The following is a 276,494-nucleotide window of genomic DNA, read 5'->3' on the forward strand; positions in this document are numbered from 1 at the left end:
GCAGCCGTGCAGATGCTGTACCACTGAGCCACGGCCCCTCCCCTCCCCAAACTGGGGGTTCAGACGGACCTCTTTGTCCTTGCCCCTTTGGAAAGTCATGCCCTGCTCCGTACACTCCGCCTCCCCCGTGCCCCCGAGTCCTCACCTTTGCCTTCTTCTGATACACTAGTTGGTTGCTCTGGATGGAAAACCAGCGCCTGCAAGGGAGAGGGAGAGGCGGCTTGGCACGGAGAAGTAGAAACGGGCAGCCGGGGCAAGAGAACAAGACGGGCATCAAGGAACAAGATGGGGACCAGAAGTGTACCAGGGGCAAATGGCACCCGGAGACAAATTGTCTCCACCCAGGCTCTGCCCCCTACCACCCTAGCTCTGCCCCGATGCCCCCAGGCTCCACCCCCACTGCCCTCAACCCTGCCCATGTCACCATGGACATGGGCAAGGTCTAGGGTGCCCACCTCCCCCCCAGACTCCCCCTGCTGGCTGGGTTCCCAGCCGGCAGCCGGCAGTCTCTTCTGAAGAGGGAGGGCGGAGTCCAGGGTGGGGTTGAGGGCGCTTGGAGGCAGCAGGAAGTCCTGCTGGGGTCGAGGCACGCGAAAACAACAAGACAGCAGAACTTCCTGGTCATGTGGGGGCCCGATTTTGCGCCCCCCACGTGACCAGAAGAGTGGCGCCCGGGGACAAGGGGTACGCCTTGTCCCTAGGCAGATACGCCATTGGTGGGGACACCCTGTTGTTCTGTATGTATTTAGGAGATTTCCAGGCTCAGCCTAAAACATCAGAGCCCCGGGCACAGTGGCTGGCAACCTCTATCCCCAAAGGGGCGTAAGGCCACAACATGGCTGTTCCAGAAAATTTGCAAACGGTAACCCCTCCCAAATTTGGGGTTCGATGAAAGGGATCCCAAACCAGGCAGAGAAAAATCCAGGCATGGGGGGGCAAAACGTAAAACTAGACTCGGCCGAAGGGAAAAGGGCTCGCGAGGGCGGTCAGCCGGAATAGCTACGTGGGGCTTCCATATCTCAAGACAGTGTGCTTTCAAGTAGCAGATACTGGGAGCAAACAGGGCTCATGCTGGTAAGGAGGCTGGATTGAGCTGGTCTTTCCAGCCAGGCAGTTCTTGGGTGCCGGACAGAACGGCAGCGCTGCCCTCCTCGTACACCTGGCTGGAGGTGGGGGCAGCATCGCTCACCTGCTCCACGTCTTGAAAGCGTTGCTGGCTCTTTTGTACAGGTATCCTTCCATCACCACCACCCCCGGCTCTGCACGGAGCTCGGGAACCGCGTCCTCTTGCGACAGGTCCTGGAGGGCGGCAGAAGCGTGGCCCCGAGTCATCGCAAGACAGAGAACTTCCCCGCACCAAGAATCAGACCCGCCTCTTCTCAATTCTCCAATCCTGCCTAAACTCCGCCCCCTTGTGAGCCGTCTCCTCCCATTCTACTCAAGCCCCTCCCCATTTTGCTTCTTCAACTTTTGGGGGCTTTCTATACTCTGTCTCAGGTAAAGAGGTCAGTACAGTCAGTTAAAGTGCAGCAGCTGAGGAAATTGTATGCTTCCGCATTCGATTATGGCCCCGAATGTATAAGAGAATTATCATTCATTTTGAAGCGCTGTCTCTGTCAAACACATTATTTTGTGCATTGTTGAACATGATACTTTGATACAATAGTGCAGTGATGGCGAACCTTGGGCGAACCGAGTGCCCAAATTGCAACCCAAAAATTGCAACCCAAAACCCACTTATTTATCGCAAAGTGCCAACACGGCAATTTAACCTGACTACTGAGGTTTTAGTTTAGAAAAAACGGTTGGCTCCAAGGCATGCGTTACTCAGGAGTAAGCTTGGTGAAGCAAGCCTTTATTGGCATAGACATCAGTACAACAATAATAAAAAACGGATTAAAAAGCATATACAATACAGGAAATACATGTTAGGACGAAGGAAATCTACTGGCGTTTAATAATTTCCAGGAGTAAGCTTGGTGGTAGTTGGTGGCTTTGCTTTGAAGCAAACATGCAACTCTTCCAACGGGTGAATCACGACCCTAGGAGGGTTTACTCAGAAGCAAGCCCCATTGCCAGCAACCAAGCTTACTCCCAGGTAAAGGATGGCGCTTTAGTTTTTCGCGTGAAAATCAGTGGGGTTTAACAGTGCTTAACAGGGTTACCTACACTGCTTCCCCAAAACTAGATCTTAGGTTTAATGCTAATAATCGAGCCCAGCGGCCCAGGCCAGCCTAGATGTGTGTGTGTGGGGGGGCAACTCTGCACGTGCCCACAGAGAGGGCTCTGAGTGCCACCTCTGGCACCCGTGCCATAGGTTCACCACCACTGCAATAGGTCATCGAACAACTATCATCAAACTTTCAAACAGATAGGGGAAAGCAGGACTAGGTGGGCACTAGGACCCAGGCGGAGCATTCTACAACAAAGACAGTCCACCATGTTTAGTTCTGTGGCAAAGGAATATACCACCTACTAACATCTTTTTGTGAGACGGAGCATAAGCCATACCTCTGCGTTCACAAACGCCTCCCATTAAGCTCTAGGCCCCACCTCTGCCAGCACTCACATGCTAACTAAACTGTTATCCAACCGGCTTCTGGCTCCAAGACTCCGCCCACTCGCCTCAAGCTCCTCCCTTTCCTGGCTCCCCCATCTAAAAGGCACCACCTCTGACCCCTCTCGCCCCACCCGTGCCAGCTTGAAGCCTGCTCACCTTCTGCTTGATGACCGTGTGGCGTTGCTCCATGTCTCGCTTTTCTCGGGCCGACTCCAAAACCAACTGATGGAGCTGGAAAAGAGGAATGCTCAGGGGATGAGGCTGCATTTCGAAACGCGGCAGAATCCAGCAGCCTGTGAGCCCAAACTCTGGCTCAGTTCCCTCCTACCGAAAACATCTGTTTCGGTTTCTTCCAGCATCTGGGCTGCAGAGGCCAATCCCCTCCTCCTTCCCTGAGCCCAAACTCAAGGTCAGGGACCATTCTGCAGGGAAGGACGTGGCTGGAAGCAGGAAGCAGGATTTGAAGCTGGCCGCTTGTGCGGAGACGGCTCGCAGAGCAGGCGTCAGCGTAAAACCCTTGGAGGTTTCCGATTTAAAAGAGTTCGAACACCTGTCTGGCTTCAACCATATTTGTCCAAAGACCTTTCAGCTTTTGCAAGAGACAAGTCAAGAAAGATCCTGTTGAAACGATCAACGATTGGAGTAGGAGAATAAGCAGTCTTCTCTGACACAAAGCTAAAGTGACTTTTAAAAATGAACAAGTACAAGTAGTTGTGGTGGGTTTTCCGGGCTGTGTGGCTGTGGTCTGGTGGATCTTGTTCCTAACATTTCGCCTGCATCTGTGAGATCTGTGAGATGCAGGCGGAACGTTAGGAACAAGATCTACCAGACCACGGCCACGCAGCCCGGAAAACCCACAACAACCAGTTGGAGCAGCAGTGGCATAGGAGGTTAAGAGCTCATGTATCTAATCTGGAGGAACCGGGTTTGATTCCCAGCTCTGCCGCCTGAGCTGTGGAGGCTTATCTGGGGAATTCAGATTAGCCTGTGCACTCCCCAACACACGCCAGCTGGGTGACCTTGGGCTAGTCACAGCTTCTTGGAGCTTTCTCAGCCCCACCTACCTCACAGGGTGTTTGTTGTGGGGGGGAAGGGCAAGGAGATTGTAAACCCCTTTGAGTCTCCTGCAGGAGAGAAGGGGGGGGTGGGTATAAATCCAAACTCTTCTTCTTGAATCCAGCCACGAAAGCCTTCAACAACAAGTACAAGACTCGCTGTTTTAGTTTTTTCCAGGCTGCGTGGCCGTGGTCTGGTAGTTTTTGCTCCTAACATTTTGCCCACATCTATGACTGGCCGTAGACCTGTCTGCAGCCACACGGCCCTGAAAGCCCACAGCGGCCAACTGATTCCGGCCGTGAAAGCCTTTGACAATGCAAAGTACGAGACCCATCAGTACTGCATAAGATTCAGGTTTCGAATATTTTCTGGTATGGATTTCAATTGCACACCAGAAGCATTTGTTGCTTGCAGGAATTCATGGTTGCTTCACCTTGCAAATCATTGCTTTATTTATTTATCTGAAGTATATTCTACAGTCAATCAGGAGTAGAAGTCAGAGCATCGGAGGAGGTTCTGGGAAATCCAGATTTGGAGGAGGTGAAATCAACGTATGTTGCTCTGGGAAAGAAAGGGGCTTGTGATCACAATAAAAGGGACAAAATCATGATTATGGGATATTGAAAGGGCCTAGATAAGAAAAGAAATTTATTTAAATTAAAATATGAAGGACATATAGCAATATGAAATACAAGGTATATTTGTAGGTTAAATATTAAAAATATGGAATGAAAAATAAGGTAGTATAGTATAGATATTTAAGTTTATTAAAGCTAAAGAATAAATTACCAAAGAATAGTGAAGTAACTGATTTGATTTAGATGTATTGAATTATATGTTATTGTTATGGGTAGTTGGGGTAGGATAGATTTATGTTTGGGTGACTGTAAATGTGGGTCATTTGTTACATGTTAATATTTGTTGATGTCTCATGTGTTTCAATGGTTTCGTGTATGATTTATGTTCAATGTGTTTTTTAAAGAAGGAAATTAATAAAAAAAGTATTTTTTTAAAAAAGGGGGGGTTGTGGAAATAAATGGGGGGAGGAGCCACTTTTGACTCCTCCTCCTCCAGTCTGGGGCAGGCAAAGGTGAAGCAACAACACAGTTCACTGACCAACAGGGTTTTTAACAGTAGGACAGGGAGGGTTTTTAATTGGCCACTCCGGCTCCAACTGAACGCACAACATCAGCCGAGCCCTTAAAGAGGGGCCAGTCTCCACAACACCTTTTGGGAAATCGCTTGCAGTCTGCCGTCAGCACCTTTGTGCAACAAAAAAACCACAGGGGAAAAAATCCTTCTGGGTGCAGAACCTCTTTAAGCCTGACAGAGAGCAACTCCCCGGCTGGGGCCCGTGAAGCGTGCAGCCTCTGTTGCCACGAGTGATGACAGAAAGTGTGATCAACTTACAGCTGACTCAGGAGCAGCAGTGGCGTAGTGGCTAAGAGCAGTGGCTAAGAGCAGGTGCACTCTGATCTGGAGGAACCACGTTTGATTCCCAGCTCTGCCGCTTGAGCTGTGGAGGCTTCTCTGGGGAATTCAGATTAGCCTGTGCACTCCCACACACGCCAGCTGGGTGACCTTGGGCTAGTCACAGCTTCTCGGAGCTCTCTCAGCCCCACCTACCTCACAGGGTGTTTGTTGTGAGGGGGGAAGGGCAAGGAGATTGTCAGCCCCTTTGAGTCTCCTATAGGAGAGAAAGGGGGGATATAAATCCAAACTCTTCTTCTTCTTCTTCTGGTGACCCTGCGGGGCTTTCCAGGCAAGAGACGAAGAGAGTTGGGTTGCCACTGGCGGCCTCTCTGTAGCCACCCTGGACTTCCTGGCTAAGCACGCCAGGTAAGTACGCACCAGGATCAACTCTGCTCAGCTTCTAAAATCTGATGGGATCGGGCTAGCCTGCACCGTCCAGGTCAGGACGACACGGACATTAGGGGCCCGTAACGGGTCTTGAAAACTCTCCCCTCTTTGAAACGGACAGCGATATCCAGGGACTGAAAGCGCAGCCCGATTCTCACAGCTCCTCTGCCCCCGTTCATGAGTTCCCCAGACCCGCTCCCTACCTGGAGACACCAGATGTGGAGCCCAGGAGTTCCAGCTGCCCGGCGTGGCTGCCGGCCTGCAGTCTCTGCAGTGGAGAAGCTGCAATCCTGCATCCTGTTTGTCAAGCCCGACTCTTTCCTGGCAGGCCCCGCTCTTCCTCTGTCCCTTCGCTCGCTTCCTCCCTCTTTCTGGATTTTAAGAGGCCCACCCCTCTCCTCCCCTACACCCCCACACCTTGGGGGTCCTCTCACCTGCGCTGCCAGGTCCTTGCGATACTGAGCCAGCTCTTTTGCCGCATAGAACCCCTGCTCCAGGTAGGAGGACTGCGCGTCCATGGAGGTCAACATCTGGAAAGACAAAAGGGCCCCATCAACCCGGAAGTGCTGATGGACACTTTTGTTTCCAATTTCTTTTAATCTGGAATGGTTTGTTGTTCAAAGGGCAGAGCCTTTTAATGTCTCTGCGTGGAGTTGAGTATCCTCTCCGTGGTTGTTTTTATTTTCTTCCAATTACCTATTTTAGAATAACTGGTGATATTAAGGCTTGAGTGGTAAACAAGAGCCTGAGGATCTCTTTCATTATATACTCTCCTGTCCTTTATATTCAAAAATAAGGAAAAGGTTTTTGGAGCCAATACTACCTAGGACATATGGAATATGCTGCCACAGGAGGTGGTGATGGCCACTAACCTGGATAGCTTTAAAAGGGGCTTGGACACATTTATGGAGGAGAAGTCGATCTATGGCTACCAATCTTGATCCCCCTTGATCTCAGATTGCAAATGCCTTAGCAGACCAGGTGCTTGGGAGCAACAGCCGCAGAAGGCCATTGCTTTCACCTCCTGCATGTCAGCTCCCAAAGGCACCTGGTGGGCCACTGCGAGTAGCAGAGAGCTGGACTAGATGGACTCTGGTCTGATCCAGCTGGCTTGTTCTTATGTTCTTAGGACAGTTTTTTAATCCAATTATGAGAAACTGATTTTCTTACTATCTGATATTGATTCCTATGTTTCTTACAAGATGGCTCTCTTTGCCCTGGCAGCTAGGAAATTACGAGCAAAGTACTTAAACCGCTGTTTGAACTGATGTTCCAAAGTACTGGAGGTTAACTTAGTCTAGCTGAAGCGGCTGCAAAAACATCTGACGTGGAAAGCAATTGATGGGGCATTTTAATTTAGAGATTGCGAATACAAATAATGTATATTTTAATGTAAAACTAAGTTATTGTTTTAATTTAAATGTTTTAACTGCATGTATCTATGTATTGTTATAGCCAATGGCTCAAACAATAAATACTTGACTGACTGACTGGTAGAAAAGACCAGATCCTTAGAGGTTGACTTTCACGCAACTGAGACGTCATAACTTCTGAGCCTTTTGTTTTAATTGTTTCAAACTTTGTTTTAGACATATTTTGTAGCAATTACATTGAGCTACCGTGTTTCCCCGAATATAAGACAGTGTCTTATATTAATTTTTGCTCCCAAAGATGCGCTATGTCTTGTTTTCAGGGGATGTCTTATATTTCTGTATTCTGTTCGTCAGGCATGCTTCCAAACAAAAACTTTGCTATGTCTTACTTTTGGGGGATGCCTTATATTTCGCACTTCAGCAAAACCTCTACTATGTCTTATTTTCCAGGGATGTCTTATATTCAGGGAAACAGGGTAGGAACGCATCTCAGTCCCCTAGATACAACCCCCCTGACAGCTACCCTCTGAAACTACCCAGAATATTACCGAGCAAACCGTTATGGAAGCGAACAAGCCGAAGTTACTCACAAACTTCAGGATCTCCGATTTCTTCCTCGACTGGATCATGTTGATCTGGGGGAAAAGGATTGCTTGTTAGACCTTGGGCGTGGGGGGGATTCTGTTCCCTTCCACCATGAATCTCAACCATCAGCCGAGGGGTCTGCCTCAGCTTCCCCCCAGATCAGAAAAAGGGGGCCACTCTGGCTCCCCTGCACAGAGCCAGAAGAGGGCCCAGGAGAAGTCCTGGTGGCCAGACAGGGTTTCCCCTACCTGGAGGACGTAGTCGAGGGCTCGGGCACGGAAGGCGGTGCGGGCAGCCTTCAGTGCAAGCCCAGCCTCTTCGGCTTCATGCTGGCGCCGCCGGGGCACCTCGGCATTATGGTGGAGGGCGCTGGAGAGGGTTTCGCTGCCACGTTCGAAGTCCTTACGGGTTTCCTTGAATTGCTTAATGTCTCTAAAGCAGGGAAGTTCCAGGTAAGAAGAGCAGGGGTGGGGTATGCACCATCCCATAACCCCAGCTGTTCCCACTGCTGTCAGCTCACTCCCTCTTGGTCAACCGTCCTCCCTCCCAGTGTTCCCTGATGCCAACCTACAGTTGGGGGCTGGAGACAGTGGTGGGATCCAAAAATTTTAGTAACAGGGTCCCATGGTGGTGGGATTCAAACTGTGGCATAGTGCCAATGGGGCTGGGCGGGGCACAACGGGGGCGTTGCCTGGCATTCCGGGGGCGGGGCATTCCTGGGCGGGGCTGTGGCAAGGACGCAGCCACTGTGCCGGTCCTTGGGCGGGAAACAAATGCACGCAGGTGCAGGCTGCCACGCACGCTGGTGCACCTCCTGCTAGACTGCTTCAAGTTCTGCGTGCTACTGCTGAGAGGAGGGGCGTAACTAAGGCAAAAATCACATGGCAAAATCACCAATTAGTAACGCCCTCTCGGCACACACAAATAATTAGTAACCTACTCTCGGGAACCTGTGAGAACCTGCTGGATCCCACCTCTGGCTGGAGATCTCCCAAAATTACAACTGATCTCCAAAGTTAGTTCCCCTGGATAAAGGGGTTGTTTTGTAGGGCGGGTCCTCCAGCATTATAACCCCTCCTCCCACCATAATGACAACCAGACCCTTCAGCCGCCTGTTGGGATCTACATCACCGGTCCCTCATCCCAAATTCTCCTCCTCCTCTGCCAGACTCTCTCTCGCCGGCTTACTCTTTCACCAGGCTCTGCAGCTGTTGCTTGAACGACTGTTGCGTGGTGTCCAGAAGTTCCTGCCACAGAGAGAGGAAGCAAAGAGGGTTGGGGGGGGGGGGCAGGGTTAAGATTGATTTTCTCCACCAGACTCTGAACCTACACAAGAGTCCAGCAGGTCTGAGGATCATGGAGGAGGCGGGACCCCTTTCCTCTGGAAAAACCCTAAAGCACTTGCGGGATTTGGGGTTCGGGAAGAGAGAAGACGCACTTGGGGGGAGGAGAGGGGGAGAGGTTTGGCCTGCCATGAACCTAGTCCCCCAGGAGAAACTCTGGCAGGAGTCTGGTTCTTAGCACAGCTCTTGCGAAACACTCCTTCCATTCAAGAAGGCTCCAGCTGGAGAAAGTCCTGGTAGGCTTTCACAGCCAGAACCACTAGGGCTGTGGTGGCGAACCTTTGGCACTCCAGATGGTTATGGACTACAATTCCCATCAGCCCCTGCCAGCATGGTCAATTGGCCATGCTGGCAGGGGCTGATGGGAATTGTAGTCATAACATCTGGAGTGCCAAAGGTTCGCCACCACTGCACTAGGGTGTTGTGGGTTTTCTGGGTTGTATGGCCATGTTCCAGTAGCCTTTTCTCCTGACGTTTCGCCTGCATCTGTGGCTGGCATGATGCAGGCGAAACGGCAGGAGAAAATGCTACTGGAACACGGCCATACGACCCGGAAAAATCACAACACCCTTCTTGAATTCGTTGGGTGCTTGTGAACTCTAGTACTGGGAAATGGGGGAACTTTTCTCTCCCCCACCCCCCACACTTGCAAGCCTCTCTCTCACCCCTGCCTAGTTCTCCATTCTTTCTAAACTAAAAGCGTTTCATTCATTCCTCCTGTGGACGGTGCTCTGCCCTTCCCTCCAGCTTTGGCTGACCGGCAACCTCCGATTTTATCTTTCAAGGCCTTCCCTGAACACCTCCGGAGAGAGAGGAAGAGGCGGTGCGACAGGTTGTAAGGGAGGTGACCCAAGGGAAGGCGTTTCCTCACCTCGTGTCTGGTGATCATTTGGTTGAGGCTGTCCGAAAATTTTTCGAGGCACTCCTGGAAGAGGGAGGGGGCATAAGGAGAAGAAGAAAGAAAACACCATGAGTGACCAAAGGCATGAATGCTCCTCACCCAAGTGATTCACAAGTCTGGTAGGATTCAGCGCTTAAGGCTGAAACAGAGAGAACGTCCCAAAGGACACAGCACAACGACCCCGTCATATGCTTCAATCTGGAGAGCCTTTTTCTTCAAGTTTCTAGACCTCATGGTCTTGTTTTATTGTAGTTTCAAGGGTTCGCAGAATCATAGAGTTGGAAGAGACCCCCAAGGGCCATCCAGTCCAACCCCCTGCCATGCAGGAACACACAATCAAAGCACTCCCGACAGGTGGCCATCCAACCTCTCTTAAAAAACCTTCAAAGGAGACTCCACCACACTCTGAGGTAGTGCATTCCACTGTCGAACAGCCCTGACGGTCAGGAAGTTTTTCCTGATGTTTAGGTGGAATCTCTTTTCTTCCCCTTGAACCCATGACTCCTGGTCCTCGTCTCTGGAGCAGCAGAAAACAAGCTTGGTCCCTCACCAACACGACATCCCTTCAAATATCTAAACATCATGGCTATCATGTCACCTCTTCACCTTCTCTTCTTCAAACTAAACACACCCAGCTCCCTAAGTCTCTCCTCGTAGGGCAGAAATTCCAGAACATCCCAAAGGACACAGTGCAACAGCCCCATCATATGCTGAATCCGGAGAGCCTTTTCTTCAAGTTTCTAGACCTCATGAAAACAGTGGCGTAGGAGGTTAAGAGCTCGTGTATCTAATCTGGAGGAACCGGGTTTGATTCCCAGCTCTGCCGCCTGAGCTGTGGAGGCTTCTCTGGGGAATTCAGAGTAGCCTGTGCCCTCCCACACACGCCAGCTGGGTGACCTTGGGCTAGTCACAGCTTCTCGGAGCTCTCTCAGCCCCACCCACCTCACAGGGTGTTTGTTGTGAGGGGGGAAGGGCAAGGAGATTGTCAGCCCCTTTGAGTCTCCTGCAGGAGAGAAAGGGGGGATATACATCCAAACTCTTCTTCCTCTTCTTCTTCTTCTTTTGCAAAGGGAGTTTCTGGAGTTGACGGTGGTTGCACAAAAGGCCTTGGCGGTGTACCAGAAGCCTCTGCCGAAGACTTTGGACGTTGAAGACGGCTGGGTGGGGGTCTTGGCGTCCTGCCCTCCGGCCCTGATGTCCAGGCTAGAACCAAACCCGTCTTTCCCGCGCAGCCACCAGGCCGGCCAGACCAGCTGACACACAACAGGGGGGCTGCCCCCAATACCTGCCCCCTGCCCTCACGTCTCTCCCCATAACTCCCCGTGTGTGTAGCTCTTCCCAAGCACACTTACGTTCATCATGGGGTCCGCCTGGGAATTATGCGACAGCTCCCGAACGCCGGACACAAAATTCTTGCTGTGGGCGCAATACTGCCGTCCGGACTCTAGCATGATGGTGCAGAGCTTCAGCAACTGGAAGGGGGGGGGGGAGGGAGATAGGGAAGACGACTCAGCAAACTCATGGACCACAGTCAGAGGGCCCCCCCCCCTTCCCCAAAACCTCATCTCCCAATGCACCAGGAGCCTCTTCAAGCAAACCAGGGGTGAGCTGGCTGGATCAAAGGTACCCGGCTGCTTGCAAAGTGGCTCTGTGTGAGCCAGGTAGCCCTGGGCACCAGGTGGGTCACTAGGAGACTGGTCCCCTCACCTTCTCCAGCTGGGTCTCCAACACGCCCACTTCCGTTTCCACCGTCTCAATAGCAGCCCTGAGGTTGGTGGAAGAGAGGGGGGTAAGGAACCGCATCAGCAGATGGATAGGCTCAGAAGAACTCCTGGCTGTGGAGAGGACTCTCACTCTGTCCCCTAGTACCCAAAGGGTGGTGGCTAACCTCACAAGGCTGTTGTGCCTGCTGGCACTTTTTTTTCAATCCGAATACTTTTTATTAGGTTAAAAATAATTGAACAACATTACAGGAGGGTGTATCAAAAGAATAACAATATCAACATGTTTCGTATTTCACCTTATACATTCTTTCTTATCTCCTAAATTAGTTAAAAATTAAAATAACTTTATAAGTGTCTTTAACTGAGACTCTGCATAGTCCTTTCTTTTTTCTGATCCGGAGGAACCGGGTTTGATTCCCCGCTCTGCCGCTTGAGTTGTGGAGGCTTCTCTGGGGAATTCACATTAGCCTGGGCACTCCCACACATGCCAGCTGGGTGACCTTGGGCTAGTCACAGCTTCTCGGAGCTCTCTCAGCCCCACCCACCTCACAGGGTGTTTGTTGTGAGGGGAGAAGGGCAAGGAGATTGTCAGCCCCTTTGAGTCTCTTGCAGGAGAGAAAGGGGGGATCTAAATCCAAACTCTTCTTCTTTTATTTAAAAGCCGAGTTCAGCTTCCATGTGCATGCCAGCACTTTTGAAAGGTGTTTGAAAACAGTGCGTACAATAGAAGTCAGCTAATCTTAATTTAAAGCAACCACAGGATTTTTTTCCCACCAATGGGACCAGGAACGGAGGGGAACATGGACCACTTTTCTCCCCCCCCCCCAAAATACATTTTCCTGTGTATCCAGCAACACTCTGCCGCAAACCATGGAAGGAGCAGGGAAGGAAGAAAGGGGGGGGGGGTTCAACCACGTGGGGAATGGAGTAGAGGAGAGAGAGATGCGACCAGTTTGGGGTCTTTGGGGTCCCACCACCTCTGCTTAGGGGCTGAATAACCCTTGGTGTGTTCTCTTGCGCTCTTGCGGTCACCTCGCAAGTTTCCTGCCTCCGCCGGGGCTGTAACCACTTCCTATCTGTTGCCTGGAAACCAACCCATGGTTCAGTTTGCTCTGCTCTAGACAGCAGCTAGTTTTTGTGATGCACACAGACCCCGGGAGGGACGCTGGTAAAAAAAAAACCACCCACCCCTGCTCCACGGGGCAGGCCGAAACAGTCAGGAAGAGCCCCTGAGCGGGGTAAGAGTTTCCTCCCCAGTTGGACCACCCTTAGGTCAGCAACTGAAACTGAAGATCAGGGTGTTGTGGGTATTCCGGGTTGTATGGCCGTGTTCCAGTAGCCACAGATGCAGGCGAAACATCAGGAGAAAATGCTACCAGAACATGGCCATACAACCTGGAAAACCCACAACACCCTACTGCCATGGTGGCGAACCTTTGGCACTCCAGATGTTATGGACTACAATTCCCATCAGCCCCTGCCAGCGTCATAACATCTGGAGTGCCAAAGGTTCGCCACCACTGCAGTGATTCCAGCCATGAAAGCCTTCGACAACACATAGAAACTGAAGACAGGTATAGGGGTAACTACCCCTGATTTTGGGGGGAGGCGGGGGGATATGAGGATGGAAGAAGATCTATCTCCTGACAAGTGATAGACTTCCCTCTCCTCTTGAGTTGTCCAAGATGGCCGCCACGCACACTTTCCCTGCAAGGCGTCAGGGCCCCGTGGCTCACACTCCTGAGAGTGAAGTTATTCAAGCAACATGCTAATTGTGGCCAAGCCAGAGGGTGTTGGAAAGAAAAAGTATCAAGGGAAGGAAAGTTGGCCAAATACTGGATTTAATAATTCCAGGGCAGGCAAAAAAATTGTGAGCCGTCCCACCAGAAGGGGAGTAGACGGTGCTGGAGTCCCGTTCTGAAACGAAGATTCCAGCCCTCCCCCCAAAAGGAAACACACACAGCTGGGCCTTGGCAAGTGGAAACCAATGACTATTGGAAACAATTTGTCACCCACAGGGTGGAAAACACGTGTGGCTTCTTTCTAGACCTCCAACCCAGAGGCTGTTTACAACAAAAAAGCACATAAGCCCGGCTGCGTTGCAGCTCGGAGACAATCATCTCTCTGTCTCTCAAAAAATAAAGAGAGGTTTGGGGTTCGAGCCCTGCTACAAGCCACCTGACCAAGGCAGCCTGGCACAGGTGGGGGGGGGGGTCAAGGTGTGAGTCGCCCGTAAGACTCAGCATTGGCATGGGTGGAGGGAAATGGCTTGGGATGCCCTGAACTTGGGGGAATTCGTGTTCGAAGACTAGACTTGCCTTTCGATCCTCCACCCCCTGAGACTCAGGCCCAGTGGCACAGAAGGCAGCATTCGAATCCGGCACCCTCTTCCATTTAGGGCGCCGCACCCCTAATTTGCACTCCCCAGCTGATTTATGGGTAGCCTTAAAATGCTCGAGGGCCAGTCCTGACCACAACACCCCCGTGATTCATCTCCCGGAAGGCCGCCCCAGACTTGCAAGCGAGCCGCAGGTGCCAATCCACCCAGAGGCCTGAGAGTGCCGCCCGCCTGCCTGCCCGGCACATGCCAGGCCGCCCGGCTCGTTTTCTGAGCGCCTCCCGGCCGCCCCACCACCACTTCCTGCCCTCCAGCAACAGCCCCAGACTGAAAAGCCCATTCCGGAAACAACTACTGCAGCAAGACTACTGCGCAGGTAGGGAGCGCCTGCTGGTGGAAACAGGGTGCCTGGGGAGAAGCTGAAAGGAGGCGCTCCCCACAGCCCCCTTACCGCGCAGGTGTCCCAGGAACCAGAGCCCTGCTGCTGAGGCGGTGCAGACACCACCCAGTGCTTCTACTTGCAGAGGGCCCTCCCTTGGAGACTGGCCAAGCAAGTGGCAACCCACAAGACCCTCTCCCCCGACTGCAGGGGGCGGCAGAGCGGACAGAGGCAGGCAGCTGCTGCTGTTCCTTCCAGGCACAAGAGCCGGGGCTGGGGCCGCTCTTGGCAACCTGCTCCATTTTCCCCACCCCCACCCCCATCACCTGTGGAGTGATGCGCTGAGCTCAAACGCGGGAGGAACCCAAGGCGCCCACCCCCAGGCCGGTCCCCCCTATCCGGGGCTTTCCCCAAGGCTGGCATGACGGACCCCCTCCCGACAGCGGCCTGGCCGCCCCTCTCCCCCCACTGCTCACAGCTGGCCCACCTCCAGCCGGGATAACGCGGAGGACAGGGAGTTGCGCGCCCGCACGTCTGAATGGAGCTGGGGGGTGGGGGGTGCGCGCGTCCCCAGCCCCAGCCAGCAGCCACCTGGTCCCCGGCCGGGAAGGGGGGGTCTCCCTCCGCGGGGCGCCCACCTGAAGCGGGGCGAGTCCTTGAGGCTCTCCTCGAAGTCCAGCTTGACGGTCATGGCGGCGGGGGGCGGGCCGGGGGCGCCCCCGGGGCGGCGGCGGCGGCGGCGAAGGGAGAGGAGCCGCCAGAAGTGGCCGCGGCCCGGACGCGCAGCAGCAGCAGCAGCAGGAGGCGAAGGAGGCGCGCCCGGCCCGGCCGCCGCTCCTGCTCCGCCCCGGGGAGGCGTGCTGGCCGGGCGGCGCCGCCCGTCGGAGGAGCCATCCTGGGGGCTGCGGGAGGGGGCGGCGGCGGGAGGCCTTCCGACGGCTTCTCCCTCGGGGAAATCCCGGCTGCTGGGGCCTCCCAGGGGGCGTCGGATCATGGCCCGTCCGGCCCCGAGGGGAGGAAGGACCGACGGCTCCTCCGAACAGGGGCGCGGGACCACCGGACGCCGGCAGGCAGGAGTCCAGGACGGGCAGGCACGGCTTTAGCAGAGAGGCCGCGTTCACACGTGTATAGGTGCCTCCCGCCGCGGCGCGTGACAGCTGACCTGCGGGGATGGTGTGCCGTCGAAGATCGCCCTAGTTTGGCCGCATCGCATCCCGCGCCCCCCCGTTGTCACTTTGCGCGTTAATCTGAGGAGCCGCAGCGACCCCAAGACGGGTCTCGGTGAGAAATCTCAGACACGCAAATGAAGTTGGGCCCCGCCTTTGTGGGGTCGTAGGAGTGTGCGCAACAGGGCAGCCCGTTTTAATCCTTCGTTTAGGTGCGGCCCGCCGGAATTAGTGCCTCCGCTCCGGGTCCTGCCACAAGAAGCGCCGCGCACTCGATTGCTCGTTTGCAGGCACGTCAGAACGCCGTACACGTGCAAACACCGCGCGCTTCCTCGACCGGACACCAGGTGGCAACGCTGCTCCAGCTGGGCGAAGAGGAGCCGCCTGCGCTGCCCAAGCCGGCCATTGGAGGGCGCTGCGAGTCGCCAGATTCTCTGGTCTGCATTTTAAAGAAGAAGAAGAAGAAGAAGAAGTAGTAGTCGTCTTCCTGTCTGCGCTTTGAATGTACTCTTGATTTGTATTTCAAAAATGTCTGGCAATGCTCTAGAACCTATTTTTAAATGCCAAATAAAGGTGGTGGTTGTTGTTGTAAAGAAGAAGAAGAGGAGGAGGAGGAGGAGGAGTTTGGATTTATATTCCCCCCCTTTCTTGCCTGTAAGGAGACTCAAAAGGGCTTACAATTTCCTTTCCCTTCCCGCCCCCCCCCCCCCACAACAAACACCCTGTGAGGTAGGTGGGGCTGAGAGAGCTCGGAAGAACTGTGATTAGCCCAAGGTCACCCAGCTGGCATGTGTTGGAGTGCACAAGCTAATCTGGTTCACCAGATGAGCCTCCACAACTCAAGTGGCAGAGCGGGGAATCAAACCCGGTTCTCCAGATTGGAGTGCACCTGCTCTTAACCAACTACGCCACTGCTGCTCCTAATGAGAATGGAAAATATCCCCCACCCCACCCCACCCCCACTTTGCTCCCTCCTAAAAACGGAACAGGCCAATGGGAGAAATGAAGCTGCCAGTGAGGAAGCACGGGGAAATCTTACTGGGGGAGGGGGGGCGGATTTAAAAGCCCAGCCAAGAGCAGATCTCTTTGCAATCTTCATTTTTAATTTTTTAATTAAACTTAAACATCCTGGTCATCCGGTCCCAACGGCCGGGCCCAGAGCAGCGGACAAAATCAAAAACAGCAAGCAATACATTAACAAGTGATTCCGGCCGTGAAAGCCTCCGACAGCACATTGAACAATATATTAAGTTAATAATGTTTAATAACAGTGTTTTCCAAAGCCAGGCGGTGCCCGAATGCACTGGGAAAGGTATCGCCCAGAAGCCCAGCCAGGGGCTGCCCCCAGCCTCCAAGGGGGCCCTGGAAATCGCCTAGGGGTCTGCAACCTGCGGCTCTCCAGATGTTCATGGACTACAATTCCCATCGGCCTCCACTCCCGTCAGGCCTGTTTCTAGTTGCAGAGTAGCATTAGGGACCCATTTTGGAACTTGGAGGGCTGATCTTAAAAATGTAGATTGTATCATTGCAGTGGCGCAAAACTGGTTAAGGGGTCCTAACCGGGTGCCGTACCAGAACTGACTTGGCTTCAAACAACTGAAGTGCTGCAGGAATACAGTGGCCACCTTTTGACAAGGAATTCAAGGGTAGCAGTTGAGCTCCTCTGTGCATGTCCAGCAACATGGTCCTCACGAGCTTTTCTGCCCTGCAGAAGACTCAGACTGATCCAAGATTTAAATGTTAAGGGCTGGATCAGAATAGATGAAGCAGAAACCTAAATCTCCTCAGTTCCGGTTTTGTTTTCCTTGCATGTACCACTTCTAGACATGCTGGCAGGGGCTGATGGGATTTGTAGTCCATGAACATCTGGAGAGCCACAGGTTGCAGACCCCTAGGCGATTTCCAGGCTGCTGCAGGCATCAGTTCCCCAGGGAGAAAAGGGGGTGGGGGTTCCTGGCATTATGCCCCACCGAGTTCCCTCCCCATCTGTAGTCCCCCCCCCGTTTCCCAACCCAGAGGTGGCACCTCTGCCAGCAGCTGGTTCACACCTGAAGGCGAATGAGGAAGCGGTGGGGTATAAATCCAATCTCTTCTTCTCCAATGCCAGGAAGCCCACTCCTCACAAAGCACCATTTTTCCCCCCAGGGGAGCCCACCTCAGTAGTCTGGAAACGAGCTCCAGTTCCCCCCTGGAGGCTGGCATCGCTATTTTTTTGGTATTTGCAGGGAGTCTTTTACGCCAAGGATCATCCTAAGCCCCGTCTAGAGCAGATTTCCAAAGAGGAGGCAGGACTCTTGGAGTCCAAAGTGGCCCAAGTTTGCTTCCTGCCTTTGCATGTGTGAACCAGGCCTGTGGAGCCCAGAGGTGGGATCCAGCAGGTTCTCACAGGTTCCCGAGAGTAGGTTACTAATTATTTGTGTGTGCCGAGAGGGGGTTACTCATTGGTGATTTTGCCACGTGATTTTTGCCTTAGTTACGCCCCTCCTCTCAGCAGTAGCGCGCAGAACTTGAAGCAGTCTAGCAGGAGGTGCACCGGCGTGCGTGGCAGCCTGCGCCTGCATCTGCTTTCGTTTTCCGGCCTAAGGACCGGCACAATATCCCTTGCCAGCAACCTCTGCCCAGGGAATGCCCTCGGCTCTCTGGAATGCTGGGCCCCGCCCCGTTGTGCCCTCGGGCCTCAGTCTCCATTTGGCATGCCACACGCCAGTTTGAATCCTACCACCATGGGACCCTGTTACTAAAATTTTTGGATCCCACCACTGGTGGAGCCACTATCAAGAAGGCCTTGTAGGGTTGCTAACTCCTTGTAGGGTGGCTGACTCTCTGCCACTATTTGTTGCTGAAGTCCCGCCCCAAGTCTTCGCCTCTCAGTGTCTCTCCCTTTTCTTCCAGCCAGCCCCGCCCAGCTAGGAAATATTTACCCCACTCTGTAGTGACCCATAAAGCAGAAGAGAAGCAGCCAAGGACAACTTTCTAAAAAAAAGGTTTATTCATTCTGTAAAAAAGAAAAATCTGTTCTCAGCATCACAGAGACAACAGAACACACATCCACAGCCCGAACGAGTCACAGCGCTTTAAAATAAGGCAACGTTTTGGCTCTAGGAGCGTATTCCTCTCTTGGCCCTACCCCTAAACAATGAAAAGTATTTAATTCCAGGAAGGCAGATACTTTTGCAACACAGAGAAAGGCCTCAGAGGCATAGACTTGAGTGTTTGCAGTCAACATTCAGAAATAAAGCAGAGATTGTCTGTTCCTAAAGATCTCTTTTTTTAATTAACAGTCAACTGGAGGAAGATTTTCGCTGGAACCTCCTCAAACGCGTCTCCACCACAGTGCATTTTGACCATGCAAGTCCTCTACAGCTCAAGCAAGGCATCTAATGCCACAGAAATATAACTGCTTATAAGCTCTTCCCCATCTCTGCTAAAATTGTATTGATCTGCTCTTAAACTGAATGTTAGACTCCCTTCATTAGATTCCTCTCCGCCCCCTCCGTTCCCAGATTAATGCCCTTACGGGGAGACATCTTTTACGAATTCTGCTCGAGTTGTATGCATTTGCCCCAAATAAAAGCCCCGGGATGGATCATTTTGTAAACATTCAAGGCCTCCCAAATTCGACACGTTGGGGATCGGCTTGCTGGTACCAAATGTCGCTCTTATCACTTGCAAATGGTGCATATTCCCTAATATACCTGCCCCTTCAGATCCGCATCCGTTAAAACCCTCGCCAAAAGAAACTGATCCGTTGTCAGATCTATCCTGGCTCCACGTACTCCTGAGCAAATGATTTGAATCTCATTTCAAGTCTACCGTTTTTGAACAGGGACACCTCAACTGAAAACAGCACACTACAACACAGAATATCTCCCCCCCCTTAACAAAATTAACCCCCCTCCCCATATCAATCCAGACCCCACACGCTGTAGAGACACAACGCCTTTGGTAAAAATTACATAGGTATCTTCTAAAAAATTACAGAACGTTTTTTTTAAAAAAAATCACTGGGTAAAAACTGGGCGTCAAATTAAGGCTGTTAAAAATGTCCGCGGCGGGCCCAAAGTCACGGCAGAGTCCAGAACTCCCCAGATAAGGAGGAGGGTAAGGAGGTCTGTGGCATCCCATGGTGGGCGGGGGGGTGATTGGTGGGACTGAGGTGCACAGCTGCTTCAGAGCAGGATTAGACATATTCTCTGTTGGTGGGGGCCTTGGAGATCGGCTTGCCTTGAGGATACTGGCGGCCGTAGCTGGAGCCCCCCGACTTTCCGGGACAGGAGCAGCAGAGCAGGGCCCCTCCAAATATGACCAAGGCGGCACCAGCCCAGCCAATGAAAATTGCAGCTCCAAACTCGTACCTGGAAGAGAAAGAAGAGAGGAAGTGAAATGCCGGGGCAGCTGCTACAGCGTGAACATCTGCACGAAGCACGTATGTACGTCTGTTTTGTGGCCTGCTGTCGGAGACCAAATGCCCCCAGAGAGGATTTGGTATGGATTGTGGTCTCTGGCATAATAATAATAATAATAATAATAATAATAATAATAATAATAATAATAATAATAATAATAATAATAATAATAATAATAATAATAATAATAATAATAATAATAACAACAACAACAACAATAATAATAATAACAATAATAACAACAATAATAACAATAATAACAACAACAACAATAACAATAATAATAACAATAATAATAATAATAATAACAATAATAATAACAACAACAACAGTAGTTATGATTTATTTATTTTATTTATTATATTTGTATAATATTTATTTATTTGTAGACCGCCTCACCCCTGAAGGGCTCGAGGCAGTTCACAGGTACGGCAATGACCAGTGCCGCAGCATATAAACATAGAGTAACCCCATTATATCCCCCCTTTCTCTCCTGTAGGAGACTCAAAGGGGCTGACAATCTCCTTGCCCCTCCCCCCTCACAACAAACACCCTGTGAGGTGGGTGGGGCTGAGAGAGCTCTGAGAAGCTGTGACTAGCCCAAGGTCACCCAGCTGGCGTGTGTGGGAGTGCCCAGGCTAATCTGAATTCCCCAGATAAGCCTCCACAGCTCAGGCGGCAGAGCTGCTGGGAATCAAACCCGGTTCCTCCAGATCAGAGTGCACCTGCTCTTAGCCACTGCTGCTCCCTTATAAGTAGATTCAAGTCTCTTAGAGGAAAAATGGCGCCCCACCCCTAGACAGGAAGAATTTGGGATCCAATGGAAAGGTGATAACCCTAAACACTGTCAGATAACCCGCTCTTTATCTGTATCTCCAAAGAGATTTAAAAAAAAATAAGGCTCAGGTCAATTGTGAAAGTAAAATAAAACCAAACGTTGTACAGGATGTGAATTAAATAACCATGACGCTGTAAGTGTGGGAACTCAGTATTGTTTCTGCCTGTCTTGTTACAGGTCCCCCTGAAGAAGCATTTTGGGGAAACCTAGAGGGGATATTTTAGCTCAGTATGTATTTTTTTACATTACTTCCATCCTCAGCCTTGAACTTGTTTGATTTCCTTAATCTCTTAGCGACTGGCCTGCCTCTTTTGTCTTCTCCGCACAAAACACCCACGATGTAGGAGGCTACGGAGCATAGACAGAATCTTTGCCAAGGGCACACCTATGTCATGACCTGGATTGGTATTCTAAACGTAAACCACTTGCTAAAGAGTTAGCAAGATCGTGTTAATCCGGCGCCTCGAAACCAGATTCTCAGTACTCAGCCGTCCATTACCGCTGTGCTATAGAGAGCGTCCTAACCTACTGCATCTGTGTATGGTTCTCCAGTTGCACAGTGGCGAATAGGAAGGCGCTCCAAAGGGTGATCAATACTGCACAAAGGATTATCGGCTGCCCTCTCCCCTCCTTGGAAGAAATCTATAATGCCCGAAGTCTAAATAAAGCCCAAAATATTCTAAGGGACCCGTCTCATCCAGCACACTCTCTTTTTAAACTGCTACCATCTGGCAGACGATACAGGGCCCTCAGAACTAGGACAAAGAGGCTTAGAGACAGCTTCTACTCTAGAGCTGTGGCTATGCTAAACTCCGCTGCTTCATATTGATGTATTTGGGGCTATGTAGGGATGGGTGGAGGATGATGATGTATGAGTCTGAAATTGCATGAGTCTGAAATTGTATGAGTCTGAAATTGTGTGCATCGAGGAATGCTGCTGTAAATTTCGTTGTGCGTGCACAATGACAATAAAATGCTTATGCTTATGCTTATTACAAGCAATCTTGAAGAAGAAAAAACCCGCACACAAAATAGTGTGGATGCTTAAAATTGAAGCCACAAAAATAACAGCGGAGTTTTTAAAACACACACACACACCAGCAGATAACGATGAAAGGAACAGCAACGATCTAAGACAGAACAGAATCACACCGCAGGCATAAAACCTGGGAGAAGAGCGTTCACGTCAAACGAAACACTCAAGGCCTGGCAGCTGGAATTCATTTTTAACTGCTACACCAAAGAACCCCGGAAAATCCAGTTCTCAATAAAAGCGAGAAGATCCCAAACAGATCAAGAACGCAGCATCAGAACCATCGTAGCCACATTACAGGTGCTTTGCTAGACTGAAATTGTTTTAGTTTCGCAGCATCCGTGGGCCCCAGAACTAAAGCAAAGCAAAGCATTTTTATTGTCGTTGTGCACGCACAACGAAATTTACAGCAGCGTTCCTCGAGGCACACCATTTCAGACTCATACCCCACCCTCACTTTCCCCTTCCTCCACCCATCCCTACACAGCCCCAAACACATCAACACGAAGCCACAGAGTTCAGCACAGCCACAGCTCTAGAGTACCGTGTTTCCCCGAATATAAGACAGTGTCTTATATTAATTTTAGCTCCCAATGATGTGCTATGTCTTATTTTCAGGGGATGTCTTATTTTTCCTGTGTTCTGTTCGTCGGGCATGCTTCCAAACAAAAACTTTGCTACGTCTTACTTTTGGGGGATGCCTTATATTTCGCACTTCAGCAAAACCTCTACTATGTCTTATTTTTCGGGGATGTCTTGTATTAGGGGAAACAGGGTAGAAGCTGTCTCTAAGCCTCTTTGTTGATTACTCAACCTGTGCCATCAGCACCTACCTGCCTTAAAACTGTGCCATCAGCACCTACACTGCCTTAAAAAGCTACAAAGGTCTCTGCCTCCAAGGAAGATACAGTCTAGAGCAGAGAATACAGGGAAGGGAAGGGCCGGTTCTCCCATCGATCCACTGAAGCAGGGACTTGCGGCAGCATAATTTGTGTTTATCTACTTTTACACTCCCCTTTCTGCTCAGCGGGGATCCACAGCAACTACTCTGGCCATCTCTCTCCCCCTTCCCCTTCCGAAACTCACTTGGTATTGACAGGTGTTAGAGGGTTGTAGAAGTCCGTCACTATTTGGTTTCCGTACCACGAGCACGCGATGAGAGACGCCAGACCTGCAAAGAGAGAAAGAGAGACTTATGTCTGCTCCACACCCCATATTCCCACACCTCCTTCGCTGCAGTGAAGTTCCGGGTTCTCGCCTCTCTAGGACCAAAGGCAGAACTGGCTCACTGGTGCCATAAACGTAACTGTCAAGTCAGTTTGGACTGTCTGACTGACACAAACGTAACTGTCAGTTTGGAGCCCAGATCTGCAAAACAGAGTGGAGAGGTGGAGGCGGCACCTGCAGAAGGCGCAGTTTGGAGAGGAAGCTCCGCAGGGTTGTGGAGTCACTCTAGGACAGTGGTGGCGAACCTATGGCACGGGTGCCAGAGGTGGCACTCAGAGCCCTCTCTGTGGGCACGCACAAACAGAGTGCCCCCCTCACATCTAGGCTGGCCTGGGCCTCTGGGCTCGATTATTAGCATTAAACCTAGTTTTGGGGAAGCAGTGTAGGTAACCTTTTGAGTGCTGTTAAACCCCACTGATTTTCATGTGAAGAACTAAAGCGCGATCCTTTACCTGGGAGTAAGCTCGGTTGCTGGCAATGGGACTTGCTTCTGAGTAATTCCAACGTGATTCACCCGTTGGAAGAGTTGCACGGTTGCTTCCAAGCAAAGCCACCGGCTAACACCAAGTTTACTCCCGAGTAACGCGCGCCTCGGAGCCAACCGTTTTCTCTAAACTAAAACCTCAGCATTCAGGTTAAATTGCCGTGTTGGCACTTTGCGATAAATAAGTGGGTTTTGGGTTGCAGTTTGGGCACTCGGCCTCGAAAAGGTTCGCCAACACTGCTCTAGGACTTCCATTTCTCCAAGACTTTGTGATATACCATAGACTCTGAAGCTGCATTTCCTGCAGAGGAACTGACCTGCGTTGTCTGGAGTTCAGTAGCAATTCTAGGGGGAATTCAGGCCCTGTCTGGGGTCAGCAACCCCACGCTTCCCCATCTGCCCCCCAGAAGCAGAGGCAAAGGCCAGGAAGAGTTCTCCCAGCCAGATCTGGCCGCTCACCTGCAACAAGGAAGACGATGCCCCCTGTCATGGCAATCCGGGCCTTCACGACCTTGTTGTCGCCCCCACAGCGGGTGCACTTCATGCCCATGACGGCCACCCCCATGGCAACTGCCCCCAGGACGATGGAGACCACCATGAGAGCCCGGGTGGCTTGCAGGGAAGCTGCAAGAGAGGAGGGGGAGGAGGAGGAAGGTCAGACGAAATAGAGGCAGTGAAACATCACAGATCCTGGCTCCCAGCATGCCCGGCGTCACCCACCACAGCCCGTCCGCCTTTCAGAGAACCCAGGAATCCTGGCTCCCAGGGTGGTGTAATGGTTAAGAGCAGGTGCACTCTAATCTGGAGAGCCAGGTTTGAATCCCCGCTCTGCCACTTGAGCTGTGGAGGCTTCTCTGGTGAACCAGGTTTGTTTGTTTGTTTATTATATTTTTAGACCGCCCTCCCCAGTATGCTCAGGGCGATGTACATCATAATTAAAACATACAATAAAATATAAAACAGTAGTTCCATCTGTAATTTGAAACAATCAAATGGCGACAGTTCCCTCCCCCCAACCCCATCCACAGGGGGCCTGGATGACATGGCTATCCCGGCTGGCCAAAAGCCTGATGGAACAGGTCTGTTCTACAGGCCCTGCACTCCAACACATGCCAGCTGGGTGACCTTGGGGTAGTCACAGTTCTTCGGAGCTCTCTCAGTCCCTCCAGGTGCTTTGCTAGACCGGCATTTCCCTGTTTAAATATCCTGGCATTTCCCTGTTTAAATATGAGAAGCTGCCCCTCGCGATCCCCTGCTCCCCTCTGTTGCTCAAAGGGAAAGATCATGAAAGTCAAAATGAAAGAGCACTATTACCCAACTGCCAGCTTTCCCCTTGATGCAAAAGCCACAAAAGCAGGCATGATATGGACAATATCGATATTATTACCTTCAAAGAAGAAGAAGAAGAAGAGTTTGGATTTATATCCCCCTTTCTCTCCTGCAGGAGACTCAAAGGGGCTGACAATCTCCTTGCCCTTCCCCCCTCACAACAAACACCCTGTGAGGTAGGTGGGGCTGAGAGAGCTCCGAGAAGCTGTGACTAGCCCAAGGTCACCCAGCTGGTGTGTGTGGGAGTGCACAGGCTAATCTGAATTCCCCAGATAAGCCTCCACAGCTCAGGCGGCAGAGCTGGGAATCAAACCCGGTTCCTCCAGATTAGATACACGAGCTCTTAACCTCCTACGCCACTGCTGTGGGAAACCCCACAGCTAGAGGGAAACCTCACAGTTTCCCCGCTATCGCAAACTGTGGGGCTTCAGAGATCTCTGGCAATGCCACTTCAGTGGCATAAATACAAGCATCTCTAGGGTGTTGTGGGTTTTCCAGGTTTAATGGCCATCAAATCCCCCAAACGATCCTCTGAAGATGCCAGCCACGGATGTGTTTCCGGGGCAAAGCTGCAGTATTCCGTGGGCTGGTGTCGTTGGCGATCATCCTTCAATTTCCTCCTCTGGCTCTTTGCCAAGGACAACCTGGCCAGGTAGTGGAGGATACAAAGTCTAAAGGGAGCCCTTCAACAAGGTGAGCCATAAAGCCACACCCAGGTAACTCATCGCGCGGGAGGGAGGGGGAGAGCCTCCAGAGCCAGAGGTCACTTCTGGAAGGAGGAGGGGGGGGGATCCGGCCTGTAACACCCTGGGAGAGGGTGCTGGAAGCCAGGACTTCCAGGATCTGGGGGGGACACGGCCAGGTAGCCATTCACGGCTCTGTCCTGCTCTCCATTTGCACCTCTCGCTGTTATTATTTATTTATTTATTTATTAGATTTTTACCCCACCCATCCCCAGAAGGGGCTCAAAGCGGCAGCACAACAGCATACAATAACATTCGATAAAAACAACAATAAATGTCCTACAACATGATTAAACAACAATACAATACAATACAGCTTCAAAACAACCAAGATGGCGACTTAGAAACCCTTACGGTCTGTCCCCATTTTGTGATTCTGGGTCTTGTGCCTTAGTTGGGGGGGGGGACATCAAAAGCAGAAGCAACATTGGGCTTCAATTGCCCCCACCCCCCAAAAAAAACAGAGGTGGGGGCTTCCGTTAGCAGCTCTTAATCTTACACCAGCATCTTGCAGACAGGGGGGGAGGATACTGAACTTTGTGACAGATGAAACCTTTCACAGAATTTCCTGGGTGGGAAAAGGGAACACGGGGGAAATTTCAGGGTTTGGAAACGGAGGCGCTCGGCCTGGGTGGATCCGGTGACGGATCAGCACTGAATCCTGCTTGGCCCCTCCCTTCCCCTTTCCGTAGAAACAGGTGACATCACCCCTCCCCACGGACAGGTGTCAGCCCCAAGTGTGTGTGTGTGTGTTGAAGCAGGGCAGACACCATCAAAGAAAGGCAACAGCAGAACAAAGAGCCACTGAGCCAGTTTCGCTGAAACCAACACTGGGTGGACAGAGTTCAGGCAGGCAGGGAGGGAGGGGAGGACGAATCTGGTGGCTCAAACAGGAAGAAAAGGTTGGGAGCTGAATTCTGGGCAGGGGAAAGGCAGCCGGCTACAATCAACAGCTCCTGGGGGCTCTTGGACAGGAAAACACCCACTGACTGCCCACGGATCGGGTCTGCCAGCCCCCCAATCGAACGCCTCAGAGTCCCATTCCTTCGGAGGGCATCCTGGCCTACTACAACATAACTGTGGGAAAGGGGTGCCAAAAATCTCTGCCACCTCGGAAACCCCGCGACCAACGCTATGAACCCCACACACGTCGCCTTCCCAGGGGCCTCCGCCATCTCCGCTCCCGTGACCCCTGTGGTTGATCTCCTGCTCTGGCAAACCGAGTTTGTTTTCTCAAATAATGAAAACGCGATAGGCTATCAGGGACTGCACCTTGCTTTTATAAACAGAGCCGGGCACCGTTCCGGAGAGCGGCACCAACTCACGGCACAGCTAGCGCTTCTCCGCCACTCCACTGGCCCCAGCTATCCCGCCCCTCCGATTAACCAGCTCAGCTCCCCTCTCCAAAGACCCTGGAGCTGTGCCCCCCAACCTCTAGCTTTAGCCTCCTTCCATTGTGTGAAGCACTGGATCCCACTGCTGAAGAATCCGTGGGAGTCCTTATTTGCAGACTTTCTTCCCCAACCCTCTAGACTTCCCTCCCCAACCCTCAACCCTCTCCCCCACCCCCTCCATTTCTTAGGGAGGCCTAGTGGTCCCGCCATGGGCAGCCCCTTCTGCCATTTGGGAAGACTCAATTCTTCCCTGGTCACATTACGGTCTGTGTGCTTTCCTGGTCTTTTTAACCATGCAAAACCCAAAGTTGGCGCGGGCATTTTTTTCCCTTTCTTCTCTGGCCACAACCCTCCTGAGCGCTGCCTCAGCCTCTTCCAAAGCAAAGAGCGGCCCCACCCAGCTATTTTTCAAGTGACAAATCTTAAGCCTTCGAAAAATCAAACAAGTCAACCAACATCCTGGTCTCAAGCGGCTGCCCTGGGCCCCAGCAACCAGTGCCCGGGGAAGGCATTTAGCTCAGCGGTTCTCAACCTGGGGGTTGGGACCCCTTTGGGGGTCGAACGACCCTTTCCCAAGGGTCGCCTAAGACTCTCTGCATTATTCTCCATCTGTAAAATGGATAAATGTTAGGGTTGGGGGTCACCACAACATGAGGAACTGTGTTAAAGGAAGGTTGAGAACCACTGGTTTAGAGCGTTCGGTGCCCCATTAAAGCAAAAATCGGTGTGGGGTCTGCGTGGAGGGTCCTGCCTTGTGGCCTAGGAGGTTAAGAGCTCGTGTATCTAATCTGGAGGAACCGGGTTTGATTCCCCGCTCTGCCGCCTGAGCTGTGGAGGCTTATCTGGGGAATTCAGATTAGCCTGGGCACTCCCACACACGCCAGCTGGGTGACCTTGGGCTAGTCACAGCTTCTCGGAGCTCTCTCAGCCCCACCCACCTCCCAGGGTGTTTGTTGGGAGGGGGGGAAGGGCAAGGAGATTGTCAGCCCCTTTGAGTCTCCTGCAGGAGAGAAAGGGGGGATATAAATCCAAACTCTTCTTCTTCTTCTTCTTGTTCTCTGGCCAGAACACAGATGGGCAGTGGAAGCAAGATCTCGAAGAGGGCCTGGCGGGTGGGGGGGGCTCACAGTGCTCCTGTACTTCTTTGGGGACAAAATTCCGCTCCAGGAAGTCGACAAGGCCGGCTCGACAAGGCCGGCCCCTGTTCCTGACTCAGAGGGCAGAGAAGAGCCAGACAGCTTTGCTCACTCAGTGAGGTCACAGCCGAGCTTTCTGCGCCTCTGGCACAATTTCCCATCACAAGGTGCGAGCTGTAGCAGGCGTGAACCCCAGAACTACTCCGTTGGGGCGTTAAGGAAGCATTCTGCTCCCTAGTCCAAGGAGCTGTGGTAGCCGGCAGTTGTTACGCCCCTGGGACACTGAAAGACTGAGCAACGCATAGCACGGACCCCGGTGGCTCTCAAAATGAATGGGGACCCCAAAGTGGGTCTGGATTCGGATGCGTGGGCTAAGAGGGAGGAGGGGGAAGAGGGTGAGCCGGGAGAAGAAGCCGGAATGGCGCCCGTGGGTGTGGCTCTGGGAAACGGCCGGGAAGTCCCATCAGCAGCGCGAGAGATGTATGCATGCGGAACCAGAAACACAAATTAGACGCTTGTTCAGCATTAACTGATGAAAGAAGAAGCAGTGTTTGGATTTGTACCCCACTTTGCTCCGCCTCAAGGAGTCTCAGAGCAGCTCACAATCTCCTTTCCCTTCCTCTCCCCACAACGGACACCTTCTGGCGCGGTAGGTGGGGCGGAGGGAGTTCTGAGAGAACTGTGACGACCTCGAGGCCACCCGGCGGGCTTGTTGTGTAGGAGCAGGGGAACAAATCCAGTTCACAAGATCAGTGGCTGCCGCTCTGGGCCACCGTGCTAGGGGTCTTCAAATTATGGTCGTTCAGAGACTACAATTCCCATGAGCCCTACCACTTGGCCCTGCTGGCAGGGGCTGATGGGAACTGTAGTCCACGAACATCTGGAGGGCCATAGTATGCAGAATTATTTATGCCTAATAAAGGTTTACTGTACTGTACATGGGCTCTCAAGGGGTTTGTGTTTTTGACTGGGAGGAGGTCAGAGCCTGGGGAGGGTTTTGCCGAGAGAGAGAGAGAGAGAGAGAGAGAGAGAGAGAGAGAGAGAGAGAGAGAGAGAGAGAGAGAGAATATAATGCCATAGAGGTCAAACCCCCCCCCCGGGCTATTTCCTTCAGGGGACCTGATATGGCAACAGTAGAGGATCTCCAGGCGCCGTCTGGAAGTTGACAACCCAAAAGGCCAAGTCTCATATTTCTTATTTCCTCCTCCCCCCCCCCCCCAAACAGGAACCCAAGGTGGCTTCCATCCCTTTCCGCCATTTTATGCTCACCACAGACTGGCGAGGTAGGCTCGGCTGAGCGTGTGTGACTGGTAGAGGGGGGGTTGCAGCTTGGTCCCCCCCCCCCCAGATCCTAGGCCTGCCCCCAAACCACGCTGCCTCTTATGTATGCAGCAGAGGCAGCGGGCATCTCCTCGGGGCCCTCTCCCGGGCAATTGTAGGTTTCCTGGGAGCAGAGAGACTCCCGACACACCCATGACCCCACTAGGGGTGGGGGCGCCCAGGACCCTCTGCGCCCCTGGAAGAGAAGGTGAGGCAGCCGGTCCCCCCCCCTCCCGATCTCTGGATGAGCCACGCGGGCCCCGCCTTCCCCCCCCCCTGTCCGGCCATCGTCAGGTTCGCCGGCAGGTGTGGCTCACCTGGAGGGGGGGGGGGAGAGAAGCGCCGGCGGCAAGTGACCCAACCGGCCCAGGCAGTTACGGCGCAGGGGCCAAAGGCAGCCCGGGGGAAGAGGCGGGGGAGGGTTTGTTGGCTTTGCGGGGGCGGGGGGGGGGGCTCTTTGCAAGCCCGGGCGGGTTTTTTTTTACAAAGAATGGGACGGGGGTTGGGGGGGAGAAGAGCAGGTTTCCGGCTCATGGCCCGAGCGCCGCTCCCCGACCTGTTTGCAAAGGGAGGCGGCAGCCGGGACGGCGCCCAAGCCCCGCGGGCCCGAGCGAGCGACGGGGGGTCCGCGCCGGCCTGGGAGGCGCCCTTGGCCTGAGAAGCGCGGCTTTCCCCGACGTGCGCGGAAAGTTGCGCGCCCGCGGATTAGAGGCTTTCGCAACCCCCGTTCAAAGGCAGCCGCCCCGACGACGACGCCTCTTTGGGAGCGGGGGAACGCGCGCGGGAAGCCGACGGAAGGCATTGAAGGGAGACCCCCCCTCCCCACTTTCCTCGCCGGACATTGCAACCCCCCCCCCCCGCACCGCGCCTGAATTCCTGGGTGGGGCCGCGGGCCAGGCTCTGGATCAGAACCAGAAAGCCGGTCCAGCCCGGGGGGGGGGGCGGCCCAGAGCCCAGGAAGGCCCCCACGCGGGCTCCCCCCTTCTCAGGGGTGGGGGCCCTCCCGGACTCTTCCTGCGCCTGCCCAAGAGGATTGCTGGGGGGGGGGGAGATGAAAAGGGGCTTTCCCCCCCCCTCAGCAACGCCCTGCCCCAGGTGGCCTCTTCTCCCGGCGAGGTCCCCTCCTCACCCACCCTGACAGACCCCTCCCCCCGTCCAGCCCCTCCAGGGTCGCCACTCCCCCCCCCCCCTTGGCGCGCCGCCCCGACTCACCCTTGAGGCTGAGCACCGAGTCGTAGACTTTGCACTGGATCTGGCCGGTGCTCTGCCAGGCGCACGACATCCACAGGCCCTGGTAGATGGCCACGGCCGTGATGATGTTGTCGCCGGCGTACGAGGAGATCTGCCACTGGGGCATGACCGTGGCCGCCAGCGTGGCCACCCACCCTAGCAGGGCCAGCGCGAAGCCCAGCAGCTGCAAGCCCGAGTTGGCCATGGCGGGAGGGGGGGGGGCGGGCCGGGCGGAGCGGAGCGTCCCCACGAAGCGGCGAGCCGGAGGTTACCTGCGCGCCAGGTGAGCGCACCTGTATTTATGGCCTAGCCCGCAGCGAGGGCGGGCCGAAGGGAGCGTGACATCAGGGCCACTGGGGAGGGGCCGCACCCTAGGTCCTGCTCCTTCCTCCACCGGCCGGGCTGCCTGGGGGCTTCCGTCGGGGGGGGGGGCAAGATGTGCCCCCCTGCCCAAAAGCTCCGCTGTCCGAAGCCCTGAAAAGCTCGGGGGTGGCCGAAAAGAAGGTGGGCTGGAGCCAAAGGTGCGCGCCACCGGAACAGACCCAAAGGCCACTGGTTTGCTTATCTGTCTATCTGCTCACTTCCTTTCTAAGCCTCCCCCCCCCCCTCAAGGGGAATCACGCAATTTCAGGCAAAGCAAGGCCAGCCCTATAAAGATCCCAGTAGCAGGCAGTGCACATCAACCGGTAGTCATGCAGATAATGCAACAGGAGTCGGTTGTTTACTTAGGTGTTTGTGAAAACATCAGTCTCAGCTGTTCCCCTACAAAGCCCTCCCAGCCGCAGGACGGCCTCCTCTCCCCCCACGCACGGCCTCTCCCACCCTCCGGGCTTTCTGCAAACGGCAAAATTGAACTATTTAAGTGTTGTGGGGTTGCTGGGCCGTATGGCCGTCTTCTCCTGATGTTTCGCCTGCATCTGTGACTGGCATCTTCAGGGGGTCCTTCAGACTGTGAGAGATTTGCATGCTTAATACCCACTTGCCCTGGCTTGGAGTTGTTTCTCAGGCTAACAACCTACCTCATAGGGTTGTTGTGATTAGGAAATTAGGAAAAGAGTTGGTGGGGAGAGAGCCATGTATGTTTTGCTGGGAGTGGGAGGTGTTTTTGTGAGCTGGTGCAAAAAATCATTGTTTGTTCATGGTGGGGGAGGGTGGCCGCCCAGCGCCAAACTCAGGTTTTGTCCCCGGGCTCCAGTTTGCCTAGGTTCGCCCCTGCTTCAGAGAGCCACAGATGCGGGCAAAACGTCAGGAGAAAATGCCACTGGAAGGCAGCCATACAGCCCGGGAACCCCACAACACTCCAGTGATTCTGGCCTTGAACAATATAGTCAAGGCTCATTCCGCACACGCAGAATAACGCATTTTCAAACTGCTTTCAGTGCTCTTTGAAGCTGTGCGGAATGGCAACATCCACTTGCAAACAGTTGTGAAAGTGGTTTGAAAACGCATTATTTTGCGTGTGCAGAAAGGGCCAAAGAGGGCTTTCCCACCCAGGCAATAGAGGTGCCTTGGACAAGAGAAGCCGCAAAGTTTTGAGGATAAGTTATTAGGGACTGTGTGGTCTGTACTGTGTTTAGCTTGCTGGAATTAGGATCCTGTTATGGAATTCTGCATCACTGAAAGTCCTGGCAAGACTTATGCTTTGCTTCAGTTCTGATTTGTAGACTTCTGGTTGGGTCTACAGCCTTCCTTCTGTGGAGCAGCTTATGGAATATCCCATCCTGCCAATCGTATGTGTACAATCTTCCTTGGGTCCAAGTAAGAAAGATGGACTATAAGTAACATATCTTAAAGAGTAAAGAAATAAATACAACCATTCTGTTTTATTCGTCATCTTCTTGGCATTCCAAAATGCGTTGCTGACTTTGTTCTCTGTTACGAATTTGGTCTAACACTCATCGAGACAAAAGCAAGGTTGCTTACCTTTCGATCCTGGCTCTGTCTCCATCACAGGGCTAAACCCATGAGCCAGCGTGGTTTAGTGGTTAAGAGCAGGTGCACTCTAATCTGGAGAACCGGGTTTGATTCCCTGCTCTGCCCCTTGAGCTGTGGAAATTAATCTGGTGAACTAGATTAGCTTGTGCACTCCAACACATGCCAGCTGGGTGACCTTGGGCGAGTCACAGTTCTTCAGAGCTCTCTCAGCCCCACCCACCTCACAGGTTGTGTTTGTTGTGGGCGGGGGAGGGAAAGGAGATCGTGAGCCCCTTTGAGTCTCCTTACAGGAGAGAAAGGGGGGATGTCAATCCAAACTCTTTTCTTCTTCTTATACACATATGCTGTCAGACTCTTTTCAATAATCGTGGCATAAGCAAATAACCAACAAGATAAGAACACTTGGAGTTCAAATGAACAACACATATTTGCGATAATAAAGTAAAGTCTTGTCGATATGGAGAAACGATTAACACTTGCTCATGGTCTGAGACCTTTTTTCCCCATTGATATTCGACCTCTGCACAGGTCCTGGCCTCCTTCCATGCTCTTGGTGTTTCTTTATGCAAGCCAGACTTAAAATTCTTCCACTGGCTACCCGCAAGGGGAGATTCCCAAACAACCCCTTTAAGAGACACATTTTTAAACTCCATCTGAAGGAAGCTTTACTGACTTCTGACAGAGGAAAAAGTTAAACACTTACTCCGCGATAAAGACTTCCGGATAACCACAGATGTCACCGCATTTTTAAGAAGGGCGACGAAGATTCAAAACCTCAAAGTCACTCCTGACTAATTATATGAACAACTAATCACAAATAGTCATTATAATCTCTCTTCCCTACCTACACTGATTAACTGGGTAGTTTTATGCCTGATTTAATTTATTTATATGCCAAGAAAAGGTGGTGCTGCTGCTGCTGTTGTAAATACAACCAAAATAAAATAGCAAGCCCCAAATCTCCCCCCTCCTCTCGAAGGATGCCTGCCATTCACAGCCCCTCAAAAGTCCTGGCAAAAAGGCATACCTGAAGATCTCCAAGGTGGGGTGCCTCCTCACCTCTTCAGGGAGCCCACCCCAAAAAGCCAGACCCCTGGTGGCAAAGGATATGGTTCTGGCGGAAGCCAAATGGTCACCCTATGTGGTGCGTTAGCCAACAGACGGCTACCTTACTACTGGAGTCGGTATGCAGGGACATATGGAAGGAGGGGGGTCCTTCAAACTGAACTGCAGTACTGGAAATCACACACAATATATACAAGGAGTGTGTGAAGCTCAGCTTCTGCTTACGGGTGACTTCGTGGAACATTGAAGCGAAAGGGAGAAAGAGGTATCTGAACATGAGCAGAGAGCACATCCTTGAAGTCTGGCTGGCTCCTCACTTTTTAGATCTTAACCTTTACTCAGAATTGTCCTTCGGCGCCAGGTTATCATGCTGGAATACGTAAAGCAGTAGAAAGGTGTCTGTTGTGGAGAGAGGAAGGGGAAGGAGTTCGTAAGCCCCTTTGAGTCTCCTTACTGGAGAGTAAAGTGGCATAAAAATCCGAACTCCTCCTCCTCCTCTTCTTCTTCACTTTCTTCAGCTTCTTCTTCCATACGGTTACTTTGGAGTTTTCCTTTGGAACGTTTAGAGCGGGGGTCTTCAAACTATGGCCCTCCAGATGTTCATGGACTACAATTCCCATCAGCCCCTGCCAGCATGGCCAAGTGGTAGGGCTCATGGGAATTGTAGTCTATGAACATCTGGAGGGCCATCGTTTGAAGACCCCTGATTTAGAGTCAAGAATTTTGGACATCCCCCTCCCCTGAGAAGTCTGTGAGCCACATAGCCTAAGGCGCCGGCGTGTCCCCATGAAAGGCAAGATCTGAACTCTCCACAAGCCAGGCCCGTTTTTCAGTTTGTTGTTACTCGTCCCAGGATTGAGTGCAGACAGGTCCTAGAACTGAGGAATGAGTGTGTCCTACCTGAAAGGACCTTTGCCTCTCCTTGACAACTCAGGCATGTTGGGGCCGAATAGAGGTGAGTGAACAAAGCGCTCAGCCCATGCTCAGAGTTACTCTCTTTGATTGGTTGCAGAAACACACAACACTGCCTTCTACTGATGCTCTGCCCCTGAGCCGCCTAGGCCCTTTCTTTCCAGTAAGATTTGAAAGGAGGTTGAATGAGACATCTGAACCTCAGATTACCTCCGGCACGCCAAACACCACAGTGCCTTCTGCCAAAAGAAAATGCTGGCGCATCCGCCCGCCTGCTCACAAACCCTCTGTAATAATCATGCCCCGATATCTGCATAGCCTCAACAGGGTTGCTGGAGTTCCAGGAAATCTCTGCCTCTGTGCCAGGTGCAACGAGGAAGGCGCTGCAGGCGCGATGCCCGTATTTGGCCAAGTGTTCCTGCCCCACCCTGCGGGCCTGCACGCAGCCGGGAGAGATGCTGGGAGCGTCACTTTCTGTCTCAGCCACCCACATGACAAGGACTCCTCCTCCTGGTCATCAAAACTCACGGCCCGGAGTTTTATGGGGCTTACTCCTCAGGTGAAACTGACTCCTCAGGTGAAACACAGGAAGTGGGCCACCTTGGCTGGTTTCAACAGGGGAAAGTGCGAGGAAAAGGCCTTCAATGAAAAAGAAACCAAGTCTGCCCTGCCCTGGGGGGATGGATTTCAGCAGCCTCCCTCCTCCAGAATGTCCCCTGGTGTTCTTTGAAAGATGCTTCCATCTGTACTTTACTCTCATTCTTGTTCCAAGAATTTCAAGCAGTGTTTGTGGTTTATTATTACAACAACCCTGCGGGGTGCTAGGCAGACGGAGGTTGATTGACCCGGAGGCACTTTGTGAATCTGGGCCCTGCCCATGTTCCTCCAATAGCTCTCACAGTGTCAGTCGATCAAGTTTATTTACGGTCTTAGAGGGGTCTGCAACCAGTTGGCCATGCTGGCAGGGGCTGATGCGATTTGTAGTCCATGAAGATCTGGAGAGCTGCTGCTTGCAGACCCCTGGAGCAAACATTTAAAATACAATTTAAATTAAAAACGACTCTCAAATCATCTTAAATAACTAATATAAAATACAGTTAAAACGTTAATTTTCTATATTTCAGCAGCACAGTACAACTGAGAGAGCAAGAACTTGGGATGGCAGTTGTCAGAGTCTATTTAAATAGAATCACTAGACCCTTTAATTCTTTTTTTATCAGATTTCTTCCGTTTACAAAGATATAAGCAAAATCTGGCAACTGACAAGGTAAAATGTAGATCTGCTCCCATCAGCAACCATCTTAGTTTATACTTGTTGTTGCTACCAGCAAATCTCTCCAATATCGGGCCCAAAATGTCTTCGGGAGGCTTATCAAGCAAAGGACTCCTAAAGAGAATATTTTCCTCGATATCAATCTCTTTTAATGAACAATTGCACAGCCTTTCTTCAAAAGGGATTTCCTTGCATCTTCACTCAAGAACCCTAGAAGGAAGCAAGTCACTTCTAGCTAAGGAAAATGCTCTCTTCTTATTGCTGTCTTCTAGAAAATAGATATATAGGATGCTGGAAAATTTTTATATTTTAGAATATGATCTCTCAAGATGTCTAATATTTTTCGCATTTAGAAAAATGCAGTTCCTCTAGCCCAGTGATGGCGAACCTTTTCGAGACCGAGTGCCCAAATTGCAACCCAAAACCCACTTATTTATCGTAAAGTGCCAACATGGCAATTTAACCTGAGTACTGAGGTTTTAGTTTAGAAAAAGCGGTTGGCTTCGAGGCATGTGTTACTCGGGAGTAAGCTTGGTGGTAGTCGGTGGCTTTGCTTTGAAGCAACCATGCAACTCTTTGAACGGGTGAATCACAACCCTAGGAGGGTTTACTCAGAAGCAAGCCCTGTTGGGATAGGGTGGTATATTAAATCTAATACGATCTGAAGATAAACCAGAGTATATTAAATCTAATAAACAATAATAATAATAATAATAATAATTGCCAGCAACCGAGCTTACTCCCAGGTAAAGGATCACGCTTTAGCTCTTCACATGAAAATCAGGGTTACCTACACTGCTTCTCCAAAACTAGGCCTTAGGTTTAATGCTAATAATCGATCCCAGTGGCCCAGGCCAGCCTAGGTGTGTGTGTGTAGCGATTCCCGCCCCCCACATGATGAACTCTGTGTGCGTGTGCCCATAGAGCGGGCTCTGAATTCCACCTCTGGCACCTGTGCCATAGGTTCGCCTCCACAGCTCTAACCAGTAATCTGTCTGGCTGCTGTGGGTTTCCTGGACTGTATGCCTGTGATCTAGAAATCTTTGCTCCTAATGTTTCACCCGCTTTTATGGCTGGAGTGGGCAAAACATTAGGAGCAAAAACTACCAAGCCAGGGCCACACAGCCAAAACCCCCACAACAGCTGGTTGATTCCAGCTGTGAAAGCCTTCGACAACAATCTGAAGATGCCAGCCACAGATGCAGGCGAAACGTCAGGAGAGAATGCTGCTAGAACACGGCCATACAGCCCGGAAACGGCACACAGCACCCCAATCTGCCTGTTGTTTCTCAGTACGATGGACTGGTTAGAGCAGTGTTTCCCAACCTTTTCGAGGTCAGGGTACCCTTGACCTCACACTTCACATCTCACGGTACCCCTGCCACCACCCTCCACCTTCCCCTCCCATTGCCCCTGCTTGCCACACACCCCACCTTCCCCTCCCAGAGTGAAGGGAAGCACTGGGGGGGGGGGGGGGCTGCTGACCTTGTGGCAGGCCCTGCCCCATGGGCCAGCTCCATATCCTTGCTGGTGCCGGTGGGAGACACCACAAAAATGAGGGGGGGCGGGCGGTAGTGTTGCCGTGGTACCCCTGGGACATGCTCACGGCACCCCAGGGTACCACGGAACCCTGGTTGAGAATGGCTGGGTTAGAGTGTCGGGCTACAGCAGTGGTTCTCAACCTTCCTAATGCCGCGACCCTTTAATACAGTTCCTCATGTTGGGGTGACCCCCAACCCTAACATTTATCCATTTTACAGATGGAGAACACTGATGCAGAGAGTCTTAGGTGACCCCTGTGAAAGGGCCGTTTGACCCCCAAAGGGGTCCCGACCCCCAGGTTGAGAACCACTGGGCTACAGTCAGACTTGGCTGGATTTGCTGCGTTCACAGCCTTACCCTGCCTTGATTTCCCTGGTTTATTTCACCTGTCACTCTTCAACTTGCCACCAGACCTAGAGAAAAACATCCTGCACCTTTTACAGGTGCTTTTTACCTGGCCTGGAGATAATTAGCATCACCCGGTAAATCAAATCGTGCTGTGAGCCTCTATTAAAGGGAAAGTATTTTTCCCCTCTGCAGGCCACCCTCCCACATACAGCTGCAATAAAGTCGTGGGAGGGACATATGTACGTTTTTTTTTCTGAGCTCCTTGCAGAAAGGGTGTGATAAAATAAAACAAACCTATGAATAAACATCTTCTCCTCCACCTTACTAAACTTAAATTACTTGTGGTCCGTTCCAAATACAAGAGGAGGCAGTGAATACACTTTAGGATCTTTTTCTGATCCATTCACCTGCGCTCGAGGCTTTCTTGAAGCACAGGTGTAGCAGCATCTGGGAAAACCCGGCCTGGATTCCTAGCCGGCTCTGTCGCAAGGGGGCCATCGGGGTGCAATTCCCCCATCGGCCTCTGGATGCCGCTCTTGTCACAGTCAACTCAAGGGGCGGCGACGCCAGCGAGGTTTATAGGGTCTTTTAGCTATCCTATTCAATGTTTAGGGTTTGTTTGTTTTTTGCATTAGATGTTATTGTCACGTTATTGTGCTGAAATGGTTTTCACCAGCCTAAGGGGCTGAACAAGGAATAATAATAATAATATATATATATATATATATATATATATATATATATATACATATATATATATATATATATATATATATATATATATATATATATATATCTATATATATATATATATATATATATATATATATATGTCAAGCTTTCTATCTATCTATCTATCTATCTATCTATCTATCTATCTATCTATCTATCTATCTATCTATCTATCTATCTATCTGTCAGCGGGTACAGGGCAGCAGCCCTGTGTTCAGAGCTGAGCCAAAACTCTGTCCTAAAGTTACTCACAAATAACCATCCATAAGCTTCTTTCAGTGTTCAGAGTTTATTGTTTCCAATTCTGGCCTATGAAGAGAGGAACTCTCCTCTCTGTTAGCAAATAGGGAGGAGGTTCAAAGGGGCTGTTGCTTGTGTAACATAATTTATACCTTCTTACAAACATCCCCTCCTTGTCTTCTCTGACTATTGGTTTGAGTCAAGAAGACGTTACAGACCCTGGTCATTTCATCCCACCTTTCACCACACCTTTTCATCCCATATATATTTGGTTGCAACTTGGGTTTCACAAAACATCTTACGCGAAAAGGTTTTTATAACAACTAAGTTTCTATTTTACTGTTATTATCTGTATTTGTAAGCTTCTGCCCTTTAATTCCTTTATCTCCTTTGGTGTGGGACCCTGTTCTCTTTCAACTCAAGGCCAGTGTCAGGGCTGCTCTGAGTTTTGTTTTTTCTTAACAAAAAAATAAGTTTCCTGAAGTGCTCAGTGCTCCAGTGAATTACACTCATATAACTTATATGATTAAATACAATGGCTTAAAACATTTAAGCAAACTATTTGTTCATATCAATCCATCCTTTTTCTTTTCATAATTGCCTTTTTAAGCCCACTAAAACTCTGCATTTACATAATTGTATTTATGTTTTTCTCAATGCGTTAACTTGGTGCTCTTTAAAGAATAAGTGTGCTTTTTTCTTAGTAACTAAAGCTATTGAACCTTGTGGACGTGTAGCATGTGCACAACTGCCTAAAGGTAAATAAACATTGCATAGGCTAAATACATATAATAACCCCATTACTATCACTATTAAAATAAACATAAGGACATTTTTTCAACCACAAATAAGAAATTCAATTAGGTAAGCCACACCCAACCCATCTCTCAAGTGCAAAAATGGTTCTCGTAGAGGCATACTTCCAACATTTTAGAACATTTGCCACATAATAACATTAACCTTACTACTTTATAAAACTTATTATTATATAACATCTCTGTCTACACCTAAAAAAAAAAAGAGTAACTCCCCCACACCACTAATATAATGCATTGTACTATAGTGACACTCACTTTATATCAAAAAAAATTGATTACACATTAAGCAAATTCCATTTTACCACTAGGAGTACTGTAGGCCTCAGTCTTGATACTCCTCTACCACCGCACTCCAGGGAATCTATTAGTTCTTAGAAGCTAGAAGTTGTGCTTTTCTCTCCTTTCTTCCATAATAATGATAACACCAGTGCACTCCTCCCACTATCTAAAAATCTCCTATCTCTCTCCCATTTCTACACAAAAGTCCTTCTCATTTTTTCAAATCAAGTCCATATAAGGAGAGTCAAAGGGGGTTTTAAATTAAAAAGCAAAGTTCTATAATTTCTTCTCTAGTATCCAACAGGATTGTCTTCTTATAGTTTTCTAACTGTCAATGTCCCAGTTAAATATTAGAAAATTTAAGTTCAGTTTTGTTGTCTCGGCTTTCTTCTCAAAGTCAGTTTAAAACAGCTGGTCTGGACGATAAATAGCAGTTCAGGCTCAAGAGAGGCAATGAAGCTTTTTCTCAGATATAATGCTACTATCCACGTTCTGTCCTTACTGATACCTCTGTCGTCAACAGTAACTTAATAAGGCCCTGCATTCCACTTTGGCTCCATTTAGTGCTTTAACAGGACTCAGTCTCCAGGCAAAGAACTTATGATCCTGGACTCCAGGATCTCTGGTGTGACCTAGCCGCCCTGCTGTGAAACAAAACAGAAACAAAGGCCAGACCAGCAGCATTACTTCCTAATAACAATCATTATTAATTTCTAAAATTACCTCTCATGTGGTGGTAAAATGACATCCCATACAAAAATCTTTAATATTACTTAAAGCAAAGGCAGTATAATCCTATATTGGTTATGTTTAAAACTCTTGAATAAACTAAAAAAAGGATTTTCATTTAAGACAGACTTTTTTCCTTAACTTGGCCAGAATTTGCTTGACTATATTTATCTATGTTTCCAATTTCTACTTTTTCCCAACTCTTTCTTTTACATATATTTCATAATTACATATCCTCGACCTTTCCCTCTATATTACTTCTCTAAAAACTATATATATTTAATACATTTTAATAAAAACACAAACCCTTTTTTCCCTTACAAATTTTATAATTTTTTATACAATTATTCCTCATTATAAAACTTTATAAAACATTTATAGTTGTTTTCCAACACACACCTAATACTACCCTGTGGTTTATCCCATGCAGCACCAAACAGGCTACTGCTCTCACCAACCCACCTTTTGATCATCTTCTATAAAACTACACCCTGATTCTCTCTAGAGACAACTTTTTCTTCTCCCCTTCTATCTTAAAAAACCTCTTTTTTTCCCCAAAAGTATACACACCCAGAAGCATTCCATCTTAGTAGAATAAATAATTGTAATGCCTGATCTCAATGTATAAAGCTAAATTTCGGCAATCATTGACTAGGTATTAGGCAGTCTCCCCTGCCTCCAAAATTTTAATACTTGTTTCTCCATCCACTATTGTAAACCCATTGTGCTCTTTTCCCTTTATTACCCTAAAACCCATTTAAAAACAGTCACCCTCCTTTGTGCTATTAAGTGCCCCAAATATTTTTTCTTCCCTTTCCACTTGGTCAGCCAAAATTTCAGGAGTCACTTGTTTTAATGCCCTTTTGACATGTAAGCACTAATATACTTGGCCTGCTGCGAGAGTTCTAGGAGAGTTTCTAGAACTTTTTTTCCACTAACTTGTTCAGTATGCCAAGGAGAATTTGCCCTTGTTATTCAAAAGACCCCTTTCCTTCTATAATTTCCCAAAGGTTTGAATAACCCCATGTGAATATTTTGAATCTGTATAAATATTTACATTCTCATTTCTTCTTAACAACAATAAGTCTGTGTTTAACACTAAATCTGTTTGTTACAGTAACACAGCTTCATATTTAAGCAAAATGAGTATGTCATAAATTTCCTGGCAGTTTGCCATCCCAAATCAAGGGAGGATCAAAATTGAAGGTAGCCATAGTTCAAGCTTCTCCTCCATAAATCTGTCCAAACCCCCCTTTAAAAAACTATCCAGGCTAGTGGCCATCCCCACCTCCTGTAGCAGCATATTTTAAAACACTAATCACACATTAAGTGAAGAAATGTTTCTTTATTAATCCTAATCTCTCCCATTGTATCCCCAACATTTTCAATGTATGCCCCCCCCCTGCTTTTAATACCATAAGAAAGAGAGAAAAATTTCTCTCTGTCAACATTTTTTTTACGCATAATTTTATAAACTTCAATCATATCCCCCCCCCCCAACGTCTCTTCTCTAAACTAAAAAAAATCCTAAACACTGCAGCCTTTCCTTATAAGGAAAGTGCTCTAATCTCTCAATTATCTTCATTGACTTTCATACCCTTTGCTAAGTGAAGCTGGCATCTCACAGTTAGAAAAGGGTTAATTCTTTATCTCTCCTTTTTCTTCAGGCATGCAGCCTGCCATCTCATCTTACGTAATTCAATACAGCTTTTTCTCCCTGAACAATTTGGAAGCAGACAGCCTGTCAGGAATACTGCGTTTGTTCTTGGAGGCTCTACTCTTCACTTCAATCTAAAATTTTAAATTTTAAAAAGTGCAAACATGTGCCCCAGTTTCCCCTGGTTTCTCCTGCAGCTATTAAAAACTGATTCTTAATACTAAAATTTCTGCCTGGAATTTTTGGGGTCTTAGGAACTTGTAAGGTACAAGGCTACACTATTCTTTAAAAAAACTTACTAGGTTCAAATTTTTTTGAATTTTTTTTTAAAACTACTATGCCATTCATATTTTTGTTGCATTACTTAAAACATGTCATTTCATTAAGGAAACTGACTAACTCTCCAGCCCCCCTTTTCTCTATCTTGTTACTTTAACTTACTCAAAACATACTTTGATTACTTTAAAAACGCATCTGCTTTCTCCTAATTAATGTTGCAACATTTTAGCTCTCCTCTCCCCATTTTCCCTGTGAATTAAAGAACTTGAGGACTAGCCTCTTATTTTTATCCTTTTTACAATTTATGTTTTTAATAAATGTCCATCCCTATTTTCAATTTGCTTTCTTATTTAACTGCCATCATAGATTCATCTTTAAACATCATTCTGCTTCCCTCCCTTTCTTCTGCATTTTTATACTCTGGATTCCTTTCTTGAGGCAGAGGGTTGTTTCAAGGAGTGGCAACCCCTTCTCTCCCCTCTCATTTTCTACATTCCTTAACTTAAAAAACTCTTTGCTTCTCCCATTGCCTCTAGTCTCTGTAACTAAACAGAAACTTTAACTTTATTATTCTCTCTTTGTATGGGGGCAGCTGCAGGTCCCCCCTTCTTTCCAGTGTCCCCAAGGCACGTCTGACTAAAAAAGCCTCTCTCTCTCACACACACAGAAACATGATCGAACCACTGAGCAGGAGTTTTCCTCCCTCTCCCTGTTATAAAAAATACTGCTTCTAAAAGCATTTTTTTTCTTTTTTACTTTAAACAGCCTTGTTTTAATTCTTTTTTTATCAAAAAATATTTTCTTTAAAAATAAAGAGAGCTCTAAAAAATTAGCTAAACTCACAAAAAAAAAACTTTTAAATACAATAATCTTTTTTATACTCTTGGCTAGCCAATACATGCCTGCTTTTAAAACAATAGGGTGCATCTTGGTCCCAATTCTGGACCTCAACCTTATTGCCAGGGGGGTCTCCGGGGGTATCCTTACCACTATACACTCCCATCCTACAAAACCTCTGAAAGAGCGTGCCACTTTCCTCCCTTTATCTCTACCATTGCACTTGTGCCTTAAGGAAGGGGTCTGAGGGGCCGTGCCTCTGTCTTTGACCTCTGAGAAAACGTCTTTCCTCCTCCCTTCTTCTCCTGTGTAGTGTATTTCAATAACCACTACTCACACCATCTTGTCACCAACTTGTCCCCTGTTTCTCAGGACCTACTCCAAGGATATCCTCACTGTTCCTAGGAATCACCTTTGCTCTAACTGTTACTCCCTTTAAGATACAAATTGCAGGGACCCCCTATTTCAGGAATCCTCTGCTAAAGAAGTCTGAGCACTGAAGAATTGGCTCTCCTAAAAGTTGTCGAGTGCTTCAATCCCAGTAATGTGCTGAGCTGCAGAATGAATAGTGCCCTGACCACCCTACCGCAAGGAGGTGGGGGCGCCCACAGAGAGACTGTCCAAACCAGAGCTAGATCAAGATTAATTCCCCGTACGAGAATAGCCACCAATGGTGTGTTAGGCACAGGAACGCAGAGCCCTGTGATTTTCAGAGCTAAAACTCTGTCGGTTACTTTCACAAATAATAACCATCCATAAGCTTCTTCAGTGTTCAGGAGTTTATTGTTTCAATTCTGCATGCCCAGAAGAGGGAACTCTCCTCTGTGTTAACAGGGCAACGGGAGGAGGAGGAGGGTTCCAAAGGGGCTGCTGTTTAGCTTGTGTAACATAATTTGCCTATCACAACTTCTTACAAACATCCCCTCGCCTTGTCTTCCTGACTATTGGTTTTGAGTCAAGAGAGGCGTGACAGACCCTGTCATTTCATCCCACCTTTCACCACACCTTTTCATCCCATATTTGGTGCAACTTAAGTTAAAAACATCTTACGCAAAGGTTTTTATAACAACTAAGTTTCTATTTTACTGTTATCTGTATTTGTAAGCTTCCTGCCTAATTCCTTATCTCCTTGGTGGGGCCCTGTTCTCTTTCAACTCAAGGCCAGTGTCAGGCTGCTCTGAGTTTTGTTTTTCTTAACAAAAATAAGTTTCTGAAGTGCTCAGTGCCCAGTGAATTACACTCATATAACTTATATGATTAAATACAATGGCTTAAAACATTACAAACTATTTGTTCATATCATATCTATCTATCTATCTATCTATCTATCTATCTATCTATCTATCTATCTATCTATCTATCTATCTATCATCTACCTACCTACCTACCTACCTGCCTGCCTGCCTGCCTGCCTGCCTGCCTGCCTGCCTGCCTGTCTGTCTGTCTGTCTATCTATCTATCTATCTATCTATCTATCTATCTATCTATCTATTTATCTATTTATTTATTTATTTATTTATTTATTTATTTATTTATTTATTTATTTATTTATGGGTTTTATATACCGCTCTACCCCCGAAGGGCTCTGAGCAGTGTACAACATAACTTCCTCTACACGATGTACAACAACCCATACAAACAATCCCATTAAAATCAATTTAAAACACAGCGCTAAGATTAACAAAGATGGCGTCACACAATAACCCCAATTAAAACCCTCCCAAAGAGGAGGGAAGCAGAACAGAAAAGTGGGTCCTGTAGATGACAATGGGAACTCCGGACCGGAGGAATAAAAGGGGGGCACTCTCAGCGACTGGACACTCCAAAAGCCCAGCGGAACAACTCAGTCTTACAGGCCCTGCGGAATTCACCAAGGTCCCGCAGGGCCCGGACAGCTGGAGGGAGAGTGTTCCCCCAGGCAGGGGCCAGGGCTGAGAAGGTCCTGGCCCGAGTGGAGGCCAGCCGCATCATTGAGGGGCCAGGAACCACCAGCAAATAGGCCTCTGCGCTCAGCAGTAGGGACATATGGGGTAATGAAAGCCACGGGTGGAAATTTAGGGGGGGGGAATGAAGCTTATTTTCTTGACTGAGCACCGAACCAAGATTCGCCTGTGCAAGTCCCTTTGGAATGACTGAGGATTACTCTCATGCGCACCTCACTTGTTTCAGCAAGGTTAAGGGAGAGACCTTCTCTCTGGATTGGATCCCAAAGGGGTCCGATTGGTTTGCCTCAGTCACTCCTCGCTCATCTCTTTGCATCTAAGAGTCAGTGGACCTTGGGGTCTCCTCTGGCATCAAGAGTTAATACCCTGTTTCCCCGAATATAAGACATCCCCTGAAAATAAGACGTAGTAGAGGTTTTGCTGAAGTGCGAAATATAAGGCATCCCCCGAAAGTAAGACGTAGCAAAGTTTTTGTTTGGAAGCATGCCCGACGAAACAGAACACTGAAAATAAGAATCTTTGGGAGCAAAAATTAATATAAGACACTGTCTTCTTTTCGGGGAAACACGGTAGGTAAGCAGGTGGCCACCGTGCCTTGAAGAATGGCTCCTGTCCCTTTAACTTCCTACATGCAAATATACAGCTGAAGCTTTTCCAAGCATGGAGGAAAGCCAGGTCACCTGGCAGGTAGCAACCCATTAAAAGTCTCTCTTAAAGGGAGAGGGCATTTATTCTCCACGCTAGCTGGCAACTTTGGGTAAATGGTTAGGAGGAAGAGGAAGAGGAAGAGGAAGAGGAAGAGGAAGAAGAAGAAGAAGAAGAAGAAGAAGAAGAAGAAGAAGAAGAAGAAGAAGAAGAAGAAGAGGAGGAGGAGGAGGAGGAGGAGGAGGAGGAGTTTGGATTTATATCCCCCCTTTCTCTCCTGCAGGAGACTCAAAGGGGCTGACAATCTCCTTGCCCTTCCCCCCTCACAACAAACACCCTGTGAGGTGGGTGGGACTGAGAGAGCTCCGAAAAGCTGTGACTAGCCCAAGGTCACCCAGCTGGCGTGTGTGGGAGTGCACAGGCTAATCTGAATTCCCCAGATAAGCCTCCACAGCTCAGGCGGCAGAGTGGGGAATCAAACCCGGTTCCTCCAGATTAGATACACGAGCTCTTAACCTCCTGCGCCACTGCTGCACAGGAAAAAAATTGTCTATGCTCAGAGGCACAGGTACAGGTGATTTACCTTACATTGTTTTTGTGATGTTTCCAGGTATTTCTGAGCGAAAACGGGAGATAAAGAAGATCCTCTTTAGGGACCCCCTTGAGGTAAGGAGGCTGCCTGACGTTTGACAGGTGGCAATCTACCGCAGGGTCTTCCTGGTAGTAGCTCCACTGGGACTGCGGAATTGCCTCCCCATAAGGTCCAGCAGGCTCTACCTCTCACACAGTTAAGAAGGATGATAGTAGGAAAATAAAACAGATATTCTCCAGAGGAATTTTGATGTAGACAAAGTGCAAACTAAGTCAGGTTGGTTGCAGAGAGAAGCACATCTTATTCTGAGACATCTCTGAAAATGCTGGCCATAAACGCAGACAAAAGGTTTTGTGATTTCATTATGAATTATGTATTTGTAATATTTTAAAAGTACTTAAATACTGTAAGAAGAACATAAGAACATAAGAACAAGCCAGCTGGATCAGACCAGAGTCCATCTAGTCCAGCTCTCTGCTACTCGCAGTGGCCCACCAGGTGCCTTTGGGAGCTCACGTGCAGGAGGTGAAAGCAATGGCCTTAAGAACATAAGAACAAGCCAGCTGGATCAGACCAGAGTCCATCTAGTCCAGCACTCTGCTACTCGCAGTGGCCCACCAGGTGCCTTTGGGAGCTCACGTGCAGGAGGTGAAAGCAATGGCCTTAAGAACATAAGAACAAGCCAGCTGGATCAGACCAGAGTCCATCTAGTCCAGCACTCTGCTACTCGCAGTGGCCCACCAGGTGCCTTTGGGAGCTCACATGCAGGAGGTGAAAGCAATGGCCTTAAGAACATAAGAACAAGCCAGCTGGATCAGACCAGAGTCCATCTAGTCCAGCTCTCTGCTACTCACAGTGGCCCACCAGGTGCCTTTGGGAGCTCCCATGCAGGAGGTGAAAGCAATGGCCCAAGAACATAAGAACTAGCCTGCTGGGATCAGACCAGAATCCATCTAGTCCAGCTCTCTGCTACACCACAGTGGCCCACCAGGTGCCTTTGGGAGCCTCACATGCAGGAGGTGAAAGCAATGGCCTTAAGAACATAAGAACAAGCCAGCTGGATCAGACCAGAGTCCATCTAGTCCAGCTCTCTGCTACTCGCAGTGGCCCACCAGGTGCCTTTGGGAGCTCACGTGCAGGAGGTGAAAGCAATGGCCTTAAGAACATAAGAACAAGCCAGCTGGATCAGACCAGAGTCCATCTAGTCCAGCTCTCTGCTACTCACAGTGGCCCACCAGGTGCCTTTGGGAGCTCACATGCAGGAGGTGAAAGCAATGGCCTTAAGAACATAAGAACTAGCCTGCTGGATCAGACCAGAGTCCATCTAGTCCAGCTCTCTGCTACTCACAGTGGCCCACCAGGTGCCTTTGGGAGCTCACATGCAGGAGGTGAAAGCAATGGCCTTAAGAACATAAGAACAAGCCAGCTGGATCAGACCAGAATCCATCTAGTCCAGCTCTCTGCTACTCACAGTGGCCCACCAGGTGCCTTTGGGAGCTCACGTGCAGGATGTGAAAGCAATGGCCTTTTGCTGCTGCTGCTCCCGAGCACCTGGTCTGCTCAGGCATTTGCAACCTCAGATCAAGGAGGATCAAGATTGGTAGCCATAAATCGACTTCTCCGCCATAAATCTGGATTTGCCTCTGCAAAAGCCATGCTGACTCTTTCTCAACAGGTCTTGCTTTTCTACATGTATGTTAGATCTATGTTGATTTGCCAATAAAATTAATTGAAAAAAATAAACATCTAAATAAAATGTTACGAGCGAAAACTACCAGACCACGGCCACACAGCCCAGAAAACTCCCAACAACCAATTGATTCTGGCTGCGGAAGCCTTCGACAAGACATCGATTGCTGTGTTCTAAGTTATGTCTGGGGGAGGTGGGGGGTTTGGCTTATGGATCATCTTTACCTTAGCGAAACCCGGTTCTCCAGATTAGAATAGAATAGAATAGAATAGAATAGAATAGAATAGAATAGAATAGAATAGAATAGAATAGAATAGAATAGAATAGAATCTTTATTGGCCAAGTGTGATTGGACACACAAGGAATTTGTCTCCGGTGCCTATGCTCTCAGTGTACATAAAAGAAAATACATTTGTCAAGAATCATAAGGTACAGCACTTAATGATTGTCATATAGGTCTAGTAAGCAATCAGGAAACAATCAATAGTAATAAAAACATAAAATGTAAAATCATAAAATAAAATGAAATGTCAGCACAGGCTATAGTCATACAGTCATAATTGGGAGGAGATGGGTAATAGGAATGATGAAAAAAGTAGTGCAGTAATTATATAATAAATATATAATAAATAGTTTGACATTATCGAGGGAATTATTTGTTTAACAGAGTGATGGCATTCGGGAAAAAACTGTTCTTATGTCTAGTTGAGTGCTCCTGCTCTTAACCACTACACCACGCCGGCTCCTCTTCGTGTCCCTGAAGGACCCTACCAGTGTGTTTAGCCATGCTTTCACAAGGAGTTGTTTGCCAGGTCTCGTCACTAGATGCTGAAAGATTTGAAACAGGTGTTTCTCTCATCCCCCCCCCCCCCCGGCGTCAGAAGGATGTGGGCACGGTGCCCTCCCAAGGGGATGGGGTAGCACAACACACGCGTGGCCTCTGTGGCACGCTCTTGACTCACGTGCCTTTCCCAAAGCTCAGTCATGTGGCAGCGGTTTCAAAATCCGCCTCTGTGGTTTGATTTCTGTACCATTCAAAGAGACATTACAAGTGCGTAGAGGCATGGCTGCTGAGGCTCAGATCAGCCCATCCCCTGGCAAGTAGGTATGCCAACAGGCCTGGAGAAAAAAAAATGCTGTCGAGAGGTGGGATCCAGCAGGTTCTCACCAGTTCCCGAGAGTGGGTTACCAATTATTTGTGGGTGCCGAGAGGGGGTTACTAATTGGGTCTGCTTTTCCGTTCAAAATCCCATTAGGTCCAAAAATCATAAAGTCCTGTTGTTTCCTATGTGGCTGGTTAGCGAAGGTAGAAAACGGGATAATTCTCCCTGTTGGGCTGTTTTAAAAACCTGTTTTAGCAATATGGTCAAGTTCCTTGTTTAAGGAAAGTCTCCTTCTTTTGATTTCTAGAAACAAAATTAAGTATTTGAAAGTATTAAGTATTTGACAGGCAGTCAATCAGAGGAGCAGTAGTTGTTCCTGTTGGCAGTAGACGATAGGACTTGCTGTAATGAGTTTAAATGATGGACAGAAAGATACCAGCTGGAAATTAAGAACTTTTTTTTACAGTAAGAGTTTTACAGTAACAGAGAAATTATTAATGCCCCGCCCCTGGAATTCCCGGCCACGCCCCCGTCATGCCCCGCCCGGCCCTATTGGCGCTACGCCACTGTTTGAATCCCACCACCATGGGAACCTGTTGCTAAAATTTTTGGATCCCACCACTGGTCCTGTCCCTTTAAGAGGGGTTGAGGGTCAGATGAAGTTTTAAAAAACATGGAGGTAAACCACATTGACTGGTTAACCGTGTCCTGTTAAGCGTTTATGAAAGGAACCAGACATTTTACCCCTTCCAGGCAGCCGTCAGCCACCCTGCCAAGTGAGAAGGGCCCTCTAGGGGCACAAGAGTGACTCAGGTGCCAGGTGGTTTTGGCCCTCCTGATGTGCAAGGAGGACAGAAAGGTGGGAAGCAACCTGAATTGGGGGGGGGGGGGCCTTGAGCCTTTGTCCCAAGATTACTCCTTTTGCAGAAATTCTGGACAGCTTTAGAAACCCCCTCCCCCGCCCCCCCAATTTTGCTCAAATGAGCTGCCCTCTTTCCAGGGCCGTCACTGAAACCGGAGCCTCTGACTTTCCAGCCGCCCCTTCTGGCTCCCCTTGTAGACAAGGGCGGGAGTCATATGAGTAGAGGGCCTCCGTCCTCTCCCCACCCCCCACCCCCCACCCCCCACCCCGTCAGGCCTGCCCAGCTCAGCTCCATCCTCAGTTGGGTCCCAGGCAGAGACAGACAGCGTGGTGCAGTGGGTTAAGCAGCAGAAACCTCCTGGATGGAAAAGCAAGGAAAAGCAGGCGTTCTGGGCCAATAACACCCCTTAAAACACAGGAAACCAGCTTCTACGGATCAGGACCCTTGGCCTCTGCAGCTGAGAACTGTCTGCTTTGCATTGACTGGCGGGGCGGGGGGGGGGGGTCTCCCAGGGAGAAGGGCTTTCCCCCAAAACCTGCTAACAGCGTTGGCGCTAAAGGCTAAATTTAGAACCACTGCCCTGTACCCCCGCCCCTCTTTTTCCTGCTCCAGGATTTTTTCCTTTGCCCTCCTCCACTGGAGTTAATTGTGATGTGCCTTCCCAGCAGGGAGGGCGTTAAAGCTTACCCCTGCCTTGGAATCATTGCTTCTGTGCAGAACTCTCTCTTGTCACATGTCCGTTTTTCTAGTGCCGACACTGGGAAATGCCGATATTCTGCGGCTCTGGTGAAGTCTCTGCCTCTTCCCAGCCATCAAGGAGAGGACCCCGGGCATTTCAGCTGCCAAGCCCAGACCAGCTAGCTCTGCAGCAGGCCTCTTGCAGGGGCTGGTGCCAAAGGAAGGATCGGCGTGTTCCCGCAGGAAAAGGATGGCAGGTGTACCCTTTAGAGACACTCCGAGATCAGGAGAGCCCAAATGTCTCACTCTAAGTCCCTGACATTTGACGTCTTGGGTGAAGAATCATGTTCTAAAAATATGGTGCTAGGCAGCTGGGCAGCCCTCCGCCACTGGGACCCCTCCAGGGGTGGGATCCAAAAATTTTAGTAACAGGTTCCCTCGCCAGCCCCCGCTCAGCAAAGGGGGCAGCCACCCCACCACGACCCCCAAAACATTTTTTTTGCACCAGGTCATTTCTAAATCATCATCGCATTATAGAAAATGCCCCAACTCACAAATCTGAGCACAGCACTGGTGAAACACACAGGTTCTTTGATACAGATTGGTGAGATAAAAGGTACGAGAGGCTGAGAATCCATGAATTGCAGTACCTGGAAGGGATTAATCCAGTTCAGGGAGTTACATTATTAGTCGCCATTGCTATATGGAACCTTCACGTTCAAAGGCAGGATGCCTCTTGGGGAGGCGAGGGCGTGGAGACGGAAAAGCGGACCCATTAGTAACCCCCTCTCGGCACACACAAATAATTAGTAACCCACTCTCGGGAACTGGTGAGAACCTGCTGGATCCCACCTCTGGACCCCTCCCCCCCTCTCCAGAGACCCCATCTGTGCTCCAGAGAAGCTGCAGGGGCTCTCGGGGGGCTTAGACCTGGCCCCACGGTCGCCCCTTCCCACACCAGTCCCAACCAGCCATCAGGCAGCAGTGGGGAGCCAGGACCCTTTCCAGACCCCCTGGTTTGGGATCTGAGCTGAGTGGCCCTGGTGGCAATTCCGGGGCTCAGCTCACCTCCTGCCTGACCCCCGGTGGTCATGTTGGGCTACCAGGAACTTTCTTTGTGTCTCCCGTGGTCAGTCCACCTCTGCCCCTTTGAGCATCTGCTTCTTCCAGAGCCTATATTGCAGGCGAGTGGGTTCTCCAGGGCTGGACTATAATTCCCATCAGCCCCTGCCAGCATGGCCAATTGGCAGGGGCTGATGGGAATTGTAGTCCATTACATCTGGAGTGCCAAAGGTTCGCCACCACGGGCCTAGGAGGTCTGGGGGAGAAGATTTCCACCCACAGTGGTACACTTACAAATACCCCATTTACACATCATTCTCCTTTCCTTCCTTGACTCCTCACAACAGCCCTGCAAGGTAGGCTTGGCTGAGTGGCCAAAGATGACTCAGCCAGCTCCCATGACAGAGCAGAGACTTGAACCCGTGTCTCCCAGCTCCTCCTAGTCCAACACTGTAACCATTACACCACGCTGCCTTATACTGGAGCCTAGGGAAGGCCCCCAGTGCGGTATAAATAATGCCACTGAATCCACCCCCTTGTAAGGAGGGATTCCCTCCCTTACCCAGTTGAGGACCTGCCCTAAACCATTTGAAAGGCTTTGTCTGCACAGAACTGTACAGCGGCGGAGTTCTCCGGGATACTATCTCAAGGGAGAGAACGACCTCTCATTCTGATGGCACAAAAGAGTTGAGTTTGGTTCCCTGAACGATTAACTAGCAAACCAGACAGGACACTTGCAGAAACTTTTATCTTTGGCTGAGATAAGGAAATAGGGAAATCTTATTTTTATTACCGTCAGCAAGATAGAAACATTCCAAACATGGCAAGTTAGCCTTGCTGTTACTGTGAAGATAAAGGCTGAAATTATCAATGTTCCTAGATTGCTGAAGGATATTATAGGGCAGTGATGGCAAACCTTTTCGAGACCGAGTGCCCAAATTGCAGCCCCAAACCCACTTATTTATTGCAAAGTGCCAACATGGCAATTTAATCTGAATACTGAGGTTTTAGTTTAGAAAATACGTTTGGCTTTGAGGTGCCCGTTACTCAGGAGTAAGCTTGGTGAAGCAACCGTGCCACACTTTGAATGGGTGAATCACGAACCTAGGAGGGTTTACTCAAAAGCAAGCCCCATTGCCAGCAACCAAGCCTACTCCCAGGTAAAGGATCGTGCCCAGGACAGCCTAGAATAGATGTATGTGTGTGTGTGTAGGGGTGATTTTCCACCCCCCCACATGATGAACTCTGGGTGCGCGTGCCCACAGAGAGGGCTCTGAGTGCCACCTTTGGCACCCGTGCCATAGGTTCGCCATCACTGTTATAGGGGGTAATAGTTTTGAAAAGCAAATCAGGTTTCAGGTCTCCGTCTGAGATCTCCACCCAGAGAAATCTGTCTGGCTCATCACAGAGTGCGTATTTATGGAAAAATGTCTATTTCTTCTTTCCGTACATCGCATCCGTTAAAATCGTGTGGTTACATCTAGATAATTACTTGGTTCATAACTAAAAACGAGATAATCACCCTAGGGCAGCCAATCAGCACGGGCGTATGAGTAACATCTGACAGACCGAGATAAAAAGGCCAATCTTCACTCTTCACCTGTATTTACAAAATAACGAGTCTAACTTTTCTGTCACTGTTTCGGCTACCTGTCCAAAATGAAGGTAGTTCTAAGCAAAAGGATTCATTGACACTTAAAAGGTGTGTAAAACTCTCGGTTCATTTGCAGAGTCGGCAAGAAAAGATTAGTATTGTTGCTCGAGAGCCCGAGGGGTGTAGTGGGGTTTGGAGGACTGGGTTTGATTCCCCACTCCTGCACATGAAGCCTGCTGGGTGACCTTGGTCTAGTCACGGTTCTCTCTGAACTCTCTCAGCCCCACCTGCCTCACAAGGTGTGTGTTGTGGGGAGAGGAAGGGGAAAGGAGTTTCTAAGCCACTTTGAGACTTCTTATGGTTGCAAAAAAACAGGATATAAATCCAAACTCTTCTTCTATCACTACATCCTAAATTACATAGAAGTTTAGTCCTGGGTCGTATTTTGTAATGTTGACTATATAATAGAAAGTCGCCATCTGAGCTTATTTATTTATGTTGTTAATTATGATGATTTTTGGGGTTATTTCTTGCAGTTGATGTTATCTTATTATGTTTATGATGTTACAATCTGTTACTATGTCGCTATGTTGCTATGTTGTTACTAGGCTGCTGTATTATGGTGTTATTATACTCATGTTATCAAATGTTATTATGTTGATCATGTCTTGAACATTGATGTCTTGATATCTGAAATATTGTTTATCGATGCTGTTGCTTGATATTATGATGATTGCTGTTGTGATGTTATCGATGTTGTATCATCATGTTGTTGGGGCGCTATATAAATTAAATTACCAATACCAATGCCAGTTTTCTCCAGGCCCGGCAGGGGTCTGCAAGCAGCGGCTCTCCAGATGTTCATGGACTACAATTCCCATCAGCCCCTGCCAGCATGGCCAATTGGCAGGGGCTGGTGGGAATTGTAGTCCATGAACATCTGGAGACCCGCTGCTTGCAGACCCCTCTAAGACCGTAAATAAACTTGATTGATTGACACTGTGAGAGCTATTGCAAGAACATGGGCAGGGCCCAGATTCACAAGGTGCCTCTGGGTCAATCAACCTCCCTCTGCCTAGCACCCAGCAGGGTTGTTGTAATAATAAACCACAAACCCTGCTTGAAATTCTTGGAACAAGAATGAGAGTAGAGTACAGATGGGAGCATCTTTCAATTGGCCATGCTGGCAGGGGCTGATGGGAATTGTAGTCCATGAACATCTGGAGAGCCACAGATTGCAGACCCCTGGGATTGAGCCAAGCCTGGGATCTCCTTTCTGTGATCACTGGTTGGATGTGATCCCCTGGCAAGGGGGATCCAGGGTGAGAGAGGCAGCATCACAGACATTGGTGACTTTAGGTATCCTTCTGTAGACTGGCACATTCAGACCCTGAGAAAGAGATTCTATTGCTGTACCTTTCTTGTAGAGAAACCGAGCTCAGAGAGGATAGAGCATTCCTTGGCCCCCGGAAGGTCCTAGGTTCAAGCCCACTGCCAGGCAGAGGAGATAAAATAGTCTGAGGATGCAAGAGGAGGTCTGACTCAGGAGAAGGCGGGTTTGCGAATGTTGTGCGCAGCCACCCAGAGGGAGGTGGTCTTTGACTGAGCTAGAAGTGAAGAGGGATTCCTCAAATTCCCTGGAAGGAAACTAAAGGGAAAGGAGAATGCCTTGAGTTCCTTTGAGGAAAGGGACAGGGGTTCAGATAAAAGGGCATACTCAAAGTAGACACAAAAAAGCCAGAGGATGCCAGCATGGCTGAACCGCAGCGTCAAGGAAGCAATCACAGACAAAAAGGCCTCCCCTGAAACGACGAAGTCTGGCCTAATCGAGGGGAAGTTGAGGGGAAGGTTTTTTTTGTTGGTATCATGTTTAGCCTGATGTTCTGGCTGAGATTCAAAGGGGATGACAAGATGTGGAAAACAAGTCAGCCAGGCGGCACCAAACAGAGAAGGCCGCTGGATCCGGATCGCTGGAGGAGAAAACACTGCAAACGAAAAACTGCACAAGCGTAGCAGCGAGCAGAAAGGGGGTTATAAAGAGGCAACGCGCCAAAAGCGACAAAAACGCGACAAAAACGCGCTAAGAGACAGCTAACAGCGCCAAGAGAGTCCTATTTTCTTCTTCTGTTCTGTTGCGGTTCTGATCTGTGGGCGAATGACTGTCCCAGTGTGAACATTTTCCGTTCGGCACGTGAGCGGAAGACGGGAGCAGTTGGAAAGCCCGGAGGAGGCAGAACCCTGCGGAACTCCCTGCCACTAGACCCCCGGCCGGTCAGCGGCTTCCATGGCTTTCAAAGGGGACGGGACCCATTCCGGGAGCTGAAGTCCAGCGACGGCTGTTAGCCAAGCCGGTGAAGTTAGAGCCTCTGCGTCCAGAGGCAGTCTATCTCTGAAGAGCTGTTGCTGGGGAGTTGCCTGCGCAGGGGGCCGGAGGAGTCCCCATTTGGGGCGGAGGGTCCGAGCCCCCTCCCGCTCTCGAGGCGCCAAGCGGCCGGCGAAGAACGGGGCGAGGGGCGAGGGGGAAGCAGCCACGGCTGGAGGGGGCTGCCTCGCCCACCCTGGCCCGCCCAGGAGGACCCACGAGCCCGGGGGGTGGGGGGGGAAACAGGCAGAGAGCCGGCAGGTGAAGAGCAGCCAATGGGAGGCGGCGGGGCGGGGCTGGGCCCCTGTCCAGCCCGCCCGGTCCCGCCGCGGGAGAACCGGCTGACCTCGGCCCCGACCGGCCAGAGGCGCCCTCGCTGGCTCCGGTTGCTGGACAGCGGCGCCCCCGAAGAAGAAGCCCTTGGAGCGACCCCTGGGCTCGATCGCTCTTCTCTTCCCTTCCTCTGTTCTTTTCTGAGCCGCTTTCTTTCCTTCTCCCCCCTCCTTCCCTCCTTCTGCCTCCTTCCTCCCTTCCTGGGTCCAGCCGCCTTTCTTCCCTTCCCCCTTCCAAGCCAGAGGAGTCTGTCCTTCTAAGGAGCTCATTTGCCCTCCATTTGGGATTTCTGGGTCCAGAAGAAAGCCAAGAGATCTGCCCCTCCAGCACAGCCTTTGCCACCAGGATTCGAATCCGCCACCCGCCCGCCAGAGATGCCGACTGGGTTCCAGCAGATCAGCGGAGAGGAGGTAACCTGGGGCTGAGGGTGGGAAGGGCCAAGGGCATGGGGGTGCCTGTTGCGTAGGGCCAAAGGTCAACGGGGTCAGCCGCTCTGCGGGGTGCTGGGGGCAACCCTGCAGGGCGCCCAGGGCTCTTTAAACCCCCTGCAGGACTCGAACTGGGCAGGCAGGCTTGACTTTTGCCTCGGGTCACGCAAGCACCTATTAATACCCGGTGGTGCAGCCTGTCCCTTCGGTTGTGTCATGTGGCCGAGGGACTGTGTGACCCAGCAGACACACCTATGCAGGGAAGACACCCCTTCAGCCTGGCCGTGTGTGTGTGCCCACTGGTTGCGCCAGCCACTGCTGCCCACATCTCGTGCAGGAAACATGGAGAACGAATGCACGTGGAACCGAGGGGTGTCGCATGGCCAGGGGAGGGATTCACAGCCCCCCCCCCCTGTTTCCTTTCAGTGCTGCCCTGTTTAAGTCAGCAAAATACGAATCTCCAGGCCCTGCCTGGAAGCTGGCATCCCTACACTGAACACAGAAATGGAGGCCATGACTCCTTCAATGACAGCCTGAACTGAGTCACAGAAGTGATTCAGAGGCGAAGGACTTTGCATTTCAGTTGTCCACCCTTTCAAGTATTATTATTATTATTATTATTATTATTATTATTATTATTATTATTATTATACACATAACAACACAGCACAAGTGTCTGGAATTCATCTCTGAATATCGAGTCCTTCCCAAGGACCTAGGATATTAGAGGTATTTGCGTAGAATGTGTGCAGTTCCTAGAAGTGCTGCTTTCTGCAGCAGGTGGACTGATGTTCTGTCCAAGTTTAGGCTTTCCAGATGTTTTCCAAGATTTCTTGGGATTCCTCCTAGAGCACCGACTACTAGTGGGATTATTGTTGTTCTTTTTTGCCACAATCGTTCAACTTCAATTTGTAGGTCCTTGTATTTTGTGATCTTTTCCAGCTTTTTGTCCTCTACCCTGCTGTCAACTGGCACAGCAACATCTATGATCCAAACATGTTTTCTCTATCATTATCTATTATCTATTATCTATTATCTATTATCTATTATCATCATCATCATCTATTATTTCTCTATTATTATTATTATTAATAATTCGATTTGATAAACCGCCCTACACACGAAGGGCTCAGAGCGGTGTATAGCAGCAATATAACAAGACAATAAAACAAATCGAATAGCCCCAATTAAAACAATACAAAACTTTAAAACTTTTAGTGCCATCTGACCGGTAGGGAACGAACTCTGCTCTAAATGACACAAATTGCCACCCAGTAGAAGGCCCGTTTCTGCTTGGGAAAATGGTAGGGAACGCCCCCTGCTCCCATACCACTCTTCTTCTAGCGCAGGGGGCTGCAACCTGTGGCTCTCCAGATGTTCATGAACTACAATTCCCACCAGCCCCTGCCAGCATGGCCAATTGGACAGCCACAGGTTGCAGATCCCTGTTCTAGCAGCATTGTTCCAATCTCAATCCACCCACGGCTGGTTCTTGAGGTTACAAAAACACATAATGTGTCATTTGAACCCTGGCCACTGCACCACAGGTCCTTTTCGACGGTGGCCCCTGAGAGTCTGTAAGATTCCCTCGTTTTGCTTTGCTTTTTTGAGGCACTCCTTTGCCCAGGTGGTTTGGGTGCAATTTGACGGTGTTTTGAGTGCTGCCGCTCTTTCTGCCAGTCAGAAAAAGCTTCTTGCCTGGAAATCGTAACATCCGATCTGAAAAGTCAGAGCCTGGAGGTGCGGGGGAGGACTTTGGTGAGGGAAATGCACACTGTGTGTGCTCAGAGAGACATTTGTTTTTTGCTTAATCACAGCCTGAATGACATTACTGTGACAGGAAGGTGACCTTGTGTGTGGCTGGGTGACTTGGCCTCATTTTCCTTTGAGGATTAAAAAAAGAAAAGAAAATAGAGCTGTGAAGAACTCTGAAACCCCTGAGAGGCCTGCCTAGAATAGACGAGTCCATCTACAGCGATGGTAAACACAGCATGTGGTGGTTAAGAGCCGGTGGATTCTAATCTGGAGAACCAGGTTTGATTCCCTGCTCCTCCACCTGAGGGGCAGAGGCTTATCTGGTGAACCAGATGTGTTTCCGCACTCCTGAATTCCTGCTGGGTGACGTTGGGCCAGTCACAGTTCTCTCAGAACTCTCTCAGCCCCACCTGCCTCACGAGGTGTCTGTTGTGGGGAGAGGAAGGGAAAGGAGCTTGTCAGCCACCTTGAGTCTCCTTACAGGAGAGAAAGGTGGGGTATAAATCCAAACTCCTCCTCCTCCTCCTCCTCCTCCTCCTCCTCCTCCTCCTCCTCCTCCTCCTCTTCTTCTTCTTCTTCTTCTTCTTCTTCTTCTTCTTCTTCTTCTTCTTCTTCTTCTTCTTCTTCTTCTTCTTCTTCTTCTTCTTCTTCTTCTTCTTCTTCTTCTTCTTCTTCCTCTTCATTTAGACCCCTTAATCTTCTGTAAGGCGACCCATAATAATAAGCAGCAGTGGCATAGGAGGTTAAGACCTCGTGTATCTAATCTGGAGGAACCGGGTTTGATTCCCAGCTCTGCCGCCTGAGCTGTGGAGGCTTATCTGGGGAATTCGGATTAGCCTGTGCACTCCCACACACTCCAGCTGGGTGACCTTGGGCTAGTCACAGCTTCTCGGAGTTCTCTCAGCCCCACCTACCTCACAGGGTGTTTGTTGTGAGGGGGGAAGGGCAAGGAGATTGTAAGCCCCTTTGAGTCTCCTGCAGGAGAGAAAGGGGGGGATATAAATCCAAACTCTTCCTCCTCCTCCTCCTCCTCCTCCTCCTCCTCTTCTTCTTCTTCTTCTTCTTCTTCTTCTTCTTCTTCTTCTTCTTCTTCTTCTTCTTCATTTAGACCCCTTAATCTTCTGTAAGGGCGGCCAATAATAATAATTCAGGATGGGAGGCAGTTGGAGGTCTGAGATCCAGATCTGCAGTGGATTCCCTCTGGATCTCCCCTGCTGCAGAAGCAGATCCCTCGGCAGTGCCTGGTCCACCGGCCCTTACTGAGTCGATTTTGTCCATGTCCTTTCTCAAGATCCCCCCCTCCCATATTTGCAACTGGCCCTTTAAGAAAAGATTTTGAAAACTGTGCTCTGCGCTCCCCCCTGCCCAGCCCGCCTGCCACTGTGCTGGAAGAACAGGTGTTGTGCGCCGGACCTCTTGCTGACTGACAGATGTTGGAGGAGGGGGTCACGTTGCTATGGCAGCTTTGGGAGCCCCCTCCACATTTAGCCCTGATAGTTTCAGGATCTGGTTACACAACTTCTGACTGTTGGCATCTTGCGGGGGACGGGCAGGGGATGCTACGGGACAGGCAGCCGGGGCATCGGGGAGGGCACTCTGCACGTGATTCTGCCCCTCTTGCCCCCTGCCCACGACAGGGCCCTCAGTAGACATTTCCTGGCAAATCAGTGCCCCCCCCCCCACTTCTCCACTGCCCCCCGCTCAGCCAAGAATGAAATGAACTCTGCCTGACTTGTCAGGAACTCTCCAACCAATTCCTTTGCCTCTCCAGAGACAGGGAAATAGAGATCACTATCAAATTTCCCTCTGCCGTAGCCTCAGCCCCCTCTTCAGTGCAGAGATAATAACCCCTACCTTGCATGGTTGTTGTAAAGAAATATAACAAGGTAATTTCCCCCCCATTCCCACACTGTCAGGCAAACTATTTCCTTTTGGGGGTAGGAAGAAGAAGAAGAAGAGTTTGGATTTATATCCCCCCTTTCTCCCCTGCAGGAGACTCAAAGGGGCTGACAATCTCCTTGCCCTTCCCCCCCCTCACAACAAACACCCTGTGAGGTGGGTGGGGCTGAGAGAGCTCCGAGAAGCTGTGACTAGCCCAAGGTCACCCAGCTGGCGTGTGTGGGAGTGCACAGGCCAATCTGAATTCCCCAGAGAAGCCTCCACGGCTCAGGCGGCAGAGCTGGGAATCAAACCCGGTTCCTCCAGATTAGATACACGAGCTCTTAACCTCCTACGCCACTGCTGCTGGGTCGGTCAGTTCTGACCTGGGAAAAAGTAGGGGACGGAGGGAGACCGTCCTATTCCTCCGTGTCCGGACCACACCCGTGTCCGGACCACGAAAAAGTGTGGCCTAGTGGTTAGAACGTCATCTCAGGACCTGGGTTCAAGTCCCAGCTCTATCATGCAAGTTGGCTGGGTGACCTCGGGCCAGTCACACAGACTCTGGGCCATGCCTACCTCGCAGGGTTTTAGAGAAGGTAAAATGGAGGAGCGCAGAATGATGCGAGCAACTTTGGGTCCCCACTGGGGAGAAAAACTGGGTGTAAATAAAGCAGGGAAATAAATGAAGCTATATTTACTCCCCACCCCTTCCCCCGCTGCTATATTTAAAGTATATTCTTCTGTGCTGGGAGGGTTGTGATCTCAGCTCCTCCCTTCGAGGCGTCCCTGGGCTCTAAGGAAATCCTCCTTCGCCGTTTCCTTTCCTTTTCGAGGCTACACACACAGGGGATTTGATGGTATTTATAGAGGAGCTGCAACTCAGTTCTGTAGTGCTAGCTGACTGGAGAGGCAGGTATGGGGGGCACATTGATGTGCGTGGGGGGGATGCCCCCACACACTTAGATTTCTAGCACGTTGAAGCCAGAGGTGGGATTCAGCAGGTTCTCACCAGTTCCCGAGAGTGGGTTACTAATTATTTGTGTGTGCCGAGAGGGGGTGACTAATTGGGTCTGTTTTTCCGTTAGAAATACCATTAGGTCCAAAAATCATAAAGTCCTGTTGTTTCCTATGTGGCTGATTACCGAAGGTAGAAAACGGGATAATTCTCCCTGTTGGCCTGTTTTAAAAACATGTTTTAGAAATATGGTAAAGTTCCTTGTTTAAGGAAAGTCTCCTTCTTTTGATTTCTAGAAACAAAATTAAGTATTTGAAAGTATGAAGTATTTGACAGGCAGTCAATTAGAGGAGAAGTAGTTGGTTCTGTTGGCAGTAGACGATAGGACTTGCTATAATGAGTTTAAATTATGGACAGAAAGATACTAGCTGGAAATTAGGAACTTTTTTTTTATAGTAAGAGTTTTTTACAGTAACAGAGAAATTATTAATGCCCCGCCCCGGAATGCCCGGCCACGCCCCTGTCGTGCCCCGCCCAGCCCCATTGGCGCTACCCCACTGTTTGAATCCCACCACCATGGGAACCTGTTACTAAAATTTTTGGATCCCACCACTGGTTGAAGCCCAAGAACTCTGCCGTGTGTGTGAACGTGATGGAGGCGCACCTTGAAAGAGTCACTCTCCCGAAGGCAAAATAGGGGCAGGGCTAGGCATGACTCAGCGAAGGAGAGGCGCTGCAGCAACGTTGCGCGCACCCCCCCACCCCCGGTTAATTTCTGAATTTCTTAAAAGCGCAACGCCAGAGCTCTGACTCTGATTTGTCAACATACCCTCTGACCCCCAGTCTCACAGGCCTTTCGACAAAAACACTTTGCACGTTCTCAGAAACCCACTCCGGTTGCGCCGCAATGTTCTGTCCCTGAGGCCGTTTCACAAAGCAATTCTGGATCAGGGCTGTGTCACCAAATTATCCTACTTGACACTTCCCCCCCCCCGGCGCCCCCCCATCTGGCAAAGTGCCCCCCGGGCTGCTTTCACAGGCCTTCCTGTCCCACAGTGTGGGGCTGCGGAGGGCAGCCGGGGAGATCAAACCCTTCCCCTATTTACATTCCTGAGGCTTCTCTGCTCAAGAATCATCCCCTAATATGGTCCTTTTCTGCTCCCATCGTCACGCCAATTAGCCGTCCCCCTGGCCTGGGGGGTGGTGGAATCCAGCCATGCTGCTAGAAACAAAGAGCCCCCCCCCCCCCCCCCCCCCCCCCCCCCCCCCGCCCCCCCCCCGGCCTGGGGGGGGGTGGAACCCCGCCATGCTGCTAGAAACAAAGGGCCCCCCCCCCCCCCCGGTTTCCCTAGCCGTGGTCATTCCACAGGGTCCCAGTTGCAAGGAAAGGAACAGGTCCCTCAGCATTCCCCTGCTGGAGCCATCTCCTGGTCCCGATCCATACTGCCACCTTCTGAGAAGCCAGGTATGGTGGCTACGGCAGCCACAGGTGTCCTCCAAAGAATTCAGGCATCCGAGCCCCCTGGTCTGCAGCCCCCTGGCGGCAGAGCCCCCCGGGCCCCGATCCTGGCCGAGCCCGTCGGTACGACTCCAGCAGGGTTCTCCTGTGGTCAGTTGCTTCACGTTCAATAGGTGAAGGTTTCCCTCATGCTGGCAGAGAGCTCCACCTGGTGAATTTCTGCCTGGCAAGCCGCTGCAGTCCACTAGGCAGCACAGCCTCGGCTCCTGTGGCTCTCCCTTCCCGCGGCAGGCAGCGTTCCCTTCTGGCTGCCCCTCCCTACGAGGCCTTCCTAGGAAATGGGGCCTCGCCCAACATACCAGCTAAAGGCAGAAGGCGGGACAGCCCTGGGTTGCTCTCTCAGCGCTGCCCTTTGTCGCTAGCCAGCTCAGGATGGTACCTGGCCGAAAGGTAGGTGACATTTCCCCACCCCTCTCCCGCCTGTCTGTGAGTTCTAATCCTGGGCAGACAAAAGAGTCCCCTGTGAGCAGTTTGGGCAGAGAAAAGATGTTTGTGATAAGCCCGGGGATGCAGCTGAGTTTGGGGTGGGGAGGGCCAAAATGCAGGGATGCTGTGCCGCCCTCTGAGGGCATACATGTGGGGGGGGGGGCGCACATGTTGGCTGCTGGGACAGAGATCCCCTTCCCTTTACTAGAGAAGGCAAAGAAGCGATGGCACGTTTCTATCGATCTGTTGCAAGGACGGTGCCCGTCTGGGCATGCCAGGCAGCGCACCGGAAGCCTGGGCAGAGTAACAATGAAACTGCAAAACGGGTGCTCTCTCTGTGCAGAAATGCAGAAGCTGGTAGTCAAAGAGAAGCGAGGAGCGGTTCAGGGACAGGAAGAGGGGGCAACGCAGAGGCGTCCAAACTGCTTGCACGTTGCGCCGGGTGCCAACGGAAGCATGGGGGAAACCCCACAAGCCGCCATGTCTGTGCCAGGCCAGCCAGCATAATTCAGGCAGATTTTCCTCACGTTTTGCACAACCGCTTTGGGGCCTTCTTTGACCTCCAAACGTCCTCTGAACAACAGTCCTGCGAAGGCGGGCGACCCCAAGCTCCCCTCCCGCGTCGTGCCGGGTCTGGAAGCGTTTCATTCCAACGCCTCCTGCCAGGCCTGCAGGCATGGCGTTACCTGCACGCAGGGAGTTTCACAAGGGGCCCTGTGGTGCAGGAAACGTGCGTCAGGGCGAGGCCGTTGTGGCTGCCTCTTGCAGCATTTCTTCTCCTCCGGCCCGAGATGACGTTCGACCTTCAGGGTTCCTTTCGGGTGAGACTTCCAAGGTTTTGCACAAGAAGTGCGTTGGACACGAGGCCCGTGCACGGTGGTGTAAAGCTGGACATCTGCCTCTGGGTTGTAGCATTTCTCGCTGTCCTGGGAACTTGGATGGTGGCCGACCTTCACCCGAGACCTTCATCCCGGCGCTGTTGATTTGGCTGAAATGCTTCACTCCTTTGCGGATGGAGAGAAATCGGGGGTCTCTTCCCCCCACCCTTAAATGAGATCTTTCCTGATAAAAGTGGACTGGAACTGAAGTCAGATTTTAAGAAGGATTTTGATGAGCTGGAACAGGCCCAGAGGAGGGCGACCAAAATAGTAAAAGGTCTGGAATCCCTGCCCTACGAGGAGAGGCGTTTAGTCTGGAGAAGTTTTGTCCGGGGGGACAAGGCAGCTATGTTTAAATATTTGTAGGGATGTCACGTTGGTGAGGGAGCAAGCTGGTTTTCTGCTGCCTCAGAGACTAGGACACGGAGTCATGGATTCAAGGTGCAGGAAAAGAGATTCCACCTAAACATTAGGAAGAACTTCCTGACTGTTTGACAGTGGAATTCACTGCCTCAGAGAGTGGTGGAGTCTCCTTCTTTGGAGGTTTGTAAACAGAGGCTGGATGAACATAAGTCAGGAGTGTTTTGATTGTGCGTTCCTGCACGACAGGGGGTTGGACTGGATGGCCCTTGGGGGTCTCTTCCAACTCTAGGATCCTGTGATTCTATGAAAATACCAGGCTGCCTTTTGGGGCACCCTTCCCGGCTTGCATCTGTCTGGCTTCTTCTGTGCATTGTGGGGACGGAGGTGGGGCCTGGGAGGAGGGAAGGGTTGCCATGCCTTTGATAATGCCATCCTTAAATATTGACACTTCTCTTGCCAGCCTGGGCATTGGCAGGGCTTGTCAACGTGCCTCGCCCACATGCGGCTCAGGGACGGGCAGGAGGCTGCCGATTTGCATGCCGCCACGCTCGCTCACTGTTGCTACCCAACCTAGTTTCCAAAGCTCTCCTCCCCTTTTCCCTTCCTCGGGTTTCCCTGCCATGTTTAAAAAAAAGGAAACTGCAAAGAAAATGGGCAGAAGGCTTCTACCAAGGTGGGTCGCCAACTCCAGGTCAGGAAGTTCCTGGAGATTGGGTTGTGGTGGTGGTGGGCTACCTCATTAACGTCCGGCACATTTATTGACTTATATTATTGGGCGGTTTGTTTATCGGCTCATTTTTATTGGCCTGTTCAGAGGGTTTTGTTTTATTGGTTCATCTTGCAGCTGCCTTTAGGTCTGGAGAGGTGGCAGACACATCTCTGGAATAAATCAATCTGTTGGGCCTCCTCTTCCTCTTCCTCTTCTTCTTCTTCTTCAAAGCTTTGCGGTGCTTTCCTATATCTCCATGTTTCCCTTGCCTTCCTCCTCCTCCTCCTCCTCCTCCGCTTTGCGGTGCTTTCCTGTATCTCCATGTTTCCCTTGCCTTTTCTGTAATCCCTCCCCTTCTTTGCATGGCTGTGATTTTGAGAAAGAGCATAGCTAAAACCAGGCTGCCCTGCCCCACATCTGCGCCATTTGCCCTGCCCCCCGTTCCCTGCAGCAGCCATTTCCCCCAAGGCACTGGATGGCTTTTTAATCCCCCCCCCCACCCCCGAGAACCAGCAATTGAGATATTCTTATAATGTGACAACAATCTATCAGGTTCTGTAAATTTCCAGTTTTCATTTTTTTAAAGGGAAGCCTCTAACTCCTCTAGTTACGTCTTCACAGTGAAAAGGGGCAAAAGATTGGCTTATGAACAAATGAAAGCTGAGAATTCACAAAAGTGGAGAGACCAATGCAGAGGTGGGATCCAGCAGGTTCTCACAGGTTCCCGAGAGTGGGTTACTAATTATTTGTGTGTGCCGAGAGGGGGTTGCTAATTGGTCATTTTTGCCTTAGTTACGCCCCTCCTCTCAGCAGTAGCGCGCAGAACTGGAAGCAGTCTAGCAGGAGGTGCACCGGCGTGCGTGGCAGCCTGCGCCTGCGTGCACTCGTTTCCCGCCCAAGGACCGGCGCAGTGGCTGCGTCCTTGCCACAGCCCCGCCCAGCAATGCCCCACCCCCGGAATGCCTGGCCATGCCCCCGTCGTGCCACGCCCAGCCCCACTGGCGCCACGCCACAGTTTGAATCCCACCACCATGGGAACACTAAAATTTTTGGATCCCACCACTGGACCGATGGTTATAACTTTATAACAGCATGTTAATTGCTCATTTTTAAAGACCCCTCTCTCCAAGCCCTACCCCATGGGGGAATGACCACCACAGACAAATGGGCCACGAAAATTGTGATTTAATATGCCCCATGAAGAGACCACATAAGACTGTTGCTGTATGCCCAACACCCACACTGGAGCTTTGCAGCATCGTTGTGGCATTGTGGTTTAGCAAGGTATGTGCTATTCCCAGCCTGTTGCTGCTTTCATCTAAAGGATGCAGGAGGAACTAGGCTAAAAATGCACATGGGAACAAGATAAGTTGTTGTGTTGTTTCCTTGCCTACATTTCATAGAGTCATAGAGTCATTTCATAGAGTCATAGAGTCATAGAGTTGGAAGAGACCACAAGGGCCGCCCAGTCCAACCCCCTGCTGTGCAGGAAGACACAACCAAAGCATTCCCGACAGATGGCCGTCCAACCTCTGTTTGAAAACCTCTATTCCACTTTCAAACAGCTCTTACCGTCAGGAAGTTCTTCCTAATGTTTAGGAAGAACCTGTTTCTCATAGTTTGAATACAAGCTTTCTCCCTCTTCAACCGGACATCCCTTCAAATATTTACACATGGCTATCATGTCCCTCCTTAACCTTCTCGTCACCAAACTAAACATCCCCAGCTCCCTAAGTCTCTCCTCGTAGGGCGTCAATTGCAGACCTTTGACTATTGTGGTCACCCTCCTCTGGATCCATTCCAGCTTGTTAATATCCTTTTTGAATTGTTGTATCCATCCAGGTGAGGTCTGACCAATGCAGAATACAGTGGTACTACCACGTCCCTTAATCTAGACATTAGACTCCTATTGATGCAGCTCAGAATCACATTGGCTTTCTTAGCTGCTGCATCACACCGTGGGCTCCTTTTCAGCTTGTCTTCTACTAAGATTCCCAGATTCCTTTCATGTGTTCTATTGCCAAGCTGGATCTCTCGAAAGGTGCTGGATCTCTCTGTTAATATTGTTCCCAGTCAGCTCTGAAACTTATAGTGTTCTTCATGCTGTTCTAATAACAAAAGAGACACACATATATATTGCGTTCATTTGCTGGCAATAAGAGACAGAGCAGCCCCTTTCATGCCTGTTTCTGGACTTTTGCAGGAGGACTTGGAGGATCGTGGGAGCAAGCTGACCTCCACCTTGATCTTGTCGGTGTTCACAGCCGTCTTGGGATCCTTGCAGTTTGGATATAATATTGGTGTCATTAATGCCCCTCAGAAGGTAGGTGGATGCCCCAAAAGGAGAGAGGGCAAAGTCTCCAGGCTGGGTGGTCCACTTGTAAGGAGAGATCCCCTGATTGCTAAAAAGAACCTCCACATCCAGTGCAAGTTTACCTCTTCCTGGAGGTGAGGTGGTAACAAAGAAAATGGGTTTTGGCCTCCATACCCTGCTCGTTCTGGGGGTGTCTGGAGGCAGTGCACAACGGATAATAATCTCTTAGCTGCAGGATGTCTTGACGGCTCCCACTTAAATGTCTTTCCAAAGGGATTACACAATTCCTGGTGAAGAGGTCCCTCAGTGGCTAGCTAAGTGGCCAGAGAGCCAGAGAGGCGTAGTGGTTAAGAGCAGGTGCACTCTAATCTGGATGACCTGGTTTGATTCCCCCCTCTGCCACTTGAGCTGCGGAGGCTTATCTGGGGAACCAGATTAGCTAGTGGACTCCAGCACATGCCAGTTGGGTGACCTGGGGCGAGTCACAGTTCTTCGGAGCTCTCTCAGCCCCGCGCACCTCCCAGTGGGAAGGGAGAAGAGATGGTCAGCCCCTTTGAGTCTCCTTACAGGAGAGAAAGGGGGGATATAAATCCAAACTCTTCTTCTTCTCTTCGGCTAAATGGAGTCTCCATGTTCAGAAATGATGCATCTCTGAATATTAGTCTGTAGGGATCTGGTGGACCAAAGGAGGTGCTGAACGGAGTGGATTTTTGGTCTGATCCAGAGCCAAGTTTCTGCAGGCATCTTGTTGGCCACAGTGAGAAAGAAAGAAAGAAAGAAAGGAAGAAGAAGATGAAGAAGAAGAAGAAGAAGAAGAAGGAGGAGGAGGAGGAGGAAGAGGAGGAAGAGGAGGAAGAGGAGGAGTAGTAGTTTGGATTTATATCTCCCCTTTCTCTCCTGTAGGAGACTGAAAGGGGCTGACAATCTCCTTGCCCTTCCCCCTCACAACAAACACCCTGTGAGGTAGGTGGGGCTGAGAGAGCTCCCAGAAGCTGTGACTAGCCCAAGGTCACCCAGCTGGCATGTGTGGGAGTGTACAGGCTAATCTGAATTCCCCAGGTAAGCCTCCACAGCTCAAGCGGCAGAGCTGGGAATCAAACCCGGTTCCTCCAGATCAGAGTGCACCTGCTCTTAGGCACTGCACTGCTCTTAGCCACTACACCACTGCTAGTTTAGATGAACTATTGGACTGATCCAGCAGGACTCTTCTGTCCTTAACTCTGGGGCCTCTTTGCAGATGTGGGGTGTCTCTGAACATGGGCAGATATTTTTTTTCTCTGACTTTGCTGGGAGGAGCCAAGGTTCTTGCTCGAGGCTGCCCAAGTTGATTTCCTGCTAAGTTGGTTCTCTTGCTGTCCTTTCCCCCCAGATCATTGAACAGAGCTACAATGCCACATGGATGGAGCGCCAGGGCGAGGAGGCGCCCACGCCCATCGACCCTGGCACCCTCACCACACTCTGGTCCTTGTCCGTCGCCATCTTCTCCATCGGGGGCATGATCTCCTCCTTCATGGTGGGCATCGTCTCAGAATGGCTGGGCAGGTAAGTCCCCTGTTGTGCCACGTAAACAGAAGACGGGTGCCAGTCCTTGGCCATGCTGACCTAAAAACATGGCATGAAGGCCTTCCGACCGAGCTTAACACACACCCACACACCGCACGTGGTTTCTCTCCCCTTCTAGGAAGAAGGCAATGATTGTCAACAACGGCCTGGCCTTCATGGGCGGGGCACTGATGGGTTTGGCGCAGGTCGGGAAGTCCTACGAGATGATGATCGTGGGACGTTTCCTCATTGGGATGTTCTCAGGTAACCGAAGGATGGCAGGTGTTGTTGGGGGGGGGGGGGGGGGGGGGGGGGGGGCGGGGGAGGGGGGGGGGGGGGGGAAGGTGGTGATTTGAAGCCAAAAGGCAGCGCTCACTCTGTCCTCCCCTGGTATCTCTGGAATCCTTCGATTCTTTCATAGCAGAGGGCACTCATTTTGTTCCGGCTGCATTGAGGATCTTCAATGCAAAGGTTTATTTATTTATTTATTTATTTTATTAGATTTTTATACCGCCCCATCCCCGAAGGGCTCTGGGCGGTGCACAGCATATAAAATACAATGTAAAATAGATAAACATTTAAAAGCAGCGATAAAAATGTTCAGTTCTTATTCCAAGTATAAAAGCTCAAAAATTGAAATTGAAATTTAAGGTGGCGTCCAGCATTCCAATAATATAAAGTCCCTCCCTCCCCACGGAAAAGGGAGGCATGGCGAGTCTCATTAGGTGATTAGTGGCCCAGATGTTAGGGGCCAAGGAAGGGGCACCATTAGCGGCTGGTTCCTCCAAAGGCCCGGCGGAACAGCTCCGTCTTACAGGCCCTGCGGAACTCCCCAAGGTCCCGCAGGGCCCGGACAGCTGGAGGAAGAGCGTTCCACCAGGCCGGGGCCAAGGCCGTGAAGGTCCTGGCCCGTGTGGAGGCCAGCCGCATCACCGAGGGGCCAGGGACCACCAGTAGATTGGCCTCCGCCGATCGGAGAGGCCGCGCGGGGACATATGGGGTAATGCGGTCTCGAAGATACGATGGTCCCAGGCCGCGAATGGCCTTAAAGGTCAACACCAGCACCTTGAAGGTTGAATCCCAACTACTCTATGGGGTCCCCATCTGGATCCAAGCAGTGAACCGAGCTCTGAATGTCCCCCAATCCAAGTTTTCCCACCAAGTAATGGGAGTTCCAAACCGCGTCCCTTACGCAGCCCTGTGTCTAGAACTGGGGCAAAACACTCTGGAACATAATGCTTGGCTTAGAGCCTTTAGATTTTGGCTCCGCCTTCACTACCTGCCATCCGAACGCTCCCTTGTCTCACTGACGCTACAGGACACGCAGGCTAACCCCTGGTTTTCTCTAGTCGAGAGAAAGATTATTTCCAGTGGCGTAGGAGGTTAAGAGCTCGTGTACCTAATCTGGAGGAACCGGGTTTGATTCCCAGCTCTGCCGCCTGAGCTGTGGAGGCTTATCTGGGGAATTCAGATTAGCCTGTGTACTCCCACACACGCCAGCTGGGTGACCTTGGGCTAGTCACAGCTTCTCGGAGCTCTCTCAGCCCCACCCACCTCACAGGGTGTTTGTTGTGAGGGGGAAAGGGCAAGGAGATTGTCAGCCCCTTTGAGTCTCCTGCAGGAGAGAAAGGGGGGATATAAATCCAAACTACCCCTCCTCCTCCTCCTCCTCTCTTCCTCCTCTCTTCCTCTTCCTCCTCCTCCTCCTCCATCGGCCTGCCTATTGAATCACTCTACCTAATGTCCTGTTCAGAAGCGTACAATAGGTGATTTGAAGAGCACCGCTGGCGACTCCAGGACCAGAGACTTCGGGGGGGTGGGGAATGGCGCCTGGGGCAACACCTGCTCTGGGCGCCCCCCTGTGCCCCTCCTGCGCTCCACTTACCTTAGCTGGCGGGAGCAGCCTGGCGGGGCCAGGCCAAGTGGTGGGGTGTGGGGGGTGATTCTTCACCCCCCTCACATGACCAGCTGCCGTGGAGTGATCTGACAGACATCCCGGTGACCCCTTTTCCTTCCCTTCCAGGTTTCGCTTCCGGCCTCGTCCCCATGTACGTGGGCGAAATCTCCCCCACCAACCTGCGGGGGGCGCTGGGCACGCTGCACCAGCTGGCCATCGTCACCGGGATCCTGATTGCCCAGGTAAAGAGGAATGCTGCCCCCCAGTCCCCACACCTGCTGCTTCCCAAAACCACGCTAGAATTCTGTGGAGGGCTTCGGGTTCCCAACCTCCAGGTGGAGCCCAGAGATCTGTTGGAATTACAGCTGATCTTCAGACGATCGAAATCACTTCTCTTGCAGGAAAGGGCTCCTGTGGGGTGGGGGGGGGCTCTCTGACATCACACCCTGCTGCCCCCCCCAAACTCCTCCCTCCCCATTCCAAAATTTCCAGGAATTTTCCAAGCTGGAGTTGGCAACCCTAGTGGGTGCTGCTGCCATAGGAAGTTAAGAGCTCGTGTATCTAATCTGGAGGAACCGGGTTTGATTCCCAGCTTTGCCGCCTGAGCTGTGGAGGCTTATCTGGGGAATTCAGATTAGCCTGGGCACTCCCACACACGCCAGCTGGGTGACCTTGGGCTAGTCACAGCTTCTCGGAGCTCTCTCAGCGGCAGGCAGCCATGTGTGTGGCAGGGGACGACGACTCTGTTTGCGCGTGCCCACAGAGAGGGCTCTGAGTGCCATCTCTGGCATCCGTGCCATAGGTTCGCCACCACTGGCCTAGGGCTCAATTCCCACCCACCCACCTCTCTCTCTCTCTGCAGGTGTTTGGCCTGAGTTCCCTCCTGGGCACCGACGTCTTGTGGCCCCTCCTGATGGGCCTGACCGTGGTACCTTCGGCCCTCCAGCTGCTGCTCTTCCCCTTCTGCCCAGAGAGCCCTCGCTACCTCTACATCATCCGCAACAAGGAGTCCAAGGCCAAAGAAAGTAAGCGCCTGCCCCACCAATGGCTGCCTGCCGCTGATCCGCCTCCTTTTCTTGACTTCCGTTGTCCACCTCCAATCCTTTGTCCTCCTTTGCTGGCCGAAGGTCAGGGAAGATTCTGGCCATCTCATTCCCCATGCAGACAGGGATGGCTCTATTCCTCCCCTCCCGTAGGAGGTTAAGAGCTCGTGTATCTAATCTGGAGGAACCGGGTTTGATTCCCAGCTCTGCCGCCTGAGCTGTGGAGGCTTCTCTGGGGAATTCAGATTAGCCTGGGCACTCCCACACACGCCAGCTGGGTGACCTTGGGCTAGTCACAGCTTCTCGGAGCTCTCTCAGCCCCACCCACCTCACAGGGTGTTTGTTGTGAGGGGGGGGAAGGGCAAGGAGATTGTCAGCCCCTTTGAGTCTCCTGCAGGAGAGAAAGGGGGGATATAAATCCAAACTCTTCTTCTTCTTCTTCTTGCTGGGAGCCAGCGGGGTGTGGTGGTTAAGAGCAGGTGGATTCTAATCTGGAGAACTGGGTTTGATTCCCCACTCCTCCACTTGCGTGGCAAAGGCTTATCTGGTGAACCAGATGTGTTTGCGCACTCCTACATTCCTGCCGGGTGACCTTGGGCTAGTCACAGTTCTCTCAGATCTCTCTCAGCCCCACCTACCTCTTAAGGGGAGAGGAAGGGAAAAGAGCTTGTCAGCCACCTTGAGTCTCCTTGCAGGAGACAAAGGTGGGGTGTAAATCCAAACTCTTCGTCGTCGTCTTCTACTTCTCTACCTTTTTTTGCTCAGTTTAGCTCCTGTTTGTGGCCCTCGGCAGCCATTTAGTGTCTGTTTGGGGGTTTAATTAATTTTGTAAAATAAATTTGTTCTTCTGACTGGGTTTTTTTTGTGATTTTGGCTCAGCCCCCCTGCTCCTCAGACTTCCCCTTTCCTGAGCCGCCCCCTCCCCAACACACTCAGCAGCGCCTCTGTGTCCTGCCCCCCACCCCAGGTGGCTGCGAATTCATTTTCTCTCGGACTGTAATTCCCTGGTCCACCGTCTGCTCTCTGACACCCATTCCAACCCCGGGTTTTCCATAATTGAAGAAAAAATGGCCTCTATTGGACTGTCAGTGGATTCACTTTGCCCTTTGTCCTATTCAGAAGCTTATAGGAAATTAAAAGGTCAACTATTGGATAGAGAGTTCTCTACCCTAATGACCGCAGCCAAGAAAACGTGCTCCCCCCTGTATTTTTCTCTCCCATTTGAACGGGGCCACTTGGCACACTACCTGTATTGCTTAATAAACCCTGTTCAAAGGACAGCCATAATGCTTGCCAGGTTTAATGTTATGCCTTCTGCCTTGTTACATGGCAGATTTAATAAGCAAGAAAAGACTAAAAGATTGTGCCCGTGTAACAATGGCTCAGTTGAATCTCTGGCCCACCAATTACTTCACTGTCTCAGATTCAAGGAAATCAGATCCAAGTATGTGAATCTCACTCCTTTACATCTCCCCGATCTCCCCGATTTAATTAGATTACACTACTTGTTGGACAATCCTGATCCTTCTCTCTGTATGATAGAGGCAGACTTCCTCCTGGAAATTACTAAATGCCAGTAGATTTCCTTCGTCCTAACACGTATATCCTGTATTGTATATGCTTTTTAATCTGTTTTTATTATTGTTGTACTGTTTATGCCAATAAAGGCTTGCTTCACCCCACCCCAGGTCTCAAGAGGCTGACGGGCTGTGCGGACGTGAGCGCCGCCCTGAACGAGATGAAGGAGGAGAAGCGGCGCATGGACCTGGAGCGCAAGGTCTCCATCCTGGAGCTCTTCCGCTCCCGCATGTACCGCCAGCCCCTGCTGATAGCCGTGGTGTTGCAGCTCTCCCAGCAGCTGTCCGGCATCAATGCTGTGAGTCAGGCTGTGGGCAACCAGGAGGCAGCGGGGTGTGTGTGTGTGTGTGTGACGGAGGAGCCCCTCCCTGATGACCACCGTCTCGCCCTCAGATATTCTATTACTCGACCGACATCTTCACGAAGGCCGGGGTGGAGAGCCCTATCTACGCCACCATTGGAGCCGGAGCGATCAACACGGTTTTCACCATCATTTCGGTAAGCATTGCTGGACCCAACGTATGCTCACCGCCCCCCCTCCCCACGTGGACAGGGGCTGCTCCTTCAGTTCCACCAACCACTGCACGTGCCCTCTGGTGCCCTTCTGTGGTTATCTATCTATCTATCCATCCATCCATCCCTATCTCTCTCCATCTCTCTCCCATCTCTCTATCCACCTCTCCACCCATCCACCTCTCCACCCATCCACCTCTCCACCCATCCATCATCCATCCATCCATCTCTCTCTCCATCTCTCTCTCCATCCATCCATCCATCCATCCATCCCTATCTCTCTCTCTCCATTTCTCTCTCCATCTCTCTCCATTCATCCATCCATCTCTCTCTCTCTCTCTCCATCTCACTCTCCATCCATCCATCCATCCATCCATCCATCCATCCATCCATCCATCCATCCATCCATCCATCCATCCATCCATCCATCCATCCATCCATCCATCGGATTTGATACACCACCCATTCCCAAAGGACTCTGGGCGGTGCACAATACACTTTAAAACTATATAAATAAACAATTTACAAAGACAAACCACAAATTAAAACCAGTATCCCAAAATACATATCAATACAAGAAATCAGGTGGCAGAAATGGTGTCTCGCTACACATTGCGAGGGTTGGTCAAAGTGGTCACTCTGTGGAAACGTAGAAACACAGGGAACGGTATCTTCTCTGCCACTGGTTTCTTCCCCCTCCCTCTTTCTTCCTCTCCAGCTGTTCTTGGTGGAGCGGGCGGGGAGACGCACGCTGCATATGCTGGGCCTGGCGGGAATGTTTGTCTGCGCCATCCTGATGACTTTGGCCCTCGCCTTGCAGGTGCGTACCTGGGCAAAGGACAAGGGGTTTTGAACCAGAGCCACACAGCACCCTCCACCCTCCCTTGGGCAACCTGCAGATTGGGAGGGGCGTTCAGAACTTTTGGGGCTAAATGGAAGACAACTGGGACTCCAGGTCGTCCTTCTCTTCCTCCCCACGATTGCAATGGCTGTTGACAGCCAAGGGGCGAAAGGTGTCATATATATATCCCACTCCTTCCAAATGATAAAACTCCCAGACCCCAGATGTCTCTCCCAGTCACTGAATGGCCTAGACCAGTGGTGGTGAACCTATGGCACTTCAAATGTTCATGGACTACAATTCCCACCAGCCCATGCTGGCAGGGGCTGATGGGAATTGTAGTCCATGAACATCTGGAGTGCCATAGGTTCACCACCACTGGCCTAGACTACCCCCAATCGTGTCTGTCTGTCTGTCGATTTGATTTGATTTATTTATCGCCACTCCCAGGTCTGGCTCGGGGGCAACGTACAAGCAGAATTACACAACATAAAAACTGTTTCGGCACAAAACACCCCTAGTTTAAAAGTTGAAAACAGTGCCCGGGCTAATTAGATCAAACCACAAAATCAGCAATACACAAAATCACCATCTGATCATGGGTCTGAGCTTTCAGTCGATTGCTGAATGTATCCTCAGATCTAGGAAGCTAAGACCGGCCGGCCCTGGTTAGTATTTGGTTGCTACGCAGAGGCACACCATAGGAAACCACCTTTGAATGCCTCTGTCCTTGAAACCCAAGGGGTTCCCATAAATATAAGGTGACCAGATTTTCACCTTTTTTAAGCGGGCAGCCGCAGGAGCATGCTGACTTCTGGGGCACTCCCCCGTGACAGGGCGTGAAACGGGTTTGGCAGTGTGGCAGCCTCCCGCGCTGCTGCACTGCCTTCTGGGGCGCTCCCGTTTCCCGCCCTGTCACAGGGGAGCGCCCCGGAAGTCCCGATTTTTGGAAGGCTGCCGCACTGCCTTCTGGGGCACTCCCGTTTCCCACCCTGTCACAGGGCGGGAAACAGGGGAGCGCCCCAGAAGGCAGTGCGGCAGCCTTCCAAAAATCGGGACATTTAAAAAACCCCGCGGGACGTGGGACAAATTAATCAAAAGCGGGACTGTCCCGCCAAAAGCGGGACGTCTGGTCACACTACATAAATAGGTTGCAACTTGACTGCACTTTTTACCAACTATTCTTAAAACCGCAGCATGGAGTAAACAAGAATTAAGAAAGAAATGTTCCTTCCCTGCTAGGGGCAAAAAAAAAGAAGCACAAAATTCAAGATCCCTCCGCCCATGAGTTTTATGGATTAGAGGCTCCTGATCTAGCCCACTCTGAAATTTTGGCCAGGCCCTCTCCCCTCCCCCCCCCATGTTCTCTGGAGTTCCATGGTGGGAGTGGCGGTTTTTCCTGTTTACCCTGAAATCAGCCTAATTTGATGGTCTAAAGTGTCACCCTGGGGGACAATGTTTTCCCGGCTTCCTTTGTTACATGTCTCCTATGCGGTGTAGTGGTTTAGAGCAGGTGTGCTCTAATCTGGAGAATCGGGTTTGACTCCCCGCTCTGCCACTTGAGCTGTGGAGGCTTTTCTGGGGAACCAAATTAGCTTGCACACTCCCAACACACGCCAGCTGGGTCACCTTTAATCTGGAGGACCGGGTTTGATTCCCCCCTCTGCCACTTGAGCTGCGGAGGCTTATCTGGGGAACCAGATTAACTAGTGGACTCCAGCACACGCCAGCTAGGTGACTTGGGGCGAGTCACAGTTCTTCGGAGCTCTCTCAGCCCCGCGCACCTCACAGTGGGGAGGGAGAGGAGATTGTAAGCCCATTTGAGTCTCCTTACAGGAGAGAAAGGGGGGATATAAATCCAAACTCTTCTTCAGCAGTGGCGTAGGAGGTTAAGAGCTTGTGTATCTAATCTGGAGGAACCCGGTTTGATTCCCAGCTCTGCCCACCTGAGCTGTGGAGGCTTATCTGGGGAATTCAGATTAGCCTGTGCACTCCCACACATGCCAGCTGGGTGACCTTGGGCTAGTCACAGCTCTTCAGAGCTCTCTCAGGCCCACCCACCTCACAGGGTGTTTGTTGTTGTGGGGGGGGGGAAGGGAAAGGAGGTTGTAAGCCCCTTTGAGTCTCCTGCAGGAGAGAAAGGGGGGATATAAATCCAACTCTTCTTCTACTGTCATGCCTCAAACATAGCCCATTATGTGCTCACCTTGCCCATGTGCGCAGTGGTGGGATCCAAAAATTTTAGTAACAGGTTCCCATGGTGGTGGGATTCAAACTGTGGCATAGCGCCAATGGGGCTGGGCGGGGCACGACGTGGGCGTGGCCGGGCATTCCGGGGGCGCGGCATTCCTGGGCAGGGCTGTGGCAAGGACGCAGCCGCTGCGCCGGTCCTTGGGCGGGAAACGAATGCACGCAGGCGCAGGCTGCCACACACGCCGGTGCACCTCCTGCTAGACTGCTCCAAGTTCTGCGCGCTGCTGCTGAGAGGAGGGGCCTAACTCAGGCAAAAATCACGTGGCAAAATCACCCATTAGTAACCCCCTCTCGGCACACACAAATAAGTAGTAACCTACTCTCGGGAACCTGTGAGAACCTGCTGGATCCCACCTCTGCATGTACATCTGGTGGTGAAGGCTGCCGCCTGGGCACATTGGCATTGAACAAGCGGGAAAGCCGTCCACTTGCCCCAGAATCTTTTGTACGTCCTTCGATAAGGATCCATCTTCTGTGTCAGCTGCCCTGGACCCCCAGTAGCAAAAAGGCAGGAATAAAATTTCCCCACGTCCGGTCTCTGCGGGGCCTCCAAGTCAGCATTTTCTCTGCCGCGCAATTAACCACCTCGTTCCGCCACACAGGAGAAAGTGCCCGCCATGAGCTATCTCAGCATGGTGGCCATCTTCGGCTTTGTGGCGTTCTTCGAGATCGGGCCGGGGCCCATCCCGTGGTTCATCGTGGCCGAGCTCTTCAGCCAGGGGCCCCGCCCAGCCGCCATGGCCGTGGCCGGATTCGCCAACTGGACCTGCAACTTCATCATCGGCATGAGCTTCCAGTCGATCGCTGTACGTATCCCTCGCTGGCACGGGACGGGAGGGAGGGAGGGAGGGAGGCAGGCGGCCGGGTGTGTGTGTGCAGGAATGTGTATGGATGCCCTGGAGCATGGCGGCCTGCGTGACTCCTGGAACGGAATGCCAGACCAAACACGGCCGTGGGAGAAACGCTCGCTAAGTTAAAAAAGCAAACAGACCAATTGCTGGTTTTTGTCCTTTAAAGCCCTACATGGCTAGGGAGCAGGGGATCTCACGGACCATTTCCCCTTGACTGGGAAGTAAGTTTGGAACTCCTGTCTGTGCCGCCGAATAAAACATTTGTTTCGTGGGTGCGTGAAAGAGGGCCTTCTCTGTGGCGGCCCCATGATTATGGGACCAACCTCCCAAGGAATGTGCAGCTGCCCCCCCTCCCTCTTCAGGAGGTAGTTGAAGAAGGTTGGGTTTAGGGCTTGCAATTTTAATTCATTTGGCTTTTGTTTGTTCCTGTCCTAACTGGGCTTTTTAATCTGTTACTTTTATCAGTCCCATAATTTAATTTTTTTTAAGGTATTGTTGTTTTATTTGTACTGGAAACCACTTTGGGTTGAGCAAGAGAGAAAGGCGACTGACAAATGTTTTAAATAAAATAAGTTAAAATAAGAGGGTTGGTGTAGTGGTTAAGAGCAGGTGCACTCTAATCTGGAGAACCGGGTTTGAGTCCTCACTCTCCCACTTGAGCTGCGGAGGCTTATCTGGTGAGCCAGATTAGCTTGTGTACTCCAACACATGCCAGCTGGGTGACCTTGGGCTAGTCCCAGTTCTTTGGAGCTCTCTCAGCCCCACCCACCTCACAGGGTGTTTGTCGTGGAGGGGGGACGAGGAAAGGAGATTGTAAGCCCCTTTGAGTCTCCTTACAGGAGAGAAAGGGGGGAAATAAATCCAAATTCTTCCTCTTCTGTTCCTCTTTAAAACATCCCTGAATGAATGGTGGGGAAAGCCTGCTTGTGTGGGCCGAACTTCTACCCCCGTGGTGGCGAACCTTTGGCACTCCAGATGTTATGGACTACAATTCCCATCAGCCCCTGCCAGCACAGCCAATTGGCCATGCTGGCAGGGGCTGATGGGAACTGTAGACCATAACATCTAGAGTGCCAAAGGTTCGCCACCACTGAAGCTAGTGAGAAACAAAAGGCTAGCACAGGGGTTGGAATGTTGCCATTGTTCTGGGACAGGAGTCTGCAACCTGCGGCTCTCCAGATGTTCATGGACTACAATTCCCATCAGCCCCTGTCAGCATGGCCAATTGGATATGTAGTCCATGAATATCTGGAGAACCACAGGTTGCAGACCCCTGCTGGGATATCCAACCTCCAGGTGGGGGCTGGAGGTTGGCAGCCTTACATGGGGGTCAGCAGACTGAAAGTGACTCTCTTCTGCCAACAAACCAACGAAATTTGGAAATGAGTTTTCAAAGCCGGGGGGGCGGGGGGGAAGTATCGTGCCTCCTGCACCCCACTCTAAATTTTTGGCAATATGACCAGAGGTGGGATCCAGCAGGTTCTCACCAGTTCCCGAGAGTGGGTTACTAATTATTTGTGTGTGCCGAGAGGGGGTTACTATTTGGGTCCGCTTTTCCGTTAGAAATCCCATTCGGTCCACAAATCATAAGTCCTGTTGTTTCCTATGTGGCTGGTGAGCGAAGGTAGAAAACGGGATAATTCTCCCTGTTGGGCTGTTTTAAAAACATGTTTTAGAAATAAGGTAAAGTTCCTTGTTTAAGGAAAGTATCCTTCTTTTGATTTCTAGAAACAAAATTAAGTATTTGAAAGTATGAAGTATTTGACAGGCAGTCAATTAGAGGAGAAGTAGTTGTCTCTGTTGGCAGTAGACGATAGGACTTGCTAGGAATGGAGTTTTAAATCTTTATGGATAGAAAGATACCTTAGCTGGAAGCCAAGGGGAACTTTAGTTTTTACAGGCAGAGCTTTTTACAGTAATAGAAATCTACACAATGCCCTGCCTCTCTTGAAATGCCCGGCCACACCCCTTGCCGTGTCTTCCACCCAGCCCCATTGGCTCAACCCCACTGTTGGAATCCCACCACCATGGGAACCTGTTACTAAAATTTTTGGATCCCACCACTGAATAAGCTCTCTCCCTCTGGCATTAACAAACACAGGACAGAAAGGGAGATTTCCTGCATAAGCCCCATTGACACCAAGAGACCATTCACAAAAAGTGTAGCTTTTGCATCTCTGCTCTTCTCTGCAGCCGGGCTTGCACAAGAGAACTCTACCAAGTGTGGTTCCCCAGGGAACAGATCTATCTCTTCTTGGCTAGTTTTACTCCTAGCCTGTGTGTATGCAGCTACAAAGTCCCTGTAGCAGTGGCGTTCCTAGGCAAACTGGAGCCCTGGGCAAAACCTGAGTTTGATGCCCCCCCCCCCACCACAACAACAATAACCTTTATTAGGCATTGAAAGAATACAAGAAAGAAAGAAAACGCTAGCTTTGGTGCAGGAAGCAAGTGGATCGGTATGAGAATCTGGAGAAATTTAGGGTGTGCCTAGTTGGGTCAGGGGTGCACTAGATTAAGATAGCAGTTAAATTGTGCACCTGCATCTTCATGAGTCTCTCATTGATGATATATACTACCTAGAGCCTATGAAGTTTAACGGGGGCCAAATGCTATGGACCCTCAAAGGTGTAGCCCCCATTGGAAATAAATGGGGACGGGGATAATTTCCTATGGGAATCTGGCAACTTTGGACTCTCTAAAACCAACTTTTACTAAAACTCTGGGGTGATACTATTAGGATAGTCTCCTGAAAAAATCCCTAAAATTTCTGGGTGCCAAGCTAGCCTAAAAACTGCGCCCCCTGCAGGCCAAAAAAATGGAAAGACTTGAAAAATTCAAAAAATCCTAATTCTGCATTTTTGGTGCCCCTGTTAAGGTGGCCTCCTGGGCAACTGCCTAATTTTGGCCTAACAAATGGGAGGAAATGCCTCTGGTCCTTTGGACTGGGATCTGCTAGGATGCAGGTCTATAAACTCCCTCCCTCTGCTTTGGGATGTTAACTGCTTTGGGTCCCAACCAGGGAGAAAGACCTGACGGAAGTAAATCTGCTGTGGGGGAAAACCATTGCTGAGGCTCAGGGGCTTGCGCGGCGGCTCACCCTTCCTCTTCTCCCTGCAGGACGCCTGCGGCCCCTACGTCTTCCTCCTCTTTGCCGTCCTCCTCCTGATCTTCTTGGGCTTCACCTTCCTCAAGGTGCCTGAGACGCGAGGGCGCACCTTCGATCAGATCGCTGCCACATTCCGACGCACCCAGTCCTTGCTGGACCACGAGGTCAAGCAATACACAGAGTTGGACGAACTGGGCCTGGAGAACCTCGAATGAGCCGCAGGAGCGTGGCAGAAGTGGCCCACCCAGGGACGTGGGAGGGAAAGCCCGGCGCCGGTTAGCACTTTATGGCATCACAAGACGGAGAGTCCAACACACAGGCAGAGCGGACCCTCTATCGCTTTAGGTCAGTGGTGGCGAACCTTTGGCACTCCAGATGTTATGGACTACAATTCCCATCAGCCCCTGCCAGCATGGCCAATTGTAGTCCATAACATCTGGAGTGCCAAAGGTTCGCCACCATGGCTTTAGGTTATTTTTAAAGACTTGTTACGTTTTAAGGCCTTGCATTTTTTTAAAGGAATTAATTTAATAAAACAGGACTGTTTATTATTTTTGGGGGCGTGGATAGGAACACTGTGGCCTTTCTTTTACTTTTGGGCAGCCTTAGAAGTTTCAATTTGAGGAGTCTCAAGAAGATACTGGCTCTTTATTGTCGCAAAAGAAAGTATCCCCTGGGGACTCTAAGTAGGAGCCGCTCTTACGGCTTCTAGCAAGGCGTCTTCCCATCTGGGAGCTGGACTACATTAGCATGGGAACAAAGATCGAAGACACAGAGGAATTTGGGACATGGAGACCTTCCATTATTTATATGTGGATTTTAGTTTTGTGGAACCTGGGCTGATCCTTTCCTCTTTGTAAGCAGAGGTGTGGCTCAGCCCTAGAACCAAAGAAGTCATCAAGCAAAGAGTACTCTGGAGCATGTGCTGAGTGCCACCTCTTCACTGCTGAGAAAGCACAACCCCACCCATGCCTGGGCTTTGTTTGGTGCCAGAGCTCGCAGGTTTGGGGCTTCGCCTCTCTCTTTTTTAAAAAATGAAGCACTGAAGGAATAATCCAAATGAGTGACGGAAACTTCTTCCAACGCTGAGCTCTGGAGCCTGAGGAATGACAAGACATTCTGGACAAAAGTGGCACGCAGCCACGGAGTCTGTGCTACAGTTGGTGCGGCTTCCACCAAGCAATAAATAGTCACCTTCCAGAACACTGTGGTTTTGCTACCAGTTGTGGGTCACTCGTGGCCTAGTGTTTAGTAATCTTTTATCAGCCACTTTACACTGTGGCTACGAAATACACCTAGCCTGACCAACCTCCCAGGGTTCTCATAAGCATTAAAAGGGAGAAGTGGAGACTTATGCATGAATGCTAGAATCGTGGAGTAGGAAGAGACCCCAAGGGCCATCCAGTCCAACCCCCTGCAATGGCATATGGTGAAACACACAGTCAAAGCACTTCTGATAGATGGCCCCCCAGCCTCTGTTTAAAAATCTCCAAAGAAGGAGACTCAGAGGTGGGATCCAGCAGGTTCCCTACCCAGTCTCTTAGAGTGGCTTACTAACCATTTGTGTGTGCCAAGAGGGGTTGGGTTACTAATTGGGTCTGCTTCTTCCGCTAGAAATCCCACTAGGTCCACAAAATACAAATTCCCTGCTGGCTGGTTAGCTACGGTAGAAAATGGGATACCCTCCCTACAATAAGCTGTTTTAGAAATAATGTGAAGTTCCTTGTTTAAGGTGCATCCTTCTCTTTGATTTCTAGAAACAAAACAAGCATTTGAAAGTATTAAGCATTTGACAGGCAGTCAATTAGGAGGGAGAAGTAGCTGTTTCTGTATAAGGTAGGAGACGTATAGGGACTTGCTATGGCAATGAGCTCAGAATCTACGGATAGAAAGATACCATCCAAAATTTAGGAACTTTTGCTAAAAGTAAGCTCTTTAAGGCAATAGAGAAATTATTAATGCCCCGCCCCCAGAATGCCTGGCCACGCCCCTGTCACGCCCCTGGCCACGCCCCATTGGCGCTACCCCACTGTTTGAATCCCACCACCATGGGAACCTGTTACTAAAATTTTTGGATCCCACCACTGAGGAGACTCCCTAGGCCAGGGGTCTGCAACCTGCGGCTCTCCAGGGATGTTCAAGTGGAGTACACAATTCTAAATTGTTTAATTGAACTTTAATTTGGAGCAACGGAGGGAAGAAGTGGCGTAGTGGTTCAGAGCAGGTGTATTCTAATCTGGAGGAACCAGGTTTGATTTCCCGCACTGCCACCTGAGCTGTGGAGACTTATCTGGTGAACAGCTGGGTGACCTTGGGCTAGTCACAGCTTTTCGGAGCTCTCTCAGCCCCACCCACCTCACAGGGTGTTTGTTGTGAGGGGGGAAGGGCAAGGAGATTATAAGCCCCTTTGAGTCTCCTAAAGGAGAGAAAGTGGGAATATAAATCCAAACTCCTCTTCTTCTTCTTCTTCTTAAGGCTAGGAGTTTTTGTTGCTTTCAATTCCCAATTTGCCATGCTGGCAGGGACTGATGGGATTTGTAGTCCATGAACATCTGGAGAGCTGCAGGTTGCAGACTCCTGCCCTAGGCAGTCAGGGTGGAACAGCACCATGATCGGTCAGAGTTTAAACCCAGAAAATTCAAGAATGGCTTAGAGACTACAGTGAAACAGGGACTCACTTCTTCAAACGCAGTGGCAGGAATAAACTACACAACCTCAGTCTTACAGAAAATTCCAGAAACAGAGGTGTTGAGAAGAGATAGGGCTAATAAGAACATAAGAACAAGCCAGCTGGATCAGACCAGAGTCCATCTAGTCCAGCTCTCTGCTACTCGCAGTGGCCCACCAGGTGCCTTTGGGAGTTCACATGTAGGATGTGAAAGCAATGGCCTTCTGCGGCTGTTGCTCCCGAGCACCTGGACTGTTAAGGCATTTGCAATCTCAGATCAAAGAGGATCAAGATTGGTAGCCATAAATTGACTTCTCCTCCATAAATCTGTCCAAGCCCCTTTTAAAGCTATCCAGGTTAGTGGCCATCACCACCTCCTGTGGCAGCATATTCCAAACACCAATCACACGTTAGCCATTGAAGAAGTGTTTCCTTTTATTAGTCTCTAATTCCCTTCCCCCCCCCTAAGCATTTCTGCAATGTGAAATGCCCCTTGGTTCTGAGGTGAGATTGTGAGAAAGAGAGAAAAATTTCTCTCTGTCACCATTTTCTACCCCATGCATAATTTTATAGACTTCAATCATTGTCTCCCCCCTCAGCCGCTCTACTCTCCAAGAGCTAAAGAGTCCTAAAGTCGGCTGCAGCCTTTCCTCATAAGGAAGGTGCTCCAGTCCCTCAATCATCCCTGCGTTCTGCCCCTTTCTCTGCACTTTTCTATCTCTTCAATATCACTTTTGAGATGTGGGTGGGACCAGAACTGAACACAGTTACTCCAAAGTGTGAAATTCGCACCTAACGATACCTTTAAGTGTAAGGGGCATGACAGTCTTTGCAGTTTTATTATCACATTCCTTTCCTGATTATCCCTGGTAAGCATAGAGTTCTGTCTTTTTCACAGCTGCCATAAGTACACATTGAGTTGACATTCCTATGGAACTACTTCAATTAAGATGCCTAAATCCCTTTCCTGGTCTGTGACTGAGGTAGCACTGACCCCTGTAGCGATGTTAATGTGTAGAAGTTCTGGATTTTTTTTGCCCCTAACATTGCACTTTCACTCTTGCATCTTTGCTACATTGGAACTGCATTTGCCATTCCTTCTCTAGCCTCCCACTCACCTAATTTTATCAAGGTCTCGCTTGGAGCTCCTCGCATGATCCTTTGTGGCTTCCTGCCACCACCCTACATAATTTGGTATCATCTGCAAACTTGCAGCCACCACGCTACCTACCCTACTTCCATGGTCATTTTAAGTGAATAGGTTAAAGAGCACTGGTCCCAGCCACGGATCCTTAGGGGACACCTTACTCCCCACATCTCTCCATTGTGAGAATTTCCCACTTTACACCCACTCTTTGCTTCCTGCATTTCCTTCAACCAGTTTTTTAATCCATAGGAGGACTTCCCTCTTATTCCTCTTGGCATTGCTGAGTGCCTTTTTCTCAATAATAGTCCCTCTGGTGAGGGAACTTTGTCAAAAGCCTTTTGGAAATCCAAGTAGACAATGTCCACTGGTTCCCCCTTATCCACATGCCTATTTACATCCTCAAAGAACTCTTCTGTGTAAGTTCCAGGGTAAGATATGGATTCTATGCCTCTCTGCCAAAAGTTTTCATGCCTGACTCTTTCTCAGCAGGTCTCTGCTTCTTCTACATGTTTTGCATAATTTTATCTCTTTGAATGACAGATTCTACTTTAATTTTACCAGGAACAGATGTCAAACTGACTGGTCTGTAATTTCTTGGGTCCCTCCTAGATCCTTCTCTTAAAGATTGGTGTGACATTGGCACATCTTCCAGTCTCTTCAGGGATGGAGCCTTGATCTCAAGGATAAGATTGCATATTAAAGTGAGGAACATCTCAACAATTTCCATGCCTTGAGCTCTTTAAGAACTCTTGGGTGAATGCAATCTGGGCCAGGGGATTTGGTAGCATTTAGTTTATCAATGGCTGCCAGAACTTCTTCCTTGTCTACCACTATCTTCGTTAGTTCCTCGGATTCCTCAGGTTAGATTTTCTTTGTGGGGCCTTTTACTGCGTAAATAGTTTCCTGAATTACCTCTGGTCTCTCCCATCAGCTATTAAGCTATCCAAGGAGTTAAAGTTAGAGAAACCTGATCTGATTATCCCATGCCTGTATCTGTTGTTCCTCCCTCCCCATTCTGTCATGTTCCTTAAAACTGAGGTTAAAGGGTTTGCTTTTGCCATTCTGTCTGAATCAGCAAGCTCCTACTGGCAGAAGTCTTTGTTTACAAAATGGCATCCCGCCTTCCTGCCCTTACAAGGGCCACGGGGTTTTTGGTTTTGCTACGGTAGGAGTTGCAATGATTCAGTGACATGGAAGCCCACCTGACACCTTAACATCGTCAAGAAGGCCCTTGGGTACCCTCCCTCACAGATGCCAGCAAGGCTGAACTGTATGATAGGAGAGTCCGCTGTCTGCATTTTGCACCTTTCAAAAACTTCAGAGGTGTAGCCTAATCCTTCAGCCTTTGCTGATTCTCAGAAGTCTTGCAGGCTTGTGGTTGGCTTTAAGCCACTTCATTCCAAGTCTTCTAGGCACTAAGGAACCTTAACCAGACAAGACACACCCCTTGCTCCCACCGTAGGAAGGTCACTGAGTTGGTGGTCTCACCCTAGGAGAGCACCCCTGGGAGCCCCCAGTGCTCGGCTTGAGCGGGGAACCCGTGTGGCCCTTTGCAGCACAGACCAAGAAGCAGAGCATCTCTTGAACTCCAATGCAGTTACAAGGTTCAAAGATTACAGGCAAGGAAAGGTTGCATGCCAGAAAAAAATTCTGTGCAGCTGGAATGAACAGAGGCAAGTTTTCCAAGCATTTTCATGTGCTTCATCTATTCCTGGGAAGACACATCCTTACATAGGAGCGCCCAATATATTCTAATGCAACCCACTCATGATTATCTCATGATTACCTCTCTTCACCTGCATGTTAGCACTTTTGCCAGAGTTGCCTCGGGCACTGCTTTGCTGCCAATAAAATTTTCTTAAAAGGGCAGGATTAAACAGCCAAAGAATGAGGGTGTAGTTATGCCCCTCCCCAACAAACACTGAAAGAACGGCAACAGGGGACTCACACAAAAGCTACTTTTCAAGTGGTCCCTCCCACCAAGCCTCCTTACAACCCAGTGGGGGATTACTAGGGTGCCAACTCCAAGTTGGGCTATTGAGATTTGGGGAAAGATCTCCATGAGGTATAGGCCATGAGGTATAGTCCACACTCCAAAGCAGGGAGATTAATTAGTGAGTTCTGGTTCTGGAGATTAATTAGTCAGATACCAGGAAACACCGGGAGCTGAAACTTAGCCTCATTTGTAATTGGAAGAAGATTCTTGTTTAAGATTAAGGGCATGTTTATGTTTGCATCTGCAGCAGAAAGAACTTATTTGTACTTGAGGAACAGGGTATTTATGACTGTTTTCAAAACACACTTGAATGGAGACAGGGAATAAGCTCAAGAGGTCAGATTGCCGAATTCTTCAGCGGAGGAAACCGCCATGATGATCTGCAGTAGAAAAGCTAGACTGGAGTCCAGTAGCCCCCTAGCTTAGAACTGACAGCAACGTGCTTCGTACTGCTGCCGCCTGAATTCCTTTTTGACAGCTCCCCCTCCCACCTTCTGACCCAGGCCTCCTGTTTTTACTTGCATCTGATGGAGGAAGCTTTTACCTCAAAAATTCTGTTGGCCTCTAAGGTACGACTACTAGACTCAAGACTTCCAAAACAGCCACCACCAGATGTGCTCTAGAGTGCCCCTCGCCGACAGATTTGCTCACCCGTGTTCTGCCACTGCACTGCCACTTTCAAGACATGGTCTCTTGACTGCCCTACGGCTCAAGGGGCAACTCTTTGTGAGTGGGACCCCTGAGTTGCCTTTGTGTTCTGGATGAGGTTCAGATACATTTCAATAGCATGGGCTTGCTCTTGTAATTCATACCTCTACCTGTATTTCATTGCTGGACCTGCTTCACCCTGCAATAGGAGGCTTTTTCCCCAGCTCCGAGATGAATGCAGGCCCAAATGAATAGAATCTGAATTCTGGGACGAAAGGCATTTCATCACATCCTTCAGAGTCAAGGTGCTCTCCCCATCAAGGGAGAACTAACCTTCCTTTCTGCTCAAGCCCCTGGGAAGGTAGGCAAAAGAAACACCTGTTCTACTGGCTTACAGCAGAAGGCTGCTGCTCTTGCCCCCAATTTTTTCCCCCAGTACAGCAAAGGAACAGGAGGCTACAGATGCCCAAGAGGCAAGGGACCTCACCTTCAATACCTCCCCAATCACCAGTGGCTTCTTTCAAGTACAGGTATACGAGCTATACGTACCTTGCCCAGCCCATCTAAAGTCAATGTTGACCCACCTACTCACCCTGGTCTGCATCACTATTGCGTGAAACCACAAGATGTTTCATGGTTTCAGCAGGTACCCTGAACCACACACCACTTAACCCTTACAAAATACTCAGACTCCATCAGGTCTGTGCAAATTTTTTTTTACTGACGCCCAAACTGCACACAATGGTTCACACAGGGTGGTCTTCAAAAAATGGGGGGGAAGAAAAAATTAACTGGAGATTCAACAGCCAGTTTCTTCTCAAACAGGCAAAGCTGTGGGAGGGGGGGAAGACAAACCCCTCAGAAGATTTGTAAACGAAAGCAAGTTTTCTTTTTGGTCAGAGCTCCCCCTCATGTTCCTTAGGTTTAACTCTTTTTTTTACACATTCAGGGCTTCAACAGCAGCAAAGGGGGACTGGTGGAGTTTGGGGTCTCTTCAAGTGCAGGATGAGGTAACTTGGGTTGCAGGCACATTGTGGATACCTGTAAAGGGGGAGACAGTCAGTGAGGCTTGAAACTGTACACCTGTGAAGTACAGAGCATGACCAAAGGGGAAAGGCTGCCTCAGGGGAGCAGAACAGCACACAGTGACACCACAGGGAAAAAGCATTCTAAAGCTCAGAGGTCCCCACCAGAGCTCCTGGCATGGCCCTTTAGGGCGACAGAAGTCAAACCTCAAAGTAAAACTAAGATTGCATTTGTGGCCTTTACAAATTGAACCTGCATCACGCCAAGATTCAGAGGTTCCTCCTTGGCTTCAGCTGTGCCCTAGGGGCCTGGCTCCTCATGCCTCTGGGCAGCATTTCATAGGTGCCTTGTGACCCACCCCCACCCCAGGTTGATCTCCTGAGGCAAGACCAGAAGATCCTCTCTAAGGCCCCTTCCGCACACGCAAAATAATGCGTTCTCAAACCACTTTCACAACTGTTTGCAAGTGGATTTTGCCATTCCGCACAGCTTCAAAGAGCACTGAAAGCAGTTTGAAAGTGCATTATTCTGCATGTGCGGAATGAGCCTAAGTGATCTTTGCTTGTGTCAGCCTGTCAATGAAGCATCTGTAAAGGAGGAGGAAATGTGTGTGTGTGGGGGGGGAACGGGACATCTCTGAACAGAAAAGTGGAGAATTCTTGGAAAGCATTAAGAAAGCCTCAAATTCTGACCAAATAGAAGGGTTCCAATAAGGTGCACCCTCTTTCCCTTTTAGGAACCCCCCCCCCCCCGGGACATGCTACACAACTTCTCCTTTCCTTCCCAGATGGAACATTCCTGGCACGGGTCTCCCTTACCAGATCACAGCTCTTGGTATCTCCTCACTGCGTGCAGATTCATCATGCCAGTAGGGCTGGGGCCAGCTCTCCCCCAGGCTCAGGGGCTGAAGTCTGCAAAAAGTAAACAAAAACTCTTGCCAGAGCCAGAAAAGCCACTTCCCCCCTTATCCATCTTTGCCAGGCTTGTAAGTGTGGTCATCCTCCTCACTGCCTCTCAGAGCTTTACTCAAGAGGCCCCCTTGCGGCCAACGCAGCCACAACAGGGTCCTAAGAAGGCCAGGCAAAGTCCGTCCCAGAAACATAAGAACATAAGAACTAGCCTGCTGGATCAGACCAGAGTCCATCTAATCCAGCACTCTGCTACTCGCAGTGGCCCACCAGGTGCCTTTGGGAGCTCCCGTGCAGGAGGTGAAAGCAAGGGCCTTCTGCTGCTGCTGCTGCTCCCGAGCACCTGGTAACCTCAGGGGTGGTGCTCATGGCTCAAGAACAGTCATGCACGACCCTTGCAATAAATGCTGTCCGAACACTTGGGCAAGGGTGCTCCCCGGGCCTAGAAGCTCCTGCTGCTGCCTCAAAATAAGAACTGGACAGGCAGCCCCACTGCACAGCCCAGCCCAGCTGGAGAGGCTTTGATTTACTGTTCGGCCCTCGCTTACATCCACAAGCTGTTGCTGAATCTCCGGCAGAGACTGCGGGGGACTCTCCTGGGCTGGGGAAGCAAGCTTGCTGTCTTCCACCGCTGCTTCTTGAGCCATAGCAGGAGTGCCGGCGGCTGGGGTGTCTCCGCCAGCGGCAGCTGAGCTGGGAGCAGGCTGCTCTTTCAGAGTGGAGGTAGCCTAGGACACAACGAAAGAGGGTTATGTTTCTGGAAAGGCATTTTCATCGAGTGGGTCTTTTAATGTTCGGTGTGAGAGCCTGCCTGAGGACAGGTAGCATGGGTGGAGATAACCCAGTCCCGCTGGAAGTCTTTCTTCTCCGCCGCAATAACTGAAAGAACTGTTCACTTTCCAGGCCATCCATGAGATGCCCAGGACACCGTGCTGACCTCGAACACATGGTTGAAAGTCCACACAAGTAGACACAGTGACCCTCTCCCAGCGACCCCCCTAAGTGAAACAGCCACACAACGCACTCCTTTTTCACAATTCACTCCAAGCCACTTTAGATCATTGTTCTCTTACTAGCTCCAGAGCCTTAATTAAACAAGGTTGTTGATTGCTATCCCGACTGTTATTCAGTGGAAACTTGTAGCAAGGCATAGCTGCCGTTGGGGATATCTTACACAGTCTGAGCACAGGAAGAAGTGATGTACCAAATTCGGCAGATGAAAAGGGCATCCTAGTATAGGCTGTCTGATGTTGCCCTCTTTCAATCTCACCTCAGTTGCTGGCTGGCGAGCAGCAACAGTTTGCTGGCGTCTGCGCTGGAAGTAAGGCCGATTGCGCTGGCGCTGGGGCTCTGGACGGATGCCGTCTGCCGGGGTTTGTGCTGCTTTGGTCTCGCCATCTCCCCCCTCAGTGGTGGGCTGCTGTGGTGGGCGTGGGCGGAAAGGCCTAGACAACCAAGGAGCCAGGGACAAAGGGTAAGGGTTAGCTCCGAAGCCAACTTCAAACCCCCGGGGCATGCGGCAGAAGAGTTCGGCTTCACTGGTGTCCTGGGTGGCGGCAAGATTTGAGTCCAAGAGCATCTTAAAGACCAACCAGATTCCCAGAGTGAGTCAAAGTCCCTTGGCTTTGGAAATCTTCTCTCCTGGAAACCTTATTGGCCATTAAGGGGCTACAGGACTCTGAATAATGCTCTCTCCATGTCTTTCTAGGAGACTGCCATTAAGAGAAAGACAGCTTCGACAGCAGAAAGCAGAGTTGCCATTCTGACGCAAACCCTTTCCGCATCCTTCTTTGCCCTTACAGAAAGCATCCTTCTGAACATCAGCAGGGCCAGCATTCAGAGTGTCAGGCTGGGACTGGGAGATGAACATTTAACTATTTCGATTTCTATCGCGCCCCGACCCCGCAGGACTCAGGGCGTGTCACAACATAAATTACAACAGTCATAAAGCGTTATAAAGTCCAAAAATTCCAATACAAACATTAAAACAATATAAATGTCACAACTGGTAAAATATTCGATGGTCATAAATAATCCTCTCTTACCATCTCTTCCCCTTGCCCTGGAGGCCAAAAAAAAGAAAAGATCTTACTTTATTCAATCCGGCTGGCTACGTGGAGAAGGCCTGGTGGAACAGCCACGCCTTACAGGCCCTGCAAAATTGCGATAGCTCTCGCAGGGCCCTGACATCGCTTGGTAGCTTGTTCCACCAGGCTGGAGCCAGGGCCACGAAAGCACCGGCGCTTGTTGAAGCCAGCCAGATGTCTCTCGGGCCATTCAACTCTCACTCGGCCATGAACTCACTGGGTGCCCTGAAGCCAATCATTTTCTCAGCCTCTCTTTCCTCCCAGGGCTGTTATGAGCATTACATGGGAGAAGGTAGTACTATGTGGACCTTCTTTCAGGAAGGACAGGACACAAGGGTCAAGAAAGAAACGTGCAGGCCACCCAGTCGCCTGCAACTTTACCTGCGGTATCTAGGACGGAAGCGAGGGGCCGGGGCTCTCTCACCACCCTGGATCTGTTGCTGGGCATCTCCCTCAGGCTGGGTGGCATCTCCGGGCTCTGTGCTTTCAGTACCCTGAAGGGGGGGGGGGGGAAGCACAGAGCTTAAGACATTCCAAGCTTAAGTCAGAAGAAAAATATCCAAAGTTATGATGAATCCAGAATACAGGACACAAGTCACCTCGTTCTTTTGTCCTCCTGTTGCAAGTGACTGATGGAGTTTTCAAGCGGAGAGATGTGAACAGTGGTGGTTTGCCACTGCCCGGCACTGCACAATGACCCTGAACTTCCTGGGGGGGTGGGGTCTCCCATCCCAGCACTAAGCAGGGCTGACCCGGCTTAGCTTCTCAGAGCTGACGAGACAAGGTTAGCCTCAGGGCTCTCTCACACCCAAGGCCACGTTGTACACAGAATGGACCTCCAGCCTGGAACTTGTGCATGCCCTGCGCCCCAGCCCCCACCTGCAAACTCTCCCCCCACCCCATTCCTCACGGAGAACTCACTTCTGCTGGCTGAGCCTGCTGCTGGGGCTGAGCCCGAGGGCCCCGCACAAACCTCCGGCGGAAGAAGAAAGGTGGGGGACGCCTCCTTCTGGGACGCTGCTGAACCACGTCGTCCATTCTCTCCCCCTCGCTGACCGTCTCAGCGGCCCCTTCTATCCGGGCACTGTCCTGGGGCTGCTGGGCTTGCCGGGGCCTGGGGATGAACCGGCGAAAGCGACGGCGGTTGGGAGCGTAGCGGCTGCCCTTCACAGGAACCCCGCCGGGGCCGGTCACGTTGGCTGCCTCAGCACCCTGCAGAAGACCAGGAGGAGCACATCAGCTGCGAGGCTCTGGTTGCAGCCCATCAAGGGCGCGGCCCACGGCACCTCCACTCGCCTCTACCTTTTCTCCTTCTACAACATCAAACTCCACTGTTTCTCCATCGCCAACACTGCGGAGGAATTTCCGGGGGTTGTTTCGCTTGATAGCCGTCTAGCAGAGGGCAAAGAGAAGGCACAATCAGCTCTGCAGTTAAACTATTACTTATTCATTATTGGATTTATTCAGGGCGGTTTGCATCGTCCCATAAAAGCAATACAGATGCCATTATAAATGCTTAAAATTACAGTCACAAATATCATCCAAAAATTAAAATATGCCAGCAAGGAAGGTGCCACAGGTCCATAGTCCAGTTCAATTCTGTCTATGGAATCTTGCATTTTTCTAATGCCTATTAAAGGTTTCCGAAATCTGATACACCTCTGAAGATGCCAGCCACAGATGCAGGCAAAACGTTAGGAACAAGATCTACCAGACCACGGCTGCACAGCCTGGAAAGCCCACAACCACCCCACAACCACCAGTTGAATCCAGCCGTGAAAGCCTTCGACAACACATTTCTCACAAGCCTTTCTAGGGATGGCCAATAATGCTGGGCCTCGAAAAGCTTTCTCTGGGGCATCTAATCCGAAAGAGTTTGCACAACTCTTCATGGATTTACGCAGTACTGTTTCACTTCTTTTGTGGATGCCTGTTCTCCACACCAATCCCAAACCCTTTAGGTACTACACAGTTCGCATGGTACAACCAATACTGTCCAATAACAGGACACAAATCAGATTCCAGCGTTAACGAATCCAGGAAGTCTAACATGCAAGAGAACCACAAGCCAAGTTCATGCTTCCTAGGTGGCTGAGGCCAGGAGAAATGAGCTAGCCGGTGTCATGGGCCTTACCTGGTGTACAAACACATCCTCCTTGGTATCATTCCTGTAGGGAGAAAGAGAGAGAGCTTAGAGTGATTCCAGGGTGAGGATGCAGAATACCAGGCATGCAGATTCATCACACTGAAGTCTGGTTGCACAGTCCTACACCCATATCAGTTGGCACAGGGAATGCCATCACTTGACCTGCTTTGCATTTAACTGGGACAACCACCCAAGGAGTCTACGCTACAGAACTATTTCTTCACCCCAATCCTCTAACGCAACATAGGGTTGTTTTTTTTAGGAACCTCCAGTGAAGCAAGCAACCTCTTACAACTGCTTTCTTACCCCTGATTGGCACTGGAGGTCACACAGCTCAAGTTTTATGGAAGAGTTTACTTTAGCCCTGTTAGAAATTCTAGTCCAGGTAGTCATCTGACTGAAAAAAAAAATAGACACCTCTCTCGACAGGGACGGGTGACGGGATGAAGAGGTGCCAGAGCAGGACCACATTTCAATGGAGAGCCGCTACCCCACAGCCCTCCCTGTGACATCACCTTCCACCAGAAACATACGTCCACACCCACAGATGACCCATGGCTTTCTACTAGCCTATCAGGTTCTTCCTAAGGATAAACACTACGCTGGCATCACAACACAAATAAAAAGGATGGATAAGGAGTCCCAAGTCCACTGTGCCTGCTTGCTGGGAGAGTGCCAGCCAGGTTCTTTTAGCTGTTTGTGTTTTCAACAGCGCCAGTCTGCCCAGAAGTCAAGAGGTAGATACCACCGAGTTGTATTTGTGGGGGGGGCCCTGGTCACGGCATCTAGAGAGAGATTTTCGTGACTGCTTGGGCACGAGTTCACTTGAGGCTCATGCTAGCATTATCTCGGGCAGGGTCACAGAATAAGTCTGCCCATAAGAGCTCAGTCAAGTGACCAGCAGCTACAGCCCATTTGTTCTTCTGACTCTATCACTTCTCTTTCAGAGAAGCTGGGCATTGAGACAGCGGTAGGCTAAGGGTCACAAGACCTTCTAATGTCTTAGCCTGGGTCCTGCCATATGTCTGAGTACTGAAAAAAATCCAGCACCACTTGAGCCTTGGCAGAATCTATCGCACCTGAGCATGTACAGACTGACTTCATCCCTCAACTGAGTAGCCTCAGCCATTGCTCGCACTCAGGACACCTGAAGTCCCTTAGCGCCTCCTGCTTCATAGGTTTGCTACTTACCTCCGAGTGCGGATTTGCCGAAGAGCGTCTTTCCAAGAGCTGGTCCCCTCATATCATTTTAACTAAGACTTTTCAACAGATTTACTGGGCAAGAGGTTGCCAGCCGGAAATCACTCAAGAAGGGTCAGCACCCAGCTGGCTCTCAGACAACTCTCAGCTGAGTCAGGTGCCACTGAGCAAGGTTAGCAAAAACTTAAAGGGCTTCTCACACCCCAAGGCTTCAAGGAGGACAATCAGGGAGGCTCACCTGTTTATAAATCCATAGCCGTTACGGACATTGAACCATTTCACTGTGCCCTGCACCTGGGTGGCTGTAACACAGTACCAAGGAAGAAAGAAGGTGGATGACATGTTAATAGACACATATGAGCCCCCCACCCTCACCCCCAGGGTGCTACGCAATCTCAGCACGCCTCCAGGAGTCCCACCATCTCCCTCCCATAGCATTCTCCCCAGCACCTAGCTGGGCATTCTTTTCTAGCCACCTCTCACTACACCAGTACAGAGCTGTTTTCACATCAGTACCTCACACCCAAAGACTTGAGAGGAGAACAGGTAACGGGTTCTTTCATCAGAACTCTGCTGGCCCGCCTTGGGCCAGGGCCAGTCCAAAGTATGTGGTTACCCCAAACATGGCACGGTCCTGTGCTGCGAATAGGTTGACCTCGGCCCGGTCCAAGCCAAACCGCCTGCACCATTTGCCACAGGAGTTTGGTTCACCCCAGACAGTGACAGGGAGGCAGAACCTACCTGCAGAAGAAAGGCCCGGCCCGGCAGAAGCCAGACACCATTCCCCAGATTTAGGGTTGCTGCCCTCCAGGTGGGGCTGGGGAAAATGGCTGCTTTGGGAGGCTGGCTCTTTGTCATTACACTGGGCTATCCACCTCAGGAGTCGGCAACCCTACCAAGAGCCAGTGGTGTTGGGGGGCATGACGTAGGAGGTTAGGAGCTCGTGTATCTAATCTGGAGGAACCGGGTTGGATTCCCAGCTCTGCCGCCTGAGCTGTGGAGGCTTCTCTGGGGAATTCAGATTAGCCTGGGCACTCCCATGCAAACCAGCTGGGTGACCTTGGGCTAGTCACAGCTTCTCGGAGCTCTCTCAGCCCCACCTACCTCACAGGGTGTTTGTTGTGAGGGGGGAAGGGCAAGGAGACTGTCAGCCCCTTTGAGTCTCCTGCAGGAGAGAAAGGGGGGATATAAATCCAAACTCTTCTTCTTCTTCCATGCCCCCTCTCCCTTATGGGAGCCAGCACGGAGGCTGGGGGAAGGCGTGGCTCGAATGGGCGCCACAGCAGCAGGCCAGCTCATGGGCCAGCCTACCGCGGAGTAACGCCCCCCTGGGCCCCCTGCAGGTCGGCTCCTAGTCTTGTGCCTTTTCCTCCTGCGGGGCCGCATTGAGGGACGCCCAGCAGGCCCACGGAAGGCTTCAGTCTGTGGGGGATGATTTTGTGCCCCCCACGTGACCAGATAGGTGGCGCCCAGTGTTACCCCATGGCCCTCTGGCAGGTACGCCCCTGCCAAGAATTCTTCCTCTGTGTTAACTGACCACACCCTCTTGAGGCATCTAAAAGTTGTCCGCCCATTCCCCAACCCCATTATTCCACGTGCATTATTCTTCCCCCCCCCCCAAATACTCCGCATCCCATTCCAACAAAACGCCTCCCTGTGACGATAATAGGCATTTAAAGCATTTTTACAAGGGTGTGAAAGGCTTAGCAGCCAGTTGGCACCCTCCGGAATTACAGCTGACCAATCCCACTGAGGTCCCTCCCCCTTGCTCAGGCTCCTCCCCCCAAAATCTCCAACCCAGAGTTGGCAACTCAGCCAGAGCCCCCCTTTTCCCCCTAGTTGGCTCCACCCACAAGGCTTGAAGCCACTCCCCCCACAGGTATGCAGATTCCACCAAAGCACAATCCAGCAAGCCCCGCCTCCTGAAATCCAAACCACGCCCACCCCGAGGGGGGTCTCAAAGCCCCGCCCTGTCAGACCACGCCCCCTCTCGCCGACAGCCCCCCCCCCCCGCCTCACCTAGGACTCGCTTGGCTGCCTGGTTCCGAGCCACGGCGCCGGGCGTAGGGACCACCGGCGGGGCTGGCTTGACTCCCCCGGCCGCCGGCTCCCCCGCGGGGCTCTCCACGGGGCCGCTGACAGCCCCTCCGCCGCCGCCGTTCTCCGCCTCGCTCAGCATCCCTCTCGCCGCCGCCGCCGCCTCCCGCCCGCCCGGCGCTCCGCTCAGACCGTCCGTCCGTCGGTTGGTGCCTCGCGCCCCGGGACACACCCTCGCTCCTCGCGGCGCCAACGCCCAATCAGCAACGGCCTCGGCCGCTCGCGCACCCGCCGGCCAATCAACGCTCGCCCTGCCCTACCGGCCGCTACCTTCGCTTATATGGGCGGCGCCGCCCGCCCGGCCACGCCCCCGCAGCCCCCGCCCCGCGCGCCCATTGGCCGCCCGCCGCTCAGGTGCGCGTGGAGGCCGGCGGGGCCCCACGTGGGGCCCGAAGGTGGGCGAAGGAGCCGCTTTTGCACCGCGGGCGAGGAGGGGAGGGTTGCGATTCCGTGATTGTTCCCGTTGATCCTCTGGTGACTTTTGCAGCGGGGGCGGGAAGCTCATCGCGGGGGGCTTCCTCGGCCGAAGGTGCAGCTCCTGGCAGGTAAGTATTGTGCGGGGTTCCGACAAGCCCCCCTGCGGAGCGCTGCCTCCTGCCCGCCCAAGATGGGGACGAGCGGGGCTTACTCCCGAGGAAACCCGGGAAAGGATCGCTCTGCTGGCCAGAACTTCGGTTTCTCCGCTCGGCCCTTGGCAAACCCCGTTGGTTAGCCCCCGGAACAACCGGCGAGGTGTGCGCAGGAGCTCTCGGCTGCGCTGTACCTGCACCCGGGAGAAACGAAGCAACCCAAAGCCTGGAGGCATCCCGAAGACGCCCGGCTGCGCATCCCAGCGGGACCTTTCCAGGACTCGAGGCTGCTCTTTCAGATAAAAGTCGTATTAAACTGTTTTAATGCTGTTCTATTCCACTATTAGTACTTTTGTGTGTTTTAACTCTGTACGGAAGCCGCGGGGAATAAATTTTAATGAACTAAATTAAAAAAAACACAAAACTGCAGGAAGCAAAACCTGGTGTAGTTGTTAAGAGCAGGTGAACTCTAATCTGGAGAGCTGGGTTTGGCTCCCTGCTCTTCCTCTTGAGCTGTCGAGGCTTATCTGGTGAACCAGATTAGTTTGTGCAACACAATGCACTCTCAGCCCCGCCCACCTCTCAGCGTGTTTGATGAGTGGAGAAGAGAAAGGAGATAGTAAGCCCCTTTGAGTCTCCTGAGGAAAGGCCTCTGCGATGGGGACTGACTTGTGACCAGGAATGCTCAGGGTTGCGTTGCATATTACAGATCGATGCCACTCCTTGGCATGTGCAGAGTGGACATTATGCTAATACTGGGAGGGTGGTTGTCAGGAACAACACCAGAAGAAAATGTATGGACAGCAGTCTGAAAGTGCCACATCAATGCTTGCTATGCATTAATATATTCTTTATTTAGACCGTGACGGCATGCACCCATTTTTGACAAGTACCAAGCATTTGCATTTTGTTGTGCGGTGTGTGCATGTTTATCTAATTTGCTTTGCGTTGAGACTCTTAGAATGTCATTGATACTGTTGCTTTGATAGCAATACTTTTGCTTGCTTTTCAACTGGATTGGATTACAATCCCATCTGGAGGATGTACAACACTGCTATTCACACTCGGTATTTCTGTGGCAGGTTTTTCTCCATTTCAAACACTGTGCAGCTCCTGTAAGGGAGCATTCTGGTCCCCTGGTTGCAGATCTGGAGGGGAGCACTGGCTATGGGGAGCTTGCATCCATCTCCTCTTTTCCTTTTTATCCTCACAGCAACCCTGTGAGGTAGATTGGGCTGAGAGTTTGCAGCTAGGTCACGGTCACCCAGGAGACTCCCAGGACGGAGTAAGGATCCAGTCTTGCGCTTCCCCGTTCCTAGTCCCAAACTCATAACCACAACAGATTTACAGATTTATGGAGGAGAAGTCGATCTATGGCTACCAATCTTGATCCTCCTTGATCTCAGATTGCAAATGCTTTAGCAGACCAGGTGCTCAGGAGCAGCAGCAGCAGAAGGCCATTGCTTTCACCTCCTGCACGTGAGCTCCCAAAGGCACCTGGTGGGTCACTGCGAGTAGCAGAGTGCTGGACTAGATGGACCTGGATCTGATCCAGCAGGCTAGTTCTTATGTTATTATGTTCTAACACTACATGGGCTCTCAGAAAAGTGAAGAAGAGGAGGAGTTTGGATTTATATCTTCCCTTTCTCTCCTGCAAGGAGACTCAAATTACAATCTCCTTTCCATTCCCCCACCACCACCACAACAAACACCCTGTGAGGTGGGTGGGGCTCAGAGAGCTCCGAAGAACTGTAACTAGCCCAAGGTCACCCTGCTGGCGTGTGTTGGACTGCACAAGCCAATCTAGTTCCCCAGATAAGCAGCCACCACTCAAATGGCAGAGCTGGGAATCAAACCTGGTTCTCCAGATTAGAGTGCACCTGCTCTTAACCACTACACCACGCTGGAAGATCTCATGGATTTGCTGAACAGGCAATCGATTCCAGGGTAAGTGGCTATACTTGGGATTTTACGGCAAGATACAAGACCTGGGGTACTTAGTGGAACTCTGCTGCACTCAGAAAAACTGTCTCCCCAAAACTGGAGCCACTGCAGGATACTGGTTTTCCTGAGATTCTCACTGGCCCCATGCTCCAAATAGAGGGCTCTGGAATTTTGTCCCTCCCCTGCCCCCCAATAGAGCTGCTTCAATAACAGTACAAGCATTTGATTTTTCTTCTCAATCAATGCATTCTAATCTCCTTTTGGGTTATCTGGGCAAGGTAAAAGTCCAGTGTTCTTGCTTCCTGTCTAATCGTTAACCTGAGAGAGAGAATGCTATTGGTTCTTGGATTGCTTGGAGCCTTGAAAACTTTTTTTTTTTGGCCCTCAAGCCACAAAGAATTTGCTGCAACTTTGGACAGACTTATGGTGACCCTGTTGGGCTTTGAAGGCAAGGGATGTTCCGAGACAGCTTGCCGTTGCCTGCCTCTGCGTAGTGACCCTGGGCTTCCTCGGTGGTCTCCCATTCAAGTACTGACCAGGGCCCACCCTGGTCAGTACTTGAGAAGGTCAGGCTATCCAGGACAGGGTCTTGGAAATGTAGTTTAGACTTTAGTGTGGACTAGATCAGACATTTGTAGATTGGAGGTGGGGAGACAATGTAATTAAATGGTGAGTTCCGCAGGGCCTGTAAGACGGAGCTATTCCACCGGGCTTTTGGAGGGGCCGGCCGTGGCCCAACTGGCCCCCACCGAATCTGAGGCTGCCTGTCTCCATCTTTTTTATTCTGGTTGGGCCTGATCCATTGATAACATTGCGGGCCCTACCTATTTCCTCCTTTCGTTGGCCTTGGTTCAGGCGCCTGTTTTAAACAATTTTGTTTTAAAAATACTTCTGCTGTTTTAATGTATTGCTGCATAGGTTTTAAGGGATTTAAGTTTCTCTGTTGTTGATTTGCTGTTCGTTAGAACAGCCATGTTGTGAGCCGCCTCAAGCCCTTCGGGGATGAGGCGGCCTAGAAGTTTAATAAATAAATAAATGCAGCTTCCTGCTTTCACTGCTTGCCTCCTATCTTATTTTTCCCCATGGAAGAAGTCAGTGTAACTTGGAACTCTGCATCTTGCAGCTGCAAGTTAGAACTGCAAGCCCTAGGTCAGTGATGGCGAACCTTTTCAAGACCGAGTGCCCAAATTGCAACCCCAAACCCACTTATTTATCGCAAAGTGCCAACACAGCAATTTAACCTGAATACTGAGGGTTTAGTTTAGGAAAAAACAGTTGACTCCAAGGAGTGCGTTACTCGGGAGTAAGCTTGGTGATAGTCGGTGGCTTTGTTTTGAAGCAACCATGCAATTCTTCCAATGGGTGAATCACGACCCTAGGAGAGTTTACTCAGAAGCAAGCCCCATTGCCAGCAACTGAGCTTACTCGCAGTTAAGGGATTGAGCTTTAGTTCTTTGCATGAAAATCAGTGGGGTTTAACAGTGCTTAACAGGGTTACCTGCATTGCTTCCCCAAAACTAGGTCTTAGGTTTAATGCGAATAATTGAGCCCAGCGGCCCAGGCCAGTCTAGATGGTTGCGGGGGGGGGGGGACTCTGTTTGCGCGTGCCCACAGAGAGGGCTCTGAGTGCCACCTCTGGCACCCGTGCCATAGGTTCGCCACCACTGCCCTAGGTGGAGTGTGCTTGGGGGTAAACACCACTTTACATGTAGGGGAACGAGCACAGGATTGGGATGCGTCTGTGCGGCCTCAGCTATGATTTCTTGAGCTATTTCTCTTCCCCACAATTTCTCCTTGGATTTGGGAGTTTGCTTTCACAGCCTTCAGTGGGAGGGACATGGCTAACTCGACACACCTGAGGCTTCATGAATCCGGGGCTCTTTCTTATTTTCATCTCAGTGGGTTCTTCATGTGGTTTGGAGCATCTGGAACAGGGGTAGGGAACCTGCGGCTCTCCAGATGTTCAGGAACTACAATTCCCATCAGCCCCTACCAGCATGGCCAATTGGCCATGCTGGTAGGGGCTGATGGGAATTGTAGTTCCTGAACATCTGGAGAGCCACAGGTTCCCTACCCCTGATCTAGAACTATGGGTGGAGGGAAGGAGATCCAGTGTGATGTGGCCGTTAGAGCAAAGATTCCCAGCGTGGAGCACCATGGTACCTGCCAGTAGTTTTTTTAGAAAGTGGGCAGGTCTAGCTGCAGCTTATGTTCAGCAAGTATTTTGGTTGGCCACTGAAGATTTGATTGGCTGTGCAGATTTTTTAAAATAATGTTGCTTTGGCAGCAGCTGCCACCTCAGCACAAAGATCTTCACTTCATCCATTTCCACTGCTTTGTACCTTGATAAGTGGGGCATCTGATGCTTCTGGGGAGGGGATAGTATTACTGATGTTATTGGAGCCAGGGTTAGGTGCAGATTGTGCCATGATTTGGTCCAGGGGAAATGCTGGAGATTGCTCTGAGTGACGCTGTTCCTGATATTCTTCCAGCATTAGTGTGGACAAGGTCAGTGGTTCTATATGTCCCTCGTGGGCCTCAGCAGACATGTTGTTTTCAAGGATGCCATTCTCTTTGAGTTCCTGGGCCCATGTAGATCTTCACTTTGTAACCAAAGGTAAACTTGGCATCCATTTTGTAGCTGGTTCCGCCTCTTGAAGCAGCCATTTTGTAGCTGTGCCCAGCATGCTGTGTCTGAATTCCAAAGGTGCACGCAGGCTCGAAAAGGTTGGGGACCCCCTAGGTTAGAGTATTGGTCGGCCTAGGACAGTGATGGCGAACCTTTTCGAGGCCGAGTGCCCAAATTGCAACCCAATAACCACTTATTTATCGCAAAGTGCCAACACGGCAATTTAACCTGAATACTGAGGTTTCAGTTTAGAAAAAACGGTTGGCTCCAAGGCGTGTGTTACTTGGAAGTAAGCTTGGTGGTAGTTGTTGGCTTTGCTTTGAAGCAACCGTGCAACTCTTCCAACGGGTGAACCACGACCCTAGGAGGGTTTACTCAGAAGCAAGCCCTATTGATGAGCTTACTCCCAGGTAAAGGCTCGCGCTTTAGTTCTTCACATGAAAATCAGTGGGGTTTAACAGCGCTTACCAGGGTTACCTACACTGCTTCCCCAAAACTAGGTCTTAGGTTTAATGCCAATAATCGAGCCCAGCGGCCCAGGCCAGCCTAGATGTGTGTGTGTGTGAGGGGGGGGGGCTCTGTTTGTGTGTGCCCACAGAGAGGGCTCTGAGTGCCAACTCTAGCACTCGTGCCATAGGTTCGCCACCACTGGCCTAGGATCAGGGAAGACGCAAGTTGCAATCACAGTTCTCCCATACCAGTCTTATACTCACCCTAGCCTACCTCAATGGGTTCTGGTAAGGATAAAATGGAAAGCGAATGGTATTGGCCATTTGGAGTCCCTGATGGAGATAAAAATGTGTGGTATGAATGCTGTAAATAAAAATAAAGCCATCAGTCTTCTTGATAGTTATTTCAGGTCCCTGAAGTCTAAGTTGCCATAAGGGACCTAGCGGCAGCGGTGGGATTCAGCAGGTTCGCACCACTTCGGCAGAACCGGTTGTTAAAATGGTGCTTGTAAACAACCAGTTGTTAAATTATTTGAATCCCACCACTGGCTAGAGGTGATGGCACTTAGATCCCAAGGCAGCAACAAATACCAATGACAGTAGATAGAGCTGCAAACTTCAAGAGAACAAGGCACAGGTAGCTGCAGTGGAAATTGGGGGAGGGCGGGCAGAGTGCCTGGGCAATGTCTTCATCCACCCATGTTCTGTTTGCCCCGGACACTTACACTATTCACCCTCAGCTTGCTGAGACTGCCCCCTGGTGTCAGTAGGGGTGCTTTGCAGATTTGGCTGTAATATATTTCATACTTTGCAGGAGTTAATAAAACATTATTTCATGTATTCTCATTTTTCTGCCCAGTGGAGACCCAAAGTCGTTTACAACATCCCCCTTCTCCATATTATCATCACAACAACCCTACAAGGTAGGTTAGTCTGACTGGCCCAAGGTCACCCAGCAAGCTTCTACCGTGTTTCCCCGAAAATAAGACAGTGTCTTATATTAATTTTTGCTCCCAAACATTCTTATTTTCAGTGTCTTATTTTCAGGGGACGTCTTATGTTTCTGTGTTCTGTTCGTCGGGCATGCTTCCAAACAAAAACTTTGCTACGTCTTACTTTTGGGGGATGCCTTATATTTTGCACTTCAGCAAAACCTCTACTACATCTTATTTTCAGGGGATGTCTTATATTCGGGGAAACAGGGTATGGCTGAGTGGAGATTTGTACGTGCTGGACTAAGGCTACAGTTATCAACCAAAATAGGTGTTATTAATTGTAACACTAAGAGTTAAAAACAACACCTCACGGCACAGTGTTGACGGGAGTGCCAAGCTCTGCTTTCTGGCCAACAGGGCTTCATGTTTTGCTGAGCAAGGAGCCAGCCTAAGAGCCATTTGTTCAGGGATCCCATCTCAGAGCTTCTGGCCATAGTTAGGTTGGGATGGAGAATGCTCTCCTGGCCGCCGTGGACAGGTTATGCATTGGCCTCCCGGTCTAGGGCAGCATGGGAAATGCCCGAGGCCTTCTTGCATGTGCCAAAATAACTGCCAATTCTCGGGCATCGCCTGGAGTTCTGAGATCGCCTCCAGAGAATCCACAGCTTCGGAGGACAGACTCTGCGGCGTGGCTTCTGCCGTTAACTTTCTGTCCTTCCCCCAAGCACTGCCCTGCAGTCCGGCGACAATTTCCCAAGCTGGAGTTGGCAACCCCATGAAAACTTCTGCTAGAATGGAGTTCAGACTGGTTCACATTTCAGGTGCCACCTGGCTCTGGCTTCTTCCCGCTGGCTGCTTTTTCCAGGTGTGTTAATTCCTCAGGGCAGGGTCCCAGGAACAGCCAGGCATTTGGGTGTGGGTGTGTGTTATGAGTGCCCCAGCAACCCCAGGCAACGAAGGTACATATGGACAGCCTGATGTGATATGCATGGCCAGGGGTCTGTAGCTTTATTGCATAGGTGTCAAACTTGCAGCCCTCCAGATGCTATGGACTACATCAAACTTGCAGCCCTCCAGATGTTATGGACTACATCATGCTGGCAGGGGATGATGGGAACTGTAGTCCATAACATCTGGAGGGCCGGGAGTTTGACACCTGTGCTTTATTGCCTCGCCCAACTGTGAGGAAAATGGCTTAAAAATTCAATGCATGTTTTAAATACATAAATAAATAGATGTGGGAGGCAGTGCTTGTGGACGGAGGGGGCTTGAGGAGGGATTTCATCTGGAAGGCGGTGCCCACTCTTCCAGGGGTGGTCTGGGCATCAGTCATTCTGCCGGGACGCCCAGCCCCAGCTGGCAGTTGGCACCCCCAGGAAAAGACTCGCGAGCGCACACAAGAACGCCAGTCAACTGCAAGGGGTGCATCCATCACGTTGCGCGCCTGCTGGAAAAGCAGAGGATTTATGGGTTGCACGGGTTGCATTTCAACCGGCCGCACCACTCCACGGTTGCCATGGTAAACATGGCGGCCGTCCCTCGCCCAAAATGGCCGGAGAAGACCGCGTGGGTCCAGCGAGGCGAAAAAAAAAAGAAGCGACCTGCGCCAGCCGCTCTGGGCCGCCCGCTCTATGGCAAGCGTCGGGAGTGCAGCAGGAGGACTTGAAAGGCTAGGATGGAGTTTCGCAGTGCGCATGCGCGCCGCGGGAGCGAGGCTGGGAACCTCAGCGCGCAAATGGCCGCAATCCTGGGCGCCTGCGTGCTGCGATAGGTGTGGCCCTCCAGTGACGAGGCGAGACCTTCTGCCAGCGCACGCGCACTAAGGCGGCCACCCAACCTGTCCGGCGGAGAGCATGCGCGCCGCAGCGGGGTGTTCCGCTCTGGTTGCTGCCTCTCCTCCCCTCTGCGGGTAACGCGCAGGCTCAGATCCGGCTCGAGGCGGGGCGCGACGCTGAGCGGCGCCGCCGCCGCCGTGTGCGCAGGCGCGGGGGGCGGCGCCTCCCTGGCAGCGGCCGCCTTGCTTTGGGCTGGGCGCGCGTAGTGCGCGTGCGGGGGAAAAGGTGGCGGGGGGAGGCGATAAGTGCGCGTGCGCACTGCGGGCTGGGTTGCAGCAGGCAGCGGCGGCGGCGGTTGAGCTCGAGGCGGGCGGGTGAGTGAGTGAGTGAGGGGGGAGAAGGAGGAGGAGGAGGAGGGGAAGACCGCGGCGGGGGGAGGGGGAGGGTCGTGCGGCGGGAGGGGAGGAGGGAGCGGCAGCCCCCCCCTCACGAGGCGCGGCCGGTGGGCAGCTGGCCGGCCGGCCTCCCTCTTCCCCCCCGCCTGGCTCTCGCGTGGTCGGGAGGAGGCGGCGGGCGGGCCCAGGCCGCGGTGTCCGCCCCGGGCGGGGCGGGGGGACTGGAGAGGGATGTGGCTGGGGCAAGCGTTGGTGGAGGGGGGGTGGGCAGAGTGTGGCTCCGACTGGTGGCCTCCCTTTCGCCTGGGGGGCTTTTCGGGGGGAGGGGGCCCCTGTGCTCCTCTCCCCCTGGTCCTCCAGCGGGGGGAGCGGCCGCCGTGGGGCTGGGGGGCGCCCTTCATGATGCAACCTGGGGAAGGTGGCCCTTATCACCTGTAAGGGGGGGGGCGCTCTGGAGGTTCCTCTCCATGGTCTTGGACGACTGCCCTAAGAAAAGCCCCACAGATTCCAAGGGGGGGGGCTTTTGGCTTCAAACCTGGAGGCCACGCTTATTGGGGGGGGGGTCTTTCAGTTTTGCGAGGAAGACCCCCACAGGCTGTTGGGATTGTGGGTGAGGGTTGCAAATCCAGGCATCCCTGGTTTGTTTTGGAGGGGTTTTTTTTTAAGCCCCCTTTTCAAAGGATCTCTCTGCTCATGGAGGGTTTGCAAAATGGTAAGCTCTGTTTGGGTGGGGGTGGCGGGATAGAGAGAGAAAGTGTTGCCGTCTTTCTGGGCCCAGAGGTGAACTTATCCTACCCTGAGCTTGAGGGCAGAGTGGTGAGAACTCCAGTGTGGGGTGGGAAGGCTGTGGATTTCCCCGAGGATAGATTATTAAGGGTTGGACAGCCATTCCCCTTGAAAACTGGGCATCAGCCTAGCACTGGTGCATGTCTGAAGAATACTCTGGAGAAGTTTTCTCTCCCCCCCCCTGCTCCAAAATCTCCATATGGGGGGGGGGTGAAGGCACTCTGAGAAGGTGGGTTCCTGTAAGGCAGAGGTGAGACCAAGGAGTAGGAGCGGGGAGGCGATTGGGGGTCAGAAGAAAAGGTCTGCCTGGCTGGATAAAGACAATATTCCTTTGCTTCCTTTATACCCTGCCTTTCTCCCCAGTGGGGATCCCGAGTGGCTCATATATTCTTTTCTCCTTCATTATGCCTTCACAACAACCCTGTGAGGGAGATCGGGCCAAGCAGGGGATTGAGCCTGGCTGCCATGAGTGTGTGTTTGGAAGGAGCGGGTGCCCCAATAGTGGGACCCCCCTGCCTCTTCTTAGGACATGGGGTTCAGGGGGTCTGCAGAGGTGAACTGATCCCCTTTGGAGGGGCTGATGTTGATTGAATGGAAAGAGGACTGGGGCCATCTGGTTGGTTGCAAGATTAGGTGGGGTGAATCTACAATTGTGGAGCTGTAGGGGTGTGTGTGAGGGTTCAGAAACACCAGTGGCAGATTGAATGGTGCAGTGTGGAAAAGGTACCACTTGCCCCTGGGGCTGAGGTGAGGAGAGAGATGGGATGAAAGGGGCCAGCCTGAGGCTTGGCTGCTGGAGGGTGCCTGGGCAGGTGAGCAGGTGACTTAATTCCCAATGGGACAACCACTGAACATATTCAACAATAACGGTGGATTGTTTCAGTTGGTAGCCATGTTGGGGGAACCGTTAGATTAGAGTCCAGGAGCACCGGAGTGCCTTTTGCTCCTTGAGATCTGAGGGGACACTGAGAAAAGTTGAGGCTGGAAATTCCTTCCTTGTGTGGTGGCTTCTTACCTGGGCTCAGAGGAAGGCCCCTCCGAGTGACAGCGCTTGGCGGGGCATTGACAGTGAACGGTGACTGGCTGACATTTCATCTGGCGCTTCTCCTGGGCCTGGCGGGAGCTGGGTCTGGTGCATGACAGAGGGCTGGGGCTTAGGATCGTGGGACGTTTTCAGCATGTGGGGAAGAGTTAAGACCCAGCAACTGAGAGTCTGACAAGTCAAAGCTCTCTTTGCCAGATACCTTTGACCTTTTGTCCGTCTCTGAAGGGGGTATTGGACTCAAATCCAGCTCCTCTGTTGCAGCCCAACACAGCCAGGCTCCAAAACAGTTTGTGGGGGAGTTTCTCCCGCCCCCTCACATAGTTCTGGATGTGGAATGGCTCTGTGGGGGGTATTGCCCTCCCTGTTGTGTAAGAGGGCTCCAAGCGACGCAGTCCGCTCTGTCCCGGCTTCCCGGGGCCATGTGGTTGGTGCTGGCTCTCTGCAGTCGCCCTGGCTTAGCTGAATCATGCTTGGTGTTGGCAGGAAGCGAGGGAGGCTCTCTCCAAACATGTGGCACAGGGAGATCTGGTGCTTCTCTCTCTCTCTCTCGCAAAGTGGGTTAGAACTTTCTGCCGGGCTGCGCGGCTCCCTCCCCCTTTCCCTGGGCCAAATCGGAAGCACGTGGTCATGCTCCAGGGTTATGGGCGGTGATACGGGGGACTGCTGCCGCGCCGCCTCAGAAGGAGCTGTCATTCCTTTCTGCGTGAGCTATTATGGTTGACAGTTGTCCTAATCAATTATCGACGCCTCGGGCAGGTTAGGAGTGGCATGCCGAGGAGGACCGGCTGCCACAGCGCTAAAAGGAGCTCTGGAGCTCCCTGGAGAGGGGAAAATGAGTCTCCCCGTCTCTCCAGAGCCAAAGCAGCCTGGCCAGTGCCTGCATAGGTAGCAAGCAGCTGCAGCCTCCTGCTTGTGTCTCTGCTTGGTCTTCATTCTGCGGCCAGGCTTCCTCTGCGGTGCCTGCTGGAAGTTGGGGAGGGTTCTGGCCATACCTGGGACCGTGCAGGACACATCAAGGCCTGACCTTGGTACCAGCTGCATCTCCGTTTCCTAAGAAGCCTTGGACAAAAGGGTTGCGTGGTGGGAGCGGGACTTCACCCTATTCCTGATTTTTGGTACGAAGGCAGAGAACTACTTAAGAACATAGAACATAAGAACAAGCCAGCTGGATCAGACCAGAGTCCATCTAGTCCAGCTCTCTGCTACTCGCAGAGGCCCACCAGGTGCCTTTGGGAGCTCACAGGCAGGATGTGAAAGCAATGGCCTTAAGAACATAGGAACAAGCCAGCTGGATCAGACCAGAGACCATCTAGTCCAGCTCTCTGCTACTCGCAGAGGCCCACCAGGTGCCTTTGGGAGCTCACATGCAGGATATGAAAGCAATGATCTGCTAAGGTCTTTGCAATCTGAGATCAAGATGGGTAGCCATAGATTGACTTCTCCTCCATCAATCTGTCCAAGCCCTTTTTAAAGCTATCCAGGTGAGTGGCCATCACCACCTCCGGTGGCAGCATATTCCAAACACCAGTCACATTTAAGTGAAAGAAGTGTTTCCCTTTGTTAGTCCTAAATTCTCTCTCCACATTTTTCAAGTGGGATGCCCCTGGTTCCTAGTGCCCAGGCAGAGATTGAGCTGCTAAGGATGTGGGGATTCCGGGGCACCCCCTGGGCTTTATTGCTCTTCACCTGGGATTCATACTCTGGCCCAGTGCAGGGAGGAGGGTCTGGCTTTCGTGGCTGACTTGAAAGTGGAGCAGGAGCTTAAGTTGAGACCCAGCACTGAAGGGAGAGAGCTGTACTTGATGGTGCAAACTCTTGTGTGTCGAGCTCAGGAGGGTGGGTGGGCTTCTTGATTTCGATCGCTCCCCCTCCAGGCCCCTGTTTGGAGCGACTTCACAGGTCTGCTACTGTGGGACTTCCACTGCAAATCACAGCTCCGGGGGCATAAAACTTCATTCTTCTCTCTTCCCAGCATTTGGAGATTTCCTTTAAACAGAACGAAAGCGGGAATTCTCCTCGTTTGTTTGTATGGCTAGCTGCTGCTTTTGGGATGGAAGTTAAGGAAAAAAGCGAGATTCTGGATGAAAAATGTTTTGGAGGGTGGCCATGCTGATCTGCAGTAATAAAAGCTAGAGTTGAGTCCAGGAGCACTTTAGGGGACCCATAAAATTTTGAAGGTCTGAGCCTCTTAGGAGTCCAAAGGCTCTCTCTTTTTTTTTGAGTTCAAAGCTTCCCACCAAACTTCTAGACTAAGAGTTACTTTTTTAGAGAGATTTGCACAGGAAATCCCTGGTTTCTCTTTATAAACGTCTGAAAAGCTTTATAGCAGTGGTGGCGAACCTTTGGCACTCCAGATGTTATGGACTACGATTCCCATCAGCCCCTACAATTGGCCATGCTGCTTGCTTGGGGCTGATAGGAGAATTATGAATCCATAACCCTCAGACCTCCTTCGCTACTATATAGGTACTTGTTCATAAAACGGCCCGATGCGTTTCAGTTAGACTGAGTTTGGTAAGGGGTATAGGTAAATACGTCTGCACCTTCTTCCTTAGGTCCCATCTTTGGTGATCTTTTTCCTGGCTTCAACGCTGCAATAGTGCGGAGGGAGTGCAGCGGACCTGCGTCTCAGAGTGATACCAGCCCACAAATTCTTAGGCTCCCAGATCTGCTGTGTGAAAGGCAGTGTCTAGTCTGGGGAAGTGAAGCTCTCGGGCTTCTTCAGGCATCTCGGTTCTTTGCTTCAGGTGTCCTGTGGCAGTCTTTAGCCGTTCTGTGAAAATGGGGCATTGCTGATCAAAAAGGCTTTTTTGGGGGGGTGGAGGGGAAAGGTTAGCTAGCATCTGACAAAGCATAAGCATTTTATTGTCATTGTGCACGCACAACAAAATTTACAGCAGCATTCCTCGATGTACACAATTTCAGACTCATCCCCCATCCTCACTTTCCCCTTCCTCCACCCATCCCTCCACAGCCCCAAACACATCCACACGAAGCCGCGGAGTTTAGCATAGTCACAGCTCTAGAGTAGAAGCTGTCTCTAAGCCTCTTTGTTCTAGTTCTGATAGACCTGTGTCGTCTGCCGGATGGTCACAGTTCAAAAAAAGAGAGTGTGCCCGGATGGGGCCGGGTCTCTCTCCGGAATGTTGGGGCTTTCTTTAGGCTTCGGGAATTATAGAGTTCTTCCAAGGAGGGGAGAGGGCAGCCGATAATCCTCTGTGCAGTAGTGATCACCCTTTGGAGCGCCTTCCTATCCGCCACTGTTCAACTGGAGAACCATACACAGATGCAGTAGGTTATGACTCTTGGGCACCTTGTCGGCCTGGAACAGGAGGCGAAGTGGAAGTGTTGCCTGCTTGTCCAAATGCTCAAGAACCTGTTGGGAAGCCCATTCCAAGGCCTGGCAGAGGGATCACGCATGGTCCCACTTAACTACAGAAGCCTCTGCGATGAGGAGCTGAGTAATGGCCGTCACTTGAATTCAGTCCCACAGGTGGGCCAGGGCTTATCCAGTCCCACAGTCACAGGCGTGAGCCCTTTCAGAGGCCAGGCTTGCCTACCATTTTAGTGCCTGCTTCCTGTCCAGGGAGAAACTGCCCAGCTGGCAGGCGGAGTGGAGGCTTCTGCGAATGCAGCCTTCTCTCGGTCTGAAGCCAGGAAGGTGATGCCTTGATTCTCTTGACTGATTGCACGGCCCTGGACTCCTGCAGCAGCATCGTGGGTCGCCTGCCGGCGCTTTCCCACCTTGTGGCAGGTTGCTGCCCCTTGGAGTGCCCACAAGCTTCTCCCCGGCAGTGATTCTGCCAGAAGGGGATTGCGTGACCTTGGGTGATACCTGAGTGGGAGGCCGGGACCTAAGTGGGAACTTCTTCCGCCGTGGGAGCTGAGCGTGGTCTCCAGGTGGCCACTGGGTGCCCTTCCCACGTTTGCCCCAGAGTGTGTCTGCAGTCATGGCCTCTGGGAACTTGTGAATCTTTTTTTCCAAGAGGTTAAAGTTGAGGCTTTGGAAATGCTGGGTGAGTGGCTGGCTGCAGAAAAAAATTCTGCACATGTATCGATGTTGTTCAGAACGTACTGAGTTGTACCATGCCTACTTCTTGGTACTTTTCATTTTTCTGGTGCCACTTGATTTTGGGCTAGTGCAGGGGTCTGCAACCTGCAGCCCTCCAGATGTTCATGGACTACAATTCCCATCAGCCCCAGCCAGCATGGCCAATTGGGGCTGATGGGAATTGTAGTCCATGAACATCTGGAGTGCCATAGGTTCGCCACCACTGCACTAGTGGAACTCGTTTCCTCAGAGGCTGGTACCTGGAGGCTCCATTCCTTTGATTCATCTGGGTTCTCTCTCCCCCACCCCACCCCTTTTCCCCAGCAGTTTCCATAACATCTGATCCACCATGGCTGATGACCTCGACTTTGAGACCGGCGATGCCGGGGCATCGGCCACCTTCCCCATGCAGTGCTCCGCTCTCCGCAAAAACGGCTTTGTGGTGCTCAAAGGGCGTCCCTGCAAGATTGTGGAGATGTCCACCTCCAAGACCGGCAAGCACGGGCATGCCAAAGTAAGTGCGCTTCGTCCACATTTGTCTCAGTTTGCCATGGCCTCTGGTGGCTCCTCGTGGCTGTTCCTTTGGCTGTTGGCAGAGCAACCTGGCAGGTATTGATTGTACACAAGTGTGTATGAAGGGTTTTTTGGTTGTTGTTGCCTTGCCTTGTTTTTTTAAATTCATTTATTTGCTTCATTTATACCCTGACTTGCTCCCCAGTGAGGGCCCAAAGCAGCTTACAGCGTGGGGGTACTTTAGGCTGCAAGTGTGTGGGTAGCCCACGGTCACCCAGCGAGTTCCCATCGCAGACTGGACGTTCGAACCTGGGCCTCCCAGATCCTCGTCCAACACTGGCCATTACGCCGCACTGGTTACCCCCTTCATCAGCCCAATTTATGCCCCGATGCTGGGAACTTTATATCACCTCCGCCCAAGGAAGCCAATATGCCGTGTGCAAGCGTCAGGGTTTGTCTGTGCTTCTTCAGCAGCAGTGGCGCAGGAGGTTAAGAGCTCGTGTATCTAATCTGGAGGAACCGGGTTTGATTCCCAGCTCTACCCGCCCTGAGCCTAATGGAGGCTTATCTGGGGAATTCAGGTTAGCCTTGGCACTCCCCACACACTCCAGCTGGGTGACCTTGGGCTAGTCACAGCTTCTCGGAGCTCTCTCAGCCCCACCCACCTCACAGGGTGTTTGTTGTGGGGGGGGGGAACAAGGAGATTGTCAGCCCTTTGGAGTCTCTGGGAGAGAAGGGGGGACTCAAATCCGAGAACTCTTCTCCCTCTATGAGTGGCGTGGGGGTTAAAGAGCTTCGTGTATCTAATCTGGAGGAACTTGGGTTTTATTCTTCCCGGCTCTGCCGCCCTGAGCTGTGGAGGCTTATCTAGGAATTCAGATTAGCCCTGTGCACTCCACACCTGCATAGCTGGGTGACCTTGGGCTAGTCACAGCTTCTCGGAGCTCTCTCAGCCCCACCTACCTCACAGGGTGTTTGTTGTGAGGGGGGGAAGGGCAAGGAGATTGTCAGCCCCTTTGAGTCTCCTGCAGGAGAGAAAGGGGGGATAGAAATCCAAACTCTTCTTCTTCTTCTTCATTCAGGCCATCCAACACGTTTGATTTACAGCCCCGGCAACTATAAATAAGCAGACTATATTTACATGTGTCGGGCAGAATATTTACCATGGAAAAATACAGCATCGGGGAAAAAATTCTGGTTGGGAAATTTTTCCACCCCACATCAGAGATGACCTGTAAGACAGGCCTGTTGCAAAGGAGAGGGATTTTTGCTTGGAGACTCTTGATAGCTGATTCCCGCGTGGTCCCTGAAGGGTGTCCGTTAAAGGGGACGCTTCATACAGGCTAGAATGCTGCAGCCAATAACATTGGCCTGTCAGTCAGACCAAACGGGACTTTCATCTCCTTCCCTTCCCGTTTTGGGTTGCCAGGTGACAATAGCAGAAGCCGGCAGCTGGCAGAATCGCCCCTCCCCCACCATTTCAGGTGCTGCCCTTCTCTTGCCTCGTTTCCTGGGCTCTTTTCCCAAGCCTCAGCTCCTCCCAGGAAGCTGTTCCTATCGTCGGGGGTCCGTGGGACAATTTTTCCTCCCCACCCTGAATCTGAACGGTGCCAGCTTTGGCTGCTGGATTCTCCTGGCCGTTGGTGCCTTCGCTGATTCTGCTTTGGCCTGACCAGGTGGGGCTGGAGGCTGCCACACAGCCCAGCACAGGCATCGATCAGTTTCCTCAAATAATCACACTGGCTGGAGACGGAAGGTTAATGGCTGAAAAGGAATGCGTCGCGGTAGCATAGCCGGATGGAAGGCAGAGGAGGTGGCGTCTAACCAGGCACAAAAAGAAAGACGGGCCTGCGCGAGCCACGCTTTAATTTGGGGGCTGGTTCGCTGGGCGACTTAAAAGGGCAGTCAAGATTTTGGTGTATTAGGAAACATGGGCATCTAAGGCTGGTAAAGGGGCCGTAGCCAGTGCAAAGCATCTGGCAGGAGGTGATGTGGAAGACCTCTTGCATAATTCTCTGGAGACTGAGTGGAGGGGCTGGTCCAACATAAGGCTGGGTTGTGTGTTCATGATTTGGTGGGGGGGGGATGGGGGGGGTGCTTGACCAAGAGGCCAGAGGGTGAGTCCACAAAGCGAAGGCAGACGAAGTGGAGACAGTGCACAGTGTGTGTGTGTGTGTGGGGGGGGTGTGAGTCACCCAGAGAGGGATTGGACTCCAGTTCCAGACTGGTTTGTGGGGCGGGGGGGGGGGGGGGTTGTAGGAAGAATACTTCAGTCCATTAGTTCCACCTCTTCAGTGAGGAAGTCAGGGTAGCTTCCTTCTCTGTTTTGCCCCCCCCCCCTCCCCGAGCCAGCCCAGTCTGAAGGCACTGTGACCGGCCCCAGGATGCCCCAATGCAGTTGGCGGCTGACCGGGGTCTTGAACCCGGGTCTCCCCGGTTCTCTGCTTGTGCGCTGTGCAGCTGGTGGGCGCCTTTGCAAAGACCACCCGGGTGATGCTGCTGCTTTCCTTCCTCCCACCAGGTGCACCTTGTTGGCATCGACATCTTCACCGGGAAGAAATACGAAGATATCTGCCCTTCAACCCACAACATGGATGTGCCCAATATTAAGAGAAATGACTTCCAGGTAGGTGAGCAGAGGCCAGACTTGCAGCTGACCTGGGCTTCTGGCTGCGAGGCTGATGAGGCCAGGCCGACCGGGGGTGTGTGGCTTTGGACAAGGAGTCGTGAATGGGCAGCACTGCGGAGGCATCTTGGGGGCCAACCGGACAGGGGTGGGCCCAGTGGAATCTGCCAGGGGGAGGGGCTTCGAAGTGTGTCAAAAGTCAGGGTCATAAGGACTGCCCTGTTTGTCCCTGTGCCTGCGGGAGGAGATCCCAGTAGGTATAAACTGTCCCAAAGTATTCCCGGAGGCTTCCCTTCATGGTGAGATGAGGAAAGCCAGCACAGTCCTGGTGGAGTGCTTTTTTGGGACACACGCACACGCTCTCTCTGACGGCCAGTCAAGGGTTCCAAGAATGATACACGCAGCTCATTTCTCACAACTCCCCATTAGAAGGTGGCAGGAAGCAGCCGGCTTACGATGTTTCTCCTCCTCCTCCTCCTCCTCCTCTCTGTTCCCCTCTCCCCTCCTGACAGCTCATTGGGATCCAGGATGGGTACCTCTCCCTGCTCCAGGACAGCGGAGAAGTGCGGGAGGACCTGCGCCTTCCCGAGGGAGACCTGGGCAAGGAGATTGAACAGAAGTATGACTGTGGCGAAGAAATTCTGGTAAGGGATGGCACGTGGGGGCGGGGGCGGGCCCTGCATGGGCCAGTGGGGGAAGATTAGGGTTGTCGAGCTCCCACCATTCCAGTCAATTCCGGGATGACTGATTAGCTCCCTCAAGAGAAGGGCTGCTTTGGAGGACATCCCCTTCCAACAGGGGTCCCTCCCGAAACCCCAGACTCCCCCCCCCCCCGAAATCTGCAAGTATTTCCCACCCTCAGGAAGGCAGCTTTTAAGAACATAAGAACAAGCCAGCTGGATCAGACCAAAGTCCATCTAGTCCAGCTCTCTGCTACTCCCATGGTGGCCCACCAGGTGCCTTGGGGAGCTCACATGTAGGATGTGAGCGCAATAGTAGCCTCCGATCACCTGGTCCTGTTAAGGCATTTGCAATCTCCAGATCAAGGAGGGATCAAAGTTGGTAGCCGTGAATCGACTTCTCCTCCATAAAATCTGTCCAAGCCCCTTTTTAAAGCTATCCAAGGTTAATGGCCATCACCACCTCCTGTGGCAGCATATTCCAAACCCACCAATCACACCGTTGCGTTGAAGAAGTGTTTCCTTTTATTAGTTGTAATTCTTCCCCCAAGTATTTTCAATGGATTGCCCTGGTTCTAGTATTGTGGAGAAAGAGAGAAAAATCTCTCTCTGTCAACATTTTCTACCCCATGCATAATTTTGTAGACTTCAATCATATCCCCCCTCAGCCGCCTCCTCTCCAAACTAAAGAGTCCCAAACGCTGCAGCCTCTCCTCATAGTTTTCTTCATTGCCAAGACCTTTCTCCCTTCTCAGATCACCCCGTGCTTTCCTCACATATGACCAGCCAAGGGAAGCTGCACTGTGTTGCTAATCAAGGCCAGGCTGTGGCTAAATGTCCGAGCAGGCACCTTGCAGGTGAGCCCGGGAGAGGGCCCAGAGGGAGGCCGCGGGGCAGGCGCTTGGCTGCAGCCCTCCCGAGTCGGGGGCCTCACGGCTGCCTCTGCTTCTTCCCCTCCTGTCGCAGGGCAGCAGCAGCAGCAGCTCCACCTTGTGATGAACCAGAGAGGATCGCAACCCGCAGACTGGCTCCATTTGGCTCCAGACCACCCAAATCTTTTTTTTTCTCTCTCTCCCTTCCTTTAAAAAAGCAAAATCTCCCCCCCGTCCCTTTTGAATTAAACAAGAGAAAACAAACTTTTTATTTTGTGGTCTTTTAAAAGAGAAAAAGCTGGATGCTGATGTATTCCTTTTAAATTTTTGTTTTGGTCCCCTCCTTTCCTCCCCCCCCTCCCCACTCCCAGCTCCTTCCCTCTCTCCGGTGCTAGTAACACTACAGCTGTTTTCTGGCAAAGAGATGTTGAGAATTTGCACTTAAAGGAAACATTTAAACTGCTAGGAGGAAACAACCTTGCAAGAGACTCGTTTGAATTGTTCTTTTTCTTTTCTTTTTTTTAAAGCTTAACGCTTCTGTGCTGAGGTGGTGGGGGTGGGAGAGAAGCTGCCCCCCCCCCCCTTTTGCAGGAACAACTGAAACGGAGCTAAAGATCAGCGAGAGCTGCAGACAGAGCTCTTACCCCACCATCCAATGCTGTTTGTTCTTGTGAGGCCTTCTGCTGTGTGCAGGGGGGGAGGGATGCCCATTTGCCCCCCCCCCCTCACGCTTTTGAAGCTTTTTTCTCATCGGTGGTTGCAGCAATTTGGTCAATCCTCTTGGATCCTTGCCTTTGGGTTGTGCCTTCCCCACAGTAGCGGAGGACCACCCATTATTCAAGTGTAGTGTGTCTTTTTTTTTGTTTTACAGATTACTGCTCCTGTTTAGGTTGGGAGTTTGCTTTAACCCCTTATACTTAAGTCCTTCTACAGAGCACTGATCCCCTTCCCCCTCCCCATGCCAGTGCAGGAACTTTGGGAGGTAGGAGTCCCTATTATAAGGCTGGGGAGCACAGCTTACTACTTCCCCAGCACTGCAGGGAGCAGATTTGCTCTCTCAGCTTGCCTGGTAAAGATGCACATTTGGCCTGAATCCCACCTAAGCTCTGGCCCTGTCAATCATGTTCTGTTCTCTGGCAGTTCTCTAGCACGATTCCCCCCCCCCCCCCCCCGCCCTTTGTATTGGGTAACCAAGAGCTGTCTAAGGTAGGGATCTTCCGGGGGAGCCGAGTGGCCCCTCGACTTGTTTCCCTGGTTCAGACCCGCCTCCCCCCCCTCCCATGTCAGCCAGGTCACGCACAAACCTCTTCACCTTTCACCTCCTGTTAAATCCAGCCACATTTGTTAATCAACCTCAATAAAAAAAACAGTTTAAGCCACTTGCCAAGCTGGCTCCGGGTTGTGTAAAATTCTGCAGGGTCTGGCAAGGATGGGGGCTGCAAGGGTGCCTGTGGAGGCCACTTAGAAGTGAAAGGCTTCAGAGTGCGTGAGAAAGGCAGAAATGGAGTACTTGAGGAGTTTATCTGGGCTACCACTGTGTTTTTTTTTTCAAAGCGAGGCGAGGTTCTATGCCAACACTCCAAGAAGGAACAAAGAAGCAAAGAAGAGAGAGAGAGAAGCAGCATGAAGACTCAGAAGCTAGTGAGAAAGAACGGGTGCCCCAGAGGCTGCAAAGGAGCTGACCGGCCTGCCCGATCTGTTTCGACTTTGGCAGAGATGCAGGAAAAGAGGCACTTCTGGCCCCAGCCCTGGGGACAGGGCTTGAAAACCTGTGACTCAGCAACGGAGCACCCACTTGGGTTCTTGTCTATTGCTGCTATAAAGTCTCAACTTCTTCGGGCTAAAGGAATTTGAAATCAAGTTGGCTGCCTGGAGGCTACAGGAGGCCAGAGGCCGGCTTGTCCAAGACTAGGAGTCCAATTACAAGGCCAGACTCAAAAGCCCACAGTAGATGAATCTGCCACTGGGCGGTCCAGAGGCCCAGTCTCTTGAGTGTACACACACCTTCTCACAGGTGAGTGAAGCCAGGGCTCTGCCCCTTCCCAAAAGACCCATCCTGTCCCAGAGCAGACTAAAGGAGAGCTTATGCAACCTGAAAGGCCGGGGAGGGGGGGGGGATACTGGCTGGGAACCTGAAGGTAACTTGGGACCAACACTGCCTGGTGACTTCTACAACACTGGTGGCGAACCTTTGGCACTCCAGATGTTATGGACTACAATTCCCATCAGCCCCTGCCAGCATGGTCAGTTGGCAGGGGCAGATGGGAATTGTAGTCCATAACATCTGGAGTGCCAAAGGTTCGCCACTACTGTTCTACAAGGACCACTGGCTTTCCTCATTCTAAACTCCAGCAGATTTTAGCCAAGGGAAATACAAGCTTTGCAAACGAACAATGGCTGTCGGGTCGCACAAGCTCAATTTCCCAACTGCTGGGAAGGGTGGGAATGCAGTCTGGAAGCTCGAACCATGCCTCCCACCCCCAAATACAACCTACAAACCCCTCTGAAAAGGCTGTGCGTATTTGGAGTATGGTTTCTGGTTTCAAAAATTAACAATTCAGACTGGGAGGCGATCGAGGCTGCTCCTTTTGTGCAGTAACTCACCCAGCAACACACACACTGTCGAGCAAAAGTATTTGTATTATGCCCTGGAGCTCTTTGCTTTAAGGAGCCAAGGACTCCCAGTATCATAGAATCACAGAGTTGGAAGAGACCCCAAGGGCCATCCAGTCCAACGCCCAGCAATGCAGGAACACACCGTCAAAGCACTCCCGACAGACAGTCCCATACAAGAGTCACAACTGAGCTGGGTGAGCCAATTAAAGAGGGGCCACACTGAGAATCAGAGACAGAGCACAGAAAAAGCTTGGAACTAACCCGGGAGTACGCCGAAACATACTCTTAGACAGAGAGAGCAAAGAGCAATCAAAAAGGAACACTGCATTTCAGTCTTGCACAGAGAAATAAAGGCTTTCTTCATGTTTTTTTTTTTTGGGAAGCGCTGGGAGCATCCGAAGCAAAGCAGCTGGTTAGGCTCCACTTGTGGTAGAAACGCTGGCCTTGAGGGTGCTGGATAAAGGGGTGGCGGGGGGCCGGCTGGGGAGAAGCTTGGAATCCAGACTGCAAGGCAAAACAGACGGGACGAAGGTTAGGAAGAGGAGCATTTTTAACCCTCCAACGGGGCTTGGCTGCTGGGAGTTGTGGGGCTGTGAGCCCTGAAGCGCAAGGTCGAACTGCAATGGGGTGGGGGTGTCCGAGCAACAGGCTGCAGGCAGGCAGGGAGACCCCAAGCAGAGGGTGGGCACTCTCCAGTGGCGTTCCTGCCTAGGGACAGGGGGTACCCTATGTCCCAGAAATATTGGTCATGTGGGCTCCCTGCCATTCAGGTGTTTGTGTGATTTTTTGGAATTTTTTAAATGTTTTGGTTTTGCATGGCCTGCAGGGGAGCACATTTTTTAAAGGCTAGCAACACCAGAATTTTCAGAATTCATTCAGAACTGTCTAGTGATACCATCCAAGTTTGGTGATGTTTAGTCCAGAGGAAACAAAGTTATGGACCCCTAGGAGGTGCCCCATCTATTGTTTTCAATAACAGGGCTAACGGGAGATTGGGGCTGCAGGGACCATAACTTTGGTCTGAACCTAACTTCACCAAACTTAGGTGGCGTCATATGAATAGTTACCAGATGATACCCTGAAATTTTGGTGTCACTAACAAAAATACACCAAGGCACTAAGAAAAGGATTGCCAAGATTCTTTGTTTAGTGATTTTCTTCATTGTAGCCAATGGGAATTTTTTGAGTGTGTAGGCAGGCTACACATTTTTTTGAGAGATAGAGGCACCAGACTTTCAAGATTGGCTCAGGGAGGCCCTCCTAGTAATAGCATTCAGGCATGAGACAGCACAGCTACCCAGGGGTTCAATTTTGGACCCCAAAGGCTTATTTTGTTTCCAGCTCCCTGCACACTTGAAAGCCTGTGGGCTGGGTTCTCTCAGAACTCTCAACTCATTCCCCTCCCACTCCCGAAGCAAAGAAACTCACCAAGCTTGGATGCTATTGCAAGACCTCTTGGAGCCACCTTGAGAGAAAGTCTGGTGCCTCTATCTTCAAAGTAACTGCAGCCAGTGCTTACACACTCAGGAAATTCCCCAGAATCTGCCAGGCTCTTCAGCAGAGTTCTGTGGTGGGAAAATTCAGCACACCACCATAGACTTCAATGGGGCTTTCTGTTGTCATGAATGGCTCTGGTGGGGACAATGGGGGGAGCACTGTAGTAGGAGTCTTGCTCTGGGTGGGGGCATTTCCTGCCGGAAGGGCTGCTGGTGTGGGTCTCCTGTAAGTAACCAGCCAAATTTGCTAAAATAACGTGGGCACCAAGTTGAAGGTGAACCCTGATTACAGCGTACGGCCATCAGGCAAACTTTGGTGCCCCACAGGAACTAGAGACCACTGCCACATTTGCCTCCTGTTTGGAGCCTCTGTACCTTTTCAACTAAAACAAAGCAAATGTCACAAATTTGCCCAGATTCGGCTGAATCTGGTATTTGTTTCATCTAAATCTCCAACCCTCAAAAGTGATGTTGTTTCAGCATCACTTTCCAGTGTTTAACCGGAGACCCCAGATTCTTCCTTTAAGGTGGATTTAAAGAAGAATCTGAGCTCCTAGTTTTAAACACCATTGAAGTGATGCTGTTTGAAGTGTATTCCACTGGAGGTGTTTTGTGAGAGATGATGCTGACATTTGTTTGGTAAATGTTTTGCTGGGTGTGGTTTGAGATTTACATGCTTAATACCCACTTGCACTGGCTTGGAGTTGTTTCTCAGGCTAACCTGCCTCATAGGGTTGTTGAGATTAGGAAATTAGGAAAAGAAGTTGGTGGGGAGAGAGAGAGCCATGTTTACTGGGAGTGGGAGTTGTTTTGTGAGCTGGTGCAAAAATAATTGTTTGTTCATGGTGGGGGGGAGGTGGCTGCCCATTAAGCCAGGGGAGCAAACTCAGGGTTTGTCCCAGGCTCCAGTTGCCCTGGGATTGCCCTGGCTCTCCAGTGGGAGCAAGTTCCTGCCTAGGGACAGGGTACCTTATGTCCCCGGCGCCCCCATTTGGTCATGTGGGGCCACCCACTTCAGGTCGCTTGTGTGATTTTTTTAAATTTTTAAATGTTTTTACGCTTTTGTTCGTAGGGCGCATTTTTATATTAGCAACACCCAAATTTTCAGGGTACCATTCAGAGACTGTCCTGATGATACCATCCGTTTGGTGATGTTTGGTCCAGGGGAGCAAAGTTATGGATCTCCAAAGGTGCCCCCATCCCCATTGTTTTCAATGGGGAGCTACCAGGAGATTGGGCTACCCTTTGAGGGACCATAACTTCTTGGTCCCCCCCCTGAACCTAACTTCACCAGGGGGAAATTTGGGTGGTAATCACATGAATAGTTACCAGATGATACCCCTGAAATTTTATGTCACTTAGCTTTAAAAAATACACCCCTTTACAGGCACCCCAAGAAAGTTGCCCAAGATTCTTTTTTGTTTCTTTGGTAGGATTTTGCTTCTACTTTGTAGCCAATGGGGAATTTTTTTTTGAGTGTGTAGGTAGGCTGCACATTTTTTTGAAGATAGAGGCACCAGACTTCTCTCAAGGTGGCTCTCAGGGAGGCCCTCCTGGTAATAGCATTCAGGCATTAGAGACCTCTTTGCTCTTGAGGGTCTGCTAATTTATGGACCCCCCAAAAGGCTTATTTTGTTCTTAATGCCTCCCAAGTAATTACTGAAAAGCCTGTGGGCTGAGTTCTCTCAGAACTCTCTCAACCTACTCTCCCTCCCCACTCCAGGTGCTGCAAATGCTTGGATGCTATTACTCATGACCTCTTTGAGCCACCTTGAAAGTCTGGTGCCTCCTATCTTCAAAATGTGCAGCCAGTGCTACACACCCAGAAATTCCCCAGAATCTCAGGCTCTTTCAGCAGAAGTTCTGTGGTGGGAAAAATTCCCTTTACCACCATAGATCTTTATCGGCTTTTGTTGCCCAGATGGTTTCTGTGGTAGAGGTTTAATGGAGGCACTAGGGCTCTGGCTCTGTGGTGGCATTTCCTGCAGGGCTGCTGGTGCAGTCTCCCTGAAAGGAACCAACCAATTTTGCTAAAATGCGGTGGGCACCAAGTTGAAGGTGAACCTGGATGCCCACAGCATTCGGCCATCCCAGGCAAACTTTAGTGCCCCTCACCCAGCAAGACCACTACCACATTGCCTCCTGTTGAAACCCCTATCACAGCACCAGCTGGGCATAACAGAAAGCCAAATGTGCCTGAATTTGCCCAGATTCCAAATCAACTGTTTGTTCTATCTAAATCTCCAACCTCAAAAGTGATGTTGTTTCAGCATCACTTAATTTTACTTTAATCAAGACCCCAGATTCTTCCTTTAAGGTGGATTTAAAAAGAAGAATCTTGAGCTCCTAGTTTAAGCACCATTGAAAGTGATGCTGTTTTAAAGTATTCCACTGGAGGTGTTTCTAGAGATGAGGTTGACATTTGTTTGGTAAATGTTTGCTGGGTGGCTCTTCCAGAGAGATTTACATGCTTAATAAATTCCAATTTGCACTGGCTTCTGAGTTGTTTCTCAGGCTAACCTACCCCATAGGGTTGTTGTGGATTAGGAAATTAGGGAAAAGAGTTGGTGGGGAGAGAACCATGTATGTTTGGCTGGGAGTGGGAGGTGTTTTTGTGAGCTGGTGCAAAAAATAATTGTTTGTTCATGGTGGGGGAGGGTGGCTGCCCATCTCGGCTAGGGGGCAAACTCAGGTTTTGTCCCCAGGCTCCAGTTTGCCTAGGTTCGCCCCTGGCACTCTCCTGCTCAGCCATTTCACAACCTCGTTGGGATCCAATGGGGGAAGAGAATCCTGTTAACCCAGAGAATAAACATATACTAGGTAGGACAGTGATGGCGAACCTATGGCATGGGTGCCAGAGGTGGCACTCGGAGCCTTCTCTGTGGGCACCCACTCATAGAGTTCATCATGTGGGGGACGGAAAATCACCCCCCCCCCCCCCACACACACACACATCTAGGCTGGCCTGGGCCACTGAGCATGACGTGCACGCACCACGGTGAGCAGGGAAGACTCGGCTGGCAGGCCTGGTGCCTGTGCTCCGGGTGGCTGCTGCCCGAGGGGCCCAGAGGAGGCAGAGATGCTAGAGAGGCACAGAGCAGTGTGCTCGGGACTTGCTGGAGGCTAGAGCAGGCTGGCCCCTGCTCGAGCGGGTGGGGCAGAGGAAGAGGGAGCCAACCATTTTTTTCTAAACTAAAACCTCACCATTCAGGTTAAATTGCCGGGTTGGCACTTGGCAATAAATAAGTGGGGTTTGGGTTGCAATTTGGGCACTCGGTCCCAAAAAGGTTCGCCATCACCGAGGTAGGAAATAGTCCAGACTGGATTCTGAGCAGTTTATCCTTGGTGTGCGCTTACGCACCCAGCCATGTGCTATGGAGGAGGATTCTTGGGCTCTACCCCGGTCCTCTGCCAGAGGCCCAGCACAGCGCAAAACCTTTCCTCCCAGATTCTGAGGCAGGAAGCGCATGTTATGCTTCAGCTCCAAGAGTTAGATTTCTGTCTTTTTGAAACAGGGAAACTGAGGGGTGTTCAGGTGGCGCAAAGCACATTTTTTTATTCCATCCTCTCAAGAGTCCTGTGAAGTAGGCTAAGGCTGACTGTGTGTGGCTGGCCCAAGACTAGTCACTGAAATTCGAGGCTGAGTGGGCATTCGAAGCTAGGTCTCAAGATTCAACACTAAACATCGCCTGGAGCGAAAAAAGCAATTTCGGCACCGTCAAAGGCATATATGTACACACACCGACTAAGGCTCTGCCCTGCTCTCCTCTTCTCCCCAGGGATGCTTACCGTGTGCGGCTGCTGGGGGGCAGTCCCGTGGGAGAAGCTGCCCGGGGAAGCTGGGCGAGCTGGGTGGGTGTAGGCCAGGGTGGGCTGCAGCGGAGATGCAAAAGAGAAACAACAAACACTAGTCAGTCCACCAGGCCAGAGGTCTTCAACTGGCACCCACCGAGGGTTTTCCAAAAGCATTTGGAGCCCTCGCCCAGAACAGTGTCCGATAGGCCAGGGGAGATCTGATGAGCTACAGCCACAGGTGTCAAACTCGCGCCCCTCCAGATGTTATGGACTACAGTTCCCATCATCCCCTGCCAGCATGATGCTGGCAGTGTAAGGTTGTTTCGGTTTGCTAACAGTCTGAAGTCAACCTTGAGTCTACATTCCTTCATCTGGGCGTTGTGCCCAGACCAGTTCGTATCTCCTTCTTAACCTTGCTGCGTGCTTGCCATCTCTGGCTTCTATATTGTGTGAATTCCTGTATTGGTGGGAAAGCAGGGTTGTTTTGGACTGGAGTTTCCGCGGGAAAACATTGCCTGTAAAAGCGGCAGCTGGGGAGAGTCTGATCAGATTCCGCATTGTCTGTAGAAGATCATGATTGCCAGTCAATAAAGAGCTTATGAAGTTACTGTTGGCCTGGACTTTTCTGATTCCTTACAGGCAGGGGATGATGGGAACTGTAGTCCATAACATCTGGAGGGCCACGAGTTTGACACCTATGAGCTACACGAATGAAAATATCATGGCTTCAGCAGTAGCTGCCACCAGTGTTGGTTTCACTCTCCTATTTCTCTTTCCTAGTGTAGTTTTTAAATTGCTCCTCTTCTCCCTGGCACTTCTCACCCACTCCTCTGGGCGAGTGCTTAATTCCACCTCCGAGGCAGCCGTCTCGTTTTTGTTCGGGGTTTTTTTTTGCAATAATATGGTTTATTACAATTCATAAATTTTACAAATATGATAATTCATGAATTTTACAAATACTAGATACAAATTTTACAAATACTAGATGCTTATTTCTTTTTTTTATAACCACCACCTAAAAGTTCACCCTTATGTAATGACTTCCGCATGTACAAACTAAACATTGTTCAACAAGAAAGAACATTCTCCATAATTGATCTTAAACATGTACATCTTATTACAAATGACAATTTAATATTGTTACTCTGGCAGACGTTTGGTGATTGCGCCCACGAGCCTGTGTCAGAATTCCAAAGGTACCCACAGGCTGAAAAGGGTTGGGGACCTCTAAAGTACATAAGAACAAGCCAGCTGGATCAGACCAGAGTCCATCTAGTCCAGCTCTCTGCTACTCGCAGTGGCCCACCAGGTGCCTTTGGGAGCTCACAGGCAGGAGGTGAGAGCAATGGCCTTCTGCTGCTGCTGCTGCTCCCAAGCACCTGGACTGCTCAGGCATTTGCAATCTCAGATCAAGGAGGATCAAGATTGGGAGCCATAGATCGACTTCATAAATCTGTCCAAGCCCTTTTTAAAGCTATCCAGGTGAGTGGCCATCACCACCTCCTGTGGCAGCATCTTCCAAACACCGATCACACGTTTGTGTGAAGAAGTGTTTCCTTTTATTAGTCCTAATTCTTCCCCCCAGCATTTTCAATGTATGCCCCCTGGTTCTAGTATTGCGAGAAAGAGAGAAACATTTCTCTCTGTCAACATTTTCTACCCCATGCATAATTTTATAGACTTCAATCATATCCCCCCTCAGCCATCTCCTCTCCAAACTAAAGAGTCCCAAACGCTGCAGCCTCTCCTCATAAGGAAGGTGCTCCAATCCTTCAATCATCCTTGTTGCCCTTCTCTGCACTTTTTCTATCTCTTCAATATCCTTTTTGAGATGTGGCGACCAGAACTGAACACAGGACTCCAAGTGCGGTCGCACCACAGCTTTATATAAGGGCATGACAATCTTTGCAGTTTTATTATCAATTCCTTTCCTAATTATCCCCAGCATAGAGTTTGCCTTTTTCACAGCTGCCATGCATTGAGTTGACAAAGTAGCAGGGACTTCAACAAACTGTTTGAGAGGCTTCTGGTTAGCAAAACCCAGGCTGACTCTCAATAAACTCATCACCGGTGAGCCACAGAGCTTGGAACGTCATTGGCCCACGTCTCAACCACAGGGAGGAAACACAGCAGCCAGAAGGCAGTGCGAAGCTTACCTTTGCAGCTGTTTGCATCTGGACAGGGATTTGAGGGGCTGGCAGGAGCCCCTGATTGCGGTGTAGCGCCTGCGGGTGCATCGGGCGGAGGGTTGACTGCAGAGGCAAGAGAAGAAAAGACATTTACATGCCACCTTCCTGCTGTTAAAAACGAGTAAATACCAAAACTCAGCAAGTAATGATCAAAATACATAGAAAGCTTCAGTAAAAAATTGTGCAATGCTAACTTTTTTTTAAAAAAAGAGATATTTCTAGCCAGTCATTAACCTCAGAAGAAAAAAAGAAAACACAGGCAAGGAGAAGAAACATCAAAAGGCACTCCAGACTGAGGTCATTTCAGGGGATCTCTGGGCAGTCGGGGGCCAGAGTTCCACAGCCTGGGGCCAGGCTGATAAAAGCCCCCCTTCCATGAACGCTGACCCACCCAAGAGGGCTGGCCTTTCGGGCAGGGACATTCCAACCCCAAGCTCTAAAGGCGAGATCCAGCAAAGACGCAAAACTAACCACAAAGTGGCTGGGGAGGAGAGACATACAATACACAGGACCACTGGGAACCCAGAAGTCATAAGAACATAAGAAAGAGCCTGCTGGATCAGACCAGAGTCCATCTAGTCCAGCTCTCTGCTACTCGCAGTGGCCCTCCAGGTGCCTTTGGGAGCTCACGTGCAGGGTGTGAAAGCAAGGGCCTTAAGAACATAAGAAAGAGCCTGCTGGATCAGACCAGAGTCCATCTAGTCCAGCACTCTGCTACTCACAGTGGCCCACCAGGTGCCTTTGGGAGCTCACGTGCAGGGTGTGAAAGCAAGGGCCTTAAGAACATAAGAAAGAGCCTGCTGGGATCAGAACCAGAGTCCATCTAGTCCAGCACTCTACTACTCTGAGTGGCCTGGACAGGTGCCTTTGGGAACTCTACCTGCAGGAGGTGAAAGCAAGGCCTTAGAACATAAGAGCAGAGCCTGCTGGATCAGATGAGGAATCCATCTATGGTCCAGCTCTCTGCTACTCACAGTGGCCTCACCAGGAGTGCCTTTTGGGAGCTCACATGCAGGGTGTGAGAGCAAGCAAGGGCCCTAAGAACCTAAGAAAGAGCCTGCTGGATCAGACCAGAGTCCATCTAGTCCAGCACTCTGCTACTCACAGTGGCCCACCAGGTGCCTTTGGGAGCCTCACGCGGCAGGGTGTGTGAAAGCAAGGGCCTTAAGAACATAAGAAAGAGCCTGCTGGATCAGACCAGAGTCCATCTAGTCCAGCACTCTGCTACTCGCAGTGGCCCTCCAGGTGCCTTTGGGAGCTCACAGGCAGGAGGTGAAAGCAAGGGCCTTAAGAACATAAGAAAGAGCCTGCTGGATCAGACCAGAGTCCATCTAGTCCAGCACTCTGCTACTCGCAGTGGCCCACCCAGGTGCCTTCTTGGGAGGCTCAAGCAAGCAGGAGAGGTGAAAGCAAAGGGCCTTAAGAACATTAAGAAAAAAAAGAGCCAGCTGGATCAGACCAGAGTCCATCTAGTCCAGCACTCTGCTACTCGCAGTGGCCCACCAGGTGCCTTTGGGAGCTCACAGGCAGGATGTGAAAGCAACGGCCTGCTGCTGCTGCTGCTCCCGAGCACCTGGTCTGCTAAGGCCTTTGCAATCTGAGATCAAGGAGGATCAAGATTGGGAGCCATAGATCGACTTCTCCTCCATAAATCTATCCAAGCCCCTTTTAAAGCTATCCAGGTGAGTGGCCATCACCACCTCCTGTGGCAGCATATTCCAAACACCAATCACACGTTGCGTGAAGAAGTGTTTCCTTTTATTAGTCCTAATTCTTCCCCCCAGCATTTTCAATGGATGCCCCCTGGTTCTAGTATCATGAGAAAGAGAGAAAAATTTCTCTCTGTCAACATTTTCTACCCCCTGCATAATTTTATAGACTTCAATCAAGTCTGTCTCTACCAGCAGATTGGTTTGCGCAGCTGTTCAGCAGCAAGGAAGGGGGTGGAATGTTGAAGCACCCCCCAGGCCTACAGCCAAGCAGCTGACTAGCGGTTCCCTAAAACCAAGGAGGGTGGTGGTGGTGGTGGTGGTGGGAACACAACAGCAGCAGAGGCAAGCCCTGAAGAACTGACGGGAAAGTGCTCACTGCCCGACAGCCAGCAGGACAGCCAAGTGATCCCGGCCGGATTAAAAAGGATCCAAATAAGTGCCCCGTCTGCGTCCCCAGCCTCCTTGAGAAGGAAATGATCTTGGCACTGTGCCCCAGTACTCAAACACTGCTCCCAGTTCAAGGTGGTCAAAAAAATATCTTCAATATCCTTTCTGGTCGCCACATCTCAAAAAGGATATTGAAAAGATAGAAAAAGTGCAGAGAAGGGCAATGAGGATGATTGAAGGATTGGAGCACCTTCCTTATGAGGAGAGGCTGCAGTGTTTGGGACTCTTTAGTTTGGAGAGGAGACGGCTGAGGGGGGATATGATTGAAGTCTATACAATTATGCACAGGGTAGAAAATGTTGACAGAGAGAAATGTTTCTCTCTTTCTCACAATACTAGAACCAGGGGGCACCCATTGAAAATGCTGGGGGGAAGAATTAGGACGATTGGTGTTTGGAATATGCTGCCACAGGAGGTGGTGATGGCCACTCACCTGGATAGCTTTAAAAGGGGCTTGGATAGATTTATGGAGGAGAAGTCGACCTATGGCTACCAATCTTGATCCTCCTTGATCTGAGGTTGCAAATGCCTTAACAGTCCAGGTGCTCGGGAGCAACAGCTGCAGAAGGCCCTTGCTTTCACCTCCTGCCTGTGAGCTCCCAAAGAAACACCCACAATGGTAGGCCACTTCTGCAGAGTAGCAGAGAGCTGAGACTAATAGATGAACTCTGATCCTGGATCCAACAGGCTGAATTCCCCTTATGTTCTTAAGGCCATTGCTTTCACCTCCTGCTTGTGAGCTCCCAAAGGCACCTGGTAGGCCACTGTGAGTAGCAGAGTGCTGGACTAGATGGACTCTGGTCTGATCCAGCAGGCTAGTTCTTATGTTCTCAAGGCCATTGCTTTCACTCCCTCCTTGCTTTGTGGGAGCTCCCTAAAGGGCACCTTGGGTGAGCCAGCCATGAAGTAGCAGAGAGCTGGACTAGATGGACTCTTGGTCTGATCCAGCTGGCATTATGTTCTTAGGAGCCATTGCCTGCCTCCTGTGAGAACTCCCAAAGGAGGCCTGGTGAGCCAATGAAACTGAACTTAGATGAACTCTAGTAATCCAACAATATTCTTATGTTCTTAAAATGGTCCCAGGAGCCTCCGTGTCAGTCCCTGGATGGAATCTGGCCCCGGCCCCACCTGTCCAGACACCCAAAGGGAACTCACCGAATCTGTGAAACCTGACTGCTGGTTGGCATGTTCCAGCTGCTTCTGGAGCGGGATGGTGGTGCTCGGTGGGATGAAACCTACACTCGTGCAAGGAAGAAAGAACTCCGGATGGAGAGAGGCAGCAAACACTTGCTCCTCCCCGAGTTGTCAGCACTGCCTCTTGCTCTCCCTCCAGCTTCCTGATTTTAGCAAAATGCCTACTTAGCACGAGGGGTTCACACTGTAATCTTATTGAATGCGAAAGGCATTTAACTGCAACTTAATCTAGATAGTTAAGTTTCACCCCAGAGGAAACTGATATTGTCAAAGAGGCTTTCCAATGGCGGAATCACTGGGGTTGCTCTGCGGGACTTTCAGCGGGCTGTCTGGCCGTGTTCTAGCAGCATTCTCTCCTGACGTTTCGTCTGCATCTGTGTGGCTGGCACCTTCAGAGGATCTGATAGTAGGAATGGAAAGCAAGTGGAGTATATATACTGTGAGGTCAAAAGATGAGGCCCTCTGAATAGAGTAGCCTGAATAGAGTAGCTACAGACTTCTTTGTGACTCACGTACCAGGCTACTCTATTCAGAGGGCCTCACCTTTTGACCTCACAGTATATATCTGTGGTGGCCATGCTGGCAGGGGCTGATGGGAATTGTAGTCCATAACATCTGGAGTGCCAAAGGTTCGCCACCACTGGTACATATACTTCACTTGCTTTCCATTCCTACTATCAGATCCTCTGAAGATGCCAGCCACAGATGCAGGTGAAACGTCAGGAGAGAATGCTGCTAGAACACAGCCGTACAGCCCGGAAACCACATAGCACCCCACCCAGAGAATCATTAGACTGGGACTGTGGGATAAAAAGGAGGGTCAGAGAAGCCGCTACAATAAAAAACTTCAAAGAGAACGCTAGGTTCTCCAAACTGGCCAATTCAGCAACCCAAGGATGAGTGTCAGCGCGTGGGAAATGAGGCCAAAAAACCCACTGACCCGGGGGCTCCTTGCTTTTCCTACCCAACGCCTGGGTTCTGCTCGGGCAGGAACGAAGCAGGAGGAGGTCTGGCTGACACGGGGCAGAGTTTTTCAAAAGGGCAACTCAGCGCATGGCAGAAAAGTCAAATCCCAGGCACGGGTCTATTAGGAACGAGATTCGTAACAATTCTGGCGAGGATCGCGATGCCCACGTAGAGTGTTCCTTTGGGGCTGCATCTTAAGCGCTGGGCCCAGAATTATACTCGGCCTCCAAAGGGGCCCCCCAGAGCTGGAACAGATGCAAGCAATTGGGGAAGGGGTGTTGCCCCAGCAGGACCTACCTGGTTGGGCAGTAGGAAAGTGGCTGTGGATGGCGTAGCCCGGCTGCTGCTGAGATAAGTACTGCATGGTCGGGAACGCAGAAGGACCTGGGAGGAGATCAAGAGACAGCTGAGGCTGGGGACACACGGGGCACTGGCCAAGCGGTGCTTTGCATGGCTGGCAGCCCACTTTCATGGGCAACGTGCAATTGCCAGTCACTGCTTGAAGTGCCCTCCACCTTATTATAGCCATATGTGGATAGAATGTGCAGAGGAAGAAGAGTTTGGATTTATATCCCCCCTTTCTCTCCTGCAGGAGACTCAAAGGGGCTGACAATCTCCTTGCCCTTCCCCCCATCACAACAAACACCCTGTGAGGTGGGTGGGGTGAGAGAGCTCCGAGAAGCTGTGACTAGCCCAAAGGTCACCCAGCTGGCGTGTGAGGGAGTGCACAGGCTAATCTGAATTCCCCAGATAAGCCTCCACAGCTCAGGCGGCAGAGCTGGGAATCAAACCCGGTTCCTCCAGATTAGATACACGAGCTCTTAACCTCCTACGCCAATTTTGGACAATTGTATTGTTATATATCGAGAAACTGGGGTGAAGATAAATATATGATTTTAAATAATGACTCTAATGTTCATTGGGTGTAATGGGAGACAGAAGGGTGGACAAACAATATGAAGTTATATGTATAAAATAATCGATCCAATAGCAGCCCATATGCAACAATAGCCTTGGGCTGGAAAGAAAAGAAAAAAATGGACGCTTCAGGAGATGGATTCAAGAGATATATCTGGGAACAAAGGGACTACTTGATATTTTCGATATACTGTAATAAAAAAATAAGAGCGATGGGCAAGAGATAAACCACAGAGATAGAAATTTTGAAGATATGGATGATATACATGGACTGGATGAAAGAAGCTCGAGTCGACGAAGAAATATGGGAGAAGAGGCTACAGAGAATGAACTTACTGCTGTTTGTGTGACAAAACTATGAAGAAGAAGTAATGGGGGGAGGGAGAAAAGGGGGAGGGAAGTATTGTTTGAAAATGTATGAAGAAGGAAATTACTATAAACTGTAAAATTCAAATGATACAATTAAAAAATTAAATTAAAAAAAAGAAGAAGTGCCCTCCACCTTGACAGGCACCGTGGGCAAGCCAAATGCTCTCTCCAGGAAAAAAATGTTTACTGCGACCCCCTGCTCTTACCTCTGATGGACTGGCTGCTGGCATAGCTTACTGGCACGGTGTGTTGGCTCTGACCCACGGCATAGGGGCTGTGGCCGGATTGGCTGCTCTGGTACTGCCCGTGCTCAGGAGCGCCGGCGGGGAACGCCGGCTGAGGAGCGAAGTGCTGCGTCTGACGTGGAGAAAAGGGAACCACTGTCTGGCAGGTGGGGGTGGAGCGCACTCTTGCCTCCATTTCTCTCCGCATTTCACTCCCCAAGCAGGAAGCCCGCCACAGTAAACAACAAAGCGCATTGCACGCTACACTGCTCAGCGTTGCAAGCTGTTCACACACATGAGCTCCTTGTGAAAAGTCTGCCTCCCTGGGGTCCTCCTCAACTCAAATCCAACTGCAAACCCCCCACCCCCTCCCAGGATAGGGCCTAGTCAGAACCAGGCCAAATTCTGCAAGAGAAGAAAGCCAGAAGCCATGAACGGTCTCTTCCCCACAGCACTGCTTTTTAAAATTATTATTATTATTATTATTATTAGTATTAGTATTATTAGTATTATTATTATTAGTATTATTATTAGTATTATTGTTGTTGTTGTTGTTGTTGATGATGATGATTATACACATAACAACACAGCACAAGTGTCTGGAATTCATCTCTGAATATCGAGTCCTTCCCAAGGACCTAGGATATCAGAGGTCTTTGCGTAGAATGTGTGCAGTTCCTAGAAGTGCTGCTTTCTGCAGCAGGTGGACTGATGTTCTCTCCAAGTTCAGGCTTTCCAGATGTTTTTCAAGATTTCTTGGGATTCCTCCTAGAGCACCGACTACTAGTGGGATTACTGTTGTTCTTTTCTGCCACAATCGTTCAACTTCAATTTGCAGGTCCTTGTATTTTGTGATCTTTTCCAGCACTTTGTCCTCTACCCTGCTGTCAACTGGCACAGCAACATCTATGATCCAAACATGTTTTTTCTCTACCACTGTTATGTCTGGGGTGTTGTGTGCCAGGTGTCTGTCTGTCTGTATTCTAAAGTCCCAGAGTATTTTTGCTTCTTCATTTTCTGTGGTCTTCTCTGGCTTGTGCTCGTACCAGGTCTTGCTACAGGGCAGGCCGTACTTTTTGCAAAGGTTCCAGTGCGCCATTGCTGCTAGCCTATTGTGATGTTCGAGATAGTCAGTTTGGGCTACTTTCTTACAACAGCAGATGATAATTAATTAAATTTGATAAACTGCCCACCCCCGAAGGGCTCTGGGCGGTGTACAGCAAAACCACAACTAAAACAATGTGCATAATAAATAAGTGATAAATAGTTAAAATACATAACTCAGAATAAGCAGCATTCTAAAACCCAGTAAAGACAATATTAATAATACTAATGCTAATGATGGCTCCCAGTCCCAAGGCCAGGAGGGGACAGACAATACCGAAAGATGTCACACCAGTAGTGCCAATGATGGTACAGCACGCAACACAGGGACATCCCATCTACGGCTGGCCTCCCCAAAAGCCCGGTGGAACAATTCGGTCTTACAGGCCCTGTGGAAATCACTAAGATCCCGCAGGGCCCACACGGCTGGTGGAAGTGTGTTATGAAAAAGACTGCATGCTCTTCACCGTAGGAAAAGCACTGAACAGACAATTTCTAGACCTCCGTCTCCCATGGCATGAAATTCTCAAATCCTTTCTGCTATTTTCTCAGCTGGGGTCTAGCAGGGCTGGAAAGGAAACCCAAACCAAACAACCAACACGAGAATCTTCTCCGTCTTTGGCACAGCGATTGGCAGCACTCACTGTGATAACAGGGGGTCCAAACATCTGCTTGGCTCTGTCGGCTGATATCAGGGTACCGGCCCGGTTGTGCCCCCCTGGGCTCCCTGTGGCAAAAGGGAAGTTGCATCAGGCAGTGACAAGGAAAACGCAGGCTGGCCGCGGAAGCCCCCTCTGCTCGCCCCCTGCCTTGAAAACCTGACAGGGTCACCATAAGATGGTTGTGAGTTCACGGCAGTTTCCTCCACCCCCACTAGACTACAAGGTGGTCTTCGGGGGGCCAAAGAAAATGGAACATGCCAGGTTGCCCCTCTTCTCCCTCCACTCCTCCCTCCTGCAAACTCCTTCCGCCCTGTTTTTTTTTTTTGCAATTGTGATTCTGGGGGTTGGTAAAGGAGAAGAGTTCGATTTTATATCCCCCATTTCTCTCCTGTAAGAAGACTAAAAGGGGCTGACAATCTCCTTTCCCTTCCCCTCCCCCACAACAAACACCCAGTGAGGTGGGTGGGGCTGAGAGAGCTCCGAAGCATTGTGACTAGCCCAAGGTCATCCAACTGGCATGTGTTGGAGTGCACAAGCTAACCTGGTTCCCCAGATAAGCCTCCACAGCTCAAGAGGCAGAGTGGGGAATCCAACCTGGTTCTCCAGATTAGAGTGCACCTGCTCTTAACCGCTACGCCACGCTGGCTCTCAAAGACAGTGACTGCGAAGGACTCTGTAAATTCTGAGCCCAGCGTTGCCCCCCCCCCTTCCGCCGGGATGTTCCCTCCACTGAAGCTTCTGCCTTGTTTACCTTTCCCACATCTGCCCCCACCCGCAGCAGACTCCCTCCAACTCCCACGCACCTTGCATGTTAAGGATGTGGGTCCCCGCGTGGACGGCCATGCCCTGCTGGTAGGCTGCTGCAGTCAACGTCGTCATGTCGCTGTGACAAGGAGCAAGACAGGGAGATGAGGAAGCCACCAACAGCCCCAGTGGTCAACATGACACCCATCTGGCCCTGGGCCTCCTTTCCCAGCTCTTGAGCCCACGGCATTCGTATTGGGCCATTCGACACTTTCCGGCACTTGTAGCAGAAACACCACATGTGCAATTCCCAGCTTGTTGGCCTTCCTCTTCGGAGAAGAGGCGAGTCCAGCCAAGTGGCCGCTCTCAAAAGTCCACCTGTAGAAGAAACCTCCACAGCAGGAAAAGTGGCCGTGGCTCAGTGGCAGAAGATCACAGATTCAGAACTCCAAGGCATCTCCAGTTGAAAGCTGATATGAAAGATCGCAGCCAGAGGTCCTGCAAGAGCAGCTGGGACAGTCTGGCTAGACAATGCTGACATCAGTGGACTGATTCAGTCAAAGCAGCTGCATGTACAGCGGCTTCAAGGGGGGAAGGAGCAACATCCGGGGACTCATTTTGGCCCCCACCCTTTCCCCAATTCCTGCTCTTTCAAAGCTTGGTGAGAACTCAGCACATTTCCAGTTACGACCCCAAGATCTCATGGCCCAAGGCAACGACCCCCAGTCTGACCTCCTGCCCACCCTCCCACTGACCACGGCGAGGAAGAAGAAGAGTTTGAAGTTATACCCCCCCTTTCTCTCCTGTAGGAGACTCAAAAGGGGCTGACAATCTCCTCTCCCTCCTCCTCCCCCCCAACAAACACCCTGTGAGGTAGGTGGGGGTGAGAGAGCTCCGAAGAACTGTGACTTGCCCAAAGTCACCCAGCTGGCGTGTGTTGCAGTGCCCAGACTAATCTGGTTCACCAGAGAAGCCTCCACGGCTCAAGTGACAGAGCGGGGAATCAAACCCGGTTCTCCAGATTAGAGTGAACCTGCTCTTAACCACTGCTGCTCCCAGTTCCATCCCATCCCGGGGGTCTCCTTCCTCCGCCTCACCCACCTTTGCTCTTTGCGGCGGCGCTTCTCTTCCTCGTGGAGAACCTTCTTCAGCTGCAGGAAGAGCTGGTGCTTCTCCTCCTGAAGAGCCAGGAGCTTCTCCTGCAGCTTCAGGATCTGGTGGGGCAGGAGGAGGAGGAGGGGTCAGTGGGCGAGCATCAGGAGAGGCCACCTGGGACGAGAGGCTCTCGCCCGGACGCCGCTCACCTGCTCTTTGGTTTCCTCCAGGGACATGCGCTCCTCCATCTCCTTCTTCCGCCGCCTCTCTTGCTCCTCCTTCATCTTCTGCTCCATCATTTTGTCCACCTCTTCTTCCTCTGGGGGACAGAAACAGGCAGGTGGAAGACGGGACCTTCCAGAAAAGGGGAACAGGGAAACTGTGGCCTAGTAGAAGATCACCTGCTTGGCGTGCAGAAAGCCTCAACAACACAGGTGTCACACTCGTGGCCCTCCAGATGTTATGGACTACAGTTCCCATCATCCCTTGCCAGCATGATGCTGGCAGGGGATGATGGGAATTGTAGTCCGTAACATCTGGAGGGCCACGAGTTTGACACCTATGCTCAACAGTAACTCCCAGCAGCCTTTCCGGTGAAAAGGACCAGGTAGTGGGTGACGGGGGAGACCCGTCTCTGCCCGAGACCTTGGACAGCGGCTGCCAGTCCAAGTAAGCAACACTGACCTGTGACAGTATAATAATAATAATAATAATAATAATAATAATAATAATAATAATAATAATTTATTCAATTTCTATACTGCCCGATCCCCAAAGGGCTCCGGGCGGTGAACAACATAATATATAAACAATAAGCAGGAGCAAATCCGGTACAATACAAACATAGGCTCCGTCAATAAAACATCTTAAAATACATAAAAACAGCAGCTAACAATTAGCAAATTAAACAAGAGGCGTCCAGGCTCAATTTAAAAACCCACCCCAAGAAGGGGTGGACGGCAGGCCCCTCAATATGAGGAGCTCTGTTGTACCAGTGCCAAAGCAGGAGCAGTGGGGGGGCACCATATCAGCGGCTGGACACTCCAAAGGCCCGGTGGAACAACACAGTTTTACAGGCCCTGCGGAACTCACCAAGGTCCCGCAGGTCCCGGACAGTTGGTGGGAGGGTGTTCCACCAGGCCGGGGCCAGCGCTGTGAAAGTCCTGGCCCGCGTGGAGGCCAGCCGCATCATTGAGGGGCTGGGGACCACCAGCAAATTGGCCTCTGCTGAACGCAGAGGCCGAGTAGGGACATATGGGGTGATGCGGTCCCGAAGGTACGAGGGTCCCAGACCGCGTAATGCCTTAAAGGTCAGAATCCACACCTTGAAGATGATTCAATTTGATAAACCGCCCTACCCCCGAAGGGCTCAGGCAGCATCATGTGGGCAGGGGCCCTTCCAAATTTCAAGTCAGGACAAATCTCAGGTAACAGAGATCATAGAGTTGGGAGAGACCCAGATTAGAGCGCACCTGCTCTGGTGGAAATGGGCACCTCACGGGTCTGGGTGCCAGAGATATTTGGAGTCTTGTACCTGGCACAGATGTTATGGACTACAGTTCCCATAAGCCCCTGCCAGCTGTAGTCCGTAACATCCGGAGGGCTGCGAGTTTGACATCTATGTGAGAGCAGGGTCAATTCGCTGTTCCTCCGGATATGGACTGATCACAGCATCATCCCCTGCCAGCATCATGCTGGCAGGGGATGATGGGAACTGTAGTCCATAACATCTGGAGGGCCGTGAGTTTGACACCTATGTACTAGATCATTTATGTCCTGTGAAGAGGAACATCTGACTTAATTGATAGGGCAGATCTATGGGGAAAAGATTGATCGTGGGGGGTTTGGGGATTATCTCCAATCGAATCCCACCCACGCTGTTGAGGCCGGTCGTGTAGGGGGCGGGCTCTGTTTACATTCCTTGGGGGGATAAAGAGGACCCCCAACGCACAAACCGCTCTCTGCTGGCACCCCTCGTGTGGGTCTGGAGAGGGGGGCAGCAGAGATATGGGGAGACAGATGACGTCTCCTTGGAAGACCTGGAAGGGGCGGCGGGGGGGGGGGGCTTGCATGTTTGCCACGTCTGCTCCCTGGCAAGTGCGGCTGCCAACTCTGGCCGGGAAGATTCCTGGAGATTCCAGGGAAGAGACGGGGCTCATCCCTCGTGCGCGCTCCCCCCAGCCCCGAGAGGTCTCCAGGCCCCGCCAGGAGGTTGGCGACCCTCCGCGCCGAGACCCCGCTCCCCGCGTGGCCTCCCTGGCAGGGCCGTCGTGCCGCTCACCCTGCCGCTTCCGCTCCCGCTCGACCATGACGTGCCGGTGCAAGGCGCGGGCCATGGCCGAGCTCAGCTTCGGCCGCTCCAGCAGCGCCGGCATCGCCCCCCGAGCCGAGCCCCCAGACCCAGAAAGCAGGCAGCCAGCACAGGCCCAGCGCCGACGCCTCTATGCCCGCCCGCCGCCCGCCGGGACCGCGCTTCCGCTTCCGGGTCACGCGGCCAACCCTCCCCCCCCAGTAGCTGGGAAGCGCTGTCAAACTCGCGCGCCCTCCAGATGTTATGGACTACAGTTCCCATCATCCCCTGCCAGCATCATGCTGGCAGGGGGGTGATGGGAACTGTAGTCCATAACATCTGGAGGGCGCGCGAGTTTGACACCTATGGGCTGATGGGTATCATAGTCCATGAACATCTGGAGTTGGGCACCCCTGGCTTTAAACATGGGTGGGGGGAGAGGAAAGGGGGATTTGGGGCTATACTGGCAAGGGCCGATGGGAATCGTAGTCCATGAACATCTGGAGGGCAGGCACCCCTGGCTTTAAACATGGGTGGGGGGAGAGGAAAGGGGGATTTGGGGTTATACTGGCAAGGACTGATAGGATTCGTAGTCAATGAACATCTGGAGAGCAGGGGTTAGGCACCCCTGGCTTTAAATATGGGGGGAGGAAAGGGGGATTTTGGGCTATACTGGCAAGGGCTGATGGGAATCGTAGTCCATGAACATCTGGAGGAGCAGGATTAGACACCCCTGGCTTTAAACATGGGTGGGGAGAGGAAAGGGGGATTTTTTGCCTAATTGGCAGGGGCTGATAGGAATCGTAGTCATAGTCCATGAACATCTGGAGGGGCAGAGTTGGGTACCCCTAGTTTTAAACATGGGGTGTGGGGAGAAAGAGTTGGATCTTTTTAACAGAGTTGCCAACTCATGGCTAGGAAATTGCTGGTGATGGGGGGGGAACCTCAGTGGGTTCTAATGCCATAGAGTCCACGCTCCAAAGCTGCCATTTTCTCCAGAGAGACTGATCTCTGGAGATGTTATAATATAAATAGTGGCGGTTTTTTGTTTTGCCAATAAAGGCTAGGGCTATTCATTCATAATTTCCAGAGATCTCCAGGCCACTCATAGGCACAGGCACCTTTAGAAAAGGCACCTAAAAGTCCAAAGGGGCAACCTAGCAGAAGGCCTAGAACAGTGGTGGTGAACCTTTGGCACTCTAGATGTTATGGACTACAATTCCCATCAGCCCCTGGCAGAGGCTGATGGGAATTGTAGTCCATAACATCTAGAGTGCCAAAGGTTCGCCACCACGGCCCTAGAAGGACCAGAGAAAGCGAAGGCCCCTGGTTTAATAAGTCCCATACATTCTTATACGGGCATCTCCCACCCAGGTCCAGAAAAGCCTTCTCCAAGGTTACACCACTAGAACTCCGTTCAGGTTGCCCAGGCTCCTTTGCTGGCCCCACCGTGGCAGAGGTTTCTGCCTACACAGGAAAAAAAATGTCTGCCATTTCTTGCTCAGCTGTCAGTCACACAGGTGAGGATTGGTACACTCAGCATCTCTCCTCCGGCAGCTGTGTTCAAGGGTCCGAAGGACCTATCAAATCTCCTTCCCAACATCCAATTCACGTGCGACTCACCTTCAGTTCCAAGTCCCAATAACAAACATGCACACCCCCCCCCCCTTCTCTACCACCCAACCCCTACTCTATCACGGAAAGGGCACTCTTGGGAGAAAGTCTGAGGCAGCAACTCCTTGTCACACTAGAGCAGGGGTAGGGAACCTGCGGCTCAAGAGCCAAATGAGGCTCTTCTGCCCTTGCACTGCGGCTCCACGAGCCGAGCTGCTGGCCCCATCCTTGCCCGCCCTGCAGGCAGCAGGGCGGGCGCACCAACTGCCCGCAGCTGGCTGGGCTGCGCCGCAGGCTTCCCCTCTCGCCTGCCCCGTTGGAGCGGGGCGGGCGCTTTCCCGGCGGCCGGCGAGGCCAAGCCGCTGGCCCCATCCTTGCCCACCCTGCAGGCAGCAGGGCGGACGCATCCATGCGCTTCTCAGAATGAGTGGAGTAAAAGGTAAAAAAAAACCCCAATATATACAGTGTTATCTTTATTTTAAATGTCAAAAATTATTTGCGGCTCCAAGGGTTTTCTTTTCCCGTGGAAAACGGGTCCAAATGGCTCTTTCGGTGTTAAAGGTTCCCTACCCCTGCACTAGAGTAAGCTGCTTATTGAACGAGGGAAAGGAGACAGACCAACACGCAGATCAGTCGGATTCTCGTTTATAAACCCTCGCTTGGGCAAAACACGCTGTACAACCTTTTAACTTCAAAAGGAACAAAACTTCAGGCTTAGGTAAAAAAAATGCATGTCGTTTTTTCAACAAACAAAAGTGAAAAAAGCAGCATAAATACAATTTAAAATATATATAAATCAAAGAGGAGAAAAAGGGGGCAGCTCAAACCTGACACCCTCTTTGCCTCTTAAAAGAAGTTCACATTTTTTGTTGACAACTGTTGCAGGCATAAATAAATAAGGGGTGGGGTGGGGGGAAACAAAATTATCTAGGGAAGAGGAAATCGTCAGTGTGTCCAAGTAGGGGGGAAAGGTCCAAGGTCCAGTGAAGAGGAGGAGGAGCTTTCCCATTAAGTGGAGGTTTGAATGAATGGAGGGAGGGAGAGGGGTGTGCTTTGTTGGATGGGGACAGGTGTGTGGGGAGGGGACAGATTGATTATCAGAGCCTGGCCCAAGAAGCAGAGCTCCAACTCTGGTCCTGCTCACTTGCAGAGTCAGCTGAGTTTCCTGGAAGGGACTCCCTTCCAACCCCCCCTTTCAGCATGGAGTGCATTATGCACACACAAACCAGCTTTGGATTGTCCGAGACGTTCTTGGGGATGTGCACAAATGCTGCTAAAAGCCAACAGGCAGGAGGAGAGCACGCTCACCCCTGCCGAGAATCCCAAACACAAACGGGTTTTGGAAAAACAAAACCAATGGACAGATGGACAAGAAAGGCAGAGTCACCCAGACATCCCTAGCCCCCAAACTTGCCCTGTGCTCTCTTCCAGGAGGGGTGGCGGGAACAACCCCCCGCCCCTCCCCCCCGGCCTTCCAAATGTCGACAGATTCAGCCCAAAGGCCTCAAATTCTGAAATGTCTCACCCCTTAGTGCAGCCCCACTGTTCCCTCCCCACCCTCCACACACCTTCATCCAAATTCACTCCCAACAGATGCAGGCAACGAGGCACATGGAAAAGGAGGTCAAGTACATGGGCGGGGGGAGGTGGGGGTGTCATCATTATAGAAACCCTCAGCTGTCCCAGAAAGAGTTCCCATAGTTCAAAGTTCTGTCAAGTTGTTCTGTGGCACCAAAAATCCCCTCCCATCCCCAAATCCCCCCTCCCAGCCTTCATGCTCTCAAACACGGGGCTCATCTCAACACCCCCCACCCCCCCAAAAAAACCTTTAGCTTTTCTTGTTTCTGTGCAAAAGAAAAAAAGGGGCAAAGCCACGGCTGGCCCCCCCGGAAGGTGCGGCCCCCTTCCCGGCGAGGTCTCTTGTGCCCGTTGGTCTTAGCAGTAAAACCTTTGCAGCTCGCAAGCTCCGCCCCAGGCTGTGCGTAGGAAGGCAGGTGGGGGAGGGTCGTCTGGCCAAAGCCACCCCTCCCTGCGTGTTGTGGCATCATTATCAACCACCGCCACCGTGGACGGGGGCAGGCGAGGCAGTCTCACTCCACGCGGACCAGAAGCCCGTTCAAGACCGTCGCCCCCTTCTCCTTGGTGACCCATTCGATCTCTGCACTGTTGAAGCGGGGGTCCAACGGCTCCGAGACGGCCAGGGACTGGGGGCACACTTTGTAGGAGCCGGGGCGCACGCAGACCTGGAAGGCGATCTGAGCCGCGTGCTGTCGGTGGGACTTTGGGTCTTTAAATCTGGAGAGAAGGGAAGAAGAAGAAGAAGAAGAGTTTGGATTTATATCCCCCCTCTCTCTCCTGCAGGAGACTCAAAGGAGCTTCCAATCTCCTTGCCTTTCCCCCCTCACAACAAACACCCTGTGAGGTGGGTGGGGCTGAGAGAGCTCCGAAAAGCTGTGACTAGCCCAAGGTCACCCAGCTGGCATGTGTGGGAGTGCACAGGCTAATCTGAGTTCCCCAGATAAGCCTCCACAGCTCAGGTGGCAGAGCTGGGAATCAAACCCGGTTCCTCCAGATTAGATACACGAGCTCTTAACCTCCTACGCCACTGGTGGCGAACCTATGGCACGGGTGCCAGAGGTGGCACTCAGAGCCCTCTCTGTGGGCACACGCAGAGTGCCCCCCCCTCACATCTAGGCTGGCCTGGGCCACTGGGCTTGATTATTAGCATTAATAATAATGGGAGTAAGCTCGGTTGCTGACAATGGGGCTTGCTTCTGATTAAACCCTCCTAGTGTCATGATTCACCCATTGGAAGAGTTGCATGGTTGCTTCAAAGCAAAGCCACCGACTACCACCAAGCTTAGTAACGCATGCCTCAGAGCCAACCGTTTTTTCTAAACTAAAACCTCAGTATTCAGGTTAAATGGCCGTGTTGGCCCTTTGCAATAAATAAGTGGGTTTTGGGTTGCAATTTGGGCACTCGGTCTCGAAAAGGTTCGCCATCACTGTCCTACGCCACTGAAGGGGGGGGGGGTGTCAGGGGATGGCAGAGGCACGAAGGGACAGCCCAGAATTCCCTGTCCTGGGGAAGAAAATGCAGAACCTCCAAAGATGGAAGACTGTCTCCACGTCCCCCGCTGCAAGCTGGTGACCCCTGGCAGTAGCCCTGTGGCTCAGGGGCGCTGTCCTCACTGTGCCAACCTAAACAGTCACCAGTGCGGCCCGACAAGAGAAGCCACGCCAGTCTGCCTCTAGAGCATAGGTGTCAAACTCGCGGCCCTCCAGATGTTATGGACTACAGTTCCCATCACCCCCTGCCAGCGGATGATGGGAACTGTAGTCCATAACATCTGGAGTGCCAAGGTTTGCCACCACAGCTCTAGAGGCTTGGCGGGCGCCAGATGCAGCCTAGGCCTTTCTGTGCTGCCCCTTGGCTGTGGAAGACCCTCCCAAGAAATGCCCAGTATCAACTTCAGTGACTTTGCTGTGCCAGGTAAGGTCCGTTTTGTTCTGCAGGGGACATTATTTTGCCACGATCTTAACTCCAAACCATGAAAAGCTTCCCCTTGCTGCTTCCATGTCTTTTTTCCTCTACCCTGTTTCCCTGAATATAAGACATCCCCTAAAAATAAGACATAGCAGAGGTTTTGCTGAAGTGCGAAATATAAGGCATCCCCTAAATATAAGACGTAGCAAAGTTTTTGTTTGGAAGCATGCCCGACGAAACAGAACACAGAGAAATAAGACATCCCCTGAAAATAAGACATAGCGCATCTTTGGGAGCACAAATTAATATAAGACACTGTCTTATATTCGGGGAAACACGGTAGGCCTGTTGTCAAACCCCCCCCCCCCCCATCAAGTGCAAGAGCACCACCCCACTTCCGGCCCTCCCTTCTCCACCAGTTTTGGAAGCAAGGCCCCGCTCCGCGACACCTACTGCACTTTGGTGGCAAACGGCTCCAGCCCAGCGTAGCGCAGGGTGGGAGACAGCAGCACCCGCAAGAGATCCTCACGGCTCTGGGAGCTGTTCTCCTCGGCCTCGCGGTACCCGCCACTGCTGCCCCCGCCGCCGCCGCCGCCTCCACCACCACCCTGCGGGTCTGCCTTGACCGGGCGGCAGCTCAAGATGGACACGCTCCCTGCAGAGCCAGGAAAGAGAGACAAGGCTGGGCTAGAAGTCAACAGGGTGTGGAACTTGCCACGCATCCCCCCCACTCAGCAGGCCATGGATGCAAGCCTCAATCTGCCCTGCAATGAGCTGCCAAGTCCCAGCAGATTGGCGAGCGATGGGCGTGTGCGTGCGCGCGCAGTGCCTGTCCGTCTTCCTCTTGGAATTCCGATTGTCTTCCTGACAGTTCGACAGTGGAATGCACCACCTCGGAGGGGGGTGGAGTCTCCTTCTTTGAAGGTTTTTAAAGAGTGACTGGATGGCCGTCTGACAGGAGTGCTTTGATTGGGTGTTCCTGCATGGCAGGGGGTTGGACTGGATGGCCCTTGGGGGTCTCTTCCAACTCTAGGATTCTAGGGCAGGGGTCCCCAGCACGGTGCCTGCTGACATCTTTCCTGGTGCCTGTCAAGTGTTTTTTAAAAGTGGGCGGGACCCAGTGGGGCTTTTCCCAGCAAGACTTTTGATTGGCCACTGGAGATTTGATTGGCTCGGCAGATTTCTTTTTTAAATGATGGTTTGACAGCAGCTGCCACCACAGCCCAAGGATCTTCACTGTGCGACTGAAGGTAAGCAGCCGTTTTTGTAGCTGGCTCTGCGTTCTGCGGCAGCCATTTTTTGGCTGCATCCACCACACTGTCATAATTCTAAAGGCTCCGGTGGTCTCTTTCAACTCTATGATTCTCTGTCTTAGCATAAAATGGTGTAACTTTGTATGCTCCACTCCACGCTCCTCTACTCCATTCCACTCCTCTCCCCTTTTCTCCTTACGCTGTATTGTTGATGCTGTTTTCCTGTCTGATTATTGTGTAAGTTTGTTTGCTTGCTGTACATTTTGCACAGACTAACACAGAACGAAATAAAGAATAGCCGGGGAAAGCAATGGCAAACTACCTCACAAAAGCGGCCTGCCTATAAAATCACTGCTCACACTGGTACCCCTGGGTCGGACCCGACTGAAGGGGAAACTTTACCTTTTTACTTTACAATTTGCACGGGACTATTTTTTGTCTTCCTCTTTGGTGATATATATTTTTGTAGCCTAACTTTTTTTATAACCAGAATCTTATGAAAGGATCATTCCTTTTTTCATAGCTCTGTTGCGTTTTACTCTGCTAAAGAACTGGGAAGTTTCCGTTCTTCTCTTGCTTACCTGGCACTAACTCGCCTTGATCCAAGGTGCGGCGAACTGCACCAATGCTCGTCCCGTGATAGGCCATGTGCCATTTCTTAGAGGTACTGGCTACCTCCAGCCGGGGGTTGATTCTGTAGCGGTCAGGGGAAGAAGGGAGGCAGGGTCATGTGGAGTGTTCATAAGGTCTGGGTGGTCCTGTGACCAAACTTGTTCAACCCCTAAAGACAAACATTCTTCCTCTCAGGACAGAAAGCGCTGGAGTTCATTTCAGCCTCTGGCGACAAGAGGCCCCCAAACTCTGTGGTTTCTAATTTCAAGTGACACTCCAACACTGTCCCCCACAACACACACAAACACACAAACACACAAACACACACACACACACACACGTGTAAATATATAGATACCTGAGGCTAAAGCGGCACCACCCAAAAGGCAGGGCGTAATCCCGAGGAGGATCCCCTCGCTTGTAGTAAGCTTCATCTCCCCGGAGCTTGTGGCAGGACTCACAATAGCAGAGGCTGAACTTGGGATCTTCCACAAAATAATCATCTGGGGGGAGGGAGAAAGAAGGGCCCCCACATCAAGACAAGGCAAGAGAGGGGCCGGATGTCTGGGGTCAAGTGTAAAATTCAAATTTACCATTTTAAACATCGGGTTGGATCAGGGCCGTAGCATTATAAGACTGTACAAACACACACACGAACCCTACAGCTGCACCCTGACCCCAAACTCCCCGGGGAGTTCGAGGTAAGGGTGCAGTTGAGCACCGGTAAGTGGGCAGTAGTTTGGATTTATATCCCCGCTTCCTCTCCTGTAAGGAGACTCAAAGGGGCTGACAATCTCCTTTCCCTCCCCTCCCCCACAACCAACACCCTGTGAGGTAGGTGGAGCTGAGAGAGCTCCAAAGAACTGTGACTGGCCCAAGGTCACCCAGCTGGCATGTGTGGGAGTTTGCAAATGCCTTAACAGTCCAGGTACTCGAGAGCAGCAGCCGCAGAAGGCCCTTGCTTTCACCTCCTGCATGTGAGCTCCCAAAGGCACCTGGTGGGCCACTGCGAGTAGCAGAGAGCTGGACTAGATGGACTCTGGTCTGATCCAGCTGGCTTGCTCTTATGTTCTTATGAGTGCACAAGCTAACCTGGTTCCCCACAGCTCAAGAGGCAGAGTGGGGAATCAAAACCCGGTTCTCCAGATTAGAGTGCACCTGCTCTTAGGTAGGTTCATAGGAGAGCAGGTGATCCTTTGGGTGTGCTGCTCACCTGGAAGAAGAAGGAGGTCCTTGAAGCGAGCACAAAGGGCGTGGTATTCACAGGTCTTCAAGGTATTCATGTCCACTGGGGGTGTCCAGCAGACACTTTCCTTGATACCTACAGAACAGGAGGGAAGGTTTTAGGGTAGGGGTGGAGATGTCCACACCAAGAGCTAGGATTTACTTGAGGCAGACAGCTGTTGCCCACAGGGGCAGAAAGGTTGGGGGGGGCGCTCAGGAGCAAAAGAGGAGAACGGGAATCTCAACGGGAAGCTCCTGGCTTGGAGGGTGGAGAAGAATCCGGACGATACCGAAAACAACCGAAATGAAAAAACAAGCTACAAATGAATGTATCCAGTGGTTCACGTTGCTTTCATGACGTGATGCCAGTAATGGGGCGGCACCAGCCGTTCAGAACTACTGGATTATGGCAAGAGGCGCCACCAGCCGCTGACGGACCTACTATTATTTTTTTAGAAGTCAACCACGCTATTAGAATTGGCACAGGACTAATTAGAGAACTTGTGGGTGGCCAGGTGGCGTGGGGGGGGGGGGAGTGGAAAGGCAGGATGAAGGCGGCCGGAGTGCCCACTCACCGTCCACCACGTCTGCTTTCTCCATGTCCCCCTGGCTGTGGGGGTCAGCGCCTTCTGCTCCCACGGCAGGAGTGTCTTTTGTGACAATGGTGACCTGGGAAGGGAAACAGTGGTTAACGTTTAGCAGTCCTGGGACCGAGTGGCCTTGATCGGAAACCAGCCTTACAAATCTCCATGGCTGCCAGGAATTTAGCCACAGTCAAATACCAGCATGGAAATAAGAAGAGACCGCATTACCCCATATGTCCCTAATCGGCCTCTGCGTTCAGCAGAGGCCAATTTACTGGTGGTTCCTGGCCCCTCAATGATGCGGCTGGCCTCCACTCGGGCAAGGGCCTTTTCAGCCTTGGCCCCTGCCTGGTGGAACACTCTTCCTCCAGCTTGTCCGGGCCCTGCGGGACCTTGGTGAGTTCCGCAGGGCCTGAAGACTGAGTTGTTCCACTGGGCTTTTGGAGTGTCCAGCCGCTGATCGAGGTGCCCCTTCTATTCTATTCCTCCGGTTTCGGAGTCCCCCTGTCATCTAGGGGACCCACTTCCTGTTCTGTTTCCCCCTCTTGGGAGGGTTTAATTGGGGTTATTGCTGACGCCATTTTTACTGAATTCACCGCGGTGTTTTAAAATTCTTAAATTTAAATTTTAATCAAATGGGATTTGTTTGTATATATTGTATTGAACCTGTGTTGTGCACCGCCCAGAGCCCTCTGGGGGTTGGGCGGTATAAAAATCCCATAAATAAATAAAAATAAATAAAGAGTTTGGATTTATATCCCCCCTTTCTCTCCTGCAGGAGACTCAAAGGGGCTTACAATTTCCTTGCCCTTCCCCCCTCACAACAAACACCCTGTGAGGTAGGTGGGGCTGAGAGAGCTCCAAGAAGCTGTGACTAGCCCAAGGTCACCCAGCTGGCGTGTGTGGGAGTGCACAGGCTAATCTTGAGATTCTCAGGATGAAAGCCCCCTCACAGCTCCAAAGCGGCAGAAGCTGGAGACCGTCCCCAGTACCTCCAGATTAGAATGCACCTGCTCTTAACCACTACGCCACTGTTTATTTATATTATTTATTGGATTTAATATACTGCCCTATCCCCGAAGGGCTCAGAAATCTTTTACCTAGAAATCTTATGCTCGGTTGTTCAGAGCATGGCTGAATGGTGAAAGCACTCTAGATATGGTTGTGGTGGGCTTTCCGGGCTGTGTGGCCGTGGTCTGGTGGGTCTTGTTCCTAACATTTCGCCTGCATCTGTGGCTGGCATCTTCAGAGGTGTATCACAAAGGGAAGTCTGTTACACATCGTGTCCTGCAGTCCGGTAACAGACTTCCCTCTGTGATCCGATGCCAGCCACAGATGCAGGCAAAACGTTAGGAACAAGGTCTACCAGACCATGGCCACACAGCCCGGAAAACCCACCACAACCAGTTGAATCGGCCGTGAAAGCTGTGACTAGCCCAAGGTCACCCAGCTGGCGTGTGTGGGAGTGCGCAGGCTAATCTGAATTCCCCAGAGAAGCCTCCACAGCTCAGGAGGCAGAGCTGGGAATCAAACCCGGTTCCTCCAGATTAGATACACGAGCCCTTAACCTCCTACGCCACTGCTGCTCACATAAGGGAAACCTTGGAAATTACCACTGGCTGCACCCGCTGATCTCTCAAAGGGACAGCCAACACACGGTCAAAGAGACTACGGGGTAACGGCCCCAGAGCCACATGGCGGTTAATAATCAAGTTTTGGGGGAAGGGAGAGAAAGATCTTTAGCTCAGCAATGGAATAAGCGATTTGCAGAGTCTCCCCAGCCCCCCCACCCCCTTTGAAGATTCCCTCAGGAAAAGTCTCAACCTCTGTCCAGGATGCTTCCGACCACCCCAGATTGTGGCCGAACTGGGGCCTTGCTTCCTGGGCAGGTAAGTCTCACCTGTTCACACTGCCCGTAGAGGTCGATGAAGACGTAGCAGGGGCTGGGGATGTCTTGCGCAGCCACCCCCCGGTCCATCCCGTTGACGTAGAGGTGGAGGCAGCTGCTGGAATCCACCAGAAGGCCCAGGACCGTCCCTTCGGGGCAAGTGTCCAAGTTGGGGCCGTAGTTCTCCGCAATCTGCAGCGGGGTGTGGGCGGGGAGGGGGGGAGAGATGGCTTTCCTCAGTGCTAAGGCAGAGGAGGTGCGGTCTGCTGAGGGGGCCCTGGGAACTTGCCCTGCAATGCCCACCCTCTGAGGACAAAGCCTGCTGCAGAGGTTCTTTCTGGGTCATAAACCCACACAGTGCTTTCATGACAATTTTGGACTTGTTGAGAAGTTTGGACGAGGAGGAGACAGCGACGCCTGGGATTCTGCTGCAAACGGGAGGAGAGCGCCGGGAACTCTGAGGCACGGCCATGTTCTCCTCCACACCAGAGGGTGGGTTTGCCTCAGGTGTCTCGCAGCCGGATAAGCCCCCTCAAAGCAGCCACCGTACCCCCCTGAGGACTCTCCTCCCCCAGTGCCATTCGACAGCCAGCTGAGGTAGCAGCCCCCGGCCCCAGCCCGACCGAGTCACATTTAGGCCATATCTGGCTCTTCTAACAAATGGGTTTGACGCCCCTGTCCTCGACTATCCGCCCGTTCTCTGCCCCTTTGTGATGAAGAAGAGGGCACCCCGGGAAAAAGTGGAGAAACCAATAAGCAAGCAAAGAGAACAGGAAATCTGCCACAGGGAGAGGCAGCTGGAGACAGGGAGAGCGCAATCCCAGCTTCACCTTGAGGGAGTTGTGGAAGACGGAGTCACGCTGCAGCAGCCACGTGGAGCGCTTCAGGGAGCAGGCGGCGGCGGGGAAGTTGAGTCGCTCCGGACAGCTGCCGATGACCCCCAGGGAGAGCGAGGAGGTCCACTGAGGATTCAGGGAATCGATCTGAAACTAACACACAACCGGAGACGGCACCAGGCGTCAGTTCTTCCAGCACCCCAGGGGAAAAACACAGCACGAACTCCCCCCCCTCGCACACCAGCCTGGGACAGAGTTGACGGCTCCCTTAAATGTGAAACCAGCCGTTGCAGGCCCTGCACAAAACCAGGTCTGACCATTCCGCTCTGCAGTGACCTCATTTCCCTTCTAGGTAGGTGGCACGCAGGTCTCAACCTGAAATATGGGCCCTTTGAAGAGGGGAGGTCGGATTCCTAACCTGCGTGAGAGACCACCAGAGCCCCGTGCAAGACCACCATAAAACGTGAGACACAGAGACCAACACAGAGAAGAAGAAGGAGAATTGGATTTATATCCCCCCTTCCTCTCCTGCAAGGAGACTCAAGGGGGCTTACAATTCCCTTCCCCCCTCAAAACAAACACCCTGTGAGGTGGGTGGGGCTGAGAGAGCTCTGAAGAACTGTGACTAGCCCAAGGACACTCGGCTGGCATGTGTTGGAGTGCACAAGCTGATCTGGTTCACCAGATAAGCCTCCACAGCTCAAGTGGCAGAGCGGGGAATCAAGCCCTGTTCTCCAGATTAGAGCGCACCTGCTCTTAACCACTATGGCACGCTGGCTCTGAATGACCAAACTGCATTAAACCGCCCTCTTGAAGAGGAGGGCAGCAGGCCATCCCTGCAGGGTAGGAAGAGCGGGTAAAGATGCTGGCAGAGGCTCGCCCCCACAGGGAAGATGCCCTACCTGGAAGAGCTGTTGGGGAGGGAGGGGCTGAGCGACCACCACGATGCCCTGGTTGTAGCTGGAGACACGGGTGGCCGTCAGGTGGCCGTTGGAGAGCAGGATGTTCTTGCCGTGGTTCTCCAGGAACTGCATCGAGGACGTCACTGGCGGCACTTCGTTCTCGCACTGCCGGAGAGAGGGACGGCAAGGGGGGTGGCTCAGCCCGGGCATCAGGCCAGCCTGCCCCATTCAGGTCAGAGCTGTTCACAAGCGCTCCCCCTGCGCTGCCTCCCCAGACGGGATTCATCGGAAATGCTTACCGGCACGTGCTCCTCCTCCTCCTCCTCTTCACTAAACGGCTCCGAAGTGACCGAGGGAGGTTTGGTGCCGTCCGCCTCTTCCAACGTGCTGGAGCTGACGATGGAGACCGACGTGACCCGGCCGTACAGATCCAGAACCACGTAGACGTTCTGGAGGGAGAGAGAGAGAGAGACAGGAGGGAGATCTCTTGCAGCTGGGCGCGCCGCCCCGCCCACCCCCAACCTTTCCCTCGCTGAACACAACGCCTGGAACTCCGGCGACAGCTCATTCGTGGGACCCGTTTTGTGGCTGTGCTCGTCCCACGGTGTCGAAATCCCCAAGGTGCCCGCAGGCTCAAAAAGACTTGGGACCCTTGAATTATAGGTCCAAAGTCTCTGCAAGTCAAGAAAAGGCCCCGCCTTGTGGGGTACAGTGCCAGATCGATGGCCAGGGTGGGGAATCGGCCCCTCACCTTCGCTACTCCCGTCGCTGCAGGCCCCATGTCCTCTCCGTCGATCAGAATGTGCATGGTGTCGTCCGTGCAGTGCTTCACGCCTATGCGGCTCCCCACCTGCCGGAGGAACGAGGGTCACTGCGCAGCGCCTCACCCGGATTGTCCCCAGCCCTTGCTCTCAGGTCAGAGCAGATCTCCAGTGCGGTTTGGGTCTGCCCCAGAGGGACCCAGAGGGTGCAGGGACCTGGCAAGCAACCTTTCAGTGACCTCCATAGGAGCAGCAGTGGCGTAGGAGGTTAAGAGCTCGTGTATCTAATCTGGAGGAACCGGGTTTGATTCCCTGCTCTGCCGCTTGAGCTGTGGAGGCTTCTCTGGGGAACTAGATCAGCTTGTGCACTCCAACATTCAGGGGAATTCAGATTAGCCTGTGCACTCCCACACACGCCAGCTGGGTGACCTTGGGCTAGTCACAGTTTTTCAGAGCTCTCTCAGCTCCACCCACATCACAGGGTGCTTGTTGTGAGGGGGAAGGGCAAGGAGATTGTCAGCCCCTTTGAGACTCCTGCAGGAGAGAAAGGGGGGATATAAATCCAAACTCCTCCTCCTCCTCCTCCTTCCCTTGTGAGTCAGGTGTGGCCAAGAGAGTTCTGAGAGAACTGTGACGGGCCCCAGGCCACCCAGCAGGCTTCGAGTGTAGGGGGAGAGAAACAAATCCAGTTCACCCGATACGAGTCCGTCGTTCATGAGGCAGAGCAGGGAATCAAACCAAGTTCTCCAGATTAGAGTGCACCTGCTCTTAACCACTACGCCACTGCTACTCCTGTGCGGTGTGACTGGACTAGGCAGGATTCAGGGGCTCCACAGCCTCTCCCCCCACCCTTTCCCTTTTGCACGCCAACAAAGGTGATTCTCTCCCAACAAGCACGCGCGGCGGTCTTCACCCGCACACTCACCCCGAGGCGCTCCAGGGAGCAGCCGTAGTTCTGCTTCTGCAGGATGCCGTTGCGCCGCACCTCGGAGCCCATCACCAGCCAGGTCACCTTGGAGCGCAGCTCCAGGACCGTGGAGGGCAGCCCCGTGGCCACGTAAGGCGCGTCCAAGGGCAGGAAGGTGGTCAGCCCCACGTGGACCGAGCCGGACCATTTCTCGTCCAGTTCGTCGATTTTCACCTAGAGGAAGGCAGTAAGGAGGGTGAGTGCTTACAGGGAAGGGTTAGTATGATCATGGAGTGGAGGAGCTTTTTTCAGCGGTGGTACCCCATATATAGGATATGCCCAGAGGTGGGATCCAGCAGGTTCTCACCAGTTCCCGGGAGTGGGTTACTAATTATTTGTGTGTGCCGAGACGGGGTTACTAATGGGGTCTGCTTTTCCGTCTCCACGCCCTCGCCTCCCCGAGAGGCATCCTGCCTTTGAACGTGAAGGTTCCATATAGCAATTGCGACTAATAATGCAACTCCCTGAACTGGGTTAATCCCTTTCAGGTCCTGCAATTCATTGATTCTCAGCCTTTCGTGCCTTTTATCTCACCAGTCTCTATCAAAGAACCTGTGTCTTTCACCACTGCTGTGTTCAGATTTGTGAGTTGGGGCATTTTCTATAATGTGATGATGATTTAGAAATGACCTGGTGCAAAAAAAATTTGGGGTCATGGTGGGGTGGCTGCCCATGGGGGGGGGGCATCCAACTCAGGTTTTGCCCAGGGCTCAGGTTTGCCTAGGTACGCCTCTGCCCCCTTTGCTGAGGGGGGGGGCTGGCGAGGGAACCTGTTACTAACATTTTTGGATCCCACCACTGGATATGCCCCCCACCCACCCCGAAGATCACAAGGCACCTACTTCACTATCAGGCTGGACATTTCTATTCATCCAAGCTTTTAACCAGAACTGATAAACTATGTTTAAGTCCAAGCCTAATTTCTCAGTCGCTGGTACTTCTAGGGTTTTTTTTTTAATGTCTAGGATGGTCTCGCGTTGCTGATTTTCTTGCCTTGAAAAACTCTATGGGATTGCTCGATGGCAGTCCCCTCACCCTTCCGGTCTTGCTCTAAGCCTCCCCCTCCCCCGCCCCCTTTTAGCAGCTTCATGGAGCTTCTGGGTAGGTGGGGGACAAACACCCTTGGCAGATTTAACAAGCAAGAAAAGGCAAAAAGATTGTGCCCGTGTAACAATGGCTCAGTTGAATCTCTGGCCCACCAATTACTACACTGTATTGTCGAAGGCTTTCACGGCTGGAATCACTTGGGTGCTGTGTGGTTTCCGGGCTGTATGGCCGTGTTCTAGCAGCATTCTCTCCTGACATTTCGCCTGCATCTGTGGCTGGCATCTTCAGAGGATCCTCTGAAGATCCTCTGAAGATGCCAGCCACAGATGCAGGCGAAACGTCAGGAGAGAATGCTGCTAGAACACGGCCATACAGCCCGGAAACCACACAGCACCCAAATTACTACACTGTCTCAGATTCAAGGAAATCAGATCCAAGTATGTGAATCTTACTCCTTTACGTTTACCCCATCTCCCCGATTTATTTAGATTACGCTACTTGTTGGACAATCCTGATCCTTCTCTCTGTATGACAGTGGCAGACTTTCTCCTGGAAATTACTAAATGCCAGTAGATTTCCTTCGACTCAACATTTATTCTCTGTATTGCATATGTTTTTTTTAATCCATTACAAAGGGTCGCTACCTATCTGTTCCTCTCCAGGATCGGGTCTGTCCACACTGTAAAAACCAAGTGGAGACTCTTGCTCACATTATACTTGACTGTCCAAGATATGTGGGTATTAGGAATTTCTCTCCTGGGCGGGTCTTAGACAAACCTGAAGGAGACTCAGACAACTCTCTTGTGGAGCTTTTGTTAAATACCGTGTTTCCCTGAAAATAAGACAATGTCTTATATTAATTTTTGCTCCCAAAGATGAGCTATGTCTTATTTTCAGGGGATGTCTTATTTTTCTGTGTTCTGTTCGTCGGGCATGCTTCCAAACAAAAACTTTGCTACGTCTTACTTTCAGGGGATGCCTTATATTTCGCACTTAAGCAAAACCTCTACTACGTCCTATTTTCAGGGGATGTCTTATATTTGGGGAAACAGGGTAATACAGAGGCGTGGCCCACCGTTGGAAAAAGTAGCAAAATTTCTTTTTGGAAAAAGTAGCAAAATTTCTTCTCTTGGAAAAAGTAGCAAAATTTCTTTTACAAGTGACAGAACTTTCTAAGTAATGTCCGGTGCTAGATACAGTTTATCTGTCTGTGTTTCGAATGTACTTTTAATTTGTACTTCAGAAATGCCTATAACGCTCTGGAGCCTATTTTAATATGCCTAATAAAGGTTGTTGTATTGTATTGTAATCCATTTTTTATTATTGTTGTGCTGTTGTCTATGCCAATACAGGCTAGCTGCTGCTGATATCCATCCGCCAATTCCACGATGCCTACGCAGGTGCCCCCCCAACCCACAGCCCCCCTCCCTCATCCACACGACCTCACCTCAAAGACTTCGTCCGTCTTCAACTCTTTCATGCTGAAGACAATGCCGTGACAGTACCCAGCCACGCGCACGGCCCGACACCCATCGTTCTGGAAAGCCACGTTCTTGCCGCAGCTGCCGTGGAAGCGGTGGGCCACGCCAGGCACTAGAACAGATCAGATTGCAAGTTTAGCATTCAGTTCGGCACTCGGGAGCCAGGATGGCTGACCCATCGCTTCTCCTAGGAGAGCAGGGGACTCAGCCACTGGGGGTGGGGGGGAGGTAAGATGCCCTTGGGAACGCACTGCCTCTTGGCTCAGGGTTTCCCACCTGGCGAATGGATGGGGAAGGATTTCTCGGTGATGTTGCTGGTGGACAGGCTGTTGTCCATGGGTCCTGTGGCGCTGGTGATGGACACCTGGACACACTGGCCGTACAAATCTACCACAGCATAGACCTCTGCATCACACCATGGGGAAGGGGGGAGGGAAGGGGGATGGAGTCAACGTTAGGACAAAATACAGGAGATTGGCAGCCAAGTTCCAGGGGAGGAGAGTTCCTTCCTTTCTTCCTTACCCTTCCCTGGAGGCAGCCCCGAGCAGGCCACGCCCTGGTCGACACCGTTGATGAAGTAATGCAAGTCCCCCTTGGCTGTGCGCATCATGCCGATGCGTGACCCCGTGGTCAGCGAATCCAAGTCGCAGCCGTAATTGTTGCGCATGGTGTTGCCGTCCTGCATGATGGCGGTGCCGCTGGGAGGGGAGGAGGAGATGCAGGATTCAGCGCCTCGCCAGGGTGGCGTAGTGGTTAAGAGCAGGTGCGCTCTAATCTAGAGAACCAGGTTAAATTCCCAGCTCTGCCACTTGACCTGTGGAGGCTTATCTGGTGAACCAGATTAGCTTGTGCAACACCTGCTGCTGGGTGACCTCGGGCTAGTCACAGTTCTTTGGAGCTCTCTCAACCGCACCCACCTCACAGGGTGTTTTTGGAGGGGAAAGGAGATTGTAATCCCCTTTGAGTCTCCTTACAGGAGAGGAAGGGGGGGATATAAATCCAAACTCCTCTTCTTCTTCTTCTTCTTTGAGCACAGAGGGACACCTCGACATGCTGCAGCCAATTCGGCCAAAGTTGACCAATGGCAACACACTTGTGCCCAAAGGATCTCCAGCTGTATTCTGAACCCTTGACTCCATCTTGCAGGGCATGAGTAGCCACAGCGGAGACTTGCCACCCTCTGCCTCGAGCACACCCTCCTCCCAGCAATCCCCTTTCAAAGCAAGGAACAGATTCCTCCCAGGCTCCGGGGGGGGGGGGGGGGGCCTGCAATCTAAGCTCCCCTCAGAGTTCCTTTTCCCCAGCGAAAGAGCTTCGCTTGCTGCCCACCCTGCCTCCTGCCCTCACCTCAGCATCCACGTGTCGTAGTCAATGTCTGTCATGGTGTTGGGGAACTCCAGGTCGTCTGGACGGATGGCGGTGACGCCTAAGAGGGACAAGAAAGAAGGTGAGGAAGAAGAAACGAAGACTCTTCCATCAGGGTCCGACCCACTGAGGTCTCATAGCAACAGATGTTGGCAACCGCTGGCTACCATGAACCTTGCAGGTAACAGCCAGGAGGGCTTTCCCCAAAAACTATTAAAAAAACAAACCAAGGTCTTACATTTCCCGACTGAAGCCTCCTCAAATGGCCTATAGCAGTGGTGGCGAACCTTTGGCACTCCAGATGTTATGGACTACAATTCCCATCAGCCCAATTGGCCGTGCTGGCAGGGGCTGATGGGAATTGTAGTCCATGAACATCTGGAGTGCCAAAGGTTCGCCACCACGGGCCTATACAGAGAATCTGGGTTAAAAGTACTGGGTTAAAAGTTAAATAAATCATCAAACAAAAGTATTTTACACAAATTACCACCCGGCTCTCTTTGGTCTCCGCCGCGACTCACCTGCCTCGATGGAGCCTGACCAGCGATCCACCATCTTCTGAATTGCGATTTCGAACAGTTCTCCATCTCGGAGAGGCCTGCAGGGAAGTCAGAAAAGGGGGGGAGGAAGTGAGCACAGAACTGCTTTGCTGGTGTAGCCTGTCTGGCCATTCCACTCTTTTGCAGGGAAGAGATACAAGTCCTAGGGCAGTGGTGGCGAACCTTTGGCACTCCAATTGGCCATGCTGGCAGAGGCTGATGGGAATTGTAGTCCATAACATCTGGAGTGCCAAAGGTTCGCCACCACAGTCCTAGGGTTAGCGACACAGAGGGTGGGGGAGCTGGGCGCGCGGCTTGGCCTGACGCTGCCCACTGACCGGTTTGAGATGACAATGGCGTCATTAAATTCGCTACGGCAGTTCTGGCGCAGCGCCGTGCGTCCCCCGTTGGTAATGACCGCGTTGTTGCCGTGGAGGTGGTGGAATCGCAGGTCGCTCCCGGAAGCCACGGAAGACGGACTGCTGGGAGAGAGCTGGTTGTTTCCCTCCGACAGGTCATCCGGAAGAGGCAGAAGATCTGCAGAGGAAGGGGCACACGTCACCCACGCACAGCTCAGTCCCGAAACCTTGCCTGCCCACCCACCAACCCTGCAAAGACCCACGCAATCTTGGCTTTTAGTGCCAGAGCTCATATTAAAAGGGTTTTTTTTCAATAAGCCTTTATTGGCATACAAAACATACAATATAAATACAGTTAAAATTACTAGATAAAACTTCACACTGGATCATAAGTTCAGTTCGCAAACCTCAGCCAGAAACTTTGCCACTGCGAGACAGCAGTCAAGGTCATTACAGTTTAAGAGCATATTTACTCTGTCAGGGTTTTCATAGAGTCAATGATTTGTAATAATAAGCTGGATCTTGGATTCTGGTAAAGTGGGCAGTGGAGGAGGATGTGCGCAATGGAATCCAACTGCCCTGGGCTGCAGGGGCAAAGCCTCTTATCGTTTGGTAGACCCTCAAGTCTTCCTCTATGGAGCGGGGATGGCATAATATTAAACCTAGCCAGCATGTAGGCTCCCCTATATATAGGGTTGGTAAGCGCTGCAATATAGTAGGCTGGGTTTCCCTGCACAAATGGAATTGCCACGTTCATTGGCGAGCAGGATTTGTTGGCCAAGCTCTGCAGTTGTTGATAATCCATTGCTAGTAGCCGCTCTTTGATGAGGGCAAATGTCTCAGTGAGGGTTAGCATGTTCAGAGAGTCACTATCATAGCCCAATTCCCCAATCTTTGTTATAACTGTTGTGCACCATTTAGAGTGATGGAGTTCTCTCAAGGTGAGTTGCGTCAGTGAGTTGTCGGAGTTTGATAATGAATATGCAGCCAAAATTTTATGATGTTTAACCAGATAGTGGCCTCTGTAGAGTATTGGCCAGATTCTAGGCATAGAACTGCAGGTTTGCTGCCATTTACAGAGGACATCAGCGGAACCCAGCCCAATACTTTGGCTGGCTGAGCAGGAACTATAAAAAAAAACTGACAGGAGCAATACCAGAAGTTTTTCACACTGCCTGCTAACTGATCCTTTTAACTGGAGACGCTGGGGATTGAACCCACCACCTTCTGAACTCCTAGCAGGTGTTCTGCCACAAAGCCACCGCCCCTTGTCACCTGTGTCGTCAGCTATGGTGGCTTGGGCCGCTTGCCCATACAGGTCCACGACCGCATAGATGTTTGGCGGGACGTTCCACGCCGCAGGGCCCTGCGCCACCCCATTGACGAAGAAGTGCAGCGTCCCGTCCTCCTTGCGCACCACGCCCACTGTGTCACCTGCCTGAGGGAGGGAAGAGGCCTCCGTCAGGGGAGGCGGGGAGAAGCAGCGTCCCGCAACAGGAGACCTTCTCTAAGAACATCTCCTGAAACTCCTGCCTTGACTGAGCGAGCCACTGTGCCGCCGTTTCCGCCTGTGTGCCCCACCCCCACCCCCGCCAACAGGGTCCTAACTGTTTTACGAATTCACGGCTGCTGCTACTTGCCTTCAGGCGGTCCAGGTTGTGGCCGTATTCGTCCAAGATGGTCGTTCCATTGTGCATCACCCCGTTTCCTGTCATCATCCAGGTGCCTGCAGAAGACCGGCCAAAAAACAGGCCAAGAATCAGGAATGAATGGCCACAGAGTCTGCCTGTTCTACACAGGATCGCCCAGGAGAGGGGAAGGCGGGTATGGCAGACACAAGCAGGGATCTTGAAGGCCACAGGGAAGTGGGGGGCCAGGTAGATCTAGAGGGGCAGCAGTGGGGGAAGAGGTTTCAGAACAGAAACCTCTCTCTTCTACACACCCATCCTTCAAAGGTGAGCCATGATGCTCGCCAGGTTTAATGTTATGCCTTCTGCCTTGGTACATGGCAGATTCAATAAGCAAGAAAAGGCTAAAAGATTGTGACCATGTAACGATGGCTCAGTTGAATCTCTGGCCCACCAATTACTACACTGTCTCAGATTCAAAGAAATCAGATCCAAGTATGTGAATCTTACTCCTTTACATTTACCCGATCTCCCCGATTTAATCAGATTACACTACTTGTTGGACAACCCTGATCCTTCTCTCTGTATGATAGTGGCAGACTTTCTCCTGGAAATTACTAAGCGTCAGTAGATTTCCTTCGACCTAACATTTATTTCCTGTATTGTATATGCTTTTTAATCCGTTTTTTATTATTGTTGTACTATTGTCTATGCCAATAAAGGCTTGCTTCTTTTTACACACCCATCCCTTGCCAAGAGAGACAGTGCAGGCAAAAGTCTGCCCATTCTGCACAAGACTGTTTAGCACAATTAAAAAAAACCTGACTGTGTGTCTCTGACCACTGAAACAATACTGAGAATCTGCAGGTGGGCATAAGCCCTTCCGGATGGCCCAGGCTGGCCTGACCTTCTCAGATCTCAGCAGCTACACAAAGTTGATCCTGGTTAGTATTTGCGTAGGGGACCATCCCGGAAGTCCAGGGTTGCTTTGCAGAGGCAGGCAACGGCAAAGCGCCTCTGAGGTCTCGTGCCTCAAAAACCCCGTGAGGAGTTTGCCATAAGTAAGTTGTGATTTTATAGTAAAAAGAAAAAAGAAAAAAAAGGGGGGGGGAAGCCCTCTGGATTGTTCTAAGACCTGGCAGACAACCAAAATGTAGCCCACGCAAGAAAGATCTTCCACTAATTTTGCTCCCTTCCTCCTTTCTGCTACCTCACTCTAGCTGGCAGGGGCTTTCCTGTTGTGGCACCAAATCTTTGGAACTCCCTAAGAACATAAGAACTAGCCAGCTGGATCAGACCAGAGTCCATCTAGTCCAGCACTCTGCTACTCGCAGTGGCCCACCAGGTGCCTTTGGGAGCTCACCTGCAAGATGTGAAAGCAATGGCCTTCTGCTGCTGCTGCTCCTGAGCACCTGGTCTGCTAAAGCATTTGCAGTCTGAGATCAAGGAGGATCAAGATGGGTAGCCATAGATCGACTTCTCCTCCATAAATCTGTCCAAGCCCTTTTTAAAGCTATCCAGGTTAGTGGCCATCACCACCTCCTGTGGCAGCATATTCCAAACACCAGGGAGATTTGCATCTTTCCTTCTATTAGTGCCTTGTGCTGGCACTGAAGTACTCCTTTGCTTCATCTGGCATACACCCTCCTTCTAGTATTGTTTGCATATCCATTTTTAGTTGAATTTCATAATTTCAACTGTATTTTCAGCTGTTTAAGTATTTTAATGTTTTGTTGGTTCCCCCACCCTGTGGGTCCTGACTGGGTGGCAAGGCAGCATTAAAAGGTTTGAAATAAATAAAATCAGTAAATAAACGATGGTAAGGCAGTGGTGCGACCGCACTTGGAGTCCTGTGTTCAGTTCTGGTCGCCACATCTCAAAAAGGATATCGAAGAGATAGAAAAAGTGCAGAGAAGGGCAACGAGGATGATTGAGGGACTGGAGCACCTTCCCTATGAGGAAAGGCTGCAGCGTTTGGGACTCTTTAGTTTGGAGAGGAGACGTCTGAGGGGGGATAGGATTGAAGTCTATAGAATTATGCATGGGGTAGAAAATGTTGACAGAGAAAAAATTTTCCTCTCTTTCTCACAATACTAGAACCAGGGGGCATTCACTGAAAATGCTGGGGGGAAGAATTAGGACTAATAAAAGGAAACACTTCTTCACGCAACGTGTGATTGGTGTTTGGAATATGCTGCCACAGGAGGTGATGATGGCCACTCACCTGGATAGCTTTAAAAAGGGCTTGGACAGATTTATGGAGGAGAAGTCGATCTCTGGCTACCAATCTTGATCTTCTTTGATCTGAGATTGCAAATGCCTGAGCAGACCAGATGCTCGGGAGCAAAAGCCGCAGAAGGCCATTGCTTTCACCTCCTGCCTGTGAGCTCCCAAAGGCACCTGGTGGGCCACTGTGAGTAGCAGAGAGCTGGACTAGATGGACTCTGGTCTGATCCAGCAGGCTCCTTCTTATGTTCTTAAGGAGAGTGCTAGGTAAAGAGCTCCAAAAAATCATCTCCCATTTGTTCAAAACAAGGGCACTCAAAGAGGCCCTGTCCCCACCAACAGCTCCCACTAGGAGGCCCCAGCGAGAAGAGGTCTCACCTGATCGCAGGTTGGTCATGGTGGAAGGGAGCTGCAGGTAAGTGGGGTTGTGGGTGGTGACGCCGATCTCAATGGAGCCTGCCCACTTGTCCACCATCTTGTCGATGCGCACCTGGAAGACCTCTCCGTTCCGCAGCGGCCGGTTGCTCAGGACTACTCCGTGGTTGAAATCATCTGTGGCGCTGCTCAGCGAGAACATAAGAACATAAGAACTAGCCAGCTGGATCAGACCAGAGTCCATCTAGTCCAGCTCTCTGCTACTCACAGTGGCCCACCAGGTGCCTTTGGGAGCTCACCTGCAGGAGGTGAAAGCAAGGGCCTTCTGCGGCTGTTGCTCCCGAGCACCTGGACTGTTAAGGCATTTGCAATCTCAGATCAAGGAGGATCAAGATTGGTAGCCAGAGATCGACTTCTCCTCCATAAATCTGTCCAAGCCCCTTTGAAAGCTATCCAGGTTAGTGGCCATCACCACCTCCTGTGGCAGCATATTCCAAACACCAATCACACGTTGCATGAAGAAGTGTTTCCTTTTATTAGTTCTAATTCTTCCCCCCAGCATTTTCAATGAATGCCCCCTGGTTCTAGTATTGTGAGAAAGAGAGGAAAATTTCTCTCTGTCAACATTTTCTACCCCATGCATAATTCTATAGACTTCAATCATATCCCCCCTCAGACGTCTCCTCTCCAAACTAAAGAGTCCCAAACGCTGCAGCCTTTCCTCATAAGGAAGGTGCTCCAGTCCCTCAATCATCCTCGTTGCCCTTCTCTGCACTTTTTCTATCTCTTCAATATCCTTTTTGAGATGTGGTGACCAGGGCAAGAAGAAGGGGCAAGACAGAAGGGGCAAGACAGAACCAAGAGGGTGAGGGGCCGCTGACTCACGAAGTCACAAACACATGACCTTTCTCTCAGCTGGAAGGGATCAAGGACACCTACTGGGGCCGTAAAGCGGTCCGTCCCTCGTTGATGATGGCGGCTTTCTGCCCGCAGTTTGGATGGAAAAGCAGGCGCTCCGGCTCCGGTTCGTTCCCGGCCTCGATGGCACGGCGTCCCACATCTGGCGACAGGGCTCTCATGATGGCGTTGTTACGCCGAAGCCGGTCGCTGTGGTTGTGGTTGTGCACAATGGTCACCTTCACAGCCATTCCATAAAGGTCCACCACACCATAGACCACCAGGGGGGTCAGATTGGTGGCCACACCTGGAAGAAAAAGGAAATGAGCAGCCGGTTACTCACCTCCACCTGCAAGGCGCGCACTCATGGCACACGCACCCTATAGATTCCTGTCTTCTTCCAACAGTGCAATCTAGTTGGGGGGGGGGGGGGGCGCTATTGAGGCAGAAGGCAATGTGGGACTTTGGGCGGCAAAGAATATATAGCCATTCCATATTCTTTTACTTTCCAATATTCTGTTTTTCTCTGTCTCTTCTCCTTTTTCTTCTTCTCTTTATTCTCCAAACACTTCAGTCCTTTGTCAGTCTATCTAATGCTACTTTTCTCTTTCTCTTTCCTTCACTTTATGATTCTATATGTGTTTTAATCTTAATATATAAGTAAATGTAATTCTTATGTTTATGAGACTATATTATTAAGTACTAATATATAAATGCTTATTATATTGGTTCTCTTGGAAAAATAATGGTAAGACTTCTGTAACTTTTGTCTCTATTATAATAAAAATATATTATTTAAAAAAAACAAATATATAGCCATTATAAACACACTTAAAGTATTTAAACATTTAACGACATTCATAACCTTCCAATATTTAAAGCTTTGATGGTACTGAGATATTTAGCATCATAGGGATGACTAATAATCTGCAGCAGGTCTGTTCCAAGTGCCCCATTGCAGGTTCTGGTCCGTCTGTCCCCCACCCACCCATCCTTCTGCAGGGCTGGCAGCATGGCTAGGTTCCTGCAAACCCCAGCTCAAAATGAAACCGGCTTCCCCCCGACACACTGACCTTGATCAATACCATTGATGTAAAAATGAAGGGCGTTGTTGGACTTCCGGGTCAAGCCGATGTGGTCTCCTTCCTGAGGAAGCAGAGAGGAAGTGTGAGCAGAATTCTGGGGAAACAAGAAATGGAGAAGGGCCCGGTTCTGGGGTGGATGGTGGTGGGGGTGGAGAAGCACACACAAACGCGGAAGGTGAGCTCACCTGCAGCTCGTCCAAGCTGAACTCACAGTACTCCCTCCGCGTCCCCTTCCCGTTGGTCAGGATGCCGCAGCCGCTCATCATGATCGTTCCTTGGGGAGAGACGAGAGACAAGGTCGAGGCGGCTGACTGGCTGTCGGAAGAGGCGGAGCTTCCCGAGAGCTGCAAAAGCCCAGCTGAGGTCCTGCCCCTTCGCCGCCCCACGGCTCCTGGCCAGAGAAGTCGACTTCTCCCTGCTCCCTCCCTCCCGACAGGCAGGTACACTACCTGAGCGCAAGTTGGTCATGGTGGCCGGGTACTCCAGGTTGTTGGGGTTGTGTGTGGTGACGCCGATTTCTATGGATCCTGACCATTTGTCCACCAACTTGTCAATACGGATCTAGAAGAAGAGGACAAGAATCTGCCTGAATTGGTGCTTCTCTCCTCTGCCCTACTCCAAGTATGTGAATCCTTTACATGTACCCCATCTCCCTGATTTAATTAGATTACACTATTTGTTGGACAATCCTGATCCTTCTCTCTGTATGATAGTGGCAGACTTTCTCCTGGAAATTACTAAACGCCAGTAGATTTCCTTCGACCTAACATTTATTTCCTGTATTGTATATGCTTTTTAATCCGTTTTTTATTATTGTTGTACTGTTGTCTATGCCAATAAAGGCTTGCTATTATGATATTCCTCTGCCCTCCAGGCGCAAAAGAAGATGCTGTACCCTTTCTCAAACAACTCTGTCAAGGATGCAAGAAAAACCAGGAAACTACAACTGGTGGGGAATGTGGCAACAAGGAGCAGGCGGTCTGTCTCTGAGTGCAGTTCAGGGTCCTGGTTACAACCTTCAAAGCCCCTCACGGCCTGGAGCCCACATATTTGAAAGTCCCTCTCCCTCCCTAAGTCCCTGCGAGGCAACGGTGGCCATCTGTTGGTTCCACCACTTACAGGATAGGCGTGATATAAATGCCTTACTAAATGATGAGACACAGTTGCCAGTGGTACATCCCACTGGGCTGAGGGGGAGCAAGCAAGGGAAGGCTGCTGTCCTTATGTCCTGCTGGTACCTTTCCTGAGGCAACTGGTGGAATACTATGAGATACACACGTTGCACTCTGGCTGTCTACCAATCTTATGTATTGATTTTGCATATAATTAATCAACTTAACACTTCTATTTGTTTTACAGTTCATCCGTTTCTCTTACAAAGTTCTTAAAGATACAGTATCACTCTTCCAACGCTCTCCCTCCAGCTGTCCGGGCCCTGCGGGACCTTGGTGAGTTCCGCAGGGCCTGTAAGACGGAGCTGTTCCGCCGGGCTTTTGGGGAGGCCGGCCGCGGATTTGCCGTTCCCCGCTGAAGCTACCTATCTCTATCTGCCAGGGCCTGCTTCCATCTTGGGCCCTGACACTCTCCCCTCCCGGCCTTTAGATCGGGCGCCTGCTGCTGCTGCTGTTGTTAATTTGCTTGCCTTAACCTCATTATTTAGTTTTAAAGTAAATTGTTGCTGCTTTTAAATTAATTGACTATTTTAATGATTTGTTTTAATGAGATTGTTATTATGTATTTTATGGATTGTTGGTGTATAGTATGTTGTGAGCCGCCTCGAGCCCTTCGGGGATGAGGCGGCCTATAAATCCAATCAATCAATCAATCAATCAATCAATCAATCAACCAACCAATCAATCAACCAATCAATCAATCAACCAATCAATCAATCAACCAATCAATCAACCAACCAATCAATCAACCAACCAATCAATCAATCAATCAATCAACATAAATATCCACATAGTCCATTCAATTCCTGCCGATTCTTCTTTCAGAAACAAAGCTTCAAATAGTCCATATTCCAATTCAACAAGTTCTACATGTCCACATAAAAACGTTTCGCGCGTATAGAACGTTTTCGGCTATTGCTTGACATTGCACACTTAGAGATAGTGGTGATTGGAATACTATGAGAAACACAGCGTTCCACTATGAACCTTTGTTTGGGATGCACAAGCTCTGGTACCCAAGGGAACTTTTGACAAACGTCCTCAACTTATGAACTCTGACTTGGCCAAAAGGTCATGCTCAGTCAGCACTAGCCTTGGAATGGGCCGGGGGGGGGGGGGGGGGTCATTTGTGCATTCCCTGCTCTCACCCCTAAACATCTCAAGCAGTCAGCAAGCTAAGAGCGGGCGACATTGGTCATGACTCACACCGTTGTTGAACTCGTCCAGGGGGCGCCGCCGCTCGGCGGTCTTGTTGTTGTTGCTGAGCTTGATGAGGGTCCCGCACTTCTCGTGGAAGAGGAGGGCGTCGTTGGAGGTCATGGGCGGGGCCCCGCAGGGGGCGGAGTCCGAGGGCGGGCTGCCCAGGCTGACGTTCAGCAGGTTCCCGTTGTATGCTGACAAAATGGCGTTGCTCACCACCTCGGACAGCTCCATGCTGGAAAATCCTGAGGGAAGGAACGCCAGAGAGAACATAAGAACTAGCCTGCTGGATCAGACCAGAGTCCATCTAGTCCAGCTCTCTGCTACTCGCAGTGGCCCACCAGGTGCCTTTGGGAGCTCACAGGCAGGAGGTGAAAGCAATGGCCTTCTGCTGCTGCTGCTCCTGAGCACCTGGTCTGCTAAGGCCTTTGCAATCTCAGATCAAGCAGGATCAAGATTGGGAGCCATAAATCGACTTCTCCTCCATAAATCTGTCCAAGCCCTTTTTAAAGCTATCCAGGTTAGTGGCCATCACCACCTCCTGTGGCAGCATATTCCAAACACCAATCACATGTTGCATGAAGAAGTGTTTCCTTTTATCAGTCCTAATTCTTCCCCCCAGCATTTTCAATGGATGCCCCCTGGTTCTAGTATTGTGAGAAAGAGAGAAACATTTCTCTCTGTCAACATTTTCTACCCCAGGCATAATTTTATAGACTTCAATCATATCCCCCCTCAGACGTCTCCTCTCCAAACTAAAGAGTCCCAAACGCTGCAGCCTCTCCTCATAGGGAAGGTGCTCCAGTCCCTCAATCATCCTCGTTGCCCTTCTCTGCACTTTTTCTATCTCTTTGATATCCTTTTTGAGAACGGCTGACGGGAAAGCACAGCAAGAAAGCGGGGGCCCTGCCTCGCATGCCACAACGCTCGGCGGCCTCTACACCGACAGGATTGTAAATTTTGCCCCCCTTCTGTCCTGTCACATGATGGGGCGAAGGAGCTGAAATTAGCCCTGCCAGCAGCCTTGCATGCACACAGGCCCACCCGGGTCTCTCCACTCCGATGCCCCGCCTGAGCTCTGGGGGAACAGGGCAAGAGGCCACATTTACCATTCTCTGATTCCAGACTGTTGGGGAATTTATCAGGCCGGTTCTGATTGCAAGGGAAGTCCAGCGCTGCAAAATCACGGGAGGAAAAAGAGGGAAACACACGGTCAGGTTGCCGAGCAGGCCCAGGAAAATAAACAACCTCCTCCCCGGCGGTAACTGCAGAATGCCACGTGGTCTGCCACAGACACACATCTACCACAAGCAGGAGGAGCCCACATACCCTCGAGAACACAAGATGACACACGCCACAGGCTCCCAGTATGAGGCAGACGGACAAAACCCAGCCCCCAGGGGTCTGCAACCGGCGGCTCTCCAGATGTTCACGGACTACAATTCCCATCAGTCCTTGCCATCATGGCCATACTGGCAGGGGCTGATGGGAATTGTAGTCCATGAACATCTGGAGAGCCGCAGGTTGCAGACCCCGAGCCTAATCCAATCTGATCCCACATCCGGTGATCCGGCTGATTCCACAAAAGCCTCCTGATGATTCAACCCTAAATCGCATGATATGGGGAGACTTCTGCTGCATCCCTCAGCACCCCCCAGGACAGGTCCAGAGAAAAGGAGGAGACACTCCACAATACCTCAAGGTCGCACAGAGGAAAGGGAAGGCCTCCCACCCCAAACTAGAGAGGGCGCATTTTTGGAAGTATTGAAGGAACAGGGAATTTCCCACAATCACCTCCACTCATTTATCCTGCTGCCGATCACAACGCGTACCTTCATCATTCGCAGCCATTTCTTCTGCCTCCTCCACGTTACTTGGCACCACGGTGATCTGGGTGCACTTTCCGTACAGGTCGACCACAGCCCAGACCCGGAGGGGGATGCCAGTGGCCGCCACGCCACAGTCCTGCCCGTTGACCCAGAGTCGCAGCTCTCCGCTGGCCGTGCGCTGGATGCCCACCCGGTCACCCTCGCCCAGCTGATCCAGGTCTTGCCCGTACTCCTCCAAGATGGAACGGCCATCCCGCAGCACCGAGCAGCCGGAGATGATCCAGGAGCCGCCCTTCAGGCCGGTGGCACTGCTAGGGAAGTCCAGGAGGTTGGGGTCCAAGGTGGTTACCCCGATTTCAATGGAGCCGCTCCAGGAATTCACCTGCAGGGAAAGAGTCCTGATAGTTCAGAGGAGACGCAGCAACATAAGAACATAAGAACAAGCCAGCTGGATCAGACCAGAGTCCATCTAGTCCAGCTCTCTGCTACTTGCAGTGGCCCACCAGGTGCCTTTGGGAGCTCCCATGCAGGACGTGAAAGCAATGGCCTTAAGAACATAAGAAAGAGCCTGCTGGATCAGACCAGAGTACATCTAGTCCAGCACTCTGCTACTCGCAGTGGCCCACCAGGTGCCTTTGGGAGCTCCCATGCAGGAGGTGAAAGCAATGGCCTTAAGAACATAAGAAAGAGCCTGCTGGATCAGACCAGAGTCCATCTAGTCCAGCACTCTGCTACTCGCAGTGGCCCACCAGGTACCTTTGGGAGCTCCCATGCAGGAGGTGAAAGCAAGGGCCTTCTGCGGCTGTTGCTCCCGATCACCTGGTCTGTTAAGGCATTTACAATCTCAGATCAAAGAGGATCAAGATTGGTAGCCATAGATCGACTTCTCCTCCATAAATCTGGCCAAGCCCCTTTTAAAGCTATCCAGGTTAGTGGATACTTCCAACAGTGGAAGTATACTTCCAATACTTCCAACAGTGCTTCCAACTACAGGGAAAACTCAAGATACTATATTGTCGAAGGCTTTCACGGCCAGAATCACTGGGGTGTGATGGGGTTTCCTGGCTGTACGGCCGTGTTCCTGCATCTGTGGCTGGCATCTTCTGTGGCTGGCAAGCATCAGGAGAAAATGCTGCTGAAACACGGCCATACAGCCCGGAAACCCCACCACACTCCACTCAAAATATTCTTGAACACATACACGGAAGAATGATTTCAAGTTCATTACGAAGAGGTGCCGGGCTCAAGTCAGCTTGAAAGCATCAGATTTGGAAACCCTGACTCCAAAATATGGTGCAGCTGGAGATAGTTACTCATTGGATGGAACTCTGCATGTATACAGAGGTACCTGTTACTTCCCATCTTCTTGGACTAACTCCTGAACCAGTTGCTATCCTCCAGCTTAGCTTAACTTTCAGGACTGTCATGAGGATTAAAGGCAGTGATCTCCTTAAGAACAGGGTGAAAATACTGAATGAAACTGAATAGTCCATACAGCTGATTGCTTGAATATGCCCCTCCTGCCATCCTGTCTAGCCCCCCCAGTTAAGACCTTTCTCACAAATCCTGTTCTCCGTGTCCCCTTCTCTGCCTTCAGGGGTGAAGCAGGTGGCAACTAGATACACAACCTTCCCAATGGCTGGTTGTCTCTCACTTATGCCCCCCCCCCCCCCCCGGTGAAAGCCCACCTGACAACGACGTTGCCCTTTTCCAGATGCCCAGCCAAAACAATTCCGTTCGCCCAGGCTTTTAATTTAGGGGAAGATTTTTTTAACTGTAGTCCAGAAACTGTTATTGTTCAGCTGTGGGTGGTCTGTTTTTATGGTGTATGTTTTTATGCAGAGTTCAGACTTTTCCAAAGAAGTTTTAATTGTTTTTTATTTTGTAAACTGCCTCAGGCAATTTTTTACAAGAAGCAGCACCAAAATGTTCTAAATAACACCCCCCAAATCTCAATTCACCCCTCCTCACACCCCAGCTGATGCTTCTTCCCTCTCACAAATCTTCTCCCCAAACACATAATCTACTCCCTGCATATCCCCTCTTCTTACCCACATATACTGCAGCTAACACTTCACTCTGCAGCCTCCGCATATTTATATGTATTGATTATTTATTAACACTACACATATTCTGCCTTTCTCGCTGAGGTTCAAGGTAGACCATCTAGTGCAGTGATGGCGAACCTTTTCGAGACCGAGTGCCCAAACTGCAACCCAAAACCCACTTATTTATCGCAAAGTGCCAACACGGCAATTTAACCTGAATACTGAAGTTTTTCGTTCAGAAAACGCGAGGCATGCGTTACTCGGGAGTAGGCTTGGTGAAGCAACCATGCAACGCTTTGAATGGGTGAAATCACGACCCTAGGAGGGTTTACTCAGCAGCAAGGCCAGCCAAGATATGTGTGTGTGTGGGGTGTGTGTGTGATTTTCTGCTCCCCCTACATGATGAACTCTGCACGCGTGCCCACAGAGAGGGCTCTGAGCGCCACCTCTGGCACCCGTGCCATAGGTTCGCCACCACTGATCTAGTGCAAGTCAAATAGAGGGGGGGGGGGCGGGCTGTGGCTCAGTGGCAAAGTATCTGTCTAGAATGCAGAAGTTCGCAAGTTCAGTCCTTGGCATTGAATGCACCAAGCAGTAGGTGACAGCAAAGACCTTTGCTTGCAACCTTGGGGAGGAACGTCCACACAACACCGATGCTGACTGGGGAAGGACTGCGGCTCAGGGGCACAGCATCTTCTTGGAAGGTCCCAGGACTCAGGGGTCCATTGGCCACGCTGGCCGGGGGCTGATGGGATTTGTAGCCCATGAACATCTGGAGAGCCGCAGGTTGCAGACTCCTGTCCCGTGGCAGCATCTCCAGTTAAAAAGCACAAGGCAGGAGATGACGGCAAACGGCCACCCTGAGTGGGCAAGAGGGTCACTGCTGGACCAAGGTTTTAGCAAGCGGCTTCGTGCGTCCAAAAACAACCTACAGCAGTGATTTCCCAACCTTTTTTCCACTCGCGTCCCCCCCCCCCCCTTGGCAACTCATTCCCCTAAAACTGTACCCCCCATGTTAGCCAACCCATTGCAGATTGTTTTTTTCGCGAGCTGCCAAATGCTCTGGTGCGGACCCCGAGGGGGGGGTGGGGGGGGAGGGGACACAAATCTATAGGGTGGGACATCCAACGGGGGTGGGGGTCGGGGTGGGGTGCAGCGGGGTTTGGATTGCCGGGGGCTGGGCCCAAAAAGGACATGGGGAAAGGTTTGAACAAAAAAACTTGGACCAGAGTGGATCATTTGGGGGGTTTTTTTTGGCGGTGTAAACATCAGAGGGCCCCCCCCCCCCCCCCCAAAGAGACGTGGGCTCCTGGCGCTGCCCCCCCCCCCCCCCCCGTTAGCCGGGTTGACCCTCCCCCCCCCCCCTCCCCCCCCCCCCTGCCAGCCAGCCCCCCCCCCCCCCGCCGACCTTCCTGTCGATCCTGACGGTGAAGACGGCTCCGGGGCTGAGGGGCTCCCGGCTGAGCACCAGCCCGTGGTTGAACTCCTGGCCCGGCTGCGACCGCGCCGCGCTCCGCCCGCCCCGAGACAGCGTCACCAGCCGCCCCGTCCGCGGGTGCAGCAGCGGCAGCGGAGACGACCCGGGGCCCGAGTCGCCCGAGCCCGCCGGCGGCCCGCACACGACATCCCGCCCCCGCCGCGCCCGGCCCCGGACGCCCCCCCTGCCCCGCCGAGCGCCGCACCACCAGCGCGACGGCCGGCCGCGCTTGACGGCCGCGCCGCGCTTGACGGCAGGAGGGCGCGCGCGCAACAGCCCGGCGCTCCTTGGCAACAGCCGGAGAAGGAAGGAGGGAGGGACGGCGCCTCCTGCGGCGCGACGGTGGCCCAGTGGGGACACGTTTCCCCTGAGAAGACGCGATCCGCGAACCAGAGCTGCCGTTATGATGGTTGCACGATACAATCATTATGAAGACTGGCTGTATTATGTAATAATAGAGTATTATTATTATCATCATCATCTTTATTATTATCATTTTTATTATTGAACAGGTGATGCTCAATGATCAACAGGTGTCGAACTCGCGGCCCTCCAGATGTTATGGACTACAGTTCCCATCATCCCCTGCCAGCTGGCAGGGGATGATGGGAACTGTGGTCCATAACATCTGGAGGGCCGCGAGTTTGACAGGACAAGCTGTAACCGGTGGTTATACATAATAAGTGTCCTGGCCCCGGCCTGGCAGTCGGCTGTCCAACAGGGGCAGCTTCTCCATCACTGCAGGCCGCGGCCTTACTCTCTCCCTGTCCGAGGGCGAGGGACCCCTCCGGCTTCTTAGGCTTCCACTCACGAGGGGGGTGGCCGTGCAGTGATGTCATAGGGGCGCGCCACGGAAGGCGCCGAGGCCGAAGGGCGGGGACGAGCGGCATGCTGGGGGAGCTGGCGGCGGGGAGCGCGGAGGGGCTCCTCCTCATCCAGGGTGAGGGCGGGGGAGGGGGTCGACGGGGGAGGGGGCGGAGAGTTGGGGGGGGGGCAAGGGAGCAGGGCAAGCCCCCGGGGAGGGCAAGGGCCTTAGCAGGGCGCCATGTTGCAGACCCACTCTCTGCAGCTGCCACTTTCTCCCGGGGAACTCCTCTCTGGAGGTCATTTCTTCTGTTTCCCCGGCAGACTCGGTTAGCTGCGAAGGCCGGACTTTGCTCAAGAGTTTTGTGACTGCCTCAGTGCAAAGGTAGGTGGGAGCTGTAAGCTCCAGGTGCCTTTAGGGAATCCTGCACAGACCTGTCCCCCCCCCCCCCAAGCAGTCCACGAACCCATTGTTCTTTTATTTATTTTATTTATTTTATTTATTGTTTAGATTTGTATACCGCCCCATCCCCGAGGGGCTCTGGGCGGTGCACAACAAAATCAACGCGTATACAATTTATAACAAGAGATCACAATAAGCGACCACATAAACAATTATTACATTTACTAAAATCCATTAAAACAGCAGTCAATACAGTAATAACCGGCATCCCATAACCCAATTTATTAAAAAGCCTCCCCAAAAAGGGGGGGAAGTGAGTAAGGGATTTTGGCATTATGAGTCCTCTGGGTCACACGAGGAGTAAATCTTTCTCAGTGTATTCCTGGTGATGATTGAGGGCCAGTAAGGGGGTGGTTTCAGCCGCTCTCAGCGGTTCCTATTTAACTTTTCCATAATATACGCTTAGAGGTGGGATCCAACCAGTTCTCACTACTTCTCTAGAAGTGGTTACGATTTTTTTCGGAGTGCCGAGAAGGGGTTACTAAAGCAACCTCCCTGCCCAACAGGGACTGGAGGTGTGTGTGTGCGGCGGCGCCACTGTTTGAATCCCACCACCATCGGAACCTGTTATTAAAATTTTTGGATCCCACCACTGTATACGCTACTTAGTTATTCCAAACCTGGCAGTTGCAATCCGCTTGTTCCCCAGTTCAGAATACTTGGTTCTCCCCTCTTCCTGTAAGCAAGGCTGAGTTGAGGCATCTTGGCCACCTCTGGCATTCTCCCCCTGAGTGCCCCCCGGATCCAAAAAGCCCCATATGGACTGACACACTTTCTGCTTCCCCCTGTCTCAGCGCCCTTAATTGCTCACTGTCCCTGCCACATCAGGCTACCCCTGCACATCTTTTCTCTTGCCTGCACGTACCATCAGCTCCTGCTGTCCCTTCTTTCTTTCAGGGGAGAATCCGTTCATGTTCTTGGCTTTGACCTCCCAGAAGAAGAATTCAAGACAGGATTCCCCGCCAGTGTGACCTCCCAGTGAGTTTTCTTTCCCTCCGGCCCAACGATTGTTTCAAGCTTTCTGCACACCTAGATAATGATTAAGAAAAGTCCAGCTGGCTCAGGCAGATGCTCTCCAGGCCAAATTGTGCAGGATTTTTGAAAACATCTGTGTCCATCCTTTGACCACCTGCAATGGCCCGTTTCTGCACCTCTGCTGATGTCGTCTGCCTGATACCTTGCTCCTGATCAATACCCTGACTTGCTTGGCCTTTAGGTCTTGGGGCTTCTGCTGTTGATTATTGTAGCTGCCACTGGTACTAAAAGAGGTGCCCTAAGGCCTGTTAATATGGCTAGAATCCAATGTTATGCTGTTGCCTCAACTTTTAGCTATGGTGGCTGCTCTGTGCTTTCCCCAGGTGTGTGCGTGGGACAGCCACATAGGTGCCTTTGCAGACTTACTGTGTGGATTAGAAGAAGAAGAAGAGTTTGGATTTATATCCCCCCTTTCTCTCCTCCAGGAGACTCAAAGGGGCTGACAATCTCCTTGCCCTTCCCCCCTCACAACAAACACCCTGCGAGGTGGGTGGGGCTGAGAGAGCTCAGAAGAACTGTGACTAGCCCAAGGTCACCCAGCTGGCGTGTGTGGGAGTGCACAGGCTAATCTGAATTCCCCAGATAAGCCTCCACAGCTCAGGCGGCAGAGCAGGGAATCAAACCTGGTTCCTCCAGATTAGCTACACGAGCTCTTAACCTCCTATGCCACTGTGTTACTGCATTGTGTGGAGTAAATTCACATTAAGTGGTGTTGGGAGCAGCTGAAACGGATTTGTTTTGACATTTTTTCCATCAACGGACAGTTCCTTCTCAGCACAAAGCGCCGCTTGTTTATTCACAATGAATGTCTTTGTTTCGGAGGGTAGCTGTAGCGGTCTGCAGTAGGATAGCTAAATTCTAGTCCAGTAGCACCTTAGATACCAACAAGATTTTCACGGTATAGTTTTTCAAGACTTGAAGCTCCATTTGTGAGATACAAGTAGGAAGGGAGATCTCTGAACCTTCTGCAAAGGTACAAATTGTAATCAGCTTGATCAGAGGAAGGGAGAAATGCTTAGGAGTAGAAAACACAGGACATTAGTATCTGTGGTGAGACCAGTGGAGGAATATTTTAATTTGAGGAGAAAATGCTACTGGGACTTGGCCATACAGCCCGGAAACCACACAACACCCCAGTGATTCCAGCCGTGAAAGCCATCGCCAATACAATATTTTAATTTTCCAGGACATTCCATTGGTAACCCAAAAGTGGCAGTCCTCAAACAGAGAAGCTGCATGGGGAAAAGAATAACACGAGATTGCTGAATTTAAGCTAATTCACAGGTTCAGAATGAAGGACCCTCTGGGGATGTGGGCACAGGATTTTTATCTCACCGCAGATGCTAATTTTCTGTCCCCAAGCATTTCTCCCCTCCTCTGTCTAATCAAGTATGATTACATTCTGCCTTATTATTCCTCTGCATTCTGATCCCCTTCTGCGTTCGGCCTGGAATATCAGATCTCATTGTTCATAGTAATAAATACATATGAGCAGCAGTGGCATAGGAGGTTAAGAGCTTGTGTATCTAATCTGGAGGAACCAGGTTTGATTCTCCGCTCTGCCGCCTGAGCTGTGGAGGCTTATCTGGTGAACTAGTTTAGCCTGTGCACTCCCACACACACCAGCTGGGTGACCTTGGGCTAGTCACAGCTTCTCGGAGCTCTCTCAGCCCCACCTACCTCACAGGGTGTTTGTTGTGAGGGGGGAAGGGCAAGGAGATTGTCAGCCCCTTTGAGTCTCCTGCAGGAGAGAAAGGGGGATATAAATCCAAACTCTTCTCCTTCTTCTTCTTCTCTCAGGTTGCAGTACCATGATGCATTTCGGGATCCCCTTGGCTGGACCGGGCAATGCTGCAGCTTCACCCTGGACGACTTTGCAAGCTCAGCGCTGGTGGAGAGGCTGGCTGCTGGGACGCAGGGACCGGCCACAATCGTGCTGGACTCGCTCAGCTGGCTGCTCCTTCGCTTGCCGTTTCCTCGCGTCTGCCAGGTCCTTTCGCAGCTGCACAGGAAGGCACAGGTTGCTGGTGAGATCCAGAGGGGGGAAAGGGCAAGACCCCAGTGGGGCGGGAAAGGCAGAGACTTCATCGAGCTCCTCCTGCCAAAGACCATTCTCTTAAGAGCTGCTGTTGTCTAATTAGCTCTCTGCAGTCAGGTTCCCCAGTATGGCGTCTGCTAACGCCTTTCTCAGTGTCTGCCAGAGGTTTTAAGAAGTAGGCTGGGCCAGGTGGGTTTTTTGCTTAGCAAGGCTAAGAAGAAAAAGAAAGAAGAAGAGTTGGATTTATACCCTTCCTTTTCTCTCCTGTAAGGAGACTCAAAGGGACTGACAATCTCCTCCCCCCACACCCCGCCCCCAACAAACACCCTGTGAGGTGGGTAGGGTTGAGAGAACTCCAAAGGACTGTGACTAGCCCAAGGTCACCCAGCCGGCATGCGTTGAAGTGCACAAGCTAATCTGGTTCCCCAGATAAGCCTCCACAGCTCAAGTGGCTGAGCAGGGAATCAAACCCGGTTCTCCAGATTAGAGTGCACCTGCTCTTAACCACTACACCCACGCTGGCTCTTTGATCACTGGAAATTTGATTGGACCTGCAGATATTTTTTAAAATGTAGCATTGGAAGTGGTGGCTATCACAGCACAAGACTCTTCACTGTCAGACTGAAGTAAACAGCGGCAACAACTTTATGGCTGTGCCCGCCAACCTGTGGGAGCAGCAGTGGCGTAGGAGGTTAAGAGCTCGTGTATCTAATCTGGAGGAACCGGGTTTGATTCCCAGCTCTGCCACCTGAGCTGTGGAGGCTTCTCTGGGGAATTCAGATTAGCCTGGGCTCTCCCACACACGCCAGCTGGGTGACCTTGGGCTAGTCACAGCTTCTTGGAGCTCTCTCAGCCCCACCTACCTCACAGGGTGTTTGTTGTGAGGGGGGAAGGGCAAGGAGATTGTCAGCCCCTTTGAGCCTCCTGCAGGAGAGAAAGGGGGGATATACATCCAAACTCTTCTTCTTCATAATTCCAGACACGCAGGCTCCAAAAGGAGCAACAGCAGGGGGAAGTTTTAGGTTCTTCGCCTTTGAGGCGGCCCTTCTGGGGCATCAGTCTCATTGCTCTTAGATTTTTGGCCCACCTGATTCTTGCGAAGGGGAAATCTGCAGCTGAGATGCAGGTCTGAGGGGCTGTACCTAACATTTCTCACCTTGGCAGGTCTGAAAATCACTTGGATTGTGGCCCTCCTCCATGGCGACCTGCACCAGCCAGGCCAGCTGGGGGCCCTCCACGCCTTGGCCCGCGTCGTGGTGAAAGTGTCTCCAGCTCCAGAGTCCAGGGCAGGAGGGGACGATGCTGCCTGCGTCGCTGTTACGCTGCACAGGAAACGGGGAAGCAAAGTGCTGCAGAAAGTGAGGGCTGTGATGTGGGCAGGAATCAGCATTTTCCCGGGTTTTATAGATGGGAGGGAGCAACCTAAGTTGAGCACTCAGTGACGACACCCAAGGCTGTTTGTGGGGGCCCAGCAAGGAACGTGCTTATCTAGTCCAGTATTCTGCTCCACACAGTGGCCACCCAGTTCCTCTGGAGGTCCAGCAACAGGGCACAGAGGCTGAGACTTTGACTCTTGGCACTGGGAGTCAGAGGTTGACTGCCTCTGAACTTGGAGGTTCCCAGTGGTCACCGTGGCTAGTAGCTGTTGCTAGAGCAGCAGTGGCATAGGAGGTTAAGAGCTCGTGTATCTAATCTGGAGGAACCGGGTTTGATTCCCAGCTCTGCCGCCTGAGCTGTGGAGGCTTCTCTGGGGAATTCAGATTAGCCTGGGCACTCCCACACACGCCAGCTGGGTGACCTTGGGCTAGTCACAGCTTCTTGGAGCTCTCTCAGCCCCACCTACCTCACAGGGTGTTTGTTGTGGGGGAAGGGCAAGGAGATTGTCAGCCCCTTTGAGCCTCCTACAGGAGAGAAAGGGGGATAGAAATCCAAAACTCTTCCTCTGTAGATCTGACTAATTCCCCCCCCTGACTAATTCCCCCTTTAATTCCCCCTTCTATGCCTGTAGCAGCAAATTCCACGTTTGAATCACTCTCAAGTGAGTGTGTACTTTACTACTGCAGTGGACTTGAAGAGGTTGACAAGAGCAAGGGAAATGCACAGGGTTTTGACTCCCTGCTTCCTTATCCGCTCTTATCCTTCCCTCCTTCAGAAAGAATACTTCACAGTGCTCCCGAATTTGGTTCTCAAATGCCTTGGGGAAGTGCCAGAGGACGGTGTTTCCAGAGAGGAGGATTCCCGAGTCCCAGCTACGGTACACCCCCCTCCCCCTCTCTAATGGACTCCCCTCTGCTCTATAAGCGTGTGGGAGGCCTTGGCTTGTGGTCAGGGCTCTGTGCTGGGGAAATCGTATTGGGTGGGCGGGCTCCAAGGGAAGACATGTTAGGCGGAGTGGGAGGAAGGGGAATTCTGGGGAGCCGCCCCTGGGAGAGGCTGCGGAGGTCTTTGGGGCTAACAGGACCCTTTGCTAGGAATCACCCCCCCCCCCACCTCCCCTGTTGCTTTGTTTGCAGAGCTGAGAGGGCATCAGAGTCAAGCTCAATCAGATATTCCCTAAATGGGGGGAGGGCGCCTTGGCACATGGCGAGCAGCTTTGCCACACAGACACCACACACACACACACCCATGCCTGAGCTGGAGCCTACCTCGGTCTCAATGCTGTCTCTGACTCTCTGCTCACTCCCTTTCTCTCTGGACTCCTTCAGGCGGATCCAGCTGCCAATTTGACCTTTAACCTGCGTTTGTCAGAGGCTGAGCGCCAGGCAAAGGAGGCTGTACCTCTCCCTTATCAGTTCAGCGAGGAGAAGTAAGTACATTGGCCCGCCCCACCCTTGCTGGAGTTCCCCTCTTGGCCCTTTTATCTTTTTCCTTCCAGGTTTCCATGCGCTGAAACCTTCTGACCAGGATTCCAAAGCGCCCTTCCCTTCCTTTCCAGACCTCACACTCCATCTGGTCCTGCGTCCCGTCTCACCTGGTGGCCAGCCAGTTCCTTTGGAGGAACAACCAACAACAGGGCACAGAGGCTGAGGCCTTCCCCAGTGTTGCCTCCTGGCTCTGATATTCAGAGATTTAATGCCTCCTGCACTGCTACTTCATGGCTTGCAGTGCAGCCTCTAAACCAGTGTTTCCCAACCTTTTCGACATCGTGGTACCCTTGACCTCGCTCTTCATATCTCAGGGTACCCCTGAGGTTCATTTGATGTTTGTTTTTTTTTGCATTTTTTAGGTTTTTTCCGTTTTTGGCCTGTAGGTGGGGGGAGTGGCAAGCAGGGGGAGGGGAGGGAAAGCAGCATTGACAGCCGCGTTGTTTGTCTGCCTAAATTCGACATGGATTGGGGGGATTTAAAGGGAGAGTTCCATTTAAATCTACCCCCCCAATCCACACCGAATTTAGGCAAATAAAACAATGCTGTTTTTCAGTGTTGTTTAAAGGGAGCCCATGAAGCTTCCAACCCCCCCTTCAAAATCCATTTGATTCCGGGGGGGGGGGGGGGCAGGCGGTAGCATTGTCATGGTACCCCAGGGTACCACGGAACCCTGGTTGAGAATCACTGCTCTAAACTCTGTTTCTCCCCATTCAGGAAATCATCTCTGCTGCAGACGTCAACCAGTGAGGGAAAGATCTACTATGAGCCAGATGCTGCTGATGACATTGATGAGGAAGATCCTGATGATGACCTGGATGTCTGAGAGTGATCAGCTGGGCTGATTGTGGAGGGGTGTGTGCGCTCCTAACTGCCCTCCCCTTTGCTGTCGGGTGCACCCCGGAGAAGCTGATGCTGTGCCGTTGAGAACGAACTGAATGCCTTCTAGGCATCACCACCAGCACGATGACCTTGTGCAGACGCTGTCTCAGAAGAAAAAGAACCAGCCTCCTGCCTGGGAGTAGATCTCCATGGAGAACTAGAGGGGATGCTTCCTTGAGATGGAAGACCCTGACATCGGGTAGAAGACCTCGAATGGCCTCTAAGAATGGCCAAAGATCGTTTCACGCAAATGGAAAATTGAGCTACATTAATTTTGTTTGAAGGAAGAACTTTGGCAGCGGGGAATTTCTGCAACTGAGAGAGCAGAACACGCCACTGCGTGCCTTCTTTTTTTTTTGTCTTCTTTTTTTTGTATGACATTCATTCAAATATTTTCATGTAGGGTCAACTTTTGACTCCCATGATGAAAGGGAAGTGGGGGAGAGTTCCTTTGACACTTTCCTGATGTTTAAACTCCGCAATTAGTAAAAATGAATGCCTCCTGCTTCTCAGGCTTTTTGAAACTGGCTGTTTCAAAACGGGACTTGCTCTTCCTTGCTGAAGGCCCCTGTGGGACAGCAACACCAAACTCTTCACTCTCACCCAAGCAAGCCCTTGTTTGGCTTGGCCAGAGAACTGGCCCTAAACAGGTACATTCCACTGCTGTTGGTTAAGAGAAAGAAAGAGGGAACTCTTGTTTCATCCAACTTTCCCCTTATTGTTCTTTTATTAAATTGCACTTGTTTGTAGAAAATGCGTTTCTGCCCATTATTAATAAAGACATCCGTTTTTTATTATGATGCCTGCCCCTGCAGAACATGCTATCTATGAGAATTCAGTCATTTTTAACATATTTGTTTGGTTGTGGTGGGCTTTCCGGGCTGTGTGGCTGTGGTTGGTAGATCTCGTTCCTAATGTTTCGCCTACACAGAACAAGATCTAGCAGACCACAACCACACAGCCCGGAAGGCCCACAACGACCAGTTGAGTCTGGCTGTGAAAGCCTTTGACAATACATATTCATTTGCAATTGTACGAAACTCCAAATTCAGTGGACTACGGAAGATGAATCAGTCGTGGCGTGGTGGGGTTCGGTGGATCCAAATAACAAAGGTGTACGCTATGTTGATGTCCCTCTGTTTTTGGTTTAGGAAACCACAAATAAAACCCTGCTGGGAGTTAGAACAAGCAATGATAGACACTTCATTGTGTGTTTAGAGAAGGGCTGAGAATTTTACTAATTAATGTGCTAAAACCTTTATTTTGGGGTCTCTAATGAGCCCCTCCAGCTGTCAGTCTAGCCACGCCCCTTGTCCTCCCGCTTCTTTCCCAACCTTCACACTGACCCCACCCACACTTCTGTCGTCATTATCCCGGCTGCTTTGTGGAATCTCCTTTAGGTTTTTCCCTTTCTCTTCCATGGCACTCGGGCGCATGCGCCTTTCCTTCCAACGCGCGTGGTCGTTCGCCTTTCTGTTGCGGCCGTCCTTGAGTGCGCATGAGCACAAAGTGCAAAAAAAATCCCCTCGTTTAGGGCCGGGAGAGAGGCGCATGCGCACTCTCCTTTTCGGCCTCATATCGCCTCCTCTCCTTCCAGCCGGCTCCAAGAGCCGGCGCATGCGCACCAGCCCGCGCGTTTTCCTCGCTCCGGCCGCGTCGTCTTCGGCTTCTCATTGGGCGGCGCTTTTGCCGCTCCGGAAGGAGTCCCCGCCGCCCTGGTCGGTGGTCCCGGAAGTGTCCCCAAGCAGAGCCCGGAGTCGGCGGGGCCGGGGGGAGCGGTTCCTGCGGGGCCGGGAGCGACAGGCAGCGGCGGCCGCGCGCATGGCGGGGCCGGCGGGCACGGGCTGAGGGCGGCCGGTGGGTCGGCGGGGCCCCTCGCCCGCCTCGGCGCCCCCTCCTCTGTCCCTCCCCGGCCTCCTTCCTTCCGCCCTGGCGGAGCTGGGCCGGGCCGGGGGCGCGGCGGGGCCCGCCGGCGGGATGATGCGCTCCCAGTGCCTGCTCGGCCTCCGCGCCTTCCTCGCCTTCGCCGCCAAGCTCTGGGGCTTCCTGCTCTACCTCCTGCGCCGCCAGGCCCGCACCGTGAGTACCCGCAGGGGAGGGGAGCCGGCCGTGCCGTGCCGTGCCGTGCCGCCGGAGGAGGAGAGTCTCTGCCACCTCGCCTAGAAGGGCCGGGGCTGCCCCGCCATCTCCCGCCTTCAGCCCCTGCAGCAGGCAGAGGGGGGCTTCCGCTCTCGTTTCCTGCGGCGGCTTCCCGGGGGGGGGGTCGTTGGGGGGGGGGTGCTCTTCCAGCCCAGCCCCTCTGCTGCCCTTTGGGGGGGGTGCTCTTCCAGCCCCCATTGGCACCGTCCGGCAGAAGCGACCTCTTGGCAGGCCAAAGGGCAGCAGGGGAGCAGAGAGCAACTTTCCTTTCGCCTTGCAGTGAATTTTGTGCAGTTGGGGGGACAACAGTCGCTCTATACCCGTGGTGGCGAACCTATGCCACTCCAGATGTTCATGGACTACAACTGGCCATGCTGGCAGGGGCTGATGGGAATTGTAGTCCATGAACATCTGGAGTGGCATAGGTTCGCCACCACTGCCTATACCAGTGGTGGCGAACCTTTGGCACTCCAGATGTTAAGGGCTACAATTCCCATCAGCCCCTGCCAGCATGGCCAATTGACCATGCTGGCAGGGGCTGATGGGAATTGTAGTCCATAACATCTGGAGTGCCAAAGGTTCGCCACCACGGGCCTATACCGTGTGTGTGTGTGTTGGGGGGTGGTGGAATAGGATAGATCTGCAATGGTGCACCTCAATGAAAATAAAATGTATTGTCGAAGGCTTTCACGGCCAGACTCAACTGGTTGTTGTGGCCTTTCTGGACTGTGTGGCTGTGGTCTGGTGTCCTTCTCCCTGTGATACACCTCTGAAGATGCCAGCCACAGATTCAGGCGAAATGTTAGGAGCAAGTTCTACTACACCACGGCCACACAGCCCTGAAGGCCCACCACAACCAAAACAAGTGTGTCTGCTAAGCTCGAGGGGACTCCCTCATTTTGTGCCAGTCTCCACTTCCTCCTCTTCTCCACTCACACCTTTCCTGGTAGTTTTTGTTCCCCCTTTCTCTTTCGTGTGAGTTGGAAGCCAAAGAAAGGGAAATCCATTACAGACCTACATTGTAGTCCAAGTTTGAGTCTCTCACTTAACTGCCATTGGCACAAATTGCTGCGTTTAAAGCGATTTAAGCTGGCAGCATCTTCCCAAAGCAAACGGACTGCACTTTTCTCCTTTCTTTGCTTTTGTGGCTGTGTTGTTCCAGTGTTGCAAGAAGCAAGATGTTTTCCCCTAGCAACTTGCGGGGGCGGGTTGAGAGAGAGGCAGCCGGGATGCCGTCTTCCTGGGGATCCCAGGGGCCAGTGGGCGGGGATAGTTGAGCATTGTTTTCAAGCTGAAAATTTGCTTATTCTTTTGCCTGTACAGCTGTGTGCGGCTCAAGCAGAGTGGTGAACTTGTGCTTGAGACACTTCAGGAGTGCTTGGTTTTCTTTCTAAAGGTACTGGAGAAAGTGAGGCAAGGGCGATTTCTTCTCACGTTAGGGTAGCCAGAATGGTTCTGGGATCAGGCAGCGCCTCCGAGCCTGCCTTCCTCTGCTATGGACTCCAGTTATCTTGACCTGGCCACGTGCCAGAGTTTTTCTATCCTTAAAATGGGACTAATAGAGACAGGCTGCATTGGTGCATGTTTGGCGGTAGGAGGATGAAGCTGTTGGCGGAGGACCTGATGTGGTCTGAGTGGGGGGGTTTGTTGTCAGGAGAATTCGATCCAAGCCCCACTGGCTAGCGAGCATCTTTTCTGGTTGTTGGGCGCAACTGTTAACTTATTGGACAGTGTCGTCTTCTGTTTCCGTATCCCCACCCTGCCTCCAGCATGGTGTATGGTTAAGAGCAGGTGGATTCTAATCTGGAGAACCGGGTTTGATTCCCCACTCCTCCACATGAGCAGCAGACTCTTATCTAGTGAACCAGATGTGTTTCCGCACTCCTCCTGGGTGACCTTGGGCTAGTCACAGTTCTCTCAGGACTCTCTCAACCCCAGCCCCACCTTCCTCACAAGGTGTCTGTTGTGGGGAGAAGAAGAAGAGTTTTGGATTTATATCCCCCCTTTCTCTCCTGCAGGAGACTCAAAGGGGCTTACAATCTCCTTGCCCTTTTCCCCTCACAGCAAACACCCTGTGAGGTGGGTGGGGCTGAGAGAGCTCAGAAGAGCTGTGACTAGCCCAAGGTCACCCAGCTGGCATGTGTGGGAGTGCCCAGGCTAATCTGAATTCCCCAGATAAGCCTCCACAGCTCAGGCGGCAGAGCTGGGAATCAAACCTGGTTCCTCCAGATTAGATACACGAGCTCTTAACCTCCTACGCCACTGCGAGAGGAAGGGAAAGGAGCTTGTAAGCCACCTGGAGTCTCCTTACAGGAGAGAAAGGTGAGGGGTATAAATCCAAACTCCTCTTCTTCTACCACATACTCCACGGAGATCAAAAAGTTGCGTGAGGTATGCAACTGAGCGATTTCTTTGCTTCGGGGGACTCATAAATTTAGCAGTGCAGGTGAGCTTCCAAGTTCCAATAGGAAGCCACCTTTGGTCCTGTTCTGGTCCTGGGACAGCTGCCCTAGAAGGGGGTAGAGGAAGTGCTTAAAATACTTGCTGTCGAGATAGCAGCACTGAGGCCAGCGACAGGAGCCCAGAGACACCCAAGAGCCCTCGCCTGTGCATGTTTACCGCGCATGTTCCTCCCTTACTTGCTGACTTCCCATTCCAGCAGAGCCCCGGCTGCTCGCTCTGGTTGCAGTGTCACCCTGAGGCTACTGATGCAGGATGTTTTGGAGGAAGTTGGGCAAACAGTGGGTTGCATTATGCGGCAGGGCTCCCAGTTGCTTCCTCGGGTGAAAGAGCTGCGGTCTGAGAGGCTGGAGGCTGTTGAGTGCCCTCTTTATGAGGCCCTTGTGCGATGGCCGTGGATTTCCCCACTTCCCAAGCTACCCTGGTGGGGCATTTTGAGGAATCTGGGGGTGGGTGGGAGTCTCTGTGTGGTCTGCAGTGCCTTGCTCCCCACTGGGCTCAGTCCAGTACTATCCAAGGGGCTCCAGGCTTAGTTTCTTCCTTGACAGGCAGAGAAGGAAAAGGGTGGGTGATTTTGCCGGTTTGCAGTTGTAGAAGGGCCCAGAAGTGAATACTTCTGAGCGTTCCCTCCTTGTTTGTGAATGAGACTTTCTTGCGGAATAAAGGACTGTCGGATTCCTCGGTTTCTTTATTTGTAACTTTTATATCCTCTCCAGCCCAATGTGATTTATAAACGTGATCACAGGCTATATGACGTCCACAAAGCACAGTACACAGTACTTGGCCAAAGGATTTCCAAAGACAGCAAGTCGCGTGAATCTCCTGTCAGAAAAAGACTGATCTTGTTAGATCTCGGAAGCTAAGAAGGGCCGGCCCTGGTTAGCATTTGGATGGAAGACCACCAAGGTCGCTATGCAAAGGCAGGCAGTGGCCAACCACACCTGTTCATCTCTTGCCTGGAAAACTCTGCAGGGTTGTTGTACGTCAGCTGAGACTTGATGATGCTTTCCTTCACGCATAGCAGAAGGTGCTTAGGAAGAAAGCGACCACATAAACACTCCTAAAGCACAAGTAGGTGTCCAGTCACAAAGCTTCCTGATTGCATCGGGCCCTGTTAGCTGCCCTACTAGCCATATATTTAGGTTTTAATCTTGTCCCCTAAGGAAAAGCTTGCGGGGAAAAACACAGCAACAGTCCTTGCAGGCCTTGTGAAAAATCCATCGTGTTTTGGATTACCTTGCGGGGAGGGTGTTTGTCAGGGGTGAGGGACACAAATATCCAGAAACGGGCAGGGGCAGAGGAGGTGTCCTAGGATTAAGGACTGGTGTGGGGTGTGTAGCCAGCATGGGAGGTGATTTGGGGAGGGCCGGTCCCAGGTCGTGAAGGGCTTTAAAGATGAGGCCCAGCGCTTTGAAGTGAACTTAGGGCCAACTCATGCAGCTCGGCCTTCTGAATCAAGAAGCAACTGTACTGAAGAAGAAGAGGAGGAGGAGGAGGAGGAGGAGTTTGGATTTATATCCCCCCTTTCTCTCCTGCAGGAGGCTCAAAGGGGCTGACAATCTCCTTGCCCTTCCCCCCTCACAACAAACACCCTGTGAGGTGGGTGGGGCTGAGAGAGCTCCGAGAAGCTGTGACTAGCCCAAGGTCACCCAGCTGGCGTGTGTGGGAGTGCCCAGGCTAATCTGAATTCCCCAGATCAGCCTCCACAGCTCAGGCGGCAGAGTAGGGAATCAAACCCGGTTCTCCAGATTAGATACCCGAGTTCTTAACCTCCTACGCCACTGCTGCTCCTTGTGCGCTTCTTGAAGCTTCTGGGTTGCCTTTAAGGGCAGCCCCATGCGGAATGTGCCGTAGTAATCCAGACACAAAGCCTGGGACAAGATGTCTAGGCCAGCAGAAGGGAGGACTGCATCCAAACCAAGTACAGGTGAATGAGGCCACCTGGGCACAGCCCTGATCTGAGTGTCCACTGGTGAGGCCGTTTCTGAGAATAACTGTGCTTTCACCTCGAAGAAGGAGGGTGGTTTGAAAAGTCTACCTTTCAGCCCGGACTGTCTCCAGCTTTTACCCAGTTTTCCCTATGGTGCATAAATTGTTAGCTGTTCCGGGGCCCCTTATCATGGTCACTTTCATGTCATAGCATTTTTGGGCACATCAGTAGCTGGGTTGAGTCCTTGAGTGGAGAAAACCCACAGTAGGTTAGTTTCAGTGGGTAGCTGTGTTTGTCTACCGTAGAGCAACTACGTTCGAGTCCAGAAGCACCTTTGAGGTTTTCGGGGGATAAGCTTTCAAGAGTCCAAACTCCCTTCATCAGATGTCTGATTCTTGAAAGCTTCTACCCCCCCAAGATCTTGTTGGTCTAAGGCAGCCATTCTCAACCAGGGTTCCCTGGTACCCTGGGGTGCCGTGAGCATGTCCCAGGGGTACCGCGGCAACACTACCGCACCGCCCCCTCATTTTTGTGGTGTCTCCCACCGGCGCCAGGAAGGACATGGAAATGGCCCATGGGGCAGGGCCTGCCACAAGGTCAGCGGCCGCCACCCCCCCTCCCCCCCCGCAGTGCTTCCCTTCACCCTGGGAGGGGAAGGTGGGGGGTGTGGCAAGCAGGGGCAATGGGAGGGGAAGGTGGAGGGTGGCGGCAGGGGTGCCGTGAGATATGAAGAGTGAGGTCAAGGGTACCCTGACCTCGAAAAGGTTGGGAAACACTGGTCTAAGGTGCTCCTGGACACGAATCTGCGCCTTCCAAAGCAGAAACCTGGCCCTCCCTCCATGTGCCTCGGATGAGGTATGTGTGGGTGTGCTGGCCCCTGAGGGCATGCAACGGGAAGACCTTGCTGGATCTTGTGGGCTCAGGGTTTGGCTAGAATAGGAGACCACCTTGCCAGATCTTGGAAGCTAAGCAGGCTGGGCACCGGTTACTGTTTGGATGGGGGACCACCACAGACTTATCAGGGTTGCTACGCAGAGGCGGGTGATTGCAAAGTAATTTTTAATTTTATCTATGTCCCGCCTTTCGTCTGCCGGCTTGTCTCTGTGGTTTGCGCTCAGAATGTGGGCAGCCTGCCTGGGCCGGAAGCCAATCCCAAGACCGGGGAGGCTGGGTTGGCTAATTTTGGAAGAGCGGCTGGAGGGTGTCGACCGTGCAGGTGCCTGACGGAGGCACTTGAGGGGCAGCTGTCGTCGTGCCTTCATTGGGTCCTTGCCCACCCTGGTGCCCTTACAGCTGAGGGGCGGGGCTGTTTGAGGAGAGGCAGCAGGTGGAGACGGGAATAGACTTGGGGGAGGAGAAGGGGAGCTATAAGGAGCCGTCTCCTGCGGAGTCACCCCATTGGCCCCTTCTGCCCAATGGGAGCGGCTGACTTCCACGCCCCTGGCAAAGGGCTGTGGCCAGCGTGTGCTCTGCCGCTGAGCTCTGGCTCCTTCCCAAGGGTTTGGAGGGCCTCATAAGTGTGCCAGAGGGCTCTTTCCCAGTAGGGGCTCCGGTCCTTCTAGAGCTCAGAAACTCTGTACTCAAGGAATGTTCCTGCCTCGCTGCTTCAAGCGCTGTGACTTCAGTGGTCCAGTATTTAATCAGTTGGGGTGCTGTGTGGTTTCCGGGCTGTGTGGCCGTGTTCTAGCAGCATCCTCTCCTGATCCTCTGAAGATGCCAGCCACAGATGCAGGCGAAACGTCAGGAGAGGATGCTGCTAGAACACGGCTAGACAGCCTGGAAACCACACAGCACCCCAGTGATTCCGTCCGTGAAAGCCTTCAACAACATATTTAATCAATTGGTTTATTTGTTTAGAAAATATTTTGCCTTAGAACAGTGTTGGCGAACCTATGGCACGGGTGCCAGAGGTGGCACTCAGAGCCCTCTCTGTGGGCACTTGCATGTTCATCATGTGGGGGGAATGCCCCCCCACACACACACATCTGGGCTGACCTGGGCCGCTGGGCTCAATTATTAGCATTAAACCTAAGACCTAGTTTTGGGGAAGCAGAGTAGGTAACCCTGTTACGCGCTGTTAAACCCCACTGATTTTCACGCGAAGAACTAAAGCGCGATTCTTTACCTGGGAGTAAGCTTGGTTGCTGGCAATGGGGCTTGCTTCTGAGTAAATCCTCCTAGGGTCGTGATTCACCCGTTGGAAGAATTGCACGGTTGCTTCAAAGCAAAGCCACTGACTACCACCAAGCTTACTCCCGAGTAGCGCACACCTCAGAGCCAACCATTTTTTCTAAACTAAAACCTCAGTATTCAGGTTAAATTGCCATGTTGGCACTTTGCGATAAATAAGTGGGTTTGGGGTTGCAATTTGGGCACTCGGTCTCAAAAAGGTTCACCATCGCTGCCTTAGAAGAAACTTAGTCGACCCCCCACCCTCGGAAGGAGTGTATCCCTCCCCTGTAGGGCCACACAGAGAGAACTCTGGGATCACCCTGCACAGTAGGACACAGGAGTGCCCTGAAGGGTCCCTGGGTGGAACACAGCCTAGTTCCTACTTCCCAAGTGCCTGCCTGGTTATGCTTATGCTAACCCTGCAGTTTAGCAGCAAACGGACAGGACAAGCATACTGGCAAAGAGGATGTGTGGCACATGCTGCTATGTCCTCATTGGCATTTAGTCTGGCATATTTTAAATCATCATCATCAACATCATCATCATCATCATCAACCTTTTATTGGCATGAGTTTAAAATACAACAGAGAGGTTGAGGAGAATCAAGTTAAAATAAGTAGGTTCGGACATTTCCAGCAGTTAAAACAATAAATAAATGAATAAACTAAAATCTGTGGCGAATCTGTTGTGCCAGCGCCAGGAATTTGGCAACATCTAGGGATCTCTGAGGAGACTGATCACAAAGCAGATAGAAAGATTTGACCTTGTCTGATGAGTAGGCATAGTTCTGAGTATATGGGTCTATATATTGTCTTCTAGATGAAGCATACAGTTCGCAATCTAGGAGGGTGTCCTCGATTGTTTCGGTGGCTTTTTGTGAGCAGGGACACGTTCTTTGTTGGTATGGGATCTGGAGAAATCTGCCGCTCAGGACTGCTGAGGGTAGGGCAGTCAGTCGGGCTAGCATTAAGATATGTCGGAGGTACGGCGAAGATATATTGTAAAAATACCTTGGTAGCCCTTTACTGAAGCGGAGAAGGTAGGAGCCCTCAAGTGCTCCAAACATAAATATCTTCAGAAATCTAAATTCTGGCTGTTCGACAGTGGAATTCACTGCCTCGGAGAGTGGTGGAGTCTCCTCCTTCGGAGGTTTTTTAACAAAGGCTGGATCAGCATATGTCGGGAGTGCTTTGATTGTGTGTTCCTGCATTGCAGGGGGTTGGACTTGATGGCCCTTGGGGTCTCTTCCAACTCTATGATTCTATTACTATCTCTTGCCTTGGCAAAACCCTTTGGGGGTCACCATAATTCCTGACAGCAGTTTCCGCTGTCCAAGCCTTCCTCTGCCACAGATCCTATATGTGTGTGTGTTTTCTGTTATTCCTCGTATGAATTGCTGAGCGCGGGGGCGGGGGGGGGGAGCACTCTGCAAACATTCAATCAGCTACGTTACTCTGGGTTGCTACCTTTAGTAAATGCTTAGAAATCTTTCCTTTCCTTCTGGCAGGTGATCCAGTATCAGACGGTGCGCTACGATATCCTTCCCCTCTCCAAGGTCTCACGGGAACGGCTCAGTAAGTGTGCTCCTTACCAAGAGGGGCTTTTTTATATTTCCTCCTGGGATCGTGCAGAATATTAGAGGGACAGACAGGTGGCAGACAGGTGGAGCGTCCAGATTGGCTCTGACCCCGTCTGCTCCCCTTTCCTCCCTCCTTTCTTGGCAGATCAGGTGAAGAGAAAGATTTTAGTTCTAGACCTCGATGAGACGCTCATCCACTCCCATCACGACGGGGTCCTGAGGCCCACAGTGAGGCCCGGCACACCGCCTGACTTCATCCTTAAGGTGAGAGGCCTGGCGCAACTAAGGGCAAGCCACAGCGGGGCTCTGGGTTGGGCGGGTGGAGGCCCAGCTGGTATGTGGAGGCAGAGTGGCTTGGGATACAGCAGCCAGGTGGAGCCGTGGCTCAGGGAAGAGCTGATCCTGGCCGTGCAGAAGGTCCCGAGTTCGACTCCTGGCATCTCCAGTTAAAAGGACCGGGCAGAAGAAGGAGTTTGGATTTATATCTCCCCTTTCTCTCCGTAGGAGACTCAAAGGGGCTGACAATCTCCTTGCCCTCCCCCCTCACAACAAACACCCTGTGAGGTGGGTGGGGCTGAGAGAGCTCTGAGAAGCTGTGACTAGCCCAAGGTCACCCAGCTGGCGTGTGTGGGAGTGCACAGGCTAATCTGAATTCCCCAGAGAAGCCTCCACAGCTCAGCTGGCAGAGCTGGGAATCAAACCCGGTTCCTCCAGATTAGATACACGAGCTCTTAACCTCCTACGCCACGGCTGCTCCTCCTATTTTTATTTTTATTTATTTATTATTAGATTTAATATACCGCCCTATCCCCGAAGGGCTCATGTATAAAAACATCACATATAAAACATAAATATAATATAAACAGTAAGAATTAAGCTAAAACAGCGCCCCACGAAACCCTTACATAACCCTCCTGGAAAGAAATAGAGAGAGAATAATGGGTCCCAACAATGTTAGGGACCCATAGAAAGCAGGGGAGGGTGCTGGGGCACCTTCAGCAGCTGGTCTCTCCAAAGGCCTGGTGGAACAACTCAGTCTTACAGGTCCTGCGGAATTCCCCAAGGTCCCGCAGGGCCCAGACAGCTGGCGGGAGAGTGCTGCTCCAGTTAAAAGGACTGGGCAGAAGGGAATGAGGAAGTCCTTTCTCTGCCTGGGGCCCTGGAGGGCGAATGCCAGCCTGAGCAGACAATACTGGCCCTGGTGGACTGATGACCCTACTCAGAAGGAGGCCCCGCCTTCAAGTGTTTCGAGGCTCTGTTTGGTCTAAATATGTAACAGTCACGGTTTGCCACTTTCAGGCTCCAGGTGTTGCATTTAAATGGGTGGGGCTGGATTGACCTAAATGTCGGAAGAAGGGGAGTCACCAGGGGTGGGATCCAACCAGTTCTCACCACTTCTCTAGAAGCGGTTACTAATTTTTTCTGAGTTCCGAGAAGGGGTTACTAAAGCAACCTCCCTGCCCAATAGGGACTGGAGGGGCGTGTGTGCTGCCTGTTTGAATCCCACCACCATCGGAACCTATTATTAAATTTTTGGATCCCACCACTGGGAGTCACTGCTTCTGATTCCAGGCTCCTTGGAGAAGGAGTAGCATTTGGCCCACCCCTGGCATGGGGGGGGGGGGCTTTGAAGGACCTTGCTAGAGCTGCCCCCGATTTTCCTGTCGAGCCTTCCGTTCGAGGCCCCTCTCAGTCCCCCACCTCTTGCCGCTGTCGGGCACCAGAGGACACTCCTGAGTCCAGGGGCTTCTCTTTACCCTGAACATTGGTGTCCAGCGTGGTGTGGTGGCTAAGAGCAGGTGGATTCTAATCCTGAGAACTGGGGTTGATTCCTTCTACTTGAGTGGCGGACTCTTATCTGGTGCATCAGATTTAGCTTAGCAAGCCTTTATTGACATAGACAGCAGTACAACAATAATAAAAAATGGATTAAAAAGCATGTACAATACAGGAAATAAATGTTAGGTCGAAGGAAATCTACTGGCGTTTAGTAATTTCCAGGAGAAAGTCTACCACTATCGTACAGAGAGAAGGATCAGGGTTGTCCAACAAGTAGTGTAATCTAATTAAATCGGGGAGATGGGGTAAATGTAAAGGAGTAAGATTCACATACTCGGAACTGATTTCCTTGAATCTGAGACAGTGTAGTGATTGGTGGGCCAGAGATTCAACTGAGCCATTGTTACATGGGCACAATCTTTTAGCCTTTTCTTGCTTATTGAATCTGCCATGTAACAAGGCAGAAGGCATAACATTAAACCTGGCGAGCATTATGGCTCTCCTTTGAGCAGGTTTTATTAAGCAATACAGGTAGGTGCACCAGATTTGTTTCCCCGCTCCTACATTCCAGCTAGTCACAGTTTGTTTCGAACTCTCTCAGCCCCACGTACCTCACAAGGTGTCTGTTGTGGGGAGAGGAAGGGAAAAGGCGCTTGTAAGCCCCTTTGAGGAGAGGGAGGCGGGGTGCAAATCCAAACTGTTCTTCTCCTTTGTTGCCCGTGCCTATTTTGGCTTGGAAGAGTCATGGCCGAGGGGCAAACCTGCTCTCATCAAGAGATGGCTTCTGCTAAATGTGTCTCCCTTTGTTCCAGGTCGTCATAGACAAGCACCCAGTCCGCTTTTTTGTACATAAGAGGCCACATGTGGACTTTTTTCTAGAAGTGGTAAGCCAACAGACCCTTCTCATGGTATGTGTGTATGTTTGGGAGGGTGGTGGTGGTGGAGGAATCGTGGCCCTTTCTCCTGTGGTCCAGGATTCAGAGCGGGGCTGTCTGCCACACATGTTATCCGTGACATGTGTGTAGAAGTCGTGCCCGTGTCGGCTCAGCGCTTTCCCCTTGGCCAACCTCCCCTCTGGAGGGCTACGAAGCTGGTTGGAAGTCTGGCAAACAAGCCCCGTGAGTGGAGCATGCATGAGCTAGCATGTTCTACTTAGGAAGAGGACAGTTAGGGGAGACGTGAACATTCTCTTCAAACGCAGCACGCTGCTCGAAAGAAGACTAGGCCTTAAATCTGGCTAAATCTAGCGGGCTTGAGTTGCAAGAGGCTGGACTTCAGGAGAAACTTTCTTAAAGGCAAGCACGGTTTGACTTGGGAACCAGTTAGCTCTCCTTTGCCAGAACTGTGCGCACTGAGCATGGACGCGGATCTGCCCGGGATCTTAATCTTTGGGCTCGCCCGTGTGTTGGGCTATGGTGCCAAGGGCTGATGGGAATTGTGGTCCATGAAGATCTGGAGAGCCACAGGTTGCAGACCCCTAGTCTAGATGGCCTCGGGGCTCCATTCATTCATTCATTCATTCATTCATTCATTCATTCATTCATTCATTCATTCATTCATTCATTCATTCATTCATTCATTTATTTATTTAAACTTCTATACCGCCCTTCCCCGAAGGGCTCAGGGCGGTGTCCATCAATTATATAAAAACAGTTAAAATCCATTTCACGCCCAATCCCAGTTAAAAAACCATATATAAATTATAAAAAATTCAGATGGCGATTAAAATTGTTTCCCCTTCCCCATTCTTGCACCCACGGGGCCCAGATATTTATCACAGAAGTGTGATGTTATCCCGGCTGGCCAAATGCCCCAGGCCATTCATGTCTCACCAAGGAGGGACCTGCCAGGGTCAGTGAGCCGGCTGTTGCTGGCATCGCTGAGATGACTTGAGGGACACCGCCTGGCCAGGGTCAGCTGCTTCAGCCTTTGGAAGCCAGCCTTGAATGCCGGGGAGCTGATGCGGGCTCAGAAGGAAGCGCAGGAGAGGGGGAAGCCAGCTCTGCCTCTGTTTCCTGCCCTGTCTGTTCCCTGGCTGGCAGCCAGATATCGGCCAAGGAGGCCTGTGGCGCTGGGTATGCTTGGAATACCTGGTTATGTTTTCTGGCAAGGTAGGGCTGGGACTTTTGAGTGGGAGTGGGTGGTCAGCCAGTACCTGTCTGGGAGGAGGAGGAGAATGGCCCAACCGCCTCTGCCACAGAGCCCTGGAACCCGAGATCCCTTTCAGGTGATGCAAACGCCCCGGAACCAGCTCGTCTGGTCTCTGAGGCAAGGAGGGCCCTGCTTGTGTCAAGGTTTAAACGGCAGCACTAAGCCCTTGTCTGGCTGGATCTGCCGGGCTCCCGGGGCGTCTGCCGGTCCTCCTCCTCCATGCAGAGCGGCTTCAACCAGTGGTGGGATCCAAAAATATTAGTAACAGGTTCCCCTGGTGGTGGGATTCAAACTGTGGCATAGCGCCAATGGGGCTGGGCACGACGGGGGCGTGGCCAGGCATTCCGGGGGCGGGGCATTCCTGGGCTGGGCTGTGATAAAGACGCAGCCGCTGCGCCGGTCCTTGGGCGGGAAACGAATGCACGCAGGCTTAGGCTGCCACGCACGCCGGTGCACCTCCTGCTAGACTGCTTCAAGTTCTGCGCGCTACTGCTGAGAGGAGGGGCGTAACTAAGGCCAAAATCACGTGGCGAAATCACCAATTAGTAACCCCCTCTCGGCACACGCAAATAATTAGCAACCTACTCTCGGGAACCTGTGAGAACCTGCTGGATCCCACCTCTGGCTTCAACCCCTCGGGGATGGGGCGGTATGAAAATCTAAATAATAAATAAATAAACCCTTCAGCTCTTGCTAAGTTCCTGTCCCTCTTCCTTTCCCTCACTTATTGGATTGGTGTTGTCAAGGCAGGAGCTGATATGTGCCTCTGAAGCCTGCAGTACTCACGGACACAGGATTTATTACATATGGCGCCTGCCACTCCCCAGCCAGAAGGGGAGCCAAAGTCCCTTTCAGCCACCCACTTTCTCGTTCGCGTCTCACTCAGCTGCAGTCGGCTCAGCCTTCATTCTGACTCTTGAACCTCGACGTTAACGTGATGCCAGGGGACCCCTGGGTGGGCTGCCCAGAGACTTCCGTTGGTGCAGGATGTGGGGAGCTTGCCGGGAGGGGGTGGGCCACAGCACACGGCGTTTGGAGGCGTCTCCACACTGTGCCCTGGGTTGTGCAGTATCAGGAGGGTTTCTGAGCCTATTCAGAGTGCGTCTTCTTTACCAGCAAGTGGCCACAGCTTTCCCGTCCATTGGGAGAGATCATGGAATAGTAAGAAAAGGACTCCCAGCACAGAGGACTCCCCTGGAGACTTCATGCAGCCTCTTTTCTTGTTCCTTTAACGGCAGCACATAAGCAACGGGCCCTGCCACGCTCCGTCTGGCTGTCACTGTCTACGGGAACGTGGCTTCAGCACGTGGCTCCCAGCCTGTCTGAGCACGGGGACCCCTTTTTAACCTTAAATTCTGCAGACTTCCCCAGGTGATAGGAGGTATACTATTAGTATCCCTTGATTGAGTGACAAATGGCAGTGCTTTAGTGCACCTGTGGATTCCCAGGATCCCTTGTGGCACGGGTGTCAAACTCGTGGCCCTCCAGATGTTCATGAACTACAATTCCCATCAGTCATAAGAACATAAGAACTAGCCTGCTGGATCAGACCAGAGTCCATCTAGTCCAGCATTCTGCTATTCGCAGTGGCCCACCAGGTGCCTTTGGGAGCTCACATGCAGGAGGTGAAAGCAATGGCCTTCTGCTGCTGCTGCTCCTGATCACCTGGTCTGCTAAGGCATTTGCAACCTCAGATCAAGGAGGATCGAGATTGGTAGCCAGAGATTGACTTCTCCTCCATAAATCTGTCCAAGCCCTTTTTAAAGCTATCCAGGTGAGTGGCCATCACCACCCCCTGTGGCAGCATATTCCAAACTCCAATCACACATTGCGTGAAGAAGTGTTTCCTTTTATTAGTCCTAATTCCCTCCCCCCCCGCCCCCAGCATTTTCAATGAATGCCCCCTGGTTCTAGTATTGTGAGTATCCCTCCCAACATGAGCATTGGCTATCCTGGCAAGGGCTGATGGGAATTGTAGTTCATGAACATCTGGAGGGCCGCGAATTTGACACCTGTGCCTTGTGGTAACTCCTCAGCCCCCAAGGTTGGGAGCCACGGGCTTAGACTGCAGGTTGGGGTGTTGGGCAGCCTTTTCATAGGGAACTTTTCCTCAAAGCATCCAACAAGGGTGGTGGGCGGGGCGTCATCCGAGCCGTCCGTTCTGGCTCATTGGGCTGTTCCTTTCATGCTTTGCTGCCCTTGCTGCTGACCGTTCTGCTTCCCCCCCACCCCTTCCGCAGGTGAGCCAGTGGTATGAGCTAGTGGTCTTCACAGCCAGCATGGAAATCTACGGCTCGGCTGTGGCTGACAAGCTAGACAATAATAGGAGCATCTTAAAGAGGCGATACTACAGACAGGTATGTCTTGCAGCCCCCACCCCACGGGTGATGCCCTTCTGCTGCAGTCCATGGTGATTGTGGCCCTTGACTCTCTGTTTCCGTGGTGTCCTGGGGGATGTCAGGGGAGGGGGGGGGTTGTTTTGAGAGTTCTGACCCGTCCTGCTTCTCTCCGCTCTCCAGCACTGCACTTTGGAGCTGGGCAGTTACATCAAAGACCTTTCGGTTGTACACAACGACCTCTCCAGCATAGTCATCTTGGACAATTCGCCGGGAGCGTACAGGAGCCATCCAGGTAGGGCCGATGTAACCTCAGCTTGTGGGTTCTGTGGGGCAGAACTTGGAATGAGTTTGCAACAACAAAATTTAAAAACAAAACGGGTTTACTTTCTTAACATATAACATCAACATTTAACATCACACTTCAAGGTCCTGTTCAGGTTGCGTTTTCAAGTCCTTCTAGTTACAGTCTACTGATACTGCCAAGTCCAATTCTTCTTTGCAAGGGGGTTGGCTCCTGAAGACTCCAAGGGCTTGGTGAACAGGATTCAACATGGTGAAGGTTTCCAGGAGAACTCTCACCCATTGCAAACATAAAAAGAACCCTTAACAAGGTGTTAGGGGCTTATACAAATCAAGGTCCGAGTCTGGTAGCCTCGTCTCCTCCAAACCACATGAGCTCTGCAGCCTCCTCCTGCTTTGGGTCTCCACCCCTTTCTGGGTCAACCCATTCTGAGCATGGGGGTTACACTGACACACACACACCCCGCCCAGCACCCTCCACAGAAGAGGGGTGGCTGGATTGGCAGGTCTTGTTCATTCCTGCGCTGCCGGGCCTGCCCACTGCCTCCTTTCCCTAAGCCTTGCCTGCTTCCTGTGTGTGCATTGGAGCCCTTCTACAAATAGGCCGGGGTGTTCTACTGGGGCTTAGTCATTAGAATAATTTTGTCATTAGAATAATAATTAGAATTGTCATTGGAATAATAATTAGAAAAGTTTGGATTTGTATCCCCCCTTTCTCTCCTGTAAGAAGACTCAAAGGGGCTGACAATCTCCTTGCCCTTCCCCCCTCACAACAAACACCCTGTGAGGTGGGTAGGGCTGAGAGAGCTCAGAAGAGCTGTGACTAGCCCAAGGTCACCCAGCTGGCATGTGTGGGAGTGCACAAGCTAATCTGGTTCCCCAGATAAGCCTCCACAGCTCAGGCGGCAGAGCTGGGAATCAAACCCGGTTCTCCACATTAGAGTACACCTGCTCTTAACCACCACACACCACTGCTGCTCCTGTGAAGAGAGGGTAGGCGAGGTGGCTCAAGGGAGGTATGTAGCTGAGTGTGGATTTGAACCAGAATCTCTTCTGAAACCCTGATGCCCCCGCTTCAGCTGCCTTATTCTGAACCAGACCTTTGGCCCATCAACAGCAGTATTGCCCAGCCAGGGTGGCAGCGGCTCTCCAGAGCCTGTGGCGGAGGCCTTTCTCACGACTGCCCTGAGCCTTGGAGCCTGACTTCAGTAAGGAAAGAGCAGGACAGAAATCAAACGAATAAATACGCTGCATTGTCGAAGGCTTCAGCGGCCGGAATCACGAGGCTGTTGTGGGTTTTCCTCTGAAGATGCCAGCCACAGATGCAGGCGAAACGTCAGGAGAGAATGCTGCTAGAACACAGCCAGACAGCCCGTAAACCCCACAGCACCTTAATAAATACACCACCTGCTGCCAGAGCTGCCTTGTTTACTGGAGATGCTGCTGCCTGGGATTGAACTTGAGACCTTCTGCCTGGCATGCAGATGCTCCCCCACGGAGTCACACCCCCTTCCCTGTAGGGGGATTGGAGTCAGGCCCCTGGTCAGACCGGCAGCAGCTCCCGGGGTCCTCGGGCAGAGAGAGGCCTTTTACATCCTCTGCTGGTCAGCAGGAGGGGCTCGCCCGCTTTGCTCAAGGGCCTTGCTTCATTTGGGTTGTGGACAGGCAGATTTTCTGGGTTGCAACTAAATGTGGGGTGGGATTGGGGGGGAGAGCATCCCTCAGTGAGAACAAGGCCAGGGTTAGAAATAATCCAAGCAGCGGTTGACGCCGGTGTGTCCTTTGGCAGATAACGCGATCCCTATCAAGTCCTGGTTCAGCGATCCCAGCGACACAGCCCTCCTCAACCTGCTCCCAATGCTTGATGCCTTGAGGTAAGGTTCTTGCGTTGGATCTTGTCCACGTCTGCTCGCTTTTCCAGAATCTTGTTGACTTCTATTTCTACATTTTTTTTTGTTGCTGCTTCTCTTCCCAATTGGGAGTCATCTGCAAATTTAATAAGCGGTCCCTCCACCCCTTCATCCAGATCATTTATAAGAAGAAGAAGAGTGAAGAGTTTGGATTTATATCCCCCCTTTCTCTCCTGCAGGAGACTCAAAGGGGCTGACAATCTCCTTGCCCTTCCCCCCTCACAACAAACACCCTGTGAGGTAGGTGGGGCTGAGAGAGCTCCGAGAAGCTGTGACTAGCCCAAGGTCACCCAGCTGATGCAGGTGGGAGTGCCCAGGCTAATCTGGAATTCCCCAGAGAAGCTCCTTCCACAGCTCAGGGCGGCAGAGCTGGGAATCAAACCCGTTCCTCCAGATTAGATACACGAAGCTCTTAACCTCCTAATGCCACATTGAGAAGGGGCTTAATCCTCCAGTGGTGGAACCTTGGTACTCTATAAAGACTATATTCCCATCAGCCCCTGCCAGCATGGCCAATTGGCAGGGGCTGATGGGAATTGTAGTCCATAACATCTGGAGTGCCAAAGGTTCGCCACCACGGTCCTACGCCACACTGACCAGTCCCATGCCCAGAACGGAGCCATGTGGCCCCCATCCGGACACAGTCAAATGAAATCCCATTGGCAGCTCCTCTTTCGTCTTACTTGGTATTTATTCCACCTGATCAGGATCCAGAAGGAGTTCAACGTAAAAAATTAGTGCACTTGAGCCATTACAGATACAGTTAAAAGTCATAAAGAAATTCAAATAATAACACAAACAAAAAAAGCAACGGAAGGTTGTTGGGGGCATGCCAGATGAAACAGAGCGAAATCATCACCCACAGGCAGAGAACAGCAGTAGAGAGGGAACAAATGAATCTCCCTGGGGAGGGAGTTCCACTGTTATGTGCTCCTCCCCCCTGGAACAGGGCAGGTGGTGAACTAGAACCCTGTGGGGAGGAGGGAGAGAGTTGCATGACGCCCCCTCTGTTGAAGCAGCGGATTTACTCGGAGTAGATCACCTTGTAGGACGCAATGTAGACAAGAACTGATAAGACACACAGTCACCAGTGCAGTTCTTTTTATTGCTATCTACTAAAGCAAAGCAAAGCCTTTATTGGCATACATAGAACAACAACAAAACACAACAAACATAAAAAATTTTAAACGGCAAAAAGGATAACCTCAGATAAATACATATTGTTACTGGCTCTGAATTATTTCCATAACAAAGCTTGCAACCTCTTCACAAAAAACAGAATCAGAGTTATTCAACAAGATAAATAATCTAATCAAATCTGTTAACTCAGATTGGAAGAGAGGCTATCTACTAACAAAGTGCTTCGCCAAACCACAGGTGTTTTTAGGCACACACCACACTGCTGTCTGTGCTAACTATATACAAATCAGGTGCCCTCACCTTATCAGGTATGAACACGGTACAAGCTTTGCACTCGGTACTAATCTGCACACGGCACCTGTTAGAAGGCGGGTCCAGCTGTCATTTAGATTTTGTTCAGAATAAGATACTGCTTAAATAATATAAAATAGAGGAAATAAAAAAGAAATTTAGCAGAATAGTAAGGAAGATATAAGAACAAGCCAGCTGGATCAGACCAGAGTCCATCTAGTCCAGCTCTCTGCTACTCGCAGTGGCCCACCAGGTGCCTTTGGGAGTTCACATGTAGGATGTGAAAGCAATGGCCTTCTGCGGCTGTTGCTCCCGAGCACCTGGACTGTTAAGGCATTTGCAATCTCAGATCAAAGAGGATCAAGATTGGTAGCCATAAATTGACTTCTCCTCCATAAATCTGTCCAAGCCCCTTTTAAAGCTATCCAGGTTAGTGGCCATCACCACCTCCTGTGGCAGCATATTCCAAACACCAATCACACGTTGCGTGAAGAAGTGTTTCCTTTTATTAGTTCTAATTCTTCCCCCCAGCATTTTCAATGAATACCCCCTGGTTCTAGTATTGTGAGAAAGAGAGAAAAATTTCTCTCTGTCAACATTTTCTACCCCATGCATAATTTTATAGACTTCAATCATATCCCCCCTCAGACGTCTCCTCTCCAAACGAAAGAGTCCCAAACGCTGCAGCCTTTCCTCATAAGGAAGGTGCTCCAGTCCCTCAATCATCCTCGTTGCCCTTCTCTGCACTTTTTCTATCTCTTCAATATCCTTTTTGAGATGTGGTGACCAGAACTGAACACAGTACTCCAAGTGTGGTCGCACCACGGCTTTATATAAGGGCATGACAATCTTTGCAGTTTTATTATCAATTCCTTTCCTGATTATCCCCAGCATAGAGTTTGCCTTTTTCACAGCTGCCATACATTGAGTTGACATTCCCATGGAACTATCAATTAAGACGTCCAAATCCCTTTCCTGGTCTGTGACTGATAGCACTGACCCCTGTAGCGTGTATGTGAAGTTTGGATTTTTTTGCCCCTATGTGCATCACTTTGCATTTTGCTACATTGAACTGCATTTGCCATTTCTTAGCCCACTCACCTAATTTATCAAGGTCCGCTTGGAGCTCCTCGCAATCCTTTGTGGTTCTCACCACCCTACATAATTTGGTATCATCTGCAAACTTGGCCACCACGCTACCCACCCCTACTTCCAGGTCATTTATGAATAGGTTAAAGAGCACTGGTCCCAATACGGATCCTTGGGGGACACCACTCCCCACATCTCTCCATTGTGAGAATTTCCCATTTACACCCACTCTTTGCTTCCTGTTTCTCAACCAGTTTTTAATCCATAGGAGGACTTCCCCTCTTATTCCTTCATTGCTGAGTTTTCTCAATAGTCTCTGGTGAGGAACTTTGTCAAAAGCCTTTTGGAAATCCAAGTAGACAATGTCCACTGGTTCCCCCTTATCCACATGCCTATTTACATCCTCAAAGAACTCTAGTAAGTTTGTAAGACAGGATTTGCCTCTGCAAAAGCCATGCTAACTCTTTCTCAGCAGGTCTTGCTTTTGTACATGTTTTATAATTTTATCTTTAATGACAGATTCTACTAATTTACTTATATGTTATATAAGTTTTATAAGATGATGGTGTAATGTTAGTTAATGCAAAAAGGAATTAGGAATAAGATGAGGAAGTAGATATGATTTAATTGAAAGGCATTTGTAATATTTTAAAAGGACTTAAACAATGTATGTCTGATTTATGTTGACTTATCAATAAAATTAATTTTAAAAAATAGATTTTGTTCATCTAAACATTTCCACGTGTTCTGACACCCTCTTTCTCACCTGCGGCAGGTTCACAGCAGACGTCCGGTCGGTGCTCAGTCGGAACCTCCACCAGCATCGCCTTTGGTGACGGCGGCTCCTCCTTTCTTCAGGGTTTGGCCCACGACCTCTGCCTTATCCCGCCATCGGGCCCGCCCCGCCATCCTTGCCACTTGGACTCTGGGGACCGTGTTTGGACTCAGCGCGGCGCCCGGGGATGGGCTCGGCCCGAGCCAGCCTCCCCCCGCGCGAGCTCACGGCCGCCTGCTTCTACCGCCTCCCGCGCCCTGGGCACACCGGCTGCTCCTCGGCCGGGAGAGTGGAGGCTGACAGAGATATTGGGGGGAGGGGGGCACTGGCACCGTTGGCCTGACTCCAGCTGCTTTGGGGGCAGATGGGCAAGAAAGGGGGGTGAAACAAGCCAAACGCACCCCGGAGTGCAACGGACACTTTGAGACGAGGCTTCGTTTCTCATTTTAAAGACCTAGCTCCCTGTACAAAGAACTTCCTTCTCTGGTTTCTTTTTTTCCCCCCTCTATTTCGACCCTGTTTGCATATAAAAAGAGAGAACCCCCCCCCCCCTTTCACTCGATAAGAGCTTCTTAGATCATCTGGCGTAGCTTTTTGTCAGTTGACAGAAGAGGCTTGTCCTGTCTGTTCCCCTGGAGTGGGCTAAGGATACCACTCCTTTGTTGCAGTGGGGGGTGGGGAGGGACCAAATATCAAGCAGTTCTAGCCTTGGAACGGGTGTGAGAAGGAGGGCTCTGAAAACGTAGCTCTGGGAGGTCCTTTTGCCAGGCAGGGATTACATTGATGCAGTGTTCTTTAGTGGCTGACGGCACGGGATGATTAGTGAAACAGTTTATTCTTCCCCATCCAAGGTGACGTCCGTAGGGAAAGGGGCCCTTTGCTCTCCCGCGCATCTTGGGAGTCACTGCGCAGGTGAGAGTTGAGCTTCGTGCACAGTTTGGTGTCCTGTCGTAACACTGCACAGGTACAACGGATTGGAACTGGGCAGCAAGAGAAGCCCCTGAGTGGGTGTGGGTGGGGAAGGCAACTCAGTGGCAAAAATGAGAAACTGCTCTGGACACCACCACCCCCAGTGCGCTTTGGTTACTGTAGCCAACGTGTTGACCTTTTGCTCGATTCCTTCGTTGTCACTTGGAGCCGAACTCCATGAGGTGGTGGGGTGGGGAGCTGGACACACAACACGGGTTTGAACTGAGGATAAAGCAGTTCCGTGCTCTGGTCTTGGGCAAGCAGTTATGCACCCCTGGAAGCTGGCTGGGTTCCCCTGAGGCCCCCCCCCCCAAAATCAGACCCTCTTTGGTTGATGGTTTTCCCTTCCACTTTGAGAGTTGCCGGAGCAGATGTTGAGGGGGTGTTTGTGTTATTGGTCCAGCATCTCGCAGAAGAGCAGCTGTGCCCTGACTCAGACCTCTGTGCTTCACCTGTGCAGTGCAGGAGCAGGGCCAACAAGTTCGGTTATTTAACTCTCCGTATTTCTGCTGGGGGGTTATAACTTAAAGCACAGGTGTCAAACTCGCTGCCCTCCAGATGTTACGGACTACAGTTCCCATCATCCCCTGCCAGCATCATGCATCATGCTGGCAGGGGATGATTGGAACTGTAGTCCATAACATCTGGAGGGCCGCGAGTTTGACACCTATGCCTTAAAGAGAAGGTGGGGCTTCCTTCGCTTCAGCTTGTTCCCTGATCCTTCCTGTCCCCACCTGAGGCTGTCCTCCCCTCCCATAGAGCTGCTTGGATGCTTTAGTGAAGCGACTTCGTCATTGGAACACCGCTGGCCCACCTTACAGGGCTGTTGCACGGACTTCCGCAAGAGACGTGAATGGGGAAAGGTGCCAGCCCTGCCACTCAGCAGGGCGCCGCCCCTCACCTTATTGGTCCTTTTTTCACGTGACTGCCCTCCAGTCTGCCGGATCTATTATTCGGGGCCAGTGCACGTGATCATTCCTCTCCGTTGACGTCAGGCACATGACCTGTCAGTTTACTGACTCGCCTCCTCCCCGACATATCCTTCCGCGCCTCTTCCCCTGACCTTTCCTCCCTCCACGGTGGGCTGAGGTTCCCCCGTCCCTTGAGTGCCCCGTTCCCCCCCCCGCGACTACCGGCCACACGCTCCCCGCCCCCCATCCCAGCGAGTACACCCGAGGACCTTCCGCGGACTACTTTGTTTTGGTGTCAACGGGTCAACGCCAGCGGAGCAGCGCTTGCGCAAGAGGCGCCTTCGTGAATTCCACCTGGCGTAGCGCCCGCTGGTGGCTCGTGTTGCGCAAAAGGCGGCCTGGCGAGGGCTCGAGGCGCTGCTGAACAAAGCGCGACCGAGCGCGAGAAGAGGGCGCCGTCCTTTACGCAGCTGACGTAGCCCTCCCCGCGTCCATAGCGCAGGGCGCGTCTACTTGAGCCATCGCCTGTTGTGACGTCTGGCCCGCAAAAAGCGTACTCCGTCACCCTCCCTCCCCACCCACCCCTCCCTCCCGCAACCAGCGTTTAGTGCCGGCAACAGGGTTACGGCTTTTGCGCAAGGCTGTGGCCGAGGCGTCGTTTCCGCAACGCGCTTTACGCCGCCAGCGGAGCAGCGAGGGGCCGAGTGTCGCAACCACGCCAGCGGCGGCGGCGGCGGCGGCGGCGTATCATTGCGCGCGCGCGCGGGGGAGTGTGCGTGTGTGTGAGTGCGGTGAGGCGGCCCCGGCCTGCTCGGTCCCGTCGCTGGTCGGCCTCGGTGCTGCGTCGCTCTCCTCTCGCCGCCATGAAGTTCGTCTACAAGGAGGAGCACCCCTTCGAGAAGCGCCGCTCCGAGGGCGAGAAGATCCGCAAGAAGTACCCCGACCGGGTCCCGGTGAGCGAGCCCGCCCGCCCCCAAAAGGAGGGTGTCATTCCGCCCACGAGAAAGAGTCCCCCGCCGCCCCGCCGGGGAGGGAGGGCGGGTCGCCTCAGGACCCCCGCCCCGCGTCCCCCCAGCCCTGCAGGGGCGGCCTCGACCCCCCCCCCTCCAACCCTCGGCGCCCCTCGGCTGTCAGGTGGTTTTAACCTCTCGTATCCCTCCGCGGCCCCCCCCCCCCGCGAAGCAGCCAGGAAGGTGACGGCTTGTTTGTTGTTCTCCACCTGGGGACTCCTCCCCCTCCACGCCCCCTCCCCGGAAATGGGAGTCCTCTTTCATACGGACCCCCCCCCCGACACAGACACACGGTTTTAATTGGGGGCTTCTGCCCCCCCCCCCCCCCGGTAGCCCTTCCTCTTCCCACGTCAACGCCCCCCGAAGACCCCCCCCCCGAGCTTCTCCTCCTTGACCTCCCCTTCACATCCCCTTCCCTCCCTCGCCCCCCTCCCTCCGCCCCTGGCCCCCCCTCCCCAGGTGCAGAGGAAAGGGGCGGGGCTGCTGCTGCCCAGAGGCCCGGAAGAAGGGAAGGGAGGGGCAGGCGTCACCTGCAGGGCAGCCAGGCGGTGTCCTCGGAGCAGACTGGCTCTCAGACTCCCCAGGGGGGCGCCCCAGAGGGCTGGTGATGGCCAGGGCGGTCGGGGTGGCAGTGCCAGGCAAGAGGGGCAGAAATGTAGGAAGCCGCCTCCCCTGCTGTCTCCACATTCCTCTTCTGCCTCTCAGGAACGTGCACCCCCTCGCTGGTGCGGCTCCAGCCGTGGGGAGCCTGTGGCCCCTTTCCCACCCCACTGACGTCCATTGGCTTAGAAGGGACACGACTGTAACATTGTTTAAAAAAATCAAATAACTTGTCTTGACCCGGCCACCCCAGGCTAGCTCTGCTCTGGGATGCTGAGCTTAGACAGCCCTGGTTAGTACTTGGATGCGAGACCACCACCACCACCCCCACCCCCCCAGGAAGGCCAGGGTCACTATACAGAGGCCAACAGCCACAAACCACCTGGGAGCGTCTCTTGTCTTGAAGCCCCTACAGGGTCATCTGCTGTGACTTTAGGGCTCTTTCCACCATCCCCACCACAGTGTATTGGACCCGATGGCCCTTGTGGTCTCTATCAACTCTGCGATTCTAACTTAAAATCCATCTTTCCACTTAAATGCTGTCCAAGCACTGATAATATGTAAATAAACCTCAGCATGTCTGCAGAACTGTCAGACATTCTGAGAACTACGGATGTTCCTTTGCTGCGCTGCGAACAACAACCCTGAAGGGAAGTTCAGCATTATAACTGAGTGGCGGTGGCAGGCCAGGGCAGAAGGGAGAGTCCAGTGGGCCACAGTTGAGTCCGGCAGTGTCTGGCCCTTGCGGTGATGTTCCCACCGCTGGCTGTGATTCACGAGAACTGGTAACATGATTGTATTCTGATTCTCCCCTTTCCTATCCCTATGAACGCCCACAACAATATTTAAATCGGCAAAACGATTCCCTTTCCTCCTCCCTAGTTGCGTTGGGGGGATACTTCTCAAGAAAAAGTTTGTCCCTTTGCTGACTCATATCAGTTTGGGGCATCATAGATGCCAGGAGTTCCTGGTCCATCTCTCCGCTTTTCAGCTTTTGTTGAGCAACCAAATCTTGTTGCACAAACGGAAGCATTCCGGGGGTGGGGGGTGGGGTTTACAGTTTGGATCATTCAGACTTGGAAGCTGAATTGCTATATTTGTGAACCTTCCACAGCCACTTAACTGTATAATAGACATGTAGCAGCCCAATTTTTTCCTTCAGATGGGGTTCCAGCAGTTGGTGGTGGGGTGGGAAGAGATTTACCTGTTTGTTTTCTGCCTGCGAAGCATCTGCTTGGGGGAAAAAAACCTTGGAATCGTGGGTGAAGTTTAAATAGTTTTACAGCAGGAGGGGGTTTTTTTTGCTTAAAATCTCATTTGAGTTTTTTGATGATGATAGCCTTTATTGGCATTCCAAAATACAATAAATACAATAAATACAATAAAACAATTGTCCATAAAAGACAGATAGTTACAGCAGCCATTCAGAGTCTCATCAATAGTTTAGTCCAAATGGACTCATCAAAAGTGCCATTCTTATACACCTCTCCACAGACCTGACTAAAAACCCACCAACAGAGCCCAGGCATCACAACAGCATACAGTATCAACACTCCACTATAAAACACAGAGTTTGTTAGAGTGGCACCTAACCCTAACACAGAACAAGGGATAGGGGGCGAGATCTCATTTGAGTTGGTGACTGTGGTGACCTCTGTGTGCCTGGCTAATGTTTTTTTCTCTGGTGTGGTGAGAGTCACAGAAGGGATTTAAAAATGTGCAGGTCAGGTTTCTGAGGGTCTGTTTTGCTTCCTCGCCCCCGTCTTTGACAGACTCCCATGAGTTGTGCTGTCTCACCAGGATGTCCCGCTTTAACCCCGAGCCTCTCCTGGGGAGGGTGATCCCTTGGGCGGGGTCCAAACTCGGATTGCCCCACCGTTCTGATAATGAGGAGGCCTCTTCTGCTGCCTGTGCTTGATTTCTTCCTGCTGCTTCGTGCCCTTCCTTGATGCCAGCTGTGTCTGTCAACCTTGCAGGTCATTGTGGAAAAAGCTCCGAAGGCCCGGATAGGCGACCTGGACAAGAAGAAATACCTGGTCCCTTCAGATCTGACAGGTACACACCTGGGCCAAGGAATGGGGGGCGGGGAGCTGACTAAGCCGGGGCCTCATTGCGTGGCCAGCCTTTCCTGGCTGGGAGGGGAGGTGTGGCCATTTTGGCTGTGCAAATATTAACAGTGGGCCGTTCAATTCCATCTATCCTCATGAGTTTGTTGTGTGAGCTCCGCTTTGTTTCGTTCTCGTGGTGGATTGACACTGGTGAAATGGGAAGGCTGGGAAGCCCAGGGGCGCCACGACAGGGACTCCCAGCTCAGCATCTTTTTCCCCTCCCGCCTCAGAACGTTCTCTTCCTTCTTTCCCCCCAGTCGGGCAGTTCTACTTCCTGATTCGGAAAAGGATCCACCTTAGAGCCGAGGACGCGCTATTCTTCTTTGTGAACAACGTCATCCCCCCAACCAGCGCCACCATGGGGCAGCTGTACCAGGTACGTGGGGGGGGGGGGGCCTGCTGGCACTGCTTGGAAGCTCCTCCACCCCCAGCGTTGCTGCCCAGCACCCTGAAGGCTGAATAAGGAAGTGGGAAAAATCTCCGGGGGAGGGGGGTGTGTGCGGTGGGTGGAGCTGGCTTGTTTGTGAATGAGCCATTTGGTGAATTCCTTCTTGGCCTGCAGCAGCCTCTTCCTCTTCTCCCCCTCCCTCTCCCAGGAACATCACGAGGAGGATTTCTTCCTTTACATTGCCTACAGTGATGAAAGCGTCTACGGCAGCATGTAAGGCCGGCCGCCACCTGCTGCCGCCACCGGGGCAGCATGTGCTCCTGAAGGGACCTTCACTTTTTTGTTGTTTTGTTGATTTTATGTTCAAGAGCCTTTTGACCCAGGACTGGGGAGGATTGTGGGTTTTTTTTCCCTCCTTTTCTTCATTTTCTGCAGTGCCCCCTCCCATCCTTTCTAACCCTACCCCACCCACCCACCCGTCCGTTATGACTTCTCACACTTTTCTTTCGCTTAACCCCTTGCCCTGGGCTTTCTGTTGAAGTGATTGTGGGATTGTGGCTACAAGAAAATATACCTCTCTTTTCCCGCATTCCCCCCCCCTTTTTTTCCCCTTTGGTCTTCCCATTCCATTTCCCCCTTTTCTTCTTGGAGGAGGTTTGGGGGAGCCTCAGATTCTCAGCAACACACACACACAAATCCTCCCCCCGTTTCAAAACTTTCAGCTCCACTTCCATGCCCTGATTTTGCTCTTATCTGGGAGTTGTGCTCTTCTGCCTGGCATTTTCTGTAACCAGAGCAGAGGATTGGAGAATGCTAATAATTAAAAACAAAAAAAACCTTAAGATACCTGAGCCTCTAAGGAAGTTATTTGTACTGTTTGACGAGGAGGGGGGGGGGGTTCCTAATATTAATTGCAAATTATCCGTCTGTATTTTTTGACATAACGAAAAAGACCTTTAGCACCTTGTGGCTAGGTTGTTGGATTAGGTTGGGGGTCAGTTTGGGAAGGAGGGTTTGCAAAAATGATCCTTGGGTGTAGGGACACACACACACACACACACACACCCGGTCTGGGGGTTCTGTGCAGATTAGACACCCAAGATGTGGATTGATCAGTTACTGGAGCCCTGGAAGGGTGGCTTTTAATCCTCAGGTGTGTGTGTGGGGGTGGGGGGGAATCCCTGTTAATTAAATAATTGTGAGCAAGTGATCCCACCGGGTGGGGGGCAGGCGGTGCGGGGGACGTGGACATTCCTGTGCTGGGAATGACCAATGTGGATAGGGTTAGGGTTGATCCCAACTACTGGGCTGGGGCAGAATCAGGCTTGCCAGTTGCCCTTGCAATGGGTCTGGGGAGAGGGGGCTTGCTGCAGATTGGAGGGCGGGTCGCCCAGAACCCCTCTGGACGCGGTTCAAACGGTGGCTTCGAATCGCTGGGAGGGGCCAGCCGCCTTCGGGTGTTTTGCTGCGGCCTGGGCGAGGAGGCGGAGGCAGAAGGAAGTTCTGCTGGGGAGGGAGGGAGGCAGGAGGCCAGCCCGGCTGCCCGCGGCCCGGAAGGTGAGCCGTTCCCGGCCTGCTTGGGATGTTCCAGCCCTCCCCCGTGTTTACACCGGTGTTGACATGAAACGTGAGGACGGGGAGCTGTCTCCGTAAGAGGCGGGGTGTGCAGTGACTCGACCCTCCCTCCGCGTTTTCCGGCCGCGCCCTTTGGAGGAACGTCGCCGCCGGAGGTGGGGGGGGGGGGTATTTGGGCCGGCCCTCCGCGCAGACTACGACTCCCGCCGTCCTCGGGCTCAGCCCTCGGGCATCCCGGCAGGTGAAAACTACGATTCCCGGCGTGCCCTCCGCTCCACTTCCCCTGGGAGTTCGCCGAAAAGCGGAAGTGAGGGAGCGGGCGGGGCAAGCTGTCGGCTTTCGCGCGCGGCCTGACGGGACTAGTAGTGCGGTCCGCGGCGCCGCCTCTGAGCGTTCGGCGGCGGGGGAACTCCATGTCCCGAGATGCTCGGCGGCGGGGCGGGGCCAGGACTGAGCGAGCCGTGAGAGAGGGAGGGAGGGAGGGAGGAGGCGAGGGGCGGGGGAGCGAGCGAGCGAGCTCGGGCTGGACTCGAGTCGGCTCGGGCGGCACCGGACGGAGCGAGGGGAGGAGGCGGAGGAGGAGGAGAGCCGAGCGGCGGGGGCGGCCGGGCCACAAACGCGGGCGGGCGGGCGGGCGCGGACCGGAAGAAGGAGGGGGCGACCGGGCCGGCGGGGGGTCCCCGAGCCCCGCCGTCGCGGGCGAGGAGGGGGCGGCTGGCTGGCTGGCGGGGGGGCCGGTCATGGCGGAGCCCAGCCCCGAAGGTAAGGGGAGGGGGCGGCCCACAACGGGGCGGAGGAGGGGGGGAGACTTGGCCTCCGCAGGCGGGGAGAGCGGGAGGGGGTGGGGGAAGCCGCCGCCGTCCCCGCCACATGGAGGAGGGCGGGCTGGGCGCCCCACTCTTCTCCGACCTGGGAGAGAATTGGCGGCGGCGGCGGCGGCGGCGGCGCGGGGGGGGGGCGAGCCCCGCGGCAGTTCCCTCTCGAGAGCTCGAGTAAAGTTCCCGGGGGTGGGGGAGGGAGACGGGACCGGATCTGGCGGGAACACCCCCCCCCCGGTTTTTCCGCGTGTCCGTTGGGGGGGAGGGTAATGCGGGTGTCTCAGCCCCCCCCCCCCCAACCCGCCACCCGCTTTCTTTTCCAGATCCGCCTCCGAACCTCAAGCCGGAGACGCAGGTAAAAAAAAAGGGACGAGAAAGTCTCGCTAAAGGCCTGGGGGCTTCCTACTCTTCCCCCCCCCTCGTGGAAAGCGGCCCTCCCCCCCTCTCGCCGACTTTGGGCGCCGCCGCCCCCCCCCCCCGGGCCGGGCCGCGCTTCCTGGCGGGGGGGGGATATTGCGACATCCCCGCGGGCGCCTTCGAGGCGCCGCCACCGACAGGCGCCTCCCCCCCTTCCCCTCCCCTCCCGTTGTGCCTCGACCCCTTTGCTGGGGGGGGGGGGCGGCGGGCGGAGCGGAGGTCGCCGGTGCTGGTCCGGCCGCCCTGTGGAGGGGAGGAGGGAGGGGGTGTCTCCGCCGGTGCTGACGCGCCTCCCCCCCCCCCCTCTTGGCAGCCCCCCGAGAAGCGGCGCCGGACCATCGAGGACTTCAACAAATTCTGCAGCTTCGTCCTGGCCTACGCCGGCTACATCCCGCCCCCCGCCAAGGAGGTGAGTGGGGTGGGGGCGACCCTTCCCCTCCGCCTTCCCGTGCGGGCGGGGGTCCTTTCTTTCCCATAGCGGGCGGGGCTGCTGGGCGGGTGGGGGTGGGGGTGGGGGGGCAGCTTTCCCTGCCGTTCAGCCGCCTGCCTGCCTGCCTGCCTCCCTCCTGCCTTTGGCGTGTTTATTCCTTTGCCTTTTGCTTTGAGCTCTGGAGTCCGTGAAGACCACAACTCCCAGGCGCCCCTGGGGCGGGGCCATTTTGCTCAGAGCCTTGTGCTCGTTGCATGCTGGGAAATGTAGGCAGCTGCTCTGGGAGCGAGAGGGCGACAAGCCCTTGTTTGGTGCGCCTTCGGGCTCAGACACTTTCCTGAGAGCATTTTGGGAGCTGTAGTTCACGTGGCTGCTCCTTAGTCCAGTGGTGCTGGCCTTCCCAGAGCTGTGGTAGTCCTTTCCCGTGCTGAGCGTCACGTGCGGAAGCTCAGCAGTGAAAAGGTGCATCCGAGAACGTACAGAGTTCGTTTAAACCGCTGTGGCTTAATGGACGTGAGATGGAGAAGTCGATTTATGGCTACCAGTCTTGATCCTCTTTGATCTGAGATTGCAAATGCCTTAACAGACCAGGTGATCGGGAGCAACAGCCACAGAAGGCCATTGCGTTCACATCCTACATGTGAGCTCCCAAAGGCACCTGGTGGGCCACTGCGAGTAGCAGAGAGCTGGACTAGATGGACTCTGGTCTGATCCAGCTGGCTTGTTCTTATGTTCTTATGGTTGCCATCTTCCACCTGGGGCTTGCATTCATCTCAGAATGCCAACTGACCTCCAGGCTGCAGGTATCCCTTCTCCTGGGGAAACAGCTGCTTTGGAGGGTGTGTTTTGGGGAGTGGCACTCCAGTGAAGGTCCCTCAACTCCCCAGATCCCACCTTCCCTACCTTCCACCCCCAAACCTCCAGGAATGCCCTTGACCAGAACTGGCAACCCCAGCAGATGTTGAGGTTCCTAGACAAGTCAGCTTTGTCTGGCTTTAGGAATTTAGGCCTCTGCTTCCTGGGTGGGATTCTTCTCTGAGCTGTGTGCTACTTTAGCATTTCCAGCCATGCAAGGATGTGTGTGCAAATTGTCTCACCTGGTGGTTACTGTCTGAAAACTTCAGGTGTAGCCGAGTGGCTCTTCGAAGGTCTCTTTTCTTTCATCCCAGCACAGGACATATTTTTTGAGCAGCCGGGGAACGTAGTTGAGATGTTTTTTTAGTTTGGATTTATATCCCCCTTTTCTCTCCTGTAGGAGACTCAAAGGGGCTTACAATCTCCTTTCCCTTCCCCCCCCCCAACAAACACCCTGTGAGGTAGGTGGGGCTGAGAGAGCTCAGAAGAACTGGGACTAGCCCAAGGTCACCCAGCTGGCATGTGCTGGAGTGTACAGGCTAATCTGAATTCCCCAGATAAACCTCCACAGCTCAAGCGGCAGAGCTGGGAATCAAACCCGGTTCCTCCAGATCAGAGTACACCTGCTTTTAGCCACTACACCACTGCTGTCGAAGGCTTTTGTGGGTGGATTCAACCGGTTGTTGTGGGTTGTCCAGGCTATGTGGCCGTGGTCTGGTAGATCTTGTTCCTAAGGAACGTCTTCCTAAGGAACAAGATCTACCAGACCATGGCCACACAGCCCGGAAAACCCACAACAACCAGTAATTGTGATGCTTGGTCTGTGAGCAGGCAGAGAAGCTGCCCCAAACTGACTGCCTCTGTCTGCCTCGCAGGAGAACGACTGGACACCCTCTGGCTCAAACTCCCCCATCCGTCAGGAGAGTGCGGCGGACAGCGATGGCTGGGAGTCCACCCACTCAGACCTGCACACCATTGAGACCTTTGTGAAGAAGGCCAAGTCTTCGAAGAAGAAGGCGGCTTTCCGCCGCCTCAAGTCAGACAGCTCCCTGCTGGAGAAAATGAAACTGAAGGACTCCCTTTTCGACTTGGACCCGGTGGGCAAGCAGCCGCTCCCACTGGCGGGGCCCAAAGCGGGCGCGGAGAGGAAGAAGGACAAGAGGAACCGCAAAGCTGCCCTGGAGGCCGGGGGGCCCAAACGCAGCCGGGGGGACCCAGGGGGGGAGAAGCGCTCGCGCATCAAAAAGAGCAAGAAGAGGAAGTTGAAAAAGGCGGAGCGCTCTGAGAAGAAGCATAAAGCTTCGCTGAGCGAGACGGACTCGGAGGAGGAGGCGGCGGCAGCAGTGGTGGTGATGCCTCTGGCCGGGGGGCCGGCTCTGCGGCCAGGCAGAGAGGAGGAGGGGGCAGCCACCGCACTGATGAGCGCGCCGGCCCCCCCGGAGCTCTTGGCGGCTGGCTTCCCCATTAAGGGTGAGGACACAGAAGGGAAGGAGGGCATCAGCACGGAGACCAGCCAAGACGGAGACGGCAGTTCCAGCGAAGGGGAGATGCGAGTGATGGACGAGGACATCATGGTGGAGTCAGGTGAGGAGCTGAGAGGTGCCTCAGGGCTGGGGTTTGGCTCGGAAGCTGCTGATTTCATTCACGAAGGGCTCTCCAGATGTTTTTTTTTTCAAGATTTTTATTTGTATTTACAAAAAACAAACATATGGGTCGAGTCAATCTCTGATGTCAATCGTCATTATAATTTTACACTATCACATATACAATCTTTAAAAAGATAAAAAATGTAAAAAAGCTAAATAGACTTCCTTGTTGTAGTTCAGGAGTTAATTTGCCTTTAGAATATGCATCTTATTTCATTCAGTAATCTATATCTCATTTTGATCTCTAGGTTTCTTCCTAAGATGGGCTCTCCAGATGTTAATGGACTACAAATCCCATCAGCCCCTGCCAGCATGGCCATGGCCAATTGGAATTATAGTCCCTGAACATCTGGAGATCTGCAGGTTGCAGACCCCTAACCCTATTCAAAGGGGAGAAGAGCCTGAATTTGCCTTGTCTTTTGGGCTAAGTGGAATTGGAGGGGCCCTCTGCTGGGTCTCTGGTTCCACGGCCCAGGGCATCAGACTTCCATGCCCAGCTTAGCTCACATCTTGATAGGCCTGGTACAATCGTAGGCCGTCCTGAATGCGGTGTGGTCTAATTGAACTTGGAATCCCTGTGTAGCATTTGAGGTCTCCTGAAAGCGAAATGCGCGTTATCATCTGTCAATGTCCAATTTCCTTAAGAAGGTGATAACTGGGTGTCTGGAGCCAGAGAAAGAATCTCAGCCACTAGAGGGCCTGAGGACGACTCCAGCGCCTGCTTCCTTGCCTGCCTCCAAGTAATGCCCAGTGACACCTTTCAGGTCCTAACCAGTGTTTTTAGGAGGCGGGCAGGGCCAGGTGACACTTTTGCCCAGCAAGGCCTCTGATTGGCCACTGGAGAGTTGTAGGCTGTGCTGATTTTTAAATTACACCTGTCATCACAACGCAAGAATCTCTACCGTGTGATTGAATGTAAGCCCTGGCAGCCATTTTTGGGCTGGCTCCGGCATACTGTGAATTCCAAAGGTGCCCAGAGGCACAAAAAGGTTGGGGGGACACCTGCTCTAATTGTGGATTGTCTAGGACCAGGTCGGCCAGAATCCCGTTGCAGATCAAGTTTGCATCTCCCTCTGCCAGAATTCTCCTTTTTTTTTCCAACCCCCACAATTGGCTTTAGTCATAGAACTGCTGGATTTTTTTATTATTTCCTTTTGTCAGCTGCAGAAAAAAGCTTTGCCGCTTTAAACTCTACAGCATACTGTAAATATAATCTAAATTATGCAAAACTTCCTTGCTCACGTTCCTCGTTTTAGACATGGGGCCTATCCGAAGGAAAATGGCTGGAGCACTGTGATGCATGTCTCAAATGGGAGCAGTAGTGGCTAAGAGCAGGTGCACTCTGATTTGGAGGAACCGGGTTTGATTCCCAGCTCTGCCGCTTGAGTTGTGGAGGCTTATCTGGGGAATTCAGATTAGCTTGTGCCCTCCTACACACGCCAGCTGGGTGACCTTGGGCTAGTCACAGCTTTTTGGAGCTCTCTCAGCCCCACCCACCTCACAGGGTGTTTGTTGTGAGGGGGGAAGGGCAAGGAGATTGTCAGCCCCTTTGAGTCTCCTTACAGGAGAGAAAGGGGGGATATAAATCCAAACTCCTCCTCCTTTCTGTTTTTCACACTGTTTTTCAGGGTCCATTATAATCTCAAGCTTGTTTGCACCACAATGAAGAATAGGGACTTAAAAACGAGCTACTAGAAAGACAAAAACTGACATTCTAGTATTAAATCAGTTTGTGCCAGATACCTTGTGCGAAGAACGGGTCGGACACGGGCCTACTTGCAAGCCGATTTCTGACCTTGCCTCTCCTTTTCCTCCCCCCTCCGGTTGCTGCTTCTTCAGGGGACGATTCGTGGGACCTCATCACATGTTACTGCCAGAAGCCATTTGCTGGCCGACCCATGATTGAGTGCAACCAGTGCGGCACCTGGATCCACCTCTCGTGCGCCAAGATCAAGAAGACCAACGTTCCCGACATCTTCTATTGCCAGAAGTGTAAAGAAGGGTCTCGAAAGCAGCTCCCCCCGTTGCTCCCAGCAGCAGCTCCTGGGGCTGCAGCGGCCATCGCATCCAGGGGAGGTGGGGAGACCTAGCCTGTCAGGGGATGGTGGCTTTAAACCAGACTTCCACCCCAGAGGGACGAAAGACTGGGCGGGGTGGGGCGTCTGTTCTGGATTGGTATCCACACGAGCCTTGGTTCATCAGGGCATTTGGGCTGGTGATAGATCCAGTGTTGAATGGGATGGGGTCGTACCCTCACAAAATCTGCAGATACTATCTGGCAGTTACATGCCTTTCACCTCAGCAACCCCCCCTCCCCCCGATCCTGGCTCACCTCCCTGTTCTTGGAAGGCATTGCCAGGCTGAAACCAGTGAGGAGAATGAAACTGGCCAACCAAGAGGTTCCTATTTTGTACCTTGGGGTGCGCAAAATGTTGCAAGGAGAGAAGACAGTAGAAGAGCAGGGGTTAGAAGCGTCTTCATTTTTCTTCTAGCTCTTTCCGTGCAAAGTTCACTTGTAAATAGACAGGAAGCAAAGGTTAGGTTCACACACACACCCCACCCTACACTGGGATTTTGTCTGTTTCATGTTGGAAAGCTTTTTGTACAACCCCCCCCCCCCCCCCCCCCCCCGTTAAACTCTTTAAAGTATTTGTCTCATTCCTCCAGAGACAGGGTTCTTTCTAAGGCACGAGGTGTGCCTCCTGTAATACACTTAGTTACTAGTTGCAAAAGGAGGAGGGGTTCAGGCAAAAATATTACTTATTTTTATTAATCTTTGGGGGGGGGTTGCTCGATGCCCTGAAATTTGATTTTTTTTTAAAAAGGCTCCTGAGGAAGGTTAGGGAAGGAGACAGGAGAGGGGAAAACTGAGTGACAAGAATTAACCCCTGCAAAGATATTGGGGTGTGTGTGTGTGTGAGAAATAATCCGGCGGGGGCCATGCTCTCGAAATAAGAAGGGGCAACACTTAAAGAGTGTTTTCTGACTTGCCAATTCTGGAAGAGCAGGGAGGTTAAGTATTTGGGTTCAGACACGGAGCCAGGCAGCTTTGCAGCAAACGGAGACCGCAGAGCTGCCGCTCTGGATTGGCAGGCTCCCCACACCAGGCTAGCCCCTGCCCCTTCTGATGATGCCCTCCCAGCCGACGGCCCTGCTTGAGGTTAGTCTTTTGATGGGTGTGGGGGGAGAGGATTGTTTTTGAGGTCCAAACCCCTGATCCACGTGTGCTCGGATATTCATAACGGTGTACATGGCAGAGTTTTTGAATGTAAATAAAAGATGTGGACCCTTTTGGCGTTTGTACAGACAGTTGTGATGTTCGTTCAAATTCTTTGTGGGGGGGGGTGTGGGTGGGCTGGTGACTCCCCAAGGGCGGCTGTGCCAAGGGAAGGAAGCCTGCCTGGCCACGCAGGTATGACAGCTGTCATGTTCCTGTAGTGTGTTGGGAGTGGGGGCTGCTCGCTCCTCTTCGGCCCCAGCTCGGTCCCTTCTAGGGCCTGAATGGCAACCTGACACGCCTCCCCGCTCCGAGGGCCTCCAGGAGGATCAAAGGTCTGCAGATGCTCTGAGCACGTGCAGAATTCCGTTTCCAATCCCCGGCGGTCTTCTAGGGCCTGAATGGCAGCCCCACACGGCCCCTCCCCCCCCGGGAGGTTCTGAAAGGGCAGCAGGGGTCTCTGAGCGCGTGCAGAATTCCGCTATCCTGACTCACGCCAATTCCTTTCGCTCCCTCCCACTTCCTGCGCTCGGTGGGCGGGACTTCCGCTCCTCAGGTGACAGCAGTAGGGCAAACAAAGGGGCCCTTTTTTTTTTTTTCCCCTGCTGCGCTCCGCCCCCGCCGGCCACACGTCAGTTTTTGTCCCCTCTCCGTCACGTGACACGAACGTCACTCCGAGGCGGGACCCCCCTCGTTTCGTCACGTGACGCGCCCTCCCGACGACTGTTTACGTTGCTACGCGATGACGTAAGGACGCGCCGGGAAGGGGCCGTTGCCGCCGTTCTTGCGCCCGAGAGCGGCCCGCGACGCGCTCCCCCGCCCCTCCGCGAAGGTCTCTGTCGCGTCCGCGCGCGCGCGCCGTTGCCATGGCGGCGGCGGCGGCCCCCCCCTCCGGGCCTGGCGCGGCCCCCCCGGTGGCGGCGGCGGCGGCGGCGGCGGCGGGCGAGACGAAGGTGATCTACCACCTGGACGAGGAGGAGACGCCCTACCTGGTCAAGATCCCGGTGCCCGCCGACCGCATCACCCTCGGCCACGTCAAGGCCGCCCTGGCCCGCCCCGGCGCCAAGTACTTCTTCAAGAGCATGGACCAGGACTTCGGGTGGGTGGGGCGGCCCCACTCAGCCCCCCCACACGCAACCCCCCCCACACACGCAGTGGGCGCTGGGTTGCCACCTCCAGGCGGGGAAATTCCTGGAGTTTTGAGGGTGCAACGCAGGGAGGGCTCTTCTCAGGCTCTGAGGCCACAGAGCGGCCGCTTTCTCCAGCGAAACACATCTCTGTGGCCTGGAGGTGGGAGATCGACTCCAGGCACCACCAAGAGAGCGACAGTCTACCTGCCTGAGTGCCCTCCTCTGGGCTGGTGCACCCGTGGCTGCCTCTTTGCGCTTCCCAGCAACCACAGGGCGATGGTGGTGGCGGTCCTTTAAAAACCCTTGTCTCTTTCTGTTGTAGGGTCGTGAAGGAGGAAATCTCGGACGACAGCGCCAAGCTGCCCTGCTTCAACGGCAGAGTCGTTTCCTGGGTACGAAACTGGCATCGTCCCGTGAAGGAGGGTTTCGATAACCCTGCAGTTGCGTTGTCTATCCCTAGCTCCAGTAGCTGATAAACCACTGGAGGGCACGTAGCGTCGGGCCTGAGAGAACTGACTGGTTCCAAGATGGCCTAATGCCAACTCTTCTTCTCCTTCAGGCACATCCTTGCATCTGAAACAGAAAGATAGCTGGACAGGTGTTCTTCACAGGGCTTGTTTACAGAACGTGCTGCAGGAACGCCAGCTATTGCTAACCTGATGCGCAGGCGCAAGCTGGGTTTTGGCTCTGCTCCTAATGCCATTGAGCAAGTCACTAATTCTTATTGAGAATACGCAAACCCACAGCATAAGGTTTTTGGGTCCAGAAAATGAGAAATAGCGACACCGTCTTATGTATTGTTTTAGCTGTATATGATTGATACGATTTTTCTCTTAGAATATATCTGTGTGTATACTAGAAATGACATGCATCATTATTAAGTTTTGTTTTAAAGGATCTATTTTTTTTTGTTTGCTTTTGGCTCTTAGGATTCCTTTGTGTCTTTGACAGCTAGATTCAGTTAGCTGGGAGCAGGATTCAAGTCCAGTTGGCGCCTTCGAGATTGCCAGAAATCAAAAAGTCAAAACTCCTTTCATCACATGAATGTTTTTGTGGAGATTTCTGAGTTCTTGTATCCCAGTGAGAAGGTGGGAGGGGAGTTACAAACAAGGAACTCAGGATGCAGAGATATACGTTCGCATTGTAGTCAGCTACGTTAGAGTGGAGGAGAAATGCTGGGCCAGAATTATTAGCATTTTGCGAATCCCTAAGATGCTACTGTACTTGAATTTGGTTGTTCTATTGCAGACCAGCAGAGCTACCCTCAGAAAGTGTAACAGACGCTCGGTCTGTTCAGTTATTTTGGAGAAACAGAGTTGTGTTTCTAGCTTGTTGCCTGTTTCTGGTCTTCTAAGATTAGTCCTGTGTCGCACCTTTGTGAACTAGAAAAGGAGAAAAAATGTCAGTGTTTCTACGGCAGGGGTAGGGAACCTGCGGCTCGAGAGTGGCTCCACGAGCCGAGCCCTTGCACTGCCCTTGCACTGTGGCTCCACGAGCCGAGCCGCCAGCCCCATCCTTGCCCGCCCTGCAGGCAGCAGGGTGGGCGCACCAACTGCCCGCGGTCGGCTGGGCCGTGCCATAGGCTTCCCCTCTCGCCCGCCCCATTGGAGCGGGGTGGGCGCTTTCCCAGCGGCCGGCAAGGCCGAGCCGCCTTCTTCATCCTTGCCCACCCTGCAGGCAGCAGGGCAGGCGCATCCATGCGCTTCTCAGAATGAGTGGAGTAAAAGGTTAAAAAACCCCAATATATATATATAGTGTTATCTTTATTTTTTTAATGTCAAAAATTATTTGCGGCTCCAAGTGTTTTCTTTTCCCGTGGAAAACGGGTCCAAATGGCTCTTTGAGTGTTAAAGGTTCCCTACCCCTGGTCTACGGCAATTGTTTCCATTTGTGATACTGTGTGACACTTCCAGCAACCAGCTTCCTGATGTGCTTGGTGTAAATGTGTTGCTGTGAAGTCTTGTAGGCTCCATTTGATTCTGTGCCAAATGAGTTTTCATCAAGGAGGCAGACTGGGAAAGTCGTATCTAGCTCGTGTATACCTTCTTTTCACCCTGCGCAGCTTGTGTCTTCAGAGACTCCTCAGCCCGAACCTCTGCCTCCACCCCCTCCCATAGAGGTACGACCAGAGCCTTCACCACCCCCGCCTCCTCTTCCTCCATTGCCCGTGGAGCGGACAAGTGGCATTGGGGACTCCCGACCCCCTTCTTTCCAGTGAGTAAAGGGAGATGGAATGTGGGGTGCCCCTCTCTCCTGGCCATGTATCCCAGGAGAGGAAGTGATTTAGCCAAAGAGAACTGCCATGTTTATTTTCTTATGTTTGTGGGAAATGTTTCTGGGATCCCAGAGTCAGCTGACTGTGGTGGTTCTGGGAAGGAGCCTCCCGGCAAAGTCTGAACAGGGGTTGCTGGGAAGAGTTCATCAGCAGCCTCTGCCTTGGTTTTGCAGTCCGAACATCACAGGCAGCCGTGAGAACTTAGACCATGAAACCGAGCCGGAGTCCGTTGTGTCACTCAGAAGGGAGAGGCCACGCCGCCGGGAGAGCATGGAACAGGGAGGTAATCATTTATTTTTGTTTATATTATTTTGTTGTACGCATAGCCCGCTTTTTAAGTGAAACTGAAGGTAGATTACACTGTGAAAGTTGGTGTTGGCAGGGGCTGATGGGATTTGTAGTCCATGAACATCTGGAGAGCCTCAGGTTGCAGACCCCTGTCCTAGAGCTAACTTTTTTGGGCCTAAAGAGTGTCCCAGATTGACCTCTGACAGACTCACTTCAGCCTTCGTTTTGATTCAGTCTGGTAAACTCTGCCCACACTTCTGAGCAACAGATACCTGCACAAGGTATAGTGTCAACCTGAAACGATTCCAAGGAGGCTTCTCTGATGACTTTACCATCTTTCTTCTTGTTTGTCCCTTATTTTGCCATTTTTATTTGTTTAATTTTTAAATAAAGTAAAAGAGTCCACTGCCTTGATCCCTCTTAAATTTTTATCAGAAGAATAACCCAATTCAGGGATTTTCCCCGTTTTGGTTGGAGAAAAGACTTGGCCAACTCTTGTAACGGGGCAGCTCCCAGCGAGTAGTTGCTCTAAGTCAGGGGTCTTCAAACTATGGCCCTCCAGATGTTCATGGACTACAATTCCCATCAGCCCCTGCCAGCATGGCCAAGTGGTAGGGCTCATGGGAATTGTAGTCTATGAACATCTGGAGGGCCATAGTTTGAAGACCCCTGCTCTAAGTCAAGAGCTCTGTAATAGGGTCATCTCTGACTGTGGAGCAACTGATAAGCAGCACGAGAGGATTAGGATTTCTGAAGCAAAGCTGGAGAGGTGGGGAACCGGCGGGCACTTGGGCATTCACCCGACTTTTCTCCTCCCCGTGCCAGGGAGCCACCGACTGAACGGGCAGTCACGGCTGGAGCGGCACCTGGCCGGCTACGAGAGCTCGTCCACTCTGCTCACCAGCGAACTGGAAACCACCAGCTTGTGTGACTCCGAAGACGACGACACCATGAGCAGGTAAAGGGAGCAGGCCCTGGACTGAAGCGGCACCTCTGTAGCTGAGGGCTGACTTTAACACTTCCTTTGGGATCTCAAGATTTCCTTGAGATATGAGAGGGGGGCCCTCACCAAAGGCATTGCCCCCGTCTCCCCACACCTGCTGTGAATTGGCAGGAGGTGATGGCATCTAGGAATAACTCAGGCCAGGGTGGTGGGGGAGAAGAAGTAATGTTGAGGTGCTTGTGTAGCAAATGCTGCATGGCTGGATGTTATGGCTTCTACAGCAGTCCAGGAGGAGTTGCATTTCCACCTCTGTTTTGCTATGTAACAAAAACCCTTTGCAGCAGATTGTGTTGCTGTTCCTTGAGGAAGCTCCCTTAGTTTTATTTATTTATTTATTATGAGATTTCTAATCTGCCTCACCCCCGAAGGGCTTGAGGCGGCTCACAAAATAGCTGCTCTTTAAACAACAATCAGCAAAACATTTCAAATACAAGAATGCAGCTTAATTCATTAAAAACTTAAAACTTTAAAAGCTTAAAAATCAATTACAAGTTACATACCAGTTAAAACAACAAAGAGCCCGATCTAAAGGCCAGCGGAGGGAGGGGATAGGTAGGACCCAAGATGGAAATCAGGGCCCGACCAGATGGAAGGCAGCAGCCTCAATGGGGGGTAATAAAACCGCGGCCAGCCCCCCCAAAGGTCCGGTGGAATAGCTCATTCTTAGGCCCTGCGGAACTCACCAAGGTCCCGCAGGGCCCGGACAGCTCATGATAAATGGACCGGAAGTATTTTGGAATTTGAAGGTGGAGAAGTGAGGGCGAGCGGGTCAGTTTACGGGCTTCCTGTGAGCTCAGTGGCAGTGGCATTCCTGATGTGGTCCTTTTCGCACATCTTGCCTCTCTTCCTGTCCGGGGCGGGCAGTGCTGTGGCAGGGCTCAGGGCGTACAAGCAGCTCTGATCTAAGCTCGCTCAGGGTCGGAGGTGCCAGCGGCCCAGGATGGGATTCTCGGATGCTTGATGGTGGCCAACTGGGGAGCGGCGGAGCTTGCCGGGGCGTTGGGTCTGGGGGCAGCTGTCCTGTACCTCCCTGCCTGTCCATCAGGCACGGAGTGGGGGGGATGCGATGAAGAAGGCTGGGACTCAGGTCGATGGCAAGCAGGCCACCCTAAATAGGGGAGGAGCCAGCAGGATAGGCCGACCCGCTGAAGCAAATGGCCTTTGAAGTGAAAGCTCTGCTAGACAGGAAAGAAGCGCAGCCTGTGCTTTTCCCACAAGGCTTTGGTTTAGGAGCCTGTATTTCCCTTGCCAGGTTCAGCAGCTCCACCGAGCAGAGCAGCGCCTCCCGCCTGCTGAAGCGCCACCGCCGGCGACGGAAGCAGCGCCCCCCACGTCTCGAGAGGGTAGGGACAGGGGCTGCCGAGGGCTGGCTGCAAGGGGCGTCATGTGACGGGGCCGCCCAGGCTGCGGGGGCGGAGAACGAGAGGGGAAGGTGGCTTTCTGTGCCCAAAGGGGGCTTCCCACCACATTGACTTTCCCTGCCTTCCCCCCCCCCCACCCCTGCAATCTGTTTGTTTCAGACTTCCTCTTTCAGCAGCGTCACTGACTCTACCATGTCGCTCAACATCATAACGGTGACCTTGAACATGGGTAAGAGAATAACCGCTCTGGGGGAAATGGTTGGGAGTTGGACATGGAGTAGAAGATGGGGTAGAAAATGTTGACAGAGAGAAATTTTTCTCTCCTTCTCACAATCCTAGAACCAGGGGGCATCCATTGAAAATGCTGGGGGGGAGAATTAGGACTAACAAAAGGAAACACTTCTTCACGCAACGTGTGATTGATGTTTGGAATATGCTGCCACAGGAGGTGGTGATGGCCACTAACCTGGATAGCTTTAAAAGGGGCTTGGACAGATTTATGGAGGAGAAGTCGATCTATGGCTACCAATCTTGATCCTCTTTGATCTGAGATTGCAAAGGCCTTAACAGACCAGGTGCTCGGGAGCAACAGCCGCAGAAGGCCATTGCTTTCACCTCCTGCACGTGAGTTCCCAAAGGCACCAGGTGGGCCACTGCGAGTAGCAGAGAGCTGGACTAGATGGACTCTGGTCTGATCCAGCTGGCTCGTTCTTATGTTCTTATGGAGGATTTCGAATGTGGAGCAGGGCATGCAGGGTCCTGAGCGCATGGGGGAGAGGTCCACAGTGGCAGGGCTTCAGTCAGATCTTGAGCGACCATTGCCACGGGTTGGCCGGAAAGGCGGGTATCGTGGCAGAGGCACGAGAAACTCAGGATCTCTCTGTGTGAGGAAGTCTCTCAGGCATCAGTCCGGAGCAGACTTGAGGTGCGCCGGCCCGTTGGGCAGCTGGCTGGATTCCTGCCTGCAGGGCTGTCCTTTCCCTTGAGGGGAATCCCAGCCTTCGCCTTGGTTTCCTCCCCTGCTCAGAGAAGTACAACTTCTTGGGCATCTCCATTGTGGGCCAGAGCAACGAGCGAGGAGACGGCGGCATCTACATCGGCTCCATCATGAAGGGCGGGGCGGTTGCGGCAGACGGCAGGATCGAGCCTGGGGACATGCTGCTGCAGGTGAGCCCGGCGGGAGGCGGAGGCGCTCAGTCCCTGCGGGATTTCCACTCTGGCAGTGCGGGGAACAGGAAGCCGCTGGGTGGGGGTCCCTGCGTGGACAGACTCAGGCGGGGAGGGGGGGAGCAACACCTCCACGGATCCCAGGCCTGATGTGCTTGCCTGCTTCTCTCCTCTCAGGTCAACGACATTAATTTTGAGAACATGAGCAACGACGACGCCGTGAGAGTCCTGAGAGAAATTGTCCACAAGCCTGGGTAGGTCTTGTTTTGTGAGAGTCCTGCGGGTTTGCCGGAAGCGGTGGGGGGAAGGGGCGTCGTGGCACTCCCGGGGCCTGGCTCACATCCTCCCTTTCTTTGCAGCCCAATAGTGCTTACCGTCGCCAAGTGCTGGGACCCCTCCCCTCAAGGATACTTCACCCTGCCCAGAAGTAAGCAACAAGCCCTCAGCTGCTCCATTGAGGGGCTCCTGTGGTTCTCCCCTCCTTTGTGACTGCCGAGGGAGAGCGGCCAGCCAGAGAGCTTTAGAACAGAATAAGGAAATGAGGCTGGGTCTCCTTCATGGCCCCCGAGCAGGATGATCTATGAAATTAATGTGCTACGTCCAAAACAATATAAGATTCACAAACACGCGTGGCACATAGGCACTGACTCAAGCAATTTATATTACCTGTTAGTTTCTTGTAAAGTATGCCAAATTGTTGGCTATTAGACTTATCAAACTATTATATCTCCATAACACATATATATCTCCACTTTAAATCCAATTCATTCAACAATTTATTACGTCGACCTTCTCTCAAGTCCATAATCATGTATTTGTTAAACCAACAATGTCCATAATCTTGTAAATATTATTGCGTCAATGACCTCAGCTTGACTTATACTCTGAGACACTGTCACTTAGCTGTAAGCTGTAAAAAAAGCCAGGAAGGACGCAGTTACTTTATAAAAAGAAATAAACCTTCACTCATGGCAATAATAAGATGATATAAGGATTATTATGTACAGAATCACCTGTTGAGGGTTCCTTATCAAGTGCATGAACACTTCCCTTGAAGAAGACAGACGAAAACACGATAATCAGCGTGAAGCGTTTGGGAAGCACAATGGAGTGGATTGAAATATATACAACTGAAAATGATGAGAAATTTGACTGCCCTTGAATTGGGACAGTATTTATAAGTAATTCAAGCCACCAAACCAGGATTTTCATTAATTGTCATGAACTTATATTACAGTCACAACGGGTGACATTGACGCAATAATATTTACAAGATTACGGACATTGTCGGTTTAACAAATACATGATTATGGACTTGAGAGAAGGTTGTCTTGTAATAAATTGTTGCATGAATTGGATTTAAAGTGGAGATATATATGTGTTATGGAGATATAATAGTTTGATAAGTCTAATAGCCAACAATTCGGCATACTATACAAGAAACTAACAGGTAATATAAGTTGCTTGAGCCAGCGCTTATGTGCCACGTGTGTTTGTGAACCCCGAGCAGGATGGTCTGGGGATGGGGCAGCGGAGGTTCAGGATAACCAGAGGGTGAGGCAGATTCTGACTCAACCAGACCTGGGTGTATAAGAATCTGTCACTCCATGCCTGCTGAGACCAGCACATCGGGGCCCGCAGTGTTTTCTGGTATCGCAGCCAGGCGGAGGAGCAGTCTCCCTGCTTTGGCCCCATATGTGTTTATTTTTAATTTTATTATATTTCTACCCTGCTCCTTCTGGCCAAAGCTAGGCTGTCTGCTCTCTCTGTCTTTTGTGTCCCTTTAGGACAGTGGTGGCGAACCTATGGCACGGGTGCCAGAGGTGGCACTCAGAGCCCTCTCTGTGGGCACACGCAAGCAGAGTTCCCCCCCCCACACACACACATATCTAGGCTGGCCTGGGCCGCTGGGCTCGATTATTAGCATTAAATTATTATTATTATTATTATTATTATTATTATTATTATTATTATTATTATTATTAGCATCAAACCTATTAGCATTATATCTAAGACCTAGTTTTGGGGAAGCAGTGTAGGTAACCCTGTTAAGCACTGTTAAACCCCACTGATTTTCATGCAAAGAACTAAAGCACGATCCTTTACCTGGGAGTAAGCTCGGTTGCTGGCAATGGGGCTTGCTTCTGAGTAAACCCTCCTAGGGTCATGATTCACCCATTGGAAGAGTTGCATGGTTGCTTCAAAGCAAAGCCACCGAATATGACTAAGCTTACTCCTGAGTAACGCACGCCTCAGAGCGAACCGTTTTTTCTAAACTAAAACCTCAGTATTCAGGTTGAATTGCTGTGGTGGCACTTTGCGATAAATAAGCGGGTTTTGGGTTGCAATTTGGGCACTTGGTCTCGAAAAGGTTCGCCACCACTGCTTTAGAACATAGGTGTCAAACTTGCGGCCCTCCAGATGTTATGGACTACAGTTCCCAGCATCCCCTGCCAGCATGATGCTGGCAGGGGGTGATGGGAACTGTAGTCCATACCATCTGGAGGGCCGCGAGTTTGACACCTGTGCTTTAGGGCCTTCCCCCACTCAACTCGGACCCCCTCTTTCCTCCTCCAGATGAGCCGATCCAGCCTATCGACCCAGCCGCTTGGGTGTCGCACTCCGCTGCCCTGACCGGGGCCTTTGCTGCTTACCCGGGGAGTAGCTCCATGAGCACCATCACCTCAGGGACCTCCGTCACAGAGACAGAGCGTGAGTGCCCGTTGGGGCCGCTGGGGGCCGGGGGGCAGCACAGCGGCGCGGGGGAGGTGGCAGGCCTCAGGGTGGGGCCGTCCTCTGTGCTGCAGAGTTGGTGAAGCGACGGCAGGCGCCAGAAACGCCCTCTCCTGCCTTTTGAAAGGGCGTGGCCGCAGGTGAAGGGGCTCAGAGGGCAGCAGGGATGTATTCTAGGCCAACACATCTGTGGGCAAAGCTGGGAGGGGGCTGTCTCTTGGAAGCTGGCAACTGTGTCCCCTTGGAAAGAGTTTTATATCATTTCGCTCTTCCGCCGGGCTGACTCCAGTGGACGGAGGCGGCAGTGGGCGTTTGCCGTCTTCCTGAAGGCAGGGGGGCTTTTTTTTTGGTCTGCCTCTTTGCAACCTTTGGAGTGTCCAGTCGCTGAGTAGGGCGCCCCCCTCCTTACTCACTCACTTTACCATTCTATTTTTGTTTACATCTACGTTACCCTCCTAGGGAGGAGTCCGGCCATTCCCTCTTTTTGGGGAGGCTTATGGGTTATGGGATGCCTGTTATTATGTATTGACCGCTGTTTTAATGGATTTTAATGGATTTTAGTACATATAATAATTGTTTTGTGGTCACTATTGTGGTCTTTTGTTATAAACTGTACGTATGTTGTTGTGCACCGCCCAGAGCCCCTTGCGGATGGGGCGGTCTACAAATCTAAACAATAAATAAATAAATAAACCCCATCTTTCTGCAGAGAGGCTTCTGTAGGGCTGTGGGAAATCCACCTGGACCAGGGGTAGGGAACCTGCGGCTCTTCTGCCCTTGCACTGTGGCTCCATGAGCCGAGCCACCGGCCCCATCCTTGCCCGCCCTGCAGGCAGCAGGGCGGGCGCACCAACTGCCCACGGTCGGCTGGGCTGCGCTGCGGGCTTTCCCTCTCGCCCACCCCGTTGGAGCAGGGTGGGTGCTTTCCCGGCGGCCGGCGAGGCCGAGCCGCCAGCTTCATCCTTGCCCGCCCTGCATGCAGCAGGGCGGGCGCATCCATGTGCTTCTCAGAATGAGCGGAGTAAAAGGTTAAAAAAAAACCCAATATATATATAGTGTTATCTTTATTTTAAATGTCAAAAATTATTTGCGGCTCCAAGTGTTTTCTTTTCCCGTGGAAAACGGGTCCAAATGGCTCTTTGAGCGTTAAAGGTTCCCTACCCCTGGACTCTTCCCTTTTCGTACGCTCCCCTGGGTTGTTGGTGCCTCTCTGCTTAAACGTGGGAGAGGAAGGACCGCCTCACGCCTTGAAGGCCTGCAGCCTGGTCACCAGACTCCCTCACCCACTCCCGGCTCCCTTTTGACGAGGAGCTGGTTTTGGTGCTTGCTTTGAAATCCGTGAGTCTGCTCACTTCCCTTAACAACCCCCCCCGCCCTTGTCTGTCTTTAGGCTTCGATGACTTCAATTTGTCCATCCACACGGATATGGCCTCGGTCACCAAGGCAATGGCCTCTCCCGAGTCTGGCCTGGAGGTGCGTGACCGGATGTGGCTGAAGATCACCATCCCCAACGCCTTCCTAGGTAACAGCATAAGAACATAAGAACAAGCCAGCTGGATCAGACCAGAGTCCATCTAGTCCAGCTCTCTGCTACTCGCAGTGGCCCACCAGGTGCCTTTGGGAGCTCACATGCAGGATGTGAAAGCAAGGGCCTTCTGCTGCTGTTGCTTCCGAGCACCTGGTCTGCTAAGGCATTTGCAATCTCAGATCAAGGAGGATCAAGATTGGTAGCCATAGGTCGACTTCTCCTCCATAGATCTGTCCAAGCCCCTTTTAAAGCTATCCAGGTTAGTGGCCATCACCACCTCCTGTGGCAGCATATTCCAAACACCAATCACACGTTGCGTGAAGAAGTGTTTCCTTTTATTAGTCCTAAATCTCCCCCCCAGCATTTTCAATGAATGCCCCCTGGTTCTAGTATTGTGAGAAAGAGAGAAAAATTTCTCCCTGTCAACATTTTCTATCCCATGCATAATTTTATAGACTTCAATCACATCCCCCCTCAGACGTCTCCTCTCCAAACTAAAGAGTCCCAAACGCTGCAGCCTCTCCTCATAAGGAAGGTGCTCCAGTCCCTCAATCATCCTCGTTGCCCTTCTCTGCACTTTTTCTATCTCTTCGATATCCTTTTTGAGATGTGGCGACTAGAACTGAACACAGGACTCCAAGTGCGGTTTCACCACTGCTGAGGGCGGGGGGGGGGGGATGTTTCAACCCCCCCACCCTCCATTTGCCAAAATGAGACAGCCAGCAACAGCAGGGACTGGACTAGCATGGTTGCTCTTGAGATTCTGGCTGGCTGTGTTTGGGGAGAGGGCAAGCCCCCCCCCCCCCTGGCAACCTGACCTGGGGCCTTCCCTCCTCCCCAGGGTTCCAGCACACAGTGGTGGACTGGTTTGGCACGCCACCCGTGTGAAGAGGCCTTCCAGAACACTTGGCGAGGAGCCCAAGCCAAGTAGAATGCGCCCAGCAATCCTCCTGAAGGCCGGCTTCATCCGGCACACGGTCAACAAGATCACCTTCTCGGAGCAGTGCTACTACATCTTTGGGGACTTCAGCGGCTGCGAGAACTGTAAGCTGGGAGCCTTTTCCCTGGCTGGTGGGGCTGGGGATCTGGTCTCCTGAGCCTCCTGGGTGTGTTTAGTTTGCCCGGTTTGTTTAGAGCTGGGTGTGCTCCCCTTTCTGGGGCTGGTAACCTTTTTTTGAGAGTCCTTCGTATGCTTTGAGGCTGTGCTAGCCCAAGCTCTGTGGGCACCTTTAGCAAGGCTGCCAGCCGCCAAGTTTAGACGGGAGCTGTTCAGCCATTTAAGCAGTGGCGGGAGCTGTTCAGCCATGGAGCTGTTCAGCCATGGAGCAGCAGTGGTGTAGGAGGTTAAGAGCTCAAGTATCTAATCTGGAGGAACCGGGTTTGATTCCCAGCTCTGCCGCCTGAGCTGTGGAGGCTTATCTGGGGAATTCAGAGTAGCCTGTGCACTCCCACACACGCCAGCTGGGTGACCTTGGGCTAGTCACAGCTTCTCGGAGCTCTCTCAGCCCCACCCACCTCACAGGGTGTTTGTTGTGAGGGGGGAAGGGCAAGGAGATTGTCAGCCCCTTTGAGTCTCCTACAGGAGAGAAAGGGGGGATATAAATCCAAACTACTACTCTTCCTCTTTTCTTCTTCTTCTTCTTCTTCCTCTTTTCTTCTTCTTCTTCTTCTTCTTCTTCTTCTTCTTCTTCTTCTTCTTCTTCTTCTTCTTAAGCCCCAGCCTAGAGGAGGCCGCTCCGTGCTGCTTCTGCTGCTCCCACAAGCAGCCTGAGGATAGAAGGTCCCCGAGTGTTGTCAGGATTTGCTAGTTTCTGCCCTCTGCCCTGCGCCTGTGCCTCAGACTCTGCCCTTCTCCTCTGTCTGCCTCCCTTGTTGCTGGGCGCTTTGGGATGTCTTGGGTGCTGGAAGCAGAACTGTGTTTCCTCCCCACCGCACACCTCCGGCACCAGAGACACCTGGAAGTGGTCAGAATTGCCTTCGGCTGCTCCTGCTCTCCAGCCTCCGCGCCACTTGGTGGCTTCACGCCTGGTTTCTTCTTTCCTTCCCCAGATATGGCCAATCTCTCCCTGAACGACAACGACGGCTCCAGCGGCGCATCTGACCAGGACACCCTGGCCCCTTTGCCTCTGCCGGGCACGACCCCGTGGCCCCTGATGCCCACCTTCTCTTACCCGTACCCAGCCCCTCACCCGTACAGCACCCAGCCCCCACCTTACCACGAGCTGTCCTCCTACAGCTACGGCATCGGGAGTGCCGGCAGCCAGCACAGCGAAGGTAGGGTGGCTGGCGCGTGACTCCTTGACCAGAGAGCCCTCTGAGGTTCCTGGTTGGGGCCAGTGTGGGGTGTGGCTAAGGATTCATCTAGGACCATGGTGGCGAACCTTTGGCACTCCAGATGTTATGGACTACAGTTCCCATCAGCCCCTGCCAACATGGCCAGGCCATGCTGGCAGGGGCTGATGGGAATTGTAGTCCATAACATCTGGAGTGCCAAAGGTTCGCCACCACTGAGCTAGGACCTGGGAGAGCCAGGTTCAAAAATCCCCACTCTGCCGTGGAAGCTTCCTGGAAGACCTTGGGCCAATCACAAACTCTCAGGCCCTAGCCCTAGCCTACCTTGTAGGAGGGTTGGCGTAAGGATAAAATGGAGGAGAAGAAACAGTGTTACAGCTGATTGGGGGCAAAAGGCAGGTTACGAATGAAGAAAATAAATACGTCAATCCAATCCAATCCAAAAACCTTTATTAGGCATAAACCAGAAGTACCGTACATTCCAAATACAAAAACAGGATCATTGTTACATATCATGTAGAACATGGATTAAAAATGTAGCAACTGCTTCAGACATTTCGACATGAGGGCTGTTCAATAGCTTAGACATTTTTTGTTTGTCTGAGAGAAACATCAATTCTAAAGGTAGTAAAGCTCCCAGATCGGTTCTAATATCATTATACCTCGAACAGTAAAGCAGGATATGAGGGATTGAGTCCATAGCGTTGGGACAGTACCGACAGCAACGCCCACTTTGTGGGATGTTCAGGAAACGACCTTGAAGGTAGACAGAGGGGAATGAGTTGCACCTTGCTCTGGTCATGACCCATCTGCACTTATAATTAACAAGCAGTTCTAAGTATACAGCAAGGCTAGATTTCGGGGTGGGGGGGTGATCCCAAAGTATAGAGGGGAACAGGAGCTTTGTGCAGCACTCAGGAGAGATTGGTTTTCCTGGTCGTAAAATAAATACATAAGTACTGGAGCTTGCTGGGTAGAGCAGGGACTGTGCTGGCAGCTTCTGAGCATTCTAGGGAGGGTGTGTGTGTGTGTGTGTGTGTGCGTGCGTGCGTGCGTGCGTGCGTGTGCGTGTGTGTGTGTGTCAGTCCAGTGGGGTTGCCAATTTTGTGGGCCCGGAGTCTTCCTCCTTTTGTATTCCAGTTGTCTTTGTGAGGGGCAGGAAGGAGAGGCGGGAAGAACCACCCCGGCCTCTCCGCGGCTGACGTTTCTTTTTGCTTTTTGCCCTCCTCACTTGCCACAGGTAGCCGGAGAAGGCTCCTCGAACCAAGCATGATGATGGAGGCCAGGGCGGCTTGGGCAACCGAGGGCTGTGGGGCTGGCAAAGCACCCAGAGGAGGGAGAGAAGGCAGAGGTGCAGATTCAAAGTCGGGGCACTGGCGGGAGCTGCGAAGTCCGCAGTATTCGAGCCAGTTCCAGCGGCAGCCAGCGCGGGGGGGCCCTGGTGGGGCACGGCGGGGAGGCGGCTTCGCAGCGGAGCCAGCACAGCCTGCACTCCCACCACTCCCTGCATGCGGCGTACGCGGCTCCCGGGGGCGTGCCTCTGGCCTACAACCCCATGGTGGTGATGATGGTCCCGCCCCCCGGGCCCCCTGCCGCCGCGGCAGCCGTGCAGCCCCCCGGGGCCCCTCCTGTACGCGACTTGGCCTCCGTGCCCCCAGAGCTGACAGCCAGCCGCCAATCATTCCACATGGCCATGGGCAACCCCAGCGAGTTCTTTGTCGACGTGATGTGACCCAGAGGTCGCCGGCTGCCCCCCTCCCACTCTCCACCTGACAACTCCGGCCTGCTTTTTTGTGGGGTTCCAGCCGTGGAAGTTTTTTAGCTCCAAGGCTGACCAAAAACTTTGCCTGCTGGTGCCCTGTGAAACGGCCCCTGCGGATATCTGACCACCCGCCCTACCAGCGCCCCGCCTGGTGGCCGGACTGCCCTTGTTCCCTGCCCCCGCCCGGCTCCTGCTCTCGCCTTAAAGCTCCTTCCGCCCCCAAGTGGAAGGACTTGAGTTCCATCCTGGGCCAGCAGAGCCGCTCTCTTCCGAGCTTCTGCCGCCTTCCAGACGGCTCTCGGCAGATAAGCCCCCCTCAGTTAATCGCATTTGACCGGCTCAACCCTTCACCTGGTGACGTCCGTATTTTTTTTTGAGCCTAGCTTTAATCAAGCAGTGATCTCAGAGTCCTCTAGAATCCTGCTAATTCCTCTGCCCTCTCCTAGTTTCCAGTCTGCCTACTGTAGCTCTTCAGAATGACTCCTCATGGTGGTCTTCTGGGAACAGTCGGGCCTGTCTGGCCCTGGGGCTCCTGCTCGCACTTTCCAGTACTCATGGTCGCCCTTCCAGTTTTCAGGATGCTAGACGACGCCATTAACCTGCCTGCTCTTTCCCTCTTTCCTCCTGTCACATGACCAGGGCTTTTGGAAGGGGGGGCTGTGATGGGGGGGCCTCTGTGCCTTACCTAGTTATTTGTCCCAGGGCTTCCACCTAAACTTTCCCTCTCCGCTTGTCTTGAGAACACTGAGAAGCCGGGGAAGGGGTTGTTTTTTTATCTTTGGTGTTTCTGACTCCATCCCACCCCCACCCCCACTTCCTGCTCTTGATGAACACAAAACCGGTATCAATGAAGGTAGGAATTCTGTTTGTTTGTTTGTTTTTTCTAACAGTTTTTTTAAAGAACGCTTTTTTACATTCATAATGTTTTCAGAGTTAAGTTGGTTCGAATTCTTTTTTTAAAACTTCCTTTTGTATAAAAAGCCTGTCCCTCCATAGCTCCTTTTTTAACACAATATCTTGCCCCTCCGGCAACTGTAGCCTGCCTCTTTGCCTTTTGTAAGGGTCCAGAACCAAAGTCTCACTTGAAAAGGGTGACTCCCGGGTCACCCTTTCTTGCACGGCTGCGATCGCCTCCCTCCTCCTCCGGGTAAGCTGCTGGCTGCTTCCTCCCCGGCTTGTTTCTCCCGTGGCTTCAGGGCCGAGCTGTCACTCTCGAGGGGCAGGAAGTCCCAAGCTGCTACTCAATTGGCGCACGAGTCTATTGATGTGGTTATAGGTACGAGTCTTGGGAGTGGAACTCTGTGGCTGCAAGAAGTGTGAGGTGGAGCCTGTGCCGGGCCACCTCTTGTGGAGGGGTACAAGCCGACAGGCAGAGTTTGTGCCCAGAAAGTCTTGAGCGCATTCCCAGCCTTGGATGGAGGGGCTATGGCAGTGATGGCGAACCTTTTCGAGACCTAGTGCCCAAATTGCAACCCCAAACCCGCTTATTCATCGCAAAGTGCCAACATGGCAATTTAACCTGAATACTGAGGTTTTAGTTTAGAAAAAACGGTTGGTTCCGAGGTGTGTGTTACTCAGGAGTAAGCTTGGTGGTAGCTGGTGGCTTGGCTTTGAAGCAACCGAGCAACTCTTCCAACGGGTGAATCACGACCCTAGGAGGGTTTACTCAGAAGCAAGCCCCATTGCCAGCAACCGAGCTTACTCCCAGGTAAAGGATTGCGCTTTAGTTCTTCGCATGAAAATCAGTGGGGTTTAACAGTGCTTAACAGGGTTACCTACACTGCTTCCCCGAAACTAAGTCTTAGGTTTAATGCTAATAATCCAGCCCAGTGGCCCAGGCCAGTCTAGATGTGGGGGGGGGCACTCTGCGCATGCCCATAGAGAGGGCTCTGAGTGCCACCTCTGGCACCTGTGCCAGAGGTTTGCCACCACTGGGCTATGAGGACAGCCCTGCCCCTGGCCATTGCCAGTTAGAGAAGGCACGATGAAGAGGCACAGCCAGTGCTGGAAGGCAGCTTCAGCTGACCCTACGGGAGCTGTCCTCCCCCCCTGCCCCAGAGGAATCTGTAGGGAGCAAGCTTGTTTTCTGCTACTCCAGAGAGTAATGAATTGAAGGTGCAAGAAAAGAGATTCCACCTAAACATCAGGAAAAACTTCTATCCAGTAAGGGCTATTTGACAGTGGAATGCACTACCTGGGCGAGTGGTGGAGTCTCCTTCTTTGGAGGTTTTTAAAGAAAGGCTGGGTGGCCAGGAGTGCTTTGATGGTGTGTTCCTGCATTGTGGGGGGTTGGTCTTGATGGCCCCTTGGGGTCTCTTCCAGCTCTGTGATTCTGTGACCACCTCAACTGACAACTGGCCTGCCTTGCCCTGATCTAAAAGTTTTGCTGGGGGGAGGGAGGAAAAGTTGTAGGTGCACGTGCCTCATTTCTCCCTCAAACCCTATTCTTTAAAACAAAAGAGACATTGTATTGTCAAAGGCTTTCACGGCCGGAATCACTGGGATGCTGTGTGGTTTCCAGGCTGTATGGCTGTATGCTGCTAGAACACGGCCATACAGCCCGGAAACCACACAGCACCCCAGAAGAGACATTATTTAGAGGGGCGTCGCCATTAGGAAGTCTTTTTGTGAAGGAACCCCTGTTGCCTGGGCGTTTGGGGCATTTTGAGAGCGCAGGACTCTCTCGTGGGACACGGGCTCACCTGCCCACCCTCACTCCGCGTTGCCGGTTCTGACTGGCAGCTGCTTTCCAGCCCCCTGAAACTGGGAAAGTCAGGAAATGATCCGTGTCCCCCTCCCCTAGGCAAGGAGATGCAAAAGAATTTGAACTTCTTGCCCAGATTTGATGGGGGCAGTTGCTGTTAGGGCTTCAGGCCCCCCTGTAGGGTTTTCAAGGCAGGAGACCAGAAGAGGTGGTTTTGCCAGTGGCTGCCTCTTCGTAGAGACCCTGGGCTTCCTTGGTGGTCTCCCATCCAAATACTAACCAGGCCAGCCCTGCTTAGCTAACTAACAAGATTGGGCTGCTGAGGGTTGTTGGGTCCACCATTTTTACCGGGTAGGGCAGTGATGGCGAACTTTTTTGAGTCTGAGTGCCCAGATTGCAACTCAAAACCCACTTATTTATCGCAAAGTGCCAACACGGCAATTTAACCTGAATACTGAGGTTTTAGTTTAGGGAAAATGGTTGGCTCCAAGGCGTGCGTTACTCGGGAGTAAGCTTGGTGGTTGTCAGTGGCTTTGCTTTGAAGCAACTGAATCACGACCCTAGGAGGTGAATCACATGGGTGAATCACGACCCTAGGAGGGTTTACTCAGAAACAAGCCCCATTGCCAACAACCGAGCTTACTTGGGAGTAAGCTTGGTGGTAGTCGGTGGCTTTGCTTTGAAGCAACCGTGCAACTCTTCCAATAGGTGAATCACGACCCTAGGAGGGTTTACTCAGAAGCAAGCCCCATTGCCAGCAACCAAGCTTACTCCCAGGTAAAGGATCGCGCTTCAGTTCTTCGCGTGAAAATCAGTGGGGTTTAACAGCGCTTATCAGGGTTACCTACACTGCTTCCCCAAAACTAGGTCTTAGGTTTAATGCTAATAATCGAAACCAGCAGCCCAGGCCAGCCTAGGGGTGGGGGGAGGGCGACTCTGCACGTGCCCACAGAGAGGGCTCTGAGTGCCACCTCTGGCACCCGTGCCATAGGTTCGCCACCACTGGGGTAGGTGTATAGAAAGTACAACAGTAGTAACTGCACCCTGGCATACATACGCTCAACATTAGAGTACAGTATAAATAATAAGTTATGTATACAGTCTCAATTTGCAATTCTATCCAACAGGTGAAGCAACGAGTAAGGCAGTAGAGGTTTATAAGCTGAAGCCGAGGCTATAAAACCTCCAGATTAGGTTTTATTTCAAAATCATGTCCTTTCTCAAGCCAGTTAAATTATGCTTTGCCAACAGCCTAAAAGAAATATTTATTTCATGTGAAGGCTCTTCTTAAAGTCCTTATGCTGTTCCCATAGACAGCAGGTTCTTTTCAGTTGTTAGGTGACAATAAAATCCCACACACACCGGGGGACTGAAGGGGCTGTGAGGAATATTTTAGCAAGTGTTTTCAAAAAACCAAACCCAACGGGTTATTTCTGACCAGGTTATGCAGAGGGGGCAGAGTTTGGTGCGCTGGGACCGCTTGGCAGGTCTGTTTGAAATCCAGGCGGGCCGGCCGAGAAGCAGAATCGCTCCCGGTCTCGTTGGGCGGGCGCTGAAGGCCGGCAGCACTCGCAGCCTCCACTCCCGTTCCACATCCGTGCCAAACAGTATTAAAGGCAGAGCAGCTGTTGCCGTTTGCAGACGGCCTCTTGGTCGGCTCCCGGGCTTTGGTCCGAGGTGCTTTTAAATAGCCTCAGCGGCAGTCCCGTTTGGCCTTGCTCGTTGTCTTGGACCTCTGCCTCTTTGCCCCACGGACAGCTGCAGCCACCCCCATCAGTGGGGGGGGGGATGGAAAAGGGAGTGTGCAGTGTCTTTCCCCCAAAAGGGTACGATCCCCCCTCCTCCTCCAAGGTGCTGTACGTTTCCCACCCAACACACCGTTCCCGGGGGCCGTCCCTTGCCTCCGGGGAGGTCGGGTGTGAGTGAATGTGTGTGATCAGTAGCAGATAACTATTTTGTAATAACATATTTATTTTTTAGCTCTTTTTTGTGTACAAAACATCAATAAAAACAATCTAATAAAATCCTAAAGGAGTGGTTCTGAATGGCCAGGAGATTAAGGTTGAGAAGGGGAGGGGGACCAGAATGGGGGTGGGTGGGGAGGGAAGACACCAGCAGTCCTGGGAGCCACCCAGCAGAAAAAGAAAAGTCCCTCTTTTCGGACTGTCCCTTCTCTGCAGGGTGGGTGTTATTATACTGATCTACATCACAGGTTTCCAAGGACCGGGTTCCAAGAATATGGGTGAAGTGAAAGGTACTCAGAATTCCTCTGATATGAACAAATAGTTTGTGATGTTTTAAGCCATATATCACCTGCTAGTGGCCTGGCACTGTGGCTACAACAGGTTCTGGGGGTCCGGTGACGGTCAGCGTGGTGGTAGTGGTTAAGAGCAGGTGGATTCTAATCTGGAGGAACCGGGTTTGATTCCCCCTCCTCCACTTGAGTGGCAGAGGCTTATCTGGTGAACCAGATGTGTTTCCGCACTCCCACGTCCCTGCTGGGCGACCTTGGACAGTATGGGGGTCTGCAACCTGCGGCTCTCCAGATGTCCATGGACTACAATTCCCAATTGGCCATGCTGGCAGGGGCTGATGGGAATTGTAGTCCATGAACATCTGGAGAGCCGCAGGTTGCAGACCTAGTCACAGTTCTCTCAGGACTCTCTGAGCCCCTCTTGACGAGAAAGGGGGGGGGGGTCCTGTCAGCCCCTCCGCCTGGAGCCGCCCCTCTTTCCCTGCTGCGAAGAGGCCCCCTCCTCTGGCGCAGCCGACTACTCCGCGGACAGGGCGAGTCCCGGGAGCGCCACGTCCGCGCCCGCAAAAAACTACAACTCCCAGGATGCTCCGCGGCCGGCGGGGGGCGCGGAAGACCTTCGCCCCGCCCGCCCTTCCTGTCCCGTCCTGGGCCGTTGCTGGGGTGGGTGGCAGAAGGAGCCGGCCCGGTAGTCCGCCCGCCCGGCGCCATGCAGGGTCTCCGGCTGCCCCCGCTCGCCTGCTGGCGCCTCCTGCGCCTCGGCCCCCGCGCCCAGCGGTGAGCCCCGGGAGGGGGGCAGCAGAAAGTGGGGAGGGGGCTATTTCTGCAAGGGCACGTTGGTCGCGCACAACTCCCCCCCCCCCCCGGGCGGTGCTCCAAGCAACCCCAGGGAAGGCGCCCTCTTTGCAGGGGGGGGGGGCATGGGGATAAATTGGGGGGGCTTTGCACCCCCAGTCTTACTTTGTGCCCGAGATCGAACCTCACCTGTTCTTCTCCCTCCCTCCCTCAGGTCCGGGGGGGTCTCTGCTTTGGGGCACCCCCCTCTGCAACCTCTCGGGACGAGGCTCTACGCGGCGCAGGCAGCTGAGGTAAGGGGGGGGGGGTCGGGGGGTGTTCCGGCCATGCCAGCCTGGGGGATCGGGTCCCTGGACCTTGGGTGCGTGGGGAGGGGGGGGGGCACCTGATGGCCACAAACAGGGCTGACTGCTCGTCACCTGCCCGTCACCTGGTGCCTGGTGGCAGCTAATCGCCTTGCATTAAAGGCTGCCTGATCTTTTACCCGGGGGAGGGGGTGAATCAGGGGATTTGGTCCCTCTCCGGGACCCCCCTGAATCTCCCGGCACCCCACCCCTCAGGCGGGGTGTGTGTGTGTGTGTGTGTGTTAACACTTTGGGAAGCAAAACAGGCTGTGTTTCCTGGTGGCCTCTTTGGAGATCCTTAAACTGTGCAAGCAGTGCCCCCCCCCCCTTTTTTTTAAAAAGCGTACTTTCCCTCCTTCTAGTAGTTATTTATTTCCTTTGTTTATATTCTGTCCTTCTTCCCAGCGGGGCTTACAGCATTCTCCCCGTTTTTATTTCGTCCTCACAACATCCCCGTGGGGTCGGCTAGGCCAAGCGTTTGTGACTGGTTGCCTCGCAGGCTTACGTAGTGGAGTCAGGTTTCGAACCCAGGGCTCCCAGATCCTAATCTGGCACTTTCCCACAACTACAGCCCCCTGCCCGCAGTGCTGGCTGGCTCCCAGGCTTCCTCTAGGGGGAAGGTTCATATTATTCTGGGAGTATTTAGGGCAAAGGTGACGGCAGGAAGTTTGGCAGGTTTGCCCGGGAACAATGGCCGCCCGCAGCTTGCAATATTCCAGTCCTGGAATCGTTGCCAAATTCTCCAAATACCTTTCAGAGCAACGATGCAGGTCCCTCCCACCCCCTCTGCTGCAGCTTTTCAGAAATCTGGGTGACAGACCCACTCCTGTGTGTTGTAGAAAGGTCTTCCATGCCTGGCAGTTGTTAGATACGCCCTGCTGGATCAGTATTCCAAGGTAGACCGTGTTTGACTCTGGAGGTTCTGTTTAGCTATCTGGCAGGATGCCACAGTTGATGGTGCTGGAAGCCACCTGGAGGTCCTGGGGAATCAACAGGCCGTCTCTTCCGCAGGGCCCAAAGCCATTTCTATCCCAAAGCTGGCCCTGAGTCTGGATTGAAATGATCTAGAACAGGGGCCAATTGGCCATGCTGACAGAGGCTGATGGGAATTGTAGTTCCTGAACATCTGGAGAGCCGCAGGTTCCCTACCCCTGATTTAGAAGAAGAAGAAGAAGAGCTTGGATTTATGTCCCCCCCCCCTTCTCTCCTGTAGGAGACTCAAAGGGGCTGACAATCTCCTTGCCCTTCTCCCCTCACAACAAGCACCCTGTGAGGTGGGTGGGGCTGAGAGAGCTCCGAGAAACTGTGACTAGCCCAAGGTCACCCAGCTGGCGTTTGTGGGAGTGCCCAGGCTAATCTGAATTCCCCAGAGAAGCCTCCACAGCTCAGGCGGCAGAGCGGGGAATCAAACCTGGTTCCTCCAGATCAGAGTGCACCTGCTCTTAGCCACTGCTCTTAGCCACTACACCACTGCTGCTCTACCTATGGCACTCCAGATGTTCATGGACTACAATTCCCATCAGCCCCTGCCAGCATGGCCAATTGGCTCCTTCTCTTCCACGGGTGCAAAACCAACATCCTTTTGAGCCTGTTGCCCAAGAGGAGAGTTTTGTCCACTGTGGGGCAATTATGCAGTTCTCTGGGATCCAGGAACAGGTTTTTCAGGATCGGTCCCTTGCGCCTTCCCGCAGAGAGGTGTTTACCTTCAGTCTCTGACTAGATCCCATCAGCCACATCCTCATTTATTTATTATTAGGATTTATTCCCCGCCCTTTACCACAGTCTCAGGGCGGGTTGCAATAAAAACCATAATAAAATCCCATACAATCAAAAACAATCCTGAAACCATAAAGAAGAAGAAGAGTTTGGATTTATATCCCCCCTTTCTCTCCTGCAGGAGACTCAAAGGCACAGACAATCCTCCCATACACTTCCCCCCCTCACAAGAGCCCTCAGAGTGGGGTGGGGGCTAGAAGGAAAGCCTCAATGCTTCTTGTGACCCAGCCCAAGGTCACCCAGCTGGCGTCTAGTTAGGTGCAGGCTAATCTAGATTCCCAGATAAGCCTCCACAGCTCAGGCGGCAGAGCGGGGACTCAAACCCGGTTCCTCCAGATTAGAATGCACCTGCTCTTAACCACTACGCCACTGCTGCTCCATAATCATAAAGCATTCTAAATTCTAAAACTCCTGCCCCCAAAGTGGGAGGAGTCTGCAGGACCCGTGCGCCCCCCCCGCCCCCCCGTCCCAGTGCGGGGTGGGATCAGCAAAACACTCCTGTGAAAAGGTTGGGCTTCACCAGGTGCCAAAACAGCAGGGGAGGGTGCTCCTGGCAGGGATCTCCAGAGGGTGTGTGTGTGTCACATAAAGGGGGAAGGGGGCATTCCCCAGCGTCCTGCACCTGTCTTGTCACCTGGCCGGCTTCATCAGGTGGAAGTCACCCAGACAGCTAGGATGGCCTCAATGTGAATATTATTATTATTATTATTATTATTATTATTATTATTATTATTATTATTATTATTATTATTAACTAACTAACTAACTAACTAACTAACTAATTAAACAAACTTCTCAAACGCCTCACTTGAGAAATCCCTCAGAGGCTGATTCAGAGTGCTGTTCTAGCCCAAGACAGCAAATCAAAACAACATAAAACTTAAACCCATTAAAACTTAAGCTTGTGAATCTGAATGTAGGGTTTAGAATTTTATTCATGTATTTATGGTATTGCTGTTATTGGAGAACCAGTTGTACCCTATGAGCCTTCTCCCGGAGGCCCTTTCAGTGAGGCGCCCATAACCATCCAATAAATAAATCCAGTAAATAAATAAATATGGCACCAGGTGGCTTTGCGTGGAGGAGTTTTAAACACACGGAGCTGCTTGAAACAGAATCAGACCTTTCCAACCCCTTGATGTCAGCACTGCCGACTCAGACCGGCAGCTGCTCCCCCAGGTCTCAGGCCGAGGTCTTTGGCATCGCCTACTGCCTGGAGATGCTGCCAGGGACCCTCTGCCTTCAAGCGGGGGCTCTACCACTGAGCCCCAGCCCCTCCTCTTGGTCTGTGGTCTTGGTGGGGCAATCTGTGAAGAGGGAGAACATAAGAACTAGCCAGCTGGATCAGACCAGAGTCCATCTAGTCCAGCTCTCTGCTACTCACAGTGGCCCACCAGGTGCCTTTGGGAGCTCCACGTGCAGGATGGGAAAGCAGAGGCCTTCTGCTGCTGCTGCTCCTTCAAGCACCTGGTCCTGCTAAAAGGCATTTGCAATCTCAAGATCAAGGAGGATCAAGGTTGGTAGCCAAGAGATCGACTAACTACTCCATAAATCTAATCCAAAGCCCTTTTAAAGCGTTATCCGGGTGAGTGGCCATCCACCCTCCTGCTTGGCAGCACATTTCCAGAAACCCACCAATCCCAATGCGTTGCGCTAGGAAGAAGTGTTTCCTTTTATTAGTCCTAATTCTTCCCCAGCATTTTCCAGCGAATGCCCCCCCTGATTCTAATTATTGTGAGAAAAAAGAAAAAATTTCTCTCTGTCAACATTTTTTTCTACCCCAGGCATGAATTTTATAGACTTCAATCCTCATCCCGCTCAGCCGTCTCCTCTCCAAACTAAAAAAGGAGTCCCAAGCGCCAGCAGGGCCTCTCCTCATAGGGAAGGTTAGCCAGTCCCTCAATCATCCTCGTTGCGCTTCTCTGCACTTTTTTCTATCTCTTCGATATCCTTTTTGAGATGTGGCGACCAGAACTGGACCACAGGACCAGGGGCGTAATGGGGTGGCTCTGGGCAAGCCTTGGCCTAAGGCAAAACCTGAGTTGGCGCCCCCCCCCCCCCCCCCATGGGCGGCCACTCCACCATGACCAAAAAAACTTTTTTTGCCACGGGGACGGTGGTGGTGCCTGCAGGGTGCATTTTAGACATAGTCAACACCAAAATGTCAGCATATCTGGGAGACTGTCTTTATGCCTACTCCCCCCAGGTTTGGTGAGGGTTTGGTTCAAGAAGTCCAAAGTTATGGACTCCCCGTAGGGGATTGCCCCATCCCTCATTGTTTCCAATGGGAGCTAATAGGAGATGGGGGCTACAGTTGCTTGAGGTCCATAACTTTGGCCCCTGAGAAACAAACTGCACCAAGCTTGGGGGGTGCCATCATCTCCAGATGATACCCTGAAATTTTGGTGCCAATGCATCCAAAAAATGCACCCCACTGCAGGTACATCTAGAAATTTGCCCAAGAATCTTTGTTCTGCGGTAGGTTTTCTGCATTTCTGTCAATGGGGGTTGCAGGCTGGGGGGTGAGCACATTGAAGGCACAGTCTCCAAAACTTTCAGAATACTCATCGGAGACTGCCCTAATGATACCCCCAAGTTTGATGCAGTTTGGTTCTAGGGGCCAAAAGCCTGACCCTCAAAAACTGTAGCCCCTATCTCCTATTAGCTCCCATTTGGAAACAATGGGGGGATAGAGAGCACCCATTTGGGGAGTCCATAACGGACTCCTGAACCAAACATCCTGACCAAACTTGGGGGGTAGCATGGGACAGTCTCCTGATGGTGGCTGAAATTTTGGTGCTGCTAACGTAAAACTCTAAGCCCCCCTACAGGCCAATTATTGAAATGGAAAACCACTAAAAATGCCCAAAACTGAACCCAGCATTTTGGGTGCCCCCACAAGGTGATGCCCTGGGCAGCTGCCCACCTTGCCCAATGGGCATTACGCCAGTGCACAGGACTCCAAGTGCGGTCGCACCACGGCTTTATATAAGGGCATGACAATCTTTGCAGTTTTATTCTCAACTCCTTTCCTAATTATCCCCAGCATAGAGTTTGCCTTTTTCAAACCAGAGGTAGGCTTGCTTGGGCTGTGGTATCCAGAGGCTGAGGCGGCTGGCAGCCTGCCCTTGGAATGGCCTTTCCAGTGACGCTCACACCGGGGCTAGATGGTGAGGGGTGGGCCTCACCCTTGGAGAACCCTCCGCTGGCTGGAGGTGGCTGGTGACTCAGTGCAGGCCGTCGGTGTTGCAAGACGGGCCTGCACAGTCAGTTCTGACTTGTGCCTACTGAGCTGACTCAGCAGTGGTTTGCACAAGGAGTATTTCTTCGCTGGTTATCAGTGCTGAATAAAAGGGCCTCATTCTCGTCATGCTGATGAGCAAACTGTGCTTTACAGCTGCTAGAAAACGTCTTAAGCCTTTGGCCAGCGAAGATGAGCCCCTGCCCCGCCCCTCAGAATTCACCGTGCCCAGCAGACAAATGTGAGGTTGTCTGTTTTGAAGGTCCCTTTCAGCAGTGGCTCAACAGGCAGAAACTCTCAGTAGGTTCAGTTCTTTACCCCCTGATAGATGTCAACGGCACCTGAGCTTCCTCAGTGGACTTTGTAACTGTTGTGCACGTAATAACGGCAGACAACTCGGTGCCCAAGTCAGGAGATCTAAAATCAATCTACACACAGTTTTTAAAGCCCCATTAGGTATTCTTGTAGTGGTGGGGATCCTAAAATTTTAATGTAACAGGTTCCCCAGGTGAGGTGGGATCTCAAACAGTGGCGATGGCCCATGGGCCAGGTGGTGGAAGACGCAGATACGAGGCGTGGCGGGCATTCGAGGCGGAGGCATTAATAATTTCTCTGTTACTGTAAAAAACGCTTATTGTAAAAAACAAGTTCCTAATTTTCAGCTGATATCTTTCTGTCCATAATTCAAACTCGTTATAGCAAGTCCTATCGTCTATTGCCAACAGAAACAACTACTTCTCCTCTAATTGACTGCCTGTCAAATACTTCATACTTTCAAATACTTCATTTTGTTTCTAGAAATCAAAAGAAGGAGACTTTCCTTAAACAAGGAACTTGACCCTATTTCTAAAACATGTTTTTAAAACAGCCCAACAGGGAGAATTATCCCGTTTTCTACCTTCGCTAACCAGCCACATAGGAAACAACAGGACTTTGTGATTTTTGGACCTAATGGAATTTCTAACGGAAAAGCAGACCCAATTAGTAACCCCCTCTCGGCACACACAAATAATTAGTAGCCCACTCTCGGGAACTGGTGAGAACCTGCTGGATCCCACCTCTGGTCGTATTGTCCCCACCAAGGTTATTGTTTTTCTTCATTCCTTCCTGGATCATTTGAGCTGCTCTATTTTCCCCCCAGATTCCTCCCATTTCAACATGGGGTGTCTGCAAGAAGATTTTATCCCGTATCCTAAGTGCGGTTGATCCAGGGCTGCTGGATCTTGTCTGTCTTGTGTTCACTCTCCATCTTCGTCCTTCCTAGCAGGAGCGCCTGAGATACACCTGTGTGGCTGGATAACCGGGGCTTTTGTTTCCCTTTACAGGCAGTGCTGGATAAATCAGGGGCCCACGTGGCTTCTTCTCAAACTGCGTCGGAGAAGAAATCGCTTCATGACAGTAGGGTGCTTTGGGTACAGCTGGGTGGAGATGGATGGTGCCTCATTAAAATATTGATCCCGCCCCCTCTTTCCTTAGAAACAAACCTTCAAGGTATCTTTCAGTGAGCTATTCAGTGCCCAACCTTCAACCCCCTTCCTTAAAATCCAGATGACCTTAGAAAAGCCCCGCCTGGCCCCAAGGCTGACCCGGAGACCTCCTGGAAATACAACTGATTTCCAGACTACAAGCTGTTGAGGAGACCCTTCCCCCCCACCCCACCCCAATCGGCAGAATTTTTTCACACCCTGGTGCGGCACCTCTACTGCAACTGGCGTGCCATTAGAACACGATAATATCCAGGTGCTCGGGGGGCAGCAGCAGCAGCAGAAGTCCATTGCTTTCACCTCCTGCACGGGAGCTCCCAAAAGGCACCTGGTGGGCCACTGCAGTAGCAAGAGTGCTGGACTAAGATGGAGCACTTAAGAAAACACTTAAGAACATAAGAACAAACCAGCTGGATCAACAGACCAGAGTCCATCTAGTCCAGCTCTCTGCTACCGTGAGTGGCCTGCACCAGGTGCCTTTTGTGGGAGCCTGGGGTCACATGCAGGAATGTGAAAGCAAATGGCCTTCAGCGGCTGCGTTGCTCCCGGCGCACCTGGACTGTTAAGAGCTGATTTGCAATCTCAGATCAAAGAGAGGATCCAAGAGATTGGTAGCCATAGATCGACTTCTCCTCCATAAATCTGTCCAAGCCCCTTTTAAAGCTATCCAGGTTAGTGGCCATCACCACTTCCTGTGGCAGCATATTCCAAACACCAATCACACGTTGCGTGAAGAAGTGTTTCCTTTTATTAGTTCTAATTCTTCCCCCCAGCATTTTCAATGAATGCCAGATGGACTCTGGTCTGATCCAGGAGGCTCTTTCTTATGTTTTTAAGCCCCTTGCTTTCACATCCTGCATGTGAGCTCCCAAAGGCACCTGGTGGACCACTGCGAGTAGCAGAGTGCTGGACTAGATGGACTCTGGTCTGATCCAGCTGGCTCTTTCTTATGTTCTTATGTTCATTCCACCTGGTGGGTAGCGCAGCCGCAAAAGGGGATCCTCTGCAGGTGTTGGAGGGGGAGAAACAGACTGGTAAAATGTGACTGGCAAGTGAGCTCAGATGGGGGAGTTCGTGTGAGGCGGATTTGCGGGTCCCGATTTTCCTAGGGCTTCCGGCCAGGCTGTCGATTGAGTTTGGAGTTAAAAAAAAAAGCCGCCAGCCCAATTGTTTTGGAGCAGATCTCCCTAGCTCCCTTTGATAATGGGGCCGTTTTGCACTCCTGCAGCGTCGAAGTTGCCTTTCCCAGCTTTCTCTGGCCAAGCACCTCACAGAAATCAAACTCTGAGATTACACAAACAGTCCCCTCCTTTCAAAACAGTTCCCCTCATATTTTCTGGGAGAAAGGACTCTGTCTTTGATATAGGACAGTGATGGCGAACCTTTTCGAGGCCGAGTGCCCAAATTGCAACCCAAAACCCACTTATTTATCGCGAAGTGCCAACACGGCAATTTAACCTGAATACTGAAGTTTTAGATGATGATGATGATGATGATGATGATGATGATGATGATGATGATGATTGATTTATTGATTTATTGATTAAATTTAATATACCGCCCTATCCCTGGAGGGCTCAGTTTAGAAAAAACGGTTGGCTCCGAGGCGCGCGTTACTCGGGAGTAAGCTTGGTGGTAGTCGTCTTTGCTTTGAAGCAACCGTGCAACTCTTCCAACGGGTGAATAACAACCCTAGGAGGGTTTACTCAGAAGCAAGCCCCATTGCCAGCAACCGAGCTTACTCCCAGATAAAGGATCACGCTTTAGTTCTTGAGAATCAGTGGGGTTTAACAGCGCTTAACAGGGTTACCTACACTGCTTCCCCAAAACTAGGCATTAGGTTTAATGCTAATCGAGCCCAGCGGCCCAGGCTAGCCTAGATGTGTGTGGGGTGGGTGGGGGTGACTCTTGTTTGCACGTGCACACAGAGAGGGCTTTGAGTGCCAACTCTAGCACCCGTGCCATAGGTTCGCCACCACTGATATAGGAGTTTGCCTGTTGGGAATGGCAGATGTAGGTCAGGTGATGAGTTGTACACTGCTTTGCTGGCACTGTGGAATATTCACAAACGTTCCAGCTGCTCAGGGGCGGTAAGGGTAAGTAAGGGCCAGAGCAAGCGTCAGTCACTGCTAGCCAGGTAATTCTGTACAGGCCAGGTGTAATTCCAAAGTGTCTATACAATACAACAACCTTTATTAGGCATATTAAAATAGGCTCCAGAGCATTACAGGCATTTCTGAAGTACAAATCAAAAGTACATTCAAAACACAGACAGATAAACTGTATCTAGCACTGGACATTACTTAGAAAGTTCTGTCACTTGTAAAAGAAATTTTGCTACTTTTCCCAAGAGCACGGCCTCTGTGTTATTTAACAAAAGCTCCACAACAGAGTTGTCAGAGTCTCCTTCAGGTTTGTCTAAGACCCACCCAGGAGAGAAATTCCTAGTACCCACATATCTCGGACAGTCAAGTATAATGTGAGCAAGAGTCTCCACTTGGTTTTTGCAGTGTGGACAGACCCGATCCTGGAGAGGGATATTCCAAAGTGTCTTATCTGTGTATTGTCAAAGGCTTTCACGGCCGGAATCAGGTGAAATGCCAGGAGAGAATGCTGCTAAAATACGGCCATACAGCCTGGAAACCACACAGCACCCCTATCTGTGTTCTCACCTGGACCAAAGTTAGCACACCCGAGCCTGTCTTCATTTGAGTCAGGCCCCCGTGCTCCTCTGAGGTCTGTCCTGCCTCCTCTGACCGGCGGCGGCATCCCAGGGTCTGAGAAGGGAGATCTTTCCCATCAGCTGCTGCCTGGCCCTTTTAACTGAAAATGCCGGGGGTTGAACCCGCGGCCTTCTGCATGCCAAGTAGAGGGCTTGGACAGATTTATGGGGGAGAAGTCGATCTATGGCTACCAATCTTGATCCTCCTTGATCTGAGGTTGCAGATGCCTGAGCAGACCAGGTGCTCGGGAGCAGCAGCAGCAGCAGAAGGCCGTTGCTTTCACCTCCTGCACGTGAGCTCCCAAAGGCACCTGGTGGGCCACTGCGAGTAGCAGAGTGCTGGACTAGATGGACTCTGGTCTGATCCAGCAAGCTAGTTCTTATGTTCTTATGAGCTGCAGCCCCATTTCTCAGTAACTAATGCTGCTGCGTGCCTTTTATTCCTCATTTTTTTTAAAAAAAAACACATTTTCTTTTTGATTGTGTTTCGGAAAACGTATTTTATCTGCTGCTGCTAAGAAAGGCACAGGTAATTGCCGCACGTACATAAATCACGTTAGTTGCAAATGAAGGTGCCAGTAGGCACCGCCAGCATTTGAATGTTGTGTCCGGAGGAGGGTCTCTGTGTAGCCTGGAAGCCGCCTGCTGTCTCTGATCTCTTCTTCCTTCCCATCCATCCAGGAGTCCAAGTCGTTCGCTGTGGGCATGTTCAAGGGCCAAATCAACACTGAGCAGGTCTTCCCTTTCCCCTCAGGTAAGCTGGGGGCTGTGAACGGGAGGGGTGGGGTGTTTCTGCAACCACCAGGTGTCTTTTCCGGCTCTTTGATGTCCTTTTTCGGGTCTTCCAAATGCACCTCCTCCCCAACCAGGCCGCTCGGCCAGTCTGTCAGGGGGCATTACTCTGTCGGCTGTGTTGTTTTCAGTCTGCCACTTGGGATGGGGCAGGAGGCAAACAGCAGGGCCGATCTATTTATTTATTTTTATTTATTGTGTCACGTTTTCACCCCTCCCTCTCTGGAAAGGCTGAGGGCCGGTTGCGACAATCAGACACCGTGAAATATTTAAAAACAACATTGCCATCATAACCTATAACAGTGATGGCGAACCTTTTCGAGACCGAGTGCCCAAACTGCAACCCAAAACCCACTTATTTATCGCAAAGTGCCAACACGGCAATTTAACCTGAATACTGAGGTTTTAGTTTAGAAAAAACGGTTGGCTCCGAGGCACGCGTTACACGGGAGTAAGCTTGGTGGTAGTCGGTGGCTTTGCTTTGAAGCAACTGTGCAACACTTCAAATGGATGAAGCAAGCCCTATTGCCAGCAACCGAGTTTACTCCCAGGTAAAGGACCACGCTTTCGTTCTTCCCATGAAAATCAGTAGGGTTTAACAGCGCTTAACAGGGTTACCTACACTGCTTACCCAAAACTAGTTCTTAGGTTCAATGCTAATAATCTCCCTGAAATAATTACACTATTATCACATGACGAACTCTGTGCACGCGTGCCCGCAGAGAGGACTCTGAGTGCCACCTCTGGCACCCGTGCCATAGGTTCGCCACCACTGACCTATAACCTATTAAAACAATAGATTAATAAATAATGTATAAAAATAGGTGGCGTTTTAAGAATCAGATCGTCTCACCCACATTCTCCCACCCACCCACCCACCCACCTCTGGTTTTGGTGTCTTTTTTTGTTTTTTGCAGCCCTCAGTGAAGAACAAGCCCAGACGCTGCAGGAGCTTGTGGGGCCGGTCTCTCGCTTCTTTGAGGTGAGGAGTTTGAGGGGGGGGGGGCAGGGGGGCTGAGCCTTTCCGGAGGGGCGAAATGAAAACACGGCAGCTGTGATTGGAGGGGGGTGGTGGTGGCAGAGATGATTCCCCACGGTGACCGTTTATCTTCTCCTTCCTTTGCAGGAGGTGAATGACCCAGCTAAGAATGACGTGTTGGAGCAGGTGGAAGAGCGGACGATGCAAGGCCTGAAGGAACTCGGCGCATTCGGCTTGCAGATTCCAGTCCACCTGGGCGGGCTGGGCCTCAGCAATACCCAGGTGAAGCTCAGGTCTCCTCCGGGGTGGGCGTGTTTTTGTCAGGTTCCTCATCCCCCAAAAACCTCGGGGGACTGTGAAAGGAGTCCACAAAGGCAGCTGCTGATTCCCAGATTCTGATGAATCCCAGAAGCCTTCGTGTCGGCCGGATCAGGCTGCTGGTGTGGGGGAATGGAACGTTCACAGACATCCTGACTGAGCAGCAGTGGCGTAGTGGCTAAGAGCAGTGGCTGAGAGCAGGTGCACTCTGATCTGGAGGAACCAGGTTTGATTCCCAGCTCTGCCGCCTGAGCTGTTTGAGGCTTATCTGGGGAATTCAGATTAGCCTGGGCATTCCCACACACGCCAGCTGGGTGACCTTGGGCTAGTCACAGCTTGTCGGAGCTCTCTCAGCCCCACCCACCTCACAGGGTGTTTGTTGTGAGGGGGGGAGGGCAAGGAGATTGTAAGGAGAGAAAGGGGGGATATAAATCCAAACTCCTCCTCCTCTTCTTCTTCTTCTTCCTCTTCTTCTTCTTCTTCCTCTTCCTCTTCCTCCTCTTCTTCTTCCTCTTCCTCTTCCTCCTCCTCCTCTTCCTCTTCTTCTTCCTCTTCCTCTTCTTCTTCTTCTTCGTCCTCTTCTTCTTCTTCTCCCTCCTCTTCCCCCTCTTCCTCTTCTTCCTCTTCTTCTTCTTCCTCTTCCTCTTCTTCTTCCTCTTCTTCTTCCTCTTCCTCTTCTTCTTCTTCTTCGTCCTCATCGTCGTCCCCGTCATCGTCCCGGGACAGAGAAAGCGTTCCTTTCCCATCCCTCAAGGCAGAGTTGGGCTGGGCTGGTTCAGAGTTTAGAAGCTGCCTGGGATTATAGATGCAGGGATTATAGATGCAGTGGCGTAGTGGTTAAGAGCAGGTGCACTCTAATCTGGAGAACCGGGTTTGATTCCCCGCTCTGCCACTTGAGCTGTGGAGGCTTATCTGGGGAACTAGATTAGCTTGTGCACTCCAACACACGCCAGCTGGGTGACCTTGGGCTAGTCACAGTTCTTCGGAGCTCTCTCAGCCTCACCCACCTCACAGGGTGTTTGTTGCGGGGGAGGGAGGGAAAGGAGATTGTCAGCCCCTTTGAGTCTCTGTACAGGAGAGAAAGGGTGGGATATAAATCCAAACTCTTCTTCTTCTTCTCCACGCCGCAGTATGCCCGGCTGGTGGAAATCGTGGGCATGCACGACCTGGGAGTGGGCATCACCCTTGGGGCACACCAGTCGATCGGGTTCAAGGGAATCCTTCTCTTCGGCACCCCAGAGCAGAAGGAAAAGTACCTTCCCAAACTCGCTTCTGGTACGTAGATGTGACCCCAGGAGCTAAGAAGGGGAGGAAGGGGGAGTGCTAGAGGGGGGCCCCTCAATTCCAGCCCTGGGGTCAGCTGGCTCCCCTCAGAAAGGGTTCCCCTCCACCCCCGGCAAGTGCTTTCTCACACCCGCATCTCCTCCCTGCCCCCTCCCCAGGGGAGACCATCGCCGCCTTCTGCCTCACGGAGCCTGCCAGCGGTTCGGACGCGGCCTCGATCCGCACAACGGCTGAACTGAGCCCCTGTGGCACCTTCTACACTCTGAACGGGGGGAAGATCTGGATCAGGTCCCTTTGTTTACTGATTGCATTTATACCCCGTCTTTCTCCCCTGTGGGGACTCAGTGCGGCGTACGTCATACCCCTCTCTTCTGTTTTTTATCCTCACAACGGTCCTGCAAGATAGGTCAGGCTGTGAGTGCTCAAGTCGCCCAAGCTCCCCCTAGGAGTGGAGGGCTTGGCTCTCTGTGCGTGCTCAGGGGCACTCTGTTGCAGCTCTTCCAGAGCTGACTCCTGACATTGGGAAAAGGCTAGATCTGCGCTTGAGCCTTGTGGGGGGGGGGGGGCACTGGAGGAGGGGCCTTGGAGCCTGCAGGGTCAGCCCCCCCCCCCCCCCGTCCTGACTCAGCCGTCCCTCACAGCAATGGCGGCATTGCGGAGATCTTCACGGTTTTTGCGAAGACGCCCCTGAAGGACGAGGCGACCGGCGAGGTGAAGGACAAGATCACAGCGTTCATCGTGGAACGAGCTTTCGGGGGCGTCACACAGTAAGTAACTGGGAGGGGGGGGAGAAGGGAGAGTTTGGGGATTTTGCCATAGCCCAAGGGCAAGGCTGACCCTTTAGCAAGAGGGGGACCCAATTCACAGACTGCTCCAATGCAGCAGCGGCACGACTTGTGTCTCCTCGTGGGCCCTCGCTCCCAGCGGCTGGGGCCGTCCCAGGAAGCTGGGGTGACAGGAAGGGGGCAGCCGTACCTTGCTTAGGGTTGATGGAAGAGGCCCTGGTGGAGACCTGCTTGTGGGAGGGGCGCTCAAGCGCTCCCTCTGCCCCTCCAGTGGCCCCCCCGAGAAGAAGATGGGCATCAAGGCATCGAACACCGCAGAGGTCCACTTTGATGCCGTCCGTGTCCCCGTGGAGAACGTCCTGGGAGCCCCCGGGGCTGGCTTCAAGGTCGCCATGAATATCCTCAACAACGGGCGCTTCGGCATGGCCGCCGCTCTGGCCGGCACCATGCGCGGGGTCATCAGCCAAGCGGTGAGTCACTCTGGGGAGATGGGGGGGGGGCTTACAAACACCCCCTGCATCACACAGACGCCTTCCCTGCCCGATCTTCCCCTCAGCTTGACAGCTGCCTTCCCTCTCTGTCTCAAAGGTTTTTAGGATATCGAAGAGATAGAAAAAGTGCAGAGAAGGGCAACGAGGATGATTGAGGGACTGGAGCACCTTCCCTATGAGGAGAGGCTGCAGCGTTTGGGACTCTTTAGTTTGGAGAGGAGACGTCTGAGGGGGGATATGATTGAAGTCTATAAAATTATGCATGGGGTAGAAAATGTTGACAGAGAGAAATTTTTCTCTCTTTCTCACAATACTAGAACCAGGGGGCATTCATTGAAAATGCTGGTGGGAAGAATTAGGACTAATAAAAGGAAACACTTCTTCACGCAACGTGTGATTGGTGTTTGGAATATGCTGCCACAGGAGGTGGTGATGGCCACTCACCTGGATAGCTTTAAAAGGGGCTTGGACAGATTTATGGAGGAGAAGTCGATCTATGGCTACCAATCTTGATCCTCCTTGATCTGAGATTGCAAATGCCTTAGCAGACCAGGTGATCGGGAGCAGCAGCAGCAGCAGGCCATTGCTTTCACCTCCTGCACGTGAGCTCCCAAAGGCACCTGGTGGGGCCACTGCGAGTAGCAGAGAGCTGGACTAGATGGACTCTGGTCTGATCCAGCAGGCTCTTTCTTATGTTCTTATGTTCTTAAAGGTGGCTCATGCGGCAAACCGGACCCAGTTTGGAGACAAGATCTATAACTTTGGAGCCATCCAGGAGAAGCTGGCCCGCATGGCGCTCCTGCAGTACGTCACAGAGGTGAGCAGTCCAGGTGTGTGGGATTTGTACGCCACGGCAGGGCAAGGGGGTAGAGTCCCGGCATTCTTAACCCAGTGCTCAGAAACACATCTGGCCTTCCAAATATGAAGACAGCTGTCGTCCGGACGTGCCCAGAATCAGTTCCTTTCATTTTTGCCATTTGCCATTTGCCTCCTTTTCTATTGACTTTCAGCAAGCCTTTATTGGCATAGACAGCAGTACAACAATAATAAAAACAGATTAAAAAGCATATACAATACAGGATATACATGTTAGGACGAAGGAAATCTACTGGCATTTAGTAATTTCCAGGAGAAAGTCTGCCACTATCATACAGAAAGAAGGATCAGGGTTGTCCCACAAGTAGTGTAATCTAAATAAATCGGGGAGATCTGGTAAATGTAAAGGAGTGAGATTCACATACTTGGATCTGATTTCCTTGAATCTGAGACAGTGTAGTAATTGGTGGGCCAGAGATTCAACTGAGCCATCGTTACATGGGCACAATCTTTTAGCCTTTTCTTGCTTATTAAATCTGCCATGTAACAAGGCAGAAGGCATAACATTAAACCTGGCAAGCATTATGGATCTCCTTTGAACAGGGTTTATTAAGCCATACAGGTAGTGTGCCAAGTGGCCCCGTTCAAATGGGAGAGAAAAATACAGGGGGGAGCACGTTTTCTTTGCTGCGGTGATTAGGGTAGAGAACTTTCATTTCTGGAAGAAGGTTAATGAGAACGTAGCAGGACTTTGAGAGGCTGAGTTTGGGGTAGGGAGGTTTTGTTGCAGGGGAATTGCAACTCAGCAACCTGACGCCATTGCTCCAGTCCGGGGGGGGGGGGGGGGGGCAACCTTTTTGAACGCTCAGGCACCAGTGGAATTGAGAGGGAGTGGAAAGCGCCACCCCAAAATGGCTGCCACAGGAGATGGGAATGCAATCACACCCTCCCCACTTTGCAGTCAGGGGAAACCGTTTCATTCATTAAAAAAAAATACTTTATTAAATGTCGGGCTCAGGGCAGCTTACAAAAATGTAAAACATAAACAAGATAATAAAACCTTCCGATAAACCAGTGATGGCGAACCTTTTCGAGACCAAGTGCCCAAACTGCAACCCAAAACCCATTTATTTATTGCAAAGTGCCAACACGGCAATTTAACCTGAATACTGAGGTTTTAGTTTTTAAAAAAAGGTTGGCTCCGAGGCACGCATTACTCAGGAGTAAGCTTAGTGAAGCAACCGTACAATGCTTCAAATGGGTGAATCACGATCCTAGGAGGGTTTACTCAGAAGCAAGCCCCATTGCCAGCAACCGAGCTTAATCCCAGATAAAGGATCATGCCTAGGCCAGCCTAGATGTGTGTGTGTGGGGGGGGATGATTTTCCACCCCCCTCCCACATGATGAACTCTGTGCGTGAGTGCCCACAGAGAAGGCTCTGAGTGCTACCTCTGGCACCCGTGCCATAGGTTCGCCACCACTGCGATAAACTAATAACACTAAAACCTAAATTACGTAGCGATGGCGAATAAGAACATAAGAACGAGCCTGCTGGATCAGACCAGAGTCCATCCAGTCCAGCACTCTGCTACTCGCAGTGGCCCACCAGGTGCCTTTGGGAGCTCCCATGCAGGAGGTGAAAGCAATGGCCTGCTGCTGCTGCTGCTGCTCCTGAGCACCTGGTCTTCTAAGGCATTTGCAATCTGAATAATCAAACTGCAGCGTACTATCAAAATTTGAACAAGAGGAGCCGGTACCAGACCCTGCCTTACCCACTTTCTGAAAAGCTCCACCCACTTTCTGAAAAGCTCCACCCACTTTCTGAAAAGCTTGGTGGGCACCTTAGGAATTATTGGAGGGAGATGCCGCAGTAGCCCTTTATGAGGTTGGAGAATCCTAGGCCCAAATCGCCCAGTCTTTCAAGAAGCTCCCTGAGTGACTTCAGGGCAGTCACTGGTTCTCAGCTGCTCCTGTGAGGACAAAATGGCACCCGGGGGGGGGGGGGGGGGGGGCAGCCTGGACTTCTTGAAGAAAGGGGGAAATGCAGATGGGGTGTGGAAGGCTTACGGAGCAGACCCTGATCCGGCCCTCTTCTTTCCACAGTCCATGGCTTACATGATCAGCGCCAACATGGATCAGGGAGCATCGGACTTCCAGATCGAAGCGGCCATCAGCAAAATCTTTGGCTCGGTGAGGAAGAGGTCAAGGTGGGGGGAGAGGGATGGGCAGTCCCAGCTAGAGCAGCCCTGTTCCTGGACAAAGCCCCCGCTCACAGCCCTGTTGGTTCAGAAGGCCCCTTTTCCTGACTGGTTTGTTTCCCTTCTGCGTTTCCTAGGAGGCTGCGTGGACTGTCACCGACGAGTGTATCCAACTCATGGGCGGCATGGGCTTCATGAAGGTAAGAGGGAGGCTGCGTGGCCGGTGGGCAAAGGTCTCCCCCCCCCCCCGTGCCTGTTTGGTGGGTGGGTGCAGGGCAGCTTACAGCCAATCGAGACCCCCAGAAGGCTGGAGAGGCCCAATAGAATAGGGCAGTGGTGGCGAACCTATGGCACGGGTGCCAGAGGTGGCACTCATAGCTTTCTCTGTGGGCACGCACGCACAGAGTTTGTCATGTGATAATAGTGTAATTATTTCAGGAAGCATTAAACCAAAGACCTAGTTTTGGGGAAGCAGCGTAGGTAACTGTAAAACCCCACTGATTTTCATGGGAAGAACGAAAGCGCGATCCTTTACCTGGGAGTAAGCTCGGTTGCTGGCGATGGGACTTGCTTCTGAGTAAACCCTCCTAGGGTCGTGATTCACCCGTTCGAAGCGTTGCACGGTTGCTTCAAAGCAAAGCCACCGACTACCACCAAGCTTACTCCCGAGTAACGCGCGCCTCAGAGCCAACTGTTTTTTCCATACTGAAACCTCAGTATTCAGGCTAAATTGCCGTGTTGGCACTTTGCGATAAATAAGTGGGTTTTGGATTGCAGTTTGGGCACTTGGTCTCGAAAAGGGTCACCATCACTGGAAAAGGGGGAGAAGAAAACCTGATTATTAAAACATTTATTTCCTACCATCCCTTATAGTTCAAGCCAGTTTGTAGTAATAGCTGGAAATGTTTTCAGTTTAAAAACCAAAAATAAAACAGCGCCTCACCTCAAGAAAAAAACGCTTGTCGGATAACTGTTCTCTGTACCCCAGACTTGACGGCTTAAATGTTATAACTGAATGAATTCAGCAACTGGGGTGTGTTAACACCTGTGCATAGGTTCAAGCCTCTTTACTGAACAGCTTTATTCTATCCTGTAAAAGTAATCTGTCGGTGTCCTGATTACTCACTGGGGTGCACGGGGCATTTGCGTGCGCTCAGAAACAATCTTGTCAAACACTCAGGGGCCCCCCACTAGATTTTGGGGGCTGATCTCTGGTTGTTCGGACTCCAGCTGCGTAGGAGGTGAAGAGCTCGTGTATCTAATCTGGAGGAACCGGGTTTGATTCCCCGCTCTGCCGCCTGAGCTGTGGAGGCTTCTCTGGGGAATTCAGATTAGCCTGTGCACTCCCGCACACGCCAGCTGGGTGACCTTGGGCTAGTCACAGCTTCTCGGAGCTCTCTCAGCCCCACCCACCTCCCAGGGTGTTTGTTGTGAGGGGGGAAGGGCAAGGAGATTGTCAGCCCCTTTGAGTCTCCTGCAGGAGAGAAAGGGGGGATATAAATCCAAAACTCTTCTTCTTCTTCTGTCTCCCTGCAGGACGCCGGGGTGGAGCGGGTGATGAGAGACCTGCGTATCTTCCGGATCTTTGAGGGAACCAACGACATCTTGAGGCTGTTTGTCGCACTGAACGGGTTCCAGGTTGGTGGATTGGGGGTGGGAGGAAATACTGTCCCTGTCAGGGAGGGTACCTAGCGCTCCAGGGGTGAAGGGACCCCTGTTGGAAACTGTGGGGGGGGGGGGAGAAAGGGACAGCTGTTGTGACCGCACAGAAGGGCAGATTTGATCCACAGAAGTTGAGAGGCCTTTGCAGTCAAACCTCCCCCATCTGCAAATGCCTACTTAGGATCGGCTTGGGTAGACAGGTGCAGTGGTGGGATTCAAATCATTTAGCAACCAGTTGTTTACAAGCACCATTTTTAACAACCGGTTCCGCCGAAGTGGTGCGAACCGGCTGAATCCCACCCCTGGACAGGTGGTTTCGGAAGGTGCAGGAGTTGCAGGTGGGAAGATGGCCGCGCCCTTTGGGGACGGGGTTCAGCTGGTTTTCCCGATTCGCGGCTGAGTTGCCGACTGTCGGCTGCCTGGGGCCACAAAAAGAAAGGCCGGAGTTCAGTATTACATTTTTTCTCTCTTTCTCACAATGCTAGAACCAGGGGGCATACATTGAAAATGCTGGGGGGAAGAATTAGGACTAATCAAAGGAAACACTTCTTCACGCAATGTGTGATTGGTGTTTGGAATCTGCTGCCACAGGAGGTTTAAAAAGCTTTAAAAAGGGCTTGGACAGATTTATGGAGGAGAAGTCGATCTCTGGCTACCAATCTTGATCCTCCTTGATCTGAGGTTGTAAATACCTTAGCAGACCAGGTGCTCAGGAGCAGCAGCAGCAGCAGAAGGCCATTGCTTTCACCTCCTGCACGTGAGCTCCCAAAGGCACCTGGTGGGCCTCCGAGTAGCAGAGTGCTGGACTAGATGGGTTCTGGTCTGATCCAGCAAGCTAGTTCTTATGTTCTTATGTTCTTACATACATAAGCCTTTATTGGCATAGTCAGAAAGAGTTACATAAATTGGGAACAATTGCATGGATACACGGTAGATAAAAGGCCCCATAGGGAGCACAACAAATACGTTCTACTGGGAACTCTCAACTATCTCCGCAATGAAATTGGCGATCTCTTCACAAAGACTGGGGTCCGAGTTGTTTAACAATAGAGATAACCCTAGTCAGATCAGGCAGCCCAGATTAGAAGAAAAAAAGTAAGTTGGTGTATTTAGATCTGATATCAAATCTGGTGCAGTGCAAGAGTTGGCGAGTCAGGGTTTCAACCACAATAAGTTTGCAACTGCATAACCTTGCGGAGCATCAGTGGCGTAGGAGGTTAAGAGCTCGTGTATCTAATCTGGAGGAACCGGGTTTGATTCCCAGCTCTGCCGCCTGAGCTGTGGAGGCTTCTCTGGGGAATTCAGATTAGCCTGGGCACTCCCACACACGCCAGCTGGGTGACCTTGGGCTAGTCACAGCTTCTCGGAGCTCTCTCAGCCCCACCCACCTCCCAGGGTGTTTGTTGTGAGGGGGGAAGGGCAAGGAGATTGTCAGCCCCTTTGAGTCTCCTGCAGGAGAGAAAGGGGGGAGATAAATCCAAACTCTTCTTCTTCTTCTTCTAAATTGCTGAACCTACCCTTTAATAGGGCAGAGGGCATAACGTTAAAACGCGCAATGGTAAGCGCTCTCCTTGCACGTGGGTTCGTTAAGGTATGGAGGTAATAGGCCAGTATTTAAATAAATTAGGGGGTCGCTTGGGGCTCAGGCTGGGTTCGAGATTCTTCCGGCAGGTTTTCAGGGCCTTGTCAAAGCAGGAAGGAGCGGCCGGGGGTCTTTCTGAGCAGTTGCACCGTCTGCGTGACTTTTCCCGTTCCCGTTTCTCCTAGAACGCCGGGAACCAGATGCGTGGCCTACAAAAGGCCATCAAGAACCCGCTGGGAAACGCAGGCCTCATCGTCTCCGAGGTCAGCAAGCGGATGCGCAGGTAGGAGGGGCCGCGTGCCCTTTGTGGGGTTGCGTTGAATGGGCATTAGCTGCAAACGGCCGGGGGATTTTGTGTCTCTGGTCCCAGGAGACCGCAACATTTGGTGTGTTAAATTTGGTGTGTTGAAAGCCAGGCACTCTGATTGTTGTGGTGCGGGAAATGCCTCTAAAGGCACCAGCCACAGATGCGGGTGAAATGTTAGAAGCAAAAACTACCAGACCTCGGCCACCCAACCCGGAAGACCCACAACAGCCAGTCGATTCCGGCTGTGAAAGACTTCCGCAGTACCTCTGGCATCTGATATCTGGGGAAAGGCTGCCCTTGAACATGGAGGGTCTGTGTTCAGCTGCCACGGCTTTTGAGTATCCAGTCCGTCTCCAAAGAACGGGTCTGATCCTCTTTCCGAGCCACGTTGGCCGGAGACCTTGGCCGCACCTTGCGCTAATGTCATACTGCCGGGCAAAAATGCTTCCTCCCGTCGTCCTCGCGGTCACTTTTGCGAGACGATTGTGGCAGCGTAATGGGGAGGATAAGTTCTTTCTTCCTGTGCCATTCATGATTTCATGCAAAGAGGGAAATAAGTCCTGGCTGTTCCCCGGTTGAGTCACCCTTTTTTATCTCGCTCAATATGCCCAGTTCTAAGCATTTTCTTAATGATTCGTCTCTCCCCTGCGTATTTGAAATGTCCTTTTCGCTGCGTATCGTCTGGCGACTTCACTTCCAGCTGGCCGGGAAGGGGGAGGGGGGGGGGACTAAAGAAAACTGAGTTGTAGTGGGAGGGAGATTCATGTCTTCCTCTCTGCCTCCCCCCCCCCCCAATTGCTAGGAGAGCCGGTTTTGGAACAGGAATTACACTGAGTGCTGTGGTGCACCCGAGCCTGAATTCAAGTGCTGAACGGGTGAGTGTGTGAAACAGGCTCCCAGTGGTTGGCATGGGATGGGGGGGAAGGGCATTCTTCCCAGAAACTCCATCCCCCCGCCCCCCAAAAAAGTCTTGCTTCTGTCCAGCATGCATTTATCCTAGAGTCCTCTCAGTAGCAAAGGTTGTTGAACTCTAGCAACAAGCCGGGGAGCTGTATGCGTACTTCTTATCGGGGAGGGGTGCTGACGTAGGGGTGGGGGCCACAGCCAGGTGGCTGAGCAGTCCGTGGGATGCTGAGAGGATCTTTTCTCTGCAAGCAAACCCTTGGAGAGCTCTGGCCGGTCAGCCGGGACAAGAGAGGGCCACGGGGCTGGTGCCGGCAGCTTCTCCGGATGGCCCAGCCCAGGAGGCCCCGGCCTTTTGGAGCCTGCCGGCACCTTTCCAGTTCTGCCCCAGGGTGGTCTTCGCACCCACAAATTGGCAGCCGCAGGAGGTAGAGGCAGGCTTGACACGGCAGCCACGGGTTCCCTTCAACCGCCCAGCGAAGATCCTCGTGGTCTGGTGGCAGCTGCCACCAAAACAGAGTTTTAAAGAATCCGGACAGCTGACTGTGTATTCCTGCTCCGTCAGAAGCCTCGCTGGGCCACAGCATCACAGAGCCCCCCCCCCCGCCCTTTTTCTAAATGCACCAGGAAAAGCGTTGGGTCCCACGTTGGGGACTGATGGTGTCACGCTTCCAGTTCCCCGTGCAGACACCCCGTGGCTCAGGAGAGAGCAGGCCCCTCAGTCCTCGGCTGTAGAGCAAGGTCCTCAGCAGATGCCTCTCGAGGGAACCAGATGCATGGGGCGGAGGCCAGGGGGCTGCCCCTTCCCCTCTCTCTCCCTCCCTCCCTCTCTCTCCCCCCTCTCTCTCTCCCTCTCTCCCCCCTCTCTCTCCCCCTCCCTCTCTCCCTCTCTCCCCCTCTCTCTCCCCCTCCCTCTCTCCCCCTCCCTCTCTCCCTCTCTCTCTCCCCCTCTCTCTCCCCCTCTCTCTCCCCCTCTCTCCCCCTCCCTCTCTCCCCCTCTCTCCCTCTCTCTCCCCCTCTCTCCCCCTCTCCCTCCCTCCCTCTCTCTCTCCCCCTCTCTCCCTCCCTCTCTCCCCCCTCCCTCCCCCCCCTCCCTCCCTCCCTCCCCCTCCCTCCCTCTCTCCCCTCTCCCCCTCCCTCCCCCTCCCTCTCTCCCCCCCTCTCTCTCTCCCCCTCCCTCTCTCCCCCTCCCTCTCTCCCTCTCTCTCCCCCCTCTCTCTCCCCCTCTCACTCTCTCTCTCCCCTCCCTCTCTTTCTCTCTGTCTCTCTCTGTCTCTGAGTCTTCTCACTTTCAGCCTCCCTGCCCCCCTTTTTTCTTTCCCTCCAGACTGTCCAGGCGATCGACCTCTTTGCAGGGGCTGTGGAGGAGCAACTTCTGAAGCACGGCAAAAAGATAATTGGTGAGCAGCTCAGTTTGGTCTGGAGCCAGTTCGCTCCAATGCGTGCATTACTCAGGAGTAAGCTTGGTGGTAGTCGGTGGCTTTGCTTTGAAGCAACCGTGCAGCTGTTCCAACGGGTGAATTACGACCCAAGGAGGGTTTACTCAGAAGCAAGCCCCATTGCCAGCAACTGAGCTTACTCCCAGGTAAAGGAGCGCGCTGTAGTTCTTCGCATGAAAATCAGTGGGGTTTAACAGCGCTTAACAGGGTTACCTACACTGCTCCCCCAAAACTAGGTCTTAGGTTTAATGGTAATAATCGAGCCAAGTGGCCCAGACCAGCCTAGATGTGTGCCCACTGAGAGGGCTCTGAGTGCCACCTCTGGCACCCGTGCCATAGGTTCGCCACCACTGATATAAGACCTCAGTGAGGCCCCTCCCCTCCCCAAGCCCCGCCCTCCCCAGGCTCCGCCCACAAACCTCCAGGAATTTCCCAGCCTGGAGCTCATAAGGCTCCCCCTGCTGGAAATGGGATGTTGGGTCTGTGACGCTTATCTTCTTATGGGCCAGACTTCTGTCCCTCCAGCTGACCCATGTTCCCACCCCGCCCCCCCCTCTCTCTCTCTCTCTCTCTGTCTGTCTGTCTGCCTGAAGATGAGCAGTTTGTGCTGAAACGCATTGCTGACGGCGCCATCGACCTTTACGCCATGGTGGTGGTTCTGTCCAGGTGAGTCTGGCTCTGCAGCAGGCAAGAACGGCCATGGGGAGGGGAGCGGACCCTCTGCAGCTGACGCGCTCTTCCCCTGGGGAGGGACTCTGCTGGCCCTCTGAATGAGTCCTGGTGCCTCCCCTGAGCTCCCATTCCCACGTGTCTCTCTCTTTGGACAGAGCTTCCCGGTCCCTGGAGCAGGGTCACCCCACAGCCCAGCACGAGAAGGTGCTTTGTGACACGTGGTGTACGGAGGTGAGCCCCCGGTTGCAAGGGATTGTGGGTAACTGGGAGGCTTCCGTCGGCTGCTGCGGGGTTGTTGTGCCCCCGTGGTCGGGAGGTGCGGAGAGTCCGGGGGCTGTGAATGTGTTCAGTGAGCTGCATCCCTGTTTATGTGGGTAATTCTCTGGGGGGGTGATTTGATTGATTGATTGATTGATTGATTGATTGATTGATTGATTGATTGATTGATTGATTGATTGATTGATTATTTAGACTTTTATACCGCCCCCTCCCCGAGGGGCTCCGGGCGGTGTACAACATAAAATCTCAATACAGTTATAAATATAATTGCTAAAACCTTTAAAAACAGCAGTAAAAATAATAAGAGGCGTCCCGCAAAATCCCAGTTTTTAAATCCTCCCCAAGAGGGAGGAACGGCGAGTCCCAATTAGATGAAAAAGGGCCCAGATGTAAAGAGCCCAAACAGGGGGGCGGGGGGGGGGGGCCTTCAGCGGCTGGTCCCTCCAAAGGCCCGGCGGAACAACTCCTACAGACCCTGCGGAACTCGCCAAGATCCCGCAGGGCCCGGACAGCTGGAGGAAGAGTGTTCCACCAGGCCGGGGCCAGAGCCGTAAAGGCCCTGGCCCGCATGGAGACCAGCCGCATCATTGAGGGGCCAGGGACCACCAGTAGATTGGCCTCCACCGAACGGAGAGGCCGTGTAGGGACATATGGGGTGATGCGGTCTCGAAGATACGAGGGTCCCAGGCCGCGTAAGGCCTTAAAGGTCAGCACCAACACCCCATATGATTGCACCATAGCCACCACTGTGACTTGGGACCCATTTCTCGCCCTTCTCTCCCACAGGCTGCGGACCGGGTCACTCAGAACCTGACGTCCCTGCGGGCCGACTCCACCCGGCAGCTCTTCAAGAACCTCCGGAGCATCTCCAAGGCAGTGGTGGAGAACGAGGGGGTGGTCTCCCCGCACCCCCTGGGCATCTGAAACGTGCCTGTGCTTTCTAGCAACCCGTTGCAAAACTATTAGGGCCCGTTAATCGGGGGGAGGGGCTCTTCTTCTTCCCTTTCTCCCCCCCCCCCCCAACCCCACATCCGAAGAAGCTAGCAGCCCCTTTGGGGAATATACCTCTTTGCTCTGTAAATGCCTTAATGCGCCCCAGAGTGGGGGGAATGTGGCAAGCCATAGTTGCCGGCGCCCCGCTGGGCAGTTGCCCTTGGGGGGGCGTCTTCAATTAATCTGTAGATCTGGCACAACTTGAATGTAGCATTTTGAATCTGTCAACGGCGAGACTTTTCTGTCACCCCGGCTGTTAAGGAGGCTCGAGGCAGAATTTTTCCAGTGGGAATAACTCCAGGCGGCTCCTGAGCCCCCCCACGCCTCCCTGTGGCCTCTCGTGGCTGCCGGGTGACCGTGTTGAGCCACGCAAACAGCAGCAGCGGGTGCTCCGGTACTGACGACGGTGTTTTCTGTGAATAATTAAACTCAGTTACTTTGGCAAACGTCTGGAGTGATAGAATGCCGCTGAAGGGGGCCTGGGGGGGGTGTGTGTGAAAAAGGTTGGGAAGAACTTGCCCGCCCCCCCCCCCACACACACACACACATGCAGCATTGTCGGTGGTCTGCACACATTTGGTTGTGCAGTGTGGTTTTGACGAGTCTAGGCTCACTGTGCCGAGGCAGGCAATGGCCAAGCCCTCTTCTGTTTGCCTTGACCTGACTCGGATCTCGTGAGTTCTTTTTACGCAAACAGCGTTGGTCCTGGTTTGTACTCGGGAGAGTAGAACATCAAGGAAGCAGAGGCGTAGCTACCATGGGGCCGGGGTGTGTGCGTTGCACCAAGCGCATGCTTGGGAGGGGGTGGAAACCCCCCCCCCCCCACGGCATCCCACTCCCCCACCCCCACACTTATTTTATTGAAACAGTTCAGGCTAGAGAAGCGGCCTGTTCCCTTCGGGCTAAAAACAGCCTGGTGGGAACTACACTTCCCAGGAAACCTTGCGAACCCCAAGGTCTCATGGGAAGTATAGTTCCAACCAGGCCGCTTTTCCAGGCTGAACTAAGGTAAGTGTGGGGCGGGGGGCAGAAAACATGCACTGGGCGCACTCTGTCCCAGGTACGCCTCTGCCAGGAAGTCCATGGTTGCTATGCAGAGGCAAGCAGTGGCAAACCACCTCTGAACGTCTCCTGCCTCGACAGCCCTACACAGTCATCATAAGTTAGCTATTCCTTGAGGGCACTTTCCACTAACACCAATTTTCCTGTCCCTGCTGTAGCGGGAAAAGAATGTCAGTGCCATGAAACCCCGTCCCACGGCAGACGTCTCTCTGGCCCTCCCAAGTTTTGTGCACCTTAAATTTTATCCACCTCTTGTCTGCCTTCCTCGCCAAACTCCAAGGAGGTGGCAAACATTTTAGTGGAGGCAATTTAACACATGCAACCGTAGCAATTGTAGCCAACGTGGGAGAAGGTTGCACTAAGAGAGGCAAAGAGCAGTGGTCACTAATCTGGAGAAGTGAGTCTGTTTTCCTTGCTCCTGCTCATGAAGCCTGCTGCGTGGCCTTGGGCCAGTCACAGTTCTCTCCGAACTCTCTCAGCCCCACCTGCCTCACAAGGGCTCATTCCACACATGCAGAATAATGCACTTTCAAACTGCTTTCAGTGCTTTTTGAGGCTGTGCGGAATAGCAAAATCCACTAGCAATCAGTTGTGAAAGTGGTTTGAAAATGCATTATTTTGCGTGTGCGGAAGGGGCTAAGATGTCTGTTGTGGGAACGGAAGGGAAGGAGTTTGTAAGCTACTATTGAGAGTTCTTCTAGTTGAGAAAAAAAGGTATAAAAATTACAAAATTAGCCAGCAATGCAATACAGCATAAGATAGAGAGCCTTAAATTCCAGTGATGTGTCCACGGCCCGTGCAAAAATTTAGGATGGCAGTCTCACGGACACTCCAGTTCGAAATTATTCATGCGTATTTTTAAAAAGAAATAATGCTGAGAAGTAAATCTGCACGTTATCAAATTTGCAAGCCGTCCTCCATTCTCTCAAATAGCTCGTTTTCAATGTTCCCAGTTAACAAAAACTGTCAGACGGAATAGTTTTTTTTTTAATGAAAAAAAAACTAGGTGCGAGGAGTGTAGAATTCAGCAAGCTGCCATTTGGTTCATTAACCAGAGTCTAGGATTTGGTTTTCTAAAACCCCTCCTTGGAGCCGAACCTTTCAAAAGTGCAAAATAAATAAATAAAAAGAAGTCGTTTTTGGAACGCAAATTTTTTTTTTTTGGCCAGATTTCAAATTGGGGTGAAGCCCCCAGCTCCGTTTTTCCAAGTGGCCCCTGACACTACATTTCCCACAATGCTGGGCGGGGTGAGGGGGGAGAGTCAGGTTTTCAATCTGTCCAGCAAATCTTTTAAGCTGGCAGCTGTTTGGGAGGGAGATAAGGAGATTAAGGTTGTTCGAACTGCTTGCGAGATGCCCGTAAAAAGGCAAGGTAAGTCGGCTCCCTGCTTTTTTTCCCCCTTCTGGTAGCTGCACCTCTCTCCAAGCCACGCACTTTGTGGGGGGCTAACCTCAGTTGGGGGCTCGCGCCCCTTCCCTGGGGAGCTTCCACGAGCCCCGAGCGTGGCTGGCAGGCCTCTTCTTTCAGCCAAAGGGACTAGAAGATCTGTCTACTCAGGATAAGATGGCTTTGCCACCCCTGAACACTTTTCCTTGTGGCGGTGGCTTGAAGGCAACGTCTCTTCTCCCCTCTGTTGTGTTGTGCCTGCTCTGCTGATATTGTGGGGGATCTGAGCACACTATTTTTCTTGAGCATTCGATAGGGTAGCCGTATTTGCAGCAGAAGAGCTCGATTCAAGGCCGGGAGCCCCTTACAGACCACCAAGATTTGGGGGGGGGGGGTGCGCTTTTGAAACTCTTGAAAGCTCAGGACCCAAAAACCTTGCTTGTCTCTTAAGGTGCTCCTGGACTCCAATCAAGAGTTGGACTTTTGTTGAGAGAATGAAAGGGGGGGGGGATGTCTCTGGACGCAACTAACTTAGCTTGTGCCCTTGGATCGGGGCCTGCTGGGGAGTCTGTCTTTCGCAAGAGTGAACCATTGAGGAAATGAGCGAAAGAGCCCCTGCTCCGCTAAGCGGGGAGTTTGTTTACATGTGCGTTAAATTCCATCCAATGGCTTCCAGTTGGTGGTGACTTTATGAACTAGCGCCCCTCCCCTTTCCAGCATTTTGTGCCGATGTGAAATTTTCGCCTGTGAGGATCTGCTCGAGCGCATAGAATCGTAGAACCGTGGAGTTGGAAGAGACCCCCAAGGGCCATCCAGTCCAACCCCCGGGCGATGCGGGAACACAGAATCAGAGCGTGACTTCTGGGGTTCTGCAACCGTAAAACTCCTGAGTGTGCGTGTGGGAGAGGCAGACAGACAGGTTGGCATCTGCCTGTCTGAAAGGCAAGCCGTGTGTCTGCCAGGTGGTGCGCTCCGTCTTGTGTGGCAGCGCGAGAGGCTGATGTTTGTAGTCCATGTGGTTGGGAAAAAAGCCATTGAGCAAAAATAACTCTGTGTGATTATTAGGGCTGCCAGTATCTCTCAGAATTACATCTGACCTCTACACTACAAAGAGCAATTCCTCTGAAGAAAATAGCCGCTTCAGAGAGCAAACTCTACGGCAGACCATACATTTTAGGTGAAATCCCATCCCAAGTTTCCAGGCCGGAGTGGTATACCTTGTTGTATACGCTGCTACGTGTGGCTGTTCTGCCCAGGTGGGTTACGGAGATGTGTCTTGGCTCATAAAGGAAGTTGTGTCGTGTATCAGCGGCTTCGCTTCATCCCCTTATATTTAAGTGTTAAAATATTAACGCCCTGCCTTTCCCACTTGAGATGGATGTCTACCATGCGGCACAAAGCATTAAGGCGACCAGAAAAACAATCAACAGCTGGGCAGATACTTGTCAGGGTTGCTCTAGGCTGATTTTGCACGGAGCAGGGGTTGGGCTAGGAGTCTGTCCTCTTCCAACTCTGTGGTTCTATGATCGTGGCACCCACCAACAAGACAGCCCCGTAACCTATTTGTCACGGGTCCGCTTGCCGAAGCTTTCTCAGATGAGGAGCAGATGGAGGAAGCTGGCCCCAGTTGGTGGCGGCCGTGGAAGGAAGGAGCCACCAGAGAAAGCAGAGAATCTCTCTGGAGCAGCAGTGGCCTAGTGATTTAAGAGCAGGTGCACTCTAATCTGGAGAACCGGGTTTGATTCCCCGCTCTGCCACTTGAGCTGTGAAGGCTGATCTGGGGAACCAGATTAGCTTGTGCACTCCGACACACACCAGTTCTTTGGAGCTCTCTCAGCCCCACCCATCTCACAGGGTGTTTGTTGGGGGGGGGGGAAGGAAAGGAGATTGTCAGCCCCTTTGAGTCTCCTTACAGGAGAGAAAGGGGGGTTATAGATCCAATTCTTCTCCTTTTTCTCCTTCTCCTCCTTCTTCTCCTCCTTCTCCTCCTCCTTCTCCTCCTCCTCCTCCTCCTCCTCCTCCTTTTTCCTCTTCTTCTTCTTCCTCTTCTTCTTCCTCTTCCTCTTCTTCTTCCTCTTCCTCTTCCTCTTCCTCTTCCTCTTCCTCTTCCTCTTCCTCTTCTTCTTCTTCTTCTTCTTCTTCTTCTTCTTCTTCTTCTATATATAAAGGCCGTTGGGCCCTCCAAGAACTCCCCGAGGTTCTCCCGAGACAACAGCTCAAAGCAGAGAAGTCAACAAATGTGTGGATGTTGTAAGACTGGAGCGGAGGAGAAAGGTATCTTGAGTTGTTTGGCTCAAAGTCTACAGCGCCTGTGAATAACAGAGGAGTGGGTGAGACCGAAAGGATAAACAGGAGGACAGCCCAGAGGGTGGTGGAGATTTTCTTCTCAGCAAGGGGTTGGGGGGGGGAGGGGGAGATGGAGCCCAAGGGCACCAGATCTGTGTGGCTCCCGAAAGTGGCACCGACGTGGCCGAGGGAACTGTCCCACCGTGGCAGGCTTGCCAATTTTCACATGCAGCCAGAATTGAGACTGATGTCTAGGAGCAGCAGTGGTGGCGTGGTCAAGAGCTAATCTGGAGGAACCGGGTTTGATTCCCCGCTCTGCCGCCTGAGCTGTGGAGGCTTCTCTGGGGAATTCAGATTAGCCTGTGCAGTCCAACACGCGCCAGCTGAGTGACCTTGGGCTAGTCACCGTTCTTCGGAGCTCTCTCAGCCCCACCCACCTCACAGGGTGCTTCGGGAGCAGAGGAGGGAAGGATTGGCAGTCCCTTGAGCTGTAAAACCCAAACCACTCCTTCTCTTCTTCTCTTTCTCTTCTTCCTTCTTCTCTTCTTCTCTTCTTCCTTCTCTTCCTTCCTTCTCTTCCTTCTCTTCTTCTCTTCTTCTTCCTTCTCTTCTTCTTCTTCTTCTTCTTCTTCTTCTTCTTCTTCTTCTTCTTCTTCTTCTTCTTCTTCTTCTTCTTCTTCTTCTTCTTCTTCTTCTTCTTCTTCTTCTTCTTCTTCTTCTTCTTCTTCTTCTTCTTCTTCTTCTTCTTCTTCTTCTTCTTCTCTGGGGCAGAAGGGGCATTTCAGGTTGACTCCAGCGTGCCACGCCCTCAGCCTGGCAGCCCGGGTTCTGAGGCTGGCAGCCGGCATCTCTCCCAGGGCCGTCAGAGCTTTTGGAGTGCTGGAGGAAATGGGTTTGTGGGAAGGCGTGGGAGCGGCACAGGAGCGCCCAGTTGACCGCTCAGCACCAGGCAGGCAGCCTCTGAGTCCCCACAGGATGGGGGCCGACAGCCACAGAGGCCGCTCAGCCAGCAATGAGTAGCACCTGCCTACAGCTGATTCAGCAGGTCGAGGAGTTGCACCTGCTCCAGGCCTCCCTCGTAAAAGCAGCCAGGAAAGAGGGAACCGGCGTGGAAGCGACTTGCCCACAACCTGAGGAGCGTGCCTGCGGGTGCTCTGTCTGGTTGACGTTGGACAGGTTTCGGACTTTGTCTCTCGGACGCAGCCCTCACCTTGGACGGTGACCTGGAGGAAAAACCTCCGCTTGGCGTGCAGAAAGTCCCAGTTTCCCTCCCCAGCATCTCCAGGTAACAGGAACAGGCAAGAGGTCGCGGGAAAGATCTCTGCCTGAGTCCCCGGAGAACAGCTGCTGGTCAGAGGAAACCCTACTGGCCTTAGTGGACCAAGAGACTGTGGCAGTAAAGGGCAGCTTCATGTGAGCAAGATGAATAGCATCTCCTGCCGGTGATGATCTCCACCCAACTCTGCTCTCTGGGCCCACTTCCCGGGGGGGGGGGGGGGGGGGGGGGGCCCCCCCCCCCCCCGGGGGGCACCGCCGCCCGCCGCCCCCCCCCCCCCCCCCCCCCCCCCCGGGGGCCCCCGCGCGGGGGGGGGGGGGGGGGGGCAGGGACAGCCACTGCAGCCAGGGGGCACTGCTGCCAGCTACCCACCCGCCCACCCTCAGCCCTGGCGCCTGTTCCCCAGAGCTTCAGGTTCTAGGCTGGGAGATTTTTCCCTGCACCGTCTTCTGCTGCCGCCATTTCTTCCTGCCTGCCTCTCACCTGTGTTGACGCTCAGTCCTGTCTGTCTTTTGCCATCTGCCTTATGGCTGTATATTCTTCTCAGTTTGATAGGTAGAGGTTTCGTCTCCTTGCCCTTCTGCCTTCCTTGGGGTTTGGGGGTGATCCCTGCAGGCCGGGGTCACTGATCTTATGAGGAGCAGCAGTGGCGTCGGAGGTTAAGAGGTCGTGTATCTAATCTGGAGGAACGGGGTTCGATTCCCCGCTCTGCCACCTGAGCTGTGGAGGCTTCTCTGGGGAATTCAGATTAGCCTGTGCATTCCCACACACGCCAGCTGGGTGACCTCGGGCTAGTCACAGCTTCTTGGAGCTCTCTCAGCCTCACCTACCTCACAGGGTGTTTGTTGTGAGGGGGGAAGGGCAAGGAGATTGTCAGCCCCTTTGAGTCTCCTGCAGGAGAGAAAGGGGGGATATAAATCCAAATTAAAAAAAAAACACTTCCAATCGAACCCAGAAGATATTTCAGAATCATCTCCCGATGCTAGAAAGCAGCTCCCCTGGAGAAATGGGGGCTTTGGAGGCGGGGCTCTGCAGCAGTAGGCCCACCAAGGGCCTTCCCCCTCTCCAGGCCCCCTCCTCAGATCTCCAGGAATTTCCCAACACAGAGTTGGCAAGCCCAGCACAAGCATTTTGAGGAGTGGTTGTCCTGGTTGTTTTGCCTTGAAGAAGAGTTGGCTTTATATCCCCCCTTTCTCTCCTGTAAGGAGACTCAAAGGGACTTACAATCTCCTTTCCCAGTCTCCCCACACAGGCTGGTAGGAGGGACAAGGGGGGGAGGGGCTCCCAGCCAAATCCTTTGCTCTCTGGCTGGGGGAAAGAGATGCCCCCCCCCCCGCCATCCCTCCCACATGTGTTGGGGAGACAGGAATATTGCACTGTTCAGCTACTGCACACCTTTCGTGGACTATCATGAAGCCAAGGGGAGAAATGAATATACCCTGTTTCCCCAAATATAAGACATCCCCGGAAAATAAGACGTAGTAGAGGTTTTGCTGAAGTGCGAAATAGAAGGCATCCCCCGAAAGTAAGACGTAGCAAAGTTTTTGTTTGGAAGCAGGCCCGACGAACAGAACACAGAAAAATAAGACATCCCCTGAAAATAAGACATAGCGCATCTTTGGGAGCAAAAATTAATATAAGACACTGTCTTATATTCGGGGAAACACGGTACTATTGAAACCAGACCTTTTCTTGTTGGGACTTATGAACAGATCCATGGAGAAAAAAAAAAGGAACTTTGTTCTTATACATGACATCACCTGCAAGAATACTTTATGTGCAAAAATGGAACACTTCGCCCAAACCTGCAAGAAAAGAATGATGGGTGAAGGTTTTTTAATTGGCGGAGACGGCCAAACTCACTTCTTTACTTAAAGAAAAAAAAGTTTGGTACATTTTTTGGGGGGACCACTGGAAACCATTCATGGATTTCTTGGCCAAAACAGAAAGAAAGTAAAATGATGATTACTGATTTTGAAGATTAGTGGATGGCTATTATAAGACTTAACAAAGAAAAGTATTTTAATTATCAGTAGTGGTTATTCGGTTCAATCAGTCAGCTCTATTGCGGTCAGAGACCAGAAATTATTAAACACAAAGTATAAAACCACAATATACAATTCCAAATAAAATTTGGGAACATTATTTAAATGGTGAAAATTTTACACTGGATGAGGCAATTTCAATTAGCCTTTATTGGCCTACAGAACATACAATATAAATACAGTTAAAATTACTAGATAAAACTTCACACTGGATCATAAGTTCAGTTCGCAAACCTCAGCCAGAAACTTTGCCACTGCGAGACAACAGTCAAGGTCATTACAGTTTAAGAGCATGTTTACTTTATCAAGCTCTGTCAGGGTTTTCATAGAGTCAATGATTTGTAATAATAAGCTGGATCTTGGATTCTGGTAAAGTGGGCAGTGGAGGAGGATGTGCGCAATGGAATCCAACTGCCCTGGACTGCAGGGGCAAAGCCTCTTATCGTTTGGTAGACCCTTGAGTCTTCCTCTATGGAGCGGGGATGGCATAATGTTAAATCTAGCCAGCATGTAGGCTCTCCTATATATAGGGTTGGTAAGCGCTGCAATATAGTAGGCTGGGTTTCCCTGCACAAATGGAATTGCCACGTTCATTGGCGAGCAGGATTTGTTGGCCAAGCTCTGCAGTTGTTGATAATCCATTGCTAGTAGCCGCTCTTTGATGAGGGCAAATGTCTCAGTGAGGGTTAGCATGTTCAGAGAGTCACTATCATAGCCCAATTCCCCAATCTTTGTTATAACTGTTGTGCACCATTTAGAGTGATGGAGTTCTCTCAAGGTGAGTTGCGTCAGTGAGTTGTCGGAGCTTTGATAATGAATATGCAGCCAAAATTTTATGATGTTTAACCAGATAGTGGCCTCTATAGAGTATTGGCCAGATTCTAGGCATAGGACTGCATATGGGACGCAGTTGGGCACGCCAAATAATTTATGCAGAAATTTAGAGTGGAATGATCTAATGGCACTGTTGCTGGGTGTTAATCAAACGGGCGCTCCATAAAGCAGTTGTGCTCTCGCCCTTGCTTTGAAAACTTACAGAGCTGGGGGGATATATTGGTTGCCCCTAGAATGATAGAACCTCCTAGTGGCATTTGCGTTTGACTGGGCCCACTGGATGAGACCATTAAGGCTCCATGCTGTGGTTGGGGGGTGAGGGGTGGGGGGTGGGGGTATTGAGTGCTCAATGACTTCTCCCTCCTGAAAGCAGGATTTGAAACCAAGTGTGCCTCCAGGTGCCCCCAACCCACATTTTCTTTCTGGGGCTGAGGTTGGTGTTGAGTGGCAGGCCAGAAGTCTGCCCCATTGCTGCCCTCTGGTCTCCATCAAGGGGGGCTGGTTCAGAGCATTAGGGCAAACCAAGGCAGGGGTGCACATTAAGGGGTGGGGGGCACCTTCCACCCAGTCGGCTCCTTGCTTAATTCTCTCTCTCGGTCCCAGACACAGCGGCCGCTCTGCGCCTGATGGAGGAATCCCTGTTGCTGGACCAGAATTTCCGGCACAAGGCGGAGAAGCTGCTCGGGATCTTCCAAAGCGAGCTCTTCCAGGCACTTCTGGGTGTGTGTGGGCAAAGCTTGTGGGGGGGAGGGGGGATCAAAAGGGAGGGGCTTAAGCAAGCATGGGCGGGGCTTGAAAGCAGAGCATGATTTCCTGGGAGTCTCTGGCCAGGTGAGTGCAGGACTTGTTTGTTTGTTTGTTTATTATTGAGTTTTATATACCACCCTACTCCCGAAGGACTCTGGGCGGTGCACAACATAACTTCACAACAAAGTACAACTAGAACGGATGGAGCAAACAACAAATACAGAATATAATAAACAATACAGGCTCCATTAACTATAAAAAAATAAAAAACCCATTAAAATACAGCAGTCAATACTATAAACCGGCGTCCAGTGATAAAACCCTTACTAAAACCCTCCCAAGGAGGGGGGGAGGGCGGTGGGTCCCATTGATGCTGAGTCCAGGCTGGGAAATTGCTAGGGATTTGGCAGAACCACGAGGCAATGGTGGGTTCGGGAGTTGGGAAGATGCCGGAGGCTTCCCCCGCCAAAACAGCCATTTTCTCCAGGTGGAACTGCTCTCTGCTGTCTGGAGCCCACCTGTAATTCCAAGAGAGCTCCCAAAGGCACCTGTTGGGCCACTGCGAGTAGCAGAGTGCTGGACTGGATGGACTCTGGTCTGATCCAGCAGGCTAGTTCTTATGTTCTTAGAGCTCCAGGCCTCACCTGGAAGCTGGAAACCCACAGGCGTTAGTTTACCAGAGGCTTTTATAAACGTCTTTTCAACAATTTCAAAGCAGTTTACAAAACATGAACAAATGCAAATATTTAGAAGTCAGTAAACACCAAAAGAGATCCAGTGTGGCACAGCAGTTGGAGCCTCAAACGACAGGCAGAGAGACCTGGAGTCAGTCCTCACTGGGTGGCTGACCCTGGTCTGGGTGCGGCCTTAGCCAACCTGCCTCACAGACAGAGGCGTTCCTCCCATTGGGCAAAGTGGGCAGTTGCCCAGGGCGCCCCCTTATGGGGGGCGCCAAAAATGCAGGTGGGATTTTTGAATTTTCAGTGTTTTTTTTCGTTTTTGGCCTGCAGGGGGTGCAGTTTTTAGGCTAGCAGCACCAAAATTTCAGGGGTTTTTCAGGAGACTATCCTGATGATATCACCCAGGTTTGGTGAGGTTTGGTTTAGGGAGTCCAAAGTTATGGACTCCCATAGGGAGTGTCCCCATCCCCCATTGTTTCCAATGGGAGCTAATAGGAGATGGGGGCTACACCTTTGAGGGTCCATAAGTTTGGACCCCCTGAAACAAACTTCACCAAACCTGGATGGTATCATCAGTAGGGGCTCATGAAGATACTCTGAAATTTTGGTGCTGCTATCTTAATAATTGCACCCTTGACAGCAGGCACACCCTAAATTCCCCCAGATTCTCCTTTTAAATCCACCCCCTTCCTGTTAATGCTTGTTTTCTTTCTTTCTTTTATTCTTTCAATGCCTAATAAAGGTGGTTGTTTTTTTTGGGGGGGGGGGCATCAAACGCAGGTTTTGCCCAGGGCTCCAGTTTGCCTAGGTACGCCACTGCTCGCAGAGGTTTTGGGAGGGTGCAATAGGAGAGAAGAGAACCTCTGTTTTCCAGAGCTGCACGGAGGGGAAAGGACTTCTCCGCCTGCTCTCAACACCCTTTTGAGCTGTCCAGATTGGCTCAAGAATCCTCACCTGGCTCAGCTCCAGCCCCCTCTCCCGAGATCCCACCCCCCGGCCCCCTGAAGGCCGTGCCCTTGTCTCCAGCCCCCTTGCTGTGCGCCTGCAGAGAGCGTGGCACAGGCCGGGAGGAGTCTGGCTCTAAATATAGGGCTTAATCTGAGTTCCCTAATTGCCTCTGAACTGAGCCTAGGAAAAGCCACCCTCCCCTGACTCTAAGGTGACTGGCAGGAACGGCACCTGCCAGGGGGGAGGGGAGGTGTAAGGCCACACCCCGGGAAACCCACCTGCTTCAAGCCTGAGGGTCCAGATTGGCCTACCTTGCAGGGTGAGGTGGGGGGGGGCCTCTCTTCTGTTGAGACAAAACATGCTTCAGAGGAACTGTGAGAAACTCTCCTACTGCCTGTAGCTGACTCGTGTTTGTTCTTCTGCCTCCGGTCTAGATATCCAGGAGTTCTACGAAGCCACGGTTTCGGACACCCAGCCCACCCCCGCCACGTCTTCTCGAAGGTCTCGGCCTAAGGTATGCCCCCCTTTCTCTGTGTTGGCTTTTTTCCCCTGCGGCCACTCTCTGTAGCCTCCGCCTCGGAAACTGTATCCATTCAATGACTCATGTCTCAGGCTGGGGAAAGACGGTTGCCTCTGAGCTCGTACGAAGTGCATTTATTTCACCAACGAGGAACGATAACCCATCTCCATGCATCTGGGATGAATTTCCAGGCCTTCAGTGTGTGAACCGATTGGAGCAGCAGTGGCGTAGGAGGTTAAGAGCTCGTGTATCGAGGAACCGGGTTTGATTCCCAGCTCTGCCGCCTGAGCTGTGGAGGCTTATCTGGGGAATTCAGATTAGCCTGTAGAGTCCCACGCATGCCAGCTGGGTGACCTTGGGCTAGTCACAGCTTCTTGGAGCTCTCTCAGCCCCAGCCACCTCACAGGGTGTTTGTTGTGAGGGGGGAAGGGCAAAGAGATTGTCAGCCCCTTTGAGTCTCCAGCAAGAGTCTCCAAATTCTTCTTCTTCTTCTTCTTCTTCTTCTTCTTCTTCTTCTTCTTCTTCTTCTTCTTCTTCTTCTTCTTCTTCTTCTTCTTCTTCTTCTTCTTCTTCAGAAGCTTCTTTCTTAGAAAAGAGGCGTAGTGTAGGGGTTAGAATGTTGGACTACGACCTGGGAGGCACGGGTTCGAATCCTCACTTAAGCCACAGAGGCTCGCTGGGTGACCTTGGGCCAGGCACACTGTCTCAGCTTAGCCTACCCCACAGGCTTGTTTTGAGAATAAAATGAAGGGGAGGAGAAACATGTGAGCGGCTTTGGATCCTCATTAGAAAGGAAGACTCGGTCTAAAAGAAGCAATAAATTTAAAAATGAATAAAAATGGTTGGTTTCTAATTTCTAAAGTATTGCTGGGCTCAAATGCAGACCGACAAGGCTCCTCTTTGAAACTTTTTTAATACTACGTAATCCACCTGAGACACCGTGAGAAAGGTGAACTATAAATACATTCCACTGTTCTTCGATTGCATAATCCAACTTTGTTGAAGTGGATGAAATGGAGAGGAGTAGAGAGCTGTCAGCCCCTTTGGGTCCCCTTTGGGGAGAAATTTGGGATATAAATGGTGCAAATAAAACAAGTTAACATCTGTGTGGGGAAAAACAGGTGACAGAGAAATCGCTGCAATCGTTCCTCTGGGCTGCCTCTCCACAGCCGTCTAGGGCTGGTCCCAGGGTACAAGCAGAGCTACGTTATTCACTGTGAGAACACAAAAAGCCAAAATGAATCTTTTGAAAACGTCCTCAAGGTGTTTTATTTCTGCTGTGTGGAAATGACCGAGGCCTCTGGTTCCATCTCAAGATTCTCCATGGTTGAGCGGGGCGAGGCAGAACTCATGCGGAAGACCTTGCAGTCCTGCTCTGAGCAGGCTGGGGCTTCAGAATGGTGAGGCCAGGCTATTTGGCAGCCTCACCAGTGGTCTTTGTTCCGTTGTAAAGATCCTCCTTTGAGATCCTTTTCTTGAGAACTTGAAGCCGGGGCTGTTTATTATCTCTGTTAGAACTTCGAGGGAACTCAGCTGGGTGGCGTAGATGGGTTGGGGCTGGTGCACTCTAAATAGAGGAGGACAGGGTTTGATTCCCCGCATCAAGCAGAGAACTGGAGAGCCTTATCACGGGGAGGACAAGCTTAGCTTGCGCACTCCAGCACATGCCAGCCTGGGCGTTTGGGAAGGGCGTAAAACCCTTTGGGGCTCTAAACACCACACACCTCACAGGGTGTTTGTTGTGGGGGGGGGGGAGACAAGGAGATTCATCATTTGAGTGGTGCTTACAGGAGATGCCGGATTATTTCCAACTCTTCTTCTTCTTCTTCCTTCCTTCTTTCTTCCTTCCCTCATTGTTCCTGCTTTCTTCTTTCCTCTTCCTCCTTTCCTCCTTCCCTTCTTCCACTTCAACATCCTCTTCATATTTACTTCCTCCTCTTCCTCTTCTTCTTGTTCTTCCTCTTCCTCTTCTTCTTCCTCTTCCTCTTCCTCTTCTTCTTCTTCTTCCTCTTCCTCTTCTTCCTCTTCTTCCTCTTCTTCTTCCTCTTCCTCCTCTTCCTCCTCTTCCTCTTCTTCCTCTTCTTCCTCTTCTTCTTCTTCTTGTTCTTGTTCTTGTTCTTCCTCTTCCTCCTCCTCTTCCTCTTCTTCTTCCTCTTCCTCTTCTTCCTCTTCTTCTTCTTCCTCTTCCTCTTGTTCTTGCTCTTCTCCTCCTCCTCCTCCTCCTCCTCCTCCTCCTCCTCCTCCTTCTTGTTCTTGTTCTTGTTCTTGTTCTTGTTCTTGTTCTTGTTCTTCTTCTTCTTCTTCTTCTTCTTCTTCTTCTTCTTCTTCTTCTTCTTCTTCTTCTTCTTCTTCTTCTTCTTCTTCTTCTTCTTCTTCTTCTTTCCAGCAGTAGCTGAAGCAGCACCCCACCCCCACCCCCAAACGAGGCTGGTCACTATGATGGAAAAGGCTGCAGCTGAAGAGGCCCCGTGTGGTGGGGGAGGAGGGGGAGCAGGGAGGGGCCGCTGGGAGATCTACTCTCTAATTGAGTGCACTTCTGGTTAATTAATTTTTAGCACTTCGGCACCGGCAGAATGGAAGGGGGGAGGGGGACAGGAACAGCGAGTCT

General features: G+C 51.9%; 14 protein-coding genes across 24 annotated transcripts in view; 9 read left to right on the forward strand and 5 right to left on the reverse strand.

The window, feature by feature from the left end:
- ACAP1 (ArfGAP with coiled-coil, ankyrin repeat and PH domains 1) overlaps window positions 1-14,887 on the reverse strand; it is an 18,946-nt gene extending 4,059 nt beyond the window's left edge. The window contains exons 1-11 of the mRNA XM_048517733.1: window positions 14,758-14,887; window positions 11,386-11,443; window positions 11,031-11,150; window positions 9,649-9,702; window positions 8,623-8,681; window positions 7,683-7,866; window positions 7,440-7,484; window positions 5,911-6,006; window positions 2,717-2,791; window positions 1,190-1,299; window positions 146-197 (exon numbers count right to left, since the gene is read on the reverse strand). Of these exons, the coding sequence (XP_048373690.1) occupies window positions 146-197; window positions 1,190-1,299; window positions 2,717-2,791; window positions 5,911-6,006; window positions 7,440-7,484; window positions 7,683-7,866; window positions 8,623-8,681; window positions 9,649-9,702; window positions 11,031-11,150; window positions 11,386-11,443; window positions 14,758-14,810 (906 nt within the window). The 5' untranslated portion in view covers window positions 14,811-14,887. The remainder of the gene's footprint in view (window positions 1-145; window positions 198-1,189; window positions 1,300-2,716; window positions 2,792-5,910; window positions 6,007-7,439; window positions 7,485-7,682; window positions 7,867-8,622; window positions 8,682-9,648; window positions 9,703-11,030; window positions 11,151-11,385; window positions 11,444-14,757) is intronic.
- A 3,365-nt stretch (window positions 14,888-18,252) lies between these two features.
- On the reverse strand, window positions 18,253-30,937 carry CLDN7 (claudin 7). The gene is made up of 4 exons (XM_048518199.1): window positions 30,408-30,937; window positions 23,733-23,897; window positions 22,649-22,733; window positions 18,253-19,640 (listed from the first exon to the last, which is right to left on the reverse strand). The coding sequence occupies exons 1-4, from the start codon at window positions 30,628-30,630 to the stop codon at window positions 19,466-19,468; spliced, it is 648 nt and encodes a 215-aa protein (XP_048374156.1). The 5' UTR covers window positions 30,631-30,937; the 3' UTR covers window positions 18,253-19,465.
- Window positions 30,938-55,915: 24,978 nt separating this feature from the next.
- Window positions 55,916-81,991, forward strand: SLC2A4 (solute carrier family 2 member 4). 3 transcript variants are annotated; one of them, XM_048518039.1, is made up of 12 exons: window positions 55,916-56,346; window positions 67,054-67,173; window positions 68,534-68,706; window positions 68,846-68,970; window positions 70,730-70,845; window positions 71,466-71,628; window positions 73,335-73,522; window positions 73,618-73,722; window positions 74,456-74,557; window positions 77,434-77,637; window positions 80,800-81,133; window positions 81,239-81,991. In XM_048518039.1, exons 1-11 carry the CDS (start codon window positions 56,311-56,313, stop codon window positions 81,001-81,003), a joined length of 1,536 nt encoding a protein of 511 aa, XP_048373996.1. In that variant the 5' UTR covers window positions 55,916-56,310; the 3' UTR covers window positions 81,004-81,133; window positions 81,239-81,991. The 3 variants fall into 3 exon arrangements, with proteins under 3 accessions (XP_048373996.1, XP_048373995.1, XP_048373997.1); XM_048518038.1 differs by lacking the exon at window positions 55,916-56,346 and adding an exon at window positions 62,255-62,420; XM_048518040.1 differs by lacking the exon at window positions 55,916-56,346 and adding an exon at window positions 62,455-62,864.
- A 5,955-nt stretch (window positions 81,992-87,946) lies between these two features.
- On the reverse strand, window positions 87,947-96,961 carry YBX2 (Y-box binding protein 2). The gene is made up of 10 exons (XM_048517679.1): window positions 96,634-96,961; window positions 94,853-94,916; window positions 93,403-93,436; window positions 92,571-92,660; window positions 92,190-92,480; window positions 91,650-91,762; window positions 90,452-90,626; window positions 89,730-89,909; window positions 89,092-89,184; window positions 87,947-88,288 (listed from the first exon to the last, which is right to left on the reverse strand). Exons 1-9 carry the CDS (start codon window positions 96,791-96,793, stop codon window positions 89,134-89,136), a joined length of 1,158 nt encoding a protein of 385 aa, XP_048373636.1. The 5' UTR covers window positions 96,794-96,961; the 3' UTR covers window positions 87,947-88,288; window positions 89,092-89,133.
- An 8,012-nt stretch (window positions 96,962-104,973) lies between these two features.
- On the forward strand, window positions 104,974-115,147 carry EIF5A (eukaryotic translation initiation factor 5A). 4 transcript variants are annotated; one of them, XM_048518351.1, is made up of 4 exons: window positions 104,974-105,146; window positions 111,614-111,803; window positions 114,324-114,428; window positions 114,941-115,147. In XM_048518351.1, the coding sequence occupies exons 2-4, from the start codon at window positions 111,639-111,641 to the stop codon at window positions 115,130-115,132; spliced, it is 462 nt and encodes a 153-aa protein (XP_048374308.1). In that variant the 5' UTR covers window positions 104,974-105,146; window positions 111,614-111,638; the 3' UTR covers window positions 115,133-115,147. The 4 variants fall into 4 exon arrangements, with proteins under 4 accessions (XP_048374308.1, XP_048374307.1, XP_048374305.1 ...); XM_048518350.1 differs by having other exon boundaries at window positions 111,617-111,803; XM_048518348.1 differs by lacking the exon at window positions 104,974-105,146 and adding an exon at window positions 105,230-105,386 and having other exon boundaries at window positions 111,617-111,803.
- A 3,453-nt stretch (window positions 115,148-118,600) lies between these two features.
- Window positions 118,601-137,977, reverse strand: GPS2 (G protein pathway suppressor 2). The gene is made up of 11 exons (XM_048516878.1): window positions 137,793-137,977; window positions 135,721-135,830; window positions 135,518-135,630; window positions 134,476-134,555; window positions 133,655-133,737; window positions 131,889-132,039; window positions 130,693-130,779; window positions 129,391-129,470; window positions 126,044-126,139; window positions 123,882-123,965; window positions 118,601-119,100 (listed from the first exon to the last, which is right to left on the reverse strand). The coding sequence occupies exons 1-11, from the start codon at window positions 137,884-137,886 to the stop codon at window positions 118,957-118,959; spliced, it is 1,122 nt and encodes a 373-aa protein (XP_048372835.1). The 5' UTR covers window positions 137,887-137,977; the 3' UTR covers window positions 118,601-118,956.
- A 2,067-nt stretch (window positions 137,978-140,044) lies between these two features.
- Window positions 140,045-171,547, reverse strand: NEURL4 (neuralized E3 ubiquitin protein ligase 4). The gene is given in 30 exon segments (XM_048516845.1): window positions 140,045-141,710; window positions 143,356-143,557; window positions 144,737-144,849; window positions 145,126-145,270; window positions 145,981-146,088; window positions 146,567-146,660; window positions 148,476-148,655; window positions 149,294-149,452; window positions 150,202-150,366; window positions 150,501-150,650; window positions 150,953-151,051; window positions 151,888-152,103; window positions 154,424-154,569; window positions 154,734-154,862; window positions 154,980-155,155; window positions 155,805-155,883; window positions 156,344-156,420; window positions 156,700-156,898; window positions 157,996-158,158; window positions 158,361-158,446; window positions 160,953-161,134; window positions 161,889-162,153; window positions 162,920-162,992; window positions 163,117-163,205; window positions 163,381-163,494; window positions 165,255-165,548; window positions 166,413-166,478; window positions 167,136-167,514; window positions 170,589-171,052; window positions 171,415-171,547. Coding segments are annotated over 30 exon segments (4,950 nt in total). The 3' UTR covers window positions 140,045-141,505.
- ELP5 (elongator acetyltransferase complex subunit 5) lies at window positions 171,520-179,543 on the forward strand. The gene is made up of 8 exons (XM_048516879.1): window positions 171,520-171,597; window positions 171,786-171,846; window positions 172,822-172,902; window positions 174,760-174,986; window positions 176,162-176,355; window positions 177,150-177,251; window positions 177,703-177,803; window positions 178,579-179,543. The coding sequence occupies exons 1-8, from the start codon at window positions 171,546-171,548 to the stop codon at window positions 178,685-178,687; spliced, it is 927 nt and encodes a 308-aa protein (XP_048372836.1). The 5' UTR covers window positions 171,520-171,545; the 3' UTR covers window positions 178,688-179,543.
- Window positions 179,544-180,429: 886 nt separating this feature from the next.
- On the forward strand, window positions 180,430-201,271 carry CTDNEP1 (CTD nuclear envelope phosphatase 1). The gene is made up of 8 exons (XM_048516880.1): window positions 180,430-180,822; window positions 188,952-189,018; window positions 189,169-189,287; window positions 191,615-191,686; window positions 195,194-195,310; window positions 195,473-195,584; window positions 197,382-197,466; window positions 200,798-201,271. The coding sequence occupies exons 1-8, from the start codon at window positions 180,721-180,723 to the stop codon at window positions 200,856-200,858; spliced, it is 735 nt and encodes a 244-aa protein (XP_048372837.1). The 5' UTR covers window positions 180,430-180,720; the 3' UTR covers window positions 200,859-201,271.
- A 2,022-nt stretch (window positions 201,272-203,293) lies between these two features.
- Window positions 203,294-207,629, forward strand: LOC125444570 (GABA type A receptor-associated protein). Its single transcript, XM_048517057.1, has 4 exons — window positions 203,294-203,630; window positions 206,264-206,342; window positions 206,653-206,771; window positions 206,992-207,629. The coding sequence occupies exons 1-4, from the start codon at window positions 203,541-203,543 to the stop codon at window positions 207,058-207,060; spliced, it is 357 nt and encodes a 118-aa protein (XP_048373014.1). The 5' UTR covers window positions 203,294-203,540; the 3' UTR covers window positions 207,061-207,629.
- A 1,228-nt stretch (window positions 207,630-208,857) lies between these two features.
- On the forward strand, window positions 208,858-215,815 carry PHF23 (PHD finger protein 23). Its single transcript, XM_048517056.1, has 5 exons — window positions 208,858-209,120; window positions 209,500-209,531; window positions 209,907-210,002; window positions 211,754-212,462; window positions 214,364-215,815. The coding sequence occupies exons 1-5, from the start codon at window positions 209,099-209,101 to the stop codon at window positions 214,612-214,614; spliced, it is 1,110 nt and encodes a 369-aa protein (XP_048373013.1). The 5' UTR covers window positions 208,858-209,098; the 3' UTR covers window positions 214,615-215,815.
- Window positions 215,816-216,486: 671 nt separating this feature from the next.
- DVL2 (dishevelled segment polarity protein 2) lies at window positions 216,487-231,734 on the forward strand. Its single transcript, XM_048516846.1, is given in 16 exon segments — window positions 216,487-216,840; window positions 217,194-217,263; window positions 218,934-219,085; window positions 219,320-219,429; window positions 220,260-220,392; window positions 221,690-221,780; window positions 221,958-222,027; window positions 222,826-222,965; window positions 223,143-223,219; window positions 223,325-223,392; window positions 225,543-225,677; window positions 227,089-227,220; window positions 228,076-228,270; window positions 229,276-229,500; window positions 230,759-230,826; window positions 230,828-231,734. Coding segments are annotated over 16 exon segments (2,322 nt in total). The 5' UTR covers window positions 216,487-216,607; the 3' UTR covers window positions 231,251-231,734.
- A 5,119-nt stretch (window positions 231,735-236,853) lies between these two features.
- On the forward strand, window positions 236,854-262,547 carry ACADVL (acyl-CoA dehydrogenase very long chain). Of its 3 annotated transcripts, XM_048518005.1 has the most exons (21): window positions 236,854-237,015; window positions 237,248-237,326; window positions 243,720-243,784; window positions 244,148-244,154; window positions 247,282-247,354; window positions 248,310-248,374; window positions 248,519-248,653; window positions 249,820-249,964; window positions 250,132-250,261; window positions 250,615-250,740; window positions 251,030-251,228; window positions 251,962-252,066; window positions 254,170-254,256; window positions 254,402-254,464; window positions 255,801-255,902; window positions 257,694-257,791; window positions 258,618-258,690; window positions 260,046-260,118; window positions 260,751-260,823; window positions 260,985-261,060; window positions 261,895-262,547. In XM_048518005.1, the coding sequence occupies exons 1-21, from the start codon at window positions 236,948-236,950 to the stop codon at window positions 262,030-262,032; spliced, it is 1,980 nt and encodes a 659-aa protein (XP_048373962.1). In that variant the 5' UTR covers window positions 236,854-236,947; the 3' UTR covers window positions 262,033-262,547. The 3 variants fall into 3 exon arrangements, with proteins under 3 accessions (XP_048373962.1, XP_048373963.1, XP_048373964.1); XM_048518006.1 differs by lacking the exons at window positions 243,720-243,784; window positions 244,148-244,154; XM_048518007.1 differs by lacking the exons at window positions 236,854-237,015; window positions 237,248-237,326; window positions 244,148-244,154 and having other exon boundaries at window positions 243,721-243,792.
- A 1,953-nt stretch (window positions 262,548-264,500) lies between these two features.
- The window catches only part of DLG4 (discs large MAGUK scaffold protein 4), a 124,855-nt gene continuing 112,861 nt past the window's right edge, over window positions 264,501-276,494 (forward strand). For all 4 annotated transcript variants that reach the window (XM_048516329.1, XM_048516331.1, XM_048516332.1 and 1 more), the window contains exons 1-3: window positions 264,501-264,535; window positions 271,595-271,711; window positions 273,801-273,880. In XM_048516329.1, the coding sequence (XP_048372286.1) occupies window positions 264,517-264,535; window positions 271,595-271,711; window positions 273,801-273,880 (216 nt within the window). In that variant the 5' untranslated portion in view covers window positions 264,501-264,516. The remainder of the gene's footprint in view (window positions 264,536-271,594; window positions 271,712-273,800; window positions 273,881-276,494) is intronic.

This window comes from Sphaerodactylus townsendi, linkage group LG15 (genome assembly GCF_021028975.2).
Source record: "Sphaerodactylus townsendi isolate TG3544 linkage group LG15, MPM_Stown_v2.3, whole genome shotgun sequence".
Taxonomy (NCBI): domain Eukaryota; kingdom Metazoa; phylum Chordata; class Lepidosauria; order Squamata; family Sphaerodactylidae; genus Sphaerodactylus; species Sphaerodactylus townsendi.

Bases quoted from the DNA above. Each gene is read 5' to 3' on its own strand.
- ACADVL (XM_048518005.1), top strand. From the start codon at position 236,948: ATGCAGGGTCTCCGGCTGCCCCCGCTCGCCTGCTGGCGCCTCCTGCGC. The intron at 237,327-243,719 runs GTAAGGGGGGGG...TTCCCTTTACAG, and splicing joins ACGCGGCGCAGGCAGCTGAG to GCAGTGCTGGATAAATCAGG. The intron at 248,375-248,518 runs GTGAGGAGTTTG...CTTCCTTTGCAG, and splicing joins CGGTCTCTCGCTTCTTTGAG to GAGGTGAATGACCCAGCTAA.
- SLC2A4 (XM_048518038.1), top strand. From the start codon at position 62,262: ATGCTGCTAGAAACAAAGGGCCCCCCCCCCCCCCCGGTTTCCCTAGCC. The intron at 68,971-70,729 runs GTAACCGAAGGA...CTTCCCTTCCAG, and splicing joins CCTCATTGGGATGTTCTCAG to GTTTCGCTTCCGGCCTCGTC. The intron at 70,846-71,465 runs GTAAAGAGGAAT...CTCTCTCTGCAG, and splicing joins CCGGGATCCTGATTGCCCAG to GTGTTTGGCCTGAGTTCCCT.
- GPS2 (XM_048516878.1), bottom strand. From the start codon at position 137,886: ATGCCGGCGCTGCTGGAGCGGCCGAAGCTGAGCTCGGCCATGGCCCGC. The intron at 134,556-135,517 runs GTGGGTGAGGCG...TCCTTGTCACAG, and splicing joins CGCCGCCGCAAAGAGCAAAG to CGACATGACGACGTTGACTG. The intron at 130,780-131,888 runs GTAAGAGCAGGG...ATCTCCTCCCAG, and splicing joins CAGCAGCCAGTCCATCAGAG to GTCCTTCTGCGTTCCCGACC.
- CLDN7 (XM_048518199.1), bottom strand. From the start codon at position 30,630: ATGGCCAACTCGGGCTTGCAGCTGCTGGGCTTCGCGCTGGCCCTGCTA. The intron at 22,734-23,732 runs GTGAGCGGCCAG...CTCTCTTTGCAG, and splicing joins CATCGTCTTCCTTGTTGCAG to GTCTGGCGTCTCTCATCGCG. The intron at 19,641-22,648 runs GTGAGTTTCGGA...TTTCTCTTCCAG, and splicing joins CTAACACCTGTCAATACCAA to GTACGAGTTTGGAGCTGCAA.
- LOC125444570 (XM_048517057.1), top strand. From the start codon at position 203,541: ATGAAGTTCGTCTACAAGGAGGAGCACCCCTTCGAGAAGCGCCGCTCC. The intron at 203,631-206,263 runs GTGAGCGAGCCC...TCAACCTTGCAG, and splicing joins AGTACCCCGACCGGGTCCCG to GTCATTGTGGAAAAAGCTCC. The intron at 206,772-206,991 runs GTACGTGGGGGG...TCCCTCTCCCAG, and splicing joins CCATGGGGCAGCTGTACCAG to GAACATCACGAGGAGGATTT.
- PHF23 (XM_048517056.1), top strand. From the start codon at position 209,099: ATGGCGGAGCCCAGCCCCGAAG. The intron at 209,532-209,906 runs GTAAAAAAAAAG...CCCTCTTGGCAG, and splicing joins ACCTCAAGCCGGAGACGCAG to CCCCCCGAGAAGCGGCGCCG. The intron at 212,463-214,363 runs GTGAGGAGCTGA...CTGCTTCTTCAG, and splicing joins GGACATCATGGTGGAGTCAG to GGGACGATTCGTGGGACCTC.
- ELP5 (XM_048516879.1), top strand. From the start codon at position 171,546: ATGCTGGGGGAGCTGGCGGCGGGGAGCGCGGAGGGGCTCCTCCTCATC. The intron at 171,598-171,785 runs GTGAGGGCGGGG...TTTCCCCGGCAG, and splicing joins GGGGCTCCTCCTCATCCAGG to ACTCGGTTAGCTGCGAAGGC. The intron at 171,847-172,821 runs GTAGGTGGGAGC...TCTTTCTTTCAG, and splicing joins GTGACTGCCTCAGTGCAAAG to GGGAGAATCCGTTCATGTTC.
- EIF5A (XM_048518351.1), top strand. From the start codon at position 111,639: ATGGCTGATGACCTCGACTTTGAGACCGGCGATGCCGGGGCATCGGCC. The intron at 111,804-114,323 runs GTAAGTGCGCTT...TCCTCCCACCAG, and splicing joins GCAAGCACGGGCATGCCAAA to GTGCACCTTGTTGGCATCGA. The intron at 114,429-114,940 runs GTAGGTGAGCAG...CCCTCCTGACAG, and splicing joins TTAAGAGAAATGACTTCCAG to CTCATTGGGATCCAGGATGG.
- YBX2 (XM_048517679.1), bottom strand. From the start codon at position 96,793: ATGCTGAGCGAGGCGGAGAACGGCGGCGGCGGAGGGGCTGTCAGCGGC. The intron at 90,627-91,649 runs GTAAAGTTGCAG...TTGGTTGTCTAG, and splicing joins TTCCGTCCTAGATACCGCAG to GCCTTTCCGCCCACGCCCAC. The intron at 89,910-90,451 runs GTGAGATTGAAA...GTTGTGTCCTAG, and splicing joins CTCGCCAGCCAGCAACTGAG to GCTACCTCCACTCTGAAAGA.
- CTDNEP1 (XM_048516880.1), top strand. From the start codon at position 180,721: ATGATGCGCTCCCAGTGCCTGCTCGGCCTCCGCGCCTTCCTCGCCTTC. The intron at 180,823-188,951 runs GTGAGTACCCGC...TCCTTCTGGCAG, and splicing joins TGCGCCGCCAGGCCCGCACC to GTGATCCAGTATCAGACGGT. The intron at 189,019-189,168 runs GTAAGTGTGCTC...CTTTCTTGGCAG, and splicing joins GGTCTCACGGGAACGGCTCA to ATCAGGTGAAGAGAAAGATT.